At 38.4% G+C, this 286,361-nt stretch overlaps 20 protein-coding genes and 1 pseudogene across 30 annotated transcripts; 11 read left to right on the top strand and 10 right to left on the bottom strand.

The window, feature by feature from the left end:
* Positions 1-4,076: 4,076 nt before the first annotated feature.
* LOC144650407 (uncharacterized) lies at positions 4,077-17,227 on the top strand. Its single transcript, XM_078510073.1, has 15 exons — positions 4,077-4,221; positions 4,340-4,431; positions 5,224-5,338; positions 6,231-6,337; positions 8,426-8,519; positions 9,125-9,197; positions 9,590-9,664; positions 10,529-10,593; positions 11,054-11,139; positions 11,262-11,299; positions 11,608-11,989; positions 12,985-13,035; positions 13,402-13,475; positions 14,952-15,026; positions 15,222-17,227. Exons 1-15 carry the CDS (start codon positions 4,163-4,165, stop codon positions 15,684-15,686), a joined length of 1,851 nt encoding a protein of 616 aa, XP_078366199.1. The 5' UTR covers positions 4,077-4,162; the 3' UTR covers positions 15,687-17,227.
* Positions 17,228-20,808: 3,581 nt separating this feature from the next.
* Positions 20,809-54,448, top strand: LOC144650417 (atrial natriuretic peptide receptor 2-like). Of its 6 annotated transcripts, none has more exons than XM_078510087.1 (22): positions 20,809-20,855; positions 35,211-35,302; positions 35,840-35,885; positions 38,614-39,195; positions 39,552-39,847; positions 40,331-40,466; positions 40,579-40,839; positions 41,570-41,763; positions 43,260-43,367; positions 43,665-43,742; positions 44,445-44,549; positions 44,901-44,972; positions 46,820-46,982; positions 47,640-47,786; positions 48,680-48,854; positions 49,401-49,541; positions 49,974-50,097; positions 50,381-50,449; positions 51,590-51,764; positions 52,872-52,970; positions 53,338-53,429; positions 53,861-54,448. In XM_078510087.1, exons 2-22 carry the CDS (start codon positions 35,285-35,287, stop codon positions 53,927-53,929), a joined length of 3,150 nt encoding a protein of 1,049 aa, XP_078366213.1. In that variant the 5' UTR covers positions 20,809-20,855; positions 35,211-35,284; the 3' UTR covers positions 53,930-54,448. The 6 variants fall into 6 exon arrangements, with proteins under 6 accessions (XP_078366213.1, XP_078366211.1, XP_078366208.1 ...); XM_078510085.1 differs by lacking the exon at positions 20,809-20,855 and adding an exon at positions 24,379-24,456; XM_078510082.1 differs by lacking the exon at positions 20,809-20,855 and adding an exon at positions 32,154-32,294.
* An 8,274-nt stretch (positions 54,449-62,722) lies between these two features.
* On the top strand, positions 62,723-67,744 carry LOC144650439 (uncharacterized). The gene is made up of 4 exons (XM_078510119.1): positions 62,723-62,769; positions 63,992-64,647; positions 64,927-65,048; positions 67,111-67,744. Exons 2-4 carry the CDS (start codon positions 64,043-64,045, stop codon positions 67,536-67,538), a joined length of 1,155 nt encoding a protein of 384 aa, XP_078366245.1. The 5' UTR covers positions 62,723-62,769; positions 63,992-64,042; the 3' UTR covers positions 67,539-67,744.
* A 6,951-nt stretch (positions 67,745-74,695) lies between these two features.
* Positions 74,696-83,890, top strand: LOC144650404 (uncharacterized). Its single transcript, XM_078510071.1, has 9 exons — positions 74,696-74,964; positions 76,833-76,887; positions 77,681-77,905; positions 78,295-78,394; positions 78,729-78,788; positions 79,430-79,471; positions 80,408-80,594; positions 80,876-81,048; positions 81,892-83,890. Exons 1-8 carry the CDS (start codon positions 74,936-74,938, stop codon positions 81,021-81,023), a joined length of 846 nt encoding a protein of 281 aa, XP_078366197.1. The 5' UTR covers positions 74,696-74,935; the 3' UTR covers positions 81,024-81,048; positions 81,892-83,890.
* A 427-nt stretch (positions 83,891-84,317) lies between these two features.
* On the bottom strand, positions 84,318-110,582 carry LOC144650403 (uncharacterized). Its single transcript, XM_078510070.1, has 21 exons — positions 110,396-110,582; positions 108,591-108,699; positions 106,811-106,877; positions 106,063-106,152; positions 104,829-104,891; positions 103,449-103,520; positions 103,218-103,334; positions 102,733-102,813; positions 101,365-101,520; positions 100,608-100,688; positions 100,114-100,184; positions 99,207-99,318; positions 98,301-98,526; positions 97,471-97,562; positions 95,047-95,218; positions 93,221-93,255; positions 92,281-92,339; positions 88,160-88,211; positions 87,696-87,743; positions 86,756-86,842; positions 84,318-86,081 (listed from the first exon to the last, which is right to left on the bottom strand). The coding sequence occupies exons 1-21, from the start codon at positions 110,496-110,498 to the stop codon at positions 85,965-85,967; spliced, it is 2,010 nt and encodes a 669-aa protein (XP_078366196.1). The 5' UTR covers positions 110,499-110,582; the 3' UTR covers positions 84,318-85,964.
* On the top strand, positions 93,262-94,275 carry LOC144650406 (uncharacterized). The gene has a single exon (XM_078510072.1). It carries the CDS (start codon positions 93,562-93,564, stop codon positions 94,273-94,275), a length of 714 nt encoding a protein of 237 aa, XP_078366198.1. The 5' UTR covers positions 93,262-93,561.
* A 128-nt stretch (positions 110,583-110,710) lies between the features above and the next one.
* LOC144650402 (progestin and adipoQ receptor family member 3-like) lies at positions 110,711-115,948 on the top strand. Its single transcript, XM_078510069.1, has 6 exons — positions 110,711-111,178; positions 112,037-112,199; positions 112,764-112,916; positions 113,733-113,930; positions 115,052-115,142; positions 115,727-115,948. The coding sequence occupies exons 1-6, from the start codon at positions 110,991-110,993 to the stop codon at positions 115,891-115,893; spliced, it is 960 nt and encodes a 319-aa protein (XP_078366195.1). The 5' UTR covers positions 110,711-110,990; the 3' UTR covers positions 115,894-115,948.
* A 464-nt stretch (positions 115,949-116,412) lies between these two features.
* On the bottom strand, positions 116,413-128,626 carry LOC144648541 (uncharacterized; annotated as a pseudogene). Its single transcript, XR_013569708.1, has 13 exons — positions 128,145-128,626; positions 126,596-126,685; positions 124,045-124,131; positions 123,410-123,458; positions 122,573-122,708; positions 122,181-122,249; positions 120,984-121,020; positions 120,789-120,872; positions 120,426-120,476; positions 119,966-120,042; positions 119,115-119,226; positions 118,451-118,526; positions 116,413-117,999 (listed from the first exon to the last, which is right to left on the bottom strand). The product of XR_013569708.1 is annotated as an uncharacterized LOC144648541 (transcript).
* A 1,593-nt stretch (positions 128,627-130,219) lies between these two features.
* On the bottom strand, positions 130,220-163,895 carry LOC144650388 (flap endonuclease GEN homolog 1-like). The gene is made up of 17 exons (XM_078510053.1): positions 163,439-163,895; positions 162,117-162,458; positions 161,603-161,692; positions 158,914-159,000; positions 158,426-158,474; positions 149,980-150,115; positions 149,433-149,501; positions 145,007-145,043; positions 144,674-144,757; positions 143,807-143,857; positions 142,083-142,159; positions 141,516-141,627; positions 141,316-141,391; positions 140,890-140,937; positions 140,226-140,330; positions 133,533-133,643; positions 130,220-132,577 (listed from the first exon to the last, which is right to left on the bottom strand). Exons 2-17 carry the CDS (start codon positions 162,237-162,239, stop codon positions 132,462-132,464), a joined length of 1,371 nt encoding a protein of 456 aa, XP_078366179.1. The 5' UTR covers positions 162,240-162,458; positions 163,439-163,895; the 3' UTR covers positions 130,220-132,461.
* LOC144650383 (kelch-like protein 7) lies at positions 134,091-137,973 on the top strand. Its single transcript, XM_078510048.1, has one exon. It carries the CDS (start codon positions 134,373-134,375, stop codon positions 136,149-136,151), a length of 1,779 nt encoding a protein of 592 aa, XP_078366174.1. The 5' UTR covers positions 134,091-134,372; the 3' UTR covers positions 136,152-137,973.
* A 155-nt stretch (positions 163,896-164,050) lies between the features above and the next one.
* On the bottom strand, positions 164,051-168,741 carry LOC144650374 (uncharacterized). The gene has a single exon (XM_078510031.1). The coding sequence runs from the start codon at positions 168,692-168,694 to the stop codon at positions 166,304-166,306; it is 2,391 nt and encodes a 796-aa protein (XP_078366157.1). The 5' UTR covers positions 168,695-168,741; the 3' UTR covers positions 164,051-166,303.
* Positions 168,742-169,670: 929 nt separating this feature from the next.
* Positions 169,671-171,669, top strand: LOC144650397 (von Hippel-Lindau disease tumor suppressor-like). The gene is made up of 2 exons (XM_078510064.1): positions 169,671-170,034; positions 171,222-171,669. The coding sequence occupies exons 1-2, from the start codon at positions 169,695-169,697 to the stop codon at positions 171,338-171,340; spliced, it is 459 nt and encodes a 152-aa protein (XP_078366190.1). The 5' UTR covers positions 169,671-169,694; the 3' UTR covers positions 171,341-171,669.
* Positions 171,670-172,460: 791 nt separating this feature from the next.
* On the bottom strand, positions 172,461-183,563 carry LOC144650391 (protein YIPF3-like). Of its 2 annotated transcripts, none has more exons than XM_078510057.1 (11): positions 183,473-183,563; positions 181,133-181,203; positions 180,630-180,720; positions 180,195-180,301; positions 179,542-179,590; positions 178,871-178,963; positions 177,442-177,573; positions 176,849-176,968; positions 175,823-175,946; positions 175,196-175,345; positions 172,461-174,217 (listed from the first exon to the last, which is right to left on the bottom strand). In XM_078510057.1, exons 1-11 carry the CDS (start codon positions 183,548-183,550, stop codon positions 174,186-174,188), a joined length of 1,047 nt encoding a protein of 348 aa, XP_078366183.1. In that variant the 5' UTR covers positions 183,551-183,563; the 3' UTR covers positions 172,461-174,185. The 2 variants fall into 2 exon arrangements, with proteins under 2 accessions (XP_078366183.1, XP_078366184.1); XM_078510058.1 differs by having other exon boundaries at positions 175,286-175,345.
* A 40-nt stretch (positions 183,564-183,603) lies between these two features.
* Positions 183,604-194,368, top strand: LOC144650393 (tRNA (guanine-N(7)-)-methyltransferase-like). Of its 2 annotated transcripts, XR_013570102.1 has the most exons (9): positions 183,604-183,722; positions 188,338-188,468; positions 189,669-189,727; positions 190,060-190,185; positions 190,618-190,688; positions 190,952-190,994; positions 191,487-191,588; positions 193,647-193,858; positions 193,891-194,368. XR_013570102.1 is itself a non-coding variant. In XM_078510060.1 (8 exons), the coding sequence occupies exons 1-8, from the start codon at positions 183,646-183,648 to the stop codon at positions 193,767-193,769; spliced, it is 732 nt and encodes a 243-aa protein (XP_078366186.1). In that variant the 5' UTR covers positions 183,604-183,645; the 3' UTR covers positions 193,770-194,368. The 2 variants fall into 2 exon arrangements, 1 of the variants encoding a protein (XP_078366186.1); XM_078510060.1 differs by having other exon boundaries at positions 193,647-194,368.
* On the bottom strand, positions 194,331-200,038 carry LOC144650396 (multiple coagulation factor deficiency protein 2 homolog). Its single transcript, XM_078510063.1, has 4 exons — positions 199,711-200,038; positions 198,079-198,145; positions 196,008-196,122; positions 194,331-195,227 (listed from the first exon to the last, which is right to left on the bottom strand). Exons 1-4 carry the CDS (start codon positions 199,857-199,859, stop codon positions 195,073-195,075), a joined length of 486 nt encoding a protein of 161 aa, XP_078366189.1. The 5' UTR covers positions 199,860-200,038; the 3' UTR covers positions 194,331-195,072.
* A 2,773-nt stretch (positions 200,039-202,811) lies between these two features.
* LOC144650394 (uncharacterized) lies at positions 202,812-213,992 on the bottom strand. Of its 2 annotated transcripts, none has more exons than XM_078510061.1 (7): positions 213,919-213,992; positions 209,629-209,899; positions 208,503-208,771; positions 206,019-206,204; positions 204,623-204,808; positions 203,496-203,646; positions 202,812-203,017 (listed from the first exon to the last, which is right to left on the bottom strand). In XM_078510061.1, exons 2-3 carry the CDS (start codon positions 209,892-209,894, stop codon positions 208,549-208,551), a joined length of 489 nt encoding a protein of 162 aa, XP_078366187.1. In that variant the 5' UTR covers positions 209,895-209,899; positions 213,919-213,992; the 3' UTR covers positions 202,812-203,017; positions 203,496-203,646; positions 204,623-204,808; positions 206,019-206,204; positions 208,503-208,548. The 2 variants fall into 2 exon arrangements, with proteins under 2 accessions (XP_078366187.1, XP_078366188.1); XM_078510062.1 differs by having other exon boundaries at positions 209,629-209,905; positions 213,924-213,974.
* A 3,058-nt stretch (positions 213,993-217,050) lies between these two features.
* LOC144650380 (uncharacterized) lies at positions 217,051-228,119 on the bottom strand. Its single transcript, XM_078510044.1, has 3 exons — positions 227,502-228,119; positions 219,975-220,235; positions 217,051-218,855 (listed from the first exon to the last, which is right to left on the bottom strand). The coding sequence occupies exons 1-3, from the start codon at positions 228,016-228,018 to the stop codon at positions 217,579-217,581; spliced, it is 2,055 nt and encodes a 684-aa protein (XP_078366170.1). The 5' UTR covers positions 228,019-228,119; the 3' UTR covers positions 217,051-217,578.
* A 7,599-nt stretch (positions 228,120-235,718) lies between these two features.
* Positions 235,719-238,997, bottom strand: LOC144648800 (uncharacterized). The gene is made up of 3 exons (XM_078508257.1): positions 238,556-238,997; positions 237,306-237,666; positions 235,719-236,624 (listed from the first exon to the last, which is right to left on the bottom strand). Exons 1-3 carry the CDS (start codon positions 238,874-238,876, stop codon positions 236,341-236,343), a joined length of 966 nt encoding a protein of 321 aa, XP_078364383.1. The 5' UTR covers positions 238,877-238,997; the 3' UTR covers positions 235,719-236,340.
* A 7,894-nt stretch (positions 238,998-246,891) lies between these two features.
* Positions 246,892-257,167, top strand: LOC144650399 (uncharacterized). 2 transcript variants are annotated; one of them, XM_078510067.1, is made up of 11 exons: positions 246,892-247,049; positions 249,853-249,930; positions 250,246-250,299; positions 251,433-251,465; positions 252,088-252,130; positions 252,818-252,849; positions 253,401-253,470; positions 254,748-254,788; positions 255,899-255,953; positions 256,791-256,830; positions 256,953-257,167. In XM_078510067.1, exons 2-10 carry the CDS (start codon positions 249,873-249,875, stop codon positions 256,807-256,809), a joined length of 405 nt encoding a protein of 134 aa, XP_078366193.1. In that variant the 5' UTR covers positions 246,892-247,049; positions 249,853-249,872; the 3' UTR covers positions 256,810-256,830; positions 256,953-257,167. The 2 variants fall into 2 exon arrangements, with proteins under 2 accessions (XP_078366193.1, XP_078366192.1); XM_078510066.1 differs by having other exon boundaries at positions 256,791-256,833; positions 256,955-257,167.
* Positions 257,168-261,352: 4,185 nt separating this feature from the next.
* On the top strand, positions 261,353-269,674 carry LOC144650398 (uncharacterized). Its single transcript, XM_078510065.1, has 11 exons — positions 261,353-261,412; positions 265,108-265,217; positions 265,967-266,008; positions 266,141-266,189; positions 266,590-266,633; positions 267,553-267,594; positions 267,723-267,771; positions 268,218-268,261; positions 268,654-268,695; positions 268,939-268,993; positions 269,468-269,674. The coding sequence occupies exons 2-10, from the start codon at positions 265,136-265,138 to the stop codon at positions 268,980-268,982; spliced, it is 438 nt and encodes a 145-aa protein (XP_078366191.1). The 5' UTR covers positions 261,353-261,412; positions 265,108-265,135; the 3' UTR covers positions 268,983-268,993; positions 269,468-269,674.
* On the bottom strand, positions 269,549-284,815 carry LOC144650379 (follistatin-related protein 5-like). Its single transcript, XM_078510043.1, is given in 9 exon segments — positions 269,549-271,415; positions 272,088-272,391; positions 273,114-273,144; positions 273,146-273,408; positions 273,850-274,093; positions 274,095-274,144; positions 281,230-281,457; positions 281,660-281,708; positions 284,457-284,815. Coding segments are annotated over 9 exon segments (2,148 nt in total). The 5' UTR covers positions 284,517-284,815; the 3' UTR covers positions 269,549-270,496.
* Between the last annotated feature and the right edge of the window lie 1,546 nt (positions 284,816-286,361).

The raw sequence follows: 286,361 nt of genomic DNA, 5'->3' as shown, positions 1-286,361 counted from the left end.
AAATGGCACTTCTTATTCTGTTTAAGCGGTATTTTTGCTAGCTGTGCCGTAACGTGTTACTTTTGTTTGTTACGGAATACTTTTGGATTTTTGCAAACACTGAAACTGTAGTGTTGTTTTTCTCCTTTTTAACATGAGACTTTTTAAAACGAAACGATATTTTTTGAGCACGTTCCTAAGACTTAAGAAGTATTAATACGCAAAAAATGAGTCTGCAGTATACCTGGTCTTTCCTGTCGCTCCGGTCGCTGCCCCGGGTTTGGCCGTTGCGAAATGCGAACTTCGTAATCCCAACTTCACCCGACTGAACTTCGAAGTTTTGGTAGTTGAGGAGAAACAAGACATGTTGCTCGAAAGTCATGGCGATTTCCTGAACTCGAAGATTTTAGAGCTTGTCAAGGAAAGTTGAAGGAGCTTGAAGTGCAAGACAACGTTTCGCATCAGCGATCACGCAAGTGATTTGGCGATAAAAAATATAGGTAGTTGGTCAATTAAAAACATATTTAACGATCTTGAGGCACTTCACTGTCTTCAATTTCAAGTCTTCTGCGTGTGTAAACCCGGATGAAACTGAATGGTTTATTGATTTTAATTGAAGCTGACGCGACGGACAGACTAATTTGTTCGAGACAACATGTTACGGCTGGCTGAAAAAATTTTACATGTCAATAGCGTGGGCCCAAAAAGGCGGATCCACTTGCATCCTCCTTCCGCGCAGAGACCTCTGGAGTGGCTTTCGCTGGGTAGTGGGCCTGCTCGGCGGGCGGGGGCGGGCGTACGAAAAAGTTTTCCAGGGTTATCACAATCACGATTCCGCCTCCTTCTATCTTGAAGCTGGTCCTTTATAATAAATTTGATTGGTTCGATAGATTGATTGATTGATGTGAAAAATACTTCACTGATTAGGTCTACGCGCGACTTCAAAAGCTACGGTGAAAAAATAACTAATAAATCACTCTATTGGTTTGTTGCCCAACCTAAAAATCGCCATAAATGTAGGCATGGCGCAGAAATAAAGGCATTCCACTCACCCATTTGACGGTTCACGGCATCCCCCTTAAGCAGGGTCGGCCAGTGTTTTTAGGTATACGGTATACAGGGGGATTTTAATTTGGGTATCCGTTTTTTATGCTAAAAGTGGGCCTTTATGGGTATAAGCTATGTTTTCCAATTTTGGTTTACATATTTGAGGGGAAATTTGGGTATGCTGGGTCATGTTTTCGGTGGCCACTACCCCTGGCCGACCTTGCTTAAGAGCCTCGGAGATTGCCTTTAATTCCAAATCACTGATGTTGTTCTCACTTACATCCAAATTAGTCAAGTTGCAGGTACCCCTGTTTAACCACGTTTGTTTAGGGTCCACGAGAGACAAAATGCACCTTCATCACCAATGTTGTTCTTGCTCAAATTCAAAGTGGTCAAGTTTTCATTCATATCGAGCCAGCTTTCAGAGATCGTTCTCGCACCCCAATCACCAATGTTGTTCTCGCTTAAATCCAAACTAGTCAAGGCGTTATTAACCCAAGGCCTATTAACCCTTGGGGCCTCTGACGAATCGATATCATATTCACGGAGGTGATCAATGTTGTTCTTGCTCAAATTTAAAATGGTCAAGGTGTTATTGTGTGTGAGACCCTCAGTGATAGCACTCATGCCAACATAACCAATGTTGTAAAATAAAGATGGTAGATTTTAGCTCGGTAGGCCCGCCCCCCCCCCTCTCCCCTGCTCGTGCTCTCGTCTCACGTGCTCGGTCCCGCGGTCCCCCCCCTCGGTCGCCCCCCAATGTTGTTTCCGCTCAGATCCAAACTAGTCAAGGTCTCATTATCTCTTAGGGTCGCTGACATGTTGTGTGCACCAATGTCACCAATGTTGTTTTTGCTCATGTTCAAGGTTGTCAAGGTGTTGTTGAGATCGAGAGCGTCCGAGATGGCAGTCGCACCGTAAACACCAATGTTGTTCTCGCTTAAATCCAAACTAGTCAAGGTGCTACTGACCTTTAGAACCGCTGAGAGGGAGCATGCGCCATCATCACCAATGTTTTTCCCGCTCAAATCCAAACTTGTCGCTGTGTTATCGGTAAGAAGAGCCTCATAGAACGAAGCGCCGACGCTCGAAGTTTGATTAAACATAACTAAAACAAAGATAACAAATACATATGGATAATCCACATTATAATACATTGCTTTATTTCGGATACTCACTCAATCCCGGGGGGGATACTCCCTATAGTGGCTATAATGGCCTATACGGAGAGGCTCCGCCCGAAAGGGGTACCTTTTCATGCTTTAGGTATAAAAAAGGGGAGGGATTTCACAAGTTAAGGTTTATGAAAGGGTAGGGATATTGTTCATTTAGGTATTTACATATATAAGGGCTCTCAACTAAAATATTTTGAGCAGACGCACCTTATGGTTGTATAATTTTTAATAATTTCACGCCACATAAAACTTTTTTTTTTTTTTTTTTTTTTTTTTTTTTTTGAAAAGGAAAAATTTTTTATTAAAAAAAAAAAAAAAAAAAAAAAAAAAAAAAAAAAAAATGGGGGGGGGGCCCCCCCCCCCCCCCCCCCCCCCCCCCCCCCCCCCCCCCCCCCCCCCCCCCCCCCCCAAACCAAAAAGTTTAAATTGAGGTTTGGTTTACACTAGCATATCTGCAAGGTCACGCAAACTCAAAAACAGCTGACGTTTTCTGTTTTATGTTGCCAAGGAGACGTAAACGTCAATTGCCAAATAAAAGCAAATACCTTTACAACGGATTTTTCTTCATCATGTCCTGCCATCTCATATAATTGGGTATTTAAGGCACAAAATCGGTTCATTTTATCTGTCTTCGTTACCATTGTAACGTAATACATAGAGGCGCATTCTTGACAAAAATGAAATACGTGCCATCTATTATGTCACAATCTCACTTCATTTGCCTTTGAATGTTTTTTTTCATGGGAGTTCTATGATTTCGATTTCTTTCTTTCACCACCAGAATTATGTGTAACCTTTGATCCTTTTTCGCGATAAGTAAAATTATTTTTGTGAACATTTTTTTAATGTTTCACGACATTGACATGTGCTGAAATTGCGTCAGTTAAAAGACGTTTCTGTTAGCACGTACTGACTGAGCAGGCATAAGCTATAATGGTATGCGTATTATTATATTAGAAGTTCCGAAACTTGGATTTGATATTAATTTTATAATTTAATAGATTATACAACATTTTGTTTCTTTGAACATGTGAATCTGAGCTTTATCGAAGTTAAATTTTGGCTTTTACTAAGAGGGGAGGGGTAGAACGTGAAATTACTTCCGTTCGCGGTCTTTAATAACTTCCGTCCATGGCCCACAACATCCGTCCGCAACTTTCGTCCAACAGTCCACAAATTCCGTCAACATCTGCATTATTATAATATCTTATTCATTGCTTGCTTTGCGGCATGGATGTGCCAGAAAGGTTCTAAACGCCATATTTTTGTAAAAAAAAATTGGATACAACAGTAAAATATTTACTTTTATCAACTTGTAGTGTATAAGCAACTTTATAAGCCACGATCACAGAACAGCCGGTGTTGCGGCGCAAGTCGAGCGTACAACTTTTATAACGCTTGATAACAGTTTATTTTCATCGTAGGAACTAATCACTCTGTGTTCGGTTCAAATTTCTTCGATAGAAATCCCGAGATTTGATCAAATACGTTTCGAGGTCTTCTGTGCACTATTAAAGTACCGACGCACGATAAAACGGAATTTATTTTTGTACAAAACCCGAGATATTCGCTTCAGGAACGTGATAAACTTAAGCTGATGACACGCAAGGGTCAAGTTTTTCAGTTACCCGGACTCAAATAAAACTTTCTGAAAACCGTACGGATTTTACTAATCGAATGCTTCAGAAGGCTATACGAAAAAACTAAACTCTATTCCTTCCTGATACGATGGAAAAAATATCTCTTGTCCTGGCTGCAAAGTTGCTTCAGGCTACGACGGGAAAGATGTGTGTTACTTCCGCTTCAAATTTGAGTCGATCGACAAGAGACTGGGTCGAGTCAGGGGTTGCTAAGAAACTAGTGCTGTATTTTGAGGGCGCCATATTGAAAATTTACTGTGAGTAGCTTGCATTGATATCAAATCGCTTCGTTTTATCAGGTAAATTTGTCGCTTTGAAGCCATGCCAACCGCCGTTTTAATGGACGAACAAATTAAAAAAGAAGAAGACAATTATCCAAGGTAAAAATGCGACAAATATTGCTCTTTGTGGTAAACATAAAACGTTTTCAAAGGTTTGTTTGGGTTTACTCCATGTTAGACCTATTACAAAAATCATGTGTATTTTATGATGTTACAGGATTACAAAGAAGGTGTTATTTCAACTTTGCAAAGATCATAAATTGTACAGGACACCGTATCTAAATGATGTTCTTTACCTTCATTATAAAGGTACGTACAACTGTAGTCAGCAAGCAAAAGGCTGTGATTAGCTTTTCACTGCTAGCTCGAGTTTTAAGCTCACTTATAATTTCGTGTAAAATTAACTTATAAACCATGCATTGGACAGCCCTGATTTTATGGGGAAGAACTGTCTATTCTAGAAAATTTTATATCTGCCCACATTTTGAAAGAAGTGGTTATTCATTTGGACCTGACTCAGCTCCCATTTTACCAAGACTGATTTATTTTCTACTCTGTGTCATGGTGTGAAATTGAAATTTTTGTCAAGTGACCTGTATGTACAGTGTATTTATATCTCAGTAGCTTTCTTAGTGAGTCTATTGAGTAATGCAGTGAAACCTTTACAGTTTGTACATGTACAACATGCACATGCTAATCTTGCTAATCTTGTGAACTAAAGATCACCCATCACTGCAAGGCATTGGTTGTTTTTACACTAGAGACGTGTTACTCATCTAGTAGACGAGCCAAACATTTTGTTGTTTGTCTGGTTATTCGTCTCTAGCATAAAGACGGGCACAAGAGTATAATAGTCTAGACGAGCTACCTTTCATAATTTCGTCTTTCAAGATGCATTTCCAAAGGAAGCTTGTCAAGATGGGTCACTCGTCTTGTGCCCGTCCTTATACTGGAGACACATAACCAGACGAACAAAATGTTTGCCGAAACTGGTCGAGACAGGTAACATGTCTCTAGTAAAATGGCCATTGAAAACCCGAAAAGGGGGAGATAAAAGACCTAGCACCCACTAAATTGCTGACAAGTGCTTGTTCGGTGCAGGGTTTGCTAAGATAGAAAATCTTGAAGAATACACAGGATTAAAGTGTCTATGGTTGGAATGTAATGGCATTCACAAGATTGAAAATCTGGATAATCAGAAAGAGCTCCGATGCTTGTAAGTATCTTTTCCAGTTCTATCTATAGTAGGCTTCAAACTTGTGCATATAGTTTTTGTATTATAAAAAAAAAAAAAAAAAAAAAAAATTTTTTAGGTGTCAAAAAAAATTAATATTTACATGTTGTATGTTGTACGTTGGCAATAAAGGTATTTCACCAACGGGGTAAATGCAAAGAAAATGCAAAGACATTTGATATTTCCCAACTTTATATCAAGAATTAATACATGTCAGCAAACATAGAGCAGTTTTCAATTGAGGTCATAAAACCAAAAGCAAAGTAATTACTCTGGCCAGTCACAAAGTGCACAGACAATCCAGTGAGCCAATCAAAACTCAAAGCATATAGATGTCCCATGCACAAAGTGAGGGAAAACATGCATTAGAGAGTCACTATTGGTTTTAGTTTTAGTTCTGATTGGCTATAAAGAAAGTGGCGAGAGATTTTTAAACCAATCACTAAGGGTACGTAGCAATGCAAAAACAAAGCAAATACAAATTACTTTTGACACTCAAGTGAAAACTGCTCTAGAGCAGCCCAATTTTAGCTTTTCAACTTAACCCCATTCCAGTAAGAGACCACTTTTAAAAATACCAAACTGACTTTGCTTGCCAGATCATTATCAGATGGAACTACTCATAAATGAGGGGCCCAATGCGCCAATTGGCGCCAGGGGACAGGTGAAGGTGAACTCATAAGTGACCACAGCCTTTTATCAGTGAGCATTAAACCACTCAAGGCTGATGGTTTGAAATTTGTACACTGTAGCTGTCTTTAATCAAATAATAACACAGTAAACCTTCATGTGGATACCTCCAAAATTAATAATTATTTGTTACGTTTTTAGGCTTTCAAGCCCTTTTTAACCTTTATCTTTGTTTTCTTGTAAGGTATCTACAGCAGAACCTTCTATCAAAGATGGAAAATTTGGAACATCTACAACAACTGGACACACTCAATGTCAGCAATAACACCATTTACAAAATTGAAAATATAAGTAAGTTGCACATCTGTTGAGGAAGTACAGTGCTTACTTAGAATACTGATAACTTGAACCCATGAGCATTTTCTCGAACCTACCTGATAACTCCTACCAAAAGTTGTTCCCCTTGGATTTGCTTTACTACTGGTATATTTAAAACAACTTTATTGCAATTTAAGAGGGGGAAAACAATAAAATCTCAAACACTGCAGTTTTACCCCAATTTCTAAACACTGATACTCCTGATTTGGAAAATCAATTTCTATTTCTTGAGGAGATTTGAGAATTGGTTTTTCACTGTATAATACTTCTTAGCGGAGCTCCAGCGCGCGAAGCACGCCAGCGGAGCACCATAGGCAAGGAAATTTGGTTAACCCATGAAGCCGAAAAAATTTGGTTATCGAGTGAGCGTACACCCGCCGCGCCTACAGACTCTCGGGGAGGGGGAGGGGAGTCACAAGGCAACCCGACTGGGGGATGGAGAATGTCATCATATCGTATCCCAAGGAAAGTCGAGGCTAACATCAGCTTGTATCTTTGATATTGGTCACCCATGTTATGGTCAATTGACAGCTGTCAAAACAGGGTATCCGCTGACCAGTATCACATGACCATATCTTGGGCTCAGATGCACAACTCATCGAGTTCATTTGTTTTTTTGAAGTTGACCGCTGACCAGGTTATAGTTTTCTGTTGCATCGCGGGCTCAAATCGCGGGCTCAAATCGCGGGCTCAAATCTTTTCTTGCCCAGGGTAATGGCAGAAGTCTTCCGAAGTTGACCCGAACAGTTCCGAAGATTTCTGAAGTCTTCTGAAGATTTTCGAAGTTGACCCCAAAACTTCCAAAGATTTCCGAAGGTGACTCGAACAGTTCCAAATATTTCCGAAGTTGACCCGAAGACTTCCGAGTTTTTTCCGAAGTTGATTCGAAGACTTTAAGAGTTGAACTAAACTCTTCCGAAGATTTTCCGATGTCTGCCTGAAGACTTGGAAGGTTTAAGAATTCGAAGTTCACCTGAAGTATTCTGAAGACCAGGGGCCTGTTTCTCGAAAGCCCCGAAAACTTTTCGGGCCCGTAAAGCCATTTTAAATTATCTGTATTTTAAAATGAGAGAAGTGTATAGGCCTGAAGCTTTGTTTGAAGGAAACCTCTGTTCATATGAAAAATATCATGGAATTAAACAGCTCTGTTATTATAAGGTAAGGCCCTATTCTCCCAGAGGAGACATAAGGAAGCAGATGATGTTATTATAAGGTTTGAGATTTTTCTATGGCTTTTCGGGTGCGAAAACTTTTCGGGACTTTCCAGAAACGGGCCCCAGACCGAGGAGTTAGAAAGGTTACAGTTCTGAAGTGTACATTTTGTTATGTATACTATAAATTAAAAAATCGCACGAACTTCTCGTACAAATCATCATTAAAAGGTACTCGTCATGTTTTGAAAGTTCTCAAATTGCACTTGCCTAATTTTGAGAACTTTCAAAACTTCAGGAGGCCGTATAATTTATCACGAATTTTACGAAAAGGTCGTGCGATCTCCTATACTAACAGTATTTTCAATGAAAGTGTTTTCACAAACTTCTAAGAACAAGAAAATAAGTGTGGAGATTCGCTTTTAGGCTTGGCTAAATCTATTTATTATAATTTTAACTGGCTTTTATCAAATGAGTATAGTTTTTCATTGTGTCTCTTAAAGCAGCTGTCAATGAATTCTAAGCAGTCCTTGGCCTGACTGCGAGTCCTTTAGTGTACATAGCAAAAGTGGGAATGTTTCTTTGTTAGTTATTTTTACATTTGTAAGGGTTTCCACAGGACAGTTCTACATGTACCATAATAACAGTTATTTATTTTGTTTCAATGTACGATGTACATGTAGCTAGGGTGAAATTTCTTGTAACAGGAAATGTAACAGACACTTAAAGGAGCAACCATCATGTTGACCTTGTACTACACCTGTATAATAAAACATGTCGCATTGACTAGCCAAGCCTCAGGGCAGCATATATTTAATAGGGTTCTAAGGGATCATGTTATATCAATGTGCTAATTTTAAAGGCTAACCTGGCTCAGTTCTAATTTTCACTGTCATTGCTGCCCCTGCAGGTGCCATACCCAAGCTAAGCACACTACAGATATCACATAACCGTTTATCAACAGCAGATGACCTTAGACATTTATCCGAGTGTCACAATCTAAGGTACGTATCTGGTACATCGTAACAATGTTATCAGTGAAGCTAGTCTTAGTTTGAAAATAATGTACATACATTTAACTTGTGCATTTGGAAGGTTGGAAGGTGTAGGGAGGGGAAATCAGGTTTAGAGAGGGGTGATTTCAGAACTTTGGTGATTTTAGTATTTGATATCAAGCCCAGGGACTGCTGAACAGAGGGGGCTTAGCCCCCCCCCCCCCCCCCCCCACACACACACACACACACACACACACACACACACACACACACCCTTTAATAATTCTGAAAAGAAAAATTCTAAGAGAAGAGTCTCAAGAGCCCCCCACTTCAAGTTACTAGTCAGCCCTCCCCCTCCCCCAATTAGAAAACATACTCTGCGGTCCCTGAAGTCACTGCAATTTTCACCAGTAATATTTCTTTTGTTTTCTGTCCAAAGAAAGATTGTTATAATTAGGGGGTTAAATGAATGAGTTACTGGCTCCCAGTCTCCTTTCATTCCTACTGCTATTTTGCAAAGACTTATCGGATTACCAAGGGGCAAAAACAAACCAGTACAAAGCTGGCATTCAAACTCTGTTGCAACCTGACTGTACACTGTTTGCTGTCCACAGTGTTGTAGATGTCTCACACAACAGAATAGATGATCCTGATGTCTTGGAAGTCTTTGCATCCATGCAGAACCTTGTAAGTTAATTGAACCTTTGTCATTTACCCAGTTTTAAAAGATGAACCATTTTATGGGGGGTGGGGGGGGGGGGCTGTTGCTGGGGCAATTATCCAAAAAGTTCCTGTTGTGCAAAAGAAGGGAAAAATAACAGAATGAGTATGGAAAAAATTATGCGCAGCAAGCTTAAGGTAACCTAAGGTAAAAAAAAACGCTCTTGCAAACACAAGACAGAAAAAAATTGAGCTCAGGAGAATTGCCTAATCTTCCAACCCCCCCCTCCCCCAAATAAAATGGTCCTTCCCTTGTGTCATTTTATGCCATGGATGAAATACATTCATGAGTTGTAAAGATGTACATGCAAGCGCTTTTAATTTGATTCAAAATTAATTGCTTTTTCTTGCTCCATTAGCATGTTCTTAATATGATGGGTAATCCTGTTATCAAGAAAATCAAGAATTACAGGAAAATGTTCATCATCAAAATAGTAAGTTAAAGTTTTTACAATATATTCATTAGCTAATAGTATGCACAAATGTATGCTACATGTATCTAATTTGAATTCAGTGAATATTTATAATTCTCGAAATACCCCCACCCCCACTCCCAATATTGGTCGGGGCTTTCAACAATAGGGTCTGCAATGCATGCAAATTTTTATGTCCTGGATGTTTGACTTGGTTTTTTGACCTTTTTATATTTGGCTTCAAATTTGACAGAATTGTGTGTGTTTTGTTGATCTGTTAGCAATTACGTCACTTTGTGATACCTACATGTATCATAAAGATGGTGCTTTCTTTTACTGTAGATTTCAAATCTGCATGCAACAGGTGCCAATTGCTAAGTTTGCAAACTGTTGTGGTTGTAGCCCTCTTATTGACTGTGGTACCATAAAATATCCATATCCCCACCACGGAAGGTTTTTTGGTTTGCACGCCCCACCCCTCAGGAATTTCCGTTCCAAGTGGTCATTGATGACCCCCCACCCCCAGGAATTTCTATTGTTTTTAAGCATAGACCACTGTCCCCCAGGATAATTCAAAAAGTTTTGTTCTTTTGGAATTGAAGACTACAACACAGTTACACAAATACGTTAGCCTCCAATCAAACTATATCAATCTCCACTTTAAACAGCACGATGCATTGCTATCGTACGTGATGACGTCATTGCTTTATGTCATGAGGCAGAGACAGGATTTATTTTTCTGTTGTCTGTCGGGCTTGATTGTGACTTCTACATTGTCATTGTCATAGGTGTAAATTACCAACAAGGTTATACTGTACACCCTGATGAAGATACAAAATAACTCAGTATGTATTTATTATCTTGTTTTTTTTTTTTTTTTTACAGAAAGGCCTGAGATACTTGGATGACAGACCAGTCTTTCCGAGAGAACGGGCCTGTGCCGAAGCATGGTAAGAAATTCACCCTAAAGTTAGACATTATATTACAGGCTGGAGTTTGGTAGTTAGATGATTACACATACCTTTACATGCACTAGAAGTGAACTTGAAGGACCTTTGCATTTGGCCAGTCGTAATTCTGCACTTTAGCAACTCTAGGTTATGCTTTTGTCTAGTGTTTTTAGGTGTATTTTTGAATGCTGCTGAAATCGTTTACAAAGATAGCTTGGAGTTGAATTCTAAAACATGTTCATATGAAAAGTTTTGACAACAAAAAATAAATATTAATTGTGCAGTGTTATACATGTACATGTGCCAAATATTTGCTTCCCAATTTTATATCAGGCCGAAAAAAAATCAATCTTACATGTACATGTACCTGCAATCCTGTGCACAGCTTGACTAAAATTATCAGCGAACAAACCATTTCTCCAGGTGCATTAGATTTTAATACTCAATGTCTTTGATCTAGGGACAAGGGAGGAGTGGAGGCTGAAAGAGAGGAAAGAGAGAGGTGGATCACAAGAGAACAGCAAAAAATCATGGACAGTGTCAATGGTGAGCTAAATTCAGCTTGCAGTTTGATATTGGTACACTATTTTGCTGTCATTTTAATTTTACCTTAAGGTAAATTAAGGTAGCAATTATTTGTTAAACCTTGTATTAACTATTTTATACAGCATTGTCAAAATTGAGAGAAAGAAGAAATCAAGAAAATGTAAGTGTACTTACATTTATTTTGTCAGTTTATATATGCTTGCCAGACAGTTGTTGGTTGCTAAGCCTGGTGTTCAGACTTGTCGTGAACTCAAAGCAAAAACAGGTGTCAATCAAGTGCGGGAAAACGTGCGCGAGCGCGTCATGAATGGTTTTGGTTTTACTTCTGATTGGCTGATTAAGTGGCGCGAGGGTTTTAAACCATTTACAAAGCGTAGTAATGGCCTAAACCAATGCAAACGCGAATTACTTTCGACACTCAAGTGAAAGCCGCTCTAATGCGCTCTGCTTTCGTTTCTAATCCAACAGCAGGAAAATGCCGCAAATGAAGAAAAAGATGAAGAGTCCCCAGATATCAGTGACGAGGCGAGTGACGAAAGCGACAGTGAAGACAATGAAGACACTGAACGACCACAACTACCCGACGAAGAAAAGCAGGGGACTGGGATCAAGTCACGTAATGTTAAGCGTGACACTGCTGACCTTAGCAGTGAAGGCGGCAGTGCCGAATTGGAATGTGTCAGTTCTGCTTCAGTACCAGCTCCGCCGTCTGTTGAAGAGATGGAGACTGTGATGATAGGAGGGTCTTCACAGAGCCGACTGTTTGCTGATCATGGAATCTTCGGCGGACCTCGAGCACACGAAGGAAGGAGGGCCGGTCCTTTGATAACAGAAATAGTTATCGATTCAGGTAAACATCAAATTAGTAGTTTGTGTATAGAAAATTATAGAATAGAATGAAATCCGCCGTATGACGAGTCTTGCTTCTCAAAGTGAACCTTTATCGTCCGCATTTTTTTAACGCAATCACGGGTTGAGAGAAACGGAGATATTTACTGCCTTTTTTTGGTAGAGAGGGGTGGAAAGGGTGTGTCCTGAAAACACACCCCATATTGTGGGAGGCGTGGTGGCCTAATGGTTAGTACGCTGGACTCTGGATCAAACGTCGCGGATTCGAGCCCTGGTCGAGATCATTGTATTGTGTTCTTGGGCAAGACACACTGACAGTCACAGTGCCTCTCTCCACCCGGGTGTAAAAATGGGTAGCAGCGAATTTAATACTGGGGAGGGTGGGAAGAGGGGGAACCCAGCGATGTCGACCGCGGTCAAACGACAGAAATATGCAAAAAATAAGAAAAGTACTGCAAAGATAAGGTTTTAATTTTCACTGTTCGAAGTTCGATACATAACCGGTATCCTAAGGTTTACTAAGTTTTTTGGAGGTTTACTAAAAAAGTTCTACGTGTTTGAAAAAAGCAATATGCGGACTTGTCGGTGCCATTTGTCATTTGTCATTTGTCACTTTGGTTTGGATGCGGAACATTTTAAAAGTAAAAACACTCGTTTACCTGAGGAAATGGGATTATGCTTGCACTCAGCAACTATTTTTATCTATCCTTGCTCATACTAACACTTCAATTTGAACAAAAAACGCCGAAATGGTAAGAAAAGCTGCCTGAGACGTTTGACCGCGGTGAACCAGCGATGGATTAGATCCATCCAGAATGAGACACACTCTTACTTGCTTCATGCCCCGCGGAAACTGAAATGCAAGCTTTGACCATAGCTAACAGATGGTACCGTCAAGTACCCTGATAGGTACTGTCTCGGAGCAATCACTCAACTACTATTTCTTTCTTTTTTTTAATCATGTCACCATTCATAATGAAATATCTTTGTCTTTAGGTAAAGACGAGAAACGTAAAGGTGAAGGTGTGTTGATTACTGAGCTGGAAGGTATGTACGCATTCACTGAGCAGTATTGCATGTTAGGTTACTTGTGAATTCTTTGACTTTTCCTCTCCCAGATCAACTTGTTTTGATCGTGTTGATTGATCAAGCAAGCGAGCGTGACAGACTTAGTTATAGTTAGCCCTCTTCTCACCTTTTGATTTTCAATTGTAGAATATTTCAGTTTATGGCAAATGTGCGTTTAAGGCAAGTGTAATAAAAATCGTAAGCGGCCCGTACCTTGCACAATGACGCCGCTGGGGAAATAACCAAAAATGTACCTTTTCGTCATAGAGCAGTTTACTGATGTAACAACTGTATTTTTATTTTGTATTTTTATTTTTTTTCCTTCACATGTACATGTACATACAGATGAGGACATTGAAACAATATCACTAAGCGAGGTACCCAGAGGCAAATCAAATGATTTTCCTGAGCTCCAAGAGGTTAGTTGATATGCGTTTGACCTCATTACAGAAATCGAAATCTCATTTTGCCATACCGTATCAAAAGATTTCCAGCGGAATCGTTAAGAGAAAAAAGAAAGTCACCAACTAGGAGGGCATTGCCGTTTTGTACCTTCAAATACCGTAGAATTCCGGTTATAAGCCCTGGGCTTATACAACTTGGTAAGGGGTTTTGGGTGGGCTTATAAGCGGAGGGGCCTATATCCGGGAGGGCTTTTAATAAGCGGAATGAAAAAAACGTTTCGCAATGAGCCACGGGAGTGTTGATGGAAATACGTTTTTAAGTTAAAAAGGCGCATACAAAGCAGCATTTAGCCCTGTTCAGTACTGTCATTCGGAAAAGGGGGGCTTATATCCGGGGGGGGCTTATAATCGGATATATTTTTTTGTTTCCAGGATGATGGCCCTATAACCGGGGGGCCTTATAACCGGAATTTTACGGTACTCAGTGTTAACTTGAAGAAATTTACCACGGTCAGCAACGAAAATTTTCTAACAGAAGAACTAGAGCCAGTTGATTACTTTGTTTGATGTAATATCAAACTTCCAAACCAGGTTTATCCTTTTCTTGTCTTTATACAGTGTATATTGACACAGGAGGCGCGGTGGCCTAATGGTTAGTGCGCTGGACTCTAGATCGAGTGGGCCGGATTCGAGCCCTGACCGGGGCACTGCATTGTGTTTTTAGGCGAGGCACTTTTCTCTCATAGTGCCTCTCCGAAAACTGATTTTTTTGAAAAAGAGTTTTCTTTATGCTGGTCCTAAATTGTGGAATTCCTTGCCTAATTCAATTAAGTCAGCTTTGTTACTATCTTCTTATTGATAGCTTGTCCCACTCTAATATTTATGTGTTATTTAACTCTATTTAAATTTTTAAATCTCACTCGGCTTTTATAAAAACCAATGTAATTGATGGAATTCCGAGATTAAATAAAGTATCACTCTTCACCCAGGTGTATAAATGGGTACCGGCGAATTTAATTATGGGGGGTAACCCTGTGATGGACTAGCATCCCATCCAGGGGGGAGTAGCAATACTCCTAGTCAAAGTCATAGTCAAAGCAATTTTATTTCCTTGAACAATTCTGTCCAAGGGGGAAAGGCGCAATGAGGTTAACCGTTTGTGAAGCACCAACCCATGAAACAAGGCCAGACCTCAACACCGAGAACTCCGTGCTCTACTCAAGACCTCGGGTACAGTTTTTCCCAATACGGACCTCCCAGCCGGCAAATAACATATATATGTTGAGCACAATTTTATTTTATTGCGATGGATCGGCCCGCATCTGGTATACGTTTTAGCAACCCAAGAAGCGATTTTCCTGAAAGATGGCTGCTTAATCTTCACGGAACATTACAGTATTTTGTCAGTAGCGGCAGATATGCTCTGTAAGCTCGAGAAAAAGAGTGAAAATCCGACGGTGATAACTCTCGCGTAATGGCATTTCTTTGCAGGATTTACCGGAGCTAGAGGAAGTTGATGTCAAGGATCCTCTGTTTATTCGTAGCTTGAACCCGTCCCATGCCAAGGTAAGATTACTGTTCATATCTTAGATATAAATATATGAGTCTTTAAATGGCTCACGTGAGACGTTATTCCAATGTCCGTGGAATAACTAAGTTTCCATACCCAAATCTGGTAATATACTGCGTGAGTTTATTATTAATTATTGAAAATGAAACCGTTTCTCCAACCCTTCTCATTTTAATTCACTCTCGTATTAGGGAAAACCCCTAATTGAAGAAATGGACGATGACTTGGAGTCAAAAGGAAGACCTCTTGTTCAAGAATTTAGAGAAGAGGACGTCTCGATAATACACCAGGACCATCACTCGCCTACAAGAAAACCTGTCATTGAAGAGATTAACGAAAGATTCACACGGCTGAACAACCCGCCAAACAAGCCTGGTAGACCACTTATTGAAGAGCTTGACCCAGTAGATGAGTTTAATTCCAAGTCCTCAATCACGGAAATATCACATGACAGGACAGCGGCTGAATCAAAAGAATCGGAGCTCAGCGTCGAAGCTGATTCTCAGTCATCATCTTTCGGTCCTTCGTGGGAAACGCTTCAAAAACTGGCCGAACAAGTTGGATCGACAATAGAGCGAGAGCCTCTTGATATCGACAAGGAAAAGAAGGCTTTTGTGAAAAGAATGCAAGATACTAACTTGGGAGACTTAGATTAGAGCAGCACTTTGGAAAATCTACTGTGTGTCAGATTGTTGATGGTTTTCAAATGTCTTTGTCCGTATAAAAAAAAAAACGTGTTACTTTCATGGTTCGCGCAGGCAGGTATTTGTGCTAATCTTGTACTAGATGCAAGGGCTACACAGTATGTCCGCAGTAAAACGCCATTCCATTTGAGGCCTACTCTGGGACCCAAAGTCGCCGTAACTTTGGGCGACTTAAGGCGCTTTTAGGCGATTTTAGCTTATTTTGTCCAAAATTTCGGGCGATTTAAGGCGACTTTGGGCGATTTTGAGCGACTTTAGGCAATTTAAGGTGACCTTTTAGGCAATTAGGTGACCGGTTGTGGTATACATGTACATGGGAATCATCATGGTACACCATAAACTGCATTGTTACAGAAATATCTATACTATTTAAAGCGACTTTGGGCGACTTTAGGCGATTTTGGGCGACTTTACGCGACTTTGGGCAATTTTGGGTCCCAGAGTAGGCCTCCATTTGCCTACTGTATATTTGGATCCCAGAAGAGGTAGTGCCCTTCGATATTCTGCAGGCGCAGTCACGCAACACACTATTCTGCAGGCACAGTCACGCAACACACTGTTCACATTAGTGTGGGGAAGCACTGCGTGATGGTAAGGTGGTGTTACACGGAACAACTTGCAACAACGATTTTTCGCGCAACAATATTGCGCGAAAAATCGTTCACCGTGTAACATTGTACCGGGGACGATTTTTCGCGCAACTTTTGACTCGGCAACACGTTGCGAGTCAAAAACTCGCAACGCAAGATGACGAATATTGAGAAAGTTGACTCGTGTAACAGGGTCGCCGTCGATTTTTCGCGCAACACCTTCCCAGAGTTCTGTTCAACATGGCCTGGATGCGCGCGCGAAATGTTGCGAGTTGGCGTTGCGCTGAAAATCGTCTTGTGTAACATGCATGTTGCCAAGTTCATTTTGCACGATGTTGCACGAAAAGTTGACTCGTTTAACATACCACGAAAAGTTGACTCGTTTAACATACCACGAAAAGTTGACTCGTTTAACATACCACGAAAAGTTGACGCGGTGTTGCGCGAAAAATCGTTGTTGCAAGTTGTCCCGTGTAACATCACCTTAAAATTACAAAATATATATTGCAACGTGCCGTAGATGTTTTCTGAAAGCTCGTTTGTTAAGTACTTTTATTGAGGCAGTTGCCATTTTTTGACTTGTAAAATACGGTATGTTATATTGCCCCTTCCTACTTATGATTCGTTCCTAAATATATTATTAAAGATTCGTGTAAATAAATATTTTAACCAAAGAGCTAGATTGTTTTTAGATGTTTTGCACAGAAATCAAGACTAAATAATCGTCTTCTTTGCTTATTCGTAGCAGTCTTATAGTTATTTTATGTTGTCTTTGTAGTTACTCATTGCATGCAGAACTTTCGACATTATTTTTTTGTCGTTGTCTGAAAATTATATCTGTACTTTTCATCTTTAGCTGAATAAAACAATTTAATATCTAGCCAATCAAATTGGCCGCTTTAAATTTATTTTGAGCCACCTTTTCCTCGTGCAAATGCCCCCGCCAGAAACGAAAAGTGGCAAGACTACGGCAAGTAAAACTCTCAAGCATATGGTCAAACATGAGAATACTAAATTATAAGATCGAAACGCCACGATTTTGTTCGTACTGAATGGAGACCTCGATCAGATACAGAGGTGCCGTGCTCTGGAACATTGCATCTAGGTATTATATTGACACACTTTTATGCCAAAGACGATGAATTCAATTGAGTGAACATTATTCATGACTTGACAAATGATTTAAATTAAACTTAACCGAATGGCACAACCTAATGATTTAAAAGCTTCTGCTAATAAGAAACCATTTCAGTTTCATTTTGCAAAACAACAAATCGCTTCTGACAGGACAATTTTGCGCTGACATACATTTCCGTTGACGCGGCAGCAGGTGGCAGGCAATATTGTCAAAGAATGCTTTTTAAAAAGCTGCTGTATTGACAAGCATTAGTGTTAAGTGCAGTCAATAAGATAAAAACAGATAAGCATTTGAAGTTTGGCACTCGGATCGAATTATCACAGGCTAATAATTTCAATAGTATTCAGAAAAAGAAAACTGGTCACAAGCAATTCTTTACAAGCTGCTAATTTCACACTGAAGAGACAAGAAACCCGGGGTAAGTGTGTATCTTTTTATGTCATTATTATTTAACTATAGAAGTTCTGCATATACTTATAATTGCTGCGACCTGTAAGGACAATTAAGAAAAGATTTCTGTTTTAAGTTTGGTCTTACTCGCTGCTGCAAGATCGATCAATTCCATATTGCTTTTTGTCATTCCCCGCGTGTCATTCTTACAGCAGGATTCATCTGTTGATATAAAGGTTTTGCATAAAGATCGACGAAAAACAAAAAAACAAATAAATAAAAAATCGCATTCAATTTCCGGACGAGGTCATGTTAACACTCGACCTCAAAAAAACTAAAAACATCGATCCGGAAGTAAGTTTGTAAACATAACCGCAACTTTTACCTACGCCTATTTGAGTTTTATGTTGTGAACTCATTAAGCGGGCGTATTTTCAAATCTTGACATCAATCGCCTGGCGAAAGTTCATCTTTATTCCCGTTTGAAACCGGCAAGTTTCTCAGGAATTTTGCACAACCCAATTGCCTTTACTCGACTCTTCAATTTATGTTTATTTGAAAAGTTGCGACAAGTTTTATGAACTTGCCTTTGTTGTGTTACTGATTACGTTATGTTCATGGTCTATACTGTATATCGATCACAGCTCTTGACCAGTGAGCGGGCGAGAATTTTGCCTATTGTAAAAACTGGTATGGAACTCGCACCGGGACGAGATTTCGCTCGTTAACATGGTTAAGGTCGCGGGGGACACCTTAGGCTCATCATTATGCATTTATTTAAAGCGTATGCACGAAGTACAACGACTTGCATCGACAACTTTACGAGATATTTATGCCACTGGATAAAAATATGGGCGCGTGCGCGTGATTTGTAAAAAAATCCTGTTTCTTTGATATTTTTACCAATTTAAACAACATTAAGCGATATACGTTCATATAGATTGTAGGAAGTCTTTGAGCTTATTTTCATTTAAATTTGAATTTTTCTGCAACTTAGAGTAATATTCACTTTATTTTATTTTATTTTTTTTTTTTTTGTTATTTTCATTGTGGCTTACCTGTAAACTAGCTGGTGCGTTCCCGCAGATTTTGCTAACCATATCTGCGGGACGCATCGAAACCATAGCTAAGTGTAATGACCACATTAAACATTGTATTGTATTGTATTGTATTGTATTGTATTGTATTGTATTGTATTGTATTGTATTGTATTGTATTGTATTGTATTGTATTGTATTGACAATTTGTTGAATATCTCGTCATATTTGCATAACAATGCAGTGAATCATATTCAGAAAGGCAATTTCGAGCGTTTTCATTCGCGTGGCCAACATCTATGCATGCAAATTAATTGGAACAAAAAGAAGCCTTTACAGAAGAAAAAAATTTCAAATCCCACAGGATTGGCTTGGTACACCAACATGGCTGGTTTTGGAACACCAATATGGCCGCCGTGACGTCATGTAAAACGCTCTGTAGGGCACAATCTTCATTTTAATATGTAGAAGATCCTAAATTCTTTTTGTTCATAAGATTGTAAAACCAGTTCTTCCGACCGTAAATCCACAATGAACCGTTTGTATCCTTAAAATGTTCAAATACTGAAGAATATCAAAAATTTTAACTGCTTGTACCCAAATGTACCCATTTTCATATTTTACTGTGTTGTTATGCAAATGTGCTCAACAATACGCAACTTAACCGCGAAAAGGGCTATTGTCCACATAATAGCACAGTTGTTAATTTACACACAGGCAGATCTTTAAATTGCCACTCAAAATTATCTGTTTAGTTTCAGCAAGATAATCGGCGGAAGATGGTGCTCTAGATAACAGGTAAATATTGTAAATTCCTGAGTTTTTTCCTTTCCCTTGTAATCTGGGAACACTGAATTACAAGTATGAATGAAGTACACATGTAGTTCATTTGTCACCAATTTACATAATTATCCTGCGAAATCGCACGGAATATCGCCTAATAGTCATCAGAGAGCTGCTAACTGATAAAATTGTTTAGCTGATTATCGGAGAGTAAAAAACAGAGATACATTTCATTTTTAAAGACAATTTCGCTTTTTTGACGATTGAAATAGAATTGGCAACTTGGAATAGTGCATCGCCGAAAAATACAATTGTGGGAATTTGTACACTGCATGACCGTTACGAATTTCCATTTCTTATTGAAATTAATTGCGAAATTGACATGTAGCGAAATTAAAAATTTTAAATGAAAAAGATATACTAATCAAAGATCAACTAATTTATTTCTCGCATTATGAATTTGTCGCGATAGTTAGGCACTAACCACAATAACACGTGGATGCCATATTTGATATTTTATTGTGGTTTTCAATATATTTAATCGCACCTCAAAATCAGTCAATTTTATTTAAGAGCTTATAATTGTTTTCAGTGACACTTTGACAATGACTAAGTTACCAGCTGATGATTTTCTCATCATCTGTCTACTTTACAGTGTATTCCCATAGACTTTCTCAAAGAGGGAGACTTGGTGCAAGTCTATGTATTCCCACTGAATGGAGAAATTAGTAAACTATCACTAATGCGATTCTGAATGGCATTCATAAAACCGGTGTTATCCCACCGACGGTGTGCCAATCAATTCCTTTGCCTCGTAGAACATGTGCTATCTACCGACTTCTGTTTATTCTTTGCGGGACGCTGTGCTATTAAGTCGGTGAATTCATTTAGTGGTTTTCGAACGAGCAAATACACCGGGGGAACACTTTAATTTTAATGTATTAGCACCTAGCATATAACCGTTATTATCTTTGCCCGGCGTGAGCTTGGTATTTTCAATTCGATGACGACACCGCAATTAGCTTTCTTTTATCTAAAATTTTGGAAACTCATAACCCAAATAAAGCGTGAAAAACACAATTTGATACCCGCGGTGTTAGAGAAGGTAATAATCAGCCATGAAAATTTTCAGTTCAGTTTTCTGTAGCTGGCCCTGAAATCTCTTCTTTCCTCTTATGCACAGGTACGTAAAAGCTAACTTGCACCAGTTCAACCTGCTCCTTAGTACATCGACACAATTTTCTCAGTTCAAAATATATCAATATTTAGTTTACTTCAGTTAGACCCTTATTCTTATAGAGAAATGTCACGGAAAATTTGTTTCTATTTAGTTCTCAGTCTATTTATGTAAATATAGAAATGCAGATTACTTCGTTTTAAAACAGAAAACACGATTAAGAGTGAGTTCGATTGATCCTATTCTGGAGTAATTATTATTCCGTATTATTACAGAATAGCTATTCCGTCCGTTTGTTAATAATACGGTTACTTTCTATTTGTGGAATAATGAATCCAAGCCGTGAATTAACAGGTGTTTTTCAGGCATCGCGTTCCTTCCCGTCACAACCGAGTGGCCCATTTTTCGTGAACAGGCTTCTCTCCTCGTTATTTTCATCGCCTTACCTCTCGGGAGTTTAAGAGGACCTGAATGGGGTTTAGTGTTTTGTGTTATTTGTCCATAAATTTTAGTGTTTGCTGTTAAATGGGGCAACTTTTTTAATGTTTACTGTTTCCGGAAAAATACTGTTGTTAGGGACGGACCATTGTTTTTTTAGAGGGGGGGGATGAAAAATATTATAAAAAAATTGTTTGCAGGGCCTGGAAAGACAAAATAAATTGTTTGCAAACACGATATGTATAACAAAAAATAGTAAGAATTTCAAAAAAAAATGTTTGCAGAGGTGCATAAACTAAAACAAAATGTTTGCAGAGGAAAATGTTTCATCCCCCCCTCCAAGAAAATAATGGTCCGTCCCTTAAGTGTTTGGAGGGTTTTCGTCAAAAACCTGTAGTCTTTTAGCATTGTTAATTCTTATCTGCTCTTCAAAAATCGGCAATAAAACACTCATGAACTTTAACTTTCTCTGGACATCTTTGGTAGTCCTTGGAAATCTTTGGCAGTCTTCGGGAAGTTCGGAAAGTCTTCCGAATGATTATCGAGAATCGCCGGAAAATGGCCGAAAACTTCTTGATATACCAAACAAGATAATATTGGCCTTCTTGGAGCCGTTTTTGTTTCGTTTAGTTCTGGATAAAATTTGCTGTTATAGTATTTTTTTACAGTTAACAAAAAAGTAGGTTATTACTCCCCCCCCCCCCCCATTCATACCCTCGTTTAAGGATGCCCTCTCTCGCAATGGCGAACATCTCCTTTTCCATCTTAATCTCGCAGCAATCATTTCCAAACTTGTTTCTTTTTACAATTTACCTTTTGGAACAATTCCTTCATTTTTTCATTGTTTGTATTTACTTGACGTTTATTTTGACCGCCAGCGGCCGCCATTTTTGTCTGTTGTTTTTTAAAAAATGCCGCAACATTAAGGGGAAGTGACGTCATATCATTGTTCTGGAATATTCCAAGTATTCTGCTCCCTAAATTGGAGTTCCTGTATTCCGGAGTCGGAATGCGATTTAAACGAACAAATATTTGGTGATTTTCCATTTCTTCCTACACTGGAAGAATGTCAATCGAAAGCAGCTTGAAGTAGTTTGGCGAGGGGGTGGATAGGGGTACACAAATCCGCCGATTCGTGCTATCTTTTGGCCAAATCCGTCAGTCCACAACTATTTTCGTTGAAAACTTGAAAACTTTGTGTGGTATAGTTTCACTGCAACGGACAGTAGATGTTGTTTTTATGCCATTGTTTTAAGAAGTTTCGTCCCATTGCTTGTTTTTGCGATAATTCCACCAACGTACCGACAAAGACAGACCAAAGTGACCCGACTTTCGTTTAGTATTCACGATCCGAACTTCCTGATATGGAGAGTCCGGAATCAAGGCCAAAATTCCCAGCTAATCCGCGATCCGCTTTTTTTTTTAAATCCGCGAATCCGTCCAATGTATCGCAAAAATCCACAACCGTGCGTTTTTTAAGGCCAAGTCCGTCGATCTGCAAACCCCTTCACCCCCCCCCCCTCCCCTCCCCCCCCCCCTCTTTGGCGTGTGAATGCGAGTTTCAAAACCTACTCATTTTAGTTTAACTATTTGCAACTGTTTCTCACTTGTGCGAAAATTTTTAAACATGATTTAAGTATTGCATTCCTTTGCAATTTTCTTACCAAACCACTCAAACCTCGATTTAACTGTTTTCACGCTTTCTTGTAAGTTTAATTTCTTTTCCAGTGTACTGGCTAGCCTTGATTTAACCTGAAAGCAGTTACAGAGTAATTACTCAAGTGATCTTCACTGTATATCGTCATGGTAAACATATTGGTGTTACGTTGTGGGATTTTGTCACAGCTTCTATACATGTACACGACACAAGGCTAACGGAGTTCAATTTGGTAGCACAAAAACCTTTTTCGAGCGTTCAACCTTCTGTTGTACACTAAAATGGTCAAACACTGATATATGGCTTGAAATAAATAGGAGGGGCCCCCATCAAAAGGTCTTGAAATAAAATTAGCTCCCCACCCCCTCCCCCCCCCCCCGGCCCCATTCCCCGTTAATCGTTGGAGGCTTTTAAAAAAGAGCTTTTACACAGTGTTTTTACGGTAATATTCTTGCTGCTACAGAGCAGGTGTTTGAGCGTACCGGTAATGAAAATTTTACAACCAAAATTCTTAGACTTTATTTTCACCGAGAGCTAGCAATCTCTTTTACATTATCATTTGACGCTAATATTAGCCAGGTATTCTAAACTCGTGACAAAACGATTTCTAAGGTACTTCATTGACAATATATTTCTCCTGCAGCGACCTTTCTTTTTAATATAGAAAAATGTCACGAAAAATTTGTGTCTTATCCAAGCTCCCAAAATGATATAGCTCCCATATACACGTATGAAAAAAACAACTTCACAAACTTTCAAAGATTGACGTCTAGTGGCAGACAAAATTCATTAATTTCTCTTGAGGAATCGAATTTGACACCTAATAATGAAAACCAATCGAATATCCCCCGGTTAGCTTTGGCATTTGTCGGCTTATGCTGTCTTAAGAAAGGCATAATTAAACTCATAAGTTTTAACGAGATCTATTCTGATAAGTATTCGTTTGCGCCGTGATGTTTTAAGAGTTCGAGTGCACGAATTTTTTTAATTCTAATTCTTCCTTACTCCTTACGAAAAAAACATAAATCTACGTGTTTTCTGTTTTAAATATAAAAAATGTTTCTGAGTTTAATTATGTTGTTCTGCCACAGATCTAGCTAAAGTATAATAAATTCGAAAAGCACTGGTATTAATTATTCTTTAGACAATAGACTTAAACTATAGCACGGGGCCGAGAATTGAACAACTTACTACGCGTTGAGATTTACTGAAACAATTCATGCAAAATTAAATTCACAACAAAACTGAGACATTAACAAAATTTTTCCGTTTCGCAAGTTAGCGATAATGAAACACGACTGTGAAAGAGAATCGAAGCGATTAGCTAAATCGACTAGTGTTAAATTAAATTGGTTTTCTTCATATTTCTGTCAATCAAACAGCGTTAGCAGTTTTAATTTTCTTGCGATGGTTAGAATATTATGCGTTACCAAGGATTACAGAAAATTGAATATTTCAAATTTAGAAATGAATTAAACCCGCTGAGAAAATGGCCTCGGATGGTCGACAAAGGTAGGAAATAACTCTTTTAAACAATGAAGAAAAATATTGTAAAGCGTGCGGTTTTTTTTTTTTTTTTCATTTTTCTTTTTACATTTGCAGGACAAAGTGTATTGTTTAGATTTGGATATTTACGCCGTAATTCAAAACCATCCGTTGAAGAAACATGAAAAAAAAACCTCCTCAGTTACATCTAACGTAATTTTTCGTATTTTTAAGTCATACGTGCTTTTTGAGATTCTTCTGCTTCGTCAAGTCTGCAAAACAGCGAATAAATTTGAACTGTGTTTTTACTCATTTACACTTTGTAAACGGTGAGAGCAATTTCAATCAAGCTTTCGAAAACATTATTTTCATTTGTCATCGAGGATAACCCATCAGTTTTTAATCGCAGAGATATTAATCCAGATTATAATTTCATTGTCGCCGAATTTTTCAGAAAAGGAATCGGAGACTTTAACATTATACCGTAAACACAACAAGATACTTTCGTTTGGTTATTATAATTAGGCATAAATACAAACCTGAATAAATTAGGAGATAATCCTTGCAGATTGTAAATTCGAACAAGCTGAAAACAGTTTTCTAAATAATTTTATTTGTTTCTTTCTTAAAATTTTCAATGACCTAAATCAGAACTTCTGTGTTTTTCTTGACTGAAGTGAGTCCTAAAATTAGTATTGAATATGGATACTTTTATTTTGGATTTAACTACTAAAGAGTGCAATCTCGATATAACGAACATCTTTGTTATGAAATCCCCGGTTAATAACGAACGGTATTCTTTACGAACCCACGTTATAACGAACAAGAAAACACTTTATAACGAACTACGAGCATGAACCAAGTTATAACGAACACGTACACACGTTGTAACGAGCAAAAACAACGTTATAACGAACACGAACCCGCGTTATAACGGACACGAACACACGTTGTAACGGACACGAACCCACATTATAACGAACAGAAACCGACAGAAACACAAGTTATATCGGGTTTTCACAAAACAATTGATTTTCTTTAGGACAGCCACGTACTGTTAAAGGGAAACAATAGTGTAAAAACTAGAATGCCTTTTGAACTAACTTGTACTGTTCAAAGGAAACAACAGCCCAAATATTTGGCATTTATCTAGGAGTCACCACTTTTGCTTTGGACTACCAGGTATGCGCTGTAAAAGCAATATAGCCATTATTTGGCTACGCTAGCATAGTGTTTCCCAGAGTCTCTGTGACATGCGCTGTTAAGGACCAAAAGCTCTGGGGTTGCGAGAATGCAAAAAAAAAACAGCCAATTAGGGCGAGGAATTGAGCAGGAAAAGAGAAACGTCGCTCTTTCATCTTTTTTATGACAAAAAAAAGCAATTTTTAAAGGGAGGCTACCAATCCATGAGCATACTACTTTGAAACGTCAAAGACCCACATACATTTTCATTTTTATCAGTGGTAACCTAAAACCAATGGTCTCTCATTCACTACTCATTATGCCCACTGGCATCTAGGCTAACAAAAAGGTCTTCCATTGCTGTCTGTGTCTGGCCAGCATTTGGATTGTGTTCCAGCTTTGGTTTAAGCTAGGCTTTGGTAGATTGTGCTAGCATAATTTTTGGCATAATTGGAGCTAAAAAGCATAATTTGTGAAACGAGCACTACCACGGCATAATTAGCAATTTTTAGCACTTTTTGGAGCATAAATTTATAAAATTTAGTAAATCTGGTGTACTTTCTACAGAAATAAATGAAATTTAGGTAGTTTGTTCTTGCAATGCGTGTTTTAGCTATACAGTTGTGATTGTTAAGTCGTTGGAGGCATTTTACAAACGGTTCAGAGATGCGAGCAGCTAATTTGCACAGCTGACGGCCGTGACAAACTGCCATAAAACACAAATAAATTTGCAACAACAGTTTATTTGAAAAACATCATAATTTTGTGTCGTTATTGCGCACCTCTATGTACAGAATCTACGTCATTTTGTGACCATAATTTCGCAATTCAGAAGCATAATTGTGGAATTCAGGCATAATTTTTGCATAATTTGGCAAAATTTTGAGCACTGCTAGAAGCATAATATGCCACTTTTAGGAGCACAATCTACCAAAGCCTAGTTTAAGAGGGTCTCAATGGGGTGGTGGCTTCCACGGTTAACGGTTAAAATTTTGGCTTTTTACGGCTAACGGTTAACTTATTTTCATAACGGTTAACATAAGATAAAAGTTAATTTTCATTGTTTTAAAAATTAATTTCCATTATTGAAAGACATATTTTATGTCTCAGGGCCATTCTGGGACAATGAAGTGGACTAGTTTGGTTTATTTATAATTACTGGCCGATTTTTTACGGTTAACATATTTTACGGCTAACGGTTAAAATTTTCCAATTTTTACGCCTAAACGGCTAAATTTTTGGCCGTTTTACGGCTAACGGTTAACCCCATTGAGACCCTCGTTTAAGCCCCTTATTTCTGTCTCTGAAGTACGTCACCGTGTATTCTTGGGCCTGCCACGCTTGCGCCTACCCCTCAGGTGTCCAGTGTAGTGCTGTCTTAGTGATGGATTCATTTTTCTTTCATAACTTATGATTTAAGTTCTGTTAAAAATTATTATATTAGTCACAGGTGCACTGAATCTTTTAAAGGGGGTGTCATTGTAAATTACGCATGCCCAAAGTTTTGATCTCAAACTAAAAAACTCGGGCAGAAAATCACTATAAAATCACTAAAAACCGGTTTTATTCATCTTGTTCTCCCTTCGATATAAACTTTACATCTTTATCTTAATTAATGTTCTAGGCACATTTCGTGTATGAGAGAAGGTACTGGCTTCGTCATAATTTTAGAACCATTTAGACCAAAATAAAGCAAAGTCCCCGTACCCTTTAATAAATACATATACTTATCCTTACAATTTTATTCTGTGGACAAACAAATTTTACTGCTCTGTCTCGTAAATAGCGACGACAGAAAATCTCTTTTCGTCTTTAAATTTTCTTGAAACATTTCTCCTAGTCCGAGCAAACGTGTCAAAAACAACAAATTGTATGTGAATCCATGTCAAAAATTTCCATCAGAATGTATATATTATCGGAAGTGCAAGACAGTCATACCCATAAATGGTTTTTAAAGTTTAATTATTTTAATTGTTTTCAGAAAACGATTTTCAGATTTGCATACGTTTGTGTCCCTAACTGACCTTTTACTTCCGTCCAATTGTAAACAATTTGCCTGTTTAATTTTTTTTGGAATTCAAACAGACATATTAGGATTCCCTGAGGAGATAATACTACTAATTTCAGAACAGTTTAGACCAAAAATCTGCGATTTGCCCGTGACATAGCTCCTTAAATTTTCCTCGGTTCATTCTGAGCGAAGACAACATGAAAGGTGCTAGTCTGTTCGTTCTGCCGTTATGCTTATGACATTGCAAAGCATATATGTCACTATTACATGTAAAGAACTAAGCTTTACTGAAGATTTCGGAAGCGTAAAGTCTATACAGCTAGGAAATTATTTTCAGTCAGTCACAAATGTGGATAATCTGTTATTTAACATTCATGAGATCCGAAAAGAGAGAAAAAATCTGCCTAAAATGCACGGACCAGTATCGTACAAGACCGAGATCGAGAGTTGACTTGTTTTCTCGCTGCGCTTCGATCAATAAGTCTTTATAACAATTACTTTCTGCTGTGTTTTGCAAACGAAATGGGATATCAGTTTAAGTAAGTAAGTAAGTAAGTAAGTAAGTAACTTTATTTAACGAGGGAACACTTTACAGTCGTGGATTGGTAACCCTGTGGCCCTCACCTATAAAGTTAAAACTGAAAGGTGCTAGTCTGTTCACGGTTCTGCCGTTATGCTTAGACTTTTTTTGTTATGTAAGCTCCCGCTATAACATTTTTCGAGCTAGTCGTTAAATGCGGTAAGAATTCCGCGAATAAGCCGTTTTACAAACAAAGGAAAGTAAATTCTTGCCTAAACAGTCGTGATCACTAAATGACTGCTATTAAAAATAATACCGTCGGAGATCAAAGAAAGCAACCGAAACACAAATACCGACAATTCTGTTGGTTCAATTGAAAGCAATTTACTTTACTTTTCAAATAGTTTTGGCCGCCATTTTTACAAGTAAAATAATTTTCTATAGATGACAATGTTTGCCAAACACGGAAATCCAAGCAGAGAGGGATTATGACGAGGGGTCGGTGAGCGAAATATAAAACAATGACAGCAAGCGTAAACGAAAGAGCGAACCTGTTTGGCATTTAGAGGCGCCCTGCTATAAGAAAATAATCATATATATTATTGACATGAAGCCCTGTTAAAAGTTAGCTTTTAAATCAAATCAACGTAAGTTTTCATTTTGTGTCTCCAAAACACGAGAAACTAAATTTGGTCCGAAAACTCTACAAGTAGAATAAAGGCAAATTGCATAATCTGTTTTCCTTTTTCTGATCATTCGGTAGCATGCAATTGAAAACCTCGCCAAACCGCACGTCAATTTAATCGAAAGGAAGTGCGGTTGTTTAAAGAGCCTAAATCTGGAGTCATTGTTTTTATATTTCTCACAAAACTACGTACATACCGCTTAAAAGCAAGCTCGAGCTCTTAAAAGCTTTCGCTCTTAGCAGAATCTGTTGTTACTCAAAGCAATGCACGCAATCAATGGCAAAGGCATTAGTTACTAAACGGTGCTTTTAAGCATTACGTTTTGTATTAAATTTCTACAAAAAAAATGTGCAGCGGCAATTTTCATGCAGCTGTATTAAAAATAATTTTACCGAGATTTAACCACTTTGGCGGCGAACCACAACAACAAGAAACCGTTAGCTTTTTAAGAGAAAACCTACAGTTCACTATCACGCTCTTTACAGTACAGATTATGTTTAGATTCAGGTTAAGCTCAGATTCATATTGATATAACTCAAACTCTTAAGCTCTTCAAAAAGATTCTAAAAGGCCTGTCGACCTCTACACAGGTTTTTTTGTCTACAGCGGCCAGCAGTTAGCTGACATCAGTTTACCATGCATACAGACTAGCTTTGGCACGATTCGTGGTGAGTCTTGAAAATCTTTTCTGCCATAGTCGACTAACAGCATAATCCCCGTGTTTTTTTTTTTTCGGTTACTTTTTCCAGGTCTAGAGAAAAAATCGGTTAGTAACCTTCTAAGGCCTTGCCGCTAGTAATACAGTCTGATTTCTGTAGAATGTTAGTGGTGTACTGTCATCATTGACGACTCGGGGAGCACGAATTGTGCAGTGGTGAGAACACTCGCCTCCCACCAATGCGGTGGCCCGGGTTCGAGTTCCGGACTCTGTATCATGCTGAGTTTGTTGTTGGTTCTCGTCCTTGCTCGGAGGGTTTCTCTCCAGGCTCTCCGGTGCAGTGTTCCGGTTTTCCTCCTTTCGAAAAACCAACACTTTCAAATTCCTATTCCATCCTGGAAACAGTGGATGAAGAGCCACTCTGTGGATATGCCACAGCAAAGTCTCATCTATTTATTAACTTTTTCATTCATTCATTCATTCATTCATTCTTTCATTCCCCACACATTCATTCATTCATCTCTCCTTATTTATTCATTTATATCCCTTTGTCTGAATATGTTCATAAATTCTATGGCATCTCAGCTGGTAATCGGAGAAAACTACACTTTCTCCAATGCTGAAAACTTTCACCTGAACTAGCCAAAACATACCACGAAACATGAAACCAGAAACGAAAAGAGCCATACGATGAATTTAGTACAGCTATCTATTTTAGGGCCACTGATGTTTAATTGTGAGAGTTAATGGTAGTTTAAAGCTTGAAATATTCAGTGTAAGAAAAAAAATTTAAAACTACTTTAACGCATAAAATGTTACACTTGAAAATAAACTCCATGTACTTTTTACTAAATCGAATACAAAAGCATAAGATAAACCTCACCGCGGGAACGAATGCTGTGTTGTCAATCGAACGACTAGGCGAACATCACGAAAATCATATTAATTTTATTCATAATTTTCCCCGTATATGATATTGTCACCCTGCGTGCAGAGCCCTTTCTTTTCCGTGGAAGTTAAACAATGCTCTTCTCGCATGGTGAATATTGGCTGCGTAATTATTTTCAAAGAGGAAAAACAAGATCCGTATATTTTTGCTCTTTCGCATTAACATCAACGACATGTAAACGTTTGCATTTGCAGAATTCCCAGTTATTGACCGTTCGGCCGGTGTTTCTGCGATAACAATTGAAAATAGTTAAAAAAGAACGGGCAAAAAAACATAAAATATTTTTTTGCAATAATACCCTCCTGAAATTTCTATTGTTCTATAGAAAGCTTATTTAAAGAAAAGGCTAATCTTAATATTTTTTTTTTACTCTCTTGTTACATTAAAAGGAACGACATTTTCATATTTTTGAGTCTGTTATTCTAAAAATTTTTTTTTTTATTCCAACCCGAAAAAGTTCCGGCGATTTGTCTTTAAACCTGGACGGCGTATAACTATAAAAACAAGAGATGATTCAGAATTTTTTTAAGGGGTCGCTGCAGATTTTTTTTTTTACAATTATTTTAACTTTATTTTAGCTCAAACTATTAACATTCTTTGACTCCTTACTCAGAGTCATTGTCCTTATTTTCTTCTTTAATGTGTTTATTTTCATTTTTTCCTGTGGAACAATAGGGGTGGATAGTCAACCAATTCAACACCCCCCCCCCCCCCCTCAGTTCGCCACTGAGATAGTATTCGACGGAACTGACTATGTAAAGAATACTTTCAATCATAAAATAGACGTAAAATCGACATGATCGAAACCTAGCAATGTTGAAGAAATAGATGTGTAAAATTTGGGTGTAGCTCCGCTCTATCGACACTAATTATAACATTACGAGTTAAATTCATCATTTGCTAAATTAAAATTTAAAGCTGACTTCCAAATATTTGTTAACGTTAGTAATAGGGAATACTAAACGGGACATTACATCGAATGTTATACTATCTTTACTCTGGAAAGTTTGAAATTATTTCCCAGCCCGTCTGACCAGGAGGTCTTTTAACGAATTGGTGGTTTTTGCTACAATTTTGCTTATAAATTTGTTTTGCATAATTCATGTGACTATGTGTACCTGCACGCAACGTTTAGAAGCTGTTTATTTCAGATTATAGGATAAAAGTAACATTCAAATGAGATTTATACATTTTAGAATTCCTTCCTGTAAACATTTCAAGTAAAAAAAATATTGAAAATATCTTGATATCTAAAGTGATGTTGCCTGTTTCCTTCGGTAGAAATCCTAATCTGTATTTGCAATTGTTTCAACTGTGAGCACAAAAAAATGTTAATGAAACTTATATTGTTCTTCGGCTCCGATAAGCTGTATAGTCCACCTAATTATATTGTTGTGTTAATGCTACAGACGTCGTCGTGAATTTTCATTATTTTCGTTGGCTTTTTTATTTCAACAAAGCTTCACCAAAATCAACTTTGAATCTTTCTCGTTCAAAATAAAGTCATATTCCTATAGTAATATGTATTTACATGTATGCTCTAACATATAGATGTTTTAACAGTTGTGTGGGCAGCTCTTCAATACCCAATTAGCGCGGAATTATCTAGTGGTAAAACATAAGCTTTTCATGTTTAAATGTTTACAGAATCTCAAATTGCAGCTGTCTTTCAAGAATGCATTTAAATGACTTTGTTTTCTCAGGGAAAACAAATCAACCGCCCTTCTTCCCTTGCTAAGTAATTATTCTGCTTGCGTTGTGTCAAGGTAAAAATTATTCATCCTTACCAAAAATATATTTTTCATTAACTCAGTGAAGTGGAACATATTCAAGCGCAAATTCAAAGAAAGGAAAGAAAGGTCTGTAAGATTTTTGTTATATTCTGATCATGTTACCGTTGTTATGTTGTTCTTAAGTATAGTTTTGTTTGGGAACATATTATTAAGGATCGTACATTTCGTTCTTATTAAAGAATAACCAAACACGTATGTAGGAAAGGTGCAATGTAACGTACCAAAGGTTGCATTCAAAATCAAGAAAAAATAAGTATTTTTGAAGCTTTCGCCTACTTTTTATACACATGTGCCAGATAAATTTACATCGCTTGTATATTCATACCCCTCAAACTAGCTAGCAGCGATTTTTTTTTTCCACAGACAAAATTAATCGGTCATAGAGAACTACAAGTTTTTGTGGTTGCTCAAGAAACTATAATTTGTCAATAACTAACGGATAAAAGATTTCATTTTCGATGTTGAGAGGTAAAGATAAACTAGCCCGTTAAACTCTCTTAATAAAATGCAACCTAATTGAAAAGCCCACTAGAAAAATTGTGTGCCAAGCTAAGGGGTTTAATATAAAATGCAGTATGTGTAGGATTTTCCCCTTCCTATTTAGTTATCAGAAACACAGCGGTAGTCAGTGCATATTAGACGCTGTTTCGAACTCTCTCAGACGCCTATGTTTTTCATTAACCTTAGAAAATAATACAAAATTCTGAACTTTTTACAGCGTTGAGAGATGTTAATTAAGGCAGCCCTTAGCTCAACCAATCAGGGTGTACATTTTTCTGTGGTGACTTATTTTTTAGTTAACAATAAATACAAGCGAAAATAATGAACGACGTTTCGGTGACATCCTGGCACCATTTTCAAGTTAAAATTCATATGCGAAAGAAAGTTATTTATACTATTTATACTAAGATAAAGGATGTCACCGAAACGTCGTTCATTATTTTCGCTTGTATTTATTGTTAACTGTATTTCTAAATTTAATCTTATAAGACTTATTTTTTATATATATATTAAAAAACATGTTTCCTCAAATCAAACTGTTTATACTCTGTTTATAATCTGATACCCAGTTACATTTTAAGATAGTTTTATTTTTTTCACAGTAGTTTGGGCAATAGCAGAAACCATTTATGTGGCGTCGAAAGTTTTATAACAAAATTTTCAGAGAGACGATAAATCCTATGCTTAAAAACACTGCGTGGCAAGTGTGTTAGCTGTAGCAAATTGCGAAGCAAATGTGTTTCGTGTAGTACATTCGGCTAACTGGTGAAGTGATAATCAATCTCGTTTTACGTGGCTAGCCTGACGCGGTGTTTCGTCCCCTCAAAGGTACTCTTCAAAAACCTTTCTGCTTTCTCAACTTGTTAAGGTTCTTTGAGGAAACATGGTTACCCGCAAAATTAGAAATATTCGTTTGTGCCGGCTATTTCTAATGACTCTTTGTTCTTATTTCAATTTGACTATAAAGTAAAACCAAAAAACAACAAGAAAAAAAAAGGTAAAAAAAGCCCGCCGTCTACAAGAACCACGCATACACTTACTTTTCATTTAACACTGAAAATAGACGTAGTTATTAATTATAAAACTTGTTGTGCAGCGGAAACGAAAAATTTGGAATTGCCTTGTAAAGACAGATAATTAACAACTATTCACCGAAATGGAGGTGGCTGGTGCCGCGCGAAGCGGCGAGGTAAATATCCACCAAAGGCCACCGAATGGAATGGAAGGAACTTTATTTAATGTGTTTAGCTGTTAGGCTAATTGGGGACACTAAAAAATTTTAAATTTTTAAAATTAACAATCGAAAAAAAGTCTAAATGCTACTGATGTAAATAGTTTTTTTCGCATATAATACTAAAACATGAGATAACAGTGAGATAAAAAACCCAAAAAGGATGATTTTTAACTCATTTATTCACGTCAATGATTACAATTTTCGCGTGCTAGTTGCTCGGAGGTGAATAAGAAAGGATCCGGAGTTCGAGTAGATGTGTTTGAAAAAAAGGATAAGTTTTGAGGGTAAAGGGCCTTTCGTCGGAAAAAAAATCTGTAAGCGTGCCAATTCTACCCCTCAAGCGCCTAAAAAATTTTTGTTGCTCAAATCAAATTAAACTGTCAAACAAAAAAGTTGTTTAAAATACTTCAAAAATTAATCATTCCAGTAATTGGGTTGCATGGCAATGGAGGGCGAGCAGTCACCGTAAAGTTGAGCGATCAACAACGATTTTCTCTTTACAGTATAGAATGCATTGTTAAGCAAGCAAGTAGGAGAATAAGCAAAGTGATCAGCAAGGACGAACTATCTTGATCTATCGCTTAATTCTCAGAGCTAATACCAGAGCAAATGTATGATTGTCACTAAAGAGAATTAGGGCTTTCCACAAGTTGCTCGAGATTTCCCAAAAAGTTGCCCGTAATTTTTCAAAAAGTTGCTTTAAAGTTGCTCCAAAAAGCCAAAAAAGTTGCTTCTGATAATAAAAGTTGCTCGAAAGTTGCTCCAAAAAATCAAAAACGCTACTTCTAATCAAGATAATTTCTCTAAATATATGCTTATTTCCCTTCGAAGGTAAGATTTCTAAGCAGTTTTATGCAATTTTACAGCAAAAGAAGTATTATACAAGGGGAATATTTGTTAAATAACAAGAATTTCTTTAACTGAGAAAAAACGTGAAGATATCGATGACGTCATGTTTGCCGACAAGTTTTGTTGAAGCGTCTTTAGATGTTCCACGAATATCTTCGGCAAACTTCGTAAATCTTCGGAAACGTTCGTATTGCCTTTGAACAACACTCGGATAATCTTCGGAGATCTTCGGTCTGGAAATTGCTCAAAATGCAACAAGTTGCTCGAGAGGAAAAAAGTTGCTCGAAGGGGAAAAAGTTGCTCGAAACATGAAAAGTTGCCAAAAAGTTGCCAAGCAACTTGTGGAAAGCCCTAAAGAGAATCAGTATTTTAATCTTGGATTTTGTTTCGACTTACAGGTAGAAAGACGTAAAGCTGGAAAAATTGAAATAGCGACTGAGCTTCATTATTTACAAACTAAACTGGAAACAAAATGTTCGCCTTTCTTTTGGTAAGCACAATTAATATGTTCTGTAAATGATATAATTATGTACTTTTTTTTACTAAGGGTAAAGTTAAGTTATATTTTATTAAAGGAACAAAACGCTTTTAATGTCATTCCTTAGTATTGCATTTGCATCTTTACTGCGTATAATTGCAGGAGTGATAAGCGCGCGCATTAAAATGGCGGCTTTTAGTTTATGACTGTAGGCACTGTAGCTCGCCAGAAAAGAAATCGCCATTTTGCTCTTGTTTTGAACTGAGCAATAACCCAAAAACCAAATCCCAGTGTAGAATAACAAACAGTCGTCAGAAACGTTAATTTAGCAAACAGTCGTGAAAAAAATGATTATGTCGATATTAGACTATTAAAGGAATAATGGCGTGTAAATAAGGTGCTAATAGGCAAAAGTTTGACAAAAAGCTCAGTGCAGATTGTATTTCAGAGGAATGACCTAAAATCGTATTTTTGTTCAGTAGTTATATATATTTTGCTTATTAACTAACACCAAACTCGGCTTATTTTGCGTTTGTTTTTCTGTTTTAGATGATTTCAAGTTTGGCTACCGTCACGCCTTCGGTGTTAACGAAAGGTAAAACGTAGTGAGATATTTTCTTTTTGTTGTCATAATGTTGCTCATAAAATAATTTAAAAAGGCTAAAAAGAGATAAAAGTTAATAAAGTTCTTAAAAACAAAACGTTTTCGACTCGAAGGTCGTCATCATTCCCGAGGGGAACATTTGGCGATAAAACATTGCACCTGTTTATTCAAAGTCTGTTTATTCAAACCAACTTTAATTAAACAGGTGCACTGTTTTATCGCCAAACTGTTCCCCTCGGGAATTATATAACAACACAAAACCAAGCTGAATGTAAATGTGCATTTAACACTGATGATGACTTTCGAGTCGAAAACGTTTTGTTTTTAAGGTGGCTCGACCCAGTTTTTTTCTAGCGATACCTAACAACTTTGAAACCCTGATACTTAAAGGGATTGATGTCAATGAAACAACTACTACATCACATGCATTACACATAGACTGAACTTCAATATAATATAAATTTTTGGGCGTTCAGAATAAATATCACGTGGCAATGACGTCACAGAGGGTTTTGCTCTGAATCGATTTTTAGGCGGTAACCGCATTTTCTCTCGAGATCCTCCACGCTACGTATACCTTGGGTGTTTGCCTTCATCTCAGTGAAGTTTCATCGAAATCTACAAGAGGAATTTTGAAATATCTTGGAATTTCTTTTTAGATGGTATAATTTATGCGTAAATGAAGCCAAGACTTCATATAAAGAAATTTGCTTCTTTTTTATGTTTAATGAGAGGATTTAGCCCCCATTCCTTTTAGAAATGTCCCATATACTACATCCAAACCTTTAGAAGAAAGTAGACTTGCGCGATTTCGAAATATATGAAGTTATCTAAATCGGAGTAGAGCTCAATGTTTAGCTCTATTAACCATTTTTACGGCTACTTTTGCAAAAAAACGATTATTTCAAAAACCCGTCGATGAATTTTTTCCAAATTTTTTCAGGGTGAAAAATAATCAGTACACCACACAATCCCTAAATTTCATGCTCATTGAAAATGTCTAAGGTTGTCTAAACTAAACGCAAAATTGAGTAAACATTGAAGCGATGTCGAAGTTTGAGATAATTTTGTGCTCTGGGATTTCCTTTTGTTTCGAGTTAAGCACAACATCGAATTCCTGTGCACCACGCGTGAAATGACTACGCTTGGCTACCTTCCGAAAGCTTTCCGAAATCTTTCCGAAATATGGAACAATGGAAAAGAAATTGTCACGCAATAGCCTTTCTTGTTGGGTCGACGTCTTGGCTGAGATAAAAGTTAAAAATGCCAAGAACAAGAAGATTAGGTTTTTTTCTCGTATTGAAGTGCTGTCACTTCTTTCAGTTGAATTTAGAAATGCAACAAGTAAACAATCTTTTCTAATTATTACTGGACGCCAGATTCAGCTTGCTTATAATACGTGAAGTCTACTTCTTTAAATGACTGAGGAGGCATAAAAAAAATAACCGGCTTTGAGTTTAGTGTTGTGTGACTGCTTTCTTCAGTTGGAAATGTATTCATTCATCCATTATTGTTTACTTGAACTCGATGAGAATATTACCATATTCCGAACCATTTCGGAAAGCTTTCGGAGGGTAGCCAAGCGTGGTCATTACACGCGTCGTGCACAGGAATTCGATGTTGTGTTTAAATCAAAACAATAGGAAATCCCAGAGCACAAAATTATTCAAAACTTCGACATCGCTTCAATGTTTACTCAGTTTTGCTTTTAGTTTAGACAACCTTAGATATTTTCAATGAGCATGAAATTTAGGGATTGTGTGGTGTACTGATTATTTGTCACCCTGAAAAAATTTGGAAAAAAATTCATCGACGGGTTTTTGAAATAATCGCTTTTTTGCAAAAGCAGGCGGAAAATTTGTAAATATAGGTAAGCATTGAGCTTCACTATGATTCATATATTTCATATATTTCAAAATCGCGAAAGTCTTCTTTCTTCTAAAGGTTTGGATGTAGTATATGGGACATTTCTAAAAGGAATAGGGGCTAAATCCTCCCATTAAACATAAAAAAGAAGCAAATTTCTTTATACGAAGTCTTGGCTTTATTTTACGCATAAATTATACCATCTAAAAAGAAATTCAAAGATATTTCAAAATTCCTCTTGTAGATTTCGATGAAACTCCACTGAGATGAAGGCAAACACCCAAGGTATACGTAGCGTGGAGGATCTCGAGAGAAAATGCGATTACCGCCTAAAAATCGATTCAGAGCAAAACCCTCTGTGACGTCATTGCCACGTGATATTCATTCTGATCGCCCAAAAATTTATATCATATTGAAGTTCAGTCTATGTGTAATGCATGTGATGTAGTAGTTTTGTCATTGACATCAATCCCTTTAAGTATCAGGGTTTCAAAGTTGTTAGGTATCGCTAGAAAAAAACTGGGTCGAGCCACCTTAAGAACTTAAATATTTTTATCTCTTTTTAGCCTTTTTAAAATTATTTTCTTTTCCTTTGTTCTATAACCATTGTATAATAAAAATAATACATAACAATCCCGTGGTGAACAAATGGAATCACAGTAAAATCACAGTAAAATGGAAAACCAAAAACATTGAGAATATTGGTTGTAGCTATAGAAGGTTTCTAACTAAATGAACTGATGTAACATTCTAACGCACCATTCTTTATTGTTATTTCAGAGTTACTATAGCTGTAAAAAGATGATCACGTTTTTTGTTTCACTCACTCGCAAAATTTTATTTTGTCATCCAGAAATTCGCCTTGGTGCTTTACTGCCAATGACAGGACGCTGGCCAATCGGAACACGAATAGCCGCAGCTGTTCCCATGGCAGCATCTGACGTCATGAACGACACTACCCTGCTGCAAGGACACAACATTACGTACAAAATTTTTGACAGCTCGTGTGAACCTGAAAAAGGCCTTCGAGGATTGGTGGGATTTGAAAACGTTGACTTATTCATTGGGCCCGCGTGCTCCGTCGTTGCCGAGCCAGCGGCTTTACTTGCCAAGATATGGAACAAACCCATTATAACGTACGCCGCGTCTTCAAATAAATTTATAAACAAAAACGTTTATAGCACGCTTGGAACTATCACAGCGTACGCGCGACGCAATGAACGCTACACTCCAAAGTTTGTACTACAGATCATGAAGGCTTTCAACTGGACAACTTTCGCCATTTTGAGCTCATCTGAGGTCGAGTGGAAAACAATGGCTGGTAAAATACGAAGCACAGTGGAACCCACTTTAAAAGTGTCCTTGTTCGAGAATTACGATAATAAAAACCCGCAATTTGAAAGAATTTTGTCAAAAGGGAAAGACGTGACACGGGGTAAGTCTGCTGGCTACTGCTGCAGAGTTCCTTATGTTTTAATTTAGGAGGACATGGAATAACTGACCTTTTTAGGTATTTTTTTTTTCATAATTAGCTAACTCTGGCCACACTGGGGGGAGGGGGGTCTTATCAAGTACCATCTTTACTCCTGTACAGGAAAACCCAACAGCAACAACAACAATGTTAATTTTAAAAGAGCCACTGCTTACGCTGAAGAAGTGTTTCTACATCTTCAAATTGTAATGCTCTAAAATATAACTCTAACTCGAAGTTTTGTTTTGAAAATACGCGATGTTAACGCCTTTATATCCAGACTTATTTCATACTAATTTTTGTTTGCCTTATTTTACCAGTTTTCCTTATTCTGTGCTATATTAACGAAGTTGTTGACATAATGAAAGCGGCTGAAAATTTGGACATGGCAAATGGAGATTACGCCTTTGTAACATTAGACCTAAATACTGACGTGTTTTATAAAGACGGCCAATGGTCTGGAAACGACGGAAAAGACTCCAAGTTCCCGGAAATATTGAACGGCATTGTAGATCTTAGCGTTTATCGACCTGAACTTTCTGAAGAGTTCAAGAGAAAGTACAAGGAAATGGAAAATCAGTTAGCACCTTCCATTAAAACAACTTTGCATCGTGAGGTAAGGGATGAGGACATTGATTGATCAAATGACTGACTGACTGACTGACTGTCTGTCTGTCTGTCTGTTTTTCTGACTAACTTACTGACTGACTGTCTTTCCTTCTGTCTTTATGTGTGCTTGTCTAACTGACTGACTAAAATTGTGTGACTGACTGGCTGGCTGGCTGACTGACGGACGGACGGACGGACGGACGGACGAACGGACGGACGGACTGACTGACTGACTGACTGACTGACTGACTGACTGACTGACTGACTGGCTGGCTAGCTGACTGAAGGAACGAGGGAATAAACGATAAAACGAACAAACGAACGAACGAACGAACGAACGATAGAACGGAGGGATGGGCGGACGTACGAATGAAGGAGCCAACCAACCAACCAAGCAACGGAGTGTGAATGAATGAGTAACTAACTGACTAGCTAGTAATTATAAAGGCACTAAGTGCACTATAGCTAACCTAATAAATTTCTCTCGTAGCCTTCTTGGTACGCATCGTTTTTGTATGATGCCGTGCACCTTTACTCTCTGGCCTTGAATGACACTGTAGCCAGTGGATATGACATCACTAACACGTCACAGGTCCTTATACACATGTTCCATAGACGTTTCCATGGTAAGTCGTTTGTCACACGCATCGTTATTCCCAGTCCTTCTCGTCTTTGTATCTTTGGTGCTCTTGGCAATAATCTTTTTTGCTTTTGGTTTTGTTTGTTTCTTTTATTTAGGAAAATCTGGACACGTTTTTATGGAGAAAGGTACCCGAGTACCAGAGTTTGTTGTCGGTAATTTTCGGGATGGCTCGTACAAGTTCGTCGGAAACCGAACAAATCTACTACAGAACGGTTCGGGTTCAATTTATCACGAGCTGCGTCTATTTTATAAATCGGAAATCAGATGGCCTGGTGGATCAAGTCAGGTCCCTGTCAGCGATCCAGCGTGCGGTTTTACTGGGAAAGACTGCCGGCAAGAGGAGGAGAAAGACAGTGGTAAGATTGTACGCATTCATCCAACAAATCGCCTTTCCATGGTCTAAACTGTTATACAAAAACTGAGAAAATCTTCGCGCGCTGTTTGGTTTAAAGCTTTGGTAAATGAGCAGTGGCAGATCTAGGGGAGGGGTCCGGAGGGCCCGGACCCCCACATTAGTTTTAGGCTAAACTGAGGGCCTGAAGGGCCGAGAAAAAATTTTTCGAGGGCGCGTCCCAACTAATTCCAGGGTCTGGTTGATCGGGGCTCCCCACTTACCTGAAGGTCTGGATGCGCCACTAATGAGAGTATAGTCCATGAACATGACCTAACCTGTAACACAACATAAGACAAATTTCAGAAAACTTGAGAAATTTTCTCAATTTGTTTTCAAAAAATTGAATCCAACTTGAAATTGGAACATTTCGCGCGCAATTACGCGCACATTCGTCGACTACAAGTGGAAAAACGTATTGCGATCTTCCGGGCTGTCACGCGCGCACGATTTTGCATTTGTTTTCAATCTAATTTGCTAGTAAATTTTCGGTGTTACTGTATGAAACATATCGAGTTTTTTATAGTCTGCACTCTAACGGACCATAGCAATGACTTCATAAAATGTCCAAAACTTACTGCTGAGCCTAAGGTCCAGCGACAAAAATCCAAATAAATGTTACTATTAAAGACCACCGACAAGGAACTGAACAAATGCATGGAACTGACGCCACCTTGTTTATGTTAAATTTCCAGATCATCTCAGTGTCATTCTTGGTGTGTCAGGAGCGTGTCTTTTCCTTATAGTCATCTTTGTTTTTTTAATCTACGCTAAGCGACGCGCAAAAGAGCAAGAAAATGTTTACAAAAAGTGGATTATCAACTACAAAGAGATCGCACCATCAGATGATCTCGACGACACTCCCACAATGCTTAGCAATTGTCACCAGGTGAGTTCTAAGGTTGTCCGGGTCATATTGTCTCCACCCATGAGTACAAACAGAATTGTTTGGGCAACCTGACAGAATGCCGAGGGTAACCCTGCGATGGACTAGCATCTCACCCAACATAGTACTTAACCTCTCTTGGAGTTACTGTATTGCTTTCTTATTCTGCCATCTTATTTCTTTTTATAAAAGAACATATTTTATTTATCATGCTAAATTGGTTCTTTATCAGGCCCAGAAACGCTCCGGGAAGCCAAATCCACTAGCCAGGGGCCCAGACATGCAACCAAAGTGCAACCCGGGAGTTGGGGGCACTAGTCGGTAGCTTTTGGGCCCCCAATATCTGTTCGATTTTCCAAGAACCTGGCGCCCAAGGTCCAAAACAGCCCGGGGCTAGTAAAAGTCCCCAGACCTCCCCCCAGGCTAGAAGGTTGTCACCCCAGGAGCCCAGCTGGCAGCTGCAACACCGGCCGGGTGCCTTCTACATAGGCTTTTATAGATTGTGCTCCTAAAAGTGGCATATTATGCTACTAGCAGTGCTCAAAATGTTGCCAAATATGCAAAAATATGCCAGAATTCCCAAATTATGCTTCTGATTTCCGAAATTATGCTCACAAAATGACGTAGATTCTATACATAGAGGTGCGCAATAACGACACCAAATTATGATGTTTTTTAAATAAACTGTTGTTGTAAATTTATTTGTGTTTATGGCAGTTTATCACGGCCGTCAGCTGTCCAAATAGCTGCTCGCATCTCTAAACCGTTTGTAAAATGCCTCCAACGACTTAAAATCACAATTGTATAGCTAAAAACGCATTGCAAGAACAAATACTAAATTTCATTTATTTCTGTAGAAAGTACACCATATTTACTACATTTTATGCTAAAAATTGCTAATTATGCCGTGGCAGTGCTCGTTTCACAAATTATGCTTTTTAGCTCCAATTATGCCAAAAATTGCTAGCACAATCTATAAAAGCCTACTTCTACACAGGGAAGCCTGCTCTGGTGTCATTCAAAATATTCACAGACTACAAGGTGCATTCCAAGTTCACACAAAATTTCTCAAAGGGGCCTGAACCAAGCTAGGCCCAGCGGTCAAAATGACACCCTCCCCTCCCCCCAGCTTTTGACGGCTCCCGCCAGCTGGACACCAGCAGAAAGCCCAAGGCCTAGGCAAGGTCCCCATACCACGGTTGACGTCAAGCCCCCTCAAGTTAAGGTTGCTGGCTAGTTTGAACTCGGGCTGCGCCCGAGTTCAAGCGAAAACCTGGCAGCCAGGTTTCTGCGAATTCTCTGAGATATATATGGTTCTTCAGCCTGATGTTCTTAATCCACTTGTTCTTAAATGCGGGTATTCACTGTACTCCTAGTCGGTTCATGCTATAGAATAAAAATCTGTCCCTCTCAGATCAATCGGATTTGGGGCAGACTTTCAACTTTCATAAAAAACACAGCAGCTTTTTTTTTAGCGAAGTTACACTTCTTATTTTTAGGTTAGTAATTTTGGCTCAACGCTAAGCATTCTGCCTTCCTCTTCTTCCGCGAGGCTTGCGAATGGTGGTCGATTTAACCGAAGAAGGATTTCTAAAGGAGTTTTTCGGGTAGGTTATTTGTTTTATGTTATAGTTTTGTTTTGATTTTTACCCTTAGTCTTTTAAAATTAATGCAGAAAACCTTGTTTCTACTGCTGTCGCTGCTGCTGCAGCTGCTGCTGCTGCTAATGATGATGATGATGATGATGATGATAATATGATGGCGTCTAAGAAGATGACGATTTTTTGTTACTTTATTGTTTATACTATTACGTTGTACGCTTCAATATTGCTATGTTTTTATGTCGTTTCTAAATTGAGATTTAACAAATGAGAATATAAATGAAAAGTGATCACTTTTTTCAGGGCAAAGCTGTATTAGTGAAGATAGTTTGTGAAGGAGCATCCCATCTTACAGATAATATGAAAGCAGAAATCCGTCAGGTAAACTAATTTACGATGCGTTCAGATGCATACCAAATAAGGCTCACTATAAAAAAAGAGTGGTGGTCTGGGGCGAGAGTATCGGCGCGGGCGCTTATGGGATTATTGAAAAAAAAAACCGGTATAGCGGATCGGAAAGGTAGGGAGAACATCGGCGATTTCAAATTTAATTACCAAACGAGATGTTCTTGCTCGCATAACGTTTTCGGTTTTACTCCTAAATTCAAATCAAATTTGCAAATTTGCTGGAGCAAGTTGTCTAGTTCCGGTTAAGTTTGACAAGCTCTGGTTTCCATTCTCTGTGTATAAAGAAGGTCCTTCCTTTAAAAAATTTCGCTCCCCGTTACCCTCTCGTCCCTGAAGAAGGTCGGACCAGAGGCCGATCTCTGCAGCTGTCTCATGGAAAGAATGACTCACTTTAGTTGTTATTTCATTTTTCAGTTCTCTAACTAGTTCGTCCTTTTCTCTCGACTAATGAAGTACCCTGAAATCACCACCACATTCCGGTTTTCTCTCACATATTTTTTTTGTTCTCCCCAGATCATTCCTTTAACGCTTGCGCAGATACTCTCGACTCAGGTGGTCAGGCGTTTTCAAATTAACCTATCTTGTTTGAGCAATGATGGCATAAATAAACGAAAATATATTCTAATTTTAAGTAATTAAAAACAATATGATGAGGTAATGTTTTTCTCTTTTCAGGCATGCGAGATTCGACACGTGAATTTAAACCCATATATGGGTGTGTGTACTGAATTCCCGGATGTTTACATCGTATCTGAATTTTGTGCAAAAGGAAGCCTTCAGGTAATGTGACTTGGTACTGTAATATATGTGCATGGTTATATGAGCATAAATTAATAGTCTTTTATTTGCCATCAGCAAATTCGTTTAGACTAACATTCATCTTATAGAATGACACACCTTAACCTTGAAGCGGCATTCTCACAATTTTCTACTGTACAAAAGACAGTTTTATACGAGTATTTTAGCTTTAGTTTTCGCGAAGTACTTTTGGTGACCTCAAAAGCGAAGTGAGCCTTAAAATGATATTCTTCTTAGGTGAAAAAGCATCAAAGCTGTAAAAAAACAAAGCAAAAGTGGAGCCATTTTTTACGCCTTCCTGTCTGATCCATTTCAATGTAATTATTCTTCTAGGATATTTTATTAAAGGATGATTTTAAGCTGGACTGGACTTTCAGGATGTCTTTTGCTTCGGACATTGCACGAGTAAGTCTACCGCTAAAGTTGAAGAAATCACTAGGCACTAAGGGCCTCTTTACGTGAGAGCCGAGATGAATTTCGTCCCGGGATGAACTGAAAAAATTTCATTTTACATGAGCGTGTTCATCCCGGGATAAGTCGTCCCGCCCGAGTTGAATTCATCTCGCCCGTGCTAACATAACATTACTTTTCATCCCGGGAAGGACTGTTTACATGGGGTTTTTCGTCATGTTTCATCCCGGGATGACATTTCATCCCGGTGTTTCATCCCGGGATGAACTCATCCCGGGACGAAATCACGTATCATCATGTAAACAGCAACAAGAAAATGACCAGACACCGAGATGAATTCATCTCGGGACGAAAGTCATCCCGGGACGAAAACTCTCATGTAAAGAGGCCCTAAGTAACTGATCCCGCGGATTCAGTGAGTTGACAATTCTTTTCCCAGGACCAATATCATTCCAATGACAAGGAGAACGCACCAAATGTTAACAAATGTTATTAGACACTACAATGGCTAAACGTATGGCACATTTTATAAAAATTCTTTGCAAAACAAATAAAGATGAAGTGACCAGTTTTCTGCGTACTTTGAAAATTGTTTGGGATTTAACCTGAGGATAGTTCTGACATAATGGACACGCTAAACAGATTTTTATACAGTTGACTCGTTAATACGAACACGAAATTGACAGGGACGACTGTCCGTATTGTGAAGGTGTCCGTATTTCAGAAGTACAGTTACCTTAAGGTTGCTATTTTTAGAGGCTACTGATTTTAGCATTTTTCAGAGCAAGATTTAGCGACTATTTAATTTAGCGATTTTCCGAAAAAAAATTTATAAGTAAGTGATATCGTGTAAACCAGTTTTTCATGACATATGTTCAGTAAAAGAACAAACTTACTTGAAATCGAACGAACATTTGCATTGCCACAAAGAACAAAGTTACCGGCATCTATTTTTAAAAGAATTTTTCAAGTGGACAATGCTTAATTTTATTTCCCTTTGGAGTGGTAGGGGGGAAACTTAAATTTAACGAGTATTAAATTTTGACTGAAACAGATTTTATCGAGCACTAAATTTATTTAGCGATTATTTTCCAACTCGCTAAAATCGCTAAAATTAGTAGCCGCTAACAATAGTAATCTTAAAGGGAATAAATGTCACGGATTTTAACTTGGGAATTTTTGAACAGCCAAATTTATATTTCTGTCACAGGCCGGGGGAGGATAGGAGGTGCCGCCAGGTCTAAACCCTGACCCTATTTAAGGATAAAGAAATCTCAAAATAATAATCCATTTTTATTCCCAAAACCGAAAAATTACTACTATTAAAGCACTGAAACTGTTAACAAAAGGGACATCATTTGGCTGCGTATGGCTCGGATGGAAACGGGTTGCAATTTGACCCCCCCCCCACAAACGTTAGGCAAACGTTTTCCAAATTGTTTCAGCGCGTCTTTGAAATATCAATATTTATAGCCGTAGCTTGATTTCTATCCGCAAATTAAGGTTGTATATTCCTTTAGATGTTCAAAGATAAGGTTTATTTAGGGTTAAGTTGCCTACCACTAATTTCAGAACAGAATTTAGACCAAAAATCTGCGAAATCCCAGTGACATAGTCCCTTTAAGGTAGTATAAATTTTGCTCTCTTTCGGACCTTGGAAATTTTTCGTAATAGGGAGGTGTCCGTATTACAGAGATGTCCGTAACCGGAGGGGTTCGACTGTAAGCTTTTAATCGAAGCTGCCGTCGGCGTCGCCCTCATGGTTGACAAATGTGGCTGAAGAATCATCTTTTCTTTAAACAGTTTTCATTTTTGCTAACTGCTCCACTAACGTTTTGTAGGGTATGGAAGAATTGCACAAGACTTCAATAGGTTACCATGGTAACCTGAAGTCCACTAACGTGTTGGTTGACAGTTACTGGATCTGTAAGGTGGCTGATTATGGTCTGCAAAGTTTTCGTGAATACAGCGTACAACGAGAGGAAACATTACAAACACTATCTGGTAACTAGCGTGTTTTTTCAGTTTCTCTCTTTGATAAATAAGGGACCATCCATTATTTACATGCCAGGGGGTCCCCGCGGCTGGCAAGATGTGTAGCGTCGATTGAATTCAAGACACACATTATGTATTTCCCTTCCCATTCCCTTTGCATTTTCTTCTAATCCAAATATCCATATTTTCCTAAAAGAGTGACTTGTCTCATGATAAAATCGCTTTGAGATGTGCATAAATAGCGACGCGTAAACAATCGACCTCATCGCCTGATGAAGACTAGCAGTATTGCAGTCGAAACGTCGCAATCAACGTCTCCAAGCGATTCTATCGTGAGACAAACGGGCTCCTTCTTCGTGTAGAAGCACAGAACACGTCACAAAGAATACTGCCTCGCAAACCTATGGGGATGTTTTTATTCTTTTGTCCTTTTGTTCTCTATTGTTATAGGTGAACTGTGTCTTCTACACGAAGTAAGAGCCGACAAACGAATAAACGTTCATTCCTATCTTACACCACGATGAACAATATTCACATCTTTAATGACACAAGAGTGATTTGATAACTCAAATTCCTTCTCTAAATTACCTTACACATCGCTGAGAAAACGAAATTTGTACTGACCAAATAATAATCTGGCATCATTTGATTATGTTTCGTACACAGCCCTTTTCTGGACTGCGCCTGAACATTTGCGTACCACCGCTGGTTATAGCAAGAGTCTGCTTGGGGACGTTTACAGCTATGGGATCATACTACAAGAGATCGCTCTCAGAGAGAAGCCTTTTTCTACGTCACTTCTCGGCCCTAAGGGTTAGTATTTACAACTCCCGATTGGATGGGGCTAGTATGATTAACAATTATTTGGAAAGTTTTAAAACCTCTTCAATTGGTGCAGCGGAGCTACTAAAATAAGGCATCTCTCCATTTCTTATCATAACGGTCCTCTCGAATAATTTTGCCCTTCTCTATCGAGAATTAATAGTTTAATTTTCATCTTAAAAGCAAATGAATTGTGATCTCTGCTTCAAAATGAATGGTTACACATCACATTTTAGTGTGGCCACATGATTTATAAATTCACTTTACGAAACCTGCTTACATCACGAAAAACAAAGAGCTCGAAAAACCCTTTCGGTTCAATACCTTATTTATTAAAAAATCATCACGCTCTAGGCGCTTTAATTATTCTGGTTTAAGAATTGTTCGTTCCTTTTCGCTTTGTTTCTTACTTGACCGTTTATAATAATAATAATAATAATAATAATAATAATAATAATAATAATAATAATAATAATAATAATGGTTTATTAACAGTATATCCATACTACATGGCTCTTCACCTGTTAATACTAACTAAATATAAAACAAATTACAATTTGATATAAAAGACAAAAGAAAAATTCCTAAAGCTAAAAACTTACATTTAATATAAAAAGACAAAAATTCCTATAGCTAACAAAAAAAAGTACAATTTGATATAAAAGACAAAGAGAAAAATTCCTAAAGCTAAAAAAATTACAATTAATATAAAAAGACAAAAATTCCTATAGCTAAAATAATATTAAAAGCTACTATTGGTTGGATCTTGACCTAAGAATGTGCGTTCTGACTTCCCTGCAAAAAATTCTGAAATCGCTACAAGTTCTTAGGTTGGCAGGGAGGTTGTTGAAAAAAATGTATTTTTGTTTCTTTTTTTCTTTTAGAAATTCTCTACTATGTACGAAAGGGTATCAAACCACACTGCAGGCCTCAGGTGCCTCCTGATAGTGCCCCAGCACCATATATGGACCTTATGAAGATGTGCTGGGATGAGAGCCCTGAAAGAAGACCCACATTCAGTGGCATCCTTAAAATTCTTAAGAGAATTAACCACGGAAAGTAAGTCAAAAAATTCTGGGCCGTAGGCAGGGGGGGTGCGATGGGTGCGTCCGCACCCACCCACGGCCACAAAGGTCCGCCTTATCGGGGAGTAAGGATTAAAACGACTCTCAGAATGCAGGAAATGTGGGCTTAAACAACTTCATTTTTCAAAATTCCCCGGGGGAGAATACCCCATGACCCCCCGAGACGCTCGCACCTCTGGCGCTCGCACCCACCCCACCCATGCAAGATCCTGCCAACGGCCCTGATTGACAATCCCTTGCATGAACAAATGAATAACAAAACCAGTGTATGGCTGTTAGGGACGGACCATTATTTTCTTGGAGGGGGGGGGGTGAAAAATTTTCCTCTGCAAACTTTTTTTTTTTTTGCAGTTTATGCACCTCTGCAAACATTTTTTTTTACGAAATTCTTACTATTTTTTGTTATACATATCGTGTTTGCAAACGATTTATTTTGTCTTTCCAGGCCCTGCAAACAATTTTTTTCAATATTTTTCATTCCCTTTTTGTCTCATTCTTTTTTGTGTGTGTAAAATTTCAGAACCGTTAGCGTCATAGACAACATGCTGTCCATGATGGAAAAATACACAAACAACCTGGAGACCATTGTTAATGAACGAACAAGACAATTACAGAGTGAAAAGAACAAAACCGATGAACTTCTTCACAAGATGCTTCCAAGGTAAGATGGCGCTAAAGAACCACCGCAGGACTTTCCATAAAGACGAAGATAGACCACGCCTAAATAGCGTACGAGCAGCCTAATTGTTTTGTAACAAATTCAATTTCACAGATTTTTGTTTTCGGCCACTGACAGTGCTAAAAAAACCACGCGCGCCCTCCGAGGGCCTTCTCTCGGATTTCTCTCAGAAACATTTTGTGTCTGCAACAAATGTTTCTCCGTCTGCTCGCCCAAGAAAACATAATGAGAAGCAATGTGTCCGCCACAATGTGTCCTCGTTTGCCAACGCCTTTAGCCAATCTGATTGCGAGTTCCAAAATATTGAGCCATGGCGTATGGTAAAATGTGCTTGAGTTAAACAGAGGAAGCAAAATGCTTATTTAACAATGTTCACAGTAAGAATTATTAATATTTTCTTTTTTCGTGACCCAGGAGCATTGCAGACCATCTTAAAGCGGGACTTGACGTGAAAGCAGAACATTATGATAGCGTCACTATATTCTACAGTGATATCGTCGAATTCTCAAACATAACGTCACTAAGTTCCCCTATACAGGTTTGTCGAATGTATACACCATTTTTTTAACTAACAAAAACTAATAAGAGTAATAAAAATCCTCGTTAACCATTTTTTCTGTTTTTCTTCGCCACTAGCCTTTTTAAGCCTCTTCAGTACACCAAATTAAAATGCCATGCGCTCTGTTTTGGTATTCTAAGAGGGTTGAAAATGGGTGGCGGACGGACCGACCGACCGACCAACCGACCGACTGTGCTTGATCTATCGATTGATAGATAAATTAATTGCTTGATTGAGTGATTGTTGATTCTGTTTCGTTCAGGTGATAAATCTACTTAATGACCTACACGCGTTATATGACACAGTCATGACGCGATATGATGTTTACAAGGTAATGTAAAAAAATTAACCAATCTCTTAACGTTTGTTTTCTTTAATAAAGGTGATTATGTAGCTGTTGTAGATTTTAGACAATCATCTGTTATGCATGGCAATGAATCAACCCGCATCAAAGGCCACGTGTCCCTCTTTGCTTGTCTGTTTATCTGTCTACCTATCCTCTAGTCTATCCGTCCGTCTGTCCCTCTGGCTATCGCCTGTCTGCCTAACTGTCTGCCTGTATCTGTCTTTCCATCTGTCCGACTATCCGTCTGTCTGTCCGTCTGTCTGTCTGACTGTCTGTCTGTCTAAATGACTGTCTCATGACTCTCTGTCTGCCTGTCTGTCTGACTGACTGTCTGTCCATCTGTCTGTCTGTCTTGCCAGTAGGCAAGAAAACTGTTGACCTAAGATTTTACTATTTTACTACTTGTACATGTTTTTAGCGTATCTACTTACCTTAAAAGACGGCTTTCACGTAAAGAAGTTACAGTCGAAGCTCTCGTAAGCGGACACCCTCGGGACGCGAAAAAAGTGTCCGTAACTGGAGCTGGCCGCTTACGAGAATGGTTCTCATAAGCGGCCACTAGAGTTGTAAGGGATAAATGGCCGCTTACAGGAGCTTTCCGTAAGTGTAAGTGGTGTTTCGAAATGTAACCGGACGTGGATGACGACAAAACAAGCACTGAAATATGTTACTGTAATTACTGTAAAATCATTGTGACGAACGGCGATGTAAAGTTGATTGGTAAGAACAAGATACAGAGGTTGTTTATAGGATTTTCTTTGGGGTGTCCGCTTACGGGAGCTCAAAAACAAAGAAAAAGTCTAACTCGTTATCTCTGAAAGTGTCCGCGGCCGCTTACGGGAATGTCCGCTTACGAGAATGTAAAAATACAGAGTTTGTATGGAAGTTAAAAACGGGGTTTCAAACCAGGCGGCCGTAAGTAGAGCTGTCCGCTTACGAGAGTGTCCGTTAAGAGAGCTTCGACTGTATTTTGTAACTTAATTATGGAACTACCGTTTTAAAATAGAGGCGACTCACTCACTCACACTGTCTTTCTGTCTAACTGTCTGTCTGTCTGTCCGTCTGTATGTGTGTATGTCAGTGTGTTTCTATGTTTTTGTTACTTTAATTTCCTTTTTTGTACAGGTTGAAACAAGTAGTGATTCCTATCTTGTTGTATCTGGTCTTCCGGAGAGGAACGGAATAAAACACGCTGGTGAGATAGCCAGCATGTCCTTACGTCTTGTCACATATCTAAAGGAATTTAAAATCAGCCACATGCAGGATCGAACGTTACAGTTTAGGATTGGAATTCACTCCGGTAAGCATTATCATAAAACATCATTAAGCCACATCATAATGTGTTTTAAGACTACTTTTGTGAGCTGAAAGCTTATATTCATAACTGTATTTCTCTATTTCAAGAGCCTACAGAAAATTATGCATACCATTTCCAGTGTAGACTGGCCATACAGAAATGGTAAAAATTCCGTCGAGTATCGCATTTGACCATAAAGTATAGAGAAAGAGGTTTATAAAAATGTACAAACTAACGAAGGCAGTTAAACCAGCCAAAGAATATCTGAAGGAGAAAGTGATTGGAAAAAACATACAGAAGTTTTGAACTGACGAACAAAGCCTCCCGCTTTAATTGCATTTTCTCGCAGCTAAATAAAAGTTTGGTTAATCAAGATTTTCTTATTGATATCCTGACTTAACAAGGTACTGTATTCTGAATTTAATCCGTTGTTTTAAACCTTTTGTTTTGCTGGTTTTTTTCATCATTCCGTACGCAGTATTGGCTGTTTTTATGCTAGAGACGATAATGTCGCCAGACGACTTTAACGTCTAAGACGTTAAAGGAGTCTGGTATAAAAACGGGACGCACTTAATAGACAGCTTTTCAGAAAAAAGACATAAAAAAGACTGGCTTCGACACTCGGAGGATACTGGACAAGAAGAAGTAAAGCCATCAGACGTTAAAGGCGTCTGTCTTATTTACTGTTTTTATACTAGTTAACGACGTCCCGTTTTTATACTAGACGGCTTTAACGTCTGAGGCGTTAAAGCTTTCCGATAAGAGCGTCGTTTAGACGCTCTTACGAAAAGACGTTAAAGCCATCAGACGTTAAAGGCGTCTGTTTTATTTACCGTTTTTATACTCGACGTTAATGTCGTCTCGAGACAGCTTTAACGTCTAAGACAGCTTTAACGTCTCTAGCATAAAAACGGCCGTTACTATGTTTTTAAACACTTTTAACAAGCGTATAATGTGCAACATGATAGGGGTCAATTAATTAATAAAACTATTAATAAGATTAAAGCAAGAAATAGATAAATTAATTAATGAGGCAAGTAAGTAAGTAAGCACTTATAGGTGAGCAAATGAAAATGTCGTCTCAGTTCTGTCACCTTCTTTCTTTCCCAGGCCCCTGTGTTGCAGGGGTGGTTGGCCTCAAGAAGCCACGTTATGACATATTTGGAGAAATTGTGAGCACCACAAGTCAGTTGGCAGAGGCGGGAGCTGGTATGAAATGAATAAGAATCTTATCTATTGGGGTCCTTAAAATAAAACAAAAATCCAAGAATTGTGAAAAAAACAGTAACAGTTTGACACTTCTGAAAATATAAAAATTCAAATACTTCATTTCAAAAAAAAGCGTTTCACTGACAAGTGTATATGGTAAATGACAAATATTAATTTTGCAAAATCGGGTTTCCCACAGCATGAAAACACTTAGAAAGCTAAAAAGTTGGACTTTCAGTGCAATAGACGAAGATTTGCTTACACGATTTTATACCTCAGTAAAATCCCAACGTACTATGGTTTAGTGGCTGTAGAAGATATAAAAACAATGTGGTATGCTGAACAAGAACATTTTCTCGATTTTCAGCTCAAAGGATTCACGTAAGTTTCACGTGCAAGTTAATCCTGGATAAGTTGGGTGGCTATAACCTGGAAGAGAGAGGACTGGTTAACATAAAGGTGAGTGTTTAAATACCATGATGGCTTGTACCTTTTTCTTGGCTGACCGACCGACCAAACCAGGGACCTAACGACTGAACTGCCGACCGACCCACCCATCCACCTACCCAAGAACTTACCAACACACCCACCCATCCATTCACCAACCAACCCATTGACCCAAAGACCAACCGACCCACCCACCGACCAACCAACTGATCCATCGCCCACAAAGCAATCGACCCACCCATCAACCGACCCATCCACCGACCCTTCCCATCCACCCACTGACCAAATGACCGACCATGAAATGTTAACTTGCCCATGTTTGTTTGCTTTTGTTCCTCGGTTACTAAAATCGTTGTAACAAAATATATATAGTTTTTAAAAAATCATTTATTGGCAAATTTTCTCCTAACAACAGGCTAACCAAATTTCGTTTTCTATGACAGGGACTTGGTGAAGCAACGACATTTTATCTAACGGGAAAAGCAGCAGCCAGCAAACCCAGTCTTCAATAGCTGATTACTGTCAACTAATTAGCACTCTCTCGAACCCTTACAGATCTTTATACTCGGCAATGTTTGTAAGGATGCATCAGAGCTTTTGTTATGTGTCCGTTTTTCCTCCACAAGGAAAACCTCTGAAGAGTTCAGAACAATAGTAGGCAACGTTTGTGTGTAAGATAAACGGGATACTGGTTTATCTGGTTATAAAAGACAGTCACAATGACGCACTTCCGTTTGCCATCGTTAATCTAGATTTTTTGTTTTCCTTTACCCGCCCCTCTCGGCAGTGGTCTATGATTTTGTATTGTTCACGGTCGGGGTTTAAAATTAATTATTTTCTCGCAATAAATAAACTACTTGACTTGCACGCCAACATTGCTTGACATTTTTATTGTTGTCTGAAATTATGTCAATTGTTTCTTGGGAATTAAAAGCCGGATATTTTGTGAAGACGATTTCGATGTTGTGTACTTCAAAGAGGAGTCTGAAAGGGGTAAAATGGGAACTGGGATTTGTCTACTTTTGTTTTCAATTTTTAGGCGATGACGCCTATATGTTGTGGCCCGTGGACGGGCAATGTTACGATTACTCTGGAACTATGCACTTTGATTGTTTACTCAGTTTCGGTACGCCATATTGATTGTCATGAGTATGAATCAACTTAGAGAGTCCATCATGCAAAACGCGTTTGATTTCTACAGTAAAACGGAGGTTTGGGGTCAGGAGAGAATGATGTACTGGATAATTGTGAGCTCGCTTACAGAACTTTTTAACCGTTGTACGTGTATTCGTCAAAATCGGCATACGCGATAAGAATTTGACAAGTGAAGGCCGGTTAGTGTCATAGCTTTTGAGACCGTTCCAGTATACAAAGGCCAACCGATGGCAGTATCTTGATTAGATCGGAAAGGTGAGCTATCTGATCTTTGTTTGTTTTGGCGTGCATTGTTATCGATAATATATGTAAGTTTAGGTTAACGTTATTTCCTCTTTCCTTCGCGACTCGCCATCTTTTCTGCATTTGATAATATTTATCTCAAACCATTAAAAATAAAACAGTGACGGTATCCGTATTCCTATTTGTACGAGAAGCCAGAATTCTAAAAGAATTTCTACCCAGTTGCTGATTTAGCTGATCTAAAATGTTTTGTTTGATAAGTTGCTTAGTGTTAAAAGCGGGATTTAAGGGGGACTAGCAGTTCCCACTTTAACAGCAATGACCGTCAACTCGTCTTGATTCAATCTTCTTTAATAAACTCTACCTCAGGCGTAGAACCTTTACTGACAATGTTGTTCTAAATTCTCTGGTGTGTAAAGCAGCTCGCGCTCTTTTATGATGGCAGATTCTTTAACTGTCAATCTCTGTCAAAACGCCAAATTTGATGTGTCTAGGCTTACGTAATGACTTGCGCAGTTAGTTTTCGTTGAAGTACGACTGCGCGTTTAAGGTAAACCTTCGAGCTAATTGCGATGTCGAAAACGCTTTTCTTTCCAAAATTTCGTTACGAACCAAACGTGAACTGGCCAAAATAAAACAGCGCGAGCTATGTAAAAATTACAAACATTGTTTTTCTACAACAAAAACAGTTACAGGTAATACAGTTGTACAGTTAGAGCCGAAAATAGGTTTTCTTGTTAACAAGTTCAAACAACAACTTTTCCACTAAAATCGAAGAAGAAGGGGCGTGTTATTCGGTAACTACAGTCCGACCCCTTTCCATAAATGAATACTAAGTTGTTTACGAGTTCAGAGCAGTCGTTTGTGCAAGCCGAATTTAAAAGAATGTTTGCGTACATGGCTGTTCAAACAAGGATGTACAAAAAAGTGGATAAACATTGTACAATAGTTAAAAAGGTTCTTTGTCCTTACAAAACGTGGAAAAATAAGGTCAAGGTTTCCTGCTAGAAAAATATCACCGAATACAAGTGTACAAAACAACTTAAGGTCAGAAACAAGTTATTCCAGGAAAGAATCCGTGTTTGACCAAATTAAGGTCAAAAAGGTCAAGATCTATTTAATCATAAATAAGCAAACAAGTATGTCTATTGTTCTTAAACAATGGTTGATAGTGTAGGTTACCTAGGAATGAGTAATTATTATGAATTTACTTTGTCATTCAATAGTCGAACAAAACTGTTTTCCGGCAACTAACTCACAAGAAACCTTGACTCTCGTTACAAAAAAACACACACTAGATAAGAAAGATAACTTCAACCAAAATTGCACTCAATTCAAACATTCCCAAAAATCAGTATATAATTGATATCGTATTCAAAGATGAAATAAGTGTTTGATGATAAAAATAACTTCACAAAAGGTGTCAACGAAAAGAATGTATTACGCGAAAACTTAAAATTGTTATGCAAAATAACCGTTCAAAAACATCAACTTTTTATGGTTTAACATTCCTCCACGCTTAGATGAAGCAACTCCTGTTGCTTGGTTAACGTTTAATATGAAACAAAATAAGAAATGAGAACGAATCGAAACCTAAAAACATCGCAAACGGTGACAACAGCATTTGGCTGATATGCTTTTTGTCGTATTGTCTTTTGTTTTGTTTTGGTTTTGTGTTTTGTAATTGTGTTGTGGTGTTGATTGCCTTCTAACAGATCTTTTTAGTGTTTTTATGAATGAAACATTCTTGATCATAAGACGCAAAGCCGTTCAATGATGCATTCCAATCAAATAAGCAACTTATCTGGAGGTTTAGGATCTCGTGGCAACTTATAATAATAAGGAGGCGGTGAGGTAACGGAAGAACGAACTTGGCATTCACGCTTGGGTGCTTTACTTCTTGTACTTGGAAGAACTTTAACCACGGAATTAAATTTAATGGAGTTTTGAACATGGTTCGGACGAATTTGGGGTACCTTACCAGTGGATTTCGTAAGTCTATAATCGAACGGTCGCCGTTTTTCTACCAATGGATTCTCACAATTATTTTCCATTGAACTTGTGTGAACATTTAAATCGTGACTTTCTTGAGCATCATCACTTTTAAAACTTATACTCTTATTGATTTCGTTTTCTTTGTCTCTGGCAACATAATTTGGTATACTCTCATTTAAACTTGGAAAAGGTAAAATCTGCGTTGATAATAGTTTTGCTTCTGTGCTGAAATTTTTGCTTTTGGAACTTTGAGAAAAACTGATGTCTTGTTCATTGTTGCCATTTTGTTCAATAATACTATGGTCATACACACATTGTTCCACTTTTTCACTTAAATCACGGTCGACCAAATTTGCCGCAGTAGCTAAATTGTTTTCAAATCGATTTACTAATAATTTGTTCTGTCCATTCATGTCCCCGTATGAATTTGATGTAATTGTAATGGTTGGGTTTGTTACACTAACATAGACTTGATCGAATTCATCACTTACTGGGATATGCTCCTTTGGAAAAGTCATAAACTGTCCATTTTGTTTGTTTTGAAGGAGAACTCTATTGTTGCAGTGTAAATACTCTTCCAAACTAGGCAATGAAAGTGCTTCTTCATATGAAGGTAAATTTGGAGAGTTGTCAAATTTATTTTCCCTACTTTCTCTTTTCAAATCAAGAGCAGATGGTTGGCATGCTTGCAAAAATAACGAAGCATCGGTGTTAATTGCGCGCATAGTTGGTGTGATTACCGAAGCTAAGTTATCATTTACAATATCCGAATTCTGCGGACTGATTGTATGGTTTGTCGCAGTATTATAGCACTCAGACTTTTGGTCAATTGGATTAACATGTGAAGTTTGTATTTCATTCATCACTTGTGATTGTTCCTTAGTAGGGGCTACACTGCCCTTTGTTTCTTTTGATACACAACGTAGAGAATTTCTCTTTCGTCGATGATGTAAATCACTTTCTACTAAACTGTGATAAGCGACACGTGGTTGGTGAGCATTGAAAGTTGTGATGTCATCATGTACACTTGAACCTAGTGTTCCAAACTTATTGAGATCGGCCGTTTTCTCGCTTGGTAAGTCTTGTGCACTAGAAGACAAATCTGTGAAATAACCATGCTCTGACAAATCGTAATCACCATGCGAAAAATGTGAAGGTTTGAAAGTCCTAATATTTCTTGCAGATTTTGTAGTTTGAATAGCGCTATTTGTATCAATATCTCTGATAGCAGAATTGGTTATTGATGGAAGGGTACGAGGAGAATAAAACATGTCACTAGGCCCAACCGACCCTCGACACGGAAGGGCCCGTTTCAGTTTTCCGTACTAGGCTGCTGACAATAATTGCGTATAGATTTGTCATTGAAACGTTTGTGTTTTCCTCCGTAATAATGAGATTGCAATCGTCGGCGTGAATTGGGAGCACAGCGCAAATCTTGGTCTGAAATTTTGTCCTGATTTTCATGTGTCTCAGTTTTTTCTGGGAGAATCGGGTCAGCTGCGTGTTTAGCAAAATCGGCGAAAGTCACAAATGGATCAGCTGGCGAAGAATAGCAAATATTTACCATTTGTTTGAGCCGGGCCTCTGCCTCAGCTGATGCAAATGAATTTGGCTGTTTCAAAAGAACATAACTTTGCAAATCAGGCAGTAAACCATTGATAAAATGTCGCATAGTCTCCACGTCACTTAGATGCAATCGCTTGCTAAAACGTAAAATATCAGATGCGTATTGGTCAACAGACTCTGATTCTTTTTGTTTGCGATTTCGTAGTCGTTGCCAAATAAACAATTGTACTGCGTCAGAATTAAAACGAGCAAGAAAAGCTTCCGTAAATAGCACACAATTATTCTTTGTTTCAGTAGACAGGTTATAAAACCAGGTTTTAGAGACGCCATTTAAATAAAGTGGCAAAACAGTGAGTTTATCTGTAAGTGACCAGCGGTGAAGAAATGAAAAACGATCAAATTCATCTAACCAAACAACTGGATCCTGATCAAAATTATTTCCATGAAAGCTGTCCAGAGAAAAGTTCGGGATATGAGTTTTGCGCTCTAGTTTTTCTAAGATTTGGGCGAGGTTGTCAAGTTGTTGGCGATTATTATTACAACACAGTTCGAAAATTGTTTTAAGTTCTGCCTTGAAATCCTGAAGTAATTCCCAAGAATTTTGACAAGTTCGTTCACCCAAGGTATTTGCATTAGGTTGTTTAAAAACAGACTTTCGCTTCGTGCAAGCCAATTTAAAGGACTGTTTCATAAAATTGGAGCAAAAACATGAGTAATCAAGTCGCGCACGAAGTTGAGAAAAAGATGTCAGAAAAACACTGGGAAGGATCAGCAAAAATTGGTGAAAAAGACAAACTACAAATTTTCCTAGTTCAAACAAAATAGGCAGTAACGAACAACTAGTTAAAAATACAAAAACATAAGTAAACATACTGCTTTACACTTACACAGTGACAACAGTTCCCATTGTTAGTAACGTCAACACAAAAATATACATTCAGTGTCCAGTGAAAAGTTCTTTAGATGAATGCGTGGACTTCTTCTTGGTTATAAAAGGGACACCAATGGTACTCGATTTTTCCCGCTAAGGCTCTGTTCCAGTAACGAAGTTTATGTTTTTAGTCGCTCACTCGGGATCCTGAGACGCTCTCTCGCCAGCCTCTTCTCGGAAAGGCTTAACAAGCTTTCAGTTAATGTTAAAAGAAAAACAATTTGGAAGTAAGGAAAATCTTGCCGCAGGTAATCTGTAATTGTAGTCCAATCAGTACTTGGCAAGGATGGGCACAGTACTAGTGTGATTGGATTGTACACTGTGGTCACCGGCTTTCGAAAAGATGGCCGTAGCTACGGTCGTCCACCACGGAACGCAACGCAGAAAGGCGATCAGATTCGTTCACCACAAGAAAAACGTCTTCAGTACACGGGCGAACTCGGGCTTCTCCTCCAATGTTATAAGCGGCTTTTAAGGGGGACTAGCAGTTCCCACTTTAACAGCAATGACCGTCAACTCGTCTTGATTCAATCTTCTTTAATAAACTCTACCTCAGGCGTAGAACCTTTACTGACAATGTTGTTCTAAATTCTCTGGTGTGTAAAGCAGCTCGCGCTCTTTTATGATGGCAGATTCTTTAACTGTCAATCTCTGTCAAAACGCCAAATTTGATGTGTCTAGGCTTACGTAATGACTTGCGCAGTTAGTTTTCGTTGAAGTACGACTGCGCGTTTAAGGTAAACCTTCGAGCTAATTGCGATGTCGAAAACGCTTTTCTTTCCAAAATTTCGTTACGAACCAAACGTGAACTGGCCAAAATAAAACAGCGCGAGCTATGTAAAAATTACAAACATTGTTTTTCTACAACAAAAACAGTTACAGGTAATACAGTTGTACAGTTAGAGCCGAAAATAGGTTTTCTTGTTAACAAGTTCAAACAACAACTTTTCCACTAAAATCGAAGAAGAAGGGGCGTGTTATTCGGTAACTACAGTCCGACCCCTTTCCATAAATGAATACTAAGTTGTTTACGAGTTCAGAGCAGTCGTTTGTGCAAGCCGAATTTAAAAGAATGTTTGCGTACATGGCTGTTCAAACAAGGATGTACAAAAAAGTGGATAAACATTGTACAATAGTTAAAAAGGTTCTTTGTCCTTACAAAACGTGGAAAAATAAGGTCAAGGTTTCCTGCTAGAAAAATATCACCGAATACAAGTGTACAAAACAACTTAAGGTCAGAAACAAGTTATTCCAGGAAAGAATCCGTGGTTGACCAAATTAAGGTCAAAAAGGTCAAGATCTATTTAATCATAAATAAGCAAACAAGTATGTCTTTTGTTCTTAAACAATGGTTGATAGTGTAGGTTACCTAGGAATGAGTAATTATTATGAATTTACTTTGTCATTCAATAGTCGAACAAAACTGTTTTCCGGCAACTAACTCACAAGAAACCTTGACTCTCGTTACAAAAAAACACACACTAGATAAGAAAGATAACTTCAACCAAAATTGCACTCAATTCAAACATTCCCAAAAATCAGTATATAATTGATATCGTAATCAAAGATGAAATAAGTGTTTGATGATAAAAATAACTTCACAAAAGGTGTCAACGAAAAGAATGTATTACGCGAAAACTTAAAATTGTTATGCAAAATAACCGTTCAAAAACATCAACTTTTTATGGTTTAACATTAGTTGCATAAATACACGTAAGTGATTCTTGTTAGCGCGCGGGGTTGACTTGATTGCATTTCAATACGCAAATGTCACACAATCTTCAGTATCGACTAGGTGTGGAAATCAATCCTGGGCCTTTCTGTTGCCAAATGATGAAGTTCATAATAATTAAATGTGCTTATTTTATTATACTCAACGTATGTAATGTATTGCAAGTTCGTTTTGTAGTTAAAGCAAATCAAAAATAAGAATAAATAAAAAATGCAATTTCTGGGATCAACATTGTAAAGCGTCATCGCCTGTGCATGCATGTATGCGTGCCGGTTATTTGATTTGGAATACTGAGTCTGGAAATCACAAGCCAAAAAAGTGGAAATGGGACTGTGCTTTGGGCAAGAAAATAGGCTGGGAGATGGGGTTTGGGCAAAATTTAGGCTGTGAATTGGGAATAATCCCCCCTCGCCCATTCCCTTCAGAGTCCTGTTGAGTATCATTAAAAAGAATGAAAACCGGTAAGGGTGATTTTTTATTGAATGTGTCAAGGTTTAAGGGTTTCCCTATCGTTATTTTTACCTTACTAGTAACTAGTTATTTAATTATTTAATGCACAGAAAAGAAGCTATGCTTTTCAGCTTCATTAAAAGGCCCACGTCACCTTTTTGCAGACGCTGTACAAAAAAAAATGTTTCAAGTCTTGTTGTTGAAACGTACGTAAATTGCGCGCCGTACGAGCTTATTAAATTGATTTATCCGAGTATAAAAGCGGAGCTCCCCAGTTAATTGCGGTGCCCTTTATTCAAATCTGAATTCACTACCATTGTCAGAATAAAATAGAGGTCAACTTAAAAAGAAACACGCGACCTCGATATGGTCATGAGATACTGGTCAGCGGATGCCTTGTATTGACAGTTGTCAATTGACCATAGTATGGATGCCCATATCAAAGATGTAGGCTGACGTTAACCTTAACGTCAACGTTAACCTATTTCTGGAGTATGGCCGCCATGTTGAGCGACAACGTCTTACGTCGAACGTCGTAGAGCGCACGCGCCCGCTAACCATGCCGCTAGCCATGATGACCATGAAACAATCTAATGCATGGTTCTCCTATTTGTATGCATGCATGGTTGTCCTTTCTCTATGCTTATGGGGCTTCGCTCTGCGAGGGGAGCTCCGCTATTATACTTAAGTGCCGCTTTTGAAATCATTCAAAATCCAAGAATGTAGTTTAAATGACAAATTAATTCCTATTTACCTTTTATCATTTGTGCTCTTTTTCTACGACAACGTTATCGCAATGCAACAAGATATGTATTCAAAATGGTCTCCGTATTTTAGGATAAGTGATTGGCGATCGCCCAAAGTTTTTCTTCTCGTATTTTTGGGATGGAATAAGTTCTTCACACGTTTAATTATAATAGTGATACCCGCCCAACCACAACAAAACCTACAAACAAGAAATAATGAGGGAGTACTGTTAGTTGTATTAATAATTCAGTTGTGGACCGGAAAACTAGTCAATAATTTACCAGCATGAATTCACAGCTTAATTAGTTGCACGTTGTCCTCAAATCAAAGCAACGAAGTTTGGTTTCACTTGCTTTGAACACTAACCACAGCAAACAAACGGCACCAATAATTTTGACGCAAAATATCGAAGGCTTCCGTTGCAGACTTGATTTCACCATGGTAACATCTCACTTGACAGGAAACCAACAAAGTGTTTTTCCTTCATCGAAACAAAGCTAAATTCACAGATTACTGCGTGGAAACTACAAGAGGTAGGAATTTCTTTGAATTCAACAGATTGAATTCCAATTTTAGTAACACAGGATAGTTCGAGAACAAGAAATTTTTACCCGAGAGTTACTTGCTAAAGAACTTCTTGCAATAACAGTTTCTGCTGTTTGTCTCGAATTTGTTTTCATTTAAGTTAAACTTAAACTTCTCCATGCTTCGGAGTGTGTTCCTAGCGTACGCCCTCAGTAGAAGTAAAAAGAGAAAGATATTGGCTGAAATTCGCATAAAAACATCTTTGTTAAAACTTGGTATTTTTAACCAAAACTAATACTCTTGTAATCCTTAACTGTGCAAAATTTATTTTTAGTTACAGGAAAAACAATGACACTAATTAAACTCCTGATTAAAAAGGAAAATTCTTTCAATTTATTTAGAACAGATTTGAGAATTAATTTTAGTGGGATCTTATTAATGAATGATCTATCAGACATGAAGCCGAATACGGAAAATTATTTTTGTAAAATGTCTTTATATTTCAGAATCGTTCGCACTTCCTTCGGAAAATCTTCGTTAAAATTAGGGCATTTTCCAACCTCGTGCCCAGGGCATTCTCGACCCCAGAACTCTTATCTTTTGCACGTGACTGACGGCGACAGCGCACATGCGTGAAAGAGTTCTGGAGTCGAGAATGATCTAAGGGGAATCGAATTTGACAGTATTTTAAAATCGTAAGCCAATTTGCAGAACAAGGGTCGTGTAGTTGGAAATTTAATATTGGGATAATATTTGGGAACATTTGGTTTATAGTTCGTTCTCACCCGGCGATCTTCGGGCGACCAAAAATGAGACTTCGGGCTACCAGGATAGCTCTACTCTCGACAACTGGTTTTCAGCCGAATAAAAATTAGTACTATTTTATACAAAAAACATTATTCAGTAATGCATTATCACAAACGTTTTAAAGTCTTAACTGTACTTTCCCAGGACTGTACTGCGATTTGTTTGGTCCTCGATTGTTTTGAGTCAATCACTTTAGGTCAACATATATTTAGCATGCAGTTGTAAGGAATCTGAAGAATACAGCATTTCTGGGACACTATGCTCCACCCCGGTTTATGTTTGCACATGAAAGATGGCTGAAGTGTTTAAGTGGATATAGCAACAATACGAACGAGAGGTAAAAATTCTGATTGATTAAAGAATATCGTCGACCGATCCCATCTTCCTGCTTTAAATAACACAGTGTGGTATGTTATTTTCTAGGTCAAGAAGAATATCACAGCAGGTTTCACAGTTGTAACATCTTTGAATCGAATGCGGAGCATGTCAACCCTTCATCAGGCAATAATTCGCCGTAATCCCCGGCAGGTCCGTCTTCTTACAAATGTGGGATGCAACGTAAACAGAGCTGATTCACGCATGCGTACTCCCATGCGCCTCGTCTGCGACCTTAACAATGAACCTTTGGGGGTGTCCCTGGGGAGTCTTTTGCTCCGACATGGGGCTGGAATCCACCACAAAGACCAGTTTGGAATCTCAGTATTTTGTTACGCTTGTATAAAACAGCGCACCAAGTTAGTCGAGGTCATTATACAGGAGAGGGAGATACATTGGCTCGATAAAGACATTGAAGGAAATACAGCCTTACATCATGCGGCTGCCTCGGGAAATTACTTGATAACACGGATGGTTATTGAACAGATGAGGAAATATGGCTTAGATATCGATCAGAGAAATAACGCCCGCGAAACGCCATTGATATTAGCAGAAAGGTTTGGACATTTGGACTGCGCCGAGTTACTCAGAGACAGCGGTAAAGCTAGCACCGCCGCACGCGACGATCAGGTGTTCAAAAATGCCGAAGAATGGAGACGCACGTGGACAGTGCGTGAGCCTAGGAAGCTATCAACTTACTTCAGGTAAAATGCTGAAGTCAATTTATGTAATATGAACTTAAAACAATATTTCAACGAAGCGCACGCCTTTTATGTCACTTTTTAAACAAGCCTGCGTCGTCTCCTCTCGGGAGCGCATAACCAGAGGAAGACGTCTGAAATTTAGGCTACTTTTTAAAATTTATTTACCATGTCTTTCTTTTAAGGCGAGAACGTGATCTAATAGAATTCCAGTTTTCTTTTTCATGGTAACGTATATATAATATTTCAGCAACCTGACAAATTTTATTTTGCTTTTTACAGTGCAAAGTTCCCCGACGTTGCAAAACAGCTCACACTGACTGTTCACATTAAAGAACCACCCTCGCACCAGGAAAAAACGTCACACGACAAGATTAAACCAGACAACCCGCCTTTTCACACTAGTAAGTTCAATTGCGCAAACAAAACAGTCTATTCACGGCATTCCAGTAAACACCTGGCTAAACAGTGCAGCTATTGCGCGATATATTATCCAAAGTTCGAACTTTCATCAGACGGCGTGACTATACAAAAGCAAATTCCGACGGTTTACAAATACGTAATCAAACCCTAGGCGAGGGGTACTCGACGTATTTTTATACGGGGAGGCTCCACCAATATGCCCAAGCCCTTACCCTTATAGATACTATTTTTATTCGAAAAAGGTAACCCTTCCTACACCTTCCATAGAAAATGGTACCCCTTCACTTGCTTACAAATAGACACACTGCATCCCTTTTCTATACCCTTGGATTGAGTAACCCTTAATGACAGTTTTTTCTACCCTTTTCTACTCTTCAACTCGTAAATCCTAACCCTTTTTTTTCTTATATCTCTTCCGCACGGTAACCCTTTATTGCGCGCGCATTCGATCCAGATTTAGATAAACATTCTTAAGGTGATTCCACTGAAATAGAAGGAGTACTAGTAATAATCATGGATTAGCGGAGTGCGTTCGAGACAATTTTGTGTGCCTTTTATTCGCCCACTTTACACGACTGACCTCCAAAGACGCGAACACAAGCACATCGAAGAACATGGACAAGTACGTTGTTTATGCGCATCCTTACTGCGCACGTAATTCATGTCGCAATAATTAAGCGCGCGCTGATGGTCGCCGTTGCGTTAACTTCGCTTGCAGCTTTTAAATGGCCGGTAACCCCCAATTTTATTACATTTCTGACATAGGTAACTCATTATCTCAAAGCGGTGAAAGTTTTACAAAGAAAGTCAATGTGGGAGGATTTTCGCGCGGACGTACTAAACTTCAAAGCGACACACGAAATGACTCACTCGATTTCCACCTTTGTCGAGTTCGATGGCTGACTTAAACTCTACTTCCCTGGATGATATGCTTTCCATGACATTTTCAGTATTATTTTAACTTCGGGTACACGTTCCACGCATTAATTTTTTTTACACAAAAAATGCAAATTCGATGCCATTTTGATATGCATGAGATTGAGGCCCTCTGCACGAGGTCGAGGTCACTTGTAGCAGTCCAAAAAGTCTCAAACGGTTATGGCATCAGGCGATCGATACCCGCGGGACTGAACCATAGAACCCGCGGGACTGACATCGGGCAAACGACGCGATTAGTATGCGTTCTCCTTCGTCGAACGCAATTAAAAATTTTCTGAAACTTGGTCCAGGTTACAATTATGTTATGAGCATTAAAAAAATGAAATAAAAATGGGGGTCACCGCGCTAGTTTTTGTGTAAAATGGATGGGCATTTTAGTAAATATACGACCCGCGAGATATATATTAGGAACCCTAGTAATCCAAATGGGGATCGCTATTGTCTCCAGAAAAAAAATCATTTTGCATTAAAGAACTAGCCTAGTTCAACAAAAAGGACTTTTATCTTATATTAAAAACTGTTCTTATTGTACAGGAATTAAGATAATGAAAGAAATTTAAGATTTTGCTCCGTGCGCACGTTAACGGCACTACCTAAAAACGTGTTTTTTACGGCATTAAAATTAAAATATCCCAATGTAGAATTTTAAACTTTTTTTTAAATCGCGATATATTGTAGACAACAGTTTGACATTTAAATTAATGCATTAAAAATGGGGGTCACCGTGCTCGTTCAAGAGAAAACGACCATTTATTTCCCTACCGAGCTTAGCCTGAAGGGAATCTCGAAGTGTTCTGTGTGCGCGCGCGCTCGTGCGCGCGCTAAATGACGCGAAAACTTATGCGCAGAAAGGATGCGCAATGCAATACCGTGGAATCACCTTAACGTTCATACACGCAATGCAAGCAACAATCTTGCAGGACAAAAGATATACTTCGCAACATCACACTTAAGACTCGATTAAGACTGCGACAAGTGTTATGTCTGGACCAGCGTCCTTAAGACCCACACAGATTTAAGGCCTAAAACATTGTCCGCATTGTTCGTAATACCCAAGTGAAGAATTGTAATCAACAAGAAAATTTATACTTTCACTATTCACAGGAAAATCGACAACAACAAGTGCTTTGCCGAAGCTGTTAGAGCTGCAACGAGAACAGCAGTTGGATACATTCCGCGCCTCTGCCAAACCCCTACCTGACACATACCGAACTGCCGACGAACTTCGGGACTGGTCGGAAGATGAAATGAACCGACTGAGAGCCGATGAAGTACCTTGGAAAAGAAAGACCGGTTCGTTCCCCGTTGTGCCTTTGCTAGCCCAACAAAGATTTCGCAGCATGAGAAAACAAAATCAAAATGCTCAGATTTCCCTCGTTTCCAAGGAGAGCTATGAGTCGAGCACAAGCAAAAAGCAGCCTAGACGCAAGGACTCTTCTGAATTGACAAGCGCGACGGAAAATTTGTGTGAAGCAGATCGAGTCAGGAAAACCAGTTCGTTAAAGGCAGTCTCTGAAAGCGAGGCTACTTAGAACTGAATCACACAATTCCTGAACACATTCCTCTTTTCAAGTCTGCCAGTGGTCAGAGGACGTTTTACTACAGAATAGTCAGTATCTGGAACTCCATGGATAGCTCTCTAAAAACTCTCGAGAAAGTATCTGCTTTTAAGTTTTATCTTAAACGTAAACTTATCAAAGATTTTATAGATTCTTAATCCTAGTTAATTAATTTTAAGTATGAATATCATCTTAGAGTGTTAAGTAGTTTTAAATTATTATTGTATTTATTTCATTGTCTTTGAAAAGCCTCTAGGGGGAAAGTCAATAAAGTATGTATTGTATTGTATTGTAATTTTGGTGTAAAGTAATTTAGAATAGGTGGCAAGTCTAAACATATGACATTTAAAAATACGAATTTGTGGAACGAATAAATGAGGCCTCATATTCGCCAGGGGCCAAAAAAATTTTATTAGGAAAATTTTCAATCCGGGCCCTCACCATTTTATAGTTAATTTGCAAAAATATATATATTAACGGTACGCATGCACAAGCCAGGCTATCATCTTAAATTGAAAAACACGGGCAAGCGTTTTGAAACTCTGTGCTGTGTCTTTGACAATTCGCAAAGAAAAACTTGCAACTTATTGCAATTCATTTTGGTGTACTAAGTGCATTTCGCGTGTGATCGAAGGTCCTTAGGGCGCTTTCCATTAGTAGCTATTAATCGGAACTGGCCGGCCCGTCCGGTGGATTTGAATGTGAAATAAGCCTTTTCCATGAGATTTTCCCACAAATCCACCACAACAGTATATAATATTTATGCACTGACTGATTTGACAGAACAAATCTGACTAACAAAGTTTTCTATTCTCGATAATGCAGGTCTGGCCGGCCAGTTCTGACTAATGGAAAGTAAAGCGCCCTGGTCATAATTATATAGCTATTGTACCGTTTTCACCAAAACAGAAAACAGCCAAATACTCGTGTTTGTTTGACCAGGGTAATTATTTAAAGAAACTAGAGAGTTTGGCGAAACTTTAGTGACAACTCCAGCTACAGCTGTTCTGCCAGAGTTTTTCTGATGTGTCTAAAGGCCTGGCTAAACTAGCAAACATTGTTGCAGGAACATTGTACCTTGTCAGCCTCCTCCTCAGGCGCCTCGATTTTCTCTGTAACAAAGCGAGAACAAAGCGAGCGCAGTGACTGGTGACGAGCACCTTCCCTTCCTGCCTTGCGCGCCCATGTCCCCCAAAACAAGAGAGAGGCGTCTGGGTACGAGGCAGGTACCTTGTCTTCTTTCGTAGGTGGCTAAACTAGCGGGAAGCAAGCAAAATGTTTTGCTTTAATTTCCGGGTGGCTAAATGAGGAAACAATGTTCCGTGAACAAAGTGTCACGTATACGCATAAACTAGACAACATCGTTTCCATGGTGGTTCGGAAGCAAATTAAATTTGTGTCCGGGAAGCAAAAATGTTTTTGACTTGAGGCAGATGTTTCCCGCGTGGCTAAACTGTAAAACATTTGCCTCCCCAACAATGTTTCTGCAACAATGTTTCCTAGTTTACCCAGACCTTCATTACTCAATCACAAACGAAGTTATTTATATTATCTGTTTCGTGAAACGTGCCAAACTCAGGCTGTCAATTGACATGAGCAGCTGCCGTGTTGTGAAATATTTTTCTTGCAACATTTACGTTCCAGCTGTTAATGACAGACACTGTAAAATTCCAAAAATAACTTCCCACAAGCCTCCACCCCACCGAGTTAAATAAGCTGCACAAAAATAAAAGTCCCCAAATCGCAGAAGTTTTATTGCATGTGGTGTTGATGTATGCACAAACAAATTGACGTCCCGAGTTCTACTTTTTTACGATCTGGACTTAAAAATACTTGGTGAGTTAGATTTCAGTTTACAATTTTTACCATTATCTAACAAACAAGCTTGTCATCAAGCAGCTAGAGACAATTCATCGTATTTTCGCCAGTAAATGGTTTGTTGACTTCACCAAAAATGTAATGTTGATTTCTATTTACAGTATAATCCCAATTTCCAGGATGTCTCGAGCCTCCAGGGCGATAATGAAAATTGCTTCGAGAAATCGGGGTTAAAATACAGAGTACTATCCAAGGAAAAAGAAAATTACTTTGAGAAATCGGGAGTTTATTTCGAGAAACCGAGGGTTCGAGAAATTCCACTGTATCTAACAGAGTACGTTTTATATTCATAGTTATAGTTCTTATACCTAATCGAACCTTTTTGGTACGCTTCGGTAGCATATCAGGCGAGTTTGGTTGAGCCATGGTTCGTATTTTGGCGAGACGCAGTCGAGCCAAAATACCCATGGCGAGACCAAACGAGCCTGATATGCAGCCGAAGCGTACCAAAAAGGTACGATTAGGTATTTACCGTACCCGGCCAAAATTCAGCCAAAAATGCAAGGTACGAACTGCAAATTGTGTTGACTTGGTCTTCAACACTTTTACCAAAGTTCTTCTTCTGCCTTTTTTCCACTCGTTTGTTTAGAGTTTCATTCTCTAATTTTCAAAATCAAAATTAAGCGAAAAATTTGGAAATTCCGACTCCATTTTTCAGTCTGAATGTCTCAGTACTCGTCGGCAAACATCGCGAAATTGGCGAGCGCGCTCAAGTTTAGTTTTGGCGGGAAAGTTTTTCTCTTTTTACGACCGCTATACAACGCTAAATTAAAATTACGAAGTTCTGTTTTATTGATAAAACCTCTTTTCAATTCATCGTACAGTAACACTACTTTACTTCAAAGTGACCGTGATATGGTGGCATATCAGGTCAGTGACTTGATATCTGATTGGCTACTTGCGAATTAAGGTACGGTAAACCACTTAATTTTCTCCGTTTGTGATTGGTTTGATCACGTGAGGCGATAGTGTTAATCCGTGGAGATCCACATGTACAGTGTCCGTCCGAGAAAAATAACCGGATAGCGGATAGTACTCGTCTGTATTTATTATTTTCTTTGGTAAAAAAGCCCCACAAAATTCACTGCTTTTATTAGTGGGTTTCTTGAAGTCTGGTTTTGTTTCGTTTGTTTCATTTCAGCTTTCAATTAAAAAATATTTAAACATGCTCGGTTTTGGATGGGCACGCGGAAGAAAATTTAGTCATGAACTACAAAAACGATAGAGTGTTTTGGTCTCGAAACTGTCGGTCTAATAGTTTTCCCTTGGAAATTTGATGTTCTTAACATGTTCTCCTTCCCTTCCCGGGCATAAAAATTTTTTTTAAAAAAAAAAATTCCCCGGGGCACCAAAACGAAATTTCCCACAAAAACACTCTATTGTTTTTAAAATTACATCGCGAGCTGATAGTATTTCAGCATTGTTTGGAGAAATGTGTTCTTAAAGTTGAATCCAAAGGAGATTTTACTGGGCACTTTTTGATATTGTGTCTCAAGGACTTCTGGCGATTTGTAAATTTGTAAAACGATGTCGAAACGATGATTTTGGTCTAACAGAGAAGAAAACAAGTGGCTGTTTATAAATTGCACGAGCTTTATAAACTCTATTTTGACTGCGTTAGTCGACACCCCCAGCGAAACAACAGCTTGAACATTAGAGTGCAATACCTCATTTACTTAAGCTGTTTCAGACCTGGGTTTGGTTGTTCAAAACACGAGAAAATAAAGCCTGAGTTTCAGACGTCCTCATCTGGGTGAAGAGGTCTGAAATTTAGGCTAGAGAACTTTTGACCCGAGGCTGCGTTTCTCAAAAGCACTGAAAACTGTTCGGTCCCGAAAAGAGACCGGTAAAGTCCTTGATCAATCAATCAATCAATTTATAACCCTTAAATGATAATCCTTTTTTGTGTTTCTATTAAACGCAGGAAAATTACGGGCTCGAAAATCTCACGTTAGTTTTCCCCGATAATTTGCGGGAGCTCATGAGCCCCGAAGAAGCTTTTTTCGGGACTTTTTTGTACCCCCCCCCCCCCCCCCCCCCCCCTCCCCGCGCCATTTTATAGCGCGTGCTTCGCAAATTAATACCGGCAGGGAATAAGGAAACTATGCAAAATGCTTTGAACATTTACATCAAGCTTCCTTTACATTAAGTTGTTCGTAGAGGTGATTCAGTGTGGAATAATAAACGTTGCCGGAACTGCGCAAATCACCAGCGATAATAGTTGGCTGGTGATTCATTGAATAAACTTTTCATGGACGAGGAACCCAATTGAAATTTTAAAACCAATCACAGGCTGGAAATTTTAAGCATGCCGCCCTATTTATATGAAAAGAGGATGATCCTAGCACAAGAATCATCCTCTTTTCATGTAAATAGGATGGGTCCAAGTGCTAGGATCATCATTGTATGTTGTATCGCATGATATTATTTTGTTTACATACTTCTTTTTCCGTTTGAAGATAAACTAAGAGATAAATAATAATGCGCTGCCATGTGCCTGAAGGCACAACGTTACACAAATTCAAGACAAACGAGCCTGGCAAAAAAATGTATCGGATGAAATTTGGTAACCACAATACTTAGTCGTTTTAGTAGAAAAAAAGTTGAATGACTTGTCCCCAGGAACCTGTGATTTTGTTGTTTTCCATCACACCTTACTGTTTCCCGGGGCGGGTAGTGAGAGTCTCGGGGAAATAAATCGCAGTGTTTCTACTGGGTCCTGTCATATAAATGCTTGTTCGTTGGTTCTTCTAAAGATTATTTACTTCAGCGTCTGTTTCTAAATGTATATCTGGGAATGTCACAAACAGACTCGTGATGTTGTAAACTACGAAGTCTTTTGGTTTACATTATTAATTGCATTTTTTGCATTGCTGTAAAGTAACAAAAATAAACAAACGTCCGTTCTTTCTAGAGATCGCGGCTAGTGATCTGCTCTGGACGTACTACCGTGCTTGTCAACTACAACTCATTTGCATCTGTTGCACGTGCGCCTTTAAGTGGGCTCAATCGCTCCATCCACGTTATAGCACCATTCGTTATATAACATAACTTTTAACCTTTCCCTTTCGATCTGTCTCTGTTTTTGAGAGCAGCTTTCAGTTTCCAGTTTATCTCTAAATCGACGGCCACGTATCTGCTTGCAGACGAACAGTTGCATCAAGTCACGGTAAAAACTGTTGAAAGCTATTCTTTTTTTAACCCCATGTATTCTACATGGCCTGTTACTTAATTTTCTGTTAATTGTGTGAAGCCTTTAGAGGATGCTTTGCGTTTCCAGTCGCATGAATTATAGACGCGGAGGGGGGGGGGGGAGACTTTTATATACAATACTGGCGAGGGGGAATATTTCCATATACAATACCGACACTCCTTCAGGAAGGACTTTCTCGGTGAACAATACATATGTAGACTATAGTAATACAGGTATATGCCGCCGGAAAGGGTATTGTTTTTGAGTTTCTAATTCCTTAAATATTGTAGGGCCCCTAGAAGGTTTGTGTGATCGTTAAATAGGGCTCCTTTAATTTACATTAGCAAAAACAGTACTGCGTAGCCTGTGTACAGCCGTCCCACTCCGCTCAAAAAAATCGCGGAGGGCAAGTGGGCAAAACTACGCATGAGCAGAATATTATTTGCAGCAAAAATCACTGTCAGACGCTAATGCGCATGAGCAGATCATTTTTTGTAGGCAGTTATTTGGAGATCACGTGGTAGGCTCTTGGCCAATTAAAAGGAAGGAAAAAATGCATGGAATGATAATTTCATTTCATTTCTGCGACATTGTTGCATTGCAAGTTGTAAACTGAAAAGTGTTGTTTGCTTTACCTCCCGTGGTGTAGAGGCCCTCCCGGGGGTTTCAGGTTAACAAGCTAAGGGAACATGGCCATAAACAGGAGCGATAATCTGGGTTCCTGCCATAAAATAATTGCGAACAAGAGAATACAAGCTGTGTCTTTGATATTTTAGGGAATATGGATCACAAAAATCGATAAAATACTTTCAGCGAACAAGGGAACACGAGGGAAATTGTTTTGGGAACGAGGGAAAATGAACCCCTCTTGGAGTGGCACATTGTAAGAACTTGAACTTATGTCTACTTCGCGCAACATATCGCCAAAACATGCAATATCGTTCATTTCTCCCGTTTACAGTTTCTTATCGAGGGAAAACATCAACCGGAAACTAAACTATAAATCGTAAGCGCCATCTCTTCAGGGGCACTCAAAGACGACTATCTTTAGGCTATCAGAGAGTATAAATATATAATGAGAGAACATTTCGATATACAATTGACTATAAAAATAAGCGAAATAAGACTACGACGTTTGGAAGTCATATGGACTCCATTATCAAGTAAAAAGGAAGAACACGGTCCAGTTTCAAGTTTAAATACAAATAAAGTTGACAGAGTATGTTTAATAGAATATTTTTTTGGTAATTAGCGTTAAAAGCGTGCTGGTGTTTTATAGCTTAGTGTAGGTTTTCTTTTACGAATTAGCAGCATTTCGTTAACTAAGCAATCCAGTTTTCCTTGGCATTTCTTTAATACAGAAAACATCTTTGTTAGGTCAGGACTTGCGATACCATGAATTTCTTCATTTCTTTAATGTGCTTGCAATTCAAATAGGTTTTATGCTCCTCTATGCGTCGATGAAGATGTCGTGTGGTATAATCAACATAAACAGCATCACACTGATCACACTTGAAGGAATAAACAACGCACTGATTGTTCTCCAAAGCAGGCTTGAGAGTAGATTAATTAATTTTAGACTGCGCTATAAAATTTTTTTTTTTTTTTGCCCATCTTTCCCGAAAACCCGAGGGGTCTTTTTTGAACGTGGTTGTCCAATGATCCCTTTTGGTAGCCGAAAATTTTAGGGATCTTAGACAGACTTTTGAAAACTATAGGGATAAACAATGTCTGATCGAATCTAGGGCTAAACTCGTAAGCTAGTCTTTTAAAAGAAAAAAAACACAATCGATACTTTCAGGTAAAAACGCGATTTCCCGAAAAATGTAGGGGAAGTAAGTAGAAAAACATTTCAAAATCTTAGATAAATTTTAGAAGTTTTTAGCCGTTCTCGAGTTATGCAAATTTTTATTCATCCTACGCTTCTCCGAAAACCATCGCTGGGTACCCCTGGTCTGTCTCTTCCGGTCGGTTTGTTGTTTTTGGAAAAAAAAAACTTTCCACTTTATTGAACGGACGTCAAAGTAGAAAATATTTATACCAATTTTAATACCAGCTGTTTTTTTCCGAAGAGTGAGAAAATCTGGCCCGGAATCTGGGCACGAGATTTACAGCCAATCAGAACTTCTTATTTCGTGACGTAGCCTGTCGACCTTTGAGAAAGGGAAGAGTTCGAAGGTTCAATCGTGTTTGGGTCCTTGGCTTGTTTGTCTGATTTGTTTGTCCTGTAAATTTTGTTCGGTTTGTTCATGCACAAGAAAGTGTTCAGTTGCGGTTAGTCCGTAGGTCGCTGCCTGAAATGGTTAGTCGTCCACCGGGTTCAAGCAGGTACGGTGAAGCTTTTAATGTCGTGTTTTTAATGTTTTTCGTACGGTCGGATGGACATATCTAAACACTGATCTAAAGCACATTTGTTGCTTTGGTCTTTGATTATTCTAATAAAGAGCTTTTTAATGATTTAAGACTTAAGCTCACTTCGAAAGCAGAAACGGCGGAGATGAACTTATTTTAACTTGTATTTAAAGGGTTAAAGGTTCATATTCAGGGAGAGTGTTCGTGCTTTGTTGCACGGCCGTCAAATTTGACCCTGATTGTCAGTGAACGACAGTAAAAGTCACAAGTACTCAGTGTGAACAGTTCGTCGTAATTCACAAGGGCAGCATCTTGTTTTGATGAATTTAAGGCAGTCTTTAGGAATGAAATTCGGAATGAAATCAGCACTAAAACGATTTAACTTTTTAAATGCATCATTGGGAATACAGTACTGGACTGTTTTCAGTGCCCATGTTAGCTCATGTTGTCACGCTCATCCATGCATATAAACTTAATTTGTTTATTTATTAATTTCAAAAGTTTGAAGTCTGTGTATTTTTCTTTTTTATATTCATTACTCGATGATGTCCCTTTAAGGACGTTTTATAAAAGTAGGTTCTTGCAGTGGGTATGATGTCTGAATAACCCCATACATTCTAATATTATGCATATAAAGTTTTTTGTTCAAAGAATTAAAACATGTATCAAGAGGAAAATTTATGTTTCAACTGAAAAAGTGGTATGAACAGATCGACCGGTAGCACAATTAAATTCATAAAGCCCCAAAATTATTGATTTCAAAGGTACTTTTTTTGAATAAAATAAATTAAAAAAACACTATAAATAAAATTAAAAAACCAAAAAAAAAAAAAAATAAAAAAGAAAAAAAAAAAAGCTGGTAGATGATTGTTGCAGAGGTCTGACACTTTCCTTTCTTTCCAAGTATTGGTTTTGTTCATGGATAAACAAGCACAAAATAATTTGACATATCATCAAGTATGTTATTCATACCCCTTAAAAAAGGAAGCAATGAAAACAACAAATAAATATACAAATAAATGTACACATGTTCACTTGAGGGCCACAGCTAGTGGGAGATAAACTAATAATAAAGCCAGGATTCGAGCCAGGATCCGAGCTAGAATCCTGATTGTTTTAGATAGAAATCCTAACCCTGTTATGAAAGGGGTAAATGGTCCCTCAAAATGTCGCAGTGCTCGCAAAATTAAGCTTTTGCTCGGAATGCTCGCAAAATTTCAGTGGGTGCTCGTTTGCTCGTGCTCGCACAATTTTACAAGTGCTTGCATGCTCGGTTTTCAATGGGGTAGCTTTTCGAAAATTGCTCGTTGCTCGCAAGGCAAATTTTTGTCAGTGCTCGTGCTCGCAAAGAAAAACGCTGTGCTCGCATGCTCGCAAATGCTTGCATAAAAAGACCATAACCCAAGCTAAAGTAGGTTAACTGGAGTGCTAGTTAGGCTAACCATTAATGCTAGTTAGGCTAACCAGAGTGCTATTCAGGCTAACCGGATCCAGGCTCGAATCCTGGCTCGGATCTGGCTCAGATCCTGGCTCGAATCTTGTTTGACTCCTGGCTGGGATCCTGACTCGAAGTTTAGGTATCCTCCAGTAGTGGAACTGTTACTAGTATTATTGAATAATGATATTGTCAGGAAATAACTTTCAATAAAATAATGATAAAAGAAAACTATCTACATGCATTATTACTACTAGACCCAAAGACCAATAGATAAATACAAACTCAGTTCAGGGACCTCAGCATTCTCACCCTTTCATAATTCATTTTCTGAGTTCAGTGGGCTCATAGCCGCTTAGATTCTACACTGTATGCATATTTTAATCCTTCTTATATAATATTTCATCAGTTTTCTTGACGCCATGCAGAAAGGAACTTTGGTAAAGAGGAAACACAGTCCACCAGTAAGTCCCAGTTCTAGTCAAATAAATGCTGGCTTCGCACAATTTACATGTATCCTCGGTTATCATGTACTGAAAAATACTTGCCGACGCATCGGTCGACTGTTGGCCGTGTGTCGGCCGTGTGTCGGCCGACGCATCGGCCAACACGTTGGCCGACGAGTTGTTTGTATCGGATTCTTTACCATAGCCATAAAATTAATAACTAACTTTATAAGGTAAACACAATAATTATTAATGGTCATATTGTGGCCATTTAATTAAAATAAACAAACAAAGGAAGATTGTGTTGTTCCAGAAAATATCCATACCCCCCTCCCATCGATCAATTCATCGATGGAGATAGATAGATATGGTTTTATATTCACTTTTTTTCGAATTATTTATAGGCTGTTCATCTAAAACTAGACTATACAAATTAGAGTAATACAAATTGGAATAATAACACTTAATATAATCAAGTAATGTTTAATATTATTAACGAGCAGAAATGCTTTATCAACATTTAAACACGAGGTGCAGCCAAGTGTGTTAGACTTGATAAAGCATGAAATGAGAGTTTAACTTTATTGAGCAGCTTCAAAAACCTTTGAAATGTAGATCTTTTCATTCTTGCGCTGATATTAAGATTTTTTTATTTTTTTTATAAATTTAAAATAGCTTGGTAAGGGAATTTAACTCGCTGTAGAGTTATTGTTTGCTAGCTCAATCAAATCAGATTGATCATCAAGAAATTAAAGCTTGTTTTTGTGTAATTAGTTGTCTTGTTGTGATTGTGTTAAATGTTTATGAGCAGAAGGATGCAAGCAGCAGTAGCAGTAATGAAGATGAAGAATCCAAGAGTTCGGGTTCTTTGCGCAGTAAGAAAAATTTGTCGCAAGGAAAAAAGTTGAAAGAAAGGAACAGCCCCCCTACATCAGAAAATGATGACAAGATTATTGTGGATGGAAGTTCTGACAGCGACTGTAACGCAATGAAAGATACCCAGGACAATACCAAAGCACAAGCTGACATTACAAAGGTACGTGTACAATGACTGTACTCATGCAGATGTAATGGCAGCGACGCTACTGTATTCTTTGAACTGCAGCAAAAAGCAAGTTCACAAGTATTTATATGTTTTTATTTAGTATCAAGCATTTGTTGCCCAAAGTTGTAAACTGCCCAATTCTGGGAAATTGTGCAATCTTGGTGAGGCCTTATGCATCCCATGGGTATAAATAGGACTGATTTACGGTAGTATCAAGCATTTGTTGTCCAGAACATTTAAAAAGTTGCCCTGCAATTCTGGGGAATTGTGCAATCTTGATGAGGTCTTATGCATTCCGTGGACATGAATATAGGACTGATTGATGAATGCAATCTTGATATGAAGGGTGTTGACAGCTGTGTTTCATCTGTTACCCACAGCTTGACATCAAAGCTTCTTGCTCCAAAGAGAATGTTGTGCCTTTGATGTCAAAAGAACAGCAGGAACAAGATGAAAACATTAAAAAGGACGAAAAAACAGGTAGGTGTAGTATAGAATGCTTGTTCGGCAAGTCATCTCCAGTCGTATGTATTCACTTGAATTTTACACTATTAATAATACAGCTTGGAAATAATTATGTTATATCATACCACAAGGTTTGTACATGTATATCAAACACAAATTATTCAGTCCTGAGAATAATGTAAATAAGTCAGTGCGCAAGCCATTTCTTGTTATGTGGCCGCGTGACTTTTGCTCTGTCAGTTTGAAGTTTAGAGCTCTTAATTAATGGAAATAAATAGAATTACTTAAAATACCATGACCTAGCCCCTTTGATTTTCTAGCTAACACATTTTCATTTGTAAACACTTAGACAAGCAACTTGTGACTTCAATTGAGGACAAAATGACCATTTCAAGCACTGCCAAGAAAGGTTAGTTAGATTTCATACAGAGGGCTATTTTGTTTTAACATTATACAGTGTAAATCATCTTACGTGCAGAAGGATAAATTTGTTCAGAAGCCCTTTGCATGTATTGCGGGCTTGTGGTCGGGTCCATGGTTCTTCACTGTATATAATAAGGTACATACATGTACACTTATGCCATGTGTCGAGGTACTTCCTACAGGGTACCTTACAGGGAGGCTCCACCTGAAAGGGGTCCTTTTTTGGGCTGTAGGTACATAAAAGGATAAGAAAGGGTAGGGGAGAATTTGTTATTATTATATATAGGGCCTTTCAAAATACATGTAGATGACCCGAGGGTTATCTTTATATGAAGGGTTTTGGGTCATGGGGCAAAGACTCGAATTACTAAGGTGTTTTTAAAAATTTGTATGTATTTTGAGCTAAACCTTATCACTCTGCTTTGGGCATTAGAAAGATCTTTCTCCTGCAGAGCTTCAGTGTAAGTGATGACGTCAGAAGTGGAACAAAGGGTAGCACAGGCATCAGTCACTTGGTTAATTAATTAAATATGTCTGATTATGATGAAGTGTAACAGATAGCAATTGATGCCATCTACAAAGCATCACTGACATACTGTTACATTGATTTGTGTGATCTGCTTGTAGATAAACCCAAGAGGAGCATGTACTTATTTGACTTTCTGGGAGGTCAGTATACTGCAGAGCTAGAAACTATTTTGTATAGAGTTACATAATATGTCACATTCATGTGGGGGGGGGGGGGGGGGTCCAGTGGCCTAATGGTTATAGTGTGCTGGACTCAGGATCGAGCAGTCCAGGTTCAAGCCTGGCCGGGGTCATTGTGTTATGTTCTTGGGCAGGACACTTTACTCTCACAGTTCCTCTCTCCACCCAGGTGTATAAATGGGTACCTCTAAACTAATGCTGGGTGGTAACCCTGCGATGGACTATCATCCCATTCAGGGGGAAGTAGAAATACCCTAATTGCAGCATGCTACAAAAATCGTGAAAAACTCTACCCTATATGGGCCACTTGGCTCAACGTAAACTTTACCTTTATGGGCTTTTTGGCTCTGGTGGTCATGTGACCTACATTTTGTTATTCTGTAATTCCCACTGGAATGTGGGCATAACTTGAAAAATGTCAGAATATGGTAAAAGCTTGATGATATTAAGTAAAACTGCTGATTTTAGTCACTGCAACAAATTATTTAATAAATAAATGCTTTTCACTGCTCCCCCAAAATGTTCAGTTTCAGATAAGACAATTTTTGCAAACAGGGATAAGTAACAACTATCCTGCAAAAATGTGCAAAATATCACCTGATACTTAACTGATGAGTCCATAAGCCAGTGAACTAAAAACAGAGGTTATTCTCTCAACCTTTGGATTTGCTGTCCAACCCCTTATCTACTTTGCCATGCACTCCAGAAAACATTTTGAACCAATATATTTTTTTTAAATATATGACTCCAACCCATACCCTAACCCTAACCCTTTTAATTTACCTAGTATAAAAAATCAACTAGTTAGAAAAAAAAAAACTAACTCTAGTTAAAATTAAAAAATTTACTGAGATCAAAAATTAACTGCGACATATATTTTGATGTTTTTTTGTACAGATGAGGTTAGCAATGATGAGTCACAAGCGCTACAAGCACTGAGTTCATATTGGGTCAATAAAGTCGCCAGAAACAAAGATATCATGAAACGACCGCCGCCAAAAAACCAGGATGAACAGGATTTCTACAACAAGTATTGCGATAAACAGGGCAAACTGTCAATCACAGCTGCCACTCGTCTTATGAGGTATGTACAAAGCGTGCTGTTCAGATAATAATATTATTGTTATTATTATTATCAGAGGCGGCTGAGCGTTTTTTTTTTTTTTTTTTTTTTTTGGGGGGGGGGGGGGGGTTAAGACTGCCCTAAAAATATCCGGCAGGTTTTCATATTTGGAACAACTTTTTTTCCATTCTAGCAACTTTTTGTTTTCTGAGCAGTTTGCATGCCACTAAGTCCTCCACAAAAGGCCACAAGTGGCCTTGATCTGTAAAAGATAGTCTTATATTTCTTATATTTTTCCCCAGCCTTCCTCATGTGGTCACTGTCTGCCTGAAGACCACTGCTCAGATTGAAGTGGTTGTATCCAATCGAGAGAGAGCTTTGCAGGACTCTGAAGAGCTTCGTCAGAACCACTTTGAAGTAGTTGAGGCTATGGCGATGCACTTGATCTAAGGCCTCGCAAAAAGGAGCAAAAAAGGTGAACAATTGCTTAGATCATTCTCAACCGTAGAGCCGCTTGTCCCTCTTATAGCCGGCTGAGCCTGGGGCACAAGGAACAAGTGGCTCTGGGGACACATGATTTGATTGGATAGATTTTTAGCAAAGAGAATTTAAGTCAAGCCAATCAAAACAACCGTTGTAAAATCCTTTACAACAAAGGGATTTTGAAACAGTCGATTTGATTTGGTAATCTTAAATTCTCTTTGTTGAAGATCTAGCCAATCAAATCATGTGTCCCCAGAGCCACTTGTTCCTCATGCCCCAGGCTCAGCCGGCTAAGAGGGACAAGCAGCTCTAGGGATGAGAATGCTGCTTAGATTAGGTCAGTGGGGAATACTGTGCAGGGTGCAGTGGGGCGGGGAGGGGAGGAGCCCTCAATCTCTAATTATTGGCCGTGAAGCCTGGAGCCCCCTTGCTCTGCTTCTTGGAACCCTAATATTATATTCCTCTAGAGCGTGAATCCCTGAAAAGGGTTGCCATGGAGTCCGGAGGGGGGGGACCTCACATATGACAGGGGCAAGGATGCTTGACGGGAATTTTGAAAAGAACCCTTAATAATCTGGACGTGGCTCAAACTTTTTTTGACCCATAAAAAATACCAAAATGCTAAAAATTGAATTTATATTTGTAAATTTCTGGGTGTGCAACCCTAAACAGGACCATGTAGGGTAATTTATTGACGTTTTGCCTGGAACACCTTAAGTGAGACCAAATATCCGAAATTTTTACTCCTAAGCGAGATGACGACCATCCCCTCCCCTCCTCCCCCTGGCGCCATAGAGCCATGAGCATTGATTCATTGTTTTCTTTTCTTTTTTAGTTCCAGGTGATGAGATGTTGCCACTGTAATTATTAATATAATTAAGTGTTTCAGTTGAAAGGGAATAAGTAAGCTGTCTGCGTTGCAAAATGTATTGCTGAATAGCTGGAATTTTTTCCCAACAGCGTGCGCTCTTATTGGCTACTTCCAGGTCACATGACAATAAAACTGTTTCCCGCCAAAAGCCTCTGAGCAGGCAACATTGCAAAATTTTTGAAGTCAGAGGGTAACAGTGCAATGTTTTTTTGTATGTTATTTATTTATTGTTTAATAAAGCTTAACATGAAGTTAACAGAGAAAAGAAATGTACGGCAAAAAATAGGAAATACAACTATTTTAGGGACAAAAGGCTACAATTATCGAGTTTTACAGAACGTATTAACAACGAATTTTAATTACGATTTGAACAGTGCAATGTTGCCCGCGAATTTTGACCGACGAGTGCCATTTTTCTAAGTCTTCGTTGTGCTTTATAACAAATCCCTCGGGAAACCAGTTAATTTTATTTCCCTCGATAGATTCTCGGGAAACAAAATTGACTGTTTCCACAAACTCTTAGGTATTGAGGCCCATTCCACACCAATAGGTCTGAAATACGACTTCAAAAGTGCCCGTTTTCATAAAGGCCAAAGCGTAGCAAAATGGTCTCGTCCGCATTGCCGTTTTCGTCTCGTTTTTACCTTTCTCACTAACCTGAATTTAAAACCTAATGTTTTTAATGCGTCCATCGGTTCAACCGTTTACACTAGAGCGATAAAAAACAATGTTAGATTATCCGCTGTAGATGTGCTGTATAAGGGGTTTTGTGTCAGTGTTTTCGAAGGTCCCCGTTTTCACCTGTCCTCACTTTATTAAACGATAGAGCTGCGTTTTCAAAGGTCTCCAATTTTGCAATCGTTTTCAAAAGTCTCCGTTCTCATTGAAAACGGTTAGCGTTTTTCGTCGTTTCAACGTGGACGATAAGCCTAAACTCACTGCCGGTTACGTAGTAGCCTTTGTAGTGCATTTTTTTAAATACCATTGAACATTTGTACGCGTCTTTGAAAGGTGTGTTTGCATAAAGATAGTCTTTAGCTGCGGGGTTCGTTCAGAATTTAAAATGAAACATTTTATTATGTAATGTTTAATAAATGAGCAGCAGTGTTTTATCAAGTTTAAAACACGAGGCGCAGCCGAGTGTTTTAGACTTGATAAAACACGAACTGCGAATTTATTGAACGACTTAAAACTCTTCTGATGTAGATCAACTCATTCTTGCACTAATATTTACATTTGGGGTTATTTTGGCCTAGAAAAGTGGACGTAAAGTTTAGCCGTGTCTTTATCAGATATAAAGACACTCATTAAACATTTATTTCTTTTGTATTTTCTTTATGAATTATTAATAAGTTTTTTAATGGATTTTGATGCCATTTGACCATATAAGAACACGCAAGCCAGGTTCTGAAAAATTTTGTTAGCAGAAGTCTTAAGCTTTGCAGAAATAAATAAAATATTTGCACGAACCCCGAAGAAAAAATTGGAATTTTTTCTAAGAAGGCTCCAAGCCAAGCCAGCGAATATTTCGCAGACATCGAGTTGTCACGCAATGCTTCCAGGTTTAATTCAGTGACAAGCAGAATTGCGTGAACACCACACACAACTACCTTGACTAACTTTATTTCACATGAAATTTTCCCTGACAACTCAATGTCGCACTTTGCAAATTTTAAAATTGCGCGAATTTGGTTAACATTTCCTGTAATAAATAAGCGAAAAATTGAAAAATTACGAGATGGCAAAAAACGCGAAAACTAGATGCCGCGAAATTTCATGGAGTAAGGTTCTCTGAAGCGTAGATGTGAAAAAATATATATGAAAAAAAAATGTATAGTCATTTCGAGTAGGTGTTGATCATCAAAGATGATTTAAGAAATATTGTAGAAAGAGAATTTATGTAGATATGTGAATTTAGAAGTTCACAATAAGCGTGAAAGAATTAAAAGCTTATCAATCCCAGTTACGAGTTTGCTTCTTTTTTTTTTCTCAGGGTCGAGTGGGTCAAAGTGCGCGCGGGAAAATCACCTCGCGCGGCGCGCGCCCCCGTGCTGTGAAGTCATTCTCTCGCGTGATCGCCTCAAAGTCGGCGCGATTTGCCTGCACGTTTTCTGCGAAATACTACGGAAATATATATTTAAGATCAAGAAAGACGCCTTTTGAGGGGGTAATTTACAACTCCACCTTGGAAACCTGGCGTTTATTCGAGAAAATATGGTACATCGAAAAATCCCAGGGATAGCGCCTCCCTTCCCAGTAAATGCCGTAAAGTTCCCTACGTAACGAGTTGTGACACTATAGCAACGGTAACATCTGATGGTTTTAATGAAATCTGACAGTTCAGGTTACACTGCACACTTGAAACGCAATAAACACCTTGATAAAAATACTTCACAATTTTAAACCTTGCTTTATTGATTAAAATTTAAAATAGGTAAATGCAATTCTGGTTTTGCATGAGGCATCGGACAGGAAAACCCGCTAAATTTACAAATGGTAACAATACCTGAATGAAAAATCTTTCTTTGTCGAATGCAACATTAACTATCCATATTCTTTTTTACGGCTTATTAAAATATATTCTTAATCTTATTTTATTTTTTTTTACAGCTCGCAAACTAATATTCCGAGACTTTTCAATTATTTGAGGGTATTTTGTTTACCTTGAAGAAATACTTTAAGTTTTATTTAAGCCGTTGTAATAAATATTTCAAATAGCTAAGAAAACTGAATTAATGGCAGTCCACGACCAGTGAGGAAACTAATGCCCCGTCCACACTGTACTGATCCGTTTAAATTTGAAAACCCGTCCATACTAATCCGGATAAATTTGAAAACGATAAGCTACGTCGCACGTTGCAGAGCAGAGCTATTGTAATGCTAATTAAACCTTTTGTTTTTGACAGAGATGACATGACCATTGACGTCAGCGTTTTCGAAAAGTTCCGTTTTCGCCGTCCACACTTCACTACCTAGCTGGCCTTTTTTAATTTCTCACTTTGGAGACCGTTTTGAAAAGCTCCGTAAAACGCCGTTTTAGCGTGGACGTTTGGCCTATCCGGAGTAAACAAGATGCGTTTTCAAATTTATCCGCGGAATGTTTCTTTGGATAATAATCGTTTGCGGGCAAACTGAATTAACTTGAATTAAATGGAAAAGTGCCAGTTTGAATTTGATTTTGAGGTTCACGATGCCAGAATAAGAGATGTTGATACTATATACTAGATTGCTTTGTTTTAGCCTGCAAACAAGATCATATCTGCGAATACTGTAAACGTGCGAGTGTAGGCTGCCCGCAGGATAACTTTGTGCATTTTTTTTTGGGGGGGGGGGGAGGGGGGTTGGGGTATGGGTGGGGATACCCTACATAGCGTGACATAACGACCGGTGATCTGGATTCACGTTTTCATTAAATTTTACATATCGGATACATGCTCTTCTTTAAGTGTTAACATATGAAATTATTTTGCTTTGAAAAAGTTTTGTCACGGATGGTGTTTGGGTAAAACATTGAGCCTTAATTTCTCAAGTTCATCGTTCGCACTGTCTAAATCTTTGACAGCGTTAATAATCCTGGTTATTTTATGCTTCTTCTTTTATTCTTAATTTGAAGGAAATTTTGCCCATCGCAATAATGACTTTATGTGTAAAGGCATCGCTGCTATGCAGGCGTTTTTGATGGGTGAACGTTGGATAATATTGTTCGGGTATATTGTTCGAGGGTGAAGATGAAAGAACGAGACCAGAGAGGGGGCGGGGAGCGGGAGGAGAAAGAACATTCATTCAGCCTCACGCTTACTCCCTAAGCCGCTTTTCTGCTATCTCCCCAAGCCCCTCCGGAGTTCGAATCCAAGATGGCGCTCGTCTAAATAAAATGCGCTCACTCGCTAAAATACGCCTGTATTGCAGACTAACACAACACAAAAGGGGACAAATAAACCAAGGCTCGTTCTATCTTCTTAAGATATCTATGTGTCTTATTTTAAAAGCCCTAATACGATCACACCAACGCCCATTAAATTTTAAGATATTTCTAACTAATCTGGGCCATTATTACTAAGTTTTTCAACGTATGACGCTGGGAAGGCCCCCTCGACAGAGCCCGTTCTACCCACGATCCAACCATTGCCTTCGTCTCTGACCTGAACGACAATCTGAAAAACCAAGGCGGAAAAAAGCATTATGAGTGAGATTTTTTACTAATTGTATTTCCAGTCAATGTAAAGCCATGTTTTTTAAAAGCGCAACTGCTTTTGTGTTTAAATGTAAAGTGAAATGGCAACTTGGATAAAGTGAAGTAAATGAGGAAGCGTTCTCAAGTTGAATTCTCGGAAAAAAGATTTTCCGAGTACCCCCAACTCCCGTTGGGGGTACTCGGAAGGTCATGGGTTCGACTCCCGTTGGGGGTACTCGGAAAATCTTTTTTCCGAGAATTCAACTTGAGAACGCTTCCTCATTTACTTGCTTTTGTGTTCCCCTTTGGTGTTCGAGGTTTCTTTCTCCTTTTGCTCCAGGACTCTACAATTACAAACCACAACTCCCATCAATGGCTTCATCAATCACCCTACTTCTACCCCCAGGAGAGATATGACATTCCATATTAGCTGATAACGAAGAAGTGAGACTGTTTTTGATTCGTAGATTTTCCGTGCGCTTCTGACGTCTCCCTCGCGGAGTCGCGAGCGATTAAAAAAGCCCGCGATGAGAGATATTTGTTCCTCAAATGGAGTGGAGTCTTTTTTAACATTTTGAGCCTTGCCTTATAATGCGTGGCCCTGTTTCTTTAATCATTGCACTATGCCCCGTTATAACACAGAAAGCCGCTGACCTGATTTGCTTGAATCGTCAGCTCGTCTCCTTCTTGACCCGAGAAATCGAACAGACAACGAAGAATGACGTCATCAGGCGAAATGACCTGCAACCACGTCACAGAATAGCAAATACGTTAGCGGATGCTTTGGTGTTGACCAAAGTTCCTTAGCACGCTGTAGTCTAATCGCAGTATGATAGTCAAGTGTCTTGTTTTGAACACAAAATAATGACTCCGGAACCGATCGATCCGGGCCTCCCGATAAGAAAAGCACATGCAGTAAATTGCACTACACAAAATTTACGAACCATTGATTGAATTCTTTAGAAAAATGAAGCACAATTGATTTAATACCATCCGTGCTGGTTTTGGACGTTTCTCTGTTTCAAAAACAGCACGAACTACAATTGCATTACACGATCCTTTTAATTCACATACTGTGCGAATAATAGTAAAAGCGTTCTAGAGGTTACGGTGGAATGATTTCCATTACTTAGTTGAACATTCAAAATTCACTTATGTCCAGGATTGAACGTAAGTTTTGTTTAAAGAGTACTTCATGTTCGATTGTGTTATTTGACATTTCCATATTACTTCATATTTGACAGATTTTAGTGTGTTTTGGTGAACTTTTAATAATGAGGACACTTTGTGATGCCTGTCATGAGGAACGTGCATCTCATTAGCGTTCAATCCTGGACATATCTGTCAAAATTTAAATCAGATAATCATTCTTTATAGGTGGAATTTGACTGTAAAAAATTACAAGTCAAATTTGACCTTTGACTCATCAGCTACAAGACAAAGACTGGGGGACGGGCGGACAGACAGACAGACAGATCGGCAGGCAGACAGTCAGACAAACATACATACAGAAAGACAGCAAACAGAGAGACAGACAAACAAATGTTAATAAGTAGAATTGGACGTCATTTCTCCAATGTCTTGTCTAACATACCTGTACATACGAAGCTGGAAAGAATCCAGTTTGACCTTTACTTGTTCCCTGAGTAATACAAAACTGTGTTAGTTTATTAAATCTTACAACGATGAAACAATGCTTTATGATAGCCCGAGAGATTAAAATTCACACTGATGACACGAATTACAGAGAGCGCTCTGTCTTAAAGGGGTATTGGTATTCAGAAGGGTCTTTCAAAACATCTCGAGCAGACTCATCTCATGGCTGATTCACGTACTAAGTATTTCTACTGTGCATGTAAGTATGTGAAAGGCGTATAATTTTCTATGGAAGCTGTACATATAAGGTATATATGTATAAATGTATGTGGTGAGGGTTTGGGCCTAGCTCGGGGCGGAAAATAAGAGACGTTTATTTATATGTAAAGTATGCGTCACTCTATGACTCTTATATGACGGACTGTTTTGGACATACAATGAGAAAGAAACATCAAAACTTACTTCCCACCAGTTTTCATCTGCGCTGTTGATAACTTGAACTTTATCCCCAGCACTGCAACACAACATCAAATGTTTTACAGTAAATAATAAAGGTGGTACATTTTAACCTCGGTGATAAATAGTGAAGATGAATTTTTTCAACAATGACACATGCATGGGACAAAGAACAATTCTGAGTCCCCGACGGGAATCGAAGCCCAGCAGTATGCAGGACGCGTGTCACATATCAACCTACAATCCTAGACAAAAATCCTTGGGACACTTAAAGAAATAGTGCTCATTGACCATTCCCTTTGCATTAAGAACGCATTGTTTAATTTTCCGAGCCCCCCTTTCCTCCCAAAACAATGTTGAGATATTGTCCCACGGTATGATGGATAGAAACCAACATTGAATTGGGGGTGGGGAGGGGGAGGTCAATACAATGTCAATTTTTCGTCGAAGTGGTTAAGTGTCCCAGGACTTTTGTCTTGGATTGTATTTGTGAGCTCGGTACTGAACTCGCTATTTTGGGCTGTAACGCGATTGCACATGTATTATTTCAATGAAATATCAACGGTTTTAATGCAAATTTAGGTCCACGGCATAAAAGACGTGACACGTGACATCAGAAAATAAGGGGGGAGGGGTGGGTGAATTATTAAAAAAAAGGCCAGAGAAACAGGGCTTATTTGGATTTGTGGTCGCTCTAACTGTATCTTTGTATAAAGAGGAGAGTGTTTTGTGACAAAATCGATTAACTCATCACTTTTTGAACAGATTCGAGTCAATAGGGATAAATATATCGCCTTACCAGACATGAGGACTATGTCGGAAAGCCCCCAAAACGATATCTTATCGCAACAAAACAAACTTGACAGGGTTTCTACAGCGATTTTTCTTCTCAAACAGGCAAATCTCTTTTTGGTCATTGAAAAGAAACCATTCTTTTGGCTGTTAATAATTGAACATGTCTGTTCAGCTGAAATTTGACACGAAGATAAGTGCCACTGTTCTGTTGTAATGAGATAATGAGATACGCTAACATTTCTCACAACAGTACTCGCCACTGTTTTCCGCTTTTTTATGCCCTAGCTCAGAAATATATGCGTGAAACGCAGGTAAACCGATTGAATATTCAAATAGGAACCCTTTATGAAGTATTCATAAACGATGCTAAACGTTTTGCTCAATTTCTCACAGTACTCGGTGAACAAGCGTTGAGATAAATAATATATGCTAATTATTCTACTCTTGGTTTACGAGTGAGTACTGTTAAAACAGTGATTAAACGAAGAACCAGTTACAACTATCGAACGTCATGGCATTGAATACACTATTCTTGATATGCTGAGATGAAAACCCAATCAAAATGAGCACGTTCTAAATATTTTAGCCCAAAGAATAATGCGAGTACTGTTGCGTTTCCGGTCGAGCACTGTTCAGGGTACTTACAGTTCTGAGAGGAAATATGATGGTTTTGAACACTTAGGCGCTGTTTCTTGGCAAAGAATAATAAAGATGGAAATCAATAACGATCCCTGACATTGGTGTACCATGTTATACTGAAAAGAGTTCGCAAAGCTTGTATTTGGGCGCTCAAAGACTCACAAAAGAAAGCAACAGAAAAAACAGTCAATTTCTCCCAAGGAACGGATTCCATCAGCTACACTTTGTGGCTCGAAAAGAACTCCAAATAGAGCTTTCTTGTTACGTGCTGTAACTGTTCACAAACATTTGTGCAAATAACTGCTAGAACAAACATATTTTAAACCTATGCAACCTTCTTTCGGACGCAAAGACAATCCTAGACAAAAATCCTTGGGACACTTAAAGAAATAGTGCTCATTGACCATTCCCTTTGCATTAAGAACGCATTGTTTAATTTTCCGAGCCCCCCTTTCCCCCCAAAACAATGTTGAGATATTGTCCCACGGTATGATGGATAGAAACCAACATTGAATTGGGGGTGGGGAGGGGGAGGTCAATACAATGTCAATTTTTCGTCGAAGTGGTTAAGTGTCCCAGGACTTTTGTCTTGGATTGTATTTGTGAGCTCGGTACTGAACTCGCTATTTTGGGCTGTAACGCGATTGCACATGTATTATTTCAATGAAATATCAACGGTTTTAATGCAAATTTAGGTCCACGGCATAAAAGACGTGACACGTGACATCAGAAAATAAGGGGGGAGGGGTGGGTGAATTATTAAAAAAAAGGCCAGAGAAACAGGGCTTATTTGGATTTGTGGTCGCTCTAACTGTATCTTTGTATAAAGAGGAGAGTGTTTTGTGACAAAATCGATTAACTCATCACTTTTTGAACAGATTCGAGTCAATAGGGATAAATATATCGCCTTACCAGACATGAGGACTATGTCGGAAAGCCCCCAAAACGATATCTTATCGCAACAAAACAAACTTGACAGGGTTTCTACAGCGATTTTTCTTCTCAAACAGGCAAATCTCTTTTTGGTCATTGAAAAGAAACCATTCTTTTGGCTGTTAATAATTGAACATGTCTGTTCAGCTGAAATTTGACACGAAGATAAGTGCCACTGTTCTGTTGTAATGAGATAATGAGATACGCTAACATTTCTCACAACAGTACTCGCCACTGTTTTCCGCTTTTTTATGCCCTAGCTCAGAAATATATGCGTGAAACGCAGGTAAACCGATTGAATATTCAAATAGGAACCCTTTATGAAGTATTCATAAACGATGCTAAACGTTTTGCTCAATTTCTCACAGTACTCGGTGAACAAGCGTTGAGATAAATAATATATGCTAATTATTCTACTCTTGGTTTACGAGTGAGTACTGTTAAAACAGTGATTAAACGAAGAACCAGTTACAACTATCGAACGTCATGGCATTGAATACACTATTCTTGATATGCTGAGATGAAAACCCAATCAAAATGAGCACGTTCTAAATATTTTAGCCCAAAGAATAATGCGAGTACTGTTGCGTTTCCGGTCGAGCACTGTTCAGGGTACTTACAGTTCTGAGAGGAAATATGATGGTTTTGAACACTTAGGCGCTGTTTCTTGGCAAAGAATAATAAAGATGGAAATCAATAACGATCCCTGACATTGGTGTACCATGTTATACTGAAAAGAGTTCGCAAAGCTTGTATTTGGGCGCTCAAAGACTCACAAAAGAAAGCAACAGAAAAAACAGTCAATTTCTCCCAAGGAACGGATTCCATCAGCTACACTTTGTGGCTCGAAAAGAACTCCAAATAGAGCTTTCTTGTTACGTGCTGTAACTGTTCACAAACATTTGTGCAAATAACTGCTAGAACAAACATATTTTAAACCTATGCAACCTTCTTTCGGACGCAAAGACAATCCTAGACAAAAATCCTTGGGACACTTAAAGAAATAGTGCTCATTGACCATTCCCTTTGCATTAAGAACGTATTGTTTAATTTTCCGAGCCCCCCTTTCCCCCCAAAACAATGTTGAGATATTGTCCCACGGTATGATGGATAGAAACCAACATTGAATTGGGGGTGGGGAGGGGGAGGTCAATACAATGTCAATTTTTCGTCGAAGTGGTTAAGTGTCCCAGGACTTTTGTCTTGGATTGTAGTAACTGACCCAGCTCACCACGAGTCTCTCGTAGCTCAGTTGGTTAGAGCGCCCAACCGGTATCTGGGAGGCCATGGGTTCGATTCCCGTCCCATGCTCTTGTCATTGTTGAAAAATTCATCTTCAAATGTTTTACACTTTAAATAAGTGGCTGAGGAGAGGTACTGTGAGATTAAAGAGTCTTACCCAAGATCACAACACAATGACCCCCGGCCATGGCTCGAACTTGGACCACTCGATCCGGAGTCCAGCGCGCTAGCCATTAAGCCACCACCTTTGGCTAGCTAATGCTTTTGTATTCTGAGGGCATTCATTTTTGCAAGTCTTTCAAGGAACATGAAAATTAAACTTGTGAAAATTGATGAGCAGAACTGGTTGGCACGCCGCAAATCATTCAATGCACGTCTGTGAAAGGTTTTGTTCAACATGGACCCCGCATAAAAGAGATCGTGAATTAATCAATTACACCTTGTGATTTCAGAGTTTCCTACCCTACATGCACTGTAATTTGGGGGTAAACAAACAAATCAAAGGGGCATGTTCTCACCTTAGTTTAAGATCTCCATCATTTTCGCCATCAAAATCGTAAAGAGCCACACAACACTTCTGAAAGAACAGAGAAATGTCATTAAAAACGAACGAATTTTCAGCTAATTGTGGGCACTTTTAAGACTTTCTGTCGGCCGTTATGCTTTGCGTGCCTAGTACTGAGAGGTTTTCGAATCATACGAAATTCTTAAAGTTTTGCATTGTTTCAGAAAGGCTATAGAAATCACCTTTTATCTAAGCCATCCTTGTAGAGATATACTTTAATGGAACTACGAATCTAATTTTTCGATGTAATTCCCGAGCTGATTGGTTAAGACCACCGGTTACATTACTGAGAAGCATAGTGCCGGTCCGAGAAAAATGTCCGGATGGATAGTGCCCGCCCGTGAAATTTTTTGCAAGGCCTGCAGACAAAACAACCCAACTAAATTCACTGCATTTAGTCGGTTTCTTGCCTGGTTTTGTTTCGTTTGTTAAATTTCGGCTTTCAACTGAGTTTTTTATCCTAAAAGTAAAAAAATAATTTACGATGCTCGTTTTTGACTGGGAGCGCGGAAGAAAATTTAGTGGTGAACAATAAAAACAATAGAGTGTTTCTGTCTCGGAACTATCGGTCTGATAGTTGCCCCTTGGAAATCGAAGCTTCGCTTCTCGGGCTAATATTTGTTTTAAGAACATCAAATTTTCGCGGGGCAACTATGAGACCGATAGTTCCTCGACAGAAACACTCTATTGTTTAAACAGAAAACAGTGGGAGAACCAATCAGATTCGTGGATTTCCAATAGAACACAAATGAGTTTCTACTAAAATTTGATAGAAACACGGAAAATGTTTTTTTTTTTAATTTATGTGGTAATGACTATCGTGCTACACCACAGCTGTCAAGTAAACACGGATAGGATCAGGTCTGAACACGTGTTCTATTTAACGTTCTTACCATTCCTGATGACGGAATCATCTCCTCTACGGCATCTAAACACCACAAATTCAAAATAATTGTAAAATCAGAAATTAATTACAGCAAGGCGCCCAAAAGTGTGACCACCTTTAATTTATTCACATTCTTCCGTGCAGATTTAATCCAATCAGAAGTCAACTGGAACCTGTCCTTGGTTTCTGATTGGATGGTGGTTGCACGAAAGAATGTGAATTAATTAAAGGTGGTCACACTTTTAAGCGCCTTGCTGTAAGACTACTGCTTAAAATAGCCTGAACTGTCAGTCATTTGCCTGCCTTTAGTCTCCTCCCCTCCCCTTCCATCCATCAGTAAATTTCACCATGGAAACAGAGAAAGACCGAGTGCTTCCCTTTCTTGGTATGCAACTGCTGAACAGAGCCCCTAACATCGAGACCAAGGTTTACATAAAACCTACGAACACAGGTCTTTTGCTCCACTACCAGAGCCATGTCGATATTCGATATAAAAGAGGGCTCCTGAAAACCATGCTTGATCGTGCATATCGCTTATCATCGTGTTGGGCATATTTTTCCGAAGAATGTGACCGATTGAAAGCACTGTTCTCCCGGCTGAAATATCCGGAACAGCTCATCAATACCACCGTCCGTTGTTTTGTTAGTTCAAAGACCGAAGATGGGCAACCAATACCAGCCACTGGCGAGAGTCCAACAGTTCGAATAGTACTACCCTTCAAAGATCAGGATTCTGCAGATTTTGTACGGAAACAACTCAACGACCTAAGCCAGAAAACGCGCACAGTCATTCAACCAGTTTTTGTTAGCAACAAAATCGAACAAAAGCTTAAAGTACAAGAGAAAAAACCACCTATTGTAAACCAGCAGTGTGTTGTAGACAGATTTCAATGCGACTTGTGTGATGCAAGTTATGTAGGATATACACAGAGGCATTTACATCAGCGCGTGGACGAGCACAAGAACAAAACATCATCTATTGGCAAGCATTATAGAGACAAACACTGTATTGTCCCAAATGACCTTGACAAACAGTTTTGTCATCAAGAAGTGCAAGAATAAGTTTGATTGTTTAGTGCATGAAATGCTAGTAATCAGAGAATTGTCACCATCTCTAAATGTCCAATCAGACTCAATCCGAGCCAAACTATTTCCGTGACATTGCATATTTTATCATGTTAATCTTAAGCAAACTTTTTCTGACAGTTTATTCTTTTCATTTTTTGTTAACTTGATAATGGAGTCATGACGACTCCGAAACGTCCGAAACAAATATTGTAAATATAACAGAAACTTGTTTAAAATCCCAGTTGGCAGGAGGCAGACCAGTTGGCTAATTAAAAATTGCGGACGAGTTGAATTCGGGACAACCAAGAACAATAATTCCATCCAGTGGCAGGGAGGAAGATTTTAACCCAGGACCTCCGGATTACAAGTGCCCGGTCCAGTGCTCAAACTACTAGGCCACGCTTGAGCTATGGAGGCAAATGCTACTTCGAGAATGATCAGCTTTTAGACAGAAAACTATTCACTCTGGACCGACTTTTGGGGACAGAATGAGCTACAATGTACTGTCTGATGCAAAATGACTGAGCAACTCTCACTAACGGAAACAGCAATATTTTAAAATGATGATGATGGTTTACAACTTCAGCAGTGCTAATAACAGGGAGGCAGGCAAAGAAGAATAAATAACAATAACGGAGTTCTTGGTAGATATATGGCTTATTGACCAAGCATGAGGTACACATGACTGGATATTTTGTGTGTGTCATAAACTTTTGAATGAACACGTATTTTAATAAGAAACAGTTGTTGCCGTTTCTTCCGTACCATAAACGTCGTGGTCTGTTCTATAAGCCGAAGTCACAGGTAGCGATGCTGAGGGACCCAGTGCTCTCCTGTGAGGGGGTGGGGTGGGAGAGTCCTCCACATCACTGTACACTGGGCCATCTGAGTCGTCCTCTTGAGTACGCTGTATGCGGAGTGACTGACCCTTTGTGGACTGTAAGAGATACAACAACATTCTAGTTACAATACTTTATGCAGGCATATACTGGGGCCTAATGGTTAACGCCTTAGATTTTGGATCGTGTGTCCGGGTTTATTCCCTAGCCATTTTGTTCTTGTAGACATCTTGCTTGACTAGAGTGCATTTTGTTCTTGGGCAAGACACCTCGCTTGACTAGAGTGGTTTTCAATCGAGTGTCAAAAATAGTTTGCTTTTACTTTTACTTCGCTTATTGATTGGCTCAAAAATCTCGCGCCACTTTCTCAGCCAATCTGAAGTAAAACCAAAACCATTGTGAGTTTGGACGTATGGAAAGGGCGCTATACAAATGATTATTATTATTATTATTATTATTATTATTATTATTATTATTATTATTATTATTATTATTATTATTATTATTATTATTATTATAGAACTGTAAAGAGAAACAGGAACATTGACATTTCAGGGGCGGATCCAGGGGAGGTGGATTGGGTGGCTAGCCACCCCCCTTGATCCCCAGAAAAATGAAAATAAACACATTAAAATAGAAAATAAGGACAATGACACTGGGTAAGGTGAAGAAAGTGTTAATATTTTTATCTAAAGTAAATTTGACATATTTGTTAACATCCACCTTCCTTAGCCAGGCGGCCGTTCAAAGTAACAGGAGATTGTCGACAGCCTGTTTTACGAACTTACATGTGGTATAACTTAAAAAAAAATACATTCCTTTAAGCTTTCAAGAGTTGTTTTAGCCTTGCTGGCATGATTTTCTTCTCCATATTAATCTTTTAGTGAGTTTTCTTACCGTTTTCTTCCCATCGAAGCGATTTCGATTCTCTCTTACCAAAATGCCCCCATGCCACTTTGCCAAGAGCTAATATTTTCCTCGCACGTGGGTGAGCAAAACAACGCATTCCTTCGTGAAAGCTTGTGGCTTTTCAACTTCAAATTTCTTTGTTAATTACTTAATTGAAAGATGTTTAAAGCTGCTCAAAATCGCGGAAATCATGTCTAAGAGGCTTCAAATTCTCAAAATTTTCTGAGGGGGCATGCCCCCAGACCCCCCCTAGGGGGAAGGAGCCTACGGCCCCATGAAATATGGGTCTCAGGCCCGAACTAATTTGGACTCCCACTTTCAAAATCCTGTTTAAAAGCCTGATACCCCTTACCCCTACCGCCATAAAAAAAACCTAGGGCTTAAACAAGATAGTAAACAAAAATATTGGCAAATAGCCACCCCCCTTGGAAAAATCCTGGATCCGCCCCTGCATTTATGATATGGACTTTCAAGTAGAGAATTCTCGTACTGCAATTTAGATCGAATATTTTTTTTTAATATATAGTTCTTCTTTTATTATTGCTCTCGAAGTCGCTTTTACTATTTTTCTACATTTTTAAAGACACTGTTTTTTATTATTATGTAAATAATATGTTTATATATAAAGTTCTTATTCGAATAGTCAAATCATTGTAATTCTTTTAGAAATTGGTTAATAAAGTTTTTATTATTGTTAATTAAATTATTATTATTATTATTATTATTATTATTATTATTATTATATTATTATTATTAGTTTACTACGTTTTCGTGCGCTTCGTGACAACTTTATGCAATTACTTCGAGTTTTGATTGATTAACTAAATTGTTAGTGTCCCTTGTGATTGGTCAGACTTATTACTTTGGCTTTAATTTTACGACACTTAAAGGGAAATGGTCAGCGTTCAGACCGCGCTGACCTGGACACTAGTTTTCACGTTTTGAAAAAAGTCCAAGTTAACCCGAAATCAGAAATACGCGTAGAGAACCTTCAGAAATCTGCTTCAATCTTCTCAGTGTTTTTTTTCTTCTAAATTTTCCCATTTAGTAAAACACTGACAAGATTGAAGCATATTTCTGAAGGCTGATTTTGAAAAAGTCCACCGTGGACTTTTTCAAAACATGAAAACTAGTGTCCATGTCAGCGCGGTAAGAACGCTGACCATATCCCTTTAACTTAAAACTGTTCTTTCGCCGTAAATGATCCATAAGTGCCACTACTCTAATAAGCGCCGCACCTTTACCGAAAATAATTTAATAAGCGCCGCTTAACACTCTCTTGTAAATAGGCATTTTGTTGGGTAGAGGGCGAAGAAAATCGGCAAGCGAAACGAACCGGAAAAAAGCGCGTTTTCCAAGGGAGCTCCCCAACGAGATATTCTTTCTTTCTTTTCCCTCTAAACCCCACCAGGGAATCTGTTCGCAAGCTAGTACAACTTACCCTATCACCCGGGCAGTAAGGTACATTGTCACGACATTTGTGATGGACACTCATTTTACAAGCCTTACAACGTTGGCCCTGTCGAACAAATCCTGTCAAGAAAAGGACAGAAGTAAATAAGAGACGAAAGAGCAACGCAACAACACAATTTACACTCGATTTGTACAGTTGGTGGACTGATCACTGCCATTTACAAAAGATTTTACTCCAGAAACTGTTTTACTGGAAGATAGCTAACTGTTCCAATTTAAGTTCTTTGGCAGCGCTAAAAATGTAACGCGAGAACATGAGATTATGGGAATCTGTCACGTTACATTACGCATTTTGCGATTCTAAAAGCCATGATAAGCCTCAGCAGTATGGGCCAGTGTGGTGTGACTTTAAACGGACCGTGTCACGGATTTAACCAGAATTTTGAATAGCCAAAATTTATATTTGCGTCGCAGGAAACCTTAAAATAATAGTCTATTTTAATTAAAAATTGCTTTATTAGAGCTGAAACTGTTAACGAGCATCTTTGACTGCGGATGGCTTGGATGGAAATGGATTGCAATTTGAAATAGTTAGGCTAACATTTTCAAGTTGCTTCTGCGCGTCTTCGAAATATCGATATTCATAGCCGTAGCTTGATTTCTATCTGCAAATAAATGCTATATCTTCCGTTAAATGTTCAAAGACAATGTTTTTCATAGGTAAAGTTGCCAACCACTTATCTCAGAACAGTTAAGACCAAAAAACTGCGAAATCCCCGTGACATAGTCCCTTTAACTTTGTTGAAAATCAATTGCAACCTGCAAAAACATAGCAATTACTGAAAGTAGTAGGTTTACCTTTTATGAGTCCCTTGCAGTAGTAACAAAATTTTGGTTTCTTAAATGTGTGCTCCTCAAACTGATGTTGTCCAGCTTTCCTTATTTTCTTTCCCTTTGTGCTGACGACGCTTTGTCTTTTGTCCATTTTTTCTGTGACACTCTCATCATCACTAATGGATTCATCTTGAAAATCATCTTCCGTGACTTGAAGTCTGTTAAGAACGTCTGCTGTGAAAAGTTTAGTCTACAAGGAAAACAAGACGAGTATAATCAGTTACACGTAACAGCAGGCAGGAGAGTTTTGCTTCACGATTTGTATTAATATTGTGATCCGCCTTGCAACATACATGTAAGGAGTGTGGTAGCCGAAAGGTTAGTGTGCTGCGATCTTGGCTACATTGTCGCGTTTTTAACAAATACACATGCAAACAACGGCGTTCTCCCATCCATGTTCACACTCCCAGATTAACTCCGTCCACCCTGGCTGGGCCACATTCACGTGGTGGGAGCATCCCCAAGGATCAACTCTACGGCGAGCTCCCTACTGGCTATAGTTGTACAGGCTGCCCCATCAAGGACACATGCAAGCGCGACATAAAAGGATGCAGCTTCAACACCGAGTAACAGTGAGCCTTTGCAACCAACAGAACCCTGTGGAAGCAGCAAGCGTCACAAAGACTGAAAAGAGGGGAGGCTGACAACCGAGATAAAAATGATGCAATAAGTGTCAGGAGACAAGCCAGTCATCAACAGGACCACCCAGGCCCACAACAGGCGTGACTTCATATGTGACGGCTGCAGCAGAAATCCAGGGTTGTCCTCTACAGCATCAGAAAAGGACGATCAACAACACAGCTCACACGACGCTAGTCCAAAGTTGATCGATGGATGCCAACCAATACACAAACCCATTGTCAAGCCTACCTGTTCCTTAGCAACAGAGCAGAGCCACTCTTTAACTCTCAGTTCATTCTTTTGCTTTAACAGATCCTCCTCAACCTCTGTGGCATTGCCATATGACGGGTTTTGTGAATAGCTTGAAAAAAATAAAATTAATGGTAGCGATTAATTGAAAGACATTTCCCTGTGAAGCTGTACTCGCTTCCGTGTGGTTCTGTTTATCATGCTGCACAAGGTGGCTCTAACTTCTTAGTCTGTGGATGAACCCTAGTTTTATGTGGTACTGTTTATTATGCTGTAAAAGGTGGTTCTAACTTTTAAGTTTCTGGATGAAACCCTAGTGTGTGACCATTCAAATGAGAGGTATAGAGCTGTACTTTCATGCAGTGCTGTTATGAAGGTTTTAACTCTAATTTTGACAATGGACGCGCAGCTTCCACCTTGAAACGTTCTGTCAAAGATAGGTTTTTCAAAGATAGGTTTTGTAAAATGTAAACGCATCATGCATGGAGACAATGAAAAGCCCTGACCAAACGGCAATGCTAGTAGACGCAAGTTTAAACCTTGCGTCCACTTGCGTCTCCGTTTGGCCAGGACTTGCGTGCACTAAATGCGTTGACTTGCGTTCACTTTGGTAGAGATAAAATTTGCACTTAAGTTAACGCAATTTTTTCACCGTTTGGCCACCCATCGCAAAACAACGCATTTTTTGCATTTCATTTCAAATACTGAATTGCACCTCGTAGCATTTTTAATGACTTTTTGCAAACTTGCGTGCACTTGCGACTAAACTTGGGCCACGCAAGTTGAAGTTGCGACTACTTGCGTCCACTTGCCTTACCGTTTAGCCAGGGCTTAACAGTCCATATTTTGTTCTTCTAAAACATGACGAGGGGAGCTCATCCACAAGTGCATTCTATTCAATTCCTACCTTTCTTGTAATTGTTTAAGAGATTTCACTGCTTCCTGATCCTTCTTAATCGATGTATCAAAGTTTCGTAACTGTAGGGTGATGAAAAAAACATGGATTTTAAATCATAGTTAATAAAGCATGCTTCTCTAGGTTGTTATAAATTCAAACGAGGTTTTCAAATACCCTTTGTAACTGACGAAGATACATGTATATGCCACATGCAAACAGGTCTTACAAATACATCGCGATCTTTCAAGAAATTGCGATTACTACATTCTATTCTCCCCTTAGTGACCACCTTTTAGGTGGACAGACTCTAGACTAGACACTTTTCAAAGTGGACACCCTTTCTAGCTGGAACCCCTCCCGCCTCTTTAAGTAGACACTTCTCTTAGGTGGAAAATTCACCTCACCCTCCCCTCCCCTCAGCCCCATCCATTTAACTATTCAGATTCTGAAAATAACTTATACATGTATCCTGATTAATTAAGAAACTAAATTGTAAAATGTACCTTTTTCTCGAGAGCGATATACTTTCTCTTTAAAACAGGTTCTGTCGCATCCACCAAATAAAGCTTGTTGTCTACTACACTCTACAAGGAAATATCAAAGAATACTTGATTATTTTAGAGAACACTGAACTACAATTGATGTAAATGTTTTGCAGTCGGTTAACATATGATTCGCACGGAGAAAAAAGTTTTAATTTTAATTATCCTGATCCTTATCTTTATTAATTTAATCCCTATCTCCACCCTCAGAAATCCTAGGTAGAGGGTAGGTATCTTTCCGAGTTAGATCTCATTTATCTTTCAGTAGTCCACACAAAAGCGCATAGTGCATTCAGATTTCTTCACTTGCACCACAGGAGCTGTCCAAGGAGATACCGAGGGAATGATGACATCATTATCAAGCATCTCATTAATTTACTTATTAATTTTAACCCTGTCTCCACCCTCTACATTAGTAACTCTAAGCTTGGCCAAATAGACGAACAAAATTATCCAACACTCACTCATCAAAAATGCCTGCATTTCAGGCTAGCTGCATACAAACTCTGCATTTTAACCAATAACTGGCCACTTTTTCTGGTCCATCCTCACAACCTTCAATTCATGGCCACCTTTTCCGAGCAGACATTTTTTCTGGTATCAAGGATGTGCCCTTTCCATCGGTCTGACGCTCAGTTATAATTGTAGCGTTACAATAATACTTTTTTTATTATTTAAAACTGCATGACAAATCCACATTACAAGTTGTGTTCCTCACCAGTGACTGGCTCTCCTCTGGTTTGTGAAAACTCTTGGCTGGTGGAGTGAAGGCGCCTGGATTGTTAGCTTGAACGAACGTTGATATGTCTTCCTTGGTATTCATGAGCTGAAACATGCCTTGTATGCTCTCCAATCTCTGCACACTCTCCACTATCTGGCAATGGAACAATTGGCAAAAACAGTGAAAAAAATAATAAAAATCTGTTGATAGAAAAATGAATAATGACAGTGCTTTAGTAATAACAGTTAAGTTTTGTGCACACGAATGTTCAGTTTGGTGTGGACATCTATTTTTGTGCGGACATTGAGTTTGGTGTGGATGTTGAGTTGCAGTATAAAATAACTTGCACCTCCCAAGGCATGCAAAGCCTCAGAAATCCTAGGTGGAGGGTGGCTATCTTTCCTAGTTATCTCATTTATCTTTCTGTAGTCCACACAAAAGCGCATGGTGCTGTCAGATTTCTTCACTAGCACCACAGGAGGTGCCCAAGGGGATACCAAGGGAATAATGCCATTATGAAGCATCTCATTGATGTCCTTATAATTTAATCCTCGTTGGCTGGGGAGGTGCGATAAGATCTAACTTGTATTGGGAGGTGTCCCCTCACATTAATTGTATGTTTGAACATTCAGGTTTGTGTATACATCAGATTTGTGTGGAGTTCTGTTTTGTACAGACAAGTTTTTTTGTGTGAACTTTTAGTTTTGTGTAGATATCAGTTTGCGTGAAGGGATTTTGGTGTGGACATGCAGTTTTGCATGGACGACAAGTTTTTTTGCAGATGTTGAATTTGGTATGGACATTCAGTTTTGAATAGACATTTAGTTTTGTGTGGTGGACCGTGGTTGTTTTGGGTGGACATTCAGTATTGAGCAGACGTCCAGTTTTGTATGGATATAGAGTTTTGTGTTGAAGATGAGTTTGGTGAGGAGGTTCAGTCTTGTGTGGACCTCTTGTTTTGTGTGGACTGTCTCTTTTGTGTACACTTAAACTAGTTTTGTATGGACATTACGTATTGTGTTGGTGTTAAGTATATCACATGTTGGTTGGATTAATGACAAAGTGAATTTCTGTTTGGAAATCAAGGGTTGTATAACACAGGGAAGTCCTTAAAGGTGATAAATGATCATCGCAGTGAATTTCGAATTTATTAGCAATTGGAATAAAGAACTCTGATTAGTCCTTGTTGGTTGCAAATTCCTGCACCATTTTACAAGTTGTGGATCGTTTTTTCTTTGATGGTTGCCAAGAAAATCACTTCAATTGATGTTGTTTTAGAGGAGATTGAAGATTTCTTTATCTACTTTGATGTTACATGTACGTGAAATGCATGTTAGTTTACACTTCTTATAATTAAGTCATTACATTTTCTTTTTCAATCTGGGAACAGTCACTGAAGGCGACTCTCAAGGACTCAGAAACATCCTCTTGAACATCCTGAAGGTCCTGTGTGAAAAAAACAGAAACATGGAGAGAACAACTCATCAGTGCACAGTTACGGTACAGATTAAAAAATATTTCTGTCTTTAACTGTACATGCACTTGAAATAAATTGATCAAATGACGAACAACCCACCCACCCACAAACTAACAAGTAAATATCCCTTTGTCAGCTGAATGACACACTGAATGTAATGAGCAACTGACTGACTGAACTACTGGAACTATACTAAACAACTGGCTGGCATGCAGACTAACTGTTTTTTAATGGACCAACCGACCAACCGACTGACCAACTGACCAACCGACTGAAAGACAGACAGACAGACGGAACGAGAGACAGAAGGAAGGGCAGATGAATAGGCAGACTTACTAGCCAGGGAAATTTCTCTACATGTACCTGAACTTACATTTAACATCTGCGGAAGTGTTGAAGAGTAGAACACGCCATTCATGTTATTGACAGAATTTAGCTGAAGTACGTAGGCATTGTGCGTATTGTGACACAGTGTCTGAACATGTTCTAGCTGAAAATAAAGGTAATAATAATTAACCAGCAGTCTGAGTCTCTGAATGATGTGTTAACAAAGAAAAGAGAAAATTAATCATTTTGACAACAGCCAAGAAGAAAATACAATTACCTTTGCAGCTTCTGCTCCTGTACTTTGTAATTTTGCTAGTTTAGTACAAGCATCTGAATATTCTTTATGGCACTAAATTAAAAAGAAAAACAAGACAAAGTTAGTAATGACTCACAATATTAAATGCATCTCTGAGTACCTTAAAGTACATGTAAACTGGCATGCACCATACAACATGTCTTTCTGAAATCTGCATTAAATTTAATTCTTTTTGCTAAAAGGAGGAGTCTAATTTACATGTAGACGCAGTGCTTGAAATTATTGCCACAGTAAGGCCATGAGCATTGTTTTTTTATTGAAGGGTAAAGGTAAAGTTTGTTTTGAGGCAAGTGGTCTACTGTACAGGTTTCAGGCCAGAGCCTATCTCGGTTTCTGTAGCATGAAGCAACCAGGATTATTTCTTCTTTCCCCTGGATAGGATGTTAGTCTATCGCAGGGTTACCACCCTCCCCTCCCCTCCCACTGGGCATTTAATTCAGCAGTACCCACTTATACAAAATTATAAGAAGAACACAACGCAGTGACCCTGGCCAGGGCTGAAAACTGGACTGCTCGATCCAGAGTTCAGTGTGCTAACCATTTGGCCACTTTCTCTCAATTTTTATTGTGCTGCTCCAGAAAAATAAATATTAATACCTTTCCCACTGATGGTTTTTGGTATGAACCTTCTCTTAAAGTTCCAGTTAAACCTCATACTTTAATTTCCTTTAAAAGTTTGGCCTTTGTTGGGTAGTAGCGGATGTTCCTATATATATATATTCACAACTAACAACAAGGTGGATGTGCAGCTGGAACTACGAGCCTGAGTATTTATTGCCGTCATCATCAAGTACATTGTTGAAACATATAAACCTGAAACACTACTGGGACTACAAACCTGTGCACCGCCTGGTACAAAAACCCAAAAACCCAGTGGGAAAAATGGGAATGTACTCCCCAACCAAATGCAGGCGCACAAACCTTGTTGGGTTGTCATGGTAAAGTAAAAAGATAACAACGTGTGGAAATAAAAAATTGAAAAGTTCGAGAGCTGAGATGAATACGTATACATTACAACCATAAAACCTTATATACCTTCCAACAATAGAGTCAATTAACACCATAACAGCTCACATGCTTTCATATTAATAACAAACTATTTGCATTCTCTGTCACTGCCACTTACAGTTTAGTTCCGCCGAATGTTAATAAATTTATCTGTGACCACACATTGAAACTTTTAAGTACAGTACTGTCTGTTCAGTCATGTACATGCAACTGACCAACTGCCACACAACTTCCTCAATGGTAGAACTTATTAATTATAATTAATATTTAATATTTAATAAAATTAATAACGATTATAATAAAAATCTGGTTGAAACCAACATGTAAACACACCTTTTGTAAAACCTCATCTGCCTTGTCAATTTGATTTTCGCCACTATCTCTAAATGAAAATATCTGAAAAAAAAATTACTGTAGTCAAACTACTTGGGGTAGGACCCTGCAAGATGAAAGAAGGAGACTTGGTTTTGGCTCGTGGAAGGAGGCGGAAGGATAGTGCAAGGTGAAAGGAATTGACGTACGGCTTTATGCACCACCAGGAAGTGTCAAAAGGATGATGATGATGATGATGATGATGATAATGATAGTCAAAGCTGTTCAGCTCTTCTCATGTGAAGATGCAGATTTACTAAAATGTTATTTCTACAGGCATGTCTCAAGCTTTTTTGACCCCTAAAAGATGCTATTTCATACCTGATTGGTCTAGACCCCCTGCGCAATATGACAGAATTTTTTATTTCTTTGCATGTGCAACCATAAACAAAACCTCTCAATTGGAGGGTCCTGAAAGGGGGTATACATGTACAACATGTAACTGTGAATCCCATTTCCCATTTCCATATCCCAGTCCCAGTTCTACTGTTTATTTGTTGATGATTTTCAGTCCCAGTGACCCAAATCCCATTTTTCCAGTAAAAATTTGCCCAAATCGTAGTTCCCAATTTACCCCTTCAGGCCCCTCTCTTTGACTAGGAGACACCTTTTTCAAGATCTGCTTGGGAAAATGAATGTAGACTATTCACATGTTGAATATACAAAGTAGGGGACAGATAAGGAAGAACTAGCTATAGCTACGGGGCCCAGCCCAGGTTAAAACTGAAAACCTCTCATGGCAGCCATATTGTTTTGTGGAAAACACCATCTCGGTGCATCTTCAAGCAAATTCTTCTCAGCCCAGCTGTAATTTGAATTTGATTAAATGATGTTTTTCAGCTTGTTTGACTAGACTATGAATTTCTTCACGTTCATTATCTCAAAATAATGTCTTTTTATTAAGTCATTTTTCTGGAAGCCAAGCTACATGTAAAATCTTAGCTCGGAATGGGGCTGAAATTCGCCATGCAGTTGGTCCTTAAGTACAGTTGAATCTCGATAACTTGAACCCTCAATAACTCGAACCTCCCGCTACATGTAACTCGAACCATTTGTGATTCCCCTCCAAGTCATTTTTCACTTATTTTACCCTCAATAACTCGAACTCCCGCTAACTCAATTTTCCTTGAAGGTTCGAGTTATCAGGTTTCAACGTTAACTGTACTTGTAGTTAATTAAAGGTTACATATTGTACCTTCTTTGTGGTGGCCTTTCTCTTGATGACCTCCTCAAAGGCTGCAGTATTGATCTGTCTCACAAGACTGGATGATATCTTCAACATGTCCTGTAGAAGGTTGAAGATAAGATACAATAAGATCAGCATACCGGTACATGTATACCTGCCAACTCTCACGCCTTAGGCGTGAGTCTCACGCCTGCGAGTTAAAAACTTCAATCTCAGGCCAACTCATGCTTATGAACCAATTTCTCACGCCTAGTTGAAAAATGTGAGTTTTTACAACCATAACCGACACACTTTCCAAAAATAATTATGTAAACTCAAAGCAATGTGAGAAATGAAACCTCCATGTAAAATGAGTAATTGATGATCTACCTTTCCAGAAATCTCAGAGTTTTGACAAAAAAACCATTGCAAAGCAAAATAGTCCACGCACTGGGATATCAGGATATGTTCGGAACGCCTTCAGACAACTTCGGACATCTTTGGAATACTTCAGAAATAGTCGTATCGTCTTTGGAAATCCTGGCACTCTCAGGATTTAAAACTCACACCTTTGACCCAGAAAAAGTTGGCAGGTATTTATAGTACAGTATAAAAATAAATAAAATGAAACATCTATCTACCTAACTTAACTAAAATGACTAGAGAGCGATTTCTGCCAGTCATCAGGGTATTTGAAAAACCTTGCTTTGCAGGCAGATTGTTACATGTACATGTACTGCTCAATTGTTACATGTACTCAATTAAAATGTTTTATAACCTGTGCTTGTTTTTCATATTCTCCAAGCAGGGTTTCCCAGCAACTGAAAGCACTGCTTAAAGCAGATCTGAAAAAAAAAAAAATTAAATAAAGGTTATTTTAGAAACCCACTTTGTGAGCTAAAGGAACCCATTCAAGTAATCTGAGGTGCTGAGCCACTAGGATCAGCAAAGGCTTTTGCATTTACATGCCCTGCATAATAGGCCTTATTACGGTTTTCGATGCCATCTTGACGAGTAGGCAAAGCGGGTAGAAATTACAGTGTTGTATGGTAATCCAACGGCAAAATAATATATTTTACATAAATTGAATTCTGGACAACTTATGAATTGTACAGTTAAGATACTAGGCAAAAGTTTTTATTCACCAAGTCTGAAGTATGTAGCTGGGCTAGAAAGCATTCAGTTACGTTTTTAATTTCCCATACATTTGTCTGTATTAATTTTTCTCTGCAGATTTACATTTCAGGCCTTCGGTGAGTTGAGGCAGTTCGCGAGATAGTCAAATGTATGGGAATTTAAAAACATAACTGAATTTAATTATTAAATTATTTTAATTATTTATTATTATTTATCAATTATTTATATTATTTGTATTAGTTAATAATTATTATTGTTATTATTATTTATTAGAAAATAGCACAAAGTAAATACGTGCGCTGATTGGTTAAAAATTGTGTTTCTATAACTCGATGGAGACACAGACAGTTGTCGTAGACACGGCAATCAATATTCACGGCGCTGAAATAAGCAATGCAAAAATAACAACTAAGAATTGTGCCAAATTTTAATGTCACAGCTGACAAAAACCAGGTTAAGACTAAACAAATATTTGCACACTTGAAAACAAGCGAGTAAGATGTTTACAGAGCCCGCTACACATTCAAAAATAGTCTGTGAAAGAAATTATCGAAGCGGCTGACCTTTCAAAGAAGTATATGAATTGGCACAACTTCACTCCATTCTAGGCTTTGCAGCACTTCAGAACTATTCACAGCTCCTCAACAGGACAAGATATTCGTTCAGAATGCCGAGTTAAACTTCTTTTAACAGAAAAATAATGCACTTTCACCTCCAAGGTTCGAGACGCTCGATCGACAGCATCGGTCGTCAAACCATTCGGTTAGTTCGATGAAGCGAAATAAAGCCACAATTATTGACTCCTTCCAGTGTTGGACTTCAGTTAAACCATCGGCTTAGTTATTTCTCATAATTTCGTTAACCTTGGGGCCTGTTTTCTTTGTTTGTTTGGCCAAAAAACAGGTGAATTTTAGCCTTGAATCAAATGTTGAACAGTTGATTTATTTCTGTTCATCGACTCCCTTACTATGATTGGCTGATTATGTTCATGACGTAAAACCGCGAGGTGAAGAGAAACTACGTTTTGATGTTAAATAAAGCGCTAAATATTACTTTGATGTGCGTTATTTACTTTGTGCTGTTTTCTAAAAGAAATAGAAAACATGTTTTCCGTGTTTCTATCGAGTTATAGAAACACTCGTGAAAGTTTTGGAGAACTCGAAAAAGCTGTGGAAACACTCGTCTATCGACTGGTGTTCCCACAGCATTTCTCGTTCTCCCAAACTTCCACTCGTGTTTCTATAACTCGATAGAAACACGGAACATGTTTTCTATTTCTTAATTATTATTATTATCATTATTATTACAATGTATTATTTTTATTATTTATTATTATTAATTAATTAATTTATTTTTATTATTATTATTTGTATTATAATTATTTATTATTATTATTATTATTATTATTATTATTCCCACACCTGTCCTTCTTCATTTCGGAGTTCTTTTTTCTAAATGATTCCACAACAGACAGCAACTGGTTTCCTAACTGCTCTTTGAGAGCGGCCACTTTGTGGGCAAATTCGCCAACTAAAATCAAAGGAAAAAACACAACATAAATTAAATTTTTAATTATTAAAAGTTGATCATGAAACAATGATGAGGGCCATATAAATCCCATACATGTACATGATAACCTCTGAATTATACAGCCACCATGTTATATTGATAGGACCAATACAAAAATAGCAGGGAGGGGACTAACCCAAGGTGTCTGTCTTATACAGGTGTCCACTTCAAGAGAGTGTACTGTACAGTTGAATATTGATAACTCGAACCCTCAGTAACTCGAATCTTTTTTATTCCCCTCCAGGTTAAACCCCCCATAATTCCAACCTAATATGGTTCCCTTACAAATGTCGGTAATCAGCATTCAACTGTAGTTCTGCAGGTGGTTTATATTTGCCATCATAACATTACTTATACCAGTAATTGTTTTTCAGAAACTAAATATTACTTTCACAGTGAAATATTTTTTCTTGTTGTTTTAAAAAATGGCAAATGCCAAATGCATCAATCATGATATATTAATTTTTAGATAATAGTTGCCTTAGTTACCAAGCATAAATCTATGCGAATAATAAAAAAGAAAGACATGCACATGTACCAGCAATGTACTTTTAGTTTAAATTTACCTTTTCCTGTACATGTAGTAAAACTTCCCAGGTAATTAAATCTATTGGCTTATCAGTTAAAAACTGCAGTCCTTTGCCAGCATATTTTGCAAAACTGCCAGTATACTTTAATTAAAATATTATATACTGTCTGTAAGATAAACTTGGCATGTTCTCTTATTTGGAAGGCTTAAAAATAAAGTATATATTGAATTACACGTGGCTGTCAGTTTATGTGTACCCAAGGATGAGAGCCACAAAAATTGAAAATGGGTGAGGATTAAATTATAAGTCCATCCAGCATAATTATTCCAAACTTAATTTGAGAAAACAGAGTTCCATGCACATGAAAATTATGGATTTTGCACAAATCAAATAATAAATCCATAATAAATCCCTGTATTTAAATTAGTTGCTATGTGTATAATTCTACATGTAAATTAAAATTTCTATTACCGTATTTATTCAACAACTTATACATGTATAGAAAATATCATGAAAGCAAATAAAAAATTACTGATTCTTTCATCTTTTAAAAAAAGAAAATATTCTGTTACAAACAAAGAGCTTTCCTTTTCGAGGGCGATAATCTCAACACAATAGTTTACACACAGTCTGATATAGGCTGAGGTATTTAGTTATAATAGCCTGGAAAGTTAGCCTATCAATATAAGCATATACACCTTTTATACTTGCATGAATGAACAAAAAAATGTTCGTAGTTTACAGTAGTTACTGCTTGTTTCTTCCTTAATTTAAACAGACTAGCTTGCAGACACGATCGCAGAAAAAGTGATTCACGTATCCCTCGATTAGAATAACATATGCATACATTTGGTAAGTTCAGAAGCCAAATACATGTATTTTTCCATGAAAGCATTTAAAATATCGTTAATTTCCTAACACTTCGTATCTTTTATGGCAGCTTGCAGTTCACGTAGTTATTATTTTTACTGAGATCACGGATGTGTTAAGTAAATTTCAAACAAGGCTATAACGTAATAGATCGACTCTAAGACATCCAACTGCAGCAGCAAATCAGCAAGATATTTTTAGCAGCAAATATCTGTTAACGTTTTACATGCAAGCACGTATTCAAATGCACACTTTACCTGTTTTGAGAAGTTTGATGGCACTGTATGTATTAGATTTAAGAACTTCATTTAGAGTCGGATGTGGAATGTCCCTTAAGTGCCCTTCGCGAATCGTGGACATGATTTGTTTTGTACTAGACCAAGCGAATCCAACAAGTTAATAAATTTCACACTCACGTCGTTCCATAAACATTGCTCACTTGCTTCCGATACACCGATTGAGGATTCCGTGCCCATTTCCGCTCAGTTTCCATCTATATTTGGAGATCTTGACCAAATTTGGTGATGACCGGGATCGAAACTAATCACGGGAGAATGGTAAGGTACGCCTGACAACAACCAACAACCCAAATTTTATTTATATTTCAGTTTACTTTTTAGCGAATAGTTTTAAGAATATTGGATTGGCTAGCTTTTCTGATCAAATCTAACGTTCAGAAACATAATCAATAGCCTTTTTAGGCTTTGATCGGAAGAACTTTTAAAAAGACGCGAGAGTAAAACTACAAAGGAACCTGACAGATGTTCCATCGTAATTTATCCTGATTTATCGAATCGGAACAAATTTTCATAGACGTCGAGTTTATCCAGCTCCCACGAGTTTATAAACGACATGGCCAGCTTCCAAATTATAGACTTGAACGAGAGAGGATATACAACTGATAACCAAAGCCCTTTTCTTGTGAATTCTAAAGATGTGAAACTCTATGATTATCACGATGTCCCGTATTTTCTTCGAGGGAACCCGTACGTCACGTCGGGATACAGAGCATTCTTATCCGTCAAAATGTGCATTAAAAGGTAAGAATTCATCTAATATTTACGATCTTCTCTCTTGCCATTCTGTTTCTTGGCGTGTATTTTTATTTTAGTCACAAAAAGTACATGAATTGTAGTTTTAGTTCCAAATTAAAGGTGCTCCCTTCTTTTGGGGGGGGGGGGGGGATGGGGTGTTACCATTTGGAGTGGGAGGATGGGTTTGCTGGTTTTATTGGGGCCTATGGTTGAAAGGAATCTTGTGTATCATCTATACTGTTTTTCAAGACCCAAGAGTAAATGTTTGATATGGATTACGGGGTTTATGAATCCAAGGTCAAAGTTGCGACATTCACATTGATATGTATAAAATATACCTGGTGTATCCAATCGAACAAAATCGAACTAACAATCAATCTAAACCAATCAAGCAACAATCGTTTGATTGGGTTTGGTAATCAAACTGAATCGAACATCTATCTACTTTGCTGTGAGTTTGATTTTTGAGCCAATCGAACACAATCAAGCTCAATCAGATTTAATTTTGTTTGGAATCCATCTCTTGATAAGAAAATCACACAGGACTAATCAGGGGGATGGTACACCATACAAAATGTCTGCAATATAAACAAACAGGAGTTTGTTGTGCGATTGGGTTTGATTACCGAATGCTCCATTGGATATGCCGGGAATGTATAAAGTCTGATATTGCTGGCTTGCAACCACGTGACAAAGCGGCCATGTTGGGGGTCAAAACAATAAAATAAATTTCCGCACAATTTACATGATAAAAAAGGTAAATTCCCAGCGCAGGGAAACACTTTGTTCTTGTCCCCCAGCATGGCCACCGTGACGTCAGTTGCAAGCCAGCAATTGCTGACCTCGTTTTTTACTTGTTTTCAGCCTCTTTGTATTGTCCAATGAATCCATCAACATCTGGTCTCATTTAGTGGGATTTTTCTATTTCTTTTACCTCCTTCTCGTTGACAACTTGGGCAGAATTCCAGAACTCAATGGAACATTTTCTGATCATGTTGTGCTGACTGCTTTACTCATTGGTTACATGGTAAGGAATAAATCTGACAAGTGTAAAACAACAATATTGAGCCATCCTGAATTTCCATTAAAATACTTATACAGTAGAACACCGGTAACTCAGACTCGGATAACACCAAAAAACCCCTAACTCACACTAACTTCCATTTTCCTTGGATTTGACCCCACTTTTCTGTCATTTTTACTTGATAAGCTCAACTTCGGATAATTTGAATTCACCACTTACTCAATAAATTTCGATTCCTTTGATCAAAATTTGGGTCCAATTTTTACCCCCATATCTCAAATTCCGGTTCTTGCAACTCTCCACGGATGCCAATTGAAATAATTTTATGCCATTATCTCTTCTTGTCGTGTTATCTGCTTACACTGTAGAGCAATGAACAGATCAAGTATTAATTTTGACAGTCATTTTCCACTTTTATAACAATGTACATGTATTATCATGTCTAGAGTTTCTGGCAAAATAAGTTTAAATACAGTAACTGTACGTCAGAGTTCGAGTAAACAGGGTTCTACTGCATTGTAGTATAGACAAATCCGAACGGTATTCAGAATATGATTCCCCTTTCAGATTTCCATGTTCTTTTCTGCCTGTTATCATTTATTTTGCTGTCACTCTGAGAGAGTGTTTCATCTTTGGCTGTCACTTGACCTGGCTGGTATCTCGCTTGGAGTATGTGCCTGTTATATACCTGCAGTGTATTATGCATTCTACTGTCACATAGTAAGTAAAGTTTAATGTTTATAAAACAGAAAGAAGTAAAGTACAGGGACAAACTGTAACATCATCAAAATAAACTTGGACTCCCATGTGCCACACCCATAACACCCCCCCCCCCCCCCCCCCACACACACACACACACACACACACCTTCTTTTTAAAATTCCATACCTTTGAATTTAATAATAATGTCACCTCCATAAAAATTCTGTCTTCCTGAAATCAATTGTCATTTCTATAAAATATAAAAATGGTTTTAGTACTTTAAAAAACGTCGGAAAAAAAAAAAGATACCAATTTCATTTTTCAAAAACTACATGTACCATAGTTCAGCTCAGTAAAATCTGTCGTTTTGAAATTACAGAATATTAAATTTCTGGCTATTCACCCTATGTGACACCAACACAGCATCCATGACAAGCTTTCTCCTTTGCAGAAAAGGCCTCTCCTTGTAATTTTTAGCAGTTTGGACAGTTAAAGCATTAGGAAAGACGTTATTAAATGTCATTGTATAGTTGTTCACTAGAGAAAAGTAATCACTGGAAGAGCGGAAGTGAATTCAGATGTTCTCATTGATTTCCAGCGGCCATGTTTGTGACCCTGTGAGGGACACCAACATGGCGTTTCTATACTGAGCTCTACAAATTTGAGTCGAATGTTTTGGTAAACAACTCAACAATGGAAAATACAGATCTGAGACTTGGAGAAGTTTTTTTCTTCAACTGGTTTTGATTTCAATATTTTATGGCGTGCCAGTGAAAACCAACAATAGTTACTGCATGTTGTCAATTACCATGATTTAAAATGTTTATTTTCTAGACATGGCAAAGGCTGTACCTGAGTGGTGTGATCTTCCTAACTTTAGTTTCACTAGTTCTTCAATTTCATCCATCTTTTCTCACGTCACGCTGGGCTGTCAGAAGGCTTCTACTGTTCTGTAGTCTGGTGGCGTACGGTGTAGGCCCTTCACTCCACTGGGTACTGCTGCTTGGTGGCTGGAGTGACTACTCTGTGCGGGTATGTGTTGAGCCATAAACTACCTTAAGGTTACTATTGTTAGCAGCTACTGATTTTAGCGATTTTTTTGAGTAAGATGTAAAATTGGTAAATGCTCATAAATGCTCAGTAAACAAACACTCACTTGAAATTGAGTGATCATTTGCACTGCCAGAAAGAAGAAAGTCTGGCATCATTTTTTTAAAAGAATTTTTCAAGTCAACTATGTTTAATTTTGTTTTCCTTTTGGGTGGGAAGTGGGGGGTGCGGGTACTCAAATTTAATGAGTATTAAATTTAGCGATTTTTGCCCAACTCGCTAAAACCGCTAAAATTAGTAGCTGCTGACAATAGTTTCTTTAACAAGTTAAGGTATTAAGTAACACATCATGCCAGGAACAAGTGCTGTTTTTCAAAAATCTTTGTTAAAGTACACAAAGGATTTTCAGGTCTTGTCTCCAGTGTGAGCATTCCACTTAAAATAATTTGTTCACTCATGGCTTACCACATACATGTAGAGTACTGCTAAGATTCCAATCTAGTTTTGTTGTCGCATGGAAATTGGAAATTAATTTTAAATGGTTTGAACCCAGGAGTATTCAGTGTTATCATCTGGGAGAGAGTACAGTGTAGTTTTGAAACAAACTGTTTTTGGCGACTGACGTTTCAACAACCTGAGCGGAAGTCATCTTCAGAGTCAAGTGCAAAGTTGTTTTCAGTCGATGATGCTATAAGTATGACCTGTTGAAACTGATTGGTCAGTTTCTCTCTCTTACCGAAGTTATTGGGCATAAGGCTAAAGACAGCTTAACTGACCAGTCATTTTCAATGGAATAGTCTTATAGCATCATTGACTGACAACATTTCTCTTGACTCTGAAGGTGACTTCTGCTCACGTTGTTAAAATACTGGTCACCAACAACAGTTCTTTACAGAAGCAGGAATTTCAGAACCCCCTCCCCCCCCCCCCCCCAGCTTCATTTTTGTTTGTTGCATTCACTAGTGCAATGCCAGACCTATAAAGTTGAAAGGCTTTCCTATTGTACATTCTTGTTCATGTTATTCAGTCAGGCAATTATTTTGGTTTTAAGGTAACTGCTCATTTGTCTTGATAAGTGAATACTGACCATTTTTCTCTTTCAGCTTTTTGTACCAAAGGTGGTTGTGATGTATTTACTTGGAGTACTTGCATTAGGATTTTATGCACTGAAAATACCAGAACGATATTTCCCAGGTAACAACAGTGTTTATATTACTGTAAATTCTGAAAATGAGCTTTGTGCCTATTTCTATTCAAAAAGGCTGTTTGTGGCTTATTCTGAGCATTACAGTATTCCAAAATTAACATCAACTTAAAAAATCAATTTAAATTTTATTTCATTACTTTTTTTATTGAAATCATTTCCACTTTGAAAATACTTCCACTGCCGAGCCAAAGGAGCCACTAAATCTACACATCAAAGACTTAGCGCCCAATGCAATAACATACAATACAATAACTTCTTGTTCTTTACATCCACTGCCCATCTTATATACACCGAAATAACACACAACATAAATAATTCCTTGTTCTTTACATCCACTGCCCTGCATTCTGTAGTTGCTTAATAACTATTTGCAATTGTTTCATTTAAAGGGAAAATGCTATTTACCAATGTCTTGTATTTTGACAAAATTCTTGCAAGGAAAATTGTAATAATTCTTGCCTTACTTTTTTGTATAATGCTTGAAAAAAATGAATTTCAAAAATATTTTTATTTATTTATTTACATACTACAAAATTAATGATTATAAGCCTTGTATTTTTTTCTCCTGCAGGTAAACTGAACTACATAGGGTCCAGTCATCAATGGTGGCATTTATTTATTGTCTTAGCTTTCTACTGGTGGCACAGATCGAATGTCATCTACATGAAGTACAGACTGCAGTATCAGTGTTTAACCAACAGTGAACTAACATCTTCTGATCTACCCTTTGAACTTTAATATAAACTTATATTATATTTTTTATATAAAGATCTTTAAAATAAAAATATAACTTTCAAAAATTTTCTAGCTGTTTGAGACTTTTTGGCTTTTTTGGCTGTGCTGAACAGCCGTCCTGCACCTTGCCCCCCCCCCCCCCCCCAAAAAAACCCACACTACACCCTGCTAAGGTGACACCTTGTGTTAATCAGATATAGTCTCATTTCACCCCATGCCCCCTTATGATTAATTTTGTCCTCATAAAATGCATGTTTTTGCTTGGGAGAAAGCGACCAAAGATGTCTGAACTTCAGGCTAGTTGGCCCTCTGATCATTGAAAAACTAAGCATAATCTTCATACGCTATTTATTAGAAAACGTAAGCATAATCTTTGTTCATAACTCCATACAAGCTTCTTACTCTGAAAGATGAAGTTCAACAACATTCTGCTCTATTTTGTATGCCGTGATCACCTTACATCAGTACTTGTCTTTCAGATTTCCTTTCCTTAGTCAAATCCATTTACTCCTTCACATCGTTTCACAGTTTGCCAAAAAGTGTGCTCAATTCAAGTCGTACTAATTCAAAATCATCTGTCACTGAAGAAATGGAATGGAGGCTAGCCAGCCTTTGTTTTGCACTGAAGTGCTTTCCGAGTCGTTTTGACAGTGGAGCAGGCATGTAATCATCAAACGGGGAGTCAGCATTTTCCTTCAAAGACTTGTGTCCTTGCAGTTTACCAGAACTTCCATCGGAGCAAATGCCATCAACACTGTCACATTTTTCAGTTCTGTGAGAATCAAACCATTTTACTGAAGACTGAGATGGTTTATTTAAGATCCTACGTTGCTGGCTCTAGGACTTTCCTTGTAGCTCTTGCTAGTTCTTCATCATTTCTCTTGGCACCTTTTGCACAGTTGACGTCTACATTAACTTTGCATGAGCTTGCATTTGACTTTGCACATGAACCTTCTTGTAAAACGCTTGACAATACAATCTTTACTACTGTCTTTAACTTCACTACAATTTTCCACAAGGGTATTGCTGTGGCCTGTGTCGGAAGAAAAACCTGTTTTCACCTGCTGCAGTGGTCTCTGAAGGCATTTTATTGCATCTGATGAATCAAAAACATCACCAGGCACTTGGCTTCGTGATTTCAAGCCATCAAGCCTTGTAGCTCTTTTGTCACCCTTCAACATTGTTGTGCATGAAGACTGTGTGAACTTAAACAATGATATGTTATCGTCTTCCTCATCACTTGACCCAAAGATTTCAATAAGCTCAGTGTCATTCAAGACAGCCTTTGCCCTTGATGGTTTCATACTCTGCCTTTGGGTACATGTGGGATCCTTTTCATGACCCTTTTTGGCATCGCTGGGCTTGCTAACAATTTGACTTTCTACTGGATGTGATGGGTAGCAATTGTTGTTCTTTTCTTTCAAGTGATGTCGGTGGGCATTCAAGGGACTTGGCAGTGTTACTGTCATCACCATCATAATAATAGTCATCCATGTTGATGCACTCTAGCACATCTTGGAAATCTGACGTAGTTTTAGCACTTTTCAACATAAAAGGCTTTGACATCTCAGAATCATCAAGAGTCTCAAGCTCCTTTCCAGGATCATGATTATCTTCAAATTCTGTCTGCAAAGGCTTGGAGTCGCAAGGAATGCCATCATCATCATCATCATCATCATCGTCATCTTCGTCATCATCACCAGCAGCTTTAGCAAAAACCTCATCACCACCAACAGAAAAAACACCATCATCATCATCATCATAATTGTATACATCCTCATTATCACTACCATTGTTACCAATAGTGGCATCTGAGAATCTCCATTCTGCATCATCCATCTTTGCAAAAGAATTCGATTTCTCCAGGGAATGTGATGAATGATCATTACTGGCACATGGCAGTATAGAATCGATAATGTCTTGTAGTGAATCATCATAAGAGGTATCAGAAATGGCACCTGGCATAATGCTTTTCGTTTTGTGTCTCACTGCTGTGGCATGGTTCAGGTGAATGGTGCACACTTAAATCTTCTAGTTGTTTCGATAAAAAGTCCATCTCCTTTTCATAGCCATCGGACGCTGATGGTAACTTGGCAGCTTTCTTCTTTTCTGCAATGAAGACAATGACAGGGCTGTCATTAAGCAGCCGTTATATTGAAGACATTACCAGTAACCTGTGGCATTTCACTCTGTATGCAAGTGTGACGCAATACCAATTGACGTCTTCACCCGCAACATGGAAAGATGTGAACTCAACTGTTAAAAGTGTTACGGGTTATGGCCCTTAATGGCAGCACTGAGTGAAATTCATGAATGTACTACAGGTTTGTATCTTGTTATTTTGCTCGAGGAGAGAAGTGACCGGTGTTTGGCATTGACAACATTTATTTCCAAAACTCTCGTAAAACAAATGCCTTGTTACCAACATAAATAAGATAAACGCCTCTTCAGTTTGAAGAGCTTCACGAGAAAGGAACAATATGTGAAGACATGGATTCAAAAGGATTTGAGTTGCTAGGCAAGTTCAAGGTATTAAACAAGGAATATTCTGTCAACTTACTTGACTTTTTAGACAGTTTTGTTGCTTCATTGTCATTAAATTCTTCAACAAGTTCAGGATATGCTTGAGCAAAAAGCTGCAAAATATAGAATAGAAGCTTATTAAAGACACGCATCAGATCTCCATGACTTGACTAGAGAAAAACAAAAGCCATATATTTGTGATACATAAAGTGCACTTTTAGTATCCAGTTTAAATAATGAAGAGGTACTATTAATTCCAGTCCTAACATTACTGGAAACCATTTACAGTCCCTATAGGCAAGGATGATTTCGAGGGGGAAATAGCCCCATGGATGAACAATGAGCAAACAAATTACTTTCATTTCATTTTTTAACTTTCTCCTCGAGACTCCCATTTCTTCCTACCTCTTCTGAAACACCCATCCTATTCCTTATAGAGAACAATAAAAATGTAAGCTACTAAGGCAGTTTCATTCACAAGCAAAGTTCTGTTCATTCCTTTTACAACCCAGGTTCATAAGACAAATGCTTAGTTCCTTGCCCTCGGATGGGGGATAGGGCTGGAAAAGACAAATGCATTCAAATTTAAATTATCAGCCATAGCAATTTTTGTTGTCTTCTTGTAAATTATGGTTAAAAACATTAAATACATTAAATAATTTTCTTAACTATTTACATTCAATTATAATCATTTCACTGACCTCTCTGGTCTCAATGGTCACAAAAAATGTGGGACATGCTTCACCAAGCTCAACATTTTGCCACTCAACTTCATAACATTCCACCTTCTGCTGGACTCGAGCTTTCACTATCCTATGAGAGCAAAAAAATGCACCTAAAGTACTGCTCAAAACTAAGTTTTAGCATTCCTGTCTTATCTTCCTCAAGACTGAAAATCGTGTCCTGTGAGAATAAATTTGGGTGTCATTTACAGTCAAACCGGATGTTCTTTTGATGGGAACTTTGCAATGTTGCGGCGCAATGTTCCAATATTGATTGACAGTTTGCTCGTCGCAACTTGCAACTTTCAATTCAAATTTGCTCGAGCAAAGTTGCCAAGTTCCGGTTTTCATTTTGCCGTATAAATCCGTGTAAACGCGCCTTGAGTCGCCGAAAGTTGTGCTAAAAAACAAATGGTAAACGCCATAGCGTACACTATTGAGTTATGGATGTACTTGGGCGGCTTGCTCAGCACTCAAGAAGCTAGAGTCGCCCTCGGCTATCGCCTCGTGCGACTCTTACGCTTCTTTCGTGCTTAGCAACCTCCCGCGTACATCCATAACTCAATAGTGTACGCTATGACGTTTACCATTTGTTAATTAATCCCCTGCTGGCTTGAGATGATTAAAACACTGTTCCATTCAGGGGGAATCAGGTCAAAAACCCAACAAGGTCAGCTACCTGACCTAAAACATTGCCAGTAAACCTCTAATGATCTGGTGAGAGAAGTGCGAATTAGACCTGTTGGAATTCGTTACTAACACCTTGACTTAAAAAAAATAGCCGCAATCCTGTTAAATACATGTTTGACAATTGTAAGGATTAAATTTACCTTTCTGGCTGAACAAGTGTTGTGGTGCAATGCTGTAGTGACGACGTCATTTGCCAATATGTTATTAACAGTAGAACCTAGTGTACAAATCATAATACATTGATGGAAATGTACTGAAAAATTGTTCAAATTAGTGTAATTAGGGAACTCTCATCATTACTCTTGAGAACTTCAATCGAGTTTAAAGGATAATAATATTATTATACAGTGTAGTGTTGCTGTAGAAGTGCAGTTTTGTGGTGGTGGTGTAGGTTTGTGTGGAAGTGAAGTGTGGCTGAAGTGTACAAAAGGTAGTCGGTAAGTCGGTGGCAGCGTGCTTTTGTGTGGAAGTGTTCTTTTGAGGTTGCAGTAAAAGTTAATGGTGGAAGTGCAGTTTTAAAGCTGGAAGTGTTCAGTAGTAGGTTAAAGTATAAATTACTTAAATTGATTAGCATTAATAAATCAACAAATTGATTCAAACCTTTTCTCTGGTGTATTCCTCTGGCCATTCCAAGTGCTTTTGACAAAATTCCTTGGGGGATTCAATAAAATGAGATAATAAAAAAACAATTTGTTTTTCTAAGTATGAACCTATGAGAGTATGGGATTTTTCTCAAACTGTGATTGTTCAAGTGAGAGGCTGTTGTTAGTGACTGCAATAATTATTTAAACAACAGAGTCAAGTGATGTTCAATGTGTTTGTCAGATGATAATGTTGAGTGAAAGATGTGTACAAACTGTTAGTTCCTACACAGATGTACTGCCTGTAACAGAGTGTAAGGACTGTGGTAACAAAACGCAGTCCAAGACTAAATTATTATTGTTGCATGTAATGCATGGTTACCTGCAGTCCCTGTAGGTCTGGATTGAAAATCTTCAGAGAAACCTGTTGAGGGACTACTTTTGGAGTCAGAAACTCCTCAATAACCTGATGATAAAAAGATTTAGAAGAAATTTACCCCACTACAGCTGGCTGTGAATCAAAACTACAGATAATGGCATAACTATTCTCAAGTTTCTTTTAGTAATAAATAATTACCTCAGGATGTGGAAAATTCTTGTCTTTTAAAGCTTTGCTGTAGAGTAAGAAGCCATTAGAGCAAGTTTTTGTTGACAAAACCAATTAAATACTGGTAGGTGGGAAATAGTTTAAAAGCGAGTATTTTAGTACAAGAATTAGGTTTTAGTATTATATATAATGCTTAATTAGCACATGAGGCAAGATATCAAGCCAGCAGACTATAATTTTTGTTGTGTCAGTGCCTTTCTTCACCCAGGTGTATGTAATATATTGTGGTTTAATTTGTTTCCTTGTTTGACTTTTTTTCAAACCTGCATACCATAATTTTGTTTCCTTTTGTCTCATAATCCATGTTACAACTTAAAGCAAAGGGAAATAAATATCAATCTTGGTTTGAAAAATATATTTAATCAGCTGAGCATAAAACAATGCAAGAACATTAAGGAGAAGCCACGAGCCAAGCGGCCCACACTGCCCGAACTTATCCTGGTTTCCGTAGCATTAAGCGGCTAGGAATATTTCTACTCCCCCCTGAATGGGATGCTAGTCCATTGCAGGTTCCCACCCCAGCATTATGTCGCCGATACCCATTTATACACCTGGGTGGAGAGAGGCATTATGAGATTAGAGTGTCTTGCCCAAGAACACAACACAAGTGACCCTGACCGGGGCTCGAACTCGAACCGCTCGATCCGGAGTCCGGCGCTCTAACCATTAGGCCACCTCACCTCCCATACAAACATTAAGCCACAACATAATCATACAGGTTGCACATATGTTATCTAATGCTGCGGTGTACTAGTAAATTGATGGGCCACACAGCAGTTTTTTTTTTCCACACAGCAGTGGCCCATCAATATATTTACCAGTTGACTTGACCAAATTCTATCAGTAACAATCATATTACCGACAAGGTGTCAACAAGGAATTTCTGCCCAACAGGTCAAATTTCCACTGCTGCCATGGATCAACTAATAATAAGTTTTCTACAAAATTTTCAGGTCAGGTTATTGACCAGTGATCCCCAGCTTATCTGGAACAATGATTATAGGCAAGCAATGTGTGCATAGAACTTTGATGCTGTAGCTCTTTGCATGCATTGCAGACCTGAGACTTTAGGCAGAACCAGCTTGCTTTATCTCAGCTTAAGACGCAATGTCTGTGCAACTACATGTACCATTAACTATGAGACAACATTGAGTTGAAGATATTTACCATCTGACAGATTTCTCCACACTTGAAATATTTTTATCTAGGTCTATCTCCTTTGTCCATTCATAGAACCTTGATTGTTAAATAGAAAACATGATCTTAATCACCATATGAAATACTTTAGACAAAAAAATAAATTTAGTGACATTACTTTTTAATTTAAAGTGAAATAGAAACATCTTAAGCAGACATGCATTAAATAAAATTTAGAATATTAAAATAAAATATTTAATTTGTATCTTATTACTGTATAATTTGTAATCATTTAATATAAATTCTGTACAACCTCAAGGAATACAAGTTGTCATGAGTAAATGCAACATAATTTATAGTAAACACATTAATAATGAAATGTTTTTGTAGTATTTTTACGATTTTGACTTAACCAATGTCACCTGTCAATTAAGTTGTCTTGATTGACATTCTTCATCAGTCTCATGGCACTTTCTTTTCCAACTCCTGCCACTCCTTGAGGAAGATAATCACAGCCAAGAAGGATTCCAAGTGCAACTAGCTTCTGCCTGTTGAGATCTGAACAAAATAACCCATGAACACAAATTTAGGCTCTGTTGACAGGTCATGTATAATGTGTTGTTCCAGAAAATATCCCACCCATTCCATGGAAGGTATTTTGGTTTGAACCCCCCCCCCCCACCCCACCCCTCTTGAAAGTTTTTCTTTGAAAATCTTGGCTTATGAGAACCCTCCCCCTCAGAATTTCCAATCACCTTCCATTGAGAGGGTATAGATATTTTCTGGAACCACATAATTATGTTCAGCCCCAGTTGTTCAAAAGGTGGATAACGCTATCCACCGGATCAAGTATGTTTTGTTCACACTTGTTAAATCTTTTAAATTGTTTTAACACTTGTTCACTGGATACCAATTTATTTGATGGATAGGGTTATCCACCCTTTGAACAACTGGGCCCTGAGTATAAACCAACCTTAGTTGAGAGTTTCAAACATTTTCTGAGGCCAGTCACTGTGGTGTTTGGTACCACTCAGGATATTTAAATTAAATTACCAGTACCATGCCCTTGATTGCCATTGTCACTTTTCAAGACGAAGCCCATCTACCACCCAAGGCTATGTGCCTTTGAATGGGAAAGTCCTTTCCACACAATCAAATCCAATTCCAGGCAGAAAGATCCACCTATATGCTGCTGATTATTTGAATTATCTACAATCTAACTTCTGTATTGGTTTAATTACTATAAAACATAGTATTACCTAGTTTGCTCTCAATCTCCTCCATTTTGTAACAGTCTACTGATGCATCCTAGAACACAAGAAATAACCAAAAAAAAACACCTATTAAGGTCTCAAAAGCCCTTGCATGAAAAGTTCATTCTCGCCCCATATCCCTTTCGTTTCTCTTAGCCGACTTGGCACGAGAAAACGGAGGGCTCTGGGGACATAGGATTTTTGAATTAATTCGAATTTTTTTGATTGGCTGTTTGGAACAAAGAATTCCTTAACGGAAGTCAAAAACGTAACGACTCTCTCATACATTCTTTTGAAACGTCGTGACTGCATACATGAAGACCAGAAGTCCTAGAATCTAGGACTAAAAATCCTATGTCCCCAGAGCCCTTTGTTTCCTCGTGCCAAGCCCAGCCGGCTAAGAGAAACGAAAGGGCTATGGGGACGAGAATGGAAAAAGTTATAAAAACACTTCCGCCTAATTCACATAAGTAGGAAGTCTGGACAAGACTCTCTTTTTTCAAAACAAAACAATAATTATAATGTCTTTGTCAAAATATGAATAAAAAAAGGAGTAGAAGGCTCTACTGCATTTTCATTAATCTCTTATGTACTGTACCACAACTTCAATGAATTGGCTTAAAGATAATTTAATATCTTACCTTGCCACTGATGCAAAGATCTCTGTAAACAGTTCTAGCCCCATACAGGAAAGCATCTCCATCATTGGTTATACAACCATCCACAATCTATAATTAAAAAATAATTAAGAAATAATACTAACTAAATTATAGTAACTAAAAAAAAAATGTTTCCTGTCACTCATTTAAATTCAAGAGTGACATAAGAGAATCAAGCTAAAACAAGACATTTTGAGAGATATCCCTACGATGATCTGCCTAGCTTTTCTGAGGGCTTGAAGTACTCACACAACCAACAAATGTGCCAAAATTATGTGCTACAGGGAAAAATCATCAGTTTTGAATTTGGAGGTCCAGTTTCTACATGGCTCTCTCATGGGGTGAAAGTGGGGCTGTAATTAGGGACATTTTGTTTCCCCAGGCTGCTGAAAATATTACGGTAAGCAAGTATTCTATTGCTGGTTTTCACTGTCACGCAATCAAAAAAAAAATTCGAAACCATTCAACAACAGAAGCTATGAATTTCAAATAGTATAGATGATAAATAGATAAACAATTTCTCCAAGTTTTGGGTCTGTGCGGTGTACTGTTCGCGAGTTATTTTTCGAACCTTTCCACGCAAATTTATAAAGATTAGTATGGAGCCGCCATAACTGTGTCCTGCCGAGGGACACAGTAATGGCCGCCGTGATGTCAGAGAAACCATCTGGAACTCAATTCTGTTTACAACAGCGGCCATCCTTGGCTTAAGAGCTAGTACACTTTCACATAAACACCACTTATTATATCTGAAATGTTCAATCTGCACAAAATGGAAAGGAAAGGCCTTTTTTCAAACAAAACAGCTTTGTCACGGCACTCAGCTTGATGTCACATACGACGGAGAACTCAAATATTCAAAATGCTCTGTTTTAAAAACGAATGACACTATTGATCTGGAAATTTGCAAAAATATATATTTTTAGTTTATCTTTCGCCTAATGACAACGAAAATTTAGCAGGCCTAGTGAATTTTGATTTCAGAATTTTATGGCGTAACATGAAAACCAAGAATACTAACCACACAGCACAAACTTTTAACAATCCTGCATATCAATGAGCTGTTGGGGTGCTAGTCATTGCTAGTATATGTACATCACCTCAATATGTCCCCTGCCCATCAGGGATGTCGCTAAGGGCTGGTTGTTGCTTAACCCGCTGAAATAGAGCTTAAATCCAGTTTAAATTTCACATGAAAACAAAGACTTGGGTAAACTTATAGAGCCTCCAAGGCCAGAAAAACCAGCTGGGTTTGTTGATGAGCTGGCTTAGTGTTTTCTCAGCTACATCCCTGACCCATAGCTGATTATTATTATTATTATTATTATTATTATTATTATTATTATTATTATTATTATTATTATTATTATTATTAGTCATCTATCTGCTTAACAACTAAATTCATGATCATTTTGGACAGAAAGATTATACATAAACATAACTTGATATAGCCTCCCACGCAGTCGTTCTTAGGGGCGATCGTGTTTCACTCCTCCCCACGAACGCCTGCTTAACCGAGGCCAACATTCCTTTCCCATTGTTTTACTCGCCAGACAACCTACCAATCACCATTGAGGTATTAAAATATGAAAAAAACATTGAGGTATTGTCTGTCAGTGAACAATCAAAATGATCCCGGAGATGCGGCACACTTGAAGTTTTTTCTCGCGATCGGGCACTCTTTTAAACGTGCTAAAAACGTAAACAGAAAAAACACCGGAAAAAATTATCGATTGGAATAATGCAAGTGCTTTTTGTGCAACGCTGTGATTAATCTGCTGGAAGGGTTAGAAGTTTTGGAAAAAGAGCAGTTGATCTTCCTCGCCTGGTCCAATCGACAATCTGTGAGAACATCAACAAAATATCAACACAGTGGATCCGCACTACTTTAAAGAAGAGATCTCTAGTATTTCCAAGTCAATAAATCGAAGGGTAAAACAACAATGAACCGACCAAGTTGATGAACGCGTAGAGCTTAGAAATAGTGACCACAATAATATAATTCACCACGCGACTGGTAAATTAATTTTTCCATTCGGTGATACTTGCTCTTTTACGATTCTCAAGGTTGAATGTTGTGTTAAAAGGCCTTTTTTATATTTTTTCCTGTCGATAGTTTGACGGCCCTTCGATTTTAGCATTGCGAAACCACACACCAAATATATTTTCTCGAACAGCAAAATCCCAACCGAGCCAGCGAATCGGTGAGACTGTCAAACAGCAAAGGAAAAGTTTGATATAAAGCAAGCGATTAACCAGCAAATTCAGAAATTGCTTTCATCTGAATGAATTTAAGCAAACATCCTAAACTTGGATAATGGAGGCACACAGTGCTAAACAGCTCTCTTGTTCTGCGAAGAGCGTCTTGCAGTCAAGGTCAAGGTCAACCCTCCAGATTTTGGTAGGTAAAATCTGATTGGCTGAGCAGTGGAAAGGAATGTTGGCCTCGGTTAAGCAGGCGTTCATGGGGAGGAGTGAAACACATTCGCCCCTAAGAACGACTGCGTGGAAGGCTAAACTTGATTCTTGATACCTGATGAAGATCAAGCCAGGCACATAGTGCTTCAGCTTCTCCTTTACTCTCAATGCATGGCACACCCAAATGGTTTAACAGAGTACAACACTGAAAATAGATATAAAACAAATATCTTAATTGCTGCTGTAACTTATCAAAGAGATGACTTCAGCCATGTCCATCTCCTCCAGTTCTTTTTCAGCTGCACTAGATTGAGATTCTGAAGGCCAAATCAGTGGACAATAAATAAACCCCCAAAAAGTAAAGCATTCCTGTATAAGATTCTGTTGTTTAAATAAGAATTCATTCTAATCTGAAGAGGGGGGAGGGAGAGGAAGGGTTGGGGGGGGGGGGCATGTATACTATGCATATATGCATTAGCATCGCTTGGGGCTACTACATAAACCATTGCCTGACATTATTTGGACCCACGTTGTTCAAGTGGTGGATAGCACGCCATAATCTTATAAATTATCCAGCGGTAGCATTGTTAGTTTCAGTAATGCTTATCCCTTGGAACAACCGGGTCAGATCAATACCCCATTTGGGAGGAAAAATGGTGTTCTACTTAGGATCCTATAAAAGGAGGATGGCCAGGAGCCTGGGGGCCATCAAGTTTTACTGTAGAGCCTGGAGCCTTGGCTCTGCTGCTTGGAGCCCTAATAGGCCTTTAATCACGGTAATGGAACCACATATTTACGCCATCTTGACGGGTAGGCAAAGCGGGTAGAAATTAAATAAATTTAATTTATAACAAATAATTTATTAATAACATATTTATAAATAAAAAAACTACTACTACTACAGTGTTTGTATGGGAATCCGACGGCAAATATTTTTTTACAAAAATTGAATTCTGGATAACTTTGGAATTGTAAAGTAAATATAAGATACTAGGCAAAAGTTTGTATTCGCCGAGTTTGAGGGATGTAGCTGGCCTAGAAAGCGTTCAGTTACGTTTTTAATTTCCCATAAATTTGTCTGTATTTTCTCTGAAGATTTCTGTTCCAGTTCAGTGAGTTGACGCGGTTCGTGGGGAAAAACTATAGACAAATGTATGGGAAATTAAAAACATAACTAAATGCTTTCTAGCCCAGCTACATCCTTCAAACTTGGTGAATAAAAACTTTTGCCTAGTATCTTAACTTTAAAATTCATAAGTTGGCCAGCATTCAATTTTTGTAGAAGATATTGGTCGTCGGATTCCCATACAAACACTGTAGTTTCTACCCACTTTACCTACTCGAGCAAGATGGTGTCAAAAACGCGATAAGGCCTATTTTATTTGGCAGCAGGGCTTGGAGTCCTGAAAAAGTTTGGTTCAGAGTCCGGAGCCCTGGAACCCGGCTTTTCTGCACCCCCCCCCCCCCCCCAAAAAAAAAAAAAAAAAAAAAGAAAAAAAGAAATAAATAAATAAATAAATTAATACATGTAAATAAAAATATCTTTAGGATTCTGAAATGCTGGGATCGACTTTTTTCAATACTATAGTGGTAATAAATTAACGCCAAAAATGAGACTTGAATAAGTCAGCATAAGCTTAGAAACATAATTAAATTCAACCTACCTCTCTCACCCAGACCGCAAAGTGCGATCGACCAACGCGTGCTCCTGAGCCAGCCTTCGCAGGATTCTTTCCCTTCCAGAACTGCCCGCCATCTCTTGCCTGAATCCGCTTGGCAATCACTTCCCATTTCAGTTCAGGTGGTTTCCCATCCACCACAAATACCAGCTTTACTCCAAGCCGCGTCAAGTGAAGCAAACGAAAGAACAGATTTCTAAGATGAGGTTTGCTCACGTTTTGCTTGAGACCCTTGGCGCATCGTGCCTCGCAAATCCATCCGCTTAAATCAACACAAAGTGTCTTGTTGCTCAGCGCAGAGAGGTTTTGCTTTTCCCTTACTGGTTCCAGAATACTCCAGAGATGATTTACGCCCATCTGAGAGTTTTGTATGGCAGGAGAAGCGTAAAATATTGTCAACAAAACTTCGGCAAAGCTTCTCGAATTCAAGCTCCCGCCATTTTGCCCTCTATATTAGAGTCCAGGCTTTCCCCGTTACGGGCCACAGATTACCCAGCTTACCATCCAATATTATGCATCAGTCAATTGAAACCCCGGCCCCCGACCCCTGGGACTTAGCGGGGAATTTAACATTTACCAAGTGTTAAAAAACGGCTGATTACCCCGTCCCCGGGGCCAAGACGTCTGTTAAAAGCCCCGCATAGCGGGGGCATCCGAACCGAGTGAAGAAACAACTCAACACTTTATAGAGCGGCTTTCAGGAAAACCGGGCAAAAATCTTGATTTCGTTGCAGAAGTGGAAAAATCGATTTCTTTCATTTATTATCTATATATAGCGATAGCTGAGGTAGGAAACAAACCTGATGTAGTTTGTTTCCACCAAAAGCTCGTTTACTTTGAGAAAATAAGAAAATCGGTTTTCGTTGTCAGAGTCAAAAATTTGCAAAGCAAACTATTTATATGAACACATCTGTCGGAAGACCCTATCGGGGTGTGATGGCTCTACAGAACGTATTTCAGCTTTTGTCAACCATCTACTTTAACCGATAACACAGAAACAAGCATCGTACAAACAGAATTTATTAACTTCACTGAGAAGATTTAACTGCCTAAAAAAACCTTCCTTGTCTATATGGAAGTCACCAGCCTTTACACTAACATACCACAAGAAGTAGTTGAAAACTGTATGCGAAACATACAAAGAATTTCATCAAGGTAACCCTCCCGCACCTACCAGATTTTTAAGAGAAATGCTTAGTCTTACCCTTCAAGAAAACTCGTTCCATTTCAATGGAAAAGATTATCTTCAAACCCATCGAATGGCAACGGGCACGAAAATGGCCGTAGCTTCTGCATATATCTTCATCGCCAAAAAAGAAAACGAAACACTCAGATAAAGTAACAATAAACCCATCCTTTGGAAACGATTTATTGACGACATCTTTTCTAGGGTGTTTCTAAAACTCGACTCATTGACATTACCAAGAGTTTCTTGAAAGGTAGAGTCAAAATACTTTCTAAACGCAAACAGTTTTCACCCTACGATAAAATTCACGTCAGAAACAGAAACGGACACGATAGCGTACAAAGGTGACAGATTCCACAAGGAGTCTATCCTTGACGTGCGAATACACTACCTTTTTTACCAACCTAAGAGGCATTTCAATACACAAATTTCTATTCGTGTTACCCACCAGGCATCACGAAACGGCTTTATCAAGGGCATGGCGTTAAGACTTCCTAGAACAAATTCCTCACAACGTACGTTTGAGGAAAACATTAGGCCTTCATGTTAAATCCTGGATGTCGTCCCCGCTAGCGCTTTAGGTGATCGCGTGCTGTTAAATCACCGCTCCACGGCCCCGGTCTTCTGACAATTTGTTAAATCCACCGCCCACCGGGGCTAAAGTGCCGTTAAAAGTGCGTTAAATCCCGGCTTTGGACGCGTTAAATCCCCGCAAAGTCCCAGGGGTCGGGGGGCCGGGGTTTCAATTGACTGATGCAATATTGGGACCAAAAAAGCAAGGCTGATTATAGAAGCTAGTCAGGAGAACTGAAAACTTTTCAAACTTGTTCTTTGATTATTACATTTTTGAAAAAAGAGGTTTTTTTTAATTTCAAAGATCCATCTACAAATTGCTTTTGTTGGTCCAAGTGGTTCAGGCCTTGTAGTTTGCAGAAAGTCAAGGATATTTATAAACTGATTAGCTCGTGCAAACGTGCAAACAATGCAAGCCTGTTTTGCTTTGCCAGGTTATTTCCAGTTGTGGGACCACATGTACATTGGGAACTTGATCGTAAACTATGGTAAAATAAGAGATATACTGACCGCCAACAGCACACGTTCAATTTTTCGTTCAATCTCGTTCCCAGGGCCGAGTTCCAATTTGAAAATCTGCGAATCACGTCCCTGGCTCAAATGATTGGCTAACAATCGAGCACTCTGCGCATGTTAAAACCGGTCAGGGTCTGTGTTCTTGGTGTTGACTAAAAGAAACGCAGGCTCTGGTTACGAGATTGGCACGTAATATTTCTGTTTTGGTTCATTTTATTTATTCACTAACTTTAAACTGTTGTAGTTCCAAGGAAATTCCCAGTTGTATTCATCAGTATAAATTGATAAATTTCTCAATGTGAGCAGTTTTAAATGAATTTCTAGCGCTTTCTAAAGGCCCAAATATAAAAATGTCCTGGGGGAGCATTCCCCCTGACCCCCCCAGATGGCTTGTGATCGTAACATCCGTTTTGCCTGTCTCTCGTCAGCCTGCGTAGATTCACTCTGGGCTTTAGGCTTTCACTAGTAACTCTTTTCTCTAAAATTTGCAAATATAAAAGATAGACAGTGTTTGTACTTTCTGTTATCAATTTCTGTATAAAAATATGAACTCTACAATAATTGTTTATGAATTAATATTACGTACTGTTTCAGTTTTCGCATATGTTTGTGTCTAAATTTTTCCATGGACTTTACACACAAATTTGTGGAAAACTTAGAAAGACAAGTATAAGAAGTGAGAAAGTGATCCTTCCTTGGTGTGCTAAGAAATGGAAAAAGACGTGCATGGAACCGCAGTGTCCATCAGGGAAATGATTGATCCCTTAATAATGAATTTTGTTGAGTAAAGGGGGTGGGTCATGTAATTTTCAACCCCCTATCAGGGGTGGGTCAGTCAGTTTTGAGCCAGAAGGAAGGGGTGGGTCACAAATTTTCGAGCCACCACTTTTCCAATTGCTCCGCCCCCCCCTGGAACTTATTGACCAGTCCCTAAAGACAATGTGGTTCTGGTTAGTGCCAAGTATTTGCCTTCACATAAACTAAAAGATAAAACATCCGCCAAAATCCACTGTGCATTATGGCATCACAATTTCTACCCTAAGTTACTTCTTTACACGAGCTTTGCAGCTGGGTAATGTCAATTACATAACCGCTGCATAAAGCTGCAGTTAATTTGTTTTCCGAAGTAGCAATGATTTTCGAAACCCGATTAACACTAACCAGGACTAAAAGTTGATCGAGGATTCAATTTCTCTTGTATAAAAGTGCTTTTAGAGCTTATATCTTGTAGAGTTTGAGATCAGTCGACGTCAAAAATGGAGGACAGAAAATATAAACAGAAAACCTCACTGAAACAATAAAAAACTGAAATATTTTGATCAAACTTTACCCAAATCACTTTTTTTTCCGGCTGCATCTTCGTGCAGAGAATTTTTTTTATATCTGGAAACAATTTATTTGGGCTTTTTTGCTTTTGCAAACAATTTATTCAAGAGTTTTGATCCCCCTCCAAACGTGCTTTGAACAAGCCGGCCCAGGAATATAAATGGGTACTGGTAACTGCGCAACCTGACAGATTTCCAATGATGAGGTATCCTGCGCCTTAAGTCCGTGGACACGAACGCGAAAACGAGCGAGTGCGGACCGTGCGCGATACACGAGCGGCGAGGCCGCGACCCGCGCTACTCGCAGCTCGTGGCTTAGCCGCTCGTGTATCGCGCTCGCTCGCTCGCTCGCTCTCGCGGACTTTAGAGCAAAAGAGAAACCACTCGAAGTCTAGCGATCAACTAGCTTCCAATCCAGTTTGTAACTGAGGTTGAATGTGGGCGACGAAATCAGCTCTGGAGGTTCCACCGGATAGGACCAAGATAATGTTGGAGGAGGCTTCGACGCAACACAGGGCTTTTGTTGGCGACGTGATAGAGGTGAATGTATGGGGTACTGTTTTGTTTGAGGGTGATATCGATATCGTTGCCCAGTACATTAACTGCCACATCACCCAACGATCAGTAAACTGGTGGTCCCAGTTTAAAGATGGCGTTCACGGCGGCGGTTCAGATAGTTCTATTCATTTAAAAAGAAGTGGACTAGCTTCCAGTCCAGTCTGTAATGGATCTTTGTCTTCCTGTTGTTTCTGTTGTCTTTTTCTTTTTCTTCTCCTCCTTTTTACAAAATCGTCTGCTGCGACTTTTGGCGACATGTTCTAAAAGATCGGAGAAAGAAGTATTCAGTTAACTGTCGTACACTGATATATCTCATTAACAAAACGCACGGCCGTACTGGGAGAACTTAGGCCCAATACGTCTTGACCTTACGGGTCAGGCACAGCAAGATCCCTACAGATAAGGCCGAGGGCTGACACTTTCAAAGTACGGTTCGATACGGTCTCCCCAAAAAAGAAAATCTTTAAAATCTGCTGTTCTACCAAATAATAACTAGCGTAGTGGTAGAATACAAGATCAAAGATCAAAGGCGACAATGAGTAACTATTGGACAAATTAACATTTTTATACCACCATGAATATGATAATGGGTCCTAAATTTCAAGCATAGGACAAAACGCCTGTGGTCAGGTAGCACAGTTAAAGAACATGAGGAAGCTTGTTATCAGCAAGAAACCACGTATGGAGCATATATCTTTTGCTTTTGACCTTTTTGAGGGCGTGATTGAGTAAATCGTAGGCTGGAATCCTGTGAAAGATGTCAACTCTGACCATATGCTTCTTCACAGGGTCTGAAGGTTGGTCATTTTGGGGCACGTTCAGACAGGTACCCAGTCGCTACTCGTTTTTTTTGCTCGCTCGAAGAGGTTCGCCCTTCCCTTGATGCATTGCGAGAGAAGCGACTGGGTACGAGTCTGGGGCACGTTTTTGAACGAGGCTGTCGTAAACTCCAGAGAGCTTGCAGCGATGCAATAAGATTTCACATCACCATACAGTTTTCATAAGTTTTGCCGGCATAGAAAATGGCAGATTTCCACTGTTTCAATCTGCTTACACAAGCATAAAAGCCTACGTGAACGTGGAAAAGCATTTTGGGTTGTGGCAGTTAACCGCTACTTGATTGAGGTCCACAAGAGCTACAACCATTGATCTATTAAAAAGAAAGACACTTTTGCTACAACAGATAATAGACGAATGAACAATTTTATTTTATACCCTCTCCATGTTCCTCTGTTTTTGACTTCTTTTTTGTTGATTTCGTCCTCTTTGTCTCAGAATTTTCATCAGAACTAGCGTCAGGGCTATCTGAATCTGGTATTTCGATTACTACAAATCAAATATAAATACAAAAAATAAATTACTAACTGTTATATTAAAATAAATCTACATTTATATTTCCTTGTTAGCACTAGTAAAATAACGTCCAGAAACGAAATACTTTCAGTATTTTTTGTTTTGTTTTTACTCAATGTATTATATTTTTTTCTGGTTACAGTTAAAAAGTGGGGAAGGGGGGATAAAGCCCCCTAGCCCCTCCCTCTCCGTGGTAAGTTTTTGCACGCATATTTAGGGAGGATTATGGAAGAAAGTGTGTAAGAAGTGGAAAGGTAATTTGAACATAGCCTCCATATCCATCCATTTGCACCAGGCCTCTCCTTTTAAAAAATGACCAGTCTCTTAAAAAGGTTTGTTTGTTTTTGTTTTTTTGAGCGTTGAAATATTTTTGTAGGGACATCGGCGATTGTCCATAATGTAAGAGAGAGGGGTCCGTAAAAAGAGGTTCGACTTTACTATTATTCGAAAAAATAATGGATATTTATCAGTTAGGTAATGTTTGTTTATTTATTTGTTTGTTTATTTATTTATTTATTTTCGAAGCGAACAAAAATAAATCCAGCCATTCTCGACCCCAGCGCACTTCTCCCAGTGGGGTCGAGAATGACTGAGATGTCAGCAGAATGCACATTGGCTCATGCGCAAAACCACACTTTCGCCTGCTTTCTGTATTTTCTTCTTGACAGTAATTTTTAAAAACTTTCTTTATTGCTTATCATTATGTCGTTCGATTTATCGTCGCAACCCATCACCGAGACTGAAGAGCAGCAGTTTTGTGTGGAAATGATGAAACGCCTCGATAATCAGCGAAGGAACGAACAGTTCTGTGATGTGATTCTTGAAATCGGCTCCGGTGACGATCAAGCTCGTTTGAAAGCTCACAGAATCGTGTTATGTGCAGCAAGCCCGTTCTTTTCCAACGCCTTTAACAGTGACATGAAAGAAAAGAAAGAAGGAGTGATCCGATTGGAAGAGACGAACAAAGCTGTGATGGAAGAAGTGTTGGAGTATCTGTACACAGGACATGTTGATATCAATGAACACAATGCATTTGATTTGCTTCACATGGCTGATTATTTAATCGTCCCAAGCCTGAAAGAGCTTTCAAGTAAGTTCATTTTACAAACTTTGTCTTCTTCAAACTGTATTAAAGCCTATTATTCCGCTGAGAGCTATCAGTGTCCTGGATTGCAGAAAAGTGCGAGGGATTTTACTCTCGCGAATTTCATGGTCGTCACGCAATCTGACGACTTTCTTAATTTGAGCGTGACACAAGTTGAGGAGTGGATTTCAAGTGATGACATCATGGTGAAAGCAGAGAAAGAAGTATTCCAAGTGATTGTGAAGTGGATGGAAAGAGATGAGAGCAGAACTTATCAAAGTCTTTTTGAATTGTTTTGTAGTGTTCGTCTTGTTTACGTGTCACGCAACTACGTTTTCAACACCATTCTTCCACATCCCTTGGTAAAAGGCAGTGCAGCATGTACAAAACGTGTTCTAGATGCCATGAAAGAGTTATCATATGGTACAGAAGAGTGCTTTTTTGTACAGCCACCAAGAAGATGTCTTAAGACACATGAAGATGCAATTGTTGCCTGTGGGAAGAAAAATAAGCAAACGTTGTGTTACATTCCTTCAGATAATAAGTGGTACAAGATGGCAGACATGCCGAAAATGCTATCCAGCCTGCAACCTACTGGTTCTGCCATGAGCTCCTGTCACAGTAAATTGTATGTTCCTTGTGAAGAGCTTTACGATGATTGCACACTGGAGCGATATGATCCATTAGCAAACTCTTGGGCCCCTGTTAAGTCTTTTGCAGGAGCAGATACATATGAGTCACCTGCCGTAGTTAGTTTTCAAGGATGTTTGTACGTGCTGGGTGGGGAAAATGAGATTGAAGATATTGACCGTGTGCATAGATACAATCCTGAAACAAACCTGTGGGAAGAAGTAGCACCCATGAGTGTTGCAAGATGGGGTGTTTGCGCTGTGGCCGACAGGAACTATTTATATGCAATAGGAGGCTGTTCAAATGATGGAATCCTGGATGTGGTGGAAAGATTTGACCCTGAAAAAAAACATTGGAAAAGGATTGCTTCAATCCTTGAAAAGAAGTGGAATGCTTGTGGAGCAGTTGTCAGAGGTAAAGTGTTCCTATTTGGAGGATGTACTGAAGCTTACAACCCAGCCCCACCTGCACATTTTACTGAAATGTATGACCCATCTACAGACATATGGAGTAGAATTGAGTGTGTGGGTGGACCACAAGTTAAGAGAAGTGTTGTTAGTTTTAAAGGAAAGGTGTTTGTGATTGGTGGATCTTTGGAGCCTGGTACTGATAAGATCAGCAATTTGTCGTTACAAGTTTACGATGTGGACAAAAATGAATGGGAACATTGCTCAAGTATTTCAAATGATTTCAAGGTGTGTACATTGGCTGCCATAAGAATACCAAGAGAGGTTTTAGATAAGCGTGTAGTTCTACCACAGGAATAAGCCTTGTAAAAAGAAGGAACATCAGCTCAGAAAACTCTTTCTTTCTCTTTTCTCAGTTGGGCTCAGTCTCAGTACAAAAATTTCCTAGTCTGAGCAAGCCCTGTGGAGGGTATTTCCAACAAACATTTGATAACAATATTAGCTATCTTAAACTTGCTTACCGTATTTATTTGAACAAACACTGTGGCGTTTATTAAATTTTTCGTGATTCGAGTGCGGCGTTTATACGAGTGCAGCGTTTAGTTTAAATTCAATTTATTTCTAGCCAACAATAGCATAGTAAATGGACATTTGAACTTTGGAAAACAGAAACATGTTGTAGTGGTTGGCTCTAAAGTAACTTTTAATATCTTAAAACATTGTTACAATCAAGGAAAATAATTATTTTAGACTTGCTCAAACGTGATGATTACTGCTTTTTGCTTTTTGAGTCTATTATTTGAATAGACGCTGCACCATGATGCGGTGTTTATTCAAGGACGGCTTTTAATAATATTTTTTGCCCTAAAATGCGGCCTTTATTTGAGGGCGGCGTTTATTCGAGGGAGGCATTTAATCGAATAAATACGGTACATGTATTTCAAATTCCCCAGCCGCTCTACAACAAAAAGTCATTTTGTTAGATTTGGCCTTATTTTATGAAGTCATCTTCTTTACAAAAGAATCCCGCCACTTTCTCAAATACAATACAGTTGTCTCAAAATCCCAAATATCTCAAACATTTTTCTCTTCGCTAATTTCAGCCTAACTTTAAATCCCACTGCTTGTCACTAGTTGCTTTTACTGATTGTCATTGAATTTGGATGTAATTATGCACAATGTGAAAATATGTAAAAAAAAAAGAATTATTATTAAATTTAGTTTGTTTAATCTTAGCAGCTTCAATTCCAAATCATTTTTAAATGGCATATAGTACAAAAATAGGTTTCTGTCACTTCATTAATGATGACTTAATCTTTCTGTATGAAGAACATGTAGCATTTCTAAACATAACATGATTTTCTTACATACAGCCTGTTTTTTAAACAGTGTCTAACTCCTCAAAAAGAGAAGGGAGTTAGAGCAAATGACCACAATCGGACCATCTGAAAATCAAGCTATTCTTCATGCATTTTGGTTTGTAATCTAGCATCATTTTGATAATATAGACATATTCCAAAAGAAACAGTTGACTTTTATTCAAACTAAATATAATGAATTTAAAAATTTCTTAGACTGTTCACAGCCTCTCTATTTTTTCAATGCAAAAAGAGCGCAAGTGCGAGCATTCTCACCGCGCGCTCATTGATAGAAAAATACGAAAAAAATAGAGGGCTGTAAACAGTCTAAAAATTTCTTCATACACCAGACCCTACCCCAGTAAATACTTTGTGTTTGTTCTTCCTGCCTCTGGAAGAGTAGCTATTTTAGGCCAGTAGGGAAAATTCAGGGAAAATTGGAATATAACACCAATGATTTCATACAATTGATGACTGGAAAAAACATTTCAGGTCAATGTGATCTCAGTGATGTTTTGTTTTTTATTTGTTTATTTATTTATTTTAAAGCAGAGGCTGGAGCAGGGCCGTAACTAGCAAGAGGCAGGACGAGGCACTTGCCTCGTCTAAATCTTTACTCAAAATTGAAAACAAAACGTGTTTTATTGGGAAAATAATCCTTAGTTGCACAAGATTGATTTTTCTCAAGAATACCTCATGAAAAATGTATCTGAAAGAGATTCATAGCTTCTAGATTTAAAAATTTTCTGGAGGGCATGCCCCCAGAATCCACTGGCAAGATCTTGCCTCGTCTATGGCAAAGGTCTGGTTACCGCCCTGGCTGGAGGCAGCTTCTATAACAGACAATTTGTATTTATTTGCTCAGGAAAATTTTATTGGTATCAGGGAAATGTCAAGAAGTTTTGAAAACTGATGTCAACCATGCTGTGCTTATCAGTTTAATTTACTCTTCAATGACCTTTCGCTACTCCTCACATTGGTATTCACCAAACATTTTCAATCAATAGCTTGGAGTTAGCTTAGCCATGTTTAGATCACCTTACAAATGTGTGGAATGTTCCCGAAACAATGTTACCACTTAATGAGGTTGGATTTAGCTCGCGTCAAATGTGTCAAATCTGAGACACAATGCGACTACGTATGGTTGGCAATTAAGTGGATGGAAAGCTCACTTGGCCGTTATAAAAAGGTCATGAACTACTTTCCTATACAAGGAAAGACAAGTAACACAATCTTGAGATAGAGTTGGGAAAAATTATCGCCACTCATGTTTTGCTAATACGTTCATTCAAATCCTCAACCCAGCTGTCGTCGGGAGTAAAAAAAAGACGCGCGCTTTTTTTTGACGCGTACAGGCTATAGCTGTACGCGTCAGATTTGCAAAGTTTTTCACCCATCTTTTTACTCAAGGAAAGGGTTTTTTATAACAGATTGTGCTACAAGCATGAACTGCAAACTATAATAGTAGCTATTCACCCTAACTCACTTATTCAGTAACGTTCAAAAAAGAAAGCGTTTTTAAGAGCCTTAAAATCCTTTTTTGTCTTACTTGCTTACGCACGGTGCGTGCATGCGGACAAAGTTTGCATCATCAGCTCGTAATAACTGCTAATGCTGTTCATCAGCCAATGAGAATGGCTAACTGAGCGAACTTAGCCATTTGTCTCCTACGAAGTGAGTAAACATCCAAAACCCGAGAAGAGACTGAAGGCGCGTTTACACGGCAGAGAAATTTGGGTACGGACCCGTCGCAAAAAAGGTCCGGACCTGACCACTTTTGTAGAGAAACAGTCAAATCAAAACGGGGCCATAGGCGCCTATGGCCCCGTTTTGAATTCACTGTTTCTCTACAAAAGTGGTCGGGTCCGGACCTTTTTTGGGACAGATCCGTACCCAAATTTCTCTGCCGTGTAAACGCGCCTTGAGTTAAAAAAACAACTCGCAGCGCAATATTTAAGACAATCGGGGAAAAAGGAAACAGGACGAAAATCTGTCTCTAGTATTTAAGAGATCTCAAACGACACTACAACTTAAAGACCAATGGTTTTTTTTTCTGATAACTTTCAAATTGAATGAAACCTCAAAATAATAACTGTCTAAAATAGTAAAACAACAAAGGAGTAACAAAAACGCAAAAATAAACAAGGATGGTTTCGACTGACGAAGATTAAGACGGATTACGATCGACAAGCGTGAAAAAACTTGCCAATTTTTTCAAGATCGATGTGTTGTTCGTAGCTCCTTTGAAAAGAAATCTAAAAACTAAAGATAATCGTAAAAATCTGTGCTAAGTCACACTTTTGCGGTTCCAACAAATATTGGATAAATCAAAAATTAAACTTAGCCTCTCCGCGTTCTTCTGTTTTTGACTTCTTCTTTAATTTCGTCCAGTTCTTTTTCGTCTCAGCATTTTCATCAGTACTAGCGTCAAGACTATCTGAATCTGTTATTTCAATGACTACATTAAAAAAAAGAAATCAATTTAAAGGTATCACGGAAGGAAAATCGCCATTTGTGTTCCAAGTGAAATTGTGTGCTCTAGTTGCTGTTACACAAGGCGGATTTATCTTCTACTGGCCTCAGCAGTGCTCCGAGGCTATCTTCTTGTTTGGAAATCATATATGGCCTTTATGGCGATAATACATACATACATAAACTTTATTTAAGTGTCAATGGTATTTAGCTAAAGAGCTAATTGGGGACACTAAAATAAATATACAAATATAAAATATAAAAATACTAATATTATATAAATAGATATAAAATATAAAAACACTAATATTATATAAATAGATATAAAATGTAAAAATATTAATATTATAAAAATAGATATATCGATAGATAGTTAATCATGGTGTATGATAACGGATTGGTCTCAATTATAGAATAAAGAAAAGGTTTACTGAAAACACGGTTTAATTTGACACATTTCCTCGCCAGCTCCGCACCCCATTTCCCTATTTTCTACCTTCCTCTTTTGCGACTTTCAAAGGCGCTACTCAAGCCTTGACATTACAGAAAGACACATTGCAGATTTGCTACGACAAAAAATGGATTTATGGACAGTTTAACTTACCTTGTTTGTGTACTTCTGATTTTGACTTCTTAGAAAGCTCTCTCCTTGATTTCTTCTTCTTTGTCTTAGCACTTCCATCAGCACAAGCATCGAGACTGTCTGAATCTGTTTTTATTCCATTCAAATATAAGAAAAAATGAATTAACTGTGACGTTTAAACAATTTACATCTTTTTCTAAACTTAACAGTTCAATTTTGGTCCATAATGTCGCCAACAAAAGTAATGGGGTTTTTCCTTTTGTGTAAGAGGAAAAGCATTAATTAATGAACAGCATAGGCGGCGGAGCAGGGGGGGGGGGGGGGGGCAGGGGGCTGAGCACCCCACGTTTTGGTACCGAAAATATCGCGAGCGCAGCGTAAAATTGGTTTGTCAAGATATCCGTCTCGTGAGTGAGTTCAAACATCCTCGAAACTTCCTTGGAAGTCTTCAGAAAACTTTGTTTATCACCGGAAAGTTCGAAAATGATTGAAAACGTTCGTTTGGCCTTCCAAAAACAATCGGAGAATATTCCGAAATCTTCGACCTAGAAAATGCTCAAAAAGCAAATGGTTGATAGAACGGAAAAAAGTTGCTCCAAATATGAAAATCTGCCGAGTATTTTTGGGACAGTCTTAGCCCCCCACGTTCCAAAACGCTCCGCCGCCTCTGAACAGTATAACCTACCCTCTTCATATTCGTCTTCCCGTGATTTCTTTCTTTTGGACTTCTTTTCTGTTATTTCAAATAAAAAGAAAAAGAATTACCTGTGATATTCAAGCCTATCAACATTGTTCTCTAAATTTCACAGTTCAACTTAATTCAATAAACCTAGTCGGCCAATAATGCGTTTTCCGCTTTTTTTGTGCTTGGTCTCGGCATCTTTGGTTATACGGCAAACGCGAGCTTGCCTTTCATTTTGAAACCTTTTTTATTGAATTCTAAAATAAATCACTCATAAAAATAGGGAAAAAAATCCCACATTCACAACAAACAAAAAACTACTCATTTCCGCACAAGAAAGGCAGACGGCAGAAGTCGAATTTTTCCCGTTCGCGGGAAAAAACGTCATGTTTAATATTGTTCTATACTTATAATATTCAGTCTACTTACTCGACTTTTCAAACAGTTTTGCTGCTTCACTGTCATTAAATTCTTTAACACGTTCAGAATACACTTTGGCAAAAAGCTGCAAACAAAATATGCAAGCTAAATTAAGACATCGGCAGTGGCAGTGCTACATCTTCCTTGGCTTCTATAAACTTGGCATAAATTTCGTGTCTTGGACACTAAATAATTTTATAACAAATTACCTCGCTGGTCTCAATGGTCACAAAAGACGAAGGACATGTTTCACCAAGTTCTATGTTTTTCCACTGAACTTCATAACATTTAACTCTCTGCTGGATTCGAGCTTTTAATATCCTACAAAACAAGAACATTATACATGTACCTTCACTATTGTTCAAAAGAAGTTACCAATCCTGTTTCATTTTCAGAATCATCCCAAGGGATTTGATTCCTATGTCAAAGGAGTCCAAACTCACAAAACTTTTGGGGAAATCTTTGTTCACAATAACATTATTGTCTCGTTATCATAGGTGCTTCATTCTATGGCCAAGCTACAAAAATATCTGCTCTGAATACTAAAAGAGCATGTCAAAGTGACAGCACGAGTGAATGGGTACCGGCGAATTAATGCCGAGGGGTAATTCTACGATGGACAAGCATCCCATCCAGGGGGAGTAGCAATATACTCCTAACCGCTTCATGCTACAGACACCGAGATAAACTTTGGCGGTATGGGCCACTTGGCTCGCGGCAGACGTAACCTTACCTTACCTTAAAACAGTATTATTTAAGACAATCGGTTAAATCACCTTTCAGGTTGAACAAGTATCTTGGTTCCGTTCTGTTGCAACGAGGTCATTTGCCAAAACGTAATCAGTGGTAGAACCTAGGGATAGAGATGACTTCTTTGATAAACATTACACACTGAAAGATGTGAAAAAAAATTGACATATCCACTTCAGCCGGGAGGTCCGTATTGGGAAAAACTGTGCCCGAGGTCTTGGATACCGCCCGAGGCCGCAGGCCGAGGGCGGTTCCAAGACCGAGGGCACAGTTTTTCCCAATACGGACCGACCTAGGCTGGTGAATAACGTTTTTATTTTTTTCCTACTTTCTTTGTTTTTAAAAGAAACCTAGAAAGATTGTGTCACAAAATCTTTGTTTGTATACGCGCGCCATTTAATTTCAATGTTGAGTCGATCGACGAGTTAGCAAGAGTGTAAAATGCTGTTTGTTATTTAGTTCGAAATAAATTAAATGAACCGTATTTACAGAAAGGTTCAGCATATTAAATTAACACTGAAGAAATTCAATCAAAGAAATTGAAGTAGTAAATATATCATAAATGTAAAATCGAGCCAAAGCATTATCATTGACAAAACTAAACGCCGATTCCGGCTTCCCGATGAATGTTTTGATAAAGAACTCTGTTCGCAGGATGCTAAGTTTGAGAATTTCCCGAAAAAAGAAAACTATCTGACGGAAAGACAGTTTCGGTATAGCTATACACACTTGTATTTAACGAATTAATAAGCCCTGCGTTGATTCCCAGCATAATTATTTTGTGATAAACAGTGCGAAAGTGAAACTGAATGAAATGCGAAGTTTGGACGTACGGCACAATATTGTGAGAATTATTTTGGCTGTTTTTAATTAACGAATCTCATTTTCTTGAATGATGGCAACTAGTGTTTTGTTTTGGCAAAGAAGTGGCCGATAAAAAGACAGTTTTTACTCAAAATTGAAGTTTAAAACCGGCGCAGCTTATCGTATTAAAATGAATGATTGCAAAATGCACAAACACTGAACCACAAACTCAACAAACTATCAACTAGAACTTAATTTGTCGATAAACAAAATCAACACTCGCCTTTAGAAGAACTTCGAGGCCTTTAATTCCACTTCTATTCTGTCTTTTCACATTTACAACAGTTGGTGAGCGGCTATTTCGATTTTGCTGAGCAAATCTTTCATGTGTTCGTTCGTACAACGCTGCAAAATGATTTCGCGCGGAAAGTACACGGATACCGCCCGCTGTTGAGAGCCGGATTGGAGAATACCGCCCGCTCCCGGAACCAATCGGATCGCAGGATTTGTAGAATACCGCCCGCTCACGAACAAAGAAAAAAGAATAACCTATATGTATGGCAAGGAAAATAAAAAAAATATCTGGTTTGAGTAGCTGCTAGGCAAAATATTGGTTACTCTACTAACTAAGTGTTTATGGGAAAATGTCTCTCTTTTCCCAATATTCTTTTAAATATCTATAAATTACTATCCTATCTCACAGGGCTTTAAGTGCAAACACTTGTATGCACTTGTAAATGAAAAGCTAACGAAAGTGAGAAAACTGAATCAACTTAATTGCTGATTCATCACAGTTATTAAATGAATATTTTACAACTTCTTGCCAAAAAGCTGTTAATGTTTTACTGTATTGTACTTAAAACCAACAATTATTTTACTCATCAATAAAGAAACTGCTTGCAAAACTGAAAAAATGTTATTTTCAACATTACAAAGTTATTTTAACCTTTTCTCTGGTGTATTCTTCTTTCCAATGCAAGTTCGTTCGACAGAATTCCTTCAAGGATTCACAATATTGAATCACTATTAGTTCATGTAGTACGTCAGAAAATACTGACACAATGTATACTTGGAGCATACAGTAGTTGCTGTGCCAACTACTTGAACCCACTCAGTTCCACGTTTCTTAAGAGCTAGGTCCACAACATTGTTTCAAATTTTGTTGTGGAACTATTGTCTCAATACCATCCTTTCACCTCAGTTAACGTTAAATGATTGTTTTATTTTCTTCCAAGTTGCCCGGTTCAGGCGTTTTTAACTTTTACACTATTAAGGGCCTGTTTACAGGAGCCGAGCCAGCCCGGGATGGACTTGATTTGGCACTAACGACGGTTTACATGTAAACTTAACACGAATGTCTTTTAAATTGGCGTCAAGATTGCGTTAGATGATTTGATGACCTTTTTCCAGCAATTTGGTGATTTATCTTCTACACTTATGCAGCTACATAATTATTATACTCTGCATCCTATTTAGAAAGAAGAATATTGATTTTTGTGGTCGGCAGTGTGCTTGGAAGGGAAATTTAATGCTGGCCCGGTGAACGCGACTACCTGGAAAATATTTCATCCGGGGTAGTCGGGCTAACCGGGCTGGCCGCTTGTAATAAGACCGCAAAATTGATTTTTGTTGCGTTTAACAGGCGCGCCGAGATCTCAGCGAAAATGGAGCCAGCCCAGCTCATGTATTCAGGTCCTAAAACTCCATAAAGTTTTGGTTGAATACACATGCGTTTGCATTAAAAACCTCTGACAAAAAAGTGTCCTCAACACATTAGCTGACACTGAAATGTAACAGTGCATGTAACAGTTACCTGCAGACCTTGTAGATCTGGATGGGTAAACTCGAGAGAGACTTCTTTTTCAACTACTTTTGGATTCAAATATTCCTCAATAACCTGTTGACAAAAAATGTCGACAATTAAATGTTGACCAAAAGCGTGATAGCATTTTCGAGTCTATTAAATGTTATGATTTCCTTTGTTTGGAGCGGTTATCATTGCGTGTTGTAAAACCAAAACCAAAGTTATCTTCCTGGCCAATTACTAAAGAGACAAACAATCCAAACCAATCAAAACTCGAAGCAAATACACGTAGCCGCGGCATAACTACCTCTTATATTACAGTCACACGTAGATATACTTTACCTCCGGATGTGGAAAATTCTTGTCTTTCAGAGCTTTGCTGGGGAGCGAAAAAGTGGTATTGACCGGTCATTAGAGTGAGAACTATGACGAGTATTAGTGGGCTGTTTTCTGCACATCACATCACATCACCTTTATTTCACCTCGGATTTACAAGGGTGAGGTGCTCTTAACACATGCACTGAAGATAGGTAGCGCATAATTAACAGCTAGCGCTGGTAAAAATACAAAGAACAGTAGTATAGTAGGGACCGGTTAGACCCCTTTTTTGGGGAGGAATTAATTAAGTAGGTGACGTCATAGACTCATGAATGAAAGCCTCTTTACGCATATATTAAATACAGCCGACATGATTGTTTTCAAACAATGGTTTTATACTCGATACGCTTAAGTGAACTCAGTGTTAAAAAGCGCTTAAAAAGTAGTCCTAAACAAGAACGTCTGAAAAATTCTATCTCCACCACCACAATTCTATTGTTTAATTCCACCACCACCATCACCACCACCGCCACCACTACAATTCAGGAGGAGGAGGAGGAAAACAATGGTATCGAGGAGGAGGAGGAGAAGAACAATAGAATGAGGAGGAGGAGGAGGAGGAAGATAATTGAATTATGGTGGTGGCGGTGGCCGTGGTGGTGGTGGAGTTAAACAGTAGAATTGTGGTGGTGGTGGAGTTAAACAATAGAATTGTGGTGGTGGAGGAGTTAAACAATAGAATTGTGGCGGTGGTGGAGTTAAACAATAGAACTGTGGTGGTGGAGGAGTTAAACAATAGAATTGTGGTGGTGTAGGAGTTAAACAATAGAATTGTGGTGGTGGAGGAGTTAAACAATAGAATTGTGGTGGTGTAGGAGTTAAACAATAGAATTGTGGTGGTGTAGGAGTTAAACAATAGAATTGTGGTGGTGTAGGAGTTAAACAATAGAATTGTGGTGGTGTAGGAGTTAAACAATAGCATTGTGGCGGTGGAGGAGTTAAACAATAGAATTGTGGTGGTGGAGCAGTTAAACAATAGAATTGTGGCGGTGGAGGAGTTAAACAATAGAATTGTGGTGGTGTAGGAGTTAAACAATAGAATTGTGGCGGTGGAGGAGTTAAACAATAGAATTGTGGTGGTGGTAGGAGTTAAACAATAGAATTGTGGCGGTGGTAGGAGTTAAACAATAGAATTGTGGCGGTGGAGGAGTTAAACAATAGAATTGTGGCGGTGTAGGAGTTAAACAATAGAATTGTGGCGGTGGAGGAGTTAAACAATAGAATTGTGGTGGTGGTGGAGTTAAACAATAGAATTGTGGCGGTGGTGGAGTTAAACAATAGAATTGTGGCGGTGGTGGAGTTAAACAATAGAATTGTGGCGGTGGAGGAGTTAAACAATAGAATTGTGGTGGTGGTGGAGTTAAACAATAGAATTGTGGCGGTGGTGGAGTTAAACAATAGAACTGTGGTGGTGGTGGAGTTAAACAATAGAATTGTGGCGGTGGAGGAGTTAAACAATAGAATTGTGGCGGTCGTGGAGTTAAACAATAGAATTGTGGCGGTGGTGGAGTTAAACAATAGAATTGTGGTGGTGGTGGAGTTAAACAATAGAATTGTGGCGGTGGAGGAGTTAAACAATAGAACTGTGGTGGTGGTGGAGTTAAACAATAGAATTGTGGCGGTGGTGGAGTTAAACAATAGAATTGTGGCGGTGGTGGAGTTAAACAATAGAATTGTGGTGGTGTAGGAGTTAAACAATAGAATTGTGGCGGTGGTGGAGTTAAACAATAGAATTGTGGTGGTGGTGGAGTTAAACAATAGAATTGTGGCGGTGGTGGAGTTAAACAATAGAATTGTGGCGGTGGTGGAGTTAAACAATAGAATTGTGGTGGTGGTGGAGTTAAACAATAGAATTGTGGTGGTGGTGGAGTTAAACAATAGAATTGTGGTGGTGGTGGAGTTAAACAATAGAATTGTGGCGGTGGTGGAGTTAAACAATAGAATTGTGGTGGTGGTGGAGTTAAACAATAGAATTGTTGTGGAGGTGGAGTTAAACAATAGAATTGTTGTGGTGTAGGAGTTAAACAATAGAATTGTGGTGGTGGTGGAGTTAAACAATAGAATTGTGGTGGAGGTGGAGTTAAACAATAGAATTGTGGTGGTGGTGGAGTTAAACAATAGAATTGTTGTGGTGTAGGAGTTAAACAATAGAATTGTGGTGGTGGGGAGTTAAACAATAGAATTGTGGTGGTGGTGGAGTTAAACAATAGAACTGTGGTGGTGGTGGAGTTAAACAATAGAATTGTGGTGGTGGAGGAGTTAAACAATAGAATTGTGGCGGTGGTGGAGTTAAACAATAGAATTGTGGCGGTGGTGGAGTTAAACAATAGAATTGTGGTGGTGGTGGAGTTAAACAATAGAATTGTGGTGGTGGTGGAGTTAAACAATAGAATTGTGGCGGTGGAGGAGTTAAACAATAGAATTGTGGTGGTGGTGGAGTTAAACAATAGAACTGTGGTTGTGATGGAGTTAAACAATAGAATTGTGGTGGTGTAGGAGTTAAACAATAGAATTGTGGCGGTGGTGGAGTTAAACAATAGAATTGTGGCGGTGGTGGAGTTAAACAATAGAATTGTGGCGGTGGTGGAGTTAAACAATAGAATTGTGGTGGTGGAGGAGTTAAACAATAGAATTGTGGCGGTGGTGGAGTTAAACAATAGAATTGTGGTGGTGGTGGAGTTAAACAATAGAATTGTGGTGGTGGAGGAGTTAAACAATAGAATTGTGGTGGTGGTGGAGTTAAACAATAGAATTGTGGTGGTGGTGGAGTTAAACAATAGAATTGTGGCGGTGGAGGAGTTAAACAATAGAATTGTGGTGGTGGTGGAGTTAAACAATAGAACTGTGGTTGTGATGGAGTTAAACAATAGAATTGTGGTGGTGTAGGAGTTAAACAATAGAATTGTGGCGGTGGTGGAGTTAAACAATAGAATTGTGGCGGTGGTGGAGTTAAACAATAGAATTGTGGCGGTGGTGGAGTTAAACAATAGAATTGTGGTGGTGGAGTTAAAGAATAGAATTGTGGCGGTGGTGGAGTTAAACAATAGAATTGTGGTGGTGGTGGAGTTAAACAATAGAATTGTGGCGGTGGAGGAGTTAAACAATAGAATTGTGGCGGTGGTGGAGTTAAACAATAGAATTGTGGTTGTGATGGAGTTAAACAATAGAATTGTGGTGGTGTAGGAGTTAAACAATAGAATTGTGGCGGTGGAGGAGTTAAACAATAGAATTGTGGTGGTGGTGAAGTTAAACAATAGAATTGTGGTGGTGGTGGAGTTAAACAATAGAACTGTGGTTGTGATGGAGTTAAACAATAGAATTGTGGTGGTGTAGGAGTTAAACAATAGAATTGTGGTGGTGGAGGAGTTAAACAAAAGAATTGTGGCGGTGGAGGAGTTAAACAATAGAATTGTGGTGGTGGAGGAGTTAAACAATAGAATTGTGGTGGTTGTGGAGTTAAACAATAGAATTGTGGCGGTGATGGAGTTAAACAATAGAATTGTGGTGGTGGTGGAGTTAAACAATAGAATTGTGGTGGTGGTGGAGTTAAACAATAGAACTGTGGTTGTGATGGAGTTAAACAATAGAATTGTGGCGGTGGTGGAGTTAAACAATAGAATTGTGGTGGTGGTGGAGTTAAACAATAGAATTGTGGTGGTGGTGGAGTTAAACAATAGAACTGTGGTTGTGATGGAGTTAAACAATAGAATTGTGGCGGTGGTGGAGTTAAACAATAGAATTGTGGTGGTGGTGGAGTTAAACAATAGAATTGTGGTGGTGGTGGAGTTAAACAATAGAACTGTGGTTGTGATGGAGTTAAACAATAGAACTGTGGTGGTGGTGGAGTTAAACAATAGAATTGTGGTGGTGGTGGAGTTAAACAATAGAATTGTGGCGGTGATGGAGTTAAACAATAGAATTGTGGCGGTGGTGGTGGTGGAGATAGAATTGTCATGCCAATCATGTCGGCTGTATTTAATATATGCAAAAAGAGGCTTGCATAATTAGTTTGTATGGTTCAGTCATTTTGAATAAAATGAAAAAAAATTGCGCAATACGTTAAACCGCTACTGTGAATCCTGTCAAACCGGTTATACCAACCAGAATAAAAATAGAACACCCATAATTTAATTAAATCCACCGCATTTCATTCATGAGTCTATGACGTCACCTACTTAATTTATTCCTCCCCACGCTTATGAGATTCCTCCCCAAAAAAGAGGTCTTAACCAGTCCCTACTATACTACTAAGAACAATAATGATTTAACTGCAAAGGCAACCCTTTCAAACAATCACCATTTCGGTTTAGGCTCACCAAGAAATATCCATGCAGTAAATACGTGGCACGATGAATAATTATGTGCAACTTGAGTTATAAACGCTAGTTACCTTTTGACAGATTTCTCCACTTTTGAAATCTTTTCACCTTGGTCTGTCCCCTTTGTCCATTTACTGAACCTTGTTCGTAAAACAGCAAACATTTTTCAATTTTTTTAAAACGGACAAATTGATTGATTCTAGCGGTCAGTTATTTCAAAAGCGGGTAGTACTTCACTATTAACGGGCAGATTCATTAGCGTTCAGTCAAAGTTCGGCCAAGCGTTCAGACGTACATCTTGTGGAGGAATTTCGCGGAGGCTTTTTTGTTGGTGTACGCTACGTAAAGAGTATACAAGACCTCAAAAAGGTATTCTTCTATTAGCAACATTATTTATGTTATTTTATTTTTAAATACAAAGTCTTCATTTCATTTCAGTCGATTGTCAGTCAAAAAAAAAAAAACTCCATGATGATGATGATGATGACGATGATGATGATGATGATGATGATGATGATGATAGTAATGGCGGAAGATTTCTGTAAATATTTGTGACCAGTTTTGGCTGTAATGTTTTCAAGCTTCAGACCTATTTCTTAAGCTAACAATCAACTTCACCTGTCAATTAAATTGTCTTGATTGATATTTTCAAGAAGTTTCATGGCTTTTTTCTTTCCAACTCCTGGCACCCCTTTAGAATGGTAATCACAGCCAAGAAGGATTCCAAATGCAACCATATTCTGCCTGTTGAGCTCTGAAACGTAATGTGCAGTTGTTTCGGGTTGTTTAATATATATACAGCAGTACAATTACCTACACAACTTACTTCACAAATATACTTGCACTGCTTGCATTGCAATTACTTGCCCTCTTTACAAATACCTGCACTACTTATAAAACGGCTAAATAGGCTACATGTAATTACAATACAGTTCAAATCATTTCTAGCATCAATCTGCTTCTATTCGAAGTAAATTCGAGACTTTCCGAGACTACGAGACCCTGGTTTTAAAATTCGACACCGAGACCTATAAGTAGTAGATAAAATATGAGCGGGAGATCTGTATGGGCGTTTACAATGGCGAGCCTATAGGCTCGCCATTGTAAACGCCCATACAGATCGGACGCGAATATTTTATTCTACTTGTGAAATGAAAACAATAAATTGAATGCAAAGTATTATTATGCGAATCAGGAGAGATCTGTATCAAAAGTTGATGAATACTGATTAGCTGAGCAGGAGTCTGTATCAAAAGTTAATTCTATTGATTGATTTGTATTGGGGTTTACAGCTGTGTACATGTGATCTGAATACTGTGCTGGGATTGGTTTGCACCCTCATGAATTATTAATGAATTTTACAAGCGTTTTTATCAAATCCGAGACCGAGACTTTACTTCTAAAAAATCTGAGCTCCAAACTCGTAGTGCCGAAGATTTCTAGGTAATGGTACTAATAAAAGTCTTGGCCGTTGCCTGTGAAGCTCATAGCTAAAAATAGGTGGAGTGACAATGAGAACCCTGATATAACAATATGCTAAGGGAGCAGTAAAATTGCATCGTTATATCGAGACTTAATGATATGGCCGTAAAATAACCAAAAATATCGTTATATCGGGGTAAACCTAACATATACTTTTTTACTGGATAAAGAGGCTTAGAATACAGTATCATTTTCTTATGTTAGAAACGTTAGAAATTACTCTTCATTTAAGGAAGCCGTCTTCTACAACATACGGACTAAAATCTTTCAGCTATTTTGCTGCAAAGACTTGGAACTCATTACCAGAAATTATAAAAACTGCGACATCACTAAATGACTTCATTACAGCAATCCGACAATGTACTTTTAGCTAAGATTTTTTATCATTGGGGAGGGGGTGAATAGAACAAACTTTGTAAATTTGTATTTTTATATAGTTTTAATGTGTAAGTAGTTAATGGATATAATAATATTGTTATTTCTATTTTACTTGTTTTATTTTTTATTTTTAATATATATTTCACTTGTTTCTCGAAGAAACTAGCTTGCCTTAGCTATATTAAATTCGAGGGTAAATAAAGTTTTATATATTTTATATATATATATACAAATAAGAAGGAAAGTATTACTAGTTACTCGAGTTTCACGCTCAACGCGATCATCAGACTGAGTCAGTCATTTTATTTCTGAGTCATTTTATTTCTTGTTTATTCGTTTATATATATATATACACCCGTTTTCAGAAACGTTTTCATCTAGAGAGATATATATATAGGTAGATACTTTTGTTTGCATGCACGAGCGCGCTTGCGAATGTCACACTTTATATTGTTGTATGTGTGATGAGCATCACCTAAGTGAGAAAAACATCCTTTTGTGTAATTTAGACGAGAGCGAATATGCAATGAATATGTGTAGCGTAAGTTTCAAAACGTTGTTCCTTGATAGGTTGTATGAGTGCTTAATGCGCCATGTTTTTCTAGAAATGCCAGCTCCTCTCAGTAATGATTTCCGTTGGCGAATTATATGGCTAGTTTTTGGCCTTCGGAAAACTTCTGAGGAAACTTCAAGATTACTTCAGGTGACAAAAAAAACTGTCTTCAATGTCTTACGTCGATTTCGAAGATACGGAAATGTTCGCCCGTCACGAATTGGAAGGCCGAAGAAATCTGCTGTCGTATGCATCTTCAACTTGGATGGATGTGTTCACTATGGTTTTTTGGTTGCTTGCACCAATAAAGCCTACGTTGACATCATCCAAACAGATGTCTTCATCGCCAAAATATGCTTTTGTCAGCTCAAAAAGCCTTCCTTTAAATTCGCCGGTATCCACGCACTCGTCGAAGTCTTGGACCATTTGGCGAGTGAAGGTCCGCTTATCACTAGCGTCGTTATATATCCTAACCGTGGTCATGTAGTCGGACATTTTCACGCTGATACTTGTTCAGGTTCTGAAACGCTAACCTTCCACCCTTTTATATATGAAAGGCGGATAAACATGACAAAATTTTTTTTTTCTCACATATACGCGAGAAGTCATCATATTTTATAATCGTACTACTGTGAGACACAATAGGATGTTTTCCTCACTTAGGTGATGCTCATCACACATACAACAATATAAAGTGTGACATTCGCAAGCGCGCTCGTGCATGCAAACAAAAGTATCTACCTATATATATATCTCTCTAGATGAAAACGTTTCTGAAAACGGGTGTATATATATATATATATATATATATATATATATATATATATATATCGAGTTGAATTGCAGAACTGCTTTCAGAGTGCTCAATAGTAAACTAGAGCGTGATTATAACAGAAGATGAACAAATCAACTGTACATTTGACTTGGCATTTTATTACTATTTAGTTTCGTACTACACAACCGTGCAGCACTCATCAGATAAAATTGCCAAATGCGAATTTACATCGTTACACTGATTTGAAATGCACATGCGGCCGTTGGAAATATGATAGCTACAAAAAGTGAACTATTTTACAAAACAATACAATACAAAGTGAAAACTATTGCGTGACAAGAGAAACTTCAAAATTTAGCATTCTTCAGGAGGAATTTGTTTGCGTGTCTACATGATGTCACCAGTTCATTTCGCTTGTTCAGAGAGCCTAGCTCGACTAGCTCAGGTTTACAAATAATAAAGTACTTCTCCCAGAGGCATAGATTACATCGTTTAGAAGCGGGGTTATATGGGGCAGCTTGTTTTAGAATTCTCCAAGTGACTTTGAACTTCGACTTATTGTCTTTCAAATGCCAGATGTGTTTACTTAGCTCGGTGCTGAACCTTTTGTTTGAATTTGTAAATGAGGTTTTGTGATTTGAGTATCTGGTCTTAAAAGAATTTTCAGTTAGCCCGACGTAGGTTTGGGGAGGGTTGTTGTCGTCTGTCGTGACGGTCGCTTGGTAGATAAGCGATTCTTTGAGGCAGTTTCCGTCCATAGGGCACTCAGCTGGTTTTCGGCAGTTGCATGTTTTAGGCGGCACGATCTTTGAGTGTAAAATGGAAACTGCCTCAAAGAATCGCTTATCTACCAAGCGACTGTCACGACAGACGACAACAACCCTCCCCAAACCTACGTCGGGCTAACTGAAAATTCTTTTAAGACCAGATACTCAAATCACAAAACCTCATTTACAAATTCAAACAAAAGGTTCAGCACCGAGCTAAGTAAACACATCTGGCATTTGAAAGACAATAAGTCGAAGTTCAAAGTCACTTGGAGAATTCTAAAACAAGCTGCCCCATATAACCCCGCTTCTAAACGATGTAATCTATGCCTCTGGGAGAAGTACTTTATTATTTGTAAACCTGAGCTAGGCTCTCTGAACAAGCGAAATGAACTGGTGACATCATGTAGACACGCAAACAAATTCCTCCTGAAGAATGCTAAATTTTGAAGTTTCTCTTGTCACGCAATAGTTTTCACTTTGTATTGTATTGTTTTGTAAAATAGTTCACTTTTTGTAGCTATCATATTTCCAACGGCCGCATGTGCATTTCAAATCAGTGTAACGATGTAAATTCGCATTTGGCAATTTTATCTGATGAGTGCTGCACGGTTGTGTAGTACGAAACTAAATAGTAATAAAATGCCAAGTCAAATGTACAGTTGATTTGTTCATCTTCTGTTATATATATATATATATATATGAAACGATACTGAGTAGCACGCCGCTCCTCATGGGCCTCCGGCCCACCTGAAGTCATATATATATATATATATATATATATATATATATATATATATATATGACTTCAGGTGGGTTTCACACTGATAAATCCAGAATAGTGCTCAACAATGAAGGAGCGGTAATAACAGTGATTTTCTACTCAGTATCGTTTCATATGGGCTTTAATACAGGTCTGTTTCGTAGACCAACAAAGAGTTGATCCATTCATCAGTTAAATTCCATATACACTGTCGCATCGCTAGGGTTTATATACATCAATGGTGTGATCGTTACAAAATTCAAACTTAAAAAACAATAGTAATATACATTTGTAAGCTTATGATTGGTCCTTGAGGACGCGATTGAATTTAAGAAGAAATTTTCGCTTGTGCCTGCAAGTTGATACAAGCTCATTACGTTTGTTAAGAGTTGCCATGTCCGGTTTATATAAAATGTAGAATTTCTCGGTATTACATAGATTACATCGTTTGGAAAGATTAGAGTAAGATTTGGCCTTGGCTAGAATTTTCCACGTGATTTTAAAGTCTTTCTTTTGATCTTTCAGCTGCCATAGATGTTTGCTTAGTTCAGTGTCATTCTTTTTGTTTTCATGTTTAAATGACATTTGGTGATTTCGCCATCTCGTTTTGAACTCCGTGGCGGTGAGGCCTACGTACGTCTCAGTGCTTTCAGCTGTGGTGATTGTGGCTTGGTATACTACCTCCTTGACCAAGCATTCTCCTTCCAAAGGGCACTTTTCTGGCTGGCGGCAGTTACATGTTTTGGGTTGTGTTGTTTCCTCAGGAGGCGTGTTCTGTCTTAAAACGGTTTTGTTGTGTCCATCGATGATTTGTTTTACATTTGGTGAACAACTGTAACTCAGCTTAACATTATTTTTGTTGAAAAGTTTTCTTAATTTGTGGTTGGGTGGGAAGCAGTTCTCAATCAAATTTAGGAATTCTCTACCTATGTTAGTTTGTACATTTTTACTATATGGTGGGTTGAACCATATTATGTTTCGCTGCCTCTTTCTCTTGTCGGTGTCTGGTTCGGGTGACTGCTGTTGTGGTGGGTTGAATTTGAGGGTGTATGAATAACCGCTTTTCTGCAATGCTTCTTGGTAGGGTGCTGTTGCTTCTTTGAAGGTTTCCTCGTCTGATGAGATTTCAGATAATCTTTTGTTAATTGCTTCAGGGATGTTCTTTATTATGCTTGGGGGGTGGTTAGACTTGCTGTGTACATAGAGCGGAGTTGTGGCTGGCTTTGAATAAGGCTTGTGCTTTCCAGTAGTTAGGTCTAGCGTTACGTCAAGGAAATTTACGACCTTTTTGTTGGCTTCAATTGTGATGCGTAGGTTGTTTTTGGCGAACACTTTGCAGATTTCTTTTTTAATTTTTTCAATTTTTTGTGGGGTTTGGCCCAGGACTGCTAAGCCGTCATCTCTGTATAGCCCAATTTCTATGTCGAAAGGGATTTCTTTGAGTTGCGAGAGGATGTAGTTTCCGACTAATTCGCATGTTTCCGCTCCGTCATAGCTCCCCATGGTAACGTCGAATAGCGTGTCGGTATTTCTCTTCTGCCAAGGGTTTCCGTTGTTGAAAAGAAGAGATTGCTTAGCTTGAAGGATTATGTGACGGTCATGATCGGGGATGGTCACGTAATTGGCTGCAAAGTCAAGGGCACGTTCAAGTAGAGTCTCTGATATGGAGGGGTAGAATTCCACTACATCAAAGGCTATGAAAGCGCACTTGTTTTTGTTAGGCAAACTTTTGAACCATTGTAGCACCGCGGAGGTATTTTTCCACTGGTTTGCTTTCGTGACGTTCAATAGTTGCTTGTTGATGTTGTCAAGGATCTGTTTACTTATCTTTCCTATTTCCTGTTTTGACGGGTTAATTAATCTGCACGTGGGTTTCGTTTCGAAATTGTCCTTGTGGTCTTTCAAGGTGATAAAAGCTTCTTTAGTGGCAGTCGTCTCAACACGGTCGTCAATGCAAAGTTTCTCGGTGATTTTCTTCGCTTTGTCGTCAATTTTCTTAAGTTGGTCGTTCCCTGCCTTTTTGTAGGTTTTTGTGATGTTGTCATGTAGGAGCTGATTGTACTTTGCGGTTTCTAATTTGTAGAAGTTTGTGGACTTATCGGCTTTAACGAATAGGCGGTTGTCACTTTTAATTGATTTGATGCCTTCGTTGAGTTCTGTTTGAAACTGACACTCGATATTCTTGAATTTGACCTTTTGAATAATCTTCGTCATGCCGTCCTCGAACGCCTTTAACTCTTCGATAACTGGGGGGTTGTTTCTTGTTTTGAAGCCAAAATTTTCTTTCTCTGATTGTTGGTTTGGGTTTAAAACCCACGTGCAGAATTAATTAACCCGTCAAAACAGGCAAATATAACAACCTACGCATCACAATTGAAGCCAACAAAAAGGTCGTAAATTTCCTTGACGTAACGCTAGACCTAACTACTGGAAAGCACAAGCCTTATTCAAAGCCAGCCACAACTCCGCTCTATGTACACAGCAAGTCTAACCACCCCCCAAGCATAATAAAGAACATCCCTGAAGCAATTAACAAAAGATTATCTGAAATCTCATCAGACGAGGAAACCTTCAAAGAAGCAACAGCACCCTACCAAGAAGCATTGCAGAAAAGCGGTTATTCATACACCCTCAAATTCAACCCACCACAACAGCAGTCACCCGAACCAGACACCGACAAGAGAAAGAGGCAGCGAAACATAATATGGTTCAACCCACCATATAGTAAAAATGTACAAACTAACATAGGTAGAGAATTCCTAAATTTGATTGAGAACTGCTTCCCACCCAACCACAAATTAAGAAAACTTTTCAACAAAAATAATGTTAAGCTGAGTTACAGTTGTTCACCAAATGTAAAACAAATCATCGATGGACACAACAAAACCGTTTTAAGACAGAACACGCCTCCTGAGGAAACAACACAACCCAAAACATGTAACTGCCGCCAGCCAGAAAAGTGCCCTTTGGAAGGAGAATGCTTGGTCAAGGAGGTAGTATACCAAGCCACAATCACCACAGCTGAAAGCACTGAGACGTACGTAGGCCTCACCGCCACGGAGTTCAAAACGAGATGGCGAAATCACCAAATGTCATTTAAACATGAAAACAAAAAGAATGACACTGAACTAAGCAAACATCTATGGCAGCTGAAAGATCAAAAGAAAGACTTTAAAATCACGTGGAAAATTCTAGCCAAGGCCAAATCTTACTCTAATCTTTCCAAACGATGTAATCTATGTAATACCGAAAAATTCTACATTTTATATAAACCGGACATGGCAACTCTTAACAAACGTAATGAGCTTGTATCAACTTGCAGGCACAAGCGAAAATTTCTTCTTAAATTCAATCGCGTCCTCAAGGACCAATCATAAGCTTACAAATGTATATTACTATTGTTTTTTAAGTTTGAATTTTGTAACGATCACACCATTGATGTATATAAACCCTAGCGATGCGACAGTGTATATGGAATTTAACTGATGAATGGATCAACTCTTTGTTGGTCTACGAAACAGACCTGTATTAAAGCCCATATGAAACGATACTGAGTAGAAAATCACTGTTATATATATATATATATATATATATATATATATATATATATATATATATATATATATATATATATATATATAATATACTCGATTACTGTTATGTTTACTTATTGTCTTAAATTCAATATTTTGCTTAAATTGTAGCCTCCTACTCAGACATTCTTTGGGCTCGTCACGCCCAAAGAACGTCTACGAGCCCAAAGAACGTCTGCGTAGAAGGCTACTTAAATTGTGACTGTGTACTGATAATATCGTTATATCGGGGAAGGTTTGACGTTCGGTCCGCATAATTCCCATCGTTATATCGGGAATATCGTTTTCTCGAAGATCGTTATATCGGGGTTCTGTCCCATACATTTTACTGTAACTCTTGCCGGGACATAGAATATTCATCGTTATATCGGGAACATCGTTATATCGAAGATCGTTATATCGGGGTTCTACTGTGTTTGCTAAGTCACTTATTTTATTTTAAGCTAAATTTGCCCTTGAAAATATTTTTAAAACTTATAATATTGGGCACAATTTTCAAGATTCCAAGATCTAAATTATTAAAATTGGAGACTCGGAGACGAGTCAATTTTTAGCAAGCCCGAGATTCCGAGACGCTTATTTTAATAGCCGAGATTTCGAGATCGGGCCAAAATTTTCCGACACTCGCATTTTTCAAGGTACCATTCTAGACCCCTATAAAACAGTTATTCGCACTTCTTACCAACTTATTCGTAAATGCGAAAATGACTACTTGTACTTTTAACAAAAGGAAAGAAAAAAACTAAGACATACTTAGTTTATCCTCAATCTCCTCCATTTGGTAACATTCCACTGATGCGTCCTACAAAGCAAGAAATAGACAAAATGAAGTTAGTCTAATTAAATACGCTGTAACACTTGAGCAACTGAAGGAGCCATATTCAAATACAAGGTTTTAATTGCATTGTTTTCGGTATAAACAATCAAGCCTTTGACGACTTTTTTGAGATAACCAAGTGTAGCTCTACCCGCGCAAATCATGCACCCTTTTATTACATGCTAAAGACCATGTTACATGAGACAATTTCCCTTGCAACTTGAAATGCAACAAGCATTGCATTGCCAGTTGCGAAAAAAAAATCCAGTTGTGTTAAAAGTTATCCTGTGTAACATAGATTAAAAATCGCCAATCAAAATTATTGTAAGAATTCACCGGCCTGCAATGCTAGAATCTTTGCAAATGAAGGGGAACTGAAGAGCACATAGTAATCCAAAGTCGTGTGACAAAGATTAAATCTTACCTTCTTACTGATACTAAGATCTTTGTACACATTTCTAGCGCCATATAAGAAAACATCTCCATCATTGGTTATACAGCCATCCACCTTCTAAATTTCGTAGGAAATATAGTTTAAATAGAATAAAACTAAAATTTAGTTAATGGGGGACTAACGTAGGCCTCGGGATCCCTTGTTATGTGTTTGGGAAAATGTAACCAGATCAATTACTTAGTAATAAGAAACTTAACATCCATCTAGTCAGTCATACAGCTAGCCAGTCAGTCAGTCGGTCAGTCAGTCAGTCAGTCAGTCAGTCAGTCAGTCAGCATGTCCGTCAGTCCGTCTGTCAGTCAGTCAGTCAGTCAGTCAGTCTGTCAGTCAGTCGGTCAGTCAGTCAGTCCGTCAGTCAGTCAGTAAGTCAGTCGGTCAGTCAGTCAGTCCGTCTGTCAGTCAGTCAGTCCGTCGGTCAGTCAGTCAGTCAGTCGGTCAGTCAGTCAGTTGGTCAGTCAGTCAGCCAGTCAGTCGGTCAGTCAGTCAGTCAGTCAGTCCGTCGGTCAGTCAGTCAGTCGGTCAGTCAGTCAGCCAGTCAGTCAGTCAGTCGGTCAGTCAGTCAGTCAGTCAGTCAGTCGGTCTGTCAGTCAGTCAGCCAGCTATTCAGTAAGTCAGTCAGTCAGTCAGTCAGTCGCGACGCGACAGCCAGTCGGTCAGTCAGTAAGTCAGTCAGCCAGTCAGTCAGTCAGTCAGTCAGTTAGTCAGCCAGCTAGTCAGTCAGTCAGACAGTCAGTCAGTCAGCCAGCTAGTCAGTCAGTCAGTCAGTCAGACAGACAGTCAGTCAGTCAGTCAGTCAGTCAGTCAGCCAGCTAGTCAGTCAGTCAGTCAGTCAGTAAGACAGTCAGTTAGTCAGCCAGCCAGTCAGTCAGCCAGCTAGTCAGTCAGTCAGTCAGTCGGTCAGCTAGTCAGTCAGTTAGTCAGTCAGTCAGTCAGTCAGTCATGCAGTCAGTCAGCCAGTCAGTCAGTCAGTCAGTCAGTCAGTCAGTCAGTCAGTAGTAGTCAGCCAGCCAGTCGGTCAGTCAGTCAGTCAGCCAGCCAGCTATTCAGTCAGTCATTCAGTCAGTCAGTCAGCCAGCCAGTCGGTCAGTCAGCCAGTCAGCCAGCCAGTCAGTCAGTCAGCCAGCTATTCAGTCAGTCAGTCAGTCAGTCAGCCAGCTAGTCAGTCATTTAGTCAGTTAGTCAGTCAGTCATGCAGTCAGTCAGTCAGCCAGTCAGTCAGCCAGTCAGTCAGTCAGTCAGTTAGTCAGTCAGTCAGTTAGTCAATCAGTCAGCCAGCTATTCAGTCAGTCATTCAGTCAGTCAGTCAGCCAGCCAGTCGGTCAGTCAGCCAGTCAGCCAGCCAGTCAGTCAGTCAGCCAGCTATTCAGTCAGTCAGTCAGTCAGTCAGCCAGCTAGTCAGTCATTTAGTCAGTTAGTCAGTCAGTCATGCAGTCAGTCAGTCAGTTAGTCAGTCAGTCAGTTAGTCAATCAGTCAGCCAGCTAGTCAGTCTGTCAGTCAGTCAGTCAATCAGTCAGCCAGCTTGTCAGTCAGTCAGTCATGCAGTCAGTAAGTCAGTCAGTCAGTCGTTCAGTCATTCAGTCATTCAGTCAGCCGGTCAGCCAGCCAGCCAGTTAGCCAGCCAGTGAGTCAGTCAGTCAATCAGTCACTCAGTCACTCAGTCAGCCGGTCAGCCATTCAGTCATACAGCCAGCCAGCCAGTTAGTCAATCAGTGAGTCAGTCAGTCAATCAGTCAGTCAGTCAGTCAGTCTGTCAGGCAGTTGTCAGTCAGTCAGTCAGCAGTCAGTCAGTCAGTTAGTTGGTCAGTCTGTCTGCCTGCCAGCCAGCCAGTCAGTCAGTCAACCATTAACCCAACCAGTCGCCAAGCCGGTAAGTCAGCAAGCTGGTATATCGGTCAGTTGGTTGGTCAGTTGGTTGGTTGGTCGGTCAGTCGGTCAGTCAGCAATCTGTCAGCCAGTCAGTTAGTTTGTCAGTAGGTTGGTCAGTCAGTCCATGGTCAGTCAGTTGGTTAGCTGGTCAGCCAGCCAGCCAGTTAGCCAGCCAGTGAGTCAGTCAGTCAATCAGTCACTCAGTCACTCAGTCAGCCGGTCAGCCATTCAGTCATACAGCCAGCCAGCCAGTTAGTCAATCAGTGAGTCAGTCAGTTAATCAGTCAGTCAGTCTGTCAGGCAGTTGTCAGTCAGTCAGCAGTCAGTCAGTCAGTTAGTTGGTCAGTCTGTCTGCCTGCCAGCCAGTCAGTCAGTCAGTCAACCATTAACCCAACCAGTCGCCAAGCCGGTAAGTCAGCAAGCTGGTATATCGGTCAGTTGGTTGGTCAGTTGGTTGGTTGGTTGGTCAGTCGGTCAGTCAGCAGTCTGTCAGCCAGTCAGTTAGTTTGTCAGTAGGTTGGTCAGTCAGTCCATGGTCAGTCAGCTGGTTAGCTGGTCAGTCAGTTGGTCAGTCATCCATCCATCCATCTGCCATCTGTCTGTCTGTCAGACGTCCAGTCAGCCAGTCAGTCAGTCATCCAGCAGTAGGCCAGTCAGCAAGCCAGTCAGACTGTCTATCTGTCAGTCACTTGTCAGTCAGTCAACAGTCTGTCAGCCAGTCAGGGCCCTAAGGGCCTCTATTAAAGGGGGCCCCCGGGCCCCTCCCCTAGATCTGCCACTGCATCACCCTACCTTATTGGCTTCAAGCCAGGCACATAGTGCTTCAGCTTCTCCTTTACTTTCAATACACGGCACACCCAGAAAGTTTAATAGAGTACAACACTGAAAATAATTTAAAAAAACATAAACATGCATTAAATTTTGTTACAGATCAGGCAATATGTCTCATCTAGGATGATTTCCTCAAGGTCCTCTTGAAGGTTTGATCCTCTTGGGAGGAAAACTGGAGAACCCAGAGAAAAAGCCCTCAGAGAAAAGAGGAGAACCGACGAAAAACTCAACCCACATATGCAGATGCCAAGACTGGGATTTCACCCTTGCCACATTGGTGGGAGTTAAGGCGCTCTCTGCACCACCATGCCATTTCCTGCTTCTCTAAATTTTTCCCTCAGGTACCCTATTTCACGGGTCATCAGCCACTGCTGAACTTGTATGATTGTATCAATGTTGCCCAATATGTGTGTCAAAATAATATAAATTTAATTTTTAGTTAATCAAGACATAAAACAGAAATCAATTTAAGTACCTCTTTCACCAAGTCTTCAAAGTGTGATCGATCAACTTCAGTACCAGCTGACCAACCCTTATTTTTTAACGGACTTCGCTTTGCGATCGCTTCCCATTTCAGTTCAGGTGGTTTACCATCCATGACAAATACCAACTTTACTCCAAGCCGCGTCAAGTGAAGCAGACGGAAGAAGATATTTCTGAGGTGGGGCTTCCCAACATTTTCTTAGAGATTTTTTGCACCCTGTGCCTCACAAATCCAGCCACTTAAATCAACACAAAGTGTCTTGTTGCTAAGTGTAGAGAGTTTTTCCTTTCTCTTAACTGGTTCCAGAATACTCCAAAGATGATTGACGCCCATCTGAAAGTCAAGCCGAGTTTTCACATTTTGTGGGTATTGTGACGATCTTTGGCATGGGTGCATTGTACATGTATGTATATGTAAAACTGTTCAATTTTAAGGCAAAATAATTATTGACAAAACTTCAACATGACTACGTCTGAAATGTCAGCCATCCTCTCGTTCAGACTACATTATATGACAAGATTAAGGTCGGTTTCTTACAAATTTGTAATCTAATAGGGTTTCCTTTACCCCAAAATCCTGGTTATAAGCCTGGGGCTTATACAACTCCATAAGGGGTAATGGATGGTTCTTATAAATGAGGGAACTTATAAAATTTATCCAAACGTGAGTGGTGGGGGGGGGGCATTACAAAACTTCAGATATTTAAAGCACTGAATGTTCTGTGAGGACATTAGGATGTCAAATTTTGGGTGAAGGTCAGCCTGCAAATATAGCCACTCTTGATCTCATCACTCCCCAGGCCCTCTGGCTGGGAGCAATGAGAGGAAGCTGTATTTGCAGGCTTAGTAAGGGAAGGCTCATAACCAAAATTCTGAAACATGAGCTTACAGTCGGGGGTGGGAGGGAGCTTAGAAGCAGCAGGGGGTGTTTAAGTTGCATTGTTTAGTACAACAAACTTGCATTATAACAAAAATATATTCCCAGATGCCTAGGCTTGTTCAACTTGCAGTTGTGAGCTACATGTACTGAGAAATTCACCCCCTAACTACTAAATAAACTATAGAAAAATCAGTGGCTTTTTTGTAATGTAGGATGTATTACATACTGTTCTGCACTGCATTACCACGCAAATAAAACATTTTATACAAATTTATAAACGATTCTTATACGGAACGGAATCAAACAACATCCAAATGTGTGATCCTACCATATCCTTTTAAAGGTTCTTTTTAGGTAGGATCAAGAAAATAATGAGCTCAACAAAGGTATGATTTTGATTCTAACTTGAGTTGTTCCTTACATTATTTGCTTACCTTTGCCTAGCGGCTCTCTAGCTTGGGGATTTCGTGTTTAGCAAAGTGGCGAACTGCAAGTTACGGACCAACAAATCGGACAAATGAAGCAAACCAGCGAGAAAGGAGGACCAGTTTTTATGTGGACCATGTGTTGGTCTGTGTTTAAAAACACGTTGGGACAGATCGCGTAAAAAATATGGATCGAATAGCGTACAAAGATCACGCACCCTGCAGTGCAACTGTCACGTTTGTTTACATTTTTCTTCGCTTCTCTGGAGAGCGTGACGAGTTGTCACCTTGTATATAACTTCAGGCGGCTTCGCAAACCCGGTCTGCAGGTCTGTCCAGTCATTTCAGGCTTTAGAATAAACTTTTACGAAGGTGAGCTATTATTTTAGCTGCAAGAAAGGACCTTTTTATGCCACTTGATCGAAGCCAGACTCAATCAAGCTCGATCGCTCGAAACTTTGCGATACCATTCCTGAGCCCGCGTTACCGTTATTCAGCGGAGCGGGTAAAGTTTCGGTATGTACTGCATGTATCTTTTCGGTGAAAAATTGCATACTGTACGCACACTGCACATGCATACGACCGGGGGTAAAATGAAGACTGAGGGTAAAGTGCAGACTGCAGACCAGGGATAAAATGCAGAGGGTGAAATACAGCCATTTTTGCTGTTGGTTCATCTAAGCGTGAACATGCAATGAAAAAACGTGTTCTAATTCTGAAATTTTGTCAGTCAGGCTGTTACAGATTGTAGTTATACATATTTGGGACCGAACAGGCTCAAAGCTGCTATTATTTTGATTGTTTAACTACAAAATAATAATAATATATTGAATATTACCCGAAAACTGCATGCTAAAGAGCAAATGTATGATGACACAACTCCAAAGGGGTTCACCTGTCAATCAAAAGCTCACCAACTATTTCTTAAACCAATTTTTGGTTTGTTTTTATTATCCATAAGTAAACATTTACAGCATTGGGATACTTATGTTTTTTCATCATGCAAAACAACTAACAGTAATTAAATTACTCATACTTGAAAAATTCCATACAATATTGAATATTTACTTATGTTATGCAATTTAATTACATTATTTTGTTATTACCTACAAGAATTTTTTATTTTATTATTACCACCTAATTAATTAATTATTATTACTACATAATTGCAAAATTTAAAGCCTCTATTTTTACAAAAATAACTTCTATGTAGTCCATTATATATAATTATATAAAGTTCAATGTGAGTGTTCATATTCCATTTTGCACTCCTAAGTGCAATAATATATATTTTGTCATTGAAATTTGCTAAGTTTGAAATTTTTCAGCTCAGTCAAACTAGTCTTGTGTTTATTTTTTCTCTATTTTGTCAATGCTCAACTCACAAAATTGCCTCAGTTTGTTGTAGATAAACTCGACTGCTTAACTTAAGTTAAGTCTGTCAGGAAAATTCCAATGGACTGCACAGAACCCCCGTGCATGTATGCTTGCTAGTACATGTTTCTATAGTAGATTCTGAATTGGCACTTGCAGAAGACTATTCTTTGCTGTGCCATTACTATTATACAATCTACAACAAATCTGAAAGACACCTCCACTCAATTACAGTCAACTCTCTCTTAATGGACACCTCTACAAGATGTACACCTCTATAAGACGGACACCTGGTGTTGGTCCCGTTCTTGCTGTTTTTCAGTAAATATTTTATGCAATATATCAAACACGAGAGGCAGTGTATCACCGGGATATCCAAACACTGAGAAGAGAGTTGAAAATACAACCTGCAGCAGAGTATTTTTTGATATTCAAGGTGTTTGGATAGCTGATGAAACACTGTCTCGAGTGTTTGATATATCTTCTCAATCAAAACAAAAACCAAAGAGTAAATAGAGCTTATTAAGTCCGGGTATCCAAACAACCGTCACAGTTTTAATTTTCATTGTTTTAACTTGATGAATTATAATTGAGTTTGAGAATGTACATGTAATTTAACTCCCTATAAGACACCTCTGTAAGATGAACAGTTAGAGCCAGTCTTGAGCAACGTTGTGCATTTTGGAGAGAGTTGACTGTACAATCACAAGTTTCTAAAAGTTATAGTTAACAACACTCCTATAAAGCTTCCAGTCATTATCAAGGACATACCAAAATAGTAACTGGCTTTCCCAAAATCAAAGGGTAGCAAGAACAGAATAGAACACTCCTACATTGAGCTAATTTAAAATTTAAACAACCCTGCCAATTAAAATTCCTCTGAGCATCCACTAGCTGAAATTTCCACCTTATTTTGTCATCAATCAATCAAAAAATCAATCAATTTATTTATGTCATGCGCGGGATGAGGTTGCCCTCTATATCCGAGCCAGAGGCTCATGTTAAAAGTGCATATCTAGAATTCCATGTTCATATCTACTGTGAATAACCTTTGCCTAAACATCCTGGTATATAGGCAAAAACAGGCTGTACATGTATATCTGCTACCTTTGTGCTTTTGGATCAACGAGCCCTTTATATTAATTTCACTATGTTTACTGTTAATTAACAATTTCTGCATATAGGGCGATTTTCACTTGAATTTTACATTTGCTTTCATCACTTTGCTTCATAATTGGCTTAAAAAACATGTGTCAATTTCTCAACCAATCAGAAAAAGTAAAACCAAAACCAATTGAGACTGGCTCACACATGTTTTCCTGCACTTTACATCATACACGGACAATCCAGTGAACCAAACAAAATTCAAAGCAAATACATGCAGTATTTGCTTGGTTCACTGGATTGTCTGCATCCTTTGTGATTGGCCAGAGTGATTTAACTTTGGTTTTGGTTTTGCTACTCTAACAAAAACTGCTCTAATAGCGCTGTAAGTTTAACTTACAAAGCTCTCTTGGTGTATTGTTTAATAAAATCTTTCACATAAAACCTTGCTCTGATTTCTTCTGCCTCCGACTGACCACGGCTTTGCAAAGCCAACAACGGCAGCCCACCAAGAAACAACAGTGCCAGGCCTTGGACTGCAGGGCTTGCGGCATTAAATTTTCTCAGAGACATCACAAATAAGAATATGACCACAAGGTAGCTACCCAGGGCAATGACCTTCAGAAACTTTGCCAACATGATGCGTTTGAAAGGCATTAGCTGATGCGAGGATGCAAGGAAGATATCCAGCGGAATACTAGGAACACCATAATCATCTATGGTCACAAGGAAGTTTATCGACTTGCACCTTTGAAGGGAAGACATTGATGCTGATCTCCTGTCTGCGCTTAATGGTCCACTAAATGATTCTCGGATGCTGGCTTCTGTTCTAGTTTCTTCATCAAATTTTTCACACTCCTCAAAGACAAGGGTCTTTAGGTTTGTAAATTGGGCATAGTATTTGTTAGTAGCTCTTAGCATGTACAAGATGACCCACAAACCAAGGACGATGTACGGAAGGTAAACCTCGATGTAAAATAGCAGGCCCATAGTTGTAAAACCAGTGACGCTGCCTAGAAACATGATGTTTACAGTCAAGGTGACTCCCAGCATGAAATATGCCACTTCGACGCACATGCAAAACACAATGAACAAGATGTATAAAATGGGAAAAGATGTTATCTTAACAAAGGAAGGAATGTTCTGGCAGCACTGTGATTCAATTTCAATACGGAACAACATCTTCCAGACGCGGAAGGCTACATAAGTAACTGGAATAATGTACAGAAGGAAAGCTGTAGTAATAGTGACAGCCCATATCGGGAAAACTAACAGTAACAAAATTGTCTTGCAAATGTTTGAGCATAGCTCACATCTTTTTTCTGTATCTTCTGGCTCAGCATTGAAACTTGAATCTATGTCGTCATCAAAGACATTTATGCCACAAATCTTCTGTAGAGGATAGGTGACAACCAAGAACATGAACTTCCAGAACTTCCACATTAGTAGGCAATTTAGATGAAAGACCATATTCTCATAAAGCAGCTGGAAGCCTCGCTGGTCCGATGAGCAAATGATCTCATCTGGTTTCTTAAATCCAAGAAACAAGCGCTCATCTCGCCTCCCTGAAAGCCGCCTTGCAAAGTCTGATAAAGTTCTAGGGATTGCAATTGCAATGCAGATCAATAAAATGCAAAAGCAATATGTTGCACTCAATGCAAACTTGCTGTTCTTCTCCATTAAGGTGATAAATGCGTCTCCAACACCAAGCAATTTTCCAGTTGAGATTCCCACCTCGGCTTTTTTCAAATAGGCATAGATAAAGCCTTGAAGGAGAGGGAGACAGCTTAGTAAGATAACAAAGAGACAACGGCTTAATCTTGAGAAGAAAACAGACTCAGTCTTTGTCCTTAGAACATCTAACATTCCGCCATCCAACGCAAATAGCAATGGGCGTGTACTCAGCGAGACCAGGTCTACCGATGATGTCTCAGCCTCTGGGATCTCAGATTCTTTTCTGGCAAACATCGCCCTTGGTCTTATTCTTGGTCCTTTTTTGAACTCTTTTGGAAGATACTTGAACAGAAGGGGTGCAAAAAGGCCAAATCCAATTGAAGACGCCCACAGAAATCTTAGCGCAACTTGAATCCATGGGTTGCTTTCAATAGGTATATCGCACACCATGGAATTGTTCTTTCGTTCACAACAGCGATACCCCCCGTCCTTCACATCATTATTCTCTTTGATCTGTACAGCTCTAACACAAACATTACCACTGGCACCTGTGAGGCTGTCTATGATAGTTGAAGCAATCAAGCTATCCAAGCAGCCATTTGACAAATTTGCATAGCAGTCCCAGGGTTTTGCATTTATGCTTAGTGTTAAAAAGAACGTGTCTCTTTTCAACGTAGTTAGAGAGAGAATATCAAAATCATACGGGAGGGTAGCCAGAAATCTACCTCGCTTATTTCGCAACCATGCCCATTTTTGTTTGACTTGAAGGTTATGGGATGTCACATTCTTCGTTCCATCCTTTGCGAACTTTCCAGACTTTAGTTCAGGAGCTGTTTCATTCCCAACTGTGACGAAAACGAAAATAGCCAATGCTTCTTCGCGGAATATCAGTTCTTTGAATTTGTCCCCTTCGCTGGCGTCGATGGTGAGCGAGCACTTCAACATTTTGCACTTTGTTCCGGTTTGTTCGACGCCATGTGATGTCGATTTGAAAGGCGAAAGATCGCTTCTGGTTTCTTTTACGACACCAGCCCTTACTAAAGAAGCGTGTAAAATACACCACCAAAAGGCAACTGCATAGAAAACGCTCAAATAACCCGAAAGCTTAGCCATTTTCTTTCTGAACGCGGAGCGCGTAACGGTGCAAAGCCTGGTCTGGTACGGTGCATGTCGGTGCATGTGAAGTCACATGAGGACAATTTTGCTTGGGGGTGGAGATGGTAATTTTTCGTCATAGGTACGCAAGGCGTACAAAGAAGCTCTCAATCCTTCGCGTAGTACTTCCTGAGTGAACAAGAAAAAAGTAGTGAATTGCCCAAATAGTACGACCAGTATTTTCCGATAATTTTCCACTGATATCACAGGAAAAACTTGTCACTTTGGTACATAAGATCAAAGAGGAAGGGTCCTGGGGTTCTCCCTTTCCCCCTTTTCCCCCCCCCCTTTTTTCTCTCCCTCCCAGCAGTGTTTTTCCCAGTCGTTCTGGCTCCCCTCTCGTCTTGTTTTCTCCCTTTTTTTCTCTGTTTCGCCGCCCTCCTTCTTTCTCCTCCACCCTCTTTCTTCTTTGTGGCTTCAGTCTTCTTTCGTGTGTCTTGAGATTCCGTTTTTTCTCCCCTTGTCCTCTCCCTCTGCCCCCTTCAGCTTCCCCTATTCTTGCGCCTTATTTTGTTCTCTTTTGTAGTATCTTTCCTTCCCCTGTCCTTCTTCCTCTGTCTCGCACACCTCCCTTCTTCTACTACCTCCGTCTTCTCGGTTTCTCTTTCTCCCTTCGCGCGGCTTCTCTCTCTGTTCCGCTGGTAACTTCACTCGATTACTGACACTGGACACTTGCGTGCGGCGTTGATTTCGTTCGGTTTTACATTGTAACTATGCTTTGAGGAATGTTATTGACATTATTACTGACGCGTTCCCATTCCGATTTTTCTTGAATCGCAGTCCCAGTTCCCAAATCCCATTTTCCCAGTGAAGACATTCTCCCAGTGTAGCAATCCCAGTTCCCTTACCCCTCAGGCCCTGGTCAGGAAATATTCCCATTTTCGAACTTCCCTTTCCGAATCGTCAGACACTGGACGATTCGTGGTAGCATACACACAGTCATAAACAAGAACACAAGATGGAAGGTAGCGATCCTCCTCCAACAAGATCTTTACACTCGATGATTGGAACACCAGTTCGATTCATCAACCGGTCAAGAAGCCGTGTAAAAGTCTTATGGCTTAACTATCAGGGAGAACAAGTTTTGTATTCAACGCTTGATCCATCAAATGGTCGTTACGATGTGAACACTTTTGTAACGCATCCGTGGATCGCAGTTGAACAAGAAACGAATGCTGTAATGCTTTTGAACTTCAGAAAAATCTACTACCCTGCAGCACCTGAAATTCGACCGATAGAGGCTGAAAATCGTAATGGTTTTGTTAGAAACGAAGTTGTTATCACGCCGTACCCTAACGGTAAGGCTACAAGAAATTTTCCTAAAACACAGAACTGATAATCTTATCTAGATCTGACACATCTCTCAGACTGGTAGCTATAGCGGCCATATCGCAATTTTCCTCGTAAAATCATCGATGTTATCTCACGCATTGTTTTATGTAAAAAACGAAAGTGACGTAACTTCTTATTTATTCCTTTTTTAAAAAAGAAAAAAAAAACCACTCGATTGCTTTTTAATAAAATAGATCTAGTGAACTATGATCAACAGTTTCCGGGATCGGATCGGAGACTATCAAGATTCTTGTTGCACTTGTTGACCTCCCATGAAATAACACTTGAAATTGTCGGAAGTCATTAAGCGGTAGGCTAAGTTGGCCTCATGGTGGTTTCCATGGGAAACGTTTGGTCACCATATTGAATTTCCAGAATCCTTCACTGTATAATAATACATATCATGTACAACTGTAATCTCGTTCAATATTCTTGTGTATAAAAATTTATTTAAGAAATTGTATGAATTAGGCTGAACGGAAATCTCTGAATTCCAATAGGCAAATAGACAGCTAGTTTGGTTTGGCACATTTGTTTCAGACAGGTGCTCAAATCACTGTAAAATTGAAATTGCATGTTGGGACAGAAGCCGGTTGGGAGTTTTTTAGGGATTTTTTTTAAAATTATCTGGGATGTATTGAAGCCAGGTAGGGAAACAAATTTTTCTGGGGGGGGGGGGCAGGGAGGAGGGTGGGAACCCAGGGTAAATGAGGCAGAAACTATGCAGGAGGCAGGAGAAGGGAGAGTGGAAAGCTGGATAACCAAGGTAGGGAAGGATTTGGAAGAAATAGTGAAAAAATGTTTGAATTGTGTAATATTATGCAACAGGAAAAGGAAGAAAGGCACAAGCAGCTGGCCAGGAATGAGGAGGGGTGGGGAGAGGCAGGGACATCTGAACTTCCCACCTCCTGTACCTTTTACTCCCATCCCCCCCCCCCACCTTTTCTTAGCAGTTCCTGCCTCTTTGAGCCGAAAAAAAAATTTCCACCTCCACCACCCTAAAAACCCCCCTCCAACCCACTCTCTATCCTCTGGTATAGAGTGGTAACCAGAGCAACTTAGAGTACTTCCCTGCCTTAATTTTTAAAATGTTATTTAGAGTTGGCATTCACAATGTCACTATAAATATTTTTTTTTTTTTAAACTCTCGTAGTGCCATACACTCTTCAGGAGTACTGTAAAGATCTTCTTAAGAAGACTGTCTTGCCACAAGACATCAGTCAACTTCCTCTTCCACAAACAGTCATCAGGGACATTGCACAGAGTGATTGACAGTTCTCATCTTTGAGTTTCCATTGTTATCAATGTCATCTTGCTTGGGGGTGGGGTAGGGAGGGGATTCAGGCCTTCTACAGTCTACACACTTGTACATAATATTTATTGTACATGATAAAAATTTTTATGGAATTGCAGACTATGATTGGCCAGTTCTAGTTCATAATAGTTCCATACAGCATTTAAGGTCTCCGCACACCTGGGGACATGTCGCAGGGAAATGTTGCAGCAACACGTAGCAGCGACAAAATCATGTGTTGTTCACACTGAGGGGACATGTAGCAGGGACGATTTTGCGGCAGTTTTATCCCTGCGACATGTTGCATGGATTTACAAAAAAAGAAAAAAAAAAAAAAAAACCCCAAAAAAAAAAAAAAAAAAAAAAAAAAAAAATTAAAAAAAAAAAAAAAAAAAAAAAAAAAAAAAAAATAAACCTAAAAATTATCGTTAATTTCCTATAATAAAACTCGTTTGACTGCGTGCAACATGTTGCAGGGACAAAATGTTGCAAGAACTTATGTTGCACGTGCCAAAAATTATCAGCACACACGAGGGGACATGTCGCTGTGACATGTCCCTGCTACATTTTCTTGCATGTGCACACTTGGTGATTTTGTCACTGCTATACGTATGTCCCCGCTACACGTCCCTGTTACATGTCCTCTTAGTGTTAACAACACATAATTTTGTGGCTGCTTCACGTCGCTGCAACATGTCCCTGCATCTTGACCCCACGTGTGCAGAGACCTTTAGCCTACGTCAGGTGCAACTTTTTTCAGCCCATGTCACAAGTTCAAGTGTGTAATTTCTTGAATGTTTTATAAAGAATTTGCTCCTTGTGTATTGTTGAGTAATACATGTACATTTAGCACTTGTGAATTTTTATGAATACTCTAGAAGTGCGAGAACCATTCAGCTGTGCTTCTCTGTGGCAATGCACTCAATTTTGTTCTAAACTAAAATTCCCACATGCTTTTCTAAAAGTTATAACGATAAAACAATGTTGACAAGGATACAAAGATGTGCAAACAATTCAGATGCCAAGTTAAATAAAATCATAAAATACAACACTGGTTTTGCACAATAAAGGCCGCAGCAAGTAAAGACTCAAGACAGCCACAATTTTCTTGACCATTTTAATAAATACCCATTAGGTAAACTAAACTGTACATGTTTATTATAGGTTTTGTAAAACTATACTGGCATAAACTATGTGCTTTAATATGTATAATACTGAACATTACAGGATAAATTATTTGACACAATTTCAAAACAAAACATGACAATTTACCAGCTAGCTGGAGGTACAATGTAAGCTGTAAAGCTGATCTCTACACAACCCCAAATTCTGCCTATGCAGATAATTTCTTGAAAATTATAAATTCTCTTTTGCATTTATGTTATACAGTCAACTCTCTTACAGTGGACACGCTCGGGCGTCATTTAGTGTCCGTTTTAGCGAGAGTCTGTATAGCGGGAGTCTTTCCAGTCAAACCTCTTTCGCCGGGGTCTGGATCCATAATGTGAGTGTCCGCACTAGCAGGGTGTCCGCAAGGCGAGAGTTGACTGTAACTAGATTTTCACCCAACAAGCAAACAAATCCACCCAGAAAAAGTATAAAGAAGTTACAAAATTAGAAAAGAAAAGGAGGTAAACATTAAAATTAGTAACATCAAAGATCACACCAACATTTTATAACACTGTGTGATGCTTTCTAGGCACACAAGCATGTTGTACGTTTGATGTTTTTCTCAAACGACACATCTCTATCCCCACATTATCAAATTAATTAAACAATTTTCATGTTTGTCTTTAAATATGTCACTGTCTGATGGGTTACTATTATTGTCTGTAAAGTGCAATAAAGACTAAACCTATAAAGAAAATAAACCCTCTCTGACACAACATCTTATCTCAGAATTTCAGCCCACTCTTGGTTGCCCCCCCTTGCTCCCAAGAAATGTGCCTGAATTTAGTAGCCGTGAATGGCATCCAGTGATGTCAAGTTACTTAATATGCTGTATTTCACACAGAATGATCAAAGACAAGTTTCTTATGACCTAAAGTAAGCAAATAAAGAAGAAGGCTAACATTCTGGCTAGCCGGACTGGTAAATAAATGTACTGTTTCCATCTATAAAATTAAAGGGGCTATGTCATGCAATTTGAGGCAATTTATAGCACTGACCAATCGGTCATAGAATTAACTGAAATATCACAATAACGGCTTTAAACTGTAGAAGAACTCAAAAGAAACACAGAAAGGCCAAAAAGGGGCATAGATGGGCAAAATAGGAGAAGATTAAATGGATTGCATTTGGTCAGTTCCTTAGTTATTTCTAAATGTTCTTTGTGGCTGATGATGTGGCCGTGATTTTGCCAATAAATGACTTTTGCTCTGCCAATTTGAAGTTTACAGCTCTTAATAATTACCTAATTAAAATAAATAGAATTTCCTAAAATACCGTGACCTAGCCCCTTTAAGCCAAATTCAACATCGGCCACAAAGAACATTTAGAAATAACTAAGGAACTGACCAGCACACCTCCCTGGATACTGATATCTTTAGTTAATAAAATCATCTCAGTTGTAGGTACCACGAGAAATGTATGGAGCCCAGTAAAACGATTTTTTTTGTCAAGATGAGACTTTTGTGGTACAAGAGCACTCTAAAATATAATATGATCCACAACTATTTCCTCCATTTTCCACCTTGACGTTACGTCTTAACACAGCAATGTTGCCGTAAACATTTACTACAGAGGTTCACGAGAATTATCTAGTTCGTCTAAAGCTGACATCAGATTATTCAGTTCGCTGAGCGAGGCAATATCATTCTTTGTTCACATGGTCATGGATGGTACTCCAACCATAGCTAGACAGAAAAAAAAAACAGTTTAATTATTGTTAGCATTGAGGAAACCAGTTGGTCAAAGGATGGATAATACTATCCACTGGATAAATTGCTATCCAAAGGAAAGCACGGTTTGTTTTGTCAAAACTGTCACTTATCCATTGGATGGCGATTTGTCTGGTGGATAATGTTATCCACCCTTCACTGGGCCGAAATGTTGCATAGTTCCTGTACAGTGAAATACTCTGCTGCTTAAGTGAGGAAAACACATCGCTGGAAGGGGAGGGGGATAGTCAGCGAGATGCAACTATAGGGGCAATTTAAAGGGACATGGTCAGCATTCTTACCGCGCTGACCTGGACACTAGTTTTCACGTTTTGAAAAAAAGACCACTGTGGACTTTTTTCAAAACAAACCTTCAGAAATCTCCTTCAATCTTCTCAGTGTTTCACTAAATGGGAAAATTTAGAAGAAAAAAAATACTAAGATGATTGGAGCAGATTTCTGAAGGTTCTCTACGCGTATTTTGATTTCGGGTTAAGGTGGACTTTTTTCAAAACATGCTGACCAATGATGTCCCTTTAAATGGCAAAAAAACCCTGTGAACTCACACCCCCAGAAAAAAATTATGTGCTGACCTTTCCAAACCCTTACTGGACCAGGCAAAAGAGATTGTTATTAGAATAATATTGTTAATGATGATATTACCCAGCTCCAGTTCATTACAACTTACTTCGAAAACAAACCACAATACCGTATGTTGGCACTACAAGGACTACAAATAGAATACTCTAAAGTGGTATCAATTCAATGAAAACACGAGTTCAAGTCCTTAAAGGTTCATGAATACACCTACAGGTACATGACAAGTAAAATGACACTGGCCAGGGGGTTCCTGTATTATGTAATGGCCTAACGAATTGAAAACTTGAATGTTAAAAATTAATGTTTTGAAAACAAGAAACAATTATTATTTATTACAAAAAACCTAAAACATACTGTCATTTATGCTCCGTTTGACTCTGGACAGCGTGGCAATCACTTGATCACTTCCAATGTCTTTCAACTGAGCAACAGATGGTGTCATACCTTGCAGAGATGTGGTCATTACTTCTCTTGAGTGACGAGACAAGATCATGTCGGCTGAGTCTGAAAATCAGAGGCAAGAAAATTCAAAGTTTACAGAATCTCAAGTCTTTGATGGATTCAACCTTATTCCCAGGAAGCAGGAAGAGAGAGACCCTGGAAATGAGGTTGTGATGGATTATCAGACTGCTGTTTAACTACTGTTCATTGTACAATATTAAGATCTTGTAACATATTGAATTTAAGTAATAAAATTCCACAGATTTACCGGTACATGTGAAGTTAACAACTGAAGTTTAAAATAAAATGGTCTAAAATTTGTTTCAACATTAAAAACATTTTCAGGACCAGGTGAAAACTCTTTAAAGCCAAACATTTATAAATCTGAAAGGATTCCTTTTGTTACTCTCCCAGTGGGTCGGATGCTAAGTTTCATTCAAGTGAGGTCCAAACTTAACAAAAAAGAATTGTTACAAGTTATGGACTGCAAATTAAACCATCATCAAATTACTTGACCATGTAACAATGCATGGTACTGACCTTCATAAACACTGTGATATGCAAAGTGGAGGTACAATAAAAACAATAAATGCACAGCAGCCACCACACAACCAGCAATCAAACCCTGACGTCGATTGAATGTGCGGCTCATAAACACAGTCACCTACAAGATAGAACATTACAAAAAACACATCAAAATATGAAAACTTAAGTACCCACAAACAGACCATAGACGAGTTAACAAGAGGGTTTCCACTTTGTTGAAGTATCAAATGAATGCATTTAGGATCTGTGGGAGGTGCACTGTCTTATGATTATCACACGATTATACCTCTCTCCACCCAGGTGTGTAATAAGCAGTACTGCCAAATTTAATGCTTGCCGGGGGGAAATTTAATACTCCTTCATGCAGACTGGAAATAAGGTCAGCATGGTCAGATACAAGGCTTGAATGCAGACTTCACCTTTATGAGGTTAAATGCGATTTAACCAAGTTAAATAAGCAATTTAACCAAGTTAACCACAACCAGTGGGTAGTCAGCTGTCCTGGTGGTCAGCGGTTACTAGCTCTTTTCAGGCTCAGTGCTTTTACGTTCTCGGACATTACAGCGTGGTGTCAGGTCTTCGTTCCATGGAGGGTTTTCAGGGATGTTTTGCGAGTTTTTCCCCTCCCTCCCTCCCTCCCTTCCCTGCTTCTTGTTATTAGTTATTCATTAATTTTTTTCCACTGATTTAATCAGTGTGACGGGTGTCTGTGTGTGGGGGCTCATGGCTGTTTTGTTGGGATTGCCAGCCTTGGTAGCTTTATTCTATCTGGGGAGGGCCGGCTGACCTCAGTAGAGGAACTCCCGGGTATCCCAGGCACCCATCCTCCATATTCACGAGGCAGGGGTTAACTCTTATTTAACACTGCTGTGCTTTTGAATGGCACTACAAACAATGGTATATCGCAGAGTATTTGAATCAGTCCAGAGACCTTTCAGGAGGGGCAACCCCTAGTCTCTTAACTTTACATCAACTTTCAAGACAGTTGTTGTTAAACATGGCAATGCCCATGTCACTCACCAGTTTAGCAGCTGATAGTCCTCCAAACACCAACCACAGGGCATAAAAGAACGAGTGTGAATGGTGATACCCAACAGTTGTTAGAAAAAGACACAGAACATTTCCAAACAATGCATATCCCTGAAATATTGTGACAGATTTGTGAATCAGTAAATTGTTTTGTAAATTTTTTTATTATAATAATAAAACAAAATAAAACAACTGCAATCATTTCAAGGATGTAAACTGAATTTTGACAGCACTCACAAATTGGGCAAATGACATTAATAGCCTGCATAGAAGACCCACATGTATATGTATTAGGGGGTGAGAAAAAAGAAAAATCTCCCCCCCCCCCCTTCTTTTTTTCCTCCTGATTATACCCCTTCTCCTTCTATGCCTTACTATGCAGGCTACAATTAAAATGCACCAAATTTGTATTTCCCCGAAAGGGTTGACGCTTGAGTGATCAAGTACTAGTTGCATCACCACATTATAGTTTATTTTTGAAAAACATTGTGGCAGCCATAATTCAACAAGGATTTTGGTCCATTTCTAAGCTATTAAGTACGAGCCTCAAACTGAATGAATTTACAGGACATAAGTATTCTTACTGATAAAGAGAGAATTTGGAGAAATGTTAGGTGGGTGCTGCACATGAATGCCACAGAATAGAAAAATGCTGCTCCACCAAGCCAGTATCCAAAACAAACACCAAAAGCTGTGCCCATCAGTGTCCCCTCTTGCTGCAAACAACAACAGTACAAATAAACAATTTAATTCAGTCACTGAAATACAAAGTGAAATTATACCCATGTAAAATCAATCAAAATAATATCTTTCAATAGCAACCAAAACAATGTTTACATACACGCATGACGGGCGTGTTTAAAACACGAAATGGCGAAATGGCGAAATGATACTGAAGATAAAAGCCAAAGTTATACGATATTACCGTTGCACTGGAATTTTCATATGTTGCCGAATTCATCCTTGTAGATAAGTCCCGAAAAATAAAAGAAACTGCAATCACAAATTCTCCGTCACGTAGACCCGTCACGAACCTAACACGAACCTATGGGTAATTTGGATTCCAGTCTCTCCCTGTTAACAGGGCGCTGTTTGATACGCCTAGGACATTCTTGATCGAGATGTTGGCATTTCGTTTAGACATTGGAAGAAAATGATTTGTTTATCTCGTATTTACCACCGAGTCTCGGCTATGAAGTAATGCTTTGAGCTCCAACATTCAAAAGAAATGGATTAACAAAACCAAACCTACTTTGCGATAAAGTTCCGGGTAAAGTTCATACACGATATCAGTGGCAAACGTTCTTTGTACAGAAACGGAGTAACGGTCGATGTCTATATCAGTCCTTCGATACAATGTAAGCTCTGTAGTGCAGTGCAGATACTGATAGGCAACTTGGCAAGTGCTAAATGAAAAAAATATCCTGGTGTGCTGCGACCTTTCAGCAATACGTTCAATTTGGCGTTGTGATAAGTGACAAGTATTCATTATATTTCTGGGCCAGAACATTGAAATGTTCCCTTGAAATAATTCAGTCTAGACATGTAAACAGAACTACCTTGAAGTTCAAAAGGAAACCAAACTATATTATTTACGTGTATTTATCTTAACATTTCGCCATTTCGTCATTTCGCCATTTCGCCATTTCGCCGTTTCGCCATTTCGCCATTTCGTGTTTTAAACACGCCCACGCATGACTTAATTTCTAAAGGCATTTAGAAACAATTTTAAGATATGAGATCAGGAAGTTACCAGATGCTGTTACAACAGACGCTACAAAACCTTAAGAATTGAAAGCTATGGTCTGACCTGGGTTTAAACAGGTGCATTTAAGTGAACTGCAGTTCATCCATTTTATACGGATTGAAATGAAATCATGACTGTTACCTAGTACCTGTATTTAATTACCTGGCAGTTGATAGCCATGCTTAGAAATCAGAAATCAGATTATGTTTTTATTTTTTTGTCACTCAAATTGTGCATAGCCCTAGTTATGTGTAATGATATCTTACCACTGTGTGTCCTGATGTTTTCATACTGAAGAGAAGAATGGCAATCATCGTAAACACCAACATCATTGGGCCATACAACTCACCAACAACTGTCTGTTGGAAACAAGAAAACATACATTCAAATTATTATCCCTAAATTGATGTTATAGAAGACAGTAAAACTTAGAAAACTTATTATGCAAAAACTGAACCAATTTTAACTCTGATGAAGGTAACATAGAGTTACCGAAAATTCAGTTTATACGTTTTTTACCACCTTTTTAAACCAATTTTAAGATCAGATACAAACCAAATTTTTTATTATGTCAAGCACTGATCACCCTAATAACAACTGTTAATCCATCTTACAATGAGATGACTTAGAATGCAACATTGTCCTAGCAATGATTACACAAGTCAATAAACACAACATTCAAAATTCACAAGACAATGGCGAGGTTTTTGAAAGCACCTAAAAAAGTGTTGAGTGCACATGTCGAGTGTTGCATGATGTTGATGTTAACACGCTACTTAAAAAATTGTCTCATACATGTATATTATTGTCTCTATAATGACTTTTTGAAAACCACATTTTACATCTTACAAGTGGTGCCCAAACACATTGCTCGCACACAAATGAATCTGAAACACTTGTAGCCTGATTAAACTTGCAATAATTATTATTTCAGTACCTGAGGGGATGCTGCCGATGGTAACTTAGGGATCAACGACTGGAGCAGCCTGGAAAGTATGAGAAGAAGACATATGTGATTGTATAATGCATATTATTAAAAATTAGCCATTGTGTTACCTGAGTTATGATACCTTTACAGGCCACGGTATATGAGCTCACATACCACAAACCACAAAAAATAATTATTATGGTGGGTGTGTAACCCTCCAATTTAAGAACATTTGAGTCACCATGGAGACTAAAATTTTGGAGCTGTCGACTAAATTGGAACCGTAGTCTCCAGCCTGGAGACTACTTAAAAATTGAGAAGAAGGATTAAAAGCATGGCTTAATTTAGCAACTAAAATTTTTCACTGGTGACCAAACTTGGGAGGGTTGGTGTGCCTGTCAACGAAAACAGGTGGGGAGCGGAAATATTGCAATTCTTTGGGTGTTTTTAATAAAACAATTATTCCACTTGGGCTTGTTGGATATGAGATAGTTATAGCCAACTCGGCATTACAGGCCTCATTGGCCATCTTTCATCTCATATCCAATGCACGCTCATGGAAAAATTATTAAATATTTTGAACTTCGCTGAATATATGGGCCAGTCTTATACGAAACATACCAAAAAAATCACCTGAGGTTCACAGATTAAAGATTATCTACCTGTTGCGAACTTCAATGGGTTCAACATCAAAGTAGGGTCTTAATATATCGATGTTAGCGTACAGATCAAATGCTCTCTTGGCCGACTGCTTACCAGCCTGCCAAACCTATATAAAAGAAAACAAAAACAAGTAAACACATAATAAACAAAGAAAGAGAGGCCTGAAGGGGTAAAATGGGAACTGGAATTTGGGGAAGTTTCACTGGGAAAATGAGATTTGGGTCACTGGGGCTGGGAATCACAAGCAAATCAACAATGGAGCTGGTAATGGGATTTGGAAAATTGGGAAAACAATAGGTTGGAAAATGGGATTTCAAGGCAAAATTTGGGTTGGGAATTGGGATTTCATTTCGTGTCATACACGATACAGAAAATAATAGAGCATTAATTTTTACTGACAAAAATCTAAAGTTGATGTGAACAAGTTCACTTACATATCCTCCAACTTCCTGGGCCATTCTCTCTCTAATCCTCTCCATAAACTCTGTCTCTGAAATTCCTTGCCGACTTGGACTCCCATCAGGACTGATCAAGAAAAAAAAATTACCAAACAGAGAGAATAGTAATGTTATGTAGCACTGAACACATACATGCATGATGCTTAAAACCACCTATTGTAACCTTCTAAATTCAACACACAATCAACAAATAATTTTCCCAGGGTAGAGAGGGAAGGGACTGGTGTTTGTTGGTTTTGCAGTTATGTTTTACCCCTTAGCAGGGCTGCAAATAATTGTTTTTCACTAGAAAGGACATATGTCATACTAAGACACCATCTTGGACGGACAAAACAAAATTGAGAGATAACAAATTTAAAAATGAAATTGTCACAATTTTTGGCTAATAGGATAACTCTAATAGCACTTGGTAATTTTTGAAACAGCCTAACAGTACCAAACCTCAAATTTGACTCCCTGAAACAATACAAAATACCAACCTTTCCACATTTCCTGGCTCTGATTGAAGATCATCAGTGTTAGCAATATCAATCACTGCAGAAGAATTATCCTACAAGACAGTAGCAAACAATAACATAGTGTTCATGTAACCAGGGGTATTAACATACAAAGGATTGAATTTACAAGGCTTCAGATTGAGACTGATATGAAACGTGTCTTGTTGAAACCATCCCCCCCCCCCTCCCCACTTCTCCTGACTGAAGCCAGGCTATATTTATCAGAAACTCAAAAGGGTTGAAACGTGCAACTCCCTATGATTATTCGCATTGTACAAAGCATTTGCACATTTGTTTCCATTAAGTAACATATTTTGAAAATCAGGAGAAAAGAATTAACCAATCAAAATTGCTACATTTGGAAATATTCACAGTGCGCGCTAGCTCAGGCACAATGGCGGGATCTTGTTTTTGAACAAGCTTGGTTGGATAAATGTGAATTTAGTTTAAAAAACTCCTGTTTTATCATCGTTAAGTAGTCTGGAGAACATCACTTGAATACGCTTTAATAATGGATTTCTTTAGTTTCTGTAAGAAATTTACGGCCTTTAGGATGGAATTCAATTTAAGTAACTCACTGCAAAACTGAAAATGTTGTTGCCTGTGTCTACGTTTGTAAAGTATTCGCGTACAAACTCTTTGTGTTTCCAAATATGGTACTTGGCAAAACTGAATATTCAACCGCTGATTTATATAGTTTGCGCCAAAGATTTTTGGCATAGGCTTTAAAGGTTTACTGTCAGTCCTTGGATTCACACTGGCATGTCTTAGCCAACCTTCAGATGACCTATTTTGTCTTGGAATGGGGTACAATTTTGAAAACCTTAGTGTATGTTATACACAGAATGCACCCTACTGCATGAGGCTGTTTTTAATTTAATATGATAATGTTCAAAGTAAAGAAGTGATCCTTGCAGTAAAATTTCAATTAAAGAAATTGCAAAAAAAGAAGCCTGAAAAAAATTCAGGGCTAATCAACAGGATTCAAACCCTTGACCTCTGCGATAGCAATGTGATGCTTTACCAACTGAGCTATGAAGCCACACATTCGGAGCAAGGTCAACTGTGAGTTCTTAGGCCCGGTTCAGACGCTGATCTTTTCATGAGCCAAACCCAATTCCTTGAATTAAGTACATGAAAAGATCGGCGTCTGAATCAAATTAGAACAGCTATTTCAATTTGGAACGGCTCACCCGTTCTTCCCGCCTGGCTTGGCCGAGAATTTCGCCTGTGGAACGCCTTTGGAACGACTTTGATTCAGACGCCGTAGTTTTCATGTGCTGATCCTAATTCATAAATTATTATAATGTATTTTGACTGGTTTTATTGGAACTGTATAGAAACGGCCTCGGAACGGCCAAAAAGTACGGCGTCTGAATCAAGAGGCGTACTTTTGTCAATTTGTGTCGGTCCAGATTCGAATTGAGTTCAGCTCATGAAAAGTACGGCGTCTGAACCGGGCCTTATTTTCACGTGCAATGATAGAATGATGTGTAGCATAATTATGAAATAGTTCATATTTTGAAACAATTTCTTTAATTACAATTTCACTGTGAAGGTGGGAGGCGCTGTGGTCAAATGGTTAGCGCGCTCGCCTCCGAGTCGAACGGCCCGGGTTCGAGGCCTGGCCGGGGCGCTGCATTGTGTTCTTGGGCAAGACACTTTACTCTCACAGTGCCTCTCTTCACCCAGGTGTATAAATGGGTACCGGCGAACTTACTGTTGGGGGGTAACCCTGCGATGGACTAGCATCCCATCCAGGGGGGAGTAGCAATACTCCTAGTCGCTTAATGCTACGGAAACCGGGATAAGCTCCGGCCTGTATGGGCCACTAGGCTCGAAGCAGACTTTACCTTTTTTTTTTACAATTTCACTGTGAGCAATTTCTTGGAAGGTAGTGGTGGATAAGAAAATGTACAAAAATGAGACAGACCTAGCATCTTTCAACAGATTAATGTCTTAACACATTTATTCTCTATTATCTAAACTGTATAGTCGTTTCTATAGTTTTCTTCAAAAAATATAATTATTATATTTAACCTTATTAATTTAGCAATAAATTGAAAAGGTGTTTCGCCATTACATTTTCTTTCGATAGCGATATTTCAGTTTGACTGTTTAAGGTTTAAGGTGACCATTTACGCCTATTTATTGACAGTTCAGTTAAGCTTACAAACTGTAAATGAGCTTACGTGTTATGCTAGTCGAAATCAACCACTATTATGTTTTTTTGGCATAAAATTCTCACAACAAACAAAGCAATTTGAGAAGCGTTGATAAGGATTTTTACAGTTTAAAGTTTAGTTAAGGTAATCGACTCACCTGTACAAGATACCAACTTGAAGAGCGGCTCTCACTGGAAGCCGAACTACTTTTATCTTCGTCGCCTAGCGTCGCCATTTTGGATCGGGAAGCATCTAAGGGCCTCAAAGGATCTTGGGTTATCTTTCTCGACGAGCAGAGGATTGTGGGATTGAACCTCGCCGAGATCCAAGATGGCGGCACTTCCGCAGAAGAAGTATTACCGGCAAAGAGCCCATGCTAATCCCATAGCGGACCACACTCTTGAATAGTAAGTAAGAGAGAAAGATATATGAAAGGCCGCAGGATAGACTGAGGGTCAGGGGCACGGGAAGGGGTGGGGATGACCCGATAAAAGGGGGACGGTTCCACGCGGTGCTCAGTTGATGAGGACCTACAAGTAGACTGTTCACAGCCCTCTATTTTTTCGTGTTTTCTCGATCGATGAGCGCTCGGTGAGAACAGCGTGAGAACTGGCCGCCAGCGCAAAACGGAAGAAGCAAGGGGGTGGGTGGCGGGGAGCGAAAAAAAAAAATAGAGGGGCTGTAGACATCTTTGAAAATATTGAATTTCCCGTTTCTCCAGAAACGGAAAATTCCCATTGGTTGAAAGGCGGCAAAAGTGTCATCACCTGGACAACGGCCGATCATGATTGCTTGCAGGCGGCGTCTTGCGGTTTGCTCGAGTTGTCATCAATATTGACATGCTGTGATTTGCGATGAATTGATTATTGGAACGCTCGCTGAAGAAACTTCCTAACGTTCACTAAGGTGCGGGATTGCAGAATATCAAAATATCAAACGTTTCGTCGCTCAAAGACGAGGAGAAGGAGGCTGTTCGCCAGCTTCTTTGTTCGAAGGACGTAGTTGGAATTTTACCGACTGGCTTCGGCATAACTTTTGCCTCGCCGAAGCGAAGCGAAGCGCGAAGTGCTAGGTTTTAATTTAGCGGGTCGCGCGACCTCCCAATAAACCCGGCAAAAATAAACCGCCTGTTCTGCAGGCTACATTCTTTTGAATCGCTCTTCACGATCAACTTGCCTTGTAGAAGATTCTACGCCAAATATCGGTCGCGCTTTATAAATTCAATATTGCTTGCTGCACTTCCAGCTTTAGATGCACAAGATGAACACACTCTACAAGAACGAAATTCGTCTTTTTGCACTGCAATTCCCAAATCGGCCAAGACGTCTGCCAACTTTCGCCGGAAAACACCTTCGCGTTTTGGCTCGACAAATAAATCATTTTCCGTAGAGATGTACGATGTCTTGCCGAAGTTCCCCAAGCGAATCGCCAATGAGTACCCGCATATTCTGCAAAAATCGGAGGGACCGCTCGATTTTGGCTTTCTGCCTCTTTTTACAGGTTTTTGGGGGTTGAAGAAGTCGTCTCTGACGACATCCTCAACACCGAAATAAAAATTAACGTGTTGTTGTCACCACACGTGTAGTTGTTTTGTAAAGTGACACTTGTAGTCAATTAAACAAGCACTTAACCGCTCAAATTTTATTGGTCCGATTTAATTGAAAGGTCGAGAGCCGGAGTTGTAAATTACAAGGCGATGACAAGGGGAGGAGTCTAATACTTCCACTTTTATTCAACGATGTCTACAGCCTCTCTATTTTTCTTTCGCTCGCTTCGCTCGCTTCCGGCCCCCTCCCCCTACGCGCTCGCGCTTTGCGCTCGCTCGCTTAGTTTGCTTTTTTGCGTTGAAAAATCGAGAGGCTGTGGACAGTCTAATGAGGACCAAACTCGCTTGATTGTAGGAAACTGTTATCAATGCTGCATATAAGGTGGTTTTGTGCTAATCATTTCTCGTCAGGACATAATAACAGGCAAAGAAAAGCTGCCTTTGCAAGCATTGCAGCCTATATAAATAAGTTCAAGGGAGAGAGGGGAGGGGAGGGGGGGTCACTAAACAACATTTATAAGGAAAGGCTATACCCCGTTCAAAACCCTTACTCTCTTATCTTTTGCATACCATTTTTAAATTAACAATAAATTTCTATTACTTTCTATAATCATGCACCTACTCAGGGCTCAAAATAATTTTTGGATACTGACCGGTCATGTTGACCGGCCAAATCAATTTTTGCTCAGTCATGTCTCGTTTTTGACCGGTCAAAATATTGAGTATTTACTTTGAAGCAATAGCCTATTCTGCCAAACATTTCGCCTCATAAGCTAAAACACTCGTTGTTAAAGAGTATAAGGCTTAAACTTAAATGTTTTAATCGCTAAATGTGTCATTTTATTATGTTTGCTTTTTGAATTTCCATTTCTTCTGCGTTCTACTCTACATAAAACAAAATGCTCAGTAGCCGTAATGTTATATTAGGGCCGAATCGCACTAGCGGACAAATTTTGTAACAATTGGTAGATTTCATCATTAACGAGTCACTTGTTACAGAAAACAAGTGCGATTACGTTTTTCGAGACCTAGCACTTGTCTAACATTTCAGGAAAACAAAGAAGCAGTTGTCTTATGATTGGTCCGCGTTGCACGCGCGATACATTTTGTCAAACAATCGCAAAAACAAGTGCGAACGACTTGTTGGACAAGCGCAAACTTTGTCGGACAAATCTTCAAAGGCGCCGTTGTCCTGCCTCAAGGCAGGACAATTCATGACAAGTCGCATGCCCCTCGTAATGTCAGATAACAATACGTTGTTGATTGGCTATTGTGTTTGGCCCAAACTGGACCTAATAATAACACCACTCCAAAATTTTTGCGATAGTATGCACCGTGATGTGGCTCTCACTATCATAATTCAGTCGCAAAATCTTTCCGCGATAGGCAAGACATGTTTATAAGCGAAGTGTTTGCCCAATGTAAGAATGAGAAAAGAAAAAGTTATCTTGAGACGACTCATCGTTCCACTGCATGGGAACACGCGTACTTTAAATTCAAATTGTTTTAGAATTTTTTACCGCGTGGTACTGCATATTTGATGTTTGTCCAAGACGACCGTGCTGAGAAATGTACAGGGATGCCTGATGATGCATGGATGCCTGAAGCACGTGCAAAGCTATTGTACTAATAATTTCACCTTTTGTTCTCTTCAAGATGTCTCTGACTTGTCGCGACAATTTTGTTTTTGTCAAAAATGTCATGACATTTAAAACTTGTCCGCTAGTGCGATTCGGACCTTACTCTGCATAGTTTTGCATTAGTTAACGACTTACGGATGGAGGCGATCTTGGTTGTAAGCACTTTACTGGTCTTTACTACCGAACACTAAATAGTAATAGGACATATGCCCATGCCACAAGTGAGATAACTGTGCCTTTGCTCGGCATGTAGGAAGAAAGGAAACGTCAACGGCTTCATGTCAACTGTGGTCAGTAAAAAGGATAAATTACGTCCTGGACTTTTAGATATCTTTCCTGTATCATGCGATACCAATATCAAGCTAGGGGATTAACAAACTAACCGCCGTGAAAAAGATTTCACATTCGTCCACAACGCTTAGCAACCAGGCCTTTCAGTAAGGGTGTGCCGGAAGTTTAACATGTCTTTTGTTGCTTTTTTCAATGGATCTCTCCAAGTTTTCAACGTCGCCTACAACAGATCGAAACAGAGAAGCCCGTTCTAATACTATGCGGTGCCTGATTGAGATACTGAAATATACTTACGGCAAAGAACTTTTAATCATAGACATCCACGGAAGTAGCCTTACACAAGAAGACTTCGATAGAGAGAAACACTTGAATGCCATGGCTAGATATTGAGAGTTATCGTTTCAATCTGTAGACGCCGGACGCGGAGACCATTTTTTTATATTTTGTACAGTACGAGCAAACGTTTACCGGAACTCTCTTTGACAATTAAGTAGCACCACGTCTTAGGTGGTCAACCATTGTCAACATGGGGACACGTTCAGTTGCGAAATAAGCACAATTTAAAGAAACATTGCTGATTTAACAATCAAAGCGTTTAATGATTTTATTATTATGCTGGTGAAAAACACGCTACGAACTAACGAGTACTTGCGTACGCGTGTTAATAGCAGACGGTGATTGATGCAATGTTCATTGTTGTCTGTTTAACATATTTACAGACGTGGTTTCAGTTCCTGTTTTATTTAAGCAAACCGCTAACAAATCCGCGTGACCGTCTCATCTATATTTGACAAATTTGTGACTGCAAGAGCCAGCTGCTTTTCAAGAAATACTGCGAATAAATTTTTGTGTGTGTTATTTATTTGAAAGCCGTGTACGTGACCGGTCAAAATGACCGCCGAACCAAAATTTTGTCCGGACAAATCGTCATTTTGGCCGGACATTGTCCTTTGACCGGCCGTTATTTTGAGCCCTGCTACTACAGTAGACACTCTGCTTTGCTTTTCTTTTCACTACAATGAATTGAGTACGCACCAAGATGAATAGCCATTGTAGATGTATCAGCTGCGGATAAGAAAGGACTGCCATATAGCAAAATGACAGTTTTACATAAGCTTCTCTTATTTCATGCCCTTATGATCACAAGTGGTTTCTGGTATCATTTATGTTGTAGTTTTCCTCCCCTCCCCTCCCCTCCAGGCTTTTAGCCAGGATTTAAAAGGTGGAAATCCAAAATTTTTATAAGGCCTGACTTTGTCCCCATACATGTAGGAGGGCCTGAGAAGCAGGTAAGGTGTTTTTCTGAAGTTACGAGTGCAGAGGTATCTAAAGATTTCCAAATTTGCTAAAAAAAACCCTCTGTATACAGTTATTCATATTTATTTTCTCTGAAAAGCTGCTGTACATAGGAGCCTGCTTCCCTCCCCTTGTGCAGTGTAATTAACAAAGGTCATGTGATCTGGATCTCACACATTTAAAAGTATTAGAAATTTTGTTTCTTAAGTAATAATGTATCCTCAGATAATTTATGTGTTTTATGTACAGTCCCGTATCACCTGATGAAATGGACTGGAGGACTTTATTTCCCGCATTCTATCCTGAGAAGGATGACAAAGATAAGACAAGTTCCAAAGTGGAGTTTGCTGACATTGGGTGTGGATATGGTGGCTTGTTAGGTAATCAATGTTTAACTTATTCATACGTGGATTCCTGACTTCCCCCTGATTTTTGGAATTTCGTGATTTCTTCAACCAATTTTTGTGTAATTGGATAATAATTCTCGTCACAAGGTCTGAAAATTTCTTAGCACTTGAAGCTTTCAACTGCATTGCATGATCTTCATATGAACAGAGATGTGGGGGGTATGATCTTCCCACCATTTTTGTGCGATGCAGTCGAAAGCTTTGCTAAGAAATTTTCATACCTTTTGACAAGAATTATTATACGATTACTTTTAACTAAGGTCAAAGATGAGCGTACAAAGTCATAATTTTTGTTTACCTTGGAGGTTTGAAAAATCCACTGTAGATAGCAACAGTTCTTGTTATTTCAAGTAGATTGTCACTTTTATGTGAACTCCTGCACATACAGTAAATTGTACAGAAATGGATGTTGGTTTGTCTAGCATTGTCCAGGCGATAGTAGTCTTAAATGTCAGTTATTGGTTTCTATTGCAATCATGGTCACAATCAGAGTAGAAGTCATCTTCAGAGTCAGATATAGTCTTCTTCACTACGAAGATAGACTCTGATTATTGACACAATCACCAAAAACAGTGTTCATAAGACTACTTGTCAGGACAACTTTATTCTGTAAATCACATTGGCCGATGGTGCATCAGGACTCAGACAGATCCATGGGCAGAAGACTCTTCAAGTGCTATGCATTGCAGAGAATAATGTTCCCAGGTTTCCGATACATCCTATCTGCTGGGCTCTTACCATTTTATTTGATTTAGAAATATTTTACTCTATACTGTACATTATAAAGTTATTATTATTGGATTTGATGCAAATAAACTGGTATTTTTAAAATCAAGAGTACATCAGCTCCACGTTTAATACACAACGGCAGAGCCTAGGGGGCTGGGGGGGGCTTTAGCCTCTTCTTTAGCCTCCTCCTCGAGAAGAGCCTCTTAAGCCCCCCCCCCCCCTCTCCACTTCAAGTCACTAGTCAGCCCCCCTCCCCCTGTTGGAAAAATGTTCCACTGTCCATGATACACTAAATAAAGTTTTAGCTTGCTAAGATAAATAGATTAAAAATAAACAAGAAAATTCTGTCTTGCTGATATGAAGGCAAAGAGCAGAATGCAGCAAGAAAATTTTCAAGACTTTTCCTAGGCTTGTATTTTAATCAAGTGTCATTTTACTTTGCAGTTGATTTGTCTCCCATGTTTCCAGATACTCTTATGGTTGGAATGGAAATAAGGCTTAAGGTGAGAACATGCTGCATTTTTGATAAAATAAAACATTTCTTTTATTTCTTTATGCTTCATAATTTTTCTGTTAATTTTTGCTTAATTGTGATTGAAAAGAAAAAGGTGTGGAGAATTAATTCTCAATATTTGTGAATTCTTTCATATAAAAAGTAAATTCAGCCAGCGAAGATAGCAGTAATCTTATTATGTAGGCCTGCAACATGTGGTAAAGGTGGCAACACATGCAACGGGCAGCAGTTACAAAGGCTCTGCCCACATTACAAGCCAAAAATATTAGGTAATACCGGTAATAATTTCACTCGTAATCTGACATGTGTGTATGTCTCCAGGTCAGTGACTATGTGAGTGACAGAGTGACGGCATTAAGAAAGGCTCACCCAGGGCAGTACCAGAATATTCATGTCATTCGGACTAATGCCATGAAATACCTACCCAACTACTTTCACAAGGGGCAGGTGAGTCTCTCTGTTATTCAACTACTGACAGTGTTTCCCTGATTATATATGTCATCAGTTACTCTGGCCATAGTAATCAGCTTACAACAAACAAGCTTGGCTTGTCACAGCTGCCTACTCTTCCAGTTGCTGATGCCATTACTTTTAAAATCCCTGAGTATAATCATACAAGGGTGTACATGTATGTTGCAAAAGAAATAAAAAAATAATGCAAATCTAACTAGTAGCTACTAAGTGTTAAGTCCAGAGCTGTACTCTAGCATAGCCCTGGTGCACCTAATTTTGCCTTTGGGCAACTTGTATGCTAGCCCTGCAATAATTATTCTAAGAGCACACCTTTGAAGTCACAATCATGTGACCAGTACAAAAGTCATTTACATATTGATATCTGCATGAAGGAAGTACTTCATCTGTATCATTTTATTCCTACAGCTTAAAAAGATGTTTTTCCTGTTTCCTGATCCACATTTTAAACAAAAGAAACACAAATGGAGAATAATAAGGTAATGCATATACAACCGGCCCTGTACAGTCAACTCTCTCTAAAATGCAGCATCGTCGGGACCGGCTCAAACTGTCCATCTTAGAGAGGTGTCTGTCTTATAGGCAGTTTAGTGACAGTAAAATAAAATAAAAATGTCAATACTTCAACGCATTAAGGTGCAAGTGTGATATTTCTTGATCAAGACAGAACTTTTGGCTTTTATACAATTATAGTGTGCCCTTTATTTGTAAATAAATTTAATTCACTGTTATTCTATTGCAGTCCTACTTTGCTGGCTGAGTATGCATATGTTTTAGCAGTTGGGGTGAGTTACATGCTATTTCTGAAACTATATTTTGTCAGGGTCATATTATTGTTCTACTGGTGTTATATTTGGGTAGTGAATAGAAATTAATTTGTCAAGACCTGAGCTTGTGTCATACTTACAGTTACTTACTTTTTTTTTTGCTTCGGTGGCACGTAAGGCCGCAAGGTTGTGTCATAGTCAGGGGAAAATCTTTCAAACCACAGGCATTTGACCTACATGGCTGTTTTTTAATTGTGGCTAAAAGCCTAGCCTGCATTGCAGAAGAGCTAAACCTGGTATACACATGTAGTCCTATACCAGGGTTTAGTTTGTCTGCAACACAGGCTACTGGTGCTTATAGCCATTGTTTTTGTGCAAAAAAGTAATCAAGCTTCAAATGTGCAGTTTAAAGCTTTTTTAACTTTCATGTTATATAAATTGGTTCTGTTGATTGAACACAGTAATTTAAACTCATAAGAATGCTGTATTAATATTTTGTTTATTTTTAAGGGTCTTGTTTACACCATAACTGATGTTCCTGACTTGTGTGACTGGATGAAAAAGCATTTCATAGAACACCCTTTGTTTGAAGTAGTCAGTGACGATGAACTGGTAATACAGTGTATACTTGATGTAATGTATATGAAATGATTCATATATGAACTGCGGATGTGAATGAAAGTGATAAATGATCATCACAATGAATTTCCAATTTAAGCAATTGGAATAAACTTTAAGAAGCCTGAAAAAAATTCAGGACTTCAATGGGATTGAAACTCAGGACCTCCGCGATACCTGTGCAATGCTCTACCAACTGAGCTATGAAGCCACACATTGGGAGTGAGGTCAATTGTGAGTTCATATTTTCCCTGTAAGAGGAGTGAAGTGATGTAATGTATATGAAATGATTCATATATGAACTGCGGATGTGAACCCCGTTGAAGCCCTGAATTTTTTTTCAGGCTTCTTTATTCCAATTGCTTAAATTGGAAATTCACTGCGATGATCATCTATCACTTTCAGTGTATACTTGCTAGTTCAGTGTATGCATATACTGTAACAAATCTAAGAAAGGAGGGAATCAGGACTATAGTATGGCCACCCCAGGGGACAAAACATTCCCATATGAAGGGGACATACTGAAAATTTAACACTCCAAGTTGTTACAAGTCCCCTTGCCTCCCCCCTGGCTAGAGATTGGCATGTCACAAGCCCATGTGACACCTGACACAGCAGCCAGGTCCCTTCTCAGTAGGGAACCCTCAAGCAATGTCAATCACAATATTCAACAGCCCCTCACAGGGCATTCAAAATTCAACACAAACATACTGAAAATTTAACCTAAACAGGCCCAAGCGTCGAAAGACAAACCCTCCCCTCCCCCTGCTTTTGACAGCTAGTCCACCAGCCAGGCACCAGCAGATAGCTAAGACCCTGGGCCAGGTCACCAGAGCACTGGTGACAGAAGCCCCCCTCAAGTTAAGGGCACCAAAGTTAAGGGCATCCAAGTTAAGGGCACCAAAAACCTGGGCGACCAGGTTTTTGCAAATCCTCTCAGAATTTCCATTGTTGATATTGTTTGGAACAGGGTACCTATTTTGCAATGTTTGTCTGGAACAGGGTTGCAAATTCAGCTCTTTTTCTCTGGAATAGGTCCAGAGTCACCCCCGTAGTAACTTTTCGGGAATACCCCCAGGGGTGCAAGCCCCACCCACACACCCCCATCCCCACCGATGGGAAAAGGAGATTAGGGCAAAAGACAATACGTATTTGTTTTCATATTCTTGGCTTGCAACCCTGTGACAAGGGGGCCATGTTGATTAGCCTGCGAGCAGGCTCACCTTGGGGCACGCACGAATATACCTTGGGGCACGCTATGTTGATGGACAAAACAGTCAAAAATTGTTTCGCGGAATTTGCACGATAAAAGAGTTAAGTTCCCAGCGGATGAAAACACTTTGTTCTTTTCCACCAACATAGGCGCCGTGACGTCAGCTGCAAGCCAACAATTTAAAGGGAGATAACTTTATGGAAAGAGCGCTCATACAACTTTCATTCTTATTTAAGGGCCTGTTTACATGATTCCGGAATGACTTTCATTCCGGAACGAAACTCATTCCGGAATGAAGTTCGTTCTGCATTCACATGAAACAGTCGACCGGCTCAACCTAGGCGTTTTCACGTGCGTGGTTTTCGCGCGAGATCAAAAACAAAGATGGCGTGTGTTTCGCGCAAACATGTCATTGTCCCCATTTATGACCAATTCTGCAATTTTAACGAGAAATTTGACCGTAGGGCTGCTTCTTTGGGCTAAACAGGAAATACCATTACCCTTTTTCGCTCTGAGTTCAAACTGTGGCCTCCGTTTGAGGTTTCATGAGATGCGGTGTCATCTCGGAACGAAATTCGTTTCGTGTTTACATGATACCAGAATGAGATGTCATTCCGGAACGAAAATTTCATTCCGGAATGAAAACCGGAATGAACTCATTCCGGAATGACTTGACTTTCGTCTCGGTATCATGTAAACAGATACAGAGAAATGTATGGGGATGGAATGAACTCGTTCCGGAATGAAAGTCATTCCGGAATCATGTTAACAGGCCCTAAGTTGTGATCTGTTTAGGTTGTGATGGACTCAAGTTTTTTTTTTTTTTCTTTATTCCAAAGGCACAGGATCCTGTTGTGGAAAAACTGTATCAAAGCACAGAAGAAGGACAGAAGGTTACTAGAAACAAGGGAATTAAGCTTGTAGCTGTGTTTCAACGAATTCGGGATCCGTACGTCACTTAAATGGTCACAATGAGTCCACTCGCAAATTAAGTTGACCTGGCTGTTAACAAAACCTGTGCAGTGTCTAGGAACATGGAAAGTTCCTGAAAGTTTGCGGTGATCGGACACGTACGTCAAGTAGAAGTTACAGAGAACAAGAAGTACCACTGACAGATTGTAAAAAAGGTGATTGTCTTATCAGAACTGTTGTTAGCTGGTGTCGGAAGAAGTGTCAAGCAAAACAGGAAAGCGGATGTCAAAAATGCGTAATGCGCTATTGTAATTCAAATATAAGCTTGGTATGAACATTTCTGTATGTCGCGAAAAAGAAAACGTGCGCTTGGTTTTCACTTAGTGTTGGTGCAACTATGTTGTAACATGCAGAGCAGTGTGCATGTGAATGACTGTTAGTAATAATTTAAAATTATTAATTTATGACCTCTGCTAAGTAATGCGTCATTCCCTCACCCCCCCCCCCCCCCCCGTTCCAACTTCTACGCGCGTGCAGCCATACACACGCACCCACCCACGCACGCAGACCAACTAATCTTGTATTTTATTTTCTGTAAAACAATTTCACACGGTTATATCAAGAACTAATAAAACATAATTTACTCCAAGTTTTCTTGTAATTAAAAGCACATTTATTCTACTGAGAGCCGACATAAAATCACTGCGATGATGAAATTCTAGAGGGTTTCATCATGTTATCTAACCTGCGTCACAGACGAAATTGTGAAAGAAAAGAAAAACAGCTGAAATAATAGAGGAACGAAATTTCTAAAACCACGCCATTTTGGATTGGTAGAATATTCGAATGAATTTGAGAAGTTAGCTTCAACTATCTTGTGACAAATATCTTATAACTGAAACTTATTTTAAAACCTTGAACTTACCTCAAAGCATTTTCACTTAAAACTTTGACAATTACGACCAAAAGCTTGCACTATCTTTAGCGTATCTACTTCGGGAGTAGTCGTTACCATTCGGTATACATTCGTAGCCATCTCGCTCAGTCGAGCCTGTGTACAGCCGTCCCGCTCCCCTCCAAAAAATCGGGGAGAAGGGGAGCGGGACGGCTATACACAGGCTAGCTCAGTGTCGCTTAGCTTCGACCATAAGGTCTCTTCGGCGTTTAAATCTGAGAAGACACTGGGTTCTACCTCGGATACCTCCATCTCTTGGGTACAGCGCGAACTGAAAAACCTTTAGACGAACCTACCCCTCCATCCCAACACGTCAACAAAATATTTTTGATACCCCTAAGTTCTGTCGAATGACCACTCTTTGTTACTCCCTTCCCACCCGTGATGCAAGTATGTTGTTATGAACCCCCAGTGTGGCCAGATTGCTGTCGGAAAGAGATCACAAACTCAGGGTAGTCGATATAGCCATCATCATTACGATCCTGGTCCTCTAAGATCGTGTCTACAAATGTCGCTAAATCGTTCTCTGGAATTGCAGCTGTTTCTTGATGACCTTAGGGATAAATGCAACGAGAACAAAGTTAGCCCAGTTGTTATAAAAAAAATTGAGTAGGTGGCGGACGCTTGAAAACGCATGAAGACAAGACAGGAAAAGTCGGTCGTTTCAAAAACGCTTACTACCGGATAAATCGCTATTTAGTAGCTAGACAAGTGTTTGAAAAGCAATCTACGCTTTTACTGGATAGTGTCTTTTCCAATCGAAAGCGACATCCACCCTTTGAAGCTCTTTGAACAACCGTGACCAGAATGAGGGAGCGCGGAATCTGCGCAAATTAAAAAAAAAAGCGCGAGGGAGATGCGCGCGTCAGCTGCCATTTTGACACGCGCCTCGCGCATGAGATCTGATTTAGCCTCGCGGATATCGCTTGTAGGAAGAAACTTCCGCACTGCTCGAGCTTCGCTCTAATAAATCAGGCAGTGTGTTCACGTAGAAACACTAATAACCCTATCATACAATTAAAACGAACGACTTGGAGCCGGAATATCTAACAAATGGCCTATGAGACAGAATTAGAAAACTCTGTCTCGCGAATTAACAAACAATTCGCGCGACATTGCAAATGTCTTAAATTTTGAATTGGAACGCGGCGATTTGGTCGTTGGGACTTAAAGGAAAAGAGGTATAGCTCGAAAATTTCTGTTCCATTTGATCTCCGCCAGAAATGGTTACTAGCTTTGTGACCTGAAGCATCCCGCTCTATCAGCAAATGCAAGCCTGAACTTAATTACTAAATTTTCAAGATTTATCATTACACTTGTTGCTGTTTTTCACCTTCTTCTTGTGAATGCTCATGATGTGAGAGCCCTTGAAATAGCTCCAGTCCGTCCAACTTGCTGTTGTTGTCATAATCATGCATCAAGAAAAACTGAACTTCACTTTTGGTTTCCTGCAATCAAAAAAAGAAAGAAAATACGCAGACAGTCTTACAAAGCCAAATAAAAAGAAGGTGGCTAGGTCTACAACGGTAGGCGAACCTTTTGTGGTAATCAAGTAAGCGAAGCCGTTTATATTACAACCCTAAAACTAAAAGAGTCCTTTTATTTTGGTGAAGTTAAGTTAAGTATTTGCTAGAGTGATGTTCAGGCATTGCTAAACTAGGAAACATTGTTACGGAAACATTGTTCCTTGTCAATGTTTTGCTGCCCAAGTAGCTTAACTAGGAAACAATGTTCCGGGAACATAATGCCAGGCATGCACATAAACTAGTCAACATTGTTTGCATGGTGGCTAAACTGGGCAACATATGTTTTTGACTTGAAGCAAAAACATTTTTTGTTTCCGTGAAGCAAAATTTGTTTCCGCAACATATGTTTCCTGCGTGGCTAAACTGGGAAACACTTGCCTTCGCAACAATGTTTCCCTTTCCTAGTTTAGCCAGGCCTTTAGTGTCCTGTCGTAACTGGACGCCTCAACCGTTCACATAGTCCAGTCCCTGAACTCTCTCTTCCGCGCGCGCTTTATCGGGACTGAACCCAGGCGCGCGAAGAGAGAGTCCACGGTAACTTGCATGCGCATGCGCCAGTTTTCCCCCCATATTTGGCAGCACTTCATTCTCGACCCCAGAGCACTCCTCTTTTGCGCATGACTGACGGCGAGAAGAGCTCTGGGCAACCCTGGAACAGAACCTATTCTCATTTGAAGTTCGTTGAAACAAAATTTAAACGTGCGTCGGAATGGTTGTCCTGGCCCCTGGGGAATTGAATGCTTGTGCTTTATGCAAATCAAAGATTGTGCACGATATCGTAATATGTGCTGTTTTCGGATGTATTTCTGTTTGGAGACTATATCAACAGTCTCGGAGCAATTCTTCCTTACTTAAATAAGCATGTTAAATGAATAACGATGTTTAACAACAGACAATCGTCCAAAAAACAGCACTGATTACAATATAACGTGACACGATCTAAATTTGCATAAAACGCAGAGTCTAGTCTCTGGTGAATAAATGTGGAGCGTGCGCAATAGGGTCATCGTAGCCAGATTTTGGCTACGCTTGCGTGGAGTTTCCCAGAGCTCTTCTCGCCGTCAGTCATGCGCAAAAGAGAAGCGCTCTGGGGTCGAGAATGGCAGCACTTTTGAAAACGCGCGCGCACAGATGACGAGTTCAACTATGCGACCGTATACTAAAGTTAAAGCTGGATCACCTGAATAACTTTAAAAAGCCTAGTAAATAATAAAGATGGTAAAAAGCCTAGTTTTCCAGTCAGTGTCTACTAAAAGCTAACGGCCAAAACCCAAATCGCTATCCGTCAACCATTCCTAGTATTTTAGTTGTTTATTGAAATGGTTTTGGATTCAATTGACTACAGTTTTTTTCTTGCATTTTTTCGCGCGCTTGGTCGCGTAGTTGAATTCGTCATTTGAGCGAGCATTTTTAACCAAGAGCGCGCGTCTCAAACAAGTGACGTCACACTCCTCGCTTCTGATTGGTTCTTTCTGAGCATGCGCATGCAAGTTATACTGGACTCTCTCTTTGCCTCAACTGTTCACATGATCAATATTGTGACATCTGTCTATCATAAGGGTCGATTTACACGGTTTGACTTTCTCACATGTGACAAGGTTGCGACAGGCCTACAGGCGCTCTGCTCAGGACCATTTAAACGCGCGCGAGTCTGTCGTAAGGATGTGGTAGGTTGATTGACGCCACGCTATTCGTGTTGTAGTCGTTGTAGTCATGGGGTAAGCGTGCCGTATTCGACAATCGTAGGCAACATCTTTCTGTGTAGTTCGCCTCTAATGAACCTTCGACAATAAGTTACATGATTAATGAGATAGACTTCCGACTTCCCCCCCCCCCCCCACCCCACCCTTGATTGGGTTAGTTTATCACTGTACTTACATTAAGGTATTTAGTTGCTGCTTCTTCGTCCATTCCCATTTGTTCCATCAGATGTTCCTTGAGATGGCTATATAAATAAATAAAAAAAAAACACATCAACAGGCCATTCTTGAAAGCCATATGCCATTTTATTTTGGAGGTCGCACTGGCGAAATGCCAACGAAATTAGCCTGAATAAACAGGTGACATTTCGCAACGTCACGTCACGTCACGGGGCGAGGTAAGGCCCTCGTGAACCGTGGACTGGGTATGCATATGGGCAACAAAGGCAGAGCACCATCCTTGAAACTGTTTCATTGTTTGCAGGTCATAACGTTTCAGCCATCGACTGTTTTTGGACGTCTTAGTTTAAAATAGCATTTGTGGAGTTACTCGGCGAATCGAAAATAACGCGCGAAACGACGAAAGATATTCCACATTAGTATATACCACACAAGTGAATAGTGCTTTTCGCGCGCGCTGATTGGTTAACTCGGAGGTGATTTGATCACGCGCACGTGCTGATTTCCGTTAGATGGCATTTCACATTTTCCACTGAAGAAGGGGCAGTAGCCCCGAAACGTATGGAAACATTTTACTACCATCTGGCGCATTTTTTTCATTTACATTTTAATTATCGTTTCAATTCACTAGTTATATGCGCTACACAGTCGCACGAAATTTCTTTAGAGATGTCTATGTTACGGTGATTTGCAAAGTACTATTCACCTCAGAGCAGCTTAAGAGAAACAAACTGCCCTTGCGCGTCGCTTTGTTTAACAAAAAGTAATGTCTGCTATTCAACTTGTATGGTATATACTAAAACAATAATTCACCTCAGTGTCGGTGAATGTGTTGGATATTTACCTGGCCGCAAAGCGGCTCGGTTAATATCCACCACTATTCACCTCCACTTCGGTGAACAATTGTTAAATATTTGACCTGTTGAAAGCCGGTTGAACAGGTCAGTTGCAGTCCGGCTTGGTCTCCTGACCGCGCGTACACCGCGAAAGGCTGATTTAGACATTTTAGTGTGTAGTATCGTAGTCCAGTCCCTGACCTCTCTCTTTCGCGCGCCCTTTATAGGGGCTGAACACACTCCTATAAAGGGTGCGCTTAAGAGAGAGTTCAGGTACTGGACTAGAAGCTTTGCTGTCTGATTTTACTTGAGCAATACTTGTTAAACTTAACAAAAAGCTATACTACACAATAAAATGTCTAGTAAGATATCTAATTTGGTCTTCACCATGAGGATCAGGTTATAAAATGAGGCCAGTAATAATTAATAAATATTATTGCAAGATGATTCAGAAGCGATGGTGACTTCAATTGGTCTAGCGAGTTTTTAACTTGATGCTCTGTCTGTTGTAAGGGGTTAAAAACTTAAACTATCGTTTATTTATTCAAATAAATCGATTTATTTGAATAAAGCAGGTACGACATTGTGTTTTCTTAGCGAAGGCTTTTGACCAGTGAAACAAACCTGTTACATTTCTGGTGACATCGCAAATGAAATACGGTAGTACAAGTTTAATAGTCACAGAATTTCCATTTGAAAGCCGCTGATAAATTTTCATTAAACAATCCTTGACCAAACGCGTTACTCATATTGAATTTTTTTCTCTACAGAAAAGATAAAATTCAACTACTTACTGTGAGTCTTTGGCTTGAATTTCTAAAACCTGCTGTGCTCTTTTCGGGTCTTGTGAACTCTCGCCAAGCCAAACAATTTGAGCAAGAACTAACCACAAAATCAACGAAAATCCTTTCCACCCGGGCAAATTCAATCGTGGAGGAAACATTGTCCACGCTATGCAAGTTCAAACTCGCTGGCTATTTAATAAAAGCTGTACATTCGTATTTATTCTAATATTATGGTGAATCATCGTTGGCGGTAAAAATGTAAATTTGCGGCTTGGCGGAAACCATTCAAATTCAATTTATTCAGGCTGACAGGTGTTAGCGGGAAACCCACCAATCAGCGATTGCCTGATCACCGAGGGTATTCATGAAATGGACTGATGAAGGGGCTGTGTCACGGCTGAATTAGGTTTATTTTATTAAGTTCTTGCTATGAAACTTAATTTTTGCATAGAAATTACAATTGCTTCGTAGTAAATAATAAAGATGGTAAATTTTGAGCTCGGTGATAAATAATAAGGATGTATTTTTCAACAATGCCACGAGTCCCCGACGGGAATCGAACCCATGGCCTCCCAGATACCGGTTGGGCGCTCTAACCAACTGAGCTATGAGAGACTCGTGGTGAGCTGGGTCATTTACTAGGTTGATATGTGACACGACAAAATGACAAGAAAACGTCTTGTTCTAAGTCTATGCCATGTCTTTCAGGTATACGAAAGGATACCCTTTTCAGTAAAAGGTATACGAAAGGGGTACAATTTCTGTCAAAATGGTATATTAAAAGGGTAAGGGGTTAGAGCTCGGGGCGGGCCCAACCGGTCTCGATTCCCGTAAAAAACATTTTTGAGTACCAAAGATTTTTTGAGTACCAAAGCTAATCTTCTCCATCCACGGGTATATTACGAACTCACAATTGACCAGCTCCCAGTTGGCTTGATAGCCCATGCAGTTGGTTAGAGCGCTGCACTAGTATCGCAGAGGTCATGGGTTCGATTCCCGTTTAAGCCTGAATTTTTTTCAGGCTTGCTTTTCTCAACTGCTTAAGTTGAGTACATTACTGCAATGATTCTTCATTTGCTTAAAATGTATATCCGCAGTACAAATATATGAATTTCATATATTCATTTCATAAGCTAATGATTGTTAATAAAAAATTCGTTTTATGACTTTCTTTGCCGCGCTGTTTTTGCACCTCCCGCCGGGAATTCACATCAATCTCTCATAATTTCCGTGTGCATTACGGGAAAATCCGGCCCGTAATACTATTCAATGAGATCGTGCGTTATATCTTTACAAGCCCCAAGCTTCAGCACAATACAGGGCCGTAACTAGCAAGAGGCAAGGCGAGGCACTTGCCTCGTCTAAATTTTTACCCAAAATTAAAAACGAAATCTGTTTACCTTGGGAAAATAATCCCCAGTTGATCAGATTGATTTTTCTCAAGAAATACCTCATGAAAAATATCTCTGAAAGAGATTCAGAGCTTCTAGCTTTCAAAATTTTCTGGAGGGCATGCCTTAGAACCCACTATCAAAATCTTCCCTCGACTATGACAAAGGTCTGGTTACGGTCCTGAAATGATGCATGCTTGGCATCTAGTAAGCTCTGCTAGAGTGGAAGCACAAGCTGTTAGACGAAGGCATTCATGTTTCTGGGTTCTCTCATTCACCATGCCGGAAAAGATGGCGACTGGCAAATAGGCCTTATTCGTATTCTCGGTATTGGACTGGAACTAGCTTGCAATGGAGGCTCATGCGGGCGAATATCATTGAGACGGAATCCACTAGGAAGTCGAGTAATATTTATTAAAGTTGGACAAAAATCAATTTCCAGAATAATTTAAATCCTATTGCGTTATTTCCTACCCTTAATAAAAGGTAAAGATGTAAGTAATTATCCGTGATAACACCAACAACAATTTCTTATCAGAGTCTGAGAAAATGAATTTCAAAGTTCACAAGGTATAGGAAAAATCTCACGTGTAGCCATTTTGTAAATTCATCTTAAGCGATTCAGTGGAATTCAGCGGAACTTCAAAATGTGTTTTCGATGTGTGGTGTTGTTAGAAAAGATTTCTTTTGATAAGATATTTGAAGCAGTACTAAAAAAGTTTGCAATAAGGTGGAAATAATTCTGGTACAACAATTTCTTATCCGAGTCTGAGAAAATGATATTTAAAGTTCACAAGCTATGGGCAAAAGCTTACATCTTTTAAGCGATTCAGTGGAATTCAGCGGAACTTCAAAATGTGTTTTCGATGTGTGGTGTTGTTAGAAAAGATTTATTTCGATAAGATATTTGAAGCAGTAACACAAAAGCTTGCAATCAGGTGTAAATAGTTTTGGTACATAATTTTGTCCAATAACTACTCGAAGTCCTGGCGGATTTCCTCTTAAAAACAGCTTCATGTCATTTGCATTTGAAAAGATTACCCGCATGAGCCTCCATTGCACGCTAGTTTCAGTCCAATACCGAGAATACGAATAATTAACAGTTATCCTGCGAAATCGCGCGGAATATCGCCTGATACTTAGCCGACGAGGCCGTAGGCCGAGTTGGCTAAAATCAGACGATATTCCGCAAGATTGAGCAGGATAATTGTTTCATTATTCAACAAATTGTCAACGAAACACATTTTGCACTTAGAAAAACTGAAATTATGCGGCGCTTTACAAGATTTCGGACGAATCTTCGCAACCTACGAATATCGCAGGATATCTGTTATGTACGGATGACAGATATCGTTAACATTTTGACCATATTTGGGCAGCGCGCGCATGTGTTGAATAATAAGGCCTATTAGCCTGTTGTTGATTCCTTTTCAAGCGCACGAAGTGAGCGCGCCTGGAAAGTAATCGACTGCACATAGGCTACTTGGCTGGCAAATTGTAAGGTAATTCTAAGCGCACGATAATCTTAAAAAACGCCTCTAAAATCACACAGAAAGGTTCTTAAATCTTGAATCTTAGCATTATAACAGGGATGAATTTAATTTCGCGAAAACATTTGCCTTTTTGTTTTCTGTTGGCTGTGTTAGGTTCGCAAGGTATTGCGTGTAAGATGTACAGCCGCCATCTTGAATTACAGACGATAATTTAAGTCAGTGCTGACACAAAAGACGAGCTTTGTTTGCTTTGTCCCTAACTTTTATTTCGTTATCATCGGATACATCGTCTTCATTGACAACAGCATAACCCGGTAAATTAAAACCTTGAATGATTCCCTTAGAAAAATTGTGTAACTTTAACCAAGTTTTCCACGTGTTTATTTTGTCTTTTCCCAGTTCAGCAGGGTCTGCTTCAGTTGTCTTTGACCTCTTTCTGCGAAAATATAAAAGTAATTAAAGCATTTAGATGACTTTCTTGTCAATTTATTTTTCATTGCGCCGTTTGGATGCAAATGAATTGCAAGACCCGCTTTCGACAAATTAAGTCTTATTTGATATTATCGTAAATAATAGTTATTTACCAATAGAAATGCACATGGATAAGCCCCGCCCTCTTCTCTCCATGGAATATGTTTCTCGCGAACATTCGCGTGATCCGAATGCCCATCTAACGGCAGCATGCCTTTACAGAATTAAACGAAGTTCAGTGGCCATGAAGTGTGTTGATCGTCTCCAAGTTTCCGTTTGGAAATTACGAGGAGGAACAAAAACCCTTATTAGGGGGACAGCTTCAGTATCAGGCAGGTTTTATGTTAGAAAGGCTAAAAATCCATCATCTTCTTATAGTAATAAGTAAATGCTTAGTACATTTTTAACTAATCGAGCAGGGAGGGGTGGTTTAGTTGACTTGCAGTGGCATTTACGCTTTCCACAAGCTTTGGTTTGCTGTGTTCGTCCCCCACAGGGTGGAGTACCCTGGCACGTACGAGTCCTCATCTTCAGTCCTCCTCCCCCGCAGGTCTGATTACACTTGGACCATGCGGACCACTTGTTCCACTCTAAAATAAAATAACAGAACATGTTTGATACTAAGCAACATCTATTCTTGAATCACAAGAACCCATTCACACAGTGCTTAAGAAACTGTACCTAAGGCCCGGCAAATTAATAGAGCATTTTCGTATGCTGTGTATTGAACTGGAACTAGCTTGTAATGGAGGCCAATACGGGTAATCTTTTCAAATGGAAATGACATGACGCTTTTTTTAATGATATTCCCCCGCTTTAGCCTCCATCGCAAGCTAGTTCCAGTCCTTTACCGAGAATGCGAACAACAACAACAACAACAAAAGTTTATTTGAACTGTAAAATTACAAAGAAATGTTTAAACAATAAATAAATTAAAAATACATACAGTTGCTGGTCACTCAAAATAACTAAAAAACTAAACTAGTTGGGTGACCACCATTTATTAATTTAAAATAAATACAACGTCAGAAAAGAGACATTTTACATTTTACAATTTTACACAATTAATTAAGGTGGTAGATTACAGAACAAATAATTCTTAAACACGTATGTACAACAACAACAACCGCAAAAAGATAATAGTAAAAAGAAAAAGGAAAAAAATGAAAAATGGCAGAAATACCAAAATTAAATTATTAGTAGAAAAACTTAATAGAAATTAATGAAATGCAATGATAATTCTCTTTTAAATGAATAAGGAGATAGAATCTTAAAGCGAAAATTGTCTATTGCAGTTCAATCAATCAATCAATCAATCAATCAATCAATCAATCAGTCAGTCAGTGAGTCAGTCAATCAATCACGAGTTTACTTTAACTCACAGCCTCCTATTGGAATTGGCGCAACACCAAGTTTGTTTGAAAAAGTGACACTCTGATTATGACGTATTTTTGACAGCATTTTACCGAAGTTTTCATATGACCCCTTGATCGGAATACCAGCGCACAAGCCATTTGGCCACCATGCCTCCCTATCAAAAAAATAAATTAACAATAAAAGACTCACGACAGCGGCCTGTGTTGCATGATCGTGTAACATTAGAGTCACCAATGCAAGGTTTGCCGCCGTTGGACGGGGGAGGCTGAGAACAAGTCTTGGTCCTTTGTTGTGATCCTCCGCCACAGTTTTTGTCACAGGCAGACCAATCTGACCAGGAAGACCAACCACCATCCACGATTTGAACTGGTTGAGCTAACGAAGGAATCAAAATTACGTAGTAATTGTTTATGAAAATATTCATGACGAGTAACGTGTGTATTTACCGAGTACAATTTCCATTTTTGAAAGTGCTTGCGAGAATTATTTAGGCGGTTGTGGTTGGGAATGATGAAGTACTTGGAATTAAAGTTGTGGTTTGGACAAGTGAGTGAGTGGGCGGATCCCGCGTCATGCATATTTGTTTTACACCAAGGGCTAAATAAGATACTAATCTTTACCATTCGAACGATTTTCGCTTGAGTGTCGTAAAACCAAAACCAAATTAATCTCTCTGGCCAATCACAAAGACACAGAAAATCTAATTACCCAATCAAAACTCGAAGCAAATACATGTAGCTGGCGTGAAGCGCAGGAAACGAGCAAGTTGCGATTGTTTTTGGTTTTACTTCTGATTGGTTGAGAAAGTGGCGCAAGATTTTCAAACCAATTCCTTAAAGCGTAGTAATTGAAATCCAGAGCAAACGCGAATTACTTTAATAATAATAATAATAATAATAATAATAATAATAATAATAATAATAAATAATTTACTTATATTGCGCAATTATCAATTTAAAAATTTTCAATTGCGCATTACAATATAGTTAAAAAAAACTAAAAATTTAAAATTTAAATTCACAAGCTAAAAAAGATTAAAATGTATATGACTATAAAAAGAAATGTACAATTAAAAAGAGACACTCAAGTAAAAACTTTAGACACTCAAACTTTAGACACTCAAGTAAAAAAAAAAACGTTCTAAAGAGATAGAAACACTAATAACCATGAAATGTATACTTTTCTGTTTCGTTTCAGGTGATTTGGACTAAACTAGTAACGACTACATGTATCAGATATTAAAATATTTATGCTTGTCTCATAATTTGCCCGTGTTTTCTATGAGCAGCTATGCACACCTCTGTCAATCCATGGAGCAAAATACTGTAAAAGTAGCGTGCCTTCCCTAATAACACATGCTCTCAACCTTTGAAACCACGCATACAGGTTTAATATAATTTTTTCCAAGTTTATCCTACTTGAGACATTGTTTATTTTCTTTTCGCTACGTTACCAAAAAATGTTACGTGTTTTATTTGTCCAAACATCAAGTTCGAAAACTTGCAATTTTAATGTCACCGAGTTTACATCTTTGCCCTATCATTTCCGCCTGAAATTACGTGAAAAATGAAAAGGAAGTACTCACGGCAAGGACTTATGTTGCAGGCTTGTGTATCCTGAGCGTTACCACTGCAAGGCTTGCCGCCATTTGACGGGGGAGGCTGGGAACAAGTCCTGCTCCTTTGTTGTGATCCTCCGCCGCAAGTTTTATCTCAGACAGTCCAATCTGACCAGGAAGACCAACCACCATCCACGGCCTGAACTGGTTGACCTAAAATACCGACCATACATTAATCATTTTTTGTCGAGAGTAAACGCTTCCGAAACTTTGGAGTTAAGTGTACTGAGAGTAACAAAATTGCTACTTAGGATACCCATGGTGCTACGCGCTATTCAGGATAGTTCGAGTGCTACTAAGGGTAACCCAAGTGTTATCAATAGAATAACTGAAACTTGTTCCCAGTGCATCTGGAGCTCGGAACTATTCTTGCATTTCGCCGGTGCATCCTAGCTCCCCCTCGACGTAATTGTCATTTTAGAGATTCGTCGTTGTATAATGATACGTTTCCAAGTTTTCCACAATTTTTAATTTTTTTCTTCTGTAATTTGCAGTATTAGTGAATTCTTAATTTTTTTAATATTTTTTAAAGATTTATACTTTTTAATTCTCAGAAGTCAGGAAGAAAAGGTAAAATCCAAGATGGCGGATTTTATGCTGTCAAATGACATCATAGTCATCAAAAAACCATCCTTTGTTGCTTTTACAACAAGAACGAAGGTGGTTTCATCAATCCTTTCCCTTCTAGTTAGTCATACAGTAAGAGTTCGATGTATGAGCAAATCCTTTATATAATGGTATATATAAAGGACTGTGTCACGGATTTTACCCAAAATTAGTCATAGGAAATGTTCACAAAATTTGGTAAAATATAAAAATAACCGCTTTAAAAAGTGAAGAAACATTCCGATAACACAGCAAATACAAAAAGGTACGGATGGGCAAATGTGAAGAAGATTTAAACGGACATATTAAAAAAATTAAGCTATGGTTTTGTCATTTAGATCCAAAGAAATAATTTCTTCTTAAACATTAAGTTTCATAGCGAGTATTTGTCAAAACTTAATAAAATAAACTTAAGGTGGCTCGTACCAGTTTTCAGGTTTTTGACTGTGCGACGTTTGGAAGAAAATGGCCAAAAAAATAATTAAAGATCGTAACAATTTTTTGGTATAATTACATTACCCATTGTGTTGTTGATCCAAAATACCAATAATTACGTCATCAGTGGTTACCATGGCAACAATAGGCAATGATTTTTTTGGACCCTTTTTCAGCTTCCAGTGCTTATATCTTGAAAACTAACTCGTGATAACTTTAAGCATATGAAAAAGAAACTGTATAATTATTTTAAAAAAATTCTACGAAGCGGATTTTTTGCAAATGCAAAAAAGAGCAATTTGTATGTAATTAAAAATTCCTTTCGTAGAATTTTTTTAGATTTTTTCTGGCGTTTCCTTTACATAAAAGGAAAATATTAGGGCAATAAAAAATAGGGGTCATCGGGTTAGTTTTCTTGCTAAAGCCTTCGCGAACTCAATAATTCCCACGCGCGTTTCCGCGCACTTTAAAATTTCGATTTTAAAAGTTTGGTATTTACTCATGCTCAGTTCTGACTACCGCTGATCTTTGCGGGCACATACGCGCGCAACACGCGTGGACTTCCCCTCGCTTTGTCTGCGAAACTTTTCGGCTCAGGATTTCATGGGATTTAGCCAGTTTCAGTTAGCGCCAGTTGTGCCTCTTAGGTCTTACTGTTTAGTATTTCTTTGTCTGAATAATCATGTGTTTGAAAGCGAACTCAAATAAGCTGAAACGAAAAAAGTGGAATTGAGTCACGATCTCCGACAAGATCGATCGTAGCACATGCGAATTTGCTTTTGTAACTCGAGCAGCGAGATCCGAAAACATTTTGACTGTCGAACATTAAGTTGACTTAAAATGTTCTTGTTGAAAAAACTTCAGTTTAACGCGGAATTTCTTTCTTAAAATGAAAAAAAAGCAACCTCGCACTCGGCCGCCATGTTTGTTTTCCTTTTCAAATCTCGCGCGTGACTCGTGGGCATGAAGCGTGACGCGCGCGCTAGTCACCAGACTTCCCACGCAAGAAAAACCGGTACGAGCCACCTTAAGTCAGCCATGACGCAGTCCCTTTATTTTTTTTTTATTTTTTTTTTTTTTGCACCTTGCACTACTTCTACGTGCTTACGTGAAAAGGCAATATTTAACAACTATTCACCACTAGCCACCGACACTGGGATGAATAGTTGTTTTAGTATATACTAAAGGATGATTTTTTACTAGTTTATTTCTGTCAAAGGTAACAATTTACTCGCGAGCGTTGCTCGGAGGTGAATAGCAAAGGATATTCGGAGTTTGAGTAGCCAATCAGCGCGCGCCAAAAACGCTATCCTTTTCTTAGTATATACTAAATAGTATTCACTTTGTGATGGGGTTGCAAGATGGACTATATATTTGTGACAATTAATTATATTTAACTAGTCTACCAACCTGACTGCAGTCGACAACATCGAAATTTCTTACAGTCACTTATTGTTTAGCCTTGACTGAAGAAGCCTTTTAAGAAGAAGCCATCAGGACACTCATTCATTCGATCTGTTGTGAAATCCACATCCACATCCTTACATTCTCCATCGGTATCCGCGCCACCTTTGAGCTTGCAGCATTCACCCTTTGTGATGTCACTTAGCCATTCAGTGCCGGTTGTGGTAAATCCTTGAAACACGCGTCCTGCAGGGCATTCAGTCCAGGATTCTGACCTTGTTTGATAAAGTTGGTTCAAAGCAATTGTACGTTACGTTATTACATCAAAAATCAATCAAACATTTGAAAAGGTAACTTGAGAGTCTGAATTTGACTGGGTATACTGTTTTTATTTGCCACATACAGAAAAAAGCACTACTTACAATTTAATTACTTACATTACTTACGATACATCGATTACATTACTTACATTAATTACTTTACAATAACTTACATTACTTAAAAAACGATACTTAGAGTACTTACAAATACAATACTTTTTTGGTGGACCAAAATCTCAATGGGGTTAACTATAAGCTGTCAAACGGCCTGAAATTTCACCGTCAATTTTTACCATTTACCGTCAAAAGGCAGTTTTTGTTAGCCGTCAAAACGGTTTGTCTTTTAAATCTCATGATTTTAGCTACTCATTTCGAACTTTGTCTTTTAAATCTGAAACTATTTCCGGTCATAAAATGTTAATATTGATTAATCATTACTTAATCAATCAATTAATTAATAATGTACTGCATTAATAACAATTTTTTTTGGAAGTCTTGGGGTATGATGTAGAAATTTCACTTGGTTTTATCACTTAAAGACCAAAAACAAAATCCAGAACACAAAGGTAAATTTCAAAAAACACAAAATTTAACAGTAACTTGAAATCATGGAAGAAATTCCTTTTGATAACCGTCAATCTTCAAAAAACCCTAAAATTTGACTGTCATCCGTCAAAATCGGTAAAATGTAACCGTAAACCGTCAAAGCAACCCCCCCCCCCCCCCATGGAGACCCTCTTAATACACTAGTTACTCAACCTCGTTCCCAGGGCTTTTCCCTTGTCTAGGTACTATCGAACCCTCTTACTTACCACTTTAGTTCTTGCTCAAGGCAGTCACTTTCATTCGGCACAACTTTGCAACATTTTGCTTTTGAAACAACAGCCAATTCGCTCCAGGAATAGAAAAAGGAGTTCTCCGTCCTCAATCCTGCGACGAAAGAGTCCTTACTGTACTGCGATTGTGTTACTTGTTCCGGTTTGCCAAACGAATCCCACTTTTCCTCAGAACACTGTCCTTTGGCTGGGGTTATTTGCCAGGACAGGAACAGGAAAATCAACGTGGTTATGGCTGGCATGACGTCTTAATCTGAGTTTAAAATATAAAAGAAAGGTACATTCCAAATTAGGCTTTTCGGTGCGCCTGCGATCTTCTTAATAAGCAAAATGGGCAGGCGATCTCAGTGAGGCCAGTTCATCAATTTTCCCTTTTCTCTCATTTCGTAGGGCTTTCATTGTTCTTGAATAGTTAGCGGCAATAGGTGATACAACATAAATGAAATGGTACGCAGGAAAAGGCTGAATACTACTAAAAACTCTATTAACAACAATGTTAATTTTTCTTCTGAAAATGAGAACCTATTAAGAACGAGGCCCCATGAGGTTGTTAGTCTTTGGAACTCTCTGACACCCGAACTTAAACTTTGCCAACCCCAGAGAGAATTTAAACAATGCTTGAAGCGTCTACTTTTAACGGAATTCTTATGTTAATTAATTTTGATTTTTATTATATTCATAGTATATTTACAATATGTATTTATAGGTTTAAGTATATGTATTTATTTAACCCTGAAAAGCCTCATCAGGGATTGGTTAATAAAATTTGTATGTATGTATGTATGTATGTATGTATAAGGGGTTTTAGGGATACGGGATATTTAGGGAAAACATTATAGGGATACGGGATATTTCAGGGAAAATTATAGGGATACAGGATATTAAGAGATGAGATTGTGGAATATCGAACTAATGAGAAGTAATGGGGTATGGGATATTTAGGCCAAAAATTAATGGGATATGGGATATTCGGACCCCCCCCCCCCCCTAATGGGGCCTCAAGAACCTAGATAGCCTTAATCTGTGCTAATTCTAGCTATTTATTTAAGAACCTGATAAGGCTATCTTGGGAAAATGCAGGTTCTTACTCTAGGGATTTTACTGTAACTGAGTGTATCGTTTCTAAGATAAAAAAGAAGTTAATTTATCATGATTGAGAATTTGGACGGAAATCAAGCTAAAGAATGTGCTGCAGTAAAATATAAAAAACAACAACAACAAAGAATTGATTTTTAGTGCAGAATGCACTATTGTGATGGTTTGGTGGGTTGGCGTTTGCTAAACCCCTAAACCACTAAATCACTAAACCAATAAACCGCTAAACCGCTAACGCGGTGTAACTTTTAATCACCAATTTCTGTAAAGGGGGGAGGGGATGGAGAGCACCTGACCGTGTGCCCTTGGTAAAACGGGAAGTATATTTACGATACTTACAAATGAGGAGCTCAAAGGTATATATTTGTTTCAGAAAGCACTATGCTCTCCTTGTGGTACTATTCTTTCTGGAACAAAATACTTTGTGCTAAACGCATGCGCAGATCAGTCTACGTCACGAACATCGCGTGTTTCTTCTGCGGAAGGATTCGTGTAGACTCTGTGGCGCCAAGTTAAAACCGCAAATTAATTAAATTAGACACTAAGGCGTCATAGCGGTTCATGTGAAATAATTCTTGATAAGGAAACGCTGTTTTCTTAGAAAAGGCGATCTAGCATCTAGAACAATTCAGAAAAACAATTTCTTGAATTAATCAATAATATCTGTGTTATAATCAATGTTGCCCTGTTTGCAGAAAATAAATCACATTACTCTGTCATCGCGTTACATATGTTTTCGACAAAAACAAAAGAATATGTTACATCCGTTTTCGACAAAAACAAAAGTATCATATTACATGTTTTTGAAAAAGCGAAAGTATCTTGTTTGCTGTTTCAATATCAAACTAAAATTGAGACTAACGAAAATTAAAATAACAGGGACGTGTTTAGAAATTTTGTATTAAAGCCTAACGTGGTGTGCTTTTCAATGCGGTAGAATTTGTGGAATCCCTGGCGTTAATTTAATTAGACTTTAAAGGCATCACATCGATCTAAGAGAAAAACAAAACCTTCATGTTACATCCGTCACTTCCTTTCCTTTGGTTTGTACTCCATCGTTTGAACTAACTTCTGTATTATTTTGTAAAACCTCTGCCTGAGAGGGGCTTCGTGTGGAAGCGAAAAATTCTTTAGTGTTCGAACACGCTTTCGTGACGGTTCCGACATTTCTTGAAAGAAATCTTCACACTACGTGACTCTCGGTTTCATGCCTGAGTGAGCGTGTGACGTGTTCACCAGACCGTGGCGAGAGCATGGCCTTGCGCACGGCCTGCTTTAGCGACAGTTTCGGGGAAAAAGCCGCATTTTTTAGCGACAGTTTCGGGGGAAAAGAGCCACAATTTCGAACATTTAGCTTTCTTTGTAATTCATAAGTTGGGCTCTGCTTGTACACTGTTCTGAAAACTGGTAATTTTTTAGGTCATTTTCTAAATGCTGAAGGGGACAATGCGGTAGGATTGTAGGATCCGTGGCGTTTATAATTTAATGCGGTCTAAGAGAAAAACAAAAGTATCATGTTACATACCTTTGCACGAAAAGTTAGCGAAAGTTGACATAAAAACCAACGGTTCAAATGATTGAAAAGTTCCTTGACTAAGAAACTGTGCTGTAGTGTAAACTAATCGCCCCCGTGATTTAGTTGTCACGTTTTGTCTTTTAACATCTTACAAGTACACATGAAACTGCGTTTCAGACTGAAAGGTGAACTCATTTGACTTATTCTTAAGCGAATTTACCCTGTAAAATTATTATCATGCTGTCAATTGATTGGCCATATTGCATTCTGCACTGACCTTTGAGTCTCTGAGTTGTATTTTATGTTAATGGTTCATTTTTATACGAGAGCATAATTTCCAATGGTGACGGCCAACAAAATAATCTTCTTTTCTTGCTTTTTGGAGAAAGCAAATGATCATTTTAAATCGGGGTGCAATCGCAGTGTGTAAAGTTTTATATAACATAACTCGAGATCAGGCCCTTCTTTACCCTAGAAAACAGAATTTTAGACAGAGTTTAAACAGGCAGTGAACTGAATTTTCTCGAAATACATCGATTTTCGATTGAGTGTCGTAGAAACAAAACCAAAGTTAACACGCTGTCCAATCACAAAGAACCAGAACAATCCAGTGAACAACCAAAACACGAACTCAAGCAAATACATGTAGCTGACACGAAGCGCTCGGGAAAACGTGTATGAGCGAGTCACGATTGGTTTTGCTCTTTTTTAATTCGGATTGGTCGAAGAAGTGGCACGAGTTAAACGCAAATTAATTTCGACACTCAAATGAAAATCGCGCCAAAACAATTACATTTCAAGAGAGTTCTTATAGCTCAACAGGTTATTTCATACAAAATGAAACAGCTCCACTAATGCTGCCTTAACATGTTTTGTTTCTTATGGGTGGGTGGGTCGGTCGGTCAGGCAAAAAAAAAAAATGAACACTGGAAGGGTTCTGGGTTCCAGAAAAGGCAGCACATCATACCAATTGTTGTTAATAAAACAAGATCGTGTGCTTGTAAAAATGAAGTACTTGCTTCTTTGATTAGTGAATCTGGAATTTTTTTTTTACTTTCGAAAAAAATGGGTCGGTCGGGCGATGGGAAACGAAACATTTCATTGGGATGGCCTTATGAGGACACAATCAAATGAATGTTATGACAAGCGTTTCTCGAAATCGACAAGCAACATGTCAAATGTTGCCAGTTGCAAAAATGTGAAAAACATATTTTTTTATTGCTTTCAGTTATTGCAGTAAATAGCAACACCAGATCGAGAAAAGACATCAACAAACTGTTTTGTTTGATTTTTCTACGTGGAACGCCCTTATGGCAAGATCACTTGGCAATATGTTTTTTACCTTTCGTTTATTTGAATAATCTACAGTTAACAGCAAAACAGTTCCGGTTTATGCTTATAGAAGCATAAAATTAAGCCGTATTGGTTCATGCTTAGTATTTCTCTATCGAGTTATGGATGTACACGGGTATTTGAAGAGCACAAGACTAGAAGCCAGAATTGCTCGAGGCGTAGTTTTGCTTTTTCATGCTTGCGTCCCATGCGCGCTATTAAATAAACATGATTAAGACCGCGCGGATTTACGAGCTGTTATGTTATGATATGATATGGGTGCTCACGAAGGCTTTAATATAATGGATACAAACTGGACTTACCTGACTCTTGTCAGTCGAGCTCGGAGGAATTCAATAATAAAACTACCAGTTCACTGGAACATGTATAAAGTGCAGCTATTGTTTGAGCAAAAAGTTTTAAGGAGTCAATCAAATGTTTAAAAACACGTTAGCCTGCGTGATTGGACACTGCTATGATGCCAAAAGGTCCAAGCAAGAATTGTAACTGATATGCTGAGCACAGGCAGAAAATGCTCTCAAGAACTAATTATGATCAGTTACACTTTTACTTTTAAAATTTCATAATCGGTCGTAGTTTTTGTTGTTGTTTTTTTACACTTTTGCCTAAACGTTTTTAATTTAACCATGATAAAAAATGTTCAGCCACATTAGGAATCTCTCATCTTAGATATCACAAAAAGTATAAGTATGCCTTAAGGAGGCTCGATGTAGTTTTTTTAGCCGAAGGGTGGTTGTTTTGAAAATTAAAATTATCTAGGAAGCCAATGTTCGATTTTTGCCAAAATACACCATAATGATCAAATATGACCAAATTTTAATTTTTTACTCGTCACTTTGTCACAAAGGTTACCATAGCAACCATTGACGTTTTCTTTTGTTCTCAAACAAGCTTGGTTTTCTCGAAATCTAGACTGACACTTGGTATTCATTTTTTGATATGTTCAAGTACAGTAGATTTACTACCTGTGCTCAAAATTTTAGGAAAATCTGTAAGAGCGTTTTAGAGTAAATCAAAAATGAAGTTTTTGGTATTTTCTTATAATTTCTTACAATCGGCAGTCGATATATTTTAACAAATTAAAGCAAAAAGTCTTTCGCTTTTAGTTAATGGTCTTTGATGGTGTAAGTATTTATATTTCAGTGAGAGAAACTGTGCTCAAATAATACGAAACAATTTTAAGGCGCCTATTTTATATTAAAACGGTGTTTTTCTGAAAATTTCATTCTTGATTTACTTGAAAACGCTCTTACAGATTTTTCTAAAATTTCGTCAACAGTTAGTCAATCTACTAAACTTTAACATATCAAAATATAAACACCAAGTGTCAGTCTAGATTTCGAGAAAATCAAGCTTGTTTGAGAACAAAAGAAAACGTCAATCGTTGCTATGGTAACCGTTGTTACTAAGTGACGGGTAAAAAATTAAAATTTGGTCACATTTGATCATTATGGTGTATTTTGGCAAAAATCGAACATTGGCTTCCTAGATAATTTTAATTTTCAAAACAACCACCCTTCGGCTAAAAAAACTACATCGAGCCTCCTTAAGTATGCCTCATTGTTACTAATTTTCGCGGGAACTTAATTTTGCGAAAATGGAACGGCCATATTTCGCGGGACTTTATTTTCGCAATTTGGCCAAAAAATACGTTAAAACAATTAAAAATACGTCAAAAACGTTAAAAATAAATTTTTGCGGGTATTTAATTTCGCGATTTTTTAAAAATTGTGAAAATTAAGTAATAATAAGGTAATTTAGAACCGTAAAAGCTTTTAGTCACGTCCTTTTTCGTGAGAGCATACAGTTTCCAATGGTTGCAGCAAATGTCTTCTCGTTATGTGGAAAATACGAAATAGTTGAAATTCGGGAATATTGTGGGTCTTCCATCATATTTTCGCGAGGATTCTGTTCATTAATCTTTTGATAATAATATAAATGAAAGAGCAAAAGTTTGGTGGTCCGAATACTGCTGTAGCTCAGTGGATTCCCTGACGACGCCAATGGTTTGAAGCAATGTTGGTCTCAGGAAGATTAGTTTGTACACAATTTACTGCCTCGTTCCCACATTTTTAAATGCAACTGAAGCCGAGACATAGAAATCTAGTAATAAAATTATTTAATTTTTGGTGAATTTGCTACAAGCTTTTCTACAATCATAGAACGAGTGCCCACAAATTTTATTTCAGTGACCAGACCAATAAAATATTTACAAGTCGATTTTAGATCAAGTCCCAGGTTACCCTACGGTCGCTTCGGAACAAACGGCCAAACGCATGTACGATCTTTGTATTTCGAACACGATGTTTGACTTTTGCAGAGAAAATGAAAGAATTTCATTTTCCGCCGATCGGTCGGGTTTTACACGGAATGCCTCTTAATGCTTGCTAAGTTTGCTTAAGTCGAGGAAACTGTGTGTGAATACCCGGAGCGGCCCAGACATTTTTCACAAAATTATGGCTGTTCAAAGTTAAGGCACACATAAAAATAACTAGAATGCTCTATCTCCAGAAGTAAATGCTGGCATACTCCGGGTATTTGTAGGTAATTAAACGTTTCTATCATAAATCGGCTCCAGTTGAAATTATCTCTGTATCTCTTAAAGGAAAGCCGTAAATCGGCAATCTTTAATTTTATGAGCCTGCGATTTAACCGCGAATTCACACCTAAGGTGTGAAAATTGACACCTCGTATATCTTTTTCCTGAATGTCCAGGTCTTGTTTAATAAGCCTAAGTATGTAACTTTTATTTTGAAAAATGATTTAATGTTTGAGTTATTAATTTTCAAATTGGACATGTTTATAGCAGTTCTACTACCTTAATCCTAAGTTTATTTCTCGGATAGAGCTAATCGAGCTTTGTGGAACAGAATTTAATCGAAGGTTAAATTTAGGATGATTTAATCGTGCGTTAGCGCAAATCGGCTTTCCACCAAACGGAGCCGGGAGAATAACTCCAAAACAAAGAGAAATTTCTCAACTTTTCACCGAGGTAAACCCCGGTGGGACGAACGATAACAACACCACCCTCTTTAAGACATAAACGTATACGTTTAACCAAAGCCTTATTAATTCCGCATGCACATTCACGGGTGAATACGAGACTGTACGCTTTTGTAGCAAAGATGCATAATAGCAAAGCGCGCGAAGTCTAAGAATGCAAATGAATGTAACCCCCACGAGGCTCAGGAAACATCAGTGTTCTCAAAGAAATAAAGGAGTCTAGGCGTAGTTTTTGGTTTAAAAAACTTTTTTAAGGAAGACCGGCTCTTTAAGAATGTGTTTTAGGAAAATCGTCCGCCATTTCGGTTTGTTTGTCTGAGTCTTGTCTGAGTCGTGACGTTACTCGCGGGCTTCGCTATTTCTTCAGTAAAATCTTTTCAAAACTTTCTCTCAAGAGAGGCAAAGATAACTAAAGTTATGGCTTAACTAAGTTTACAATTTAAAATTTTATTCACACAAACTCTACAATTTCCAACGTATTGGTGCATACCTATTTTGAAAATGGAGCCCAAAACCTTAGCCCAAAAATGTGGGACGACACTCAAAACTTTTTCCTGAAAATTATAACGAATTGTTTAAAACGAGAATGTTATTTTTAGTCCAAAATTTTACAAATAACCGACTACAAGCAAAGACTTTGTCTTTTTAGAACATTAAATTTCAACACAGTTTTTTTTTTTCAGAGCGGGTTCACTGTTGCCTATTTTGTAAGTGTCATACTGCTGTACACACGTATTACAGCAGCCACACAAAGAAAAAAAAACTGAGCGCAACAGTTGAATGCACCTCTTTGCACCTCTCTGTCTTTCTCTTTAAAAAAATGTCCATTTTCAATGGGTGCGTTTGAGTTTCCTTAGACTGTGATAAAGAGGAAATGCTTCTGGCAATATTTTAAAGTTTTTATGCCATGGTTAACCGCGATTGACAAAAATAAAACTAAAACGTCTATGCTCTTGCGATTAGGATCTTGGAGAACAATAACAATATTTTCGCATTAGAGGAAACTTGTCCATGATACAATATGGCTGGTCTTTATAAGCGTCAATCCGACTGATATCTCCTACAACTGAAGGAACACCCTTGTTCATTCTAACAGACACCTCATAAAATCCCTCATTAGGAGATGTCACAAGTTGTAGCTGATATAACGTGTCTTTAACAAGAGTGTTTTCAGCTTTATCGCCCATCACCGCGACGCAATAATCACACGCATTATCTGAAGGATGTTTCGTGTCACGAAACCTTTGCATAGCCTCCTTCGGCATTTCACGGAACGCGGTTTTTATTTCCTTCAAAGCCAACCGCTGACACAACTTCGAGAGTTCGTCATTTTGTGACGTCAGTTCGTTGATGTGCCCCACCACGAATGCCGCTACTTCTTTAACTGCTGGCTCATCAATTGACACGGTTTCCAAATCAAGACAAGGACACCAGTGATCGTCTACACCGGCGCTTGCGCATGTGCGGGAATTCTCGTCAATCCGGCTGAACAAGCTCTGACCAGTTACAATTTCGCTTGGATACTGCGGGTATGACAGGATATGACGTAAGGTGGCATAAACATCAAACGGCGATGTTAGCACGCGGGAATTATGAACCAGGTTATTGTAGAGGTCTGGGTATTTGCCAGGAAACCATTTAGGTGTCGTGATTGACATAAATGGGAACCTTTCCTCCAGTTTACCTTGAATGGTTTTCCTCAAACCTGAGAACCGCGCTCCATGGTCGGCAAAAATTATCAGTACAGTGTTGTTTAGAAATGATTCTTTCTCAAACGTTTCCAGAAAGGCTTTAAGATTGTCATCCGCGTAACCAACCGTGTTCACGTTATCGTGCGAAATGACAGCGTGGGATGAAAACGCAAACTTTGGCCTGTCCTTGTATCTGCGAAAGAAACTCAGCAAATAATCCAAAGACACGACATGAGATGGTCGGCTGTTAATACAATGTCCTTTCACAATTTTATCAGTCTCTATCCAGAATGGTCGCACGTAATGGTCTGTTGGCGGGTCTCGAAAACCGTGTAAACGATAATTAAACGATGCGAGGTATGGCGAGTCTTCTGAAAACATCGTAGCGTATCCCTTCTCTTTGTAGTTTTTAAAAATCCACCGCCAGCTGTCAACGGGTTTGGACGAACTTATTCTCCGTCGAGCCTCCGGTTGCTTTCTCTCGTCAATCCCAGTAAGCATTGCGCACAACTGTGCGGTGGTGCCATCTCCTACGATTGTCTCACCTGTCAATCAAACCATCAAATGTCAAGTGGGGGCAAAAATTAACCGCATGGTAACCCTGGTAACAATTCCTTATTATAAGAATATAACCAGGCATTCTTACAACGCGAACAAAATCTACGTGTTATAAAATTAACCCGAATTGTTGAAAAGTTATGTATACATGCATTTACTTAACGCAAATTTGATGCTTTATGCGTTTCTAAAGCTACCTGTGCTTTTTTCAAGACAAAACAACAACGTCCAACAACAGAATACTGGTAAATGGGAAGACAGAAACCCTATGGAAAGTAGAAGCGAGCGGTTTCTCTATTTACCCTTGGAGATAACAAACGCTACGAAACTTATATTGAATGACGATGTGTCGTTAAGGAGGCAGCGTGGCCTTGTGGTTTTTGCTGAACTTGTAATCCGGAGGTTTCGTGTTCAAATCCACCTCCCCGCCACTAAATGGATTTGTGTTCGGTGGTCCCAAATTAAATTCCTCCACGCTTTGTTTAACAAGTTTCTGTTTGATTTGCAATATTTGTTTCCTTAGATTTACAGTGTCAGCGGATGAAGAGCAACTTGTGAAAGTGGTCAATTTCTTTTTATGAGCCATAGTATTTAAAGGGACTTAGTCACGCACTTTACCAGAATTTTGAACAGCCAAAATTTATATTTGTGTCGCATGAAACCTAGAAATAATAGTCCATTTTTATCAAACATTGCCTATATTAGAGCACTGAAACTGTTTACAAGCATTATTGGCTGCAGATGGCGCAGATGGAAACGGATTGCAATTTAAAAACGTTCGGCAAACGTTTTCAAATTGTTTCCGCGCGTCTTCAAAGAAATCGATATTTGTAGCCTTAGTTTGATTTCTATCCGCAAATTAAGATTATATTTATCTTCCTTTAGATGTTTAATGATATTGTTTTTTTATGGGTTTAGTTGCCTTCCACTAATTTCAGAACAGTTTAGACCAAAAATCTGCGAAATCTCCGTGACATAGTCCCTTTAAAGTTATATTGTTCAAACATTCAAAACTGAATAACTACTCGGACTATAAGCCTGTGCGCCACCTGATACGAAACCCATATAACCCAGTGTGATAGACAAACTGTAGTAAAAGGTCTTACCTTGCATTAGCAGTGAGTTCAGATTCTTTGTAAGATATTCCAAACTATTTGGCATTTTTCGTCTAAAATTAGCAGCTGATGTGGAGTCAAACATAATCAATGCAACATTCAATGGAATACCACCAGGTTTCACTTGTCGCTCGACAACTTCCTTTTTAGGAAAGACGTGCATATGAACATCGCTTTTCTTATCTCCCGAAGAGGTTTCGACGTCTACTCGGATGAAGTCGTAATCTACCGATACACTTCCGGTAACAACACCTGTAAGAAAAAGTGAAAACGTTTACACCTGAAAAAAAAATCCGTTTGGGAATTGGAAGGGGAGAAGGGTTGTTGTTACCCCTAAAGGAATTAACAGTTCAAGTGGAAAAGCCAGGGTTTGAATTTGCCGAGGCACTGCCTAGTGAATTCAAGAGGGGGGGGGGGGGGGGGGGGGGGTTAAGATTAACACTGAGTGAATTCCACGAAAGAAAATACCTTATTATAGGAAATTAACGCTTCAACTCGAATTTCAAAAATTCGCGTTAATTTAAGTCGCGTTAATTTTTGTTAACGTTAATTTAGTACAACGTTAATTTCCGTGACCTTAATTTCCATTATTTTGGCCCCGATTTCTCGATACAGTCCAGACGTACTAATCTCCCAGGAAAAAGCATTATTTCATCAGGGTGGAAATCTGCCGGTATCACTGAAACTGTGAAGTACGCTCGAAGCGGTCAAATTCGTTCTCTTAACCCCTACGTTTAGGGAAAGTATCACGAACATTGTTTCCGTCTCGGACTATACGCTAGCGTTGAAATAAACTTGTTCCTGTTGTCTCGACAAGTGTTTATCGTTGTGTATGTCGTGTTAATTTCCTTCATGTTGAAATGTTACTCTCTCTTTGCGTCAATTTCCTTTATTGGAAAGCAATTTTTTCTTTGATTCGCGTTAGTTTAAGTCGCGTTAATTTCAAATACCTTAATTAACACAAGCGTGCTCCCTCGACTGGTGACTGGGATCTACTCTACTTCCTTTTGCGTTCAACGTTAGGAAAACGCAACCTAATCCCGCCTTGAAACTTCTTTTTTGGATGTGACCACTATTTGGCCACCCCAAAATATTTGCAGTGGCAGCCTCGATCGTGTGCCAATATTGCCTTGGAACGAGGTTGTCGCCTCTTGGCGATGCTCATTACATGTGTAGAAGAAAATGGAGTTGCATATAGTGGGATAGCCAAAAATACTTTTGTTTGAAGAAACGATACCGAAAATGACATGGAAAGCATTACATGAAAAAGAGTGATTTCCACTGATGTTCTTTACATGTAAATACAAGTTAGACATGTTTGTTGCAGGAATATCCTGTACGCATATTGTGCGGAATAAAGAAGACCCCTCTGATAAAATTGACATTTCGAGTCACGTCATCTTGTGTAAAATTACTCGCTTCGTGTAAGTTTTCACGCGTTCAAGTTGTAGTCGAGTCTGGGTACAAGAAACTTTGAACTTTGGCCATTGGTTGTAACTTGGAACGGAATAAATTCTTTACACGCAAGTAAGATCAAATGGGATTCACTCACGCACTGTTTCCATCCTGGCTTTGTAGCTCAAATGAATGATAATGATAATCAATTTATAATGATAATGATAATCAATTTATATAGCGCATTTTTCATATGTAATGTTCAAATGCGCTGTACACATACTGTAATTAACTACACAAAGGCCAGACCACAACACCGGGAACTTCGTGCCCTACTCTTTGCGAATAGTGTGTGGGTTCTTTAACGTCCCCTGTTATAAGACTGAGGATACAGGAGACGGGACTTACGGTTTATCGTCCTTTTCCGAGAAGACTGGAATGTCTAACCATTTGCAGATGTAATTACAAAGGCAGCACATTCTCCTCAGTTATTTTAAGACCCCGAGTGTTGGTCCGGTCTGGGGTTCGAACCCACGACCTCCCGCACAGCAGTCCGGCGCTCTACCAACTGAGCTAACCAGGCGGCGGTAAATGGAGATACAACAGTGAATTTTGTTTGAACAGTATTTTTTTTTCTTTAAAGAAAGATTGCAAGGTTGACATTTTTTGTCAAACGGTTTAGAGGAAGTGAAATCGTCATTTTTCAGTAATAATAAGTAATGGAAACCAATATCATTACCGGCGGTATTCATAAATTTATTGTTAGGGATTGTGCTTACTAGCGTAATTACAGATCAAGCTCTTGTTTATTTATGAGTCAGTTTTGTAAAAAAAAAAACAGTTACTTATTCCTGCATCAGGCAGGGTAGTGTGAAGTTCGTTTCTTTTTTATTGTAAATAAACTTTTTCCCTTTGCGTTTTTGTACGAAATAGACACAAAATTAAAAGAAAACTATTGTTAGTATGCATTTTGATAAAAAGTAATGTTTGGTTATCAATTTTAAAGAAATAAATTTCAATATACTGTATGTTTGTGATGTCCATCCACATTTCTGTTTTGTCCGACCAAGAAGGTGACTTAAGGTGGATTTCGACTGACGCGTAATTTTTTTCGTGCGTGAAAAAAATTAGAGACAATGTATGAACGATTTGCGTAAACGTTTACGCAAGTCGTTCATATATTGTCTCTAAATTTTTTCAAGCACGAAAAAAATTACGCGTCAGTGGAAATCCACCATTAGTACGGTAGTTAGTAGGATATACGTCCTTTTAAGAGAAATTAAAAGCCCTGTAGTTGATTATAACATAAACAAGGTACTTAAAGCATAGGTGACGGAACAAACAAAGGGAATTCTAACGAGAAATAGCACGTTTTCGTGAATGATAGCCAAATTTTCAAAGACAAATTTAACGCAGAGTCATGGGCTATCGTTATAGCTTGCACATGCGCCGAACTGACTGCTTTGATGTATAAATTCACGACAATAGACCATTTGCATTATGACGTAAAAGCGCAAAGACTTCTGGTAGTTGTAGTTAGATTCGCGGGAAAACACCATTTCTGGCTTTTGATTGGCTAAGGGCAGCCAAGCGTGAAGGTGGACATCCAGGACTTTTATTTTGATCTGAAGTTGAGCTGCTAAGTCGCTTCAAATTTGTTCATACATTTATTTTTCAGTTTTCTTGTCAAAAATATAGAAAACAGGATGGAAACAGATTGCTTAAAGGGACGAGTCGAGGATATAACTAAATTTGTGTAGAATCAAGTGAAAGCAAGGCAAGCCATTGACTTTGTTCATCATCTATTTTCAGACGTTCAACAAACAATCGCTTCCATCGATCGCAGGTGAATTTTAAATTCTTCACTGAAAAGTTAAGAAAATTTACCATATATCATGATTGCTCGGCGGGACGGTCAGTTTAATTTATTTTTACAGTAAGCCGACAGAGAAACGAGTCAAATAATTTTCCCCGTTCAATCGAGCTTCATCGATGAATCATGAAGGGTCAATCATAAAGGATTTTCAAGCTGATCAATCAAAACTTCCCTGTGCAGGTGAATACAGATTATTTGTTTTTATCTTAAAATTGTATTTTTTCGTCAAATTAGAACTGTAACTGCAATATTCTTTAAGTTTTTGTACTGGAAATGTCAACTCGTCGAGTAGAAGTTGTGGTTTTAATCCGAGCGAGGGCCGTGCGAGCAAATATAATTTTATTTCCATGCATAATCTTGTTGATGAACGATTACTTGTGCGACTCGAAAGGTGAGCCTCAAAGATTTTTACGAGTGTAGACATCATGTACTGTACTCCCCCATGTTTAGAAAGGGTAAAATATTGCGTCATCGTATATTATTTGAAAATACCTGGCAAGCAAAAGTTTTAGGAATTTAATTAAATAACCGCACGACTGAAACTCCACTGGAGGAAACACTCGTTGAAACTTCACTACAAAACGCAACCCAGCAAATATACAATTTCTTGCATAACTTTTTTTTCATTTAACGGACTTGGTTTTATACTGAGAGGTTGCTTTTTGCCCTTTAAATGAAGCCACAGGGACGTCTTCTTCGGTGAGAGTAATTTTCTTTATCTCCATCACGATTTTCTTGGGCAAGCGAGCTTGATGACGATTCAAAATTTCCCGCGAACTTAACTACAACTACCAGAAGTCTATGCGCATTTACGTCATAATGCAAATGGTCTATTGCCTGCCTTACGCAGGGCCGTAACCAGACCTTGCTAGGGGGTTCTGGGGGCATGAAAATTTTGAAAACTAGAAGCTCTGAAACTCTTTCTTTGATACTTTTCACAAGGTATTCCATAAGAAAAATCAATCTTTTTCAACTTGGGATTATTTTTCCAACAAAACATATTTTTTCGGCTACACACGACCCGCCTCCTCCAGCAACGCATTGCCGAACATAAATATTCCGCTGTTGGCAAACGTGAACACCAAGTCAAGAACATCGACCTTGATAAGCACTTCTCAATCCTGAGAAAGTGTCAGGGAAAGATGGACTGTCTCATGTATGAAATGTTATTCATCCGCACGTGAAAACTGAAAGTCAACACACAATCAGACTCTATCCGTACGTTCAAAAGTATTTTTTTAATCCATCACCTTTGTCATTCAGGTATTAATTTGGAACACTACGTCATTATTGCTTTTTTTATTTTACATGAAACTATTTGACACTCAACCGGAATATATTAACTTTCTACTTTTTATAACTCACTTGACATTGATGCCGTGACGGTGTCGAAACGTTGTGCGTTTGTTATTTGTTTTATCCTTTAAGGATAAAATAAAACCTATTTTGTTTTTAATTTTGGGTTATAATCTAGACGAGGTAAGTGCCTCGTCTTGCCTCTTGCTAGTTACGGCCCTGTTTTCATCGCTTTACCACATCGAACACCCATTAACATTGAATAGCTCGTAAATATGAATTAGGCCCGGTTCAGACGCCGTACTTTTCATGAGCCGAACTCAATTCGAATTTGAACCGACCCAAATTGACAAAAGTACGCCTTTTGATTCAGACGCCGTACTTTTTGGCCGTTCCGAGGCCGTTCCTAATACAGTTCCAATAAAACCAGTCAAAATACATTATAATAATTTATGAATTAGGATCGGCACATGAAAAGTACGGCGTCTGAATCAAAGCCGTTCCAAAGGCGTTCCACAGGCGAAATTCTCGGCCAAGCCAGGCGAAAAGAACGGGTGAGCCGTTCCAAATTGAAATAGCCGATCTAATTTGATTCAGACGCCGATCTTTTCATGTACTTAATTCAAGGAATTAAGTTCGGCTCATGAAAAGATCGGCGTCTGAACCGGGCCTTAGTGTACAGTAAAAGTTGTTTGGATTAAAACGGCAGAGATTAAAGATTACCGGCGATTCGGCCTCGCAAAAGTTTTGAGGAACCCAATTGAGTGCTGTGGTGCCAATTGCAATTTTGATAGGTTTATTTTTTCCAATGATTTAATTATGCACTATACAAATATTTGGAAGCTTTTATCCAAGCGCACAAAGAAGGGACGGATACACGTTTCAATCCCTTGTATGGGTTTCTGGTGACACGTTACAAGAATGCTTTTTATAATTCCCATTTTTTTTTTTAAAAAAAAGAATCTGTCTTCAACGACACTTTTGACACTTGAGACATCGATACGTCGTCGTATTGTCACTAACTTAAGCGTTTATAGCCAGACTGACATGTAAGGTACCGTATAATTTGCATAAATTTTATAAAAAGTGATGCAAGAAATAATTAAAGTTAAAAATACAGCCATTTTTAGCGATCACTTCGCCGAACAGCTCGGTGATAGAAAAAATCGACTTGCGATAAAATTTTTATCGTCGATTTCAAGTTTTCTTGTTGGCTTTTGAGGCAAAAAAAAAATTACAGTCAAATTATCATCAGCACCCCTTCAACAAACTAAATAAATAATTCTATAACCACAAAATAGCATATGTGTCGCCTTGATTTTTCGGGTACAAACAGCATGCTGAAGATAGAGGGTGGTAAATGGGGTCTAGATCACATGTCACGAAAAATTAAAAATAAACGGTGTTTTTTTTATTTAAATTATTATAAGGCTGCCAAGGGTAAAAGTTTTTTAAAAAAAAAAAATATTTTTTTTTCTTCTTCTAAAGGGTGTTCATATTTAATACCTATCGAAGTAGAGTGGAAAATTAGTCACGGTCACGGTCACGCAATTTATCACACGAAGTCTTTCCTTAATACAGTTACTGGATAGTCTTTTAGAAGGAAGAATAGCTATTTACAGTCACATTTCACGAGTAAAACAACAGTTCGCAATTCACATGAAAAAAGCCGATCGATTCATGGATTACAGCTATGTAAAAAAGTCGCTTTTCACGAGAAAAAAAGGCCATTGAATCACTGGAAAACAAAGGCCTTTCACGCATCACGAAAAACCTTTTCCACCCTCAAAGTTCGCTGAATGGCTGGTGATAGCAAAAGTCGACCTGTGATAAAAATTTTTATTGTCGATTTCAAGTTTTCTTGTTGGTTTTTGAGGCAACAGAATAATTTTACGGTCACATTATCATCAGCATCCCATCAACAACCTAAAAAAATATATTTTACAACCACAAAATACCACATACGTGTCGCCTAGCAAACGTTCTGTGTGTTCATGATTTTTCGGGCACGAATAGTAGATAAATATACTCCTTCGAACTAAACGTATACTTAAGATCTTACTAGTAAATTGTGTATGATGTAGGCGGGCCACCAGTTTGTGTATATTTTTATACTATTTGGCGCTGCCTCGGTAAATAAAAGACTAGAAAACGACTTAGTAAACTACACATATACTTACATTTGTAATTTAAAACGTGTAACGGGACGAAGGCGAGCTTAAAGTGATTTTAAAAGCACCTTGTACAAGTGTAACCCAATAATCTTATACACGGAAGCTACTTGTTGAATATAATATACCGCCATTGAAAAGGATCAAATACCAAACCTTTATAGTTTCACTCCCAAAAACCTCTTTGCTCATATAAAACACTACTTTCCCTCGGAAAAATCCGCTAAAATTTGACACCTATATCCTGCTATATCAGTAACAAAGCAATTATTCTTCTGTATGGCCGAGTTAAATATATTCGCCAAAACCCGGTACTTTATTAGTTTGCCGGTTTGGAAGAAATATACACATGACGTGAAGACATCCATGTTTGTACAGGGTTAGCCTGAAAAAGGCTCCGGTTTATAGGCTAAATAACGTTCCGGTTAGCCTGTTTACGGCTTTTTAGCTCTCAATAATAGTTATCATAGCACAATATATAGTTACAAAATTCTACAAGTCTGTCTGTGCATTTGTCAGGTTTGTACAAACTACAAATACGCTAAATCGAGCTATGGTGTTAAATTTAATTTAACAGGAAACCTTTTTGAATAACTGATAAGCTATACTGAAACTGACTATAGCTGCTTACACTGTTTTGAATTTCTTTCGAATTTTTTGCTTTCATTGTTTAGCATTTTCATTTTCTTACCAGGTAGTAAAAACAAATGAGCAAGATACCTATCTACTGGCCATCTTTCTTGGCAAAATATTTCGCAATATGAAATAAATAGAACTCACCTGCTTGCTCGCTCGTGTTGTGTAGCGGTACTTCCACCGAATCAGAAAGAACAACACCAAAATCGTCCCCTGGCGTCCTTTCAATCTTTCTGTATTTTGCTGAAACGATGCCTTGTCCCTCAACGCGAAGCACGTTGTTTTCGAAACTTGAATAACTCACACCGTCGCAGCGTAGCTTGCCAAGATCTTTCACAAACTGAACCACGCTGGAATGAAACGGATCCAGAACGGGAAGTCTGCAAGCAGCACTGCTATTACCAACATTTTTCATGACCAGAACATCTTTGGGTTCTGTGTTGCTGTTTTCTACCTTGTTCTTGACTAAATCGTCTTTAGTGTCCGCAGACAAGAAAGGCAAGCGAATGCTGTAAGCGGAATTATAACCGAACGATCTGTGAAACACGAGCGCCAACGAAGTCAAACTTACAACGCCCAACAAAACAGCGAATAGCCGAAAGCGAAGACATTTCACGATAGAAAATGGATTACAGCAGCGACGAAAGAGTTTTATGGACATCTTTGTAAGCGAAAGAAATCAACTCAAGAACATTATCCCGTTCTCCGAGGGAAACGAATTGAGTCAACAAAGATGTGCTTTGACGCCACTGAAAAGAATGACAGCTTTGGACGTGGTGTCAAATTTCATATGACGTCAAAACGCATAACGCAGTCTGTGTCGCGTGTTCCTTTCTTTCAGATTTTACATCCTTTGCTTTTAATATCGCTATTTTCGGAGTGCCCCAACTTTCTGGGGGTTCTTATTTCCGCTTTTGACAGAAACTAGGAAAGATAAAAGCGATTGTTTCTGGCAGGGGACAGTGTAGCCTCAAATGGAAAAGCAGTCTGGGCTTGTCACGCAATCTAAATATTGAAGAATTTATTCAGTTAGCGACAGCTGAATGCTGCACGTGCTTCTTGTTTAATCCCGACCGCACCGGTTTCCATCATCGTTTTTGTTTGGAGAGAAGACCTAAAAATATCTAAAACTTCCTACGATACGGACGGAAGACTCAGCCGAAGGCGGAAAATTGTCTGAAACTTTTGAATGCAGGATAAATCACGTTTAGAAAACTGGTACTACTAGTCTTCTTCAGGGCCAGCCTCAACGTTCTTATAAAAATGCTTTTTATAAAAAAAGAGTGTAGGGACATAAAATGATCACCTAGTAAATGATAAAGATTGCAAATAATACCGGTTGGGCGCTCTAACAGACTGAGCTACGAGAGACTCGTGGTGAGGTGGGCCATTTACTAGGTTGATACAGTGGAACCTCGATATTACGAAGGGCCAAGGAACTGGCAAAATGTGTTCGTTATATCGAGGTTTCGTTATATCGAGGTTTCGTTATATCGAGGTTCTTTTCCACTGATATATTTTGCTATTACTGGGACGAAAGATATCGTTTGTTATATCGAGGACTTCGTTATATAGAGGTTCGTTAAATCGAGGTTCCACTGTATGCTTGTGTCACACGCGTCCTATATATATGTCGGTATCTGGGAGGCCATGGATTCGATTCCCGTCGGGGACTCAGAAGAATTTTTCTTTTTCCCATGCCCGTGTCATTGTTGAAAAATAACTCTTTATTATTTATCACCAAGCTCAAAATTTACCATCTTTATTATTTACTGCACATTTGATGATTTCGACATTGCTGATCCTAGCAGTATGCAGGACGCGTGTCATATATCAACCTAGTAAATGGCCCAGCTCACAACGAGTCTCTCGTAGCTCAGTTGGTTAGAGTGCCCAACCGGTATCTGGGAGGACATGGGATCGATTCCCGTCGGGGACTCAGATTTTTTCTTTGTCCCACGCTCGTGTCATGTTGAATAATTTCTTCACTATTTATCACCGAGCTTGAAATTTACCATCTTTATTATTTACTACACATTTGATGATTTCGACATTGCTGATCCTAGCAGTATGCAGGACGCGTGCCACATATGAACCTAGTAAATGGCCCAGCTCACCACGAGTCTCTCGTAGCTCAGTTGGTTAGAGCGCCTAACCGGTATCTGCGAGGCCTTGGGTTCGATTCCCATCGGGGACTCAGAATTTTTCTTTGTCTCATGCTCCTGTCATTGTTGAAAAATACATCTATACCAATGATCACCTGTAGTAGCTTGAATCTCAGCTGCAACGGAACAATGGTAATAGCAGATACAATAACTATATCAACATGACATTTTCATTCTATTTAGGGACCGTTCATTTTTTATGAGGAAGGGGGGGCTGGTGGGATTTGAGGGGGGGGTCATGCGAAAAAATATGGCTTCAGTAAGGGGGGGTCACTGAAAATAATTGTACTTTTAAGTGCTGTAATAAGGGCTTCTGTAATAGTTAAAGGTCTTGCCAGAATGCCCAAAATAACATTCCTGAGTTTCTGAAAATTCAAATTTTCCCGGGGGAGCATGCCCCCGGACCCCCCTGCTTTGTTATGTACCTCTACCTTAATATTAACTCAACCCAACAGCATATTGGTTACAAATGCAGTCAACCCATACTTTCAAACAGCATCCACAAAAAACAGTCAAGGCAATGACAGCTTTATGGAGGAAATAAAATACGCTTGCTAGTAATTTACCAAGAAATGCTAAGTACTCTCTGTGTCAAAAGTTTTTCCGTGTCAACTTTTTTTCCGTGTCAGAATTTTTTCCACGTTAGAATTTTTTCCGTGTCAACTTTTTTCCGTGTCAGAATTAAGGCTTTTCACAAGTTGTCCGAAATTATTTAAAAAGTTGCTCGAAAGATGCTCCAAGAATCCAAAAAGTTGCTTTTAATTAAAAAAGTTGCTCAAAAATTGCCCCCAAAACTCCAAAACGCTGCTTTTCATCAAGAAAATTTCTTCATATTTATGCTAATTTCCCTTTGAAGGTAGGATTTTTAAGCAGTTCATGCAATTTCACTGCATCAGAAGTATCTTAATAATATTTTCAGGCAAATTTTTTTCGAATTACAAGGATTTCCTTAATTCACTGAGAAAAATCGTGAAGATATCGATGACGTCATGTTTGCTGCTTTTCCAGCCGAAGGCAGAAAATTGTCTGAAACTTTTGAATGCAGGATAAAACAAAACCCAGTACTTCTTGTTGCCGGATCACGTATAGAAAACTGGTACTACTAGTCTTCTTCAGGGCCAGCCTCAACGTTCTTATAAAAATGCTTTTTTATAAAAAAAGAGTGTAGGAATATAAAATGATCACCTAGTAAATAATAAAGATTGCAAATAATACCGGTTGGGCGCTCTAACAGACTGAGCTACGAGAGACTCGTGGTGAGGTGGGCCATTTACTAGGTTGATATGTCACATGCATTCTATATATATGTCGGTATCTGGGAGGCCATGGATTCGATTCCCGTCGGGGACTCAGAATTTTTCTTTTTCCCATGCCCGTGTCATTGTTGAAAAATAAATCTTTATTATTTATCACCAAGCTCAAAATTTACCATCGTTATTAGTTACTACACACTTAATGATTTTGACATTGCTAATCCTGGCAGCATGCAGGCGAGAACGCTCGTCTCACCGCAGTCTCTCGTAGCTCAGTTGGTTAGAGCGCCCAACCGGTATCTTGGAGGCTATGGGTTCGATTCCCGTCGGGGACTTAGAATTTTTCTTTGTCCCATGCTCGTGTCATTGTTGAAAAATACATTTTTATTATTTATCACTGAGCTTGAAATTTACCATCTTTATTATTTACTACACATTTGATGATTTCGACATTGCTGATCCTAGCAGTATGCAGGACGCGTGCCACATATCAACCTAGTGAATGGCCCAGCTCACCACGAGTCTCTCGTAGCTCAGTTGTTTAGAGCGCCCAACCGGTATCTGGGAGTCCATGGTTTCGATTCCCGTCGGGGACTCAGAATTTTTCTTTGTCCCATGCTCGTGTCATTGTTGAAAAATACAGCTATACCAATGATCACCTGTAGTAGCTTGAATCTCAGCCGCAACGGAACAATGATAATAGCATGCAGATACAATAACTATATCAACATGACATTTTCATTCTATTTAGGTCGATCGCCACACACATTTTACACGTTTTAGCTATCTACTACAGTACCGATGCAAATGATGCAATCTGATTACCTGTACTATCGTACACTAGAGGCGAAACTTCGGAGAAACGGGGAGAAACGAGACGGTAGAGAGATTAAGCATGACGTTTATTTTTCCCGCAAACGGCAAAAAAAATCAACTTCGGCCGCTTGCCGTTTGGCGCTCGTACGCGGAAATGGATAGTTTTGTGTTTTTCGTGAATGGGGGATTTTTCACGGATTTCAGCCAAATTTAGGCATCGGAAACTGACCATCAAATCATAAAAAATAGCCTCTTAAAACAGTGAAGGAACATTTCAATAACACAGCAAATACAAAAGAAGGTACGGATGGCCAAAAGTGACGAAGTTTGAAACGGATTGCGATATTGGTTTTGAAATATTTTTGGGTTGAACAGTTTTCAAAGTTAGTCTCGTTTGCTTGTAACTTTCAATTAAAACGCCTAGGAGGCACATTTGGTTGCAATGAAACTATGGTTTTGTCATTTGAATGCATTGGAGTAATCGTCCTAGTGTGAAAACGGGATGGACAGGATTTCGGCAGTTTCGGACGTTCAAGTCGTCTGAATTTGTCCTTCGATTTTGCCGTCTAGGAAGACGATTTTCGAGGACGACTTGGTCGTCTTGGCGGGAAAGTCGTCTAAAAGCCGTCTTACATTCAAACTAGACGAACAAATCGTCAGACGACTTGTCCGTCTTCTAGTGCGAAAGCGGCCATTGTGTATTATCGAGATATTATTACGTTAGAATCTACCAGAGTTTATTTAGATGATTAGATCTCCTCTTCCTCTTAAGACTGATGTCGCGGAATTTTTACAAATCCCGCAGTCGCTGGTCAACAATCAAGAGGGCTATATATCTTCGTTACAGATTTATTTGCGGTGTTTCATTCCAAGTACTTTCACAATCTAGCGATTCAACAATCTAACAATCCAGTAGTTCTTTACTTAACAATTCTAACACGATCTGATCTTACAATATCATGACTTTACTACAATTTTCATATCATATCTTGCGAAACTAGTAATTTCCCCACGATCACGAGTAGTGTAAAATCCCAAGCCTAAGTATTGTAATATTACTAAATTTAATTCCTATTTCACAATAGCACGTTCTCTTTCCTAATTTAGCTAGCTATATGCGTGAAATTACTTCAGTTCTCTTACAGTAATAAACCTACGGACTCTGTTCTGGTTTACATTGTTGCGAAATCTTATGTCACGAAATCTACGAGTTACAACCTTTTTGTTTAATAATAATCAGAATAATTTATAATAATAATAATAATAATAATAATAATAATTTCGTGGCATTGCGTTACGGTCTAATAATTAATAATCAATAATACGTGGAATATTGACAAATTTTGTACAATATCGTGATAGAAGTTACAAGAGTAGCGATTTGGATTTTTTTTTATTGTTTTCGAGCTAAAAAACAATAAAAAAAATTCCAACTTGCAAATGCGACTGTTATAAACGGCGATACGCTATGTAATTTACCCGGGAATTTATCGCATTCCCTGTACTTGTATCAGAAATTTGACGCCAAAACTTAGGTTCTTGGATTTCCAATTTTTTGTAATAATTTTGGAGAATTTGTTTTAAATACGCTTGCTAGTAATTTACCAAGAAATGCTAAGTACTCTCTGTGTCAAAAGTTTTTCCGTGTCAACTTTTTTTCCGTGTCAGAATTTTTTCCACGTTAGAATTTTTTCCGTGTCAACTTTTTTCCGTGTCAGAATTAGGGCTTTTCACAAGTTGTCCGAAATTATTTAAAACGTTGCTCGAAATTTCTGAAAAAGGTGCTCGAAAGTCGCTCCAAAAATCCAAAAAAGTTGCTTTTAATTAAAAACGTTGCTCAAAAATTGCCCCCAAAACTCCAAAACGCTGCTTTTTATCAGAAAATTTCTCCATATTTATGCTAATTTCCCTTTGAAGGTAAGATTTTTAAGCAGTTTTATGCAATTTCACTGCATCAGAAGTATCTTAATAATATTTTTAGGCAAATTTTTTTTCGAATTACAAGGATTTCTTTCACTGAGAAAAATCGTGAAGCTATCGATGACGTCATGTTTGCTGCTTTTCCAAGGTTTCAATGAGGAATGAGCCAAAAGTCGAAACGTCTTCGGATGTTCCACGAAAATCTTCGGCAACGTTCATTAATCTTCGAAACGTTCGTATGGCCTTCGGGCAACACTCGGACAATCTTCTAGAAATTGCTCAAAATGCAACAAGTTGCTCGAAAGGAAAAAAGTTGCTCAAAGGAGCAAAAGTTTCTCGAAATATAAAAAGTTGCCACAAAGTTGCCGAGCAACTTGTGGAAAGCTTTAGTCAGGATCACTTGTCATCTTGTCATATTTGTCAACGCTGTCATCTGATTTTGACGAAATTCTCTCACTGCTTGATAAAACTTGTTGCATGCAAGTGGCATTTTCAGCCAAAAGGCCAGTACAGGAAACAATGTTCGATTCCCTCTATGGCGCGCGCCTGCAGGGAATCATGGTAGTTGAATTCATCGTTGCTATACCTCGCGTGTTTTGATGAGTACAACTACCATGATTCCCTGCAGGCGTGCGCCATAGAGGGAATCGGGCATTCTCTGGGCGCGGCGAGTTTTCAGTACGTACCATGATGTTTACCAGGGGACTTGGGGTTTATCGACGCATTTATTTCAAACTGGGTACGCGTAAAAAATGCGGCAAATCCCGTATACTACAAATACATATACCAAAATTCTTAGTACTTATTGCTCTTCTGATTACTTTTCTCCTACAAAAGAGTGCGCAAGGTTAATTAATTTCGTTTATTGACAAGCAGAATTGAAGGCACCTGTGTATAATTAGCTGCTAAGTTTTGGTAGTCGGCATACAAACGGTTTATTTCGTGGTCTCTCGGACGTTAAAAATGGCAGAAAAAGACCGTCAAGTGATTGTATGTTTTCACTGTGAAAATAATCACGGGATTTAGCCTGCGCGCAACGCTGGTGTCTTTGTAATTCCTCTTATTTACGTGATGGTTGCATTTGTCCATAACTTTAAAATATTTTTCATACCTTGTTCTTAACTTTAAAACCCGACGACAAATTTCTCCCAGACTTTAGCAAATATGCCACAGAGCTCTCTAGTTTTGTATCAGGAAGTTTCATGACAGTTATGACCATGCAACTCGCTGCACAAAATGCTGGTCAAATTACATCTAAAAATGCTTTGCTAATGCATTATGTCACGGGGGAGGGCGGCGCCATTTTTTTGGGAAAAAAAAAAAAAAAAAAAAAAAAAGCCGAAGGCGAAATTTATTTTTCCGGCCGCCCGTTAAGCGAAAATTTTTTAAAAATTAGGGGGTTTAAGGACCGAAAATTTAGACCAGCGCGGCATAAGCTTTTTTACGTCTCTGTTGTGATTGGTTATCGCTAATGTTTTAAGCCAATCATGTTGCAGCTAAAGCAGCACGCGGCAAATCAAACATGGCGGCAGAAGCGGCAGACAAAAACTTTACGTGGTCTGATGAAGAAATTAATTTGTTGCTTAATGTAGTTATAGACTACAAAGCAAGAAAAGCAGGGGAAGGAGTTGATTGGGAAACGGTCAGGAGCAAATACGAAGACGTAACCAAAATGTTTTTGGAAAAGTACCCTCATAACGACAAGGAGAAATTCCCCCGACGTACCGATGCGTACCAAAATAGCGATGCAGGCTGCCGCCGCTCGTCTTCTCATATCTGTGAACTGCTTTCTGGGTTTCTTTTGCCTCAAATTTTTAAATTTTTAAAACAAAATGTAACAAAATAGGGGCATAATGCAACAAAATGTTTCATTTTTGCTAAGCAACCAGGCAAAATATAACTAGATTCCAGGCCTTAACCGCGCTATCTGTGCAAAAAGTTGCACGGTTCGAGTGTTTACACGAGTCCGTACGAAATATGGAACCGTGCCGGTCAAAAATTTGACCTGCTTTTTTCAGGTCCCAAACTTGCACACTTAGCTGTTCAAAAATTCGTCCTGTTCCGCCGGTCCCGTGTAAACGCAAGGTGGAACCGTGCAAGTTTTTGTCCGTGCAAAAATTTGTCCGCACCCGTGTAAACGGGGCCTCAGAAACCTACAGCAAACACAAGCAGCGCAACAAGAAGCACAATTTTTTAACGCATGCAAGCTAAAATCAGATATGTTATATTCAGCTCCCCTATCTTGTTTTCGTTTATTTATTTTCGAAAAAATCTTAGCATGACAAAAAATAACGTCTACGAAAAACTTTACCAGTTTTTATAACAGTGGGTTCCCATTCTGAGGAGAAATAAAGCTGCTAAGTTCAGTACTTCTTCCTGTCCGCTGTTCAACTGCATCGAAAACCCTTGTGCTCAATAATATATTCATGATAGCTGACTTTGTTATCGAATTCCTCACGAACAGTAAGCGTATTAAACAATTTTTTAACTAACAAGTAACCTACTATAATATAATTAAAAACAGATAGTGTTCCGTTGCGTAAATTTTGGGTCTTTCCTGCCTACGACAAAAAAGAAAAAACCGTTTAGGTTTGATTTTGTGTGGAAGATCTTAGAGAACAATAACAATATTTGCGCATAAGAGGAAAAGTATCCGTAATACAATATGGCTGGTCTTTATAAGCGTCAATCCGACTGATGTCTCCTACAACTGAATGAACACTCTTCTTCATCTTCATTCTAACAGACGCTTCATAAAATCCCTCATTTGGAGATGTAACAAGTTGTAGCTGATATAAAGTGTCTTTTAACAAGAATGTTCTCGGATTTCTACACCTTGCCTCCAAACCAATGATTTGTACTTGATGTTTCTTTGGATGAGCACCGAAACTCCGAGTTGAAATTGTTTCCCCAGTACCCGCCAAAATTGGCCTCGTTGCCAAGGGAACTGCTTGTGTTGCCAAACTGGCAGCCATCGAGATCACTGAAGTGCGTCAGTTGTTGACTTTTCGTCTGCCACCAGGCCGCGGTGCACTGGGTACAGTTATGTCCCCGGATGTTAATGTACTCCATGACCCGGCATTCACCACTGCCTTCGTATTTCAGTGGACTCACATAGCCAGAAATTCCACCACCCAACCCGACCCCCCACAAGCTGCAATTGTGTTTGCATTCTCTCAGGTTTCTAGATTCGTTTTCTCGATCGCTCCCGAGGTCTTTCACTTTCCGATTCCTTCAGTTGTGTGTTTGTGGGGGTTGCGCGTCTTCGCTCCCTTCGTCTCAATCCCCATCTCCTTTTTCTTTTCCCACTATCTTCTTGTTCTCTCTCTGCTGTTGTCTCCTTCCTCCTGCCCTCCTCTTGTTTCGTTTTTTCTCTCGGTTTCGTTTTGCTTCTCCATCTCGCTCCTCTTTCTCCTTCCCTCATCTCCCCCGGCTGTTTTTCACCGTATTTTTCTCCACCACCATTTGTTCCTTTCTCCAGCTCTTTTCGGCGTTTTGGGGAGTGGCCTGGACTTTTCCCTGGTTTCGTGCTCGGCATTCGGTCACGGATCGTATTTTCATCTATTCGGCGCTCACCGCTTGGGGCTTCTCATTGTCATGGACCGAGACAGACGTATCAGTGAGTTCTCGGCTATTCGGATCTTCTGACAGTGATAATATTTCCGATTCTTTTTTTCTCGGCTGGCTGTCAGCGCCGCGCTGGCGTGACTTGTTTTCTTGACAGCCGTGAGCAATCAGCGCATTGGATTATGACGTATGTCACGCCTACTATGGTTCGGAATTTCTGGCTATGAGATTTTCAAATGTGGCTCGCACATAATCTCTGTAGTCAACTCCGAACGTTGGGAAGTCACACGTGACTCGCCAGTGACTCGAGTCCGCTGCCACAATCCGCATTCGACTATTTCCAATTCTGTATCTTTCCCAGTTTGGGTTGCGCTGATTCGTAAATTTTCCACTTAGAAGTGGCCCCTTTGCAAAAGTTTCACCTCTTCTTCCTAAGCTCTGGGACATGACTAGGGTCCAGGCCCAGCCAGGTTCCGAACTGAAGTCGCAGAACATTTCGTATAAGAGACACTCCTCTCTCCCTTGTATGAAGTAGAACCCGGATGTACGCGCCCCTTGCTTCCAGGCCTCCAAACAACTTTTCGGTTTCTGTAGAATTAATGTATGCATAAAAAATAAGAGAAAATATGATATAAGATACAAACAGGAATAGGATTAAAAAAGGCCCGGCAAAATTAAATGAGATGAAAACCATAATTTATTACGATCAGTTAAAAATTGTTTGTTTCTTTGAAACGATTCTTCGAGGTTAAGATGGAATCCACCAGGACTTCGAGTATTTATTAGACAAAACTATGTGCCAAAACTATTTACATCTTGTTGCAAACTTCGGTGTTACTGTTTCAAATATCTTTTCAGAAGAAATCATTTCTAACAACACCAAACATCGAAAACAAATTTCGAAGTTCCACTGAATTCCACTGAATCGCTTCAAAGGCTATTTTGCAAAATTGCAACACATATGATTTTACCCTATACTTTACATGCTTCGTGTCAACTTTGAAATCTATTTTCTCAGGCTCTAATAAGAAATTGTTGTTGGTGTTATCACGGATAATTACTTACATCTTTAAGTTTTAAAAAGGGTAGAGAATAACGCAATAGGATTTGAATTATTCTGGTACTCGATTTTTGTCCAACAAAAATTAATATTACTTGATTTCCTGACAGATTCCGTCTTTCAAAACTTATTTTCAAAACGCCACGTCTCGGGTAGGTATAACTTCTTTTCACCGCCGTTGAAAGGAAAAAACATGGCGGTCAGCAATCTGTTCCCTTGGTAACCACATTCATAATGAACATTTCATTTTACCATATTTATTATTGATTAGGCAGATACATGTTTCTATTTTAAAATAAATCTTGTTTGTTCGCCTATCAGCAGGATCTGCATGTTCGCGGACATTCGAGAAATGTTATTGCCAAGTGCGTACAGATATACGGATCGCTTGATCAGCAAAATTAAGAGCGTACCTACCGTTTTTCGTCTCATTCTAACAAACACAAACCCTGATCTCTCCTCAAAATGCTCTTTTCCCTCGATTCTATTTTCATTCAGCTCGCAAACGCCATCTTTGATAGCTGAAGTCTGATAATTGTACGAGGTACACTTTGGATCGGCCAAGCACTTATGTCCGCAACCGAAAATCCCGCGGGTTGAAAGGGATTTGTACGTGTGACCGATTAAAATTTTGTTATGGATCATCAAGCCTTGAGATTCGAAGCAGAATTCTGTTCTGCTAAAGTGAGGGAAGAGAAACTGCACAAGAAAGAAAATCTTGATGAATGTCGCCTCCATCTTTCAGCTGCGAGCATATGTTAACTCATGAGCCAACTGTCAATTCACGAGCCAACTGTCATCAAAACCAATTAACCTGCTATGAAAAGTCACTTGTAAAACGCGACGGGGCGGGGATCGAGACGGGGGGTGTGGTAGTGGGAAAAATGGAAAATTGAAAGGGTGGAAGTGATCAAAGTTGCTCAAGATATACCGCAGCTTCGAGCTCATTAAAAACATGGAGACCGTTATAGGCCCTTCAAATATCTGAGGTGTGATATCTTCAGAACTAATTTCACATACTTTGATTTACGTTTTTACGCGAGCTACCGTTTTTTCCCTCCCATGCAAACTAGAAATGTTCTAATCTCTTCGAGTTCAAAATCTCCTTAAAGTTGCGAGCAAGCAGTTAACGATCGAGATTTATCGCTTAACTAATCACCTTCACGAGAAATGTCTTGATATAATTATCAATTCTTCTATCGGAAATTACACAAAAATGTACCAGAGTCGCAGCCATCACATGCAACGTCCCCTCCCTCCCGGCCCAACATGCCCGTCTTTAATTCTTGTGCTATTTCCATGACAGCAGGTGAGTTTCAACAGAACATTTCTTTTTTTTTTTTAATTTGCCACTCGAAAACAGTTTGACGTCGGCTTTTAAACTAAAAGTTTAAAAGGAAGCTGACAGTTTCGTATTATTCATGGAAAAAAGCATCTACCATATGAAAATTTTCCTCGATTTTCAATGAAAGACACAACGTAACAAAACAATCATGTTCCAAATAACGTCCCGCACAAAAATTGCTGCAAACTTACATTCTTGATTACTTAATGTAATTGAACGTGTGTCTTTTTAACTCGCAGAAAATGGAAGTCGCGAATCACGAAATTAGTTCTTGTAAAACTAAAATACCGTATTTTCTCAAATAAACGCCCCCGGCGTTTATTTCAAACTTGGCTTCGTGAACCCGGCGTTTATTTGAAGCCGGCGTTTAATCGGGGCCCGGCGTTTATTAACGGACTGCAATTTTCTGCCAATTTTTTCAGATTGATTTATTGTTACCGATCTTCGAGACCAAGGGACAGTTTGTCAAGGCGGGACGATTTTTCTCTTCGTTCTGCTTCGAAAAAGTGTCCTTGGGTATCCAAAGGTGATTATTTCCCAAAGGTGCACTATTACGGATTGGATAGCTTATGTTGCAATCGAGATTTGTGACAAACAGAATATATTTTCTTGTTAGCTTGACCTCAAATAAACGCCGGGACCTCGAACAAACGCCCCCGGCGTTTATTTTAAAATTAGCAATTTTGACCCGGCGTTTATACGAGGCCGGCGTTTAATTGGGGTCCGGCGTTTAATCGAGAAAATACGGTAATTGCAAATGCACTAATTAAACTCCTGCTAGAATTTTGGCTGTATGCTAAGGTAGTTAAACTCCTTCTATCAATACAATTTTCCTTTCATGTGTTTTTTTTCCTCCTATAATGAAAACAAGGGCCTTTATAGTCTGCTATAGAACAAATGTCAATCAAGCGAAAAGCCGATCCAATGATTGCTTTTTTTGTAGCAAAGATAATTGAGTGCATCTGTATCATAGCTTTTCTCTTTGTATCCCATTAGGTAATGTAAGTGCGTCCAGCTGTTCGTTTGGTAGAAGATGTCTCCTCGGCAGGCCCATTATCGCCTCAGATATTAAATCTATGATAAAAAAAAACTAGAGTAAAAGTGTCATGTAATGTGAAATGTCGTTTAGGATAAGAACTAAGGCCAGCTACGATTTTCGAAAAAGCAAGAACAGCTCCTAAATTCGTTTAACAAGAACAGTTTCCCAAATTATTCTGTCACTTAAAATAAGCTAACAATATCCCTTTTAAAAACCCTGCATGATAGGCGAAAACAAGAAAATATTTTGCATAAACATACTCTTTGGGTGTCCCTGATTAATAAATAAAATCTTGCTTACGAATTTTAGTTCTCAGTCAGTTAAGCTGAACAGTTTCCCACCTGCTACAACAGAACCCGCCATTTTGATTATTTCGATTTTAATTCTTTGAATGAGAAGTTACTGCCATGTGGAAATGACTCAAAGGATCCACAAATTTCCCCTGAATTGATGCAAAGCTAAAGGGCCCTTTTATATTAGAGATCAAAGATGCATAATCCGTGTGAACCAACGTGGGCAATAAAGAAATTACAGGCTGCCACATGAAAATGGCTCGAAAGATTCACAAAATTCCTAATTCAGTGAATTGATGCCAACGGCAACGACGCTTTAGAAAATTTTGATGCGTAATCCGTGCGAATCAACTTGAGCAATAAAAAAATTACTGCCACCTGAAAATGGTTCGATTGATGCTAACGACCGCGTTTGTACTGATTAATTTTTTAGAGATGGAAAATCCATAATTCGTATGAATCAACTGGCTTGGGCATTTTTTGTTGCGGCTGGTTATAAGTTACAGTATTAGTATAATGATGGACACAAGATGAATATCGTATGTGCGTCTTCAATGAACGACGAACTAAGAGACGAACTTTGCCTTAAAAAAATAAAATACATAAATGAAAAAAAAATGACTTTTCTATGGGGAAAACAATTACTGGTGTCCCAGTAGTTTACATTGTGGCATTTAAATAAACAAGCAAACATATATTGTAAATAAACCTGAAAAACTTGTTAAAAATCCCAACATATATTGTAAATAAACCTGAAAAACTTGTTAAAAATCCCAACATATATTGTAAATAAACCTGAAAAACTTGTTAAAAATCCCAACATATATTGTAAATAAACCTGAAAAACTTGTTAAAAATTCCAACTGGTGGGAGGCTGACCAGCTGGCTATATGCAAGGCGTCTTCACTTCACTTCACTTGTCCCCTGGTGCCAAGTTGGCGCATAGGGCCTCCACATGTGCTCTCCATCGATTCCTGTCTTGCTCTGCAGTGCGCACCTCTCTCCAGGACTGCCACCCTGCTTTGGACCTCTCCTTTTCTACTGTGCGCCGCCAGGTTGTTTTTGGCATGCCTCTCTTTCTCTTTCCCTCTGGGGTCCATGTCAGGGCTGTAACACAGTTGTCAGGTTGTTGTATGAGGATGTGTCCTGAATGAATTGCCATCTCCTTCTTCTTACCTCTTCACTCAACCTCTCCACGTTAGCCCTTTCCAGTAGCTCTCTATTACTAATCTTATCTTGCCATTTAATCTTCATTATCCTCCTCAGGCATATGCAAGGCGTAAAGGAGTTAAATTCGGAACGACCAAACACAAATCCGTCTAGTTGCTGGAGGAGGATTTGAACCTGGAAGCTCAGTGGCGATAACAAGTCTGACGCTCTAACCACAGGGCCACACCGCCTTTAGATGGATAATTCATTTGTGTCTGCGTAAAGACGGGCATTAGACAAATTGTAAATTTAAAGTAAGGGATGGACCATAATTTTTTTGGAGGGGGTATACAAAATATCGAAAAAAATATTGTTTGCCGGGTCTAGAAAGACAAAATAAATTTTCTTTGCAAACACGAAATGTATAACAAAATATAGTTTGCTTTTCCAAACCAAAAAAAAATTGCACAGTTGCATAAAGTAAACAAAAGTTTGCAGAGGAAAATTGTTCATATCCCCCCCCCCCTCCAAGAAAATAATGGTCCGTCCCTAAGCCCTCCCAAACCCAGCCTAAGACGAAAAAGCTCTCCTATTGATAAACCCCTACAGAATATAATCTCATGTCTTGACTTTATATTTAAATCTTAGTTTAAAGGAAGACGTTACTTTTTCCGATTATGGACTCCCTGTTGTAGATATTGCTCTGAATTTAACAACGCTTCTGCATGTTCAGAAACTTTGTGATGTTTATTTAAGAACTGTAAAGCTTGTATTGTGTATCATGTCCTTATGTTTACAGTATTTTACCATGTAGTTTGTTTTTCAGATTTCAAATCTCTCAAGTTCCAAATACGAAATATATAAGGCCACAAAATTCTTTTCGATAATAAGCCCCTCCAAAAAAGCCCTCCCTAAAATAAGTACACAAAAACGGATTATTAAAAAATAAAACCAGTGCTTGTTTGTGAAATTAAGAATCAAAAGTTGAATTCTGCTAACTGTACGTTTTCCGTACTGAATATTACCACATGTTCAACTTTGCCATCGAGACAATAGGCTTCAGATGAAAAGTAAAGCTACAGCCTGCATATTTTAGGAACACAATTTAGGATATTCGTCTTTGTTAATTTTTGGCAGACAACAATAAAAAAACTATTCTATTATTAACAATAATGATGTTGATTTACATCTTTCGAGAAAAAAGGAAATAAATACAATCTTTTTTAGGACATGTACGAATCTGATAAAATTGACTTAATTTGCCGACTTAATCAATATTTACCAAAGTGTTCAATTTTCCGGGATTTTCTCTTGGTCGATAAATAAACTGATATGAAAACCCAATTTTTCAGATAGTTTTACCGCCAGAAAAAATAATAGCCTTGTTTATGTTATAATGTTAGTTTTGGCCTTTAAAATTTGGGCGATAGCAAAGTTATTTGCAAAATGATTAAAATCATGTCACGACGGGCATATTTTTAAGCGAATTATATAATCATTCTAGCATTGCATTAAATATTAAAATTAACAACGTTTACATAAAAAACTCGACCGTTTGCTCAATAAAACAAGTTTTTTAGTTTGTAGTTTGTGGCGCGTAAGAATAAATGTTAAATATACACTTTCTTATTCATATTGGCTAATAGAAGAAAACAGAAACCAAACGAAAAATGACTTTTGATTTAAGAGTAGAAAAAACATAATTTCCATCCCTTCTCTGTGATAAAATACACATTAGTTGAGACGCAAGTTTGTTTTGACTGAGTTCTTTTAAAACCATTAGCTGGAGGCAACAAAGTAGATTGGAAGGTACACTGCCACTTTAAACCCTGAAGGAACCGTCAGAAAGAAGCACTCAGAGTTAGTCATCAGATTTTTATCACTGTTTAAACTACTTGAAAATAAAGTTCCGTTTATAATGTGTGTTTTGAGCTGGTTTTATCACATGATCGTACCCTGTTGAATTGTTAAATATTTTCCCTCTAGCTTTGACACGGAATCAATATTTTAAATTCACTTCTTCGAAATAGAACCTAACACACGATAGCATACCCACTCATAATGTTAAGGACCGTGAAGGGGCAATACACAACTGATGAGAAAATTATCTACTATGAAATATTGTCTTGATGTAACATAAAATGCATGCAATCAATAATTTGTATTTTAATAAGCTTTGATGTCAATTCGAGGTACTTTTCGCATATCAGTAGAAAGATCACAACAATTTCCAAAGTTTGTTGCATAACTTTTGTCACAAGACAAAACCTATATGTCAAAATTTGTAGACCTTCTGAGACAAAATTGATAAAATAAATTAATGGCAAAGAAATTTTTAAATGGTCTTGGTTATTTTGTCCCGATGCCTTGTAGCTTTAAATTTCTTAATGAATATATTGTTTGTATAGTGTAATTAACTGAAGTAGTATTTGTTTTATTTCACTCATGCAACTGATGTTTTGTGTGAAACCTTCTTCTCAGAAAGTTGACAGGAAAACAAAAAAGACTTTCAGTTAAAAAATTAACTGAAACTTCAAAACTCAAAGTACCGGGAAATATCCCCATGTTCCATCCTTTCGCACTGAATATGTTGCTGGATTATTGACTTCTAAAAAACTGATCCTTCGGATAAATATATTGTTTAAGGTGGAAAAATCATATATAAAAACAAATTAAGATAAATTTTATCCTCAGTTTCTTTCTATACAACGTTTAAGCTGTTACATCATATACAACGCCTTATTGATCTGTAATATTAGTAAAGTCGACGTCCTATTTAAAGGGACACTGTCATCGGTTTCACTTCGAAACCTCATGAGCCTAAAGACATATGGAAACTACGAATAGTAGTCCAATTTTGTTAAAAATTACCATGCAAGTGTGCTGAAGCGATAAACAAGTGATATTGTTGTGATGCCATCAGGAGCTTTAGGCCTCAACTTAAAAAAGTCAGGCAGATTTTTTCAAGTTTTGTCCTTGTGGACTGGAAAAACACCTAAAAATTATGATGGCTCCTTTCTTGCTTCAACAACAATTTATTTTTTATCTTCATCTTGATGTACTAGGAGCATTTCATGTACGAGAAGACCTATTCGCCAACTTTAGCACTTTGTACCGAAAAGCATTAATATCCCCTTTGACAGTGTCCCTTTTACACTCTCCAAAAGGAGAATGGTGAACTGATAGACTTTTTCTTTATGTAACACCAAAATCTCAAAAGAAACAATGAAAGAAATGTACGACCACTGGCAAGGAGATTTTGCATTTTAATCTTCAATTTTATAGGCATAATGTAATAAGTACAGTAGTCACAAAACATTTTGGTTAGGTAACGGATTGAAACAGAAATAACTATTCTTATTCACTTATTTTTTCGTAAAAAGAACCAGTAACAACAAGTATAGACAGAAATAAGATAAGGGACGAGGTTTTTTTTTTCATGTTTGTTGTACTTCGATTGTTTATCTTCATGTGATATGTGTCACAGACAAACATCACGTCTAGAGAAAAACGAACGGCTCAAATCAAAATTTTAATAATTTTGTTTCGACGTTTACAGTTGCCAGAATATAATATTATTATCGGTTATGGGCAGAAACGTGTCTTCTTCATGTTTAGAAAAAGCACCCACGTCTCCAGAATAAACCCGTAACTGAATGAAGAAGTGAAATATAACTTGATTATTTCCCGGGGATTATTTGCGTTGTCAAGACTTCTAGTAAACATGCGTGGTCGATAACATCGACGTCAGTTTCTTCCAGATATTTGTAGCACCCTGCTGGCATGCTATTAAAAATTAAGGAAAGTTCTTCTCTTTTTAATTTCAATTTGCTATCTACGTAGTTACATTATTGTTTTTGTTTTAAAAATATTTCACTTCAACGTCAGCGCATTTATTTTTAAATCACGGAAACATGCAGAAGGGGCATTGACATCACGGTGCAACGCCCCACTCGCAACAAATACTTCTCGGTTCAAGAGATCAACCAGTTGACAATCAAAGTGATTGAAAAGTCGTTTCTTGGGAAATTACATTTTAACAAGGGGTGTCTCATTTCAGATTTAAACGAGCAATTACTTTGTGAATAAACTGGGTAATTTCGTGATCTTCACATTCAATTACTTCTAAATTAATAAGAATATTACCCGCTGTGAAGAGCAGAGCTAAACAAAAGAAAAATCTCCCTTCATCACGCAGGCTTAGGGATAATTTTTCAGGGGAAGATTTGTGTCATATTAAATTAAACTTTATTTAATTTGGGAATATGCACGCTTTGCCAAATACCGTAGTTTTCATAAAATTCTTTTTGACGAATAAGGCTATTTTTAAAATTCCTATTTTTCAAAGATAATTAAAATTATGAAAAGAACCTCCATGTAATTCCCTATCAATTTCAATCCGCGAAATATCATTAAACAACACGTTCTTCAAGAAATGGCCACACGATAAATTCAAATTTTATTTAGAAATTAACTTATAATACAAGAAATAGATTTTCATCAGTTTGAGGGAAGATAAAAATTTTGTAGGAAGACACCCCGTGGAAGAAAAACATTGATGCTTAACGAAAGCTCACGCACATAAGAGTTAAGTCATGCGCCAAAACTGTCACAAACACCTTTCAAATGTAAAATCACTGCTCCCTTTTCCGGCTTTAGTCTGCCTTGCAGGCAGCTCTTCTAATTACCGGCTACATAATCAACACGTTTATCACATCGGAGGAAAAGTTGATTGTCGCAAGCAGTAATTACAATTTACGACTTTTGTCATTCATAACGATTCTTCCTAAAGACACATATAAAGACAACATTGTCGCAAAACGGAAGCCAGGGGCGGAGATCGCATGAGCATTGCGTCTCCCGTACACGATTTAATGGACCTCCCTAATTCATTTGCATTAAAAGAGAAAAAAGGTCTGGAAAAGCTTTGAAACTTAATAATCATCAAGCAGTGTATGCTGATATGCCGCTGGAAGGCTATAATTATCGTATTTCTCATCTCTTGGGGTTATTTAAGAGGCTGAGCAGCACTGTTGAGTTACTGTAGACTGGAGTGCGAGGAAGGTAAACGAACGTCGACCAAAGGTAGGTAGAACTATTTTGAACACTTGTACTAAATGTTCAAGAAGGAAGCAAAATGAATTTTTCTTTTCTATATATATTCTTTGGAGCGATTTCACTAAAGACACCGTCAATATAAAACCTACCTCAAGCTTATGTAGTAAGTTACTATCATTTTTTTCTTGTCAAGTTGAAATTGTTTCACTGCGAAATCTTTCTTTAAAGAAAACGTCAGTTGAATTTAATTATTTTAATACGAAACCTGTGATGTCAGTTGGATTGGAGAGAAATGTGTTACTTTTCTTTTAATTTTTGCTGTAGTTTGTTTTAGCCAAATATCAGCATCTCAGCATGTATTTTTCAAACTTTATATTTTAATTTCTAAAATGAAGAAAAAAAATCGTTTTTAAGAAAGTGTTGTCAGTCAGATTGAAAGAAAAATTTATTACTTTTAAACTTTTCCTTGTCATTTGTTTTTGTTTTGTCCAATATCAGCATTATAACAGATATTTTTCAAACTGAATTTCAAGTTTTTTTGAAATGAAGAAAAAATATATTTGCTCTTTCCAGTTGTGTAGTAGATTTGATGAAGTCCTCTCGTGAAAATAGCTTCAAAAACCATCCTGAATCTTTCATAAAAAACTAGTTTTTATTTTGGAGCCCTTCGTGGGAGTTTGACCATTTGAGTGGTCACAAAACGTCTCTTTTGGAAGAAATTGTAAAACTTAAGAAATACTCGAAAACGATTTGAGCGAGGAAGTTATAAATCAATGGGTAATGAGAATGAAAAGGGACCGATCGAAATAAATGCCTTTATATAAGTCCCTTGATTTTGAAAGGCGGCTTCTCTTTGACCGGACAATTTATATTGGCATTCACCTCTTGAAACATACTTAGGGTGTAAAGGTGTATTCGTATGACAGGAACCACATAAAAATTCCGTTTAAAGGAAACCAGAAGGTTAGCACATAATTTTATATTGTTTATTTTTGTAACAATAGTGTGCATGTAGTGAAAGCAGTTTTCTTTAGTCAGAACGAAGTTACACCATTAATTAATGACGAATAAGCCTCGGTCAGCATGACTTGCAGTTATTTGCACTGGCGGTCAAATATTGATAACCAGAATAATTTGATGAGATGGCATGAGACTTAAATTTCCTTTCATTAGCCTTATACATGGGTAAATATCATTTTCCTATATTCGTAGAATGTGTTTCTGCTTATTATATCTTTTACTGAGATCCGTTTTATTCATAAAACTACAAGGCTTTAAAAGATCACTTGCGATTTGGTTCTTTGAATCAGACTGATATTCGCTTTAATTCATCAGAGATTTTTTCTATAAATATTGCTGTTCAGATACGGTTGTTATATAATGGTATATTAAACCAAAAAATATTGCACCTTGTTTGTGGATGAATCAGTCTGATATTAGCTTTCTCCTGCTTCTAAAATTTTAAAGATACGTTTTTCATGCGCAAATGATCATGCAATACCACAATTTATCTCATGATCGTAGCGTATATGCTTATCAGTGGAATGGTATTTTATTTCTCTGCCTGTTTGTTTTGTTTGATTGCTTTGTCCTTCCCTGTAAAAGTTAAGTAGATTGAATTATTTTTCCTTCAACAAAATTTTAATCAGTTAAGAAAATTGATTTTTTTTCAGGGAAAACTAAATTACTTTTAAAACATCAATATTGATTAACATATCAATTACAGCTATATTTGTCGTATTTTATTTATGTTGATTCCACCATCATATCTTTTTAATGTTATTAGTGACGCGACAAACATTTCAATTATAAAATTGATCAATATATTTGTCAATAGCATTAACATTTTGATTTTAACCGCAATTTTTCCCTTTTGAAATTCGATGCCTTTAACCTTTGGATATTTGCTCTTACAATAAAAGAACTGCCACCAAATTGAGTGAAATACAACAACAACCATAATAAAATAACGAAAGAGCAACAACACAGCAAATACAAAAGAATTAAGATATGGATGGACAAAAATTGAAGAAGATTGAAACGGATCGCGATATGCGTTTTTGAAAACTTTTAGGCTCAACAATTTTAAAAAATAATCTCTTTTGTTTGGGACTTTAGTTCTAATAACTAGGAGTCAGATTTGTTTGTAATGAATTTATGGGTTTATGTTATTTAGATCCGTAGGTTTCATAGCGAGTATTTGGCAAAATTTAATAAATTATACTAAACTCAGACGTGACACAGCCGCTTTAAGAAAAAGAGAATAAGCAGTTAAGCCTTCCATATTTTCAAAAAGTAGTAATTCTGATTGTCTCTTCATCTTCCGCGTTTTTTGGTTTTATTGTTTATTTTGTTTTATTTTGTTTGTGGATCTGTGGGCTAGTTACTAACTCGGTTGCTAAGCGACTTAACAACAGCGTCGGTGTATGTTATCGTGTTACGTTTACAATACTGAAATTTTGTGAAAGGCGTTAGCCTAAATGAAAAGAATTAGGTAAATCTGGGGCAGAATTCGACAGAATTTAGCCAATAAAAGAAACAATTTTTAGAAATCTCTGGGGTTTGTAACTTCATTTGTCAAATGGAAACGAATACTGTAAACCTTGTAAAACAATTTAAGTGATAATTTAATTTCTGAAAATCGCAATTTCGAAAAATTAAATTTTTAAAGAAGGTTAATAAAAATTTGCACTGACGTTAATAAATATTTTAGAGTGATAGTCCTATTAACTTTTTCAACTTTTTTAAATGTTATTGCTTAAAATATTCTAGCTGTTATGAAACTTTATGAACTATATATTTATCTCAAGGTTTCCGTACTTTTTTTCAGACACAAATCCCGATTTCATCATGCGCAGCTTCATAGTTATCGTAATCCTTGGATTTTTAGCAACTTTTACGGCCGCTGGTAAGTTTAAATTAAATCTCTTCAGAGAAACATGAGCTGGTGGTACTAAAACTATATAAAAGTAAAAATATTTTTTTGGTTGACGGGTAAACCCATTTAGATGCCTCGATTGACAGTTCACTGCAAAAACGAAGCTAACAAAATGCTCTGCCTGTTTAACAGTGTTTCATTTGATATTGCTGTTATTTATTTTAGCTCATATATTTCCTATTTAACAATAAATAAGATGTTGAATGGATTTAAGTGAAAATGAATTGTTGCAAGTTCATTGTAGAGAGGATAAAGAGTAATATTTTTTATTTGATTTGCTTGCAGCTTCTACAAAACGGGATCCCCAATCTACGAACTCATGGCGGCCTGGAAAGAAAGGTCAGAAAATAAACCTTTTAACGAGTTTTTTTTTAAGCACAAAAATACTTTCAAAATTTGTGGAGAAAAACACCAAAGAAGTAATAATAAACCAAAATTTAACAAGAATTGGTTACGACTCAGAAAGAAAAAAGTCCGTGTAGTTTGTTCGTACGGGTAAGCGTAGTTCCGGCTGAACTGTTGCAATTTTCGGTAACTCAGACGTTTTGATCTAGAATTTCATTGTCTTGGGTTGGAAGAGACTGGTCGGTTGACAGGAGCTCTCGCAAGGTTTAACATGAAAGGCTCACTGCCTTTCGAGAAACAATAGAACAAACAATAGGAACTATGGCCATAGCCCTCGAAAACAATAACAACTGCTAGACTAGCCGGGACCAGTAGAACTACAAGCTTACCGGAGCTGTGCTACACTTCTGGAAGACACTATGCACTTTGAGTGTAATATAGGGTGCCTTACCAACAACACAACAACAGATCGACAAAACTATATACATATTATGCTAGCAGTACCCAGGAAGTTTATTACATTTGAACCTGGTTATATAGACTAGCTCCCACGAGTCTCCGGTAGGTCAGTGGTAGAACGTCCGACTAGTATGCGCTTGGTCCTAGGTTCCACCGGCTCCAATTTGGGAGAACACGGAAACCTTTTTTCCAAGTTACTTGTGTTACTTTATTGATGTAAGACAATATTCGGCATTAAAGTCTGGTTTTCACTAGCGACGCAAGCACAAGCGCAGGCACAAGTTCAAGGATAAAGCTCTTATTTCACCGTGAAAACGGCTTCGACTCAAGCAAAAGCACAAGCGCATTTGCATTTATAAATATTGTAATGCGAAAGTGAAATCCTTGATTGATACTTGCGCAATATGAGTTCATTAGTTATTATTATTATTATTTTGATGCTTGTGCTTGTGCTTGTGCTTGCGCCAAGCACAAGCGCCAACCTCGTTCCCAGGGTCTCTCTCTCACCGCCCCCAAGAGCGAGAGAGAGAGAGAGAGCCTGGGAACGAGGTTGCACAAGCGCAAGGGTCAAAATTTGTCCTTTTGCGTGCTTGCGCTTGTGCTTGCGCTTGTGAGTGAAAACCAGGCTTAAATCATTCACGTATTGTTTGTTTTATCTTCTTTAACAGATGACACAAATTTGTTTGAAAGTCGACTTGAAGGTACTACAATTCGCTTTCCTGTTAGTATATCGATTTCTTGTTCGAGTTGTCCATGACTTCTTCCTATAAACGGATCCAGTTTTTGCGAAAGGCTAAAGAGGCTAATGGGCTCTTTGCAGGTTACGGTCACTTGGTCTAAAATCTGTCATGCTGGAGGGCAATGCAAGTTACGCTTTGGGACATTTAAAACAAAGGAAAGCCAAGCATGACTGGTTGGAGTCGCTTTGTTTTGAATGTTCCAGCGCTGAGCTTGTCCTCAAGCAAGGTGTTATTTTGTACCTTGTGGCCGTTAGTTGCAAAGGGCCCACTAATGAACTTACAATTGCTTGTGAAAAGCTGTTGTGTATCCATGCAATACTTTCCATTAATCTTTGCATTCATTTTTAGTGGGATAAAAAAGAATGGTCTTTTATTGCCGGAGGTGGGAGTTTTTGTCACATTTTTAGGTTTTGCCGAAAATTGTGGATGTTTTTTCCAAAACAAAGCATTTTGGCACAGCCCAATTGCAACAAATAGTTACTATGGTTACTGTGCATGTTGACCACCATAGAATACGTAGTAGAATTCGTAGAATGGGATTTTTTTTATGAAGTATTGGATATTTGTTTCATATTTTATGCAGATGATAATGACTACAACTCAAGTCCAAGCGATGTAAGCGGATGGTACGTTATTTAACTTTGTATAACACAGATTCTCTTTTTAGATCGCGTACTCAGTTTAACCATACCTTTTTAGAATACGGAACATGGAAAACAACGAACACTACTGCTTGCTTCCATACATGAATAGCTTAGGTTAGCTTAGCTTAGAGCGGTTTTCACTTGAGTGTCGAAAGTAAATTGCGTTTGCTTTGGTTTTGCATTACTACGCTCAGTGATTGGCTTAAAAATCTCGCGCCACTTTCTCAGCCAATCAGAACTGAAACCAAAACCAATCGTGACTCGCTCGCGCACGTTTTCCCGCGCTTCGTGCCGGCTGCATGTATTTGCTTCGAGTTTTGATTGGTTCACTAGATTGTCTGTGCGTTTTGTGATTGGCTAGAGTAATTTCTTTGGTTTTGGTTTTACGACACTCTAGTAGCTTAGAATAGCTTAGCTTAGTTATCATATTGTATGTGTTATCACTTTAGGTAGAAAAATACACGACAAAATTAAATGAAAGGACCGCTTTTGTTTGAAAAGTAGCATGTGTTCTGAGAAAATTTTCACAAAAGGTTCAAGTCTTGCTACAGCTTTACGATCATGCAGTCTTATGGAAAATTTAATAATCAGTTTATTTATGTTAGATAAACTAATAAACTAGTAACTGAAAAACTGTAACATAACGTAAAGTTGTTATTTGTTATTTAGGGATCTAGATGACGCGACATCACAAATCTTAGGTAAGAGAACTAAGTAACCACTCTCCAGACGACAATATTTTTATTTGTTGCCATTATCATGAAACTTATTCTTAATTATACAACATATTCAGATAAGTTTCAAAATTGTAAAATCGCAAGTTGTAAATTTAAATTCCACAAATTTCATTCGGGAAACCCAGACAAGTGGGGTGGAAGTGTATTTTTAGGTTATTTTTGGAAAAGAAAAAGAGTTTGAGCGTCCTTAACAGTCCTGATCCTTAAATATTTTACACCAGGCTAATCTGATGTTGTTTTAAATTCTTTAATGGTGGTCAAATATCAAATTAAAGTTGATAACTGACAATGTTTCAGTTGATAAGCGACTCAGTACAGTTTTTCTTTATAAGATAGGTGTTTTTTTTTTTGTTTCTCTGTTTTCTTTGCAATGTCTTACTGACTGAAATTATGTTATTTAAAAGGCTAGTTAAAGCTTTTTAAACACCTGTACTTGTTTTTCAAGTCGGTTAGATATTTCTTACAAGTCAGATTGGTATTGTCACTAAATATTCGTTTAACCCGTTTCTTTGCAGGTGATCAGCTAGACAGTGATTATAAGCGTCCACCATTTCCTGCTTCGATGCCAAGGCCGGGACGAAAAAGGTACTGAGATTACTGACCAGACAAAAAGTTGTTTATCTCCAATGACATATATTTTATTTTAGTAATACCGTTAAATTCCGGTTATAAGCCCTGGGCTTTTACAACTACGTAAGGGGTTTTGGTTGGGCTTATAAACGGAGGGGCTTATAAGAGGAATAAAAAAAAACGTTCCGAAACGAGCCACGAGAGTGTTGATCAAACTATGTTTTTAAGTTAAAAACGCACAATTAAGCAACAATTAGCCCTGTTCGCCGGTACTGTCATTCGGCAGAGGGGGCTTATAGTCGGATGTATTTTTTTGTTTCTATAGGTAGATGGGCCTATATCCGGGGGGGCTTATAAGCGGGGGAACTTATAAGCGGGGGGGGGGCTTATAACCGGAATTGTACGGTATATCAAACAATCTAGAGAGTGTTTCATCACATTTCTAAACACCGAGAAGAGAGTTGAAAGTTTGGCACGCTGCGGAGTATTTCTGACGAGCTTTGAGGGGTTTGAAAATATACTAATATGTATTATCTTAAAACTATGAAGTAAACAGAGAAATAAAATGGTAAAAACGTATGATTATTTAAACCGGATTTCGAAACCATGACCGCTTTTCTGATTTCAATTTTTTCAAAATGAATCGTAATCAAAATTTGTACAGAAGTTAATGTCTTCTATGTCTAGCAGGGCATTTGTGAAAAAACGCTTTGTAGATTACCAGTTTAAATTTTAGAATCTTTGTGACGTCAGATGAAAAACAAAAAGATTTTCTTGGGGACGATCCGCCAATGTCTAAAATCTATTTTTTTTGTCAGTAACTTTATTGCTTAGCAACAACAACAACTTCAATCTTGGACAAAACTAGTTGACACATACGCATTTCACGCATTTTTCGCAAATGACTCGACTTGCAAGCGGGTTAAAATATCTTATCCCTCTCCCCCCTACTCAATGTTGTATCTTGTGGTTTGTGGCTCGACAGGCTTTGTTTTAAATACACTAAAGCATTACCAACATTGAAATGGGGGGAAGGGGGGTTGCAAAACTGAACTCCGTTGGCTAAATAAGTGGAAATTTGCTAAGTGTTTCAACAGTTTTGTCCAAGATTGTAGTAGGTAACATGCTTTTATCTTACCATTGTCTTACAAAATCATTAAAATATCTGAGCCTGCGGTCAATATCTTATTAAAGTAAAGAAAATGTGTTCGCGTCGAAAATTTAACTAGACTGAATTGATCAAACTATCGAGACATTTATTTGTGTTTCTCTTCACTACTTTTTTCACACAGGTCGAGCTCAGATGTGTCCGAATATAACAATTATCCACCAGGTAAACTTTACATTCATGAAATACCGTTCACTATGAGCATGAGTTTCTGCCATGACTAAATGGTTTTCTCTCAAGACTCATGCTGTTTCGCGCAACTTTCTAAAAATTGTTGTGGGCGTTGTTCCAATTAGTAGTGCCGGTTTTAGTCTGACTTGGTCAGCTCACTAACTACCGACAGTCCGACTAAACGAACGAACGAACGAACGAACGAACGAACGACCTACCGACCTACCGAACGACTGACCGGCCTACCGACCCTCTTTCCGTTATTCAAAGGAGCGTTAATTAATGATTTTTTTTTCATTTGTTACGATCATTCTGAATTAGATTCTTAAATTTTTATCTATTACCTAAGTTTTAAGTATTTGAAAAACCTACGCGAGGATTTCAATGAGTTATGTCAAATATCAATGTCGTTAATTTCACGCTAAATTCTGGTTACTGTCTGAAAACATATAGCAACTAAGGAAACAATAACCTTCTTTTTTTGTGCACACTATTTTCAATCCTTTACAGAAATCCCATCTGCAATATTTCCAGTTCATTCTTGATTTCCGGAGAGCGATTCTCGACATTCCTTTTATTACTACAGCCAAAATATCTTTACAGACATTACTTATCGCGTTATCTATCTTCTCATGTCAAGAATGACTGGCAGCCAACATTACATGACATAATTTTTACTTTTAACATAATTTTAATATAGTTAAAGAAACAGAATTTTAATATATTTGTACTTAGGTTTTTTTTTTTTAAATGTATATAAATATTTTCTATTTTATATATATTAATTACGTTTTTTAGTTAGGCAGGTTAGGTGTCCACAATTAGTAGAGGGGACTTTTCCCCTCAGCTACTACTTAATAAAGTTGTTGTTGTTGTTGTTCTCAGTTAAAGATTTGCTTCCTCTCTCGCGTTAATTTCTCGCGTTACAGGAGCGTTAATTTCCTGTTATTTGTTTTCATTTGTTGCAATCATTCTAAATAAGATTCTTGAGATTTTATTTATTACCTAAGCATTATTTATAGTTTAAATAGTTGTATATTGTGTTTGAAAAAACTACGCGAGGATTTCAATGAGTTATGTGAGTATCAATGTTGTTGATTTCAGAAGTACAAAGCCAAGCAGCAGGTAACTACCCATTTGTCCGACCTGGAAGAAAAAGGTGCGCAGAGTTCATTACTTTTTGTTGTTCTTAATTTTTTGATGTTTTCTCCAAGTGAAGGATATTTGATGGTTCAAAGTACAGTAGAAGCCCGGTAACTCGATCTCGGATAACTCGAACACCCCGTTAACTCGAACAAACTCCATTTCCCTTGGATTTGGCCCCACTATTCAGTCATTTTTACTCGGTTAACTCGAACTCGGATAACTCGCAAAAATCAGTAAATTATCAATTATTAACTAGGCAAATTAAATATTTAATCGACCCCGATAACTAGAAGCCCCGCTTACTCGAACTGTTTTTCGTATTCCTTCAGAATTCGTGGGACTAGTCGCAGGGAGCAAAAATTTGGTCCCTGTGACTAGATTTTCGATGCAAAATACAAGTACACACCAGGGGACTGGTCCCCGAAGCAAGTCCCTGCGACTTGTCCCCTAGTGTGTGCCGACCTTAAGGCAATTGCGAGGTTCCGGAGGTGCCTGCCGCTAATGGGTGAAATTTCGAAATCTAAGAAGGCCAAGGGGTCATTTTTAGGGAAATTCCAGAAAAAGAAACTCTTTTATCTAACCTACTATAAATGTATAGCCTATAAAGGAACATGAAAAAATAATTATAATATGCTCAAGAATTAAGCTGAGGCGAGTGCCTCGGTTTCCCTGATATTAAATGTTGAATTTTGGTGACGTGCCCCGAATGTCGTTTCATGAGTCTCCGCACGCTTTCGACAACTTGAAGATCCTTGTACCGGTATTGATCAATTTCCTACTATGAGGAGTAAACTGAATGTACGAGTTTAGATAAAGAAGAATTAACCGATTTATTCTTCGTATTCTGTAGGAGATCGCTGATTGCTTAAGATGAAGAAGTTTCCAAATTTTAGGTAGGTCATGTTCAGTTAATTTACTGTAAACAGTTGTCAAAATCAGTGCTCAAGACTTTTTTAAAACTTTGCGTTTTTATTACAGCCCATTTTATCCTGACATCTCTGTTCTTGTTTTTAGGCTCACTGCGGACAGAAAGAAGCTTTAAATGACATTAATAGTGCTAAAATACCACACAAATGAAGATTGAAACTTTCAAAGAGTGCGGGCGTGATGTACTGAAACCTAAGAAGCGGAGTTACTGGCTTGATTGACACCAGCGCCACGCTTAGGAACGTGATGGTTGTGAACTATCTTTATGACGTGTGTAAATAAAGTTAAACGTTAAGCTTCCTTTTGTGTGATTTTTATTTGTTTATGAAGGCTTTCTTTTGCCTAACCTTACCCTTTCAACTTTCATGAAGAAAGTTCAAATGCCCAATTTATAACTCAAGTAACTTGGAAGTAATTCACGTTTGCTTTGATTTTGTTTTACTCTTCTGCCGGCTACATGTATTTACCCAAGGGAGGTTGTTTAAAGGGTGGATAACACTGTCCACCAAATAAATCACTATCCAGACAACAAACTACGCTATCCAGTGGATAGTGATTTATGTGGTAAATATTGTTATTCATCCTGCGACACAACGTACCGGGACCATGAGTTTTGATTGGCTCACTGGATTGTCTGTGTCCTTTGCCATTTGCCAGAGTGATTACTTTGGTTTTGATTTTACGAAACGCAATCGAAAATTAGAGTTGTCGTCTAAACACCAAATTAAGTAAAAATTCGCCTTTTCAAAAACACTGCGTTTATGCCTGTTCTAGTCTGAATTCGAATCAGATATCACATATTTTCTATATAAAAACTCTGGACTTTATTAGCGACGGAGTCAGATTCGGGGTCGCAATCAGAAGCGCAGAGAATAACGAACTCCCAGCTAGTGAAAATCAAGTCAACGGAGTCGTAAGCAGAGTTTCCGATTCCACTTAAGAATGCGTCGCTTATGATCCAGTGAAAATTAAATTTCGAAGTTGCAAGCAGAAAAGAAGTACGCGATGGGCCTGAGAGCTAGCAATGTGATTGGTTTTTTTCACTGGATCATAAGCGACGGAGTCATAAGCGGAATCGAAAGAAAACAAAGTTCCGATTCTGACTTTGATTCAGTCGAGCTTATTTTCACGAACGATTCCGATTTTTGATTTTCGTTAGGTCGAAATCGCTCTTACGACTCCCATTTCGACATTGACGCTAATGAAAACCAGCCTTCATGAACGCGAAGCAACTGAACGGCAAGGGATTTCCATCGCCAATGACTGTCTTGCCCCTTGGCTTCGTCTTTTGTCTCTCATCTTAGCCGACCCCTCATTTTATGCTGTGTGCTAGGGAAATTGAGAAGAAAAATATTGATCGCAGTCCGCATAAACAGCGCATAGCCAAAACACAAAATAACCTTTTAATTAGCGCACTATTTCTGAAAAGTTAAAATAAAATCAGTGATAAATATAACTCACATATGACGTATAATGTGGTGTCAACAACGAACTAAAAAAAGAGTCTAAAACACAACAAGTACGTAAGCAGCGCTGAATTATCCTTCTTCTAAAATAACTTTTCCTTAATTTCCTCGTAAACATAATTTCGTTCGTGAATAATACGACAACAAATTACATTTAAAGCGATCCCCCGCTGATTACGTCACTTTGAATTATTGTTACGATTTAAAATTTGTTTGCCAGAAATGAAGAATTATGGCGTCTAAAGCTAATGATTGTACTCATGTATTACAGCAACGAATTCGAAATCAATGTTATTTAATTTATCGGAAAAAATAACTTTTTATTTGGGAGAAGAAAGACGACCAAAAACTCACGGAAGTGAGCATCGCGTGCCGGATAAATAGATCGTACAGGAAACGTCGATAAAGGAAATTTTTCAATCTCCGAAACAGAATGTAATTTATATATTATATGAAAGAGCTCAATCATTACGATAATTGTCAATTTGTTCAATTTCTTGAGCCACTTGTTGACCTAATTAGTTGTACGTACTTAGGATAAGAGCGTTGTTTGTCTTTTCATCGACAAAAAAATGCTAATTTGTCAAACGGACGCGAACAAACGCGATTCACCGCGAATAAAGCTAGTGAGGAAAACAGTTCTCTTATTAACGCTATGCAAAATTAAAGCCCTAAATTATGACGCATTTAAGTTGTTTTTATAGAACTTATCGCCACAAAAAAAATTAAAATATACATTGTTTTTGCGAATGTCCACACTTGAATCTTTCAGAAGCAGCCGACGGTCGCCGCCGGTCACCGCCGGCAAGCTGACTTTTTCGTTATTGAAAAGAACCCGAAATTATAGCGAACTTTCGTCATGATACTTTTGGAGCTTTTTGTTTTATGCACTGTCAGATAATTTGAAATATTTAATGTTTTCTTTTTCATTTTGGCGTTAATCCTCGACAGTCGACTCACAACTCACAATGTGCAAGGATCGATTATGAATTAAAGTTTCAAAGCCCAACTACAAAATCAACAAAGTTTCATACGGGAAGGATCTACCCAAAGCCCAAGCCCTTACACTTTTATATGCTATTTTTACGGAAAAGCCGGGAAACCCTTTCTCATACCCTACAGTGGAAAAACAGCATCTATTTTCTTTTCTTTTTAATTGAGTACCCCTTAAAATACTCAGATGAATGAGCTGTAAGGTGCGTCTGCTTGAGTTTTTCTGAAAGGTCATTTTAAGTAAAGTAGAATCCCGAATTAATCGATTTATCGAGCCTCCATGGGAAACGAAAATTACTACAAGAAATCGGGAGGTTCGAGTAATCGGGGGTAAAATTTCAGAGAATGCTATAATAATAATAATAATAATAATAATAATAATAATAATAATAATAATAATAATAATAATAATAATAATAATAATAACGGCTTTATTGGAAGAGCTTCCACAGAGTGGCTCTTCGTCTTCCAAATAAACTAAATTTACAAAGAGTTATTAAGAGTTATTAATGCTATCCAAGGGAAACGAAAATTGCTTCGAGAAATCGAGGGTTTGAGAAATCAGGCCTTTCCAATACTTCAACACGTGAAGTGCCTTTCCCTTTTATATATCTCCCCCCCCCCCCTCCCGACAGGGAGTACCTTCCCGGGCTATAAACAGTCACACAAGGCAGTACGTACTTTTACCTGTGCTCATTCAGCAGGGGCACCCAACGGAATATTTCGTTAAAATATCTGTTCGGAAGACGATTTGAGATCTAGAATTTTCGGAACATTCATTGTAAATTTTTTTTGCTTGCCTGCCTTACCTAGAATTTTCGAATATCTAAAAAATGGTATAATTGTTCATTTTTAACGGATTTTTACTCTAAAAAGGTCACCTAGAATTTTCGGGAGCCTTTCTCTGGCTCGAATTTTTTCGAAAAGGTAAGTTTTGATCCCTATAACTTTCAGATCACTAGACTTTCAGCTAGGAAATTCGAACAGATAAAAAAATTTTAGGGGATAAAAATATGCCTATATCTACCGTTTAAATACTAAAATACGTTCAACGGTGCTATCTTTAAGTGGTTTTGAACTATATTCTCGATGGGTGCCCCTGATTCAGTTTTATTGGTTCTATTTACACTCGTATTCACTGACTTAATGGTCACTCGATATCGATTGTTATTTAACGCTGTATTTCATGCAATACGCCGCATCATTTCCCAATTAATAACACCATACCGGACTGGTTATCATGTTACGAATTCTTTTTTTTTTCTGTGAATTTCTAGAACAACAGGTTTTCTACCGTGGGTTCGTCTAGCGTGCACGGTTATTGTCTACACTTTATGATGTAATGATCCGGTTACGATAATCGGCCCATGTTGGCCCGCTTTACCGACAAAATCTTATCTTGAATAATACACCTCTTTCCTTCCACTTATAAGTGATGTAAACTACAACAGATGGGTTTAACAATTAGCTTACTTCGGACAATGTTTTGTGCTGTGATAATTGTAGCTAAGTATGTGATAATTGTAGCTAAGTAGCTCTTTTCCGAAAATAATTATCATTCATAAATTAGTCATAATCTTGTTGTGAAGTTGAAATTTTTATCGACCTAAATGTTTTTTCCGATTCCTCTCTTGTCAATTAAACAGAAAGACTCAATGTACAAATGTAAAGTTAAGAAGTGTGTTAATAATGCTGTTAAGATATTATAAGAGGGAACGTTCTATTGAAAACTGTCAATGAGAATGATTGTGCGAAATAAATGAATTAAGGATTTTATGAGCTGAACAGCACTATAATAATAAAAATCATGAAAGAAATCGAGTAAAGATTAATAACAACTGGTAAAAGGAAGCTGCGCTTCATGCTGTGATAATTTTCTATTAATTTATCTCCACCTTTCCTTTTCACAAGTGAAAACGGAAATTGTCGGCCAAGCGAGACGCGAAGCGAACAAGAGAAACGTCACGAGTTAAGGCTTACGTCACGTGTTTAAGATACCAGCGTTGACGCGTATAAAAGCGCGGGAAACAGTTTCCATTTCGCTTTATTTTCGACAGGAACAAGAAGGAGAAGGCGCTTCGTTAAGGTGAGAAATAATTTAAATTAAGCCATGGGCTGAACAGTTGCTAATATCCTTCATTAAAATGTTCAGAGTTGGTCTTTAAAACAAATTAAGCGAAGACACAACAGAGCTTTGAGATGAAAATTTCGTTAGGTAAAAAGGCACTTTTGATATTTGCCTATTTCTCGACTCTCGAACTTAATAAATGAAGAATGTATAAACTTTTGCATTGAAAAATATACAAAAGCACCAACTGATACCATTTCACGCCTGGATAGTAAAATTTCAATATAATTCATTTTCTTGTAAAACAAAATAAAACAATTTGTCGAGGAAACACATAACTATATAAATGTAACTATTTTATAAAACAGATTTAAAAAAGCCATCAAACACGAAAAGAAAACGATGTTTTTTCTTCCCACTTCTTTTTCTCGGTGTCGTCACTTCCTACTGCATTAAAACAAAACAAAGCGCTTTACAACTGAGCAAAGCACCTAGCTTTATATTCGGGGATTGTTTAATTTAATTTTGTTTTATTCCCCTATACATATCCATATCTAGTCGACTTATTATAAATACAAATTTGAAATTTCAGTTTTACCGCACAAATTACATCAGCCGGACCTTTACGGCTTCACCTAACTGTGGTCACCTTAAAACAATGCCTTATCGTGCAATTTAAGGTTATTCAGTTTGACTGAGTAATTATCAAAGATTGTGTTTCTTTGTTCAAATTGAAAAACTAAGTGTCCAGTTTTGAAGCTTTGTAGAACTGCATTTCAAAAGACACAATTCAAAACAGCTGAGCTTTAATGATGAAAGCGTTTTCCTTTTGTCTTTTTCGTCACCAACGCATCGTCAATGTAGTTGAAACGTCTTCTGGTAAGAAGGTACTGTTGCGTTAATTGACAGTTATTATTTTTACAGTTCCTAGCCGTGAAAACGTCTAAGTTATTCGACGCACGAAAAGTAACGAACGCAAAAAAAATGATATCGTTAAATGATACTGTGAAAAAGTTTGAAGAAAAATGTTCCCTATACCATGAATTGGACGCTTGTAATTTATACAACGTGGAGTAATGTAAAAGATTGTCTAAGATGCCACGTTATTTAATACTTTTTTCTTTACATTTTTCAGTTAAAAATTTTGAAGTTTTGAAGATTAGTCGAGGACGAGTCTTATTTGATTGTGTTAATGAAATAATAAAGTCGAGTCAATTACAATTATTAAGCCATGAAAAAAAAATGTCGTCCGGATTTCTATTTAAAAAAAAAAAACGGGCGGGCGCCTTTTTTTGTTATTTAATAGAGAGGTTTTAAAGCATCACGTTTATTTTTCCCGCAAACGGCAAAAATTCAACTTCTGTCGTCTGCCGTTTGGCGTTCGTAAGCGGAAATGAGTAGTTTTGTGTTTGTCGTGAATGTGGGATATTTCCCCTATTTTTATGAGGGATTGATTTTAGAATTCCATAAAAAGGTAACAAAATGAAAGGCAAGCTCGCGTTTGCCGTTTGCCGCATAACGTCATGTTTAATCTCTCTATTTATTATTTTTCTCAATCGTCAAATTCTCCAGAAGCGAACTTGCAGAATAAATCTTGTAGAGTAATTGACTTATCCAGTACGGACCTAGCGTGCCGAGGCTTTAAAATTTTGATCTGAGTTCGAACTAAAACGCAGACAAAAGTCATGACTTACAGAATTTTCTTTGTACTTAACTAGGTGCAAAGTGAAAGTAACGCTCGTTGGGTTTTGTTCGTTCCAACTTTTCCAATAACAAATAATTAAAAAAGAGAGGCGGCCCCCCAAAAATGAAGCGGGCGGGGACGAGAAAAAATTTGTTTCTTTTTACTTGGCCTTAGTCGCGTTCGCATTCCAGACCAAAAACTCGTACTTTTAAGTAGAAAGAACACTTATTTATAAACATTTGTGAAGCTTGTGGGACAACTGAGCCAGGCTGCCTCCCTAAAACGTGATAATGACAACTAAAACAGTAAAGAACTTCTCGTCATATCGTTTGCGTATCTCAGGTGTCTTTCAGCTTCTTCTCATTCCTTTTATAATCTGTGGAGCGCTATACCGCACTAGGGGAAGCAGGAATTACACAGTAGTGAGAGTCGACGAGAGCGCTCTCTGCCCACCAATGTGGCCCTGGTTCCATTCCCGGACCCGGCGTCATATGTGAATTAAGTTTGTTGTTGGTTCTCGTCCTTTCTCCGGGTTCTCCGGTTTTCCTCCCTCCAGAAAAATCAACACTTCTAAATTCCAATTCGATCGGGAATCCTGCAGGTTTGTCAGTCGAAAGACCGTTATGTGCAACCCTCGTAAAACAAATTAAAGTTGGTTTATTTATTTTATTTTATTTTATTTTATTGATGAACAAAGTTAAACACTACCCGTAGGAATTTATTCATAGGAACACTCGCCCGTCTATTGTCGGAAAAAGAGATATAGATAGATAAACAACTTCTCGTGAACTTCGATAAAATAAGTCCTTGAAAAAATTATCTCTTTTTCACACATGGAGGACGCCTTAGTTTGATCAACATCAATGAGAAGGTTGATAACAATTAGGCAGCTGTTGTCCCTATAAAATGCTCCCACCAATGAGTCGGCACAGACGCATTCGTCTGTTAGTTCTCGGAGCACTGAGTACTCAGGGCCGTAACTAGCAAGAGGCAAGACAAGGCACTTGCCTTGTCCTTATATTAACCCAAAATTAAAAACAAAATATGTTAAGCTGGAAAAATCCTCCCCAGTTAAACAAGATGATCTTTTTATCAAGAAATACCTTATGAAAAAGTATTAAGAAAAAGTTTTAAAGATTCTAATTTTCCCAATTTTTCTGGAGGGCATGCCCCCCAGAACCTCCTAGCAAAACCTTGCCTCGTCTATGAAAAAGGTCGGTTACGGCCTTGGTACTAATAAATTTGGTTAATAACAAGTAAAAAAGTATCTCATTTTCTTGCGTCACACTACTATAACATGTACTGAGTACAAGTTTGATTTCGATTGATTGAAAAAAGCCGTCGAGAACTGAAAATTCAGAACACCTATTCAATAACTGGCTAACGGTTCCCGTTATGCAAGCATGTTTTGAAGTCTAGGCTCCTGCGAACAGTCAGAAACAGCTAAGAAAACCGACTGTAAGAGATATAAAATTAACCGGTACCACATATTTACCTCGTAGACAAGTCATTGATAAGAAGTAGTGTAACAGTTGCAATGGCGAAAAAACTAGTCTGCTGTTAATTTAATTTAGGTTCATTCGTTTGGCGTTTTCAAGATTGTTTCTTGTGACTTAAACGCTTTGCTCACTTTGCAAGATTAATTTAATAAGAAGAACGAGCACAACTTTTGCAATCAGTAATCACTCATCTTATTAACAAATGACACAGAAGTTATTAGCAAGTTATTGTGGGGGGTTTTAATTTGTTTTTGGGGGGTTTTGGGGGGGGGGGGGCCGCGTTTTTTTTTTTGGGGGGGGGGAAAAAAAAAAAATAAGCGTGGGGAGAAGCATTTTAAAAAACCCCCCCCCAAAAAAAACGAGGAGGGGGATTTAAAAAAAGGGGGGGAAGAGAAAAACCCCCAAAAAAATTTGGGAGAATGCGAGCACCCCGACATTTTGAGGGACCATTCTTGACTCCGCCATTTGCAGGGTATCTTTCTATTCACCAATACTAACTTAAAGCAGCCTTATTGTTTTGTTTTTGTAAGGTTGAGGACTCAGATAATAGATTTTACAATGGTTTCCAAGACAGTTTGTTTCTGTATGGTCGTTTTAGCTGTTCTTGTTATGACTACAGCTGCAAAACCAGTCAGCGAAGGTAACAGTAGTGGTGAGAAATGTACCCAGAGCCCATCGTTTTCCTTAGTCGAAAGGGGTCTAGGCACGAGAAGTGCATTTCTTTTCCCGCGCCAGGCTCTCCCGGCTAAGAGACACGACGGCCTCTAGTAAGGCAAGGAGATCAATAGAGTGTCCTTCAACAAGCAAATTCTTCAAGTTATTTATACAGCTATAATGAAATTCCTCAAGCTAGTAGTATTCACGAGTCCGTAGTGCAAATGTATTTGTTTTTTACCTGCGAAATCTCCCTCGATGAGCATTAGCGTTTTGAGCGAATGTAAAGCTTCCAGTATTGTTTAAACAAAAATAAATTAAAAATGATAAATAATATTCATAATAATCATAATAATGAAGTAATTTTACGTAAACCGTGCCGAATAATTACTACTTTATAAGATGATTTTAGACAATAATTTTATAGTTTTCTTTTGTTTAGCATTGACTATTTAGCACTAATTGTTAGATGTTGTTGTTAAATGTTACTCTCATAATAAATAAATAAATAAATAAATAAATAAATAAATAAATTACTACTGATACTGTACAATGAAGTGATTGAAAGAACTTTGTCTTGATACACAAGAGGATGTTTTGGCGATGTAAAAATTTTCTTTCAAATTGAAGGAAACGTTACAATAAAATAAGTAATAACAAATCAAAAAAAGAGTAAAATGGTTAAGACTTAACAAGTTTGAAACGGATTAATTACGAGTGCAATTTCCTTTTCAGAGAACAATGCGTATTACACAGAAGACATGATGATGGCTGACAGTAAGTCACTCTCTTCACTGTTTCTCCTTCACCTGTATTTTCAGTTGCATTACTTAATTTAGCGTAAAACTGTTACCATAGTAACATGATTGATAAATTGACCTTAATAACTAAGGGTTATCTGACCTACAGGTCCAGGAAGGCCACCTAAGATTCGGATTATCCGGCACGGCAAAAGAGGGTAAGTCATTTAAACACGTCCGTGCCACTTTGATCGAAATATTACAGTTAGGGAGATCATAAATGGCAATCCCAGTTAGCGAGGCAGGCTTACAGAGATAAAAAAAACGTACGGTATTGAGAGCAAATCCAGCTAGTGGCATTTTGGGCGAAACCTCCTGCTTAAAAAGCCAACGCCCTTCACAAGTTAGCCACGATAACTCGTAATTAATTGATTAACTTGAACTCAAACTGAGGTAGAATTATAAATCGTCAAATTTTGTAGCTTTGTCGCAGGTAATATCTCTTTTTTCTACTAGACATGTGAGAAACTAACGTCCTTAAGTTAAACCACTCAACCACCCTGCCTCGTTTACTCCGTAATTAGAACTTTGATTATAAGACAAATCTTGTCCTTTCAGGTTATTTGATGAGGTCGAGGAACAAGATTCTGAAGGCGAAACTGGTATGAAGGGATAATATGGAAACGCTACTTAGACTCAAATGAAATGGAATACCGCAAACACTCTATCAAGCACCCCCCCCCCTCCTCCTCCCCGGGACGCTTATTTCTTTGGACGCCTTTTGAAGGGCGGAGGGGGGGGGGCTTAATAAAGATGGGGGTTATTAGAAAAGAGAGCTAATTTCAAAACATTTATCGTTAGGGAACATATAAGGGAAATAAAGTAGACTTTTTATTGTTTTAGTGATGTTAACATTTTCACAAAAAATAAAAAATAAAAGAGGGGGAGGGGGCTTAAAAGATAGGGGTAGCTTTTACGGTAATGCAAGTAAATCGCAAACAGTAATTAACTTGTAGAACAGTTTTCAATTGAGTGTCGAAAACCAAAACCATAGTCAGCACTCTGCCCAATCACAAAGGACACAGGCAATCCGGCTAACCAATGAAAGCTTGAAGCAAATACATGAAGCGAGTGAATCACGATTGGTTTTGGTTCTACTTCTGATTGGCTGAGAAAGTGGTGCAAGATTTTTTGAGCCAATCACGGGGGCGTTTTTGTCCCGTTCCCATTTTTTTCCCTCTCCCCACAAAATCTCCTCCTTTTAATATTTTTTTTTTTTTTTATAATATAATATTTTTTTTTTTTTTTTTTTTTTATCCCCCCCCCCCACCCCCCCCAAAAAAAAAACAAAAAAAAAAATCTTTACCTTTACCTTTTTACATCACTAAGCGTAATAATGCAAACAAAGCAAACGAGGACTTACGACAATCAAGTGAAAACCTCTCTATTTATCTTGACATAAAAAACAGAGATTTAAAAAACAGCTAACCAAGAAGAAAGATGATTAAGAAAAGATTGCGAATGGAGTTTAAACGAAAGTATCCTTACTGACAAGTAACTACGTTATAATTTTCTTTCCAGAAGACAATGTCTATTACACAAAAGACACGATAGCAGCTGACAGTAAGTAACTCAGTTATTTACTGATTGTTTCACTTGCATATACAATCCCTGCCGTCGTTTCAGAATCTAGTAATGGAGGACTTTTCTTATATTTGGCTAACTTTTTATGGATTGTAATTTATTTACAGGTCTTGCTCCACCTCGAAAGTTACGGATGAACCGACACGGCAAGCGAGGGTAAGTCGTCAAAACACGTCCACGTTAGGGGTATTGAATGGTCATTGTGAGCATTTGCGAGCGTGCAAGCAGAGCGTTTTTCTTAGCGAGCACGAGCATTGACAAAGCCAGCCTTGCGAGCAACGAGCACTTTTGAAAAATCCACCTCTTTAAAAAACCGAGCATGCGAGCATTTGTAAAAATATGCGCCTATGGACAAACAAGCACTCACTAAAACTTTGCGAGCATTCCGAGCAGAAGCCTTATCTTGCAAGCACTGCAGCATTTTGAGGGACCATTCATGACCCCTCACGTTACAGTTTCTTTTTCTTTTCTTCTTTTTTCATTATTATTAACTGAATTCAATTACATACACTTACAGTTTCATAACCTCTATAGCTGAGGTCTTAGTTCGAACTCAAATTGAGTATACCACAAAACCCATTTTTATTCTTCTGTCTCGATAGGTTATTTGGCGACATAGAGGAACGAGATTCTAAAGGAGAAAATGGTATGAAACGATTACCCCTTGAAACGAACGGCCTTAAAAATGCACACGACAATGATATGCAATCAATAAGGAACTTCTAACAGAGGTCGATTAACTTTCTAAAACAGATTTAACTTGCGTAGGCAACATATAAACTTCAGAAACGTGGTATCAAAAAATTATATCGTAGGTAAAAATCGTTCCAAACCAGTAAAAAAGAACCCATTTGAATACACGTGATTGACGGGCGAATGAATCCAATTTGAAGTTACTCAAATTGGATACCTGTGATTGGATACCCACGTGATCGCGCGCCAAATACGCGTCACACAGGCGAGCGTAGACCCAATCAAAATCGAAACTTTTGTTATAGATACAATTAGATTCTAATGTTCTGTATTTTAAACTGTCAGAATACGTCTTGAAAGATGCAAGGGACATGCGTTTTGCTGACAGTAAGTGTGTTTGATGTTTCACGTATGACACGACCGTGTACAAATATTCCCTTGTGCAGCCCTAGTACTCAGTTAATAAGAAGTTAGTATTAACTTAGCATCTGTATTTTAATGAACTGTAGCTGTGCAAAGTCATGTCCTAAATTTTGTTACCTTGCCTCAGGAATGGTTTGCTGGCAACCACATTGTAGCTTTGAGGCGTCTGATCAGTGCAAGAATTTTTACATTTTTTTCCTTTATTAGGTCCCCAGAGATCTAGACTACGAATGAATCGTCATGGAAAGTAAAGCGAGAAAAAGTAAGTCAGTAACGAAAAACTGCGAAACTATTGTCAATCTACAAAATTATCAAGGGATCGAGTCAGTTTTCGTTTCAACTTCCGGTTAACTGTGTTAGATAAATTAATGCGAAAATGAAGTTTTATAGAGCGGTTTTCAAATGAGTGTCGTTAAATGAAAACCAAAGTTATCGTGATGGATGACTCTGGCCAATCACAAAAGGATACTGACAATCCAGTGAACCAATCAAACCTCGAGGTAAATATACGTAGCCGACACGATTCGCGGGAAAGCGTGTGTAAGCGAGTTGCGATTGGTTTTGGTTTTACTTCTGATTGGCTGAGAAAGTAGCGCGAGTTTTTTTAACCAATCACTAAGCGTAGTAATGCAAAACCAAAGCAAATGCGAATTATTTTCGATACTCAAGTGAAAACCGCTCGAAGTATCTGACCAAAAAACTTAACGAAACGTCCTGTTTTGTATCTCCCCTTTAGGATTACAGTTGATTTGACGCTGTGATTTTTATTAAAAGTCTTGCAAAACACAGGAGGATTAAAGACGCTGGACACCACAAATCTTATAAGATCGACTTTATTAGTGACAACAATGTTTAATAAAGAATAAAGTAGATAGGACTATCTGATTCAGTTACAAGTATAACTGTTATTCCAACAAAAATAAACATTTATTTAAATTGCCTACTGAAATGTCAGTCTCTTAGCTGAGAGATCTTATAGTTCTTTGGTCTTCTTTACGCCATTCTGCCAACCCTCCCCACCCCCACTGCACACAAGCTAAACACACTGTGCTTGAGGGTTGCCTAACCTCTAATGTAAAGATCATCAACAATGTATTTCCAAAAGAATCTTCGAATGATGGTCACGTATTGAAGTCAACTTTTGCATTTTGCAAAATTACAACAATTACAACGCAAAACAGTCAGCAACACTGAAGAAGCCAAAATGAAACAACAGTGGTTTCAGACGGATTGCAAATAACGAACTAGGACTTTAATAATCCCTTCCACGACGAAGCTTCCTTAAAATCTTTAACCAAGTCTTCAACTTTCTACTACTAAATCGTTCGGCCCCATTTTTGGAGGTGAAAGATCCGTTTGGAATTTACCGTTCACACTTAATGTGTAACATGCAATTTGTGTAAAAAAAAAACGCTTTTTATGGACAACACATCTTAAACTACCTGTCATGTTCTTGTACGCGAGCGGGCAATTTTCTAGTTATTTAGTGTTAGCAGCTCATAGAACTCAGTGAATTTAAGCCTACTTATTAATTTGGACTTCTTCTATCGGCAGCAAAAACATGCAACCACTGCACCTTAGAAATTCGAGATGTTACTGTATAACTAAAAACAATTTTTAAAAGATCATTTGAATCATGGCAACATTCATCTTTGTGATACGCAAATTACAACGTAACTACGCTGTTTTATCTGTTAATTTGCCTTGCAACAAGAAAATGATGCTTTCTGATTTTCGTCATTGGCTAGAAAAATCTGTTTTATTTCTATTCACTACCGACCCACACAATTGTGCGAGCTCCCTTAATTCCTGTAACCTTTCCTCCCATCTCCTGCTTCTCGCCATCCAGAATAACAACTGCATCCTCGCCAGTTGCAGCCGTTGCTAGGTAACGAACGTTAGACCCGCAGCCAATCACAATAGAGCGTTGAGTGTGGACCCAGTCCGTGTCCTGCGACGGCTTGCCGACTGTGGAAATAAACTTGAGTGTTTTTATACCTGTTTGGTCCACATGAAGCAGGATTATTGCCGATTGGTCCTTTGACGTCACGTATACGTCATAACCCGCGTCACGTGGGTAGAAGGCGAGGCTGCTGAGTAACAGGCTGGACTCGATGTCCTGGAACAGGTAAATCTGGCCTGACGGGTCAATATACTGGGTTAAAATAGCAAAATAGTTCAACGTGATGACAAAACGGCCGTCAGGGGATGCGAACGGCAAGCCAAAATGAATTGAGTTTATTGCCTTGATTTCTTCGTTTTTTAAATCCATCACTATCTGCGCTTTGGTATCTCGGTCTTCATTGGTGTAGCACTGGACGAACGCATATCTGTGAGGCTGAGACAAAGCTAAGCTAAATGTCCCGTAACACTGGTAATCACTGAGATTGTAAAACTTCGAGTACTGCTTGGTAGCCAGGTCCACTTCATGAAGGCCAGGTTCCATAATATGAGTGACGTACGCATACTTCGTTTCCTCGTCTGTCAACTCGCAGTTCGCCGCCTCAAAGAAGCCATGCACAGGCCGTGGGTAGCCGTCAATCATTCGAGCCTTGATTGACGTGTGGACAGTCACTTTACTTGCTTCGTTTATCACTGACAGTGTCCCGTTGTCGTCTTCGTCCTCAGTGAGGATATCAAGATCACTGCTTTCCCAGCACAGGATCCAGACAGCATCCAGGGACCTTTAAGCAGAGACAAGGAAAGGCTTAAAAAAAGATTACGCGTAGTATTTGTAATGATTTGTGTTCTTTGACTTCGTTTGTTTGTTCGTTTTTGTTTAATTGATTGTCCATAGCCTGATCAAAGTTTAACCGAGCGTGCAAGGGAGGCATGGAGAGAGCTTTTTAGCCGTTCAGCTATTCTGTCCGGCCTTGCTTTGTTTCATAATTATTAACGATGTAGTTTCCGACGATCTTAGAACATGGAACAAGCTACAGGAGAATTTATAACAATAGGAATAAGTTTACTAAAAACTACTTAAGCTATTCTAGTAAAGATAGTTGTGGTTTATTTCAACCGGATACCTGTTCCCACTGAGGTACATACAACGAAGAAAGGATTTTATTTGAGCACTTAAGGAACAGTGAAAGAAACTTTTTTTCTGAATAATAGCTATTTTTTAGCTGGCCTACCCCGATCGAGTAGCATTTGAGTATTAAATTTTCTTTGTTGGTGATTTAGAGTGGTGCTCTTTTTTGAAAGATGCGGGTTCAATATGTAACTTCCTTTTAGTATTTCACTACAAAGCACCATACGTAGGTCGTGAGAATTGAAGAGATTGATAAGTAGCTGCAAGAACTATACTACGCATATCAAGACCAGTGAGGTTTAATATAATTCTCATACTTCCTCACCTGATATATTTCAGTTGGTAGGGATAGTCGTCTGTTGCTACTATTTGAACGAATTTTTGAGCCGCAATATCCAGCACTAGGACTCGTTTCCCCAGGAAGTCCGCTGCGTAGATGTATTTCAAGTTAACGCTCACAGCCCCGCCCCAGTTGCACGTTTTCTGTCGACCACTCGTGCAAATTGGCGATGCTGTACCATTTATGACGTCATCAGCTGTGATGTGCTTGACAGTCGATGACGTTTCAGGATCGATGACGTAAACACCGTCGTTTGCGAAGACGTAAAATAGGTTACTCCCTGGAACAGCTAAAGTAAGAAATAGACAGAGACGAATAGCTGAAATAAGACTGGTACGTAGGCTCGGAAAGAAATAAATTTGGTTTGCTGTGAAGTTGAAGTTAATCCTCTTAAGTAAGGTGAAGTTGCGTTAAAATACAAAACCAATTTGATAAAAGCAAGTTTCAATCAGGACGTCAAAAAGGATCATAGAGGGTCATAGAATCTCTTTGGAGGGTAGTAATGCAAAGTGTTCGGCTTACGGCGATGGTTAAACTAGAGCAATTTTACAACCACATAACTACCTAACAACTAACTACTACCTATTTCCATCCATTGTCAAACGGCCCACCTAAAGTAACTACTCTACCTACTTAAAGTAGGGCTCTTAGAAGAAGCGATCTAAGACCAGTAGAATATACAAGAGTTAATGAGCATTAAGAGGTTTACTTCATTCGTTCTATTCTGCCTCAATCACCCAGTAATGCCTGCCTACATCATAAAGGTAGTGAAAATCCAGCTATTCCAATTCAAAGGGCACAATCCAGTTAAGCAAATCAAGTAGCTCGAAGCACGAAGCGCGGGAAAATGTATGTGAGTGAGTCACGATTGGGTTTGGTTTAAATTCTGATATTGGCTGAAAAAGTGGCGCGAGACTTTTTAAACAAATCACTAAACGTACCTATTAATGCAAAACCAAAGCAAACGCGAATTACTTTTAACACTAAAATAAGATACTTTAGTGACTTTACCTGGAGCTTCCGTGATCGGTTCTTGGACGTTTAACCTTCACTTGCTTCCGGTCCACTCCCAAGTCATTTGATGCCTCGCATGTGTACACTCCATTGTCACCTACACCGAGCTCTTTTATAAAAAGTTCCCCTTCCTCGTTCGTCGAAATGTGGTCCTTAGCGTTCAGCTGTATTTCATCTTTGAACCACGTGACCGTAGGAACAGGGTAACCACGCACCCTGCATCGGAGAGTGAGATTGGAGCCAGACATCGGTTGCTCGTCACTTTGCAGAATGCTAACTTCCGGTTTGCTCGCTGCAAAGATAATTCAAGAAACCGATATATATATATAAAGGAAAAATGTGCATGCCAGGCATACGAGCTTAGCGGTCCATCAGCCCGGGGCTTGTTCCGGTTTCCCCAGCACGAAGTGGCTAGGAGTATTTCCACCATCTCCTAGATGGGATGCTAATCCATCGCAGGGTTACCCCAGCAATAAATTCACCGGTACCCATTTATACGCCTAGGTGGAGAGAGGCACTGTGAGAATAAAGTGTCTTGCCCAAGAACACAACGCAGTGCCCCGGCTAAGGCTCGAAACCGATGTTATAAATTAATATTACACAAAAAAGCTTATACATATTTTTTCATAAGTATATTGCTAGAAATCTAATACATAGTTTAGAACCTGCGTGCTTTTAATTTGTTGTTTTGTTTTATTTCTTTAAAAAATGCGAAAAATACAGTTTATCTTACCTAGACTCCGTAAAAATTCATCTTTGGAGAGAAATCCGTTTTGGTCTTTATCTGCAGCATTCAACCACTGTGACGGATGACACACGTCCGCGAGTTCTTTGATGTTGCCATACATGACGTAGTCAGTAACCAGGGTTTTGAGCTCGAAACTGCTGATACTGTGATCGCGGTCCCTGTTATACCGGAAGAACAACTCATCGATCAGGATCTTTGACGTCACTTCCTTGTGTAGCTCCTTTTGGAAGGCTGGCTAAAATGAGCTTCTTCATATCGGATAATTTCTCTTTGGGACAATCTTAAGATAAAAACAAAGTTCAATGAGAAATTAGACATTTTAAATTGAACATTTTAAAGCGACCACAAGTTAGTGTCACGCATCTGCTATTGCAGACCACGTCACGTCAACTGGTCATAATATAAAATGGGACCACTTTGACATATTAGCAAGAGGACGGTCAGATATCCATTGTAAGATAAAGGAGACTCTGCTAATTTGGGATTTGAAACCTGCCCTAAATGACAATGTAGGCAGGAAAAAATCTTTATTAGTTTGCATTTTGTTATATGCAAATTAGTATTTTTTTTTCTAAAATATTATTATCTTTTGTCATAATTTTTCCGCTTTTGTCATCTGCCAATCTTATTGTTCTTCGAATTTAAATTTAGTTGTTACTTCCATTTCAACGGTCACTTCTGAAGATGTATGTAGAAGCAAACGAAACGTCAAGCAATGCGTTTGTTCGTCATGTTTATCACTGCAGTTTGCGTGTTATTTCTAATTAAGCTACGATGGCCAAAGAAAAATAAAGTTAAATGAGAAATGGGAAGGTAATAAATGTAAATGATGGCAGAAACTTGTTAGACTGTTCACAGCCTCTGCGTTTTTTAACGCAAAATGACGCAAGAGAAACGTAAAGCAGGCGAAGTGAGCGCGAGCGTGAATCATGAGGGACCACTGCACGAGGCGGTGGGGGCTCGCGCTTCCTGCTTTGCGCTGGCGTCCAGTTCACTCGAGATTTTTTCCCGAGCTCAACGATCGAACGAAAATACGAGTACATAGAGGGCTGTGCGCAGTGTAGAAACTTGATTCCCTTCACAGAGGAACAGTGGGGTCGAGTAGTTGGGGCGCGGTTCTTCTACCATCCGGAACTTCCGGATTCATCTTCACGTCCTTCTCCCTGCCACTGGATCGATTTGTTTGCGATAGTCCCGAGTTCAACTGGTTCCTAGGCTACTCAATGTAAAAGCTGTCCAAACGGTCGGCCCCCGCCAGCTGGGAGTTAAACCATGTTCGTTAATTTGAAATACTTCCTTCGCATCCTGACGGTCACACAAGCAAGCTAAAAACGCAAATATAGGAAGGCAGGGATGGCGCAGTGGTGGGAGCGCTCACCTCCCTCCAATTTGGCCCGGGTTCGATTCCCAGACCCGGCATCATATGTGCGTTGGTATTTAGAGGGACTGGGTCGAGGCATGCGGAGGCTGTAGACGTGTTTCAAACTGCTCCGCGTAACTTCGTCAATTAATGATGTTTTTAGGCCTTAAACTCTTATGAATCCCAAGCGAACTAGAGAAAGCAGTAATTCGAGCGCGTCTGGTGCATCGCCCGTGGAAAAACGAGCAAGAGAGTTTAACTCGGGTACCTCGCCCGAGCGATCTACTGAGGTCTTCGAAATGTCGGCGGACGCCTTGGAGACGAAATTAGATCTTATCTTAAAAAGATTAGAGATCATGGACAATAAACTTGAGGAGATAAACACTAAGGTGTCCAACCTGGAGACCAAATTCAACTCATTAGAAGGCAGAGTGGAAAAATTAGAAGATGCTCATTCGACCACGAGGACGGCCGTACAAGAGTTACAAAATGGCCTCCAGGAATTCAATACGCAAGTCAACGAAGCGACAGCGGCCCGAGAAAAGGCGAGCGAGTTCTGTGAGAACAGGTACAAAGAATTGGAAAACAAACTGTTGTATGCTGAAGTGTATCAAAGGCGAGAAAATTTGCGTTTCTACGGCATTAGCGAGGAAGAAGAAGGCGGAGACTGTCGCATGGTGCTTAATTCTTTCCTGGAACAGCAATGTGGTGTCCAAACAATGGGTATCGAATTTCAAAGGGTCCACAGGATCGGAAAGCCTCATGATGATGGAAGCCCTAGAGCAATAATCGCTCGGTTTCTTAGATATAGCGACAGAGAAGCAGTTTTCTCAAAAGGAAAGTCGTTGAAAGATTCCGGGTATAGGATCGCTGCAGACCTGCCAAAAGAAATAGTTAACCGAAGGAAGCTCCAGTCGAAGAAGCTGGTCGATGCAAGAAAAGCGGGTAAGATCGCGTATTTCAGCCGCGCTGAACCTGATAAATTGTATATCGATGGACACTTAAACCCACTTTAATTATTGACGTTTACTTTTTTGTTTGAATTGTTTGATGCCTATATTTAGGCACAGCTTGAACTTATATTGAACGCGAATTTGTAACTAGATAAGCTTGCCTCAGTCGTAAATGGCCTTGCTTTCTCCTTATTATGATTTAATAGACGAAGTTATGGGGAACAAATAACCGTTGTAATCATCATTTCCCCTCTCCGCTTAGTTTTCGTATTTAGTTTGTGTTTATTTTTATGTTGTTTTTTGTTTCAATCAATTTCCTCGAGTCGTTCTACGGTGGCACAACAGTGTTTCTGGTCACCTTTTATGTTCTGTCGTTTTCGTTATTCGTTAGTGTCTTGTAGGGTGTTAATTGCAAATGCAATGAGGGAGAGTGTTAATTTTTTTTTTCCGCAAACAAACGCCTGCTTTACGCAATATTTTTCTTCACAACTTTTGTATGGAAATGAATTCAGGTAACGCTTTTTGTTATTCCATTGACAGCTGCATTGGTGGCCTTTTACAAATTCTAAAAGTTGTGGTAAAATCATGACAGCAAGCAACTTTGCATTTAAACTATTATCCTTAAATGCTCGTGGGATTCGTTCTTTTGAAAAACGGAAAGCAGTATTTGGATGGGTAATGAGACAACAAGTCGACATTTGCTTTATTCAGGAAACCTATAGTACTAAGGAAGTTGAAAATGTTTGGAAAAAGCAGTGGAAGGGTGAGATGTATTTCTCGCATGGTTCTGTACATAGCAGAGGCGTGCTTGTTTTAATTAAAAATAATTTGGAATTCCAAATCAAGTCCATGCGGCAGGACAAAGAGGGTCGTTTTATTTTTCTCGAGGCGCTGGTGCAAGATCAAAAGTTTTTATTAGTAAACATCTATGCTCCAAACAAAACGAGTGAGCAAACTCACTTTTTCGACAAAATCAAGGAGGAATTGGATAACATTGATATAGATGACGACTGTAGAATAATCATTGGGGGAGATTTTAATGTTATTTTAGACCCCAACCTTGATGGTTGTGGGGGCAAACCAAAATTAAAGGAATCAGCTAAGCAGATTGAGAATATTTGCTTACTGTACGATCTAGTAGACATTTGGCGACTTAGGAACCCAGGAATAAGACGTTTTACTTGGACACAGAAAACTCCTGTGATCCAAAGGAGGCTTGATTTTTGGTTAACCGATAATGCCTTGCAGGAGGAGATCGATCAGGTGAGCATTATTCCTTCCATAAAGTCTGATCACTCAGCCATTCTGTTGTCAGTTAATGGAATAGAAGAAAAATCACACGGTCCTTCCTTCTGGAAGTTCAATGCAAGTTTATTAGATGACAATGACTATGTAGCTCTAATAAACGATAGATACCAGGTTTGGGTTGACGAATTTAGGGATATACATGATCCCAGATTGCTTTGGGATCTCATTAAATTCAAAATTAGACAGGAGACAATTTCATACAGTAAACGCAAAGCGAGGGAAAGGAAGGCGAAATTGACATCTCTAGAGGAAAAATTGACAATCCTTCAAGAGCTTTGTGACCAGGATCCATCTACGGATAATCTGAATAGGCTAGAGATTTTGAAAACCGAGTATGACCTTCAATATGAATACATTGCACAAGGCGCTATAATCCGTTCAAGGGCAAGATGGTACGAGCAAGGAGAGAAAAGCAACAAGTATTTTTTGAACTTGGAGAGCTCTAGGGGTAAAAAGAGCACAATCCGAAAGATTCTTAAGGAGGATCAATCTCTGACAACGAATCCCAAAGAAATAATGGCCGAACTTAGAAGTTTCTACTCAAATCTTTACCAAGTGAACTCTACTGGAGAAAGTGAAGCCTCATTAGACGCATTTCTTAACAGCGTATCCTTACCCACACTGTCTGAAATACAGAAAGAGAAGTGTGAGGTAGAATTGACTATCGGTGAATGTTTCAACATCTTGAATGGTTTTCAAAAGAACAAAACACCTGGTAACGACGGCCTTACAACGGAATTTTACTTAGCCTTTTGGCCTATTCTTGGAAAACATTTGGTAGCTTGTCTCAATTATGCACATAATCACGGAGAGTTATCTAACTCTCAGAAACAAGCGGTGATCACTTTATTAGAAAAGAAAGGAAAAGATAAAAGGCTGATCAAAAATTGGAGACCGATTTCCTTAATTAATGTGGACACCAAAATAGCCTCCAAAGCGCTAGCTAAACGATTAGAGAATATACTTCCTGACTTGATTCATTACAACCAAAACGCTTATGTGAAAGGAAGATCAATATTTGACGCCGTCAGGACCATTGATGATGTATTAGAATATACAAAATGTAGTGATCAGTCGGGTATCCTTGTAACAATTGATTTTGAGAAAGCGTTCGATTCTTTGGACCATAGATTCTTATTGAAGGTCCTTCGCACATTCAATTTCGGACCATCTTTTATTCAGTGGATTCGCACCTTTTACTCAAACGTGTCTAGTTGCGTAATAAATAATGGATTTGCGACAAGTTACTTTAATGTTGACCGTGGTGTGAGACAAGGGGATCCGTTATCCCCTCTCTTGTTCATTCTTAGTTTAGAAGTTCTAGCTTGCAGTATTCGACAAAATGACAAGATTCAAGGGATCAAAATTGAGGATGAAGTTGTGAAAATCTCTCTTTTCGCGGATGACATGACATGTTTTTTGAGGAATAAGTCTTCGTATGAGAACCTGATTGTTAATTTAGATCTGTTTTCGAGATTCTCAGGTTTAAAATTAAATGAGGAAAAAACAGAATTTTTTTGCTTAGGGGTCCAAAATTTGTCTAAATCACCTTCCTATGAATTTAAACGCTCAATTAAGATTTTAGGCGTACACTTTGATTATGATCAACTTTCTAGGAAAAAGGATAATTTCGAGGCAATTATAAAGTCTATTAAAAAAACATTAGGCATGTGGAAATGGAGGGGACTCACACTTATAGGAAAGATACAAATCGTTAAATCTTTTGCTATTCCGAAATTTATGTCGAAAGCGTCGCTTATTCATGTGTCTAAAGATCTCATACAGGCAGTCAATAAAGAACTTTACAGCTTTATTTGGAAAGGAAAGGATAAGGTTAAACGGTTAGCTTTGATTAATTGCATTGAAAATGGAGGGCTTAAGATGCTGGATATAGAATCTATGGTTCTAGCGCAAAGAATAATGTGCGTGAAGAAGTATATTGAGGACTATGTTAGTCCCTGGAAGATCTTCTTAAACCACTATTTGAAAAAACTAGGCGGAAAGTTCATTTTGCAGTGTCATTTTGATTGCCCAAAATTGCCCATATTTTTACCCGAGTTTTACAAAGATTGTCTTGCTGCGTGGTCAACTCTTTCAAGTAAAGAAGTGGTTTCGTACGGGGATGTTATGAACCAATACTTGTGGAATAATAAAAACATTCTATGTGAAGGTAAATCTTTATATCATGCCTTTTTCCGCATAAACTGTGGGATAAGCAAAATCGGAGATTTAGTCTCTAAAGACAATACGTTTCTGGAAAGTGATAAAGTTCTCAGGTCAAAACTATCACCTAGTCAATTTTTCCTTTTAATGGGAGTAGTCAGTGCCATTCCAAAGGAATGGCGCTCCATTATCAAGGGTGAGAGTATATACCGTGAACCATACTCCTGCCCTGCAAATTCTTTTGAAGTGCCAATAAAGGGGGAAATGTTGGATATTTCTAACATTCCCTCCAAAATAGTTTATGAAGAGTTTCTTTCTCGTAAAGTAATTCCTCCTACTGCCCAAAAGAAATTTAAAAATGACTATCCAAATCTCTCCGTCGATTGGAAGAAAATCTATTCTCTAGCGTTTAGTGTTACTTTGGATACAAAGTTAAGAGCTTTTCAGTACAAATTACTAAACCATATTGTGTATACAAATGACAGACTTTATAAATTTAAGATTGTAGACTCGCCATTATGTGCTTTCTGTTACTCTGAAGATGAATCCCTCGAGCATTTATTGTTTCTTTGTAAAGCAAGCGAGGTATTCTGGAAAGAGGTATTGTCGTGGTTGGCCATCCATAAGAATGAAGTTTTAAATTTTTCTCTCACCGATGTTTTGTTTGGTAAGTTTGATATCGATACAGACTCTATGGTAGTTAACCATATTCTTCTTCTTGGAAAATATTTTATTTATAGGTGTAAGCTTGATAAGATTAAACCCTCTTTACCAGTTTTTAAGGCTAAATTAAGAGCTACTCTTAAATTAGAATTTTACATTGCCAGGAAAAAAGGTACACTTGCTCAACATTACAGAAAATGGAATATCTTTATTCCTGTATTAAGTTAGACTATTTCCTTTTTCCACTCTACCTTTTAAAAAAACTCCACCGAAAATATTTTAGGTCACTCTATTTTTTCGAAACCTGCTTTTTGACCTTTTGTTTAGAAAGCTGGTGTTTGCTTTGCATGTCTCTTTTTTCTTCTGCTCTCCATAGCATAATATACCTTGTTTATTTTTTAACGTGCTTTGTTTGTAGTAAGTAATGTTAAGCTTGTAATAATTTATTGTTGTAGTGTAAGTAAGTATTGTATTAGTGTAAGTAAGTAGCGTTAGGACTGTAAGTAATGTTTAAATTGTAAGTAGTGTTTCTTTTTTCTTTGTAATTTTGTACTGTATGTTTGTATGGCAAGAAATTAAAAATATTAAAAAAAAAAAAAAAAAAAAAAAAATCATATGTGCGTTGAGTTTGTTATTGGTTCTCGTCCTTGCTCCGAGGGTTTTTCTCCGGGTTCTCCCGTTTTCCTCCCTCCACAAAAACCAACACTTTTTAAATTCCAATTAGATCGGGAATACACGGCCCCCACAAGCTTCTAGCTTTAAACCCAACCGTGTCTAAATAAAGGTAATTTATTTTTATTAATTTTTTTCGTGTACAGCTTCAGGCGCTTTAACGGCTTTATCTTTAGCTTTACCGTCCCCCCCCTCTCATTTGAAACAACTACAACTATAAATGATAAAGTTTAAATTTCAACATACCCTTTGTTTTGGCTTGTTTCTTTAAACATTTCAAGTTCCAGTCGACGCCAATCTTCTTGCCATTAACACACGCTGTTCTGTGTAACTCGCAGTGGTTTATGTACAGGTGTCCGTCTGTTCCACACACGGGTTTGTGTCTCTTTTTACATTGAGACGCACACACACACTGTTCAGTGCCGTCTGACTGAAGCGCGCATTCTTGACCAGAGGGGCAAAGCCGCCAGCAATCTGCAAAATTAAATAAAGTAAATGACTTAGACTCGGCTTGAAAATTTTACTCGTGATTCGTATTGAACTTAAATAAATTGTTATATTTCCTTTTGCCCCACGAAAAAATAATAGCATTCTTTACCATGTTTACCATTTTTAGAGTTCTGAGCTGTGTATATAGGTTTCAAAGTACACAAATATTTGCATTTAAGTAACTTACGTTTATTCTTTGTTAAGTTAATTTTTTTTTCTTTTGTACCTCCATGAACCTATTTGGAAAGAGTAAAAAGAAGTTGAATTCTTTGATAATAAACACATGCAATTCATTTGCAATTTTCAGACGTGGATCGTGGAAATAAGATGTAACATGTAATACTTTATTTTATTATATAAACATCAGTGAAATACCAGGAAATCTTTCGCGCGAAAAAATCATATCTTCACACGTGAAAATAACATGTTATTTTCACATGTGAAGATATCGATTTCGAAACATTTTCTGACAAGTTTGCCCTGTTTCAATGCTGAATGAGCCCAAAGTAAATCGATATTAAGTCGAAACATCTTCGGATCTTTCTCGGCAATCTTCGGCAATCTTCGGAAATATTCGGAAAAGTTCGGAAACATTCGTGCGACCTTCGGACAACATTTTGCAAATCTTCGGAAATCTTCGGAAAGGGTCGGCAATCTTCGGAAAATCGTCAAAAACATCGTAATTAGTAGGTTTATATAATAAACAGAATATTACATGGTTGCTTGGAGATATGAAATTTATCTTCTCGTGTTCAAATCGATATCCCACTCGTTCGCTGCGCTCACTCGTGAGATATCGATTTGAACACTCGAAGATAAATTTCATATCTCCGCGCAACCATGTAATATCCTCTATGAATCTCTTATAATCAGGGATTTTCAGACCCAGTGTACAAAACACAGTCCAAGATTAAAGAATATAACACAACCTAACAAACAGGACAAAAATAAGTGTCACAATTTTGTTTTGAGTTGCCGTAGAAATACACATGTACTCAAGAACTAGTTCCTATACTGGTTCCGTTATAAATATTGGTTTTCAAGCGCCAGATCAGGATGGCAAGATATTGGCCAAATTCTTTTTTAATACTGTACATGTGTACCGAGACGCAGTCATGGGCCATAAACACCTAAAAAAAACGAGGCCAATATCCTGATGTCGCCGGTTGGCTTCTCGGCGAAAAAAGTTGAATGTGGTTCAACTTTTTTTCCGCAGTCGCGATACGTTCATACATTTCCTCTATTTTATTTTACGCACGTAAAGCCAGTTAAATTCACGCCCGGCGACAAACGTAAAATTACGCGACAGTGGAAATCCACCTTACGGAAACCAAGAAGTTCTTTATTCCTATTTTCTACAGAGATTTTATTTTAAGCTCGTACTGGGATTTGTTTTCCTTTGAGAACGGACTACTCGAAAAATTCAAGATAAAAATTGCTAATACGCATTGTTTTTTTTTTTGCGTTTCTGTATATTGATGTTTTTTTTTTTTATCATTTTACCTGACTGTCTTATCCTTATTAATTCCGCTCGCACCAAATTTTGCAACTTGTTTTGGTTCACATCTCAAGGCTCGCACGCCTCTCGAGCAGGCCAGGGTAGTAATTGAGTTTTTTAAAAGAGGCGTTTGTTTTCTGAGCATAGAGAGAGACTTCCAGGCCCGTTGTTTGTACGAACTTTACAGCCTTCGACAATAGCCCAATAGCCTAATGGTATAAAGTTCTGTTTACACTCAATACACTGAGCGCTTTGATTGACATCAGCAACTCGAGTCAGTTTTCAAAGTTATCTGCCAATCAAACAGCAAACCACCGCATTTAATAGGTTTTTAATTGTCCAAGCTAAGTGAAAACCCAAAAAACTATCAATCAAACTCTTTTAGTCTATGAGAAAACGTGAAAGCATTTTTGTCAGTTAAGTTTCAAGTCGGAAAAGGAACGCGGCAACGTAAAAAAGCTTTCAAAATAAAATCGGTCATATCAACTCTGCTGGGCGATCGAGTTCGCTTTAGTGTATCAAAACTTAATTCTGATTTTAATATGCGTTTCTATACAGACAATAACAAGACGGTGTACTAAATAATTTATGATACTTTGTTTTCAAAACTATCAACTTTTCTTTTCAAAAGTACATTCAGTTTTCACAGACGGGTTTCGTTTGCAATTTGTGACGTTAAAAAAAAGTTTTTAATTCAGAAGGAACCCACTGCAAAGATGATTAAATATTCTGAGCGTTTCTTTAATAAATGCCTTTTCAAAGTATATATGTTTAATAATACATGATTTACGATTTCCCAAGGAGTAAATTTATAATACTTATATGCAAATTTACCAAATTGATTCAGATAAACTCGGAGGGCATTCTTTTAATCTGCCTTAGAAAGCGCAAACGACTTGACTTTCTTTCCATTTTGTTTCTATTTAGAACTGATCAGAAATGAAAAATCTCAAGCTTGTTTTCGCTTCCAACAGAATTACCTTGGTACGCCAAATTCTTGACTTCCCGTTGAGTTTTTGATTCGATTGACTGACCGTTGTCACTTGCAAATTATTTGCAGCGAAAATCATAAACATTTAATTAGGAAATTTACTCGACAAAGTTTATATCTACAATGTGTTATCCTTTAGTATTTCGAAAGTCTTTTGGCAAAGAAAAATCTGTGTGCAGATTAAGAATTTTTAATTTTCTAATCCTTGTATTGAAACAGTGATTGTTTGTGTCGAATTTCGGAATGCGCAACAATACAACTTGTGTGCTACAAACATTGCTCAAGGGTAGAGATTATGTTGTGTTTTTAGCTGTATATGATCCATGCATAAAGGTATAAGCGATAATGAAGAAAACGATAAAATCGAAAATATAAACTTTGGTAAACTGCCAAGAGCTTGCACTAAAAAATGCCAGCAACTGACTGACTTACGCGCGTTTCCGCGAACTGTAGATTTGCAAGTGATTGGTTCTTAAAAACTGTTGGCTTACTTACCGTGTAATGCAGAAGAAATGTTGAGAAGATTATCCCCAAAGTCAGTACGGTACACTTCATCGCTGCCAGTGCGATCTTGGAGTACAGTGAGGATTTTTAAAAATCTGAAAGCGACAGACCGAACTGCGCGTGCTACGGTCTTGCGACGCGGTTGTTGGGCACGCCGGAATGTTCTCTTGAAATAACAAACCGAGTGTAAAAAAGACTTCCGTTGCACACGACCAGAAATATACTTGATTACCCTAGTTGTATATTGTGTTGATTTGCCAGTAGATACAAAATATCACCGGGATTTGAAGACAGACTAGAGGGACGAATCCTGCGGCGATCAAAGTGTTTGCGCGTGACTGAAAAGTAAGCAAATTTAGATGAATGTTTAAGGCTATTTTGCATAATGCTTTGTTGAATGATTAAAAGAGCGGTCAGACGGATTGAAAGGCATGCCAGTCAAATTGAGAAAGTCTGTAGACGTAATAAAAACTAATCGATTTTGCTTATCAGACTTTTCAGCTGTGAGCGACGCACGTTTTTTAACGTCGCCCGTAAGTTTGGCGTAACAACAGTTTACTAGTAATTCCAAAAGGTTTTCGCAAACTATTAAACTGGCACATATTTAAGACTAAGTATGAAAGCAAGTGTTTGTTTATTTCCTTGTGATTAATTTGGGCGTTTTCCAATAACACTGGGACTACAAAGCGGTCATATCCTGAAACTGCCGCGGAACACCGGAACTCCAATAAGATGGCGGCAAATTAAACAAATGGTGTTTTTTTAATAGTTGAACTGTCATTGTTTAAAGAGTGAAAGATCAAAAGGAATTGAAGAAGAAACGAATGAAATATGATAATCAATCAGTTTCTTCACGGAAGTTTAATTTACTGACCAGTTACTGACGGAAAATAAACTGGAGGGAACAAAATGAAATGACCACGGACTGATCGAGACTGAAGACGGTATAAATCGACCAGAAAATAAACCACAGTGAATCAGTGGCTGACTGCAATGAAGAAAATCGTCGTTCTTTTTCGACAAGAAACGTCGAACCTGATAAAACGCGCACACATAAGCTGTAGTGATTTTTTTTCTTCAGGCTATTCAACAAAAGCAGTTGCCAATTATTTTGATTGCTTGCCTACTGCGAAAATCATTTAATTCATTTTATGCCTTGACCGCAAATCATTGTCTATAACTAATCAGAGAAAAAAATAAGAATCCCAAAGTCTGCTTTCACTTTATAATCTTCTTTTGACAAACTACAATATGCTATAAGATATAAGGTTATGTTGTTCTTGATCTACTAATTTTTAACTATAAATTCTAATTTCAAAATCCCATTTAATCTTCAGTATTTCTTTTTTCTCTAAATTTCACTAATCCTCTAAGAAATCTCCTCTCAAACATCTCCAAAAATACAACCTGAAAATAGCCCAAAAATTTACAAAGCATCGCAAAACAGAGATTCGTGTAATTAACATAGAGTTTTTGGTTGCTTGAAACACAAACGATATATTTGCATTCAATCAATCAACAACCCAAGTAAAGCATTGGAAAACCTCGTACGGCCTTCAGGTGCCCCCCGCCCTGAAAGAGTTCACGGAAAGAGACAGGCACCCAACTTGACTGCCAAAAACCGTTGCATTTGATAAAGTTTGTTAAATCTCAAATATCTAGTACTTGTATAGTACTTATGCTACAAAGTATCAAACAAAAGCAGGAGCCAAAGGGATATTATTCACGGACGCATTGCAAACCTTGCAGCGCGGAACGCGATGAAAATGACCGAAAACCGCGAGAAACGCGTTGGTCACGCGTGTTTTGCTAAGTTGCCTGGCCTTGCAGTCTTTCGTTCTGTAAGGATGGGCCGATACAGGTTTTTCAAAACGATACGATATCGATACGATATTT

This window comes from Oculina patagonica, chromosome 4 (genome assembly GCF_052425735.1).
Source record: "Oculina patagonica isolate OP01 chromosome 4, crgOcupat, whole genome shotgun sequence".
Taxonomy (NCBI): Eukaryota; Metazoa; Cnidaria; class Anthozoa; order Scleractinia; family Oculinidae; genus Oculina; species Oculina patagonica.
The sequence above is the reverse complement of the archived record's forward strand: the minus strand, read 5'-3'. Positions and strand labels throughout refer to the sequence as shown.

Bases quoted from the DNA above. Each gene is read 5' to 3' on its own strand.
- LOC144650407 (XM_078510073.1), top strand. From the start codon at position 4,163: ATGCCAACCGCCGTTTTAATGGACGAACAAATTAAAAAAGAAGAAGAC. The intron at 11,140-11,261 runs GTGAGCTAAATT...TATTTTATACAG, and splicing joins AATCATGGACAGTGTCAATG to CATTGTCAAAATTGAGAGAA. The intron at 15,027-15,221 runs GTAAGATTACTG...CTCTCGTATTAG, and splicing joins TGAACCCGTCCCATGCCAAG to GGAAAACCCCTAATTGAAGA.
- LOC144650417 (XM_078510087.1), top strand. The intron at 48,855-49,400 runs GTAAGTCAAAAA...GTAAAATTTCAG, and splicing joins AAGAGAATTAACCACGGAAA to AACCGTTAGCGTCATAGACA. The intron at 53,430-53,860 runs GTGAGTGTTTAA...TTTCTATGACAG, and splicing joins GAGGACTGGTTAACATAAAG to GGACTTGGTGAAGCAACGAC.
- LOC144650439 (XM_078510119.1), top strand. From the start codon at position 64,043: ATGCGGAGCATGTCAACCCTTCATCAGGCAATAATTCGCCGTAATCCC. The intron at 64,648-64,926 runs GTAAAATGCTGA...TGCTTTTTACAG, and splicing joins AAGCTATCAACTTACTTCAG to TGCAAAGTTCCCCGACGTTG. The intron at 65,049-67,110 runs GTAAGTTCAATT...CACTATTCACAG, and splicing joins CAACCCGCCTTTTCACACTA to GAAAATCGACAACAACAAGT.
- LOC144650404 (XM_078510071.1), top strand. From the start codon at position 74,936: ATGGTTAGTCGTCCACCGGGTTCAAGCAG. The intron at 76,888-77,680 runs GTAAGTCCCAGT...GTTTATGAGCAG, and splicing joins AGAGGAAACACAGTCCACCA to AAGGATGCAAGCAGCAGTAG. The intron at 78,395-78,728 runs GTAGGTGTAGTA...GTAAACACTTAG, and splicing joins TAAAAAGGACGAAAAAACAG to ACAAGCAACTTGTGACTTCA.
- LOC144650406 (XM_078510072.1), top strand. From the start codon at position 93,562: ATGGAAACAGAGAAAGACCGAGTGCTTCCCTTTCTTGGTATGCAACTG.
- LOC144650403 (XM_078510070.1), bottom strand. From the start codon at position 110,498: ATGTCCACGATTCGCGAAGGGCACTTAAGGGACATTCCACATCCGACT. The intron at 108,700-110,395 runs GTAAAGTGTGCA...CTTTGATTTTAG, and splicing joins CATCAAACTTCTCAAAACAG to TTGGCGAATTTGCCCACAAA. The intron at 104,892-106,062 runs GTACAATATGTA...TTTTTTTTTCAG, and splicing joins GAAAGGCCACCACAAAGAAG to ATATTTTCATTTAGAGATAG.
- LOC144650402 (XM_078510069.1), top strand. From the start codon at position 110,991: ATGGCCAGCTTCCAAATTATAGACTTGAACGAGAGAGGATATACAACT. The intron at 111,179-112,036 runs GTAAGAATTCAT...ACTTGTTTTCAG, and splicing joins GTCAAAATGTGCATTAAAAG to CCTCTTTGTATTGTCCAATG. The intron at 115,143-115,726 runs GTAACAACAGTG...TTTCTCCTGCAG, and splicing joins ACCAGAACGATATTTCCCAG to GTAAACTGAACTACATAGGG.
- LOC144650383 (XM_078510048.1), top strand. From the start codon at position 134,373: ATGTCGTTCGATTTATCGTCGCAACCCATCACCGAGACTGAAGAGCAG.
- LOC144650388 (XM_078510053.1), bottom strand. From the start codon at position 162,239: ATGGATGGTAAACCACCTGAACTGAAATGGGAAGCGATCGCAAAGCGA. The intron at 140,938-141,315 runs GTAAGTAGACTG...TTGAAATAACAG, and splicing joins AAAACTGTTTGAAAAGTCGA to AAAAGAAGTCCAAAAGAAAG. The intron at 133,644-140,225 runs GTAAGTTAAACT...TTTGATTTGTAG, and splicing joins ATCAGAAGTACACAAACAAG to TAATCGAAATACCAGATTCA.
- LOC144650374 (XM_078510031.1), bottom strand. From the start codon at position 168,694: ATGGCTAAGCTTTCGGGTTATTTGAGCGTTTTCTATGCAGTTGCCTTT.
- LOC144650397 (XM_078510064.1), top strand. From the start codon at position 169,695: ATGGAAGGTAGCGATCCTCCTCCAACAAGATCTTTACACTCGATGATT. The intron at 170,035-171,221 runs GTAAGGCTACAA...AAACTCTCGTAG, and splicing joins TATCACGCCGTACCCTAACG to TGCCATACACTCTTCAGGAG.
- LOC144650391 (XM_078510057.1), bottom strand. From the start codon at position 183,550: ATGGCGACGCTAGGCGACGAAGATAAAAGTAGTTCGGCTTCCAGTGAG. The intron at 179,591-180,194 runs GTAGATAATCTT...CATACTTTCCAG, and splicing joins CCCATTGAAGTTCGCAACAG to GCTGCTCCAGTCGTTGATCC. The intron at 175,346-175,822 runs GTCAGTACCATG...TCTGATTTTCAG, and splicing joins ATATCACAGTGTTTATGAAG to ACTCAGCCGACATGATCTTG.
- LOC144650393 (XM_078510060.1), top strand. From the start codon at position 183,646: ATGGCGGCACTTCCGCAGAAGAAGTATTACCGGCAAAGAGCCCATGCT. The intron at 183,723-188,337 runs GTAAGTAAGAGA...TTTTATGTACAG, and splicing joins GCGGACCACACTCTTGAATA to TCCCGTATCACCTGATGAAA. The intron at 190,689-190,951 runs GTAATGCATATA...ATTCTATTGCAG, and splicing joins CACAAATGGAGAATAATAAG to TCCTACTTTGCTGGCTGAGT.
- LOC144650396 (XM_078510063.1), bottom strand. From the start codon at position 199,859: ATGTTTCCTCCACGATTGAATTTGCCCGGGTGGAAAGGATTTTCGTTG. The intron at 198,146-199,710 runs GTAAGTAGTTGA...TTATTTATATAG, and splicing joins ATTCAAGCCAAAGACTCACA to CCATCTCAAGGAACATCTGA. The intron at 195,228-196,007 runs GTGAAAAACAGC...TTTATCCCTAAG, and splicing joins TGAGCATTCACAAGAAGAAG to GTCATCAAGAAACAGCTGCA.
- LOC144650394 (XM_078510061.1), bottom strand. From the start codon at position 209,894: ATGCCAGCCATAACCACGTTGATTTTCCTGTTCCTGTCCTGGCAAATA. The intron at 208,772-209,628 runs GTAAGTAAGAGG...TTATCAAACAAG, and splicing joins CTTGAGCAAGAACTAAAGTG to GTCAGAATCCTGGACTGAAT.
- LOC144650380 (XM_078510044.1), bottom strand. From the start codon at position 228,018: ATGTCCATAAAACTCTTTCGTCGCTGCTGTAATCCATTTTCTATCGTG. The intron at 220,236-227,501 runs GTGAGTTCTATT...TTTTTCTTACAG, and splicing joins CAACACGAGCGAGCAAGCAG to GTGTTGTTACCGGAAGTGTA. The intron at 218,856-219,974 runs GTAAGACCTTTT...TTTGATTGACAG, and splicing joins GAACTCACTGCTAATGCAAG to GTGAGACAATCGTAGGAGAT.
- LOC144648800 (XM_078508257.1), bottom strand. From the start codon at position 238,876: ATGGAGGCGACATTCATCAAGATTTTCTTTCTTGTGCAGTTTCTCTTC. The intron at 237,667-238,555 runs GTAGGTACGCTC...TTAATTCTACAG, and splicing joins TTAGAATGAGACGAAAAACG to AAACCGAAAAGTTGTTTGGA. The intron at 236,625-237,305 runs TCATAGCCAGAA...TTTCTGGCTATG, and splicing joins GCGAGCCACATTTGAAAATC to TGAGTCCACTGAAATACGAA.
- LOC144650399 (XM_078510067.1), top strand. From the start codon at position 249,873: ATGCGCAGCTTCATAGTTATCGTAATCCTTGGATTTTTAGCAACTTTT. The intron at 251,466-252,087 runs GTACTACAATTC...TATTTTATGCAG, and splicing joins GTTTGAAAGTCGACTTGAAG to ATGATAATGACTACAACTCA. The intron at 253,471-254,747 runs GTACTGAGATTA...TTTTTCACACAG, and splicing joins CCAAGGCCGGGACGAAAAAG to GTCGAGCTCAGATGTGTCCG.
- LOC144650398 (XM_078510065.1), top strand. From the start codon at position 265,136: ATGGTTTCCAAGACAGTTTGTTTCTGTATGGTCGTTTTAGCTGTTCTT. The intron at 267,595-267,722 runs GTAAGTAACTCA...ATTTATTTACAG, and splicing joins AGACACGATAGCAGCTGACA to GTCTTGCTCCACCTCGAAAG. The intron at 267,772-268,217 runs GTAAGTCGTCAA...CTGTCTCGATAG, and splicing joins AACCGACACGGCAAGCGAGG to GTTATTTGGCGACATAGAGG.